This window comes from Parus major, chromosome 2 (assembly GCF_001522545.3).
Source record: "Parus major isolate Abel chromosome 2, Parus_major1.1, whole genome shotgun sequence".
Taxonomy (NCBI): domain Eukaryota; kingdom Metazoa; phylum Chordata; class Aves; order Passeriformes; family Paridae; genus Parus; species Parus major.
Window position 1 is genome coordinate 100,157,394 of NC_031769.1, and position 288,358 is coordinate 100,445,751.

Consider the following 288,358-nt stretch of genomic DNA (forward strand, 5'->3'; position numbering starts at 1 on the left):
TGGCAAGCAACTGTTGTGGCATTCATTACAGCACTAATTAGTTCCACGCGGAGTCCTGCACTCACACCAATAGGCTGGATGGAGATATTTGCCCTTTTCCAGAGATCCCAGATCCTAGGCCATGGAAATGCCAGGAGCAGAGCAGTTGTTATCCCCATGGAGGAAAGCATGAAGTACTGCTAGCAGAGTATTCACAGCCTGTCAGGAGAGAGGTTATCAAAAGAGAGAGATTATCAAAAGAGGGAGATCAAAGGATCAAAGGAGAGGCTCATCAGAGAGATGCTTTTGATTTAATTAGGCTTTTTTTCTTTTTTTTTTTTTTTAGGAGAATTTAACAGAGAAACAAAACATAGCAGGTTTTCAGACAGCCAGTACACAATATTGCAAGGATTCTGGCTGTTCATTGCCTTTCCACAAGAATGCATTATACACTGATGTATTTCAATAAGCAAATGGGATATGCTTCCTGATGTAGGAAAAATTACAGTTTGCATTCAGAACATCCAGTTTAAAGCAGCTTCTAATTAGTTTTACAAATTTCAGCCACTAATTAGTTCTACAAATTGACAGGAGATACAAATTTTTAAGGTTTTACACCATCCCGCTCTTCTTTCACAGACAGTGTTGTGGTTCAGGATCACCTTTCCATAGATTCTTTTGGGGGTTTTGTGATGTTTTTAAATTTCTTTGTATCTTTCATGTATCCTATTAGTCAACTGTCCCTTTCATTTGGTCCAGATTTTGTAATTCTTGAAATCTGAGATTTTTTAATTACTGTATATGTGAAACATTATGCCAAACATTATGCCATCTGAACTAATTTCAGCAAGACACACTGGAATTACATTATCACAGAAACATAGAATGGCTTGGGTTGGAATGGTTCCAAAGGATCATCTAGTCCCAAGCCCCACCGCCATGGGCGGAGGGACACCCGTCCATTTTTCAGACAGTAATACATCTCACAGACTTCAAAGCCATATAACTACATGTCCACTTGCTGTTTTGACTCAATACCACCAAAATACAAAACAGTGCCTGAGATATTTGCCCAGCAAAGCAAGTCAGAGTCCCACCTTTCATCCCACCCAGGGAAATTTCTCCAATACCCACTGGTGAAACAGGAGCTCTCACTAAAAGGAGTTACAGCCCAGACCTCAAAAGTTCCTTGCTGAACAGAGCCAATAACTAATTAGCTACTTCTAAACAAGCAAACTGTTTAGAACAGTAGCACAAAGATGACCCAGTGGAAGTTGTTCAGGCTGAAACAGCAGAAGGGTGGCTGTTAATGGTAATTTTATTGTACAGTCAAAAAATCTAAAGAGCCAAACAGAAATTAACAACCAGAGGAAAAGGTAACATATAGTACTTGTTTAAACAGAGAGCCAATGAACAACAAAAACAACAAAAAAGATGTCACCAAAATTTTTGAGTATCCCCAAAATTAGGGTGATAAGAAGAGAGAAAAACAACAAACAGATGTGTTCCAGTATTAAAAAAAGCTACTGACGCTCATTCTTCCAGGAACTGGCATAATCCTTGTGTTTGTCTGGATGCAAGACACTGTGGTCAGAAAAACATTTTTGCAGAATTGGTCATGTTGTAGTGTTTTCAAATGGCTGATTAAAAATAAAGGAAAACAAGTCTTTGCATCCCAGAAGTTTTCTTTCTTTCTTCCTTCATTTTTTTTTCTTTTCCTTCCTTTTGTAGCATTTTATTCAATGAATAATTGTAAGTTTTGAAACAATGGTGTACCTCACTTCTTTATACCCAACTGTATTTTGGTTTTGGGAAGTACAAAGCCAAGTGGCTTCTGTTTTCAGCAGCCTTCCCCTCGAGCTTCAAGTCCTGGCATGGTGTCCTCCAGTGGTCAGGAGCAATAGCAGCTGGGGCTGCTGCTGCCCTTCTCTTTGCCCCTACTCACATTTGTCTGCTCCAGTGTGACTCATGCTGATAGAAAACTATGTTTAGAAGTTTTCTGTGACCTCAGTTTCCTCCTCTCTAGAAGTGGTGTAGTGGTATTTAGTAAGCCTAAAGTATTGGTACGAAACTGGATGCTTTTGAGGTTCTGGCAGTGTTCATGCTTATGAAGGCATCTACATTTCCTCCTTCTGCTTTCTTTCTCTGAGAGTGATGTGGGTCGAGGAAGATTCATCCAAGACCCTGATGTGTACCCAGATCCTGAAACTGTTGTTGTCTGTCCCAAACACTGATGAGTTACTTCCTTTCTCCCATGTTACTTCCCCTCTCGATTTCTTGGCAAGCATCTTTCTCACACAAAAATGTTATCCCTCCTCTTCACTGGAGAATTCAATCCAGACCCTCCTACTATGGGCTGCCATCCCAGCTCTTATTCCCAAGGCAGGGAACAGGAGGCAAGTTAACTCCCTGCTGCCCAGGAAGAAATGCCTCTGCATCCCTTGGATGACACAAACTTGCGGTGCAGTAATGACTGCCACCACAGAAATCTTTCTGGTGCTTGCCCAAGAAACTGCCAAAATCTCTTAAAAGGAAAGCAGCTGCTGCTGAGCAAGCTGTTCCTTGAGTGGGAGGAGCAGCTTCCAACTCCTAGATCCCATGCAAAATCCAGTGGTTATGAAATGGCTAAAATTCTGGGAGATGCTATTTTTGTTTGTTTGTTTACTTGACCAAAGTAAATGTTTACTTAATCAAAGTCTGCTTACTTTAAAAAAGGCCAGCAAAGGACTGCCCTGGAAAATCATCATGAGAGTCCTGGGACACGAAAACCAGAGAAGTACAGGAATGATCTGGTGGAGATAAGAGCATGATTCTGATTGCAGCTACAGAGGTGTGATGCCACTGCAATTTTTTTTATTGCTTGAGAAGGGTTATTCCACTTCATTGCACATGCAAAGAGTGAATTAGGTTCTTTATAACCCACTGGTTCCAGCATTAATGCCAGGAGACTATGTAGCTGGCTGCTACTTCATTTTGCTGTAGTGTTGCTTCATGTTTGAACATCTCCTGTTTATGGCGGTTGGATGGCCCAGTCATGCCCTTCTACAGAGAAAAATCTGCTGGAAAAGGTTAGAGGGGAGTAAACCTCTGCAAGATCCTACTTGCAGCTTGACTGCCAAGAACTTGGAAAAGCAGCATTATTGCTGTTGAGTGAAACCTGGGGGTTGTTTTTGTACAGCTTACCACCATGCTTCTTGTTGGACCTCATAACAGATGCAGTGGTCCTAAAGTGCTCAGGGAACATTTTGGCATCTCTGGCAGTAGAGATATTTGTTTGTCAAGAGGGTTCAAATTTGCTCTGCTTATTCACTGCCTATCCTCAAGGCAATGCCCTATCTAAGGAGTGAAAAGTGATGCAGGACTTCTCATTTGTTGCAAATGATGTCTCATAGCCTCAAGCTGGTGATAGTGCAACATTTCTCCACTGCTAGATGGGGAAAGAATTTTAAAAAAAGCTTTTTGCTTACATCAGAAAAATAGAAGCTGAGGTACAACTTGAGAACACTGCAAATTAAGAACATAGCAAATTAAGAAGGGACAAGAAGTAGCTAAAGCAAAATATTGGCTCAATTAAAAAATAGACATAAATTAGCTTCAGATGGATTTAGTCTGGAAAATGCTTTGAAAATCAGAGTCAGAGCAACAAATGAAAAGTAAACTAATTTAAAGGTGCAGTCTTATACAGGTAAAAAGAAATTTCTGAAATGTCCAGAAAAAACAGAAGTCACAACTTGGTGATCCAACAGATTATTTGTCCATATTGCTAAGTTAATTAGCTAGTGGGCTGGGTTTTGCTAGGTTAGAGTTAATTTTCTTCCCAGTGGCTGGGATGGGGCTGTGTTTTGGATTTGTGCTGAACACAAATTACAAGGATTGGTAATATAGAGATGTTTTTGTTATTGCTGAGCAGGGTTTACACAGATCCAGGGCCTTTTCCATTCTTCATACTGCCATGCTGGGTAGGAGGCTGAGAGCACGTGGGAAACTGGGAGGAGACACGTCTGGGGCAGCTGACACCAACTAACCAAAGGAATGTTTATATGACATTATGCTCAGTATATAATGTGTGGGCATAAGAAAGAAGGGGAGGACATTTGGAGTGATGGAGGCTGTCTTCCCAAGTCACTGCTGTGCATGATGGGGCCCTGCTCTCCTGGAGGTGGCTGAACACCTGCCTGCCTATGGGAACCACTGAATTCATTCCCCTTTTTGCTCTGCTTGTGTGAGCAGCTTTTTCTTTCCTTATCAAATGGTCTTTATGTGAACTCATGAGTTTTCCAGCTTTTAGCCTTCAGATTCTCTCCCCAATCCCACTGGTGGGGGAGAGAGTGAGTGGCTGCCTGGGGCTTGGTTGCTGGCTGGGGTTAAACCATAATAGCCAGTTAACACCACCTGTTGAGGTTGGACAAAGGAATCAAGTTAGAGGTCTTTCTGCTGAGATTGAAATTGCCTGTGATTTTATTAAATCAGTCCAGCAAAATCAATCCAGTTGCTGCATCCTGTAAATTTCTTATCATGCATGAATTCATACAGTCAATTCTTGATGAAATCTTATTATCAAACTCACTTTCTGCAAGAACCTTATGAAAATACTAATGTGAACCCACAAGGCACGAGTCCTTTGTCATGTATCATTCCATACAAGACCATGCCTGAGCATGCAGGTGTTTGCAGTGTAAACACCAATCCAAACAAAAGGCTATTGTGATTTCCTGTAACAAGGCACAATATAAAAGAGGGGGTCACTGACTGGGGGGTATTCAAGGGGTTGCAATTTTGTCATGTCCATAGCTCTTGTAACATGTTCCATTCTGCGGGTCCTCATTTTGGGCTGCCAATTTTGAGAACAGTTTCTAAAGACAGCGTGATGATTGTTCTGAAGGAGTCCCTGGAGATGACAAGAACTGTCTCAGTTTACTTTTGGTGATGCTGGCATTGGTTTGCTTGGTTCTTTTCATGCTCCTGGCATAGGTGACACCTGTTACTTGCTGCTTGAAAAGGGAATGTGAAGATCAGCTTCACCCAACTATCAGTTGTCTGGTTGGAGTGATAACTGGAGATCTCTACTTCAAAATTCAGGGAGTTTTTGCAGCAGGTTGGTGATACCTTCTTGCCTTCCAGCTCACTGCAGGAGCGGCTCAGAGAGGTTCTCATAAATTACAACTGGATTTACTGAATATACATGCTGCTTCCTTCTAGTAGTATATTCCACAGTACACTATTCTTGTACAGAGTGGTGCAGTATCTGGTTTACCACCATTAGCTTTGTATGAGGTGAAGGAGACTGTGTTTACTACCAAATGAAAGGAGACCATACACAATTCTCCTTTTAATTAAGCTTAGCCTTACAAATGATGAAAAGGGTTTTATATTAAGGCCAAAGTTTTATTGTTGAGCAAGCAGGCTTCTATTGTGCAAACTGCCAAGGAGAGATAACAGGGCTCTTATACTCTCAGAAATTTGTCCTGCCAAGTGAGCATCAGGTTTGTCTAAAACATACCCAGTGTGTTTTGCCAGCCAGAGAAGGTTTGAACTTCACATTGATTTTTCTCATTAAATCTGCAGGCAGTGAATGCACATTGATGGTGCTTCCTCTGGTTACAGAAGACCCAAACAGGGACCTTCCAAACAAGGCTCAAATGAAAATTTTCAAATGAAAATGCATCTATCCATCCTGACCTTATGGTAGTAAAAGCAGTGAGAAGGGTGTCTGTAGCTACCTTGTTGTGTCACTCCTATCTTTTTGTCTGTATCAGTGGAATTGGGTGTTCCTTAGGAACAATCATGAGGCAACTGCAAAGGAAAAACTAAAATCCAACTGTAAACCAGGTGATGACAGAGGAGACTTACCTTATGTCTTAGTCTTTAGTCTTGCATACTAAAAGTTGATTCCTTTGTTTAGATTTAACAGTGAGAGGGATCTTTGCACTCCCAAAAGAAAACAGGAAAACAATGAGAAAGGAATTTCAGAGAAAAGAAAACAGGAAAACAATGAGAAAAGAATTTCAGAGAAAAGTCTGATAATTTTGATGATGAGAAAGAAATTCTCATCAATCCAATCTAGCATTAAATGATAGAGTTCTTTTTTTATTTTTCTTTTATTTTGTTTCTGCTATGAATAACCTTTTTATGTGTTGAAATGAGTTTGAGTTTGGGAGTATGACCTCCCCTCTTCCCACCACTAGTCTAAACAGCCCTGCAATGCAAAGGATTTTTGATGTAAATTCCAAATTCCTTATTTGGATCTATGTCCCTTATGTGGATGAATTAACCCTTAAAGAAACCTGCAGTTTTGCAAAGTTTTGACCACACAATTTATAATTATTTCTGTTAATGGTGATGGCATTTTTCATTTCAGGACAGCCCTGTGCTTAATATTTATTTCAATTTCCTTGTACAGCAGTGGTAGTGCTGCCTGTTTATGGACCTCAGAATCTGGCTCCAACACAGATAATCTTAGTTTGTTCAAACCTAGAAATAAATAAGAAGTTAGTGTGCTCTGTTTTGTAGGGTTTTTAAATATATATTAATGAAATATTTTATCAGGGGGAAAAGAATGCACTTTAATTTTCTAATTAATTCTAAGCTTTAATTTTCTAATGAGGAGTAATAATAATCTCTTCAAATAAGCAATAACTTGTCAGGACCTTAACTGCACTAAGAGGGGCTGATTACCCTGACATTACTGATAGCTAAGAAACTATCTAGAGAGCAGAAACTGGAAATATGCACAATGCAGCCTGTTTTATCAGTCCAGCTATTTTACTCTCATTCTCAATCAGTTCTTGTAGTTTCTTTAAAGATGATGGGTGCATTAGGTTCAAAAATCCTGCAGTACACTAGGAGGCTTTAAATGTTATTTTTAGGGCCATTAAATGCAAAGGAAAAGTTCTCTGCTAAGTCTGCACTCTAAGGGTCTGCAGACATACCTTCATCACACATAGATCATGGAATCATATCTCTCACTTTCACAATTAGAAAAGTTTTAAGAATAGATGAGAATAAAAACGTAATAGAGTATAAAGTTGTGAAGGAATAGCTTAAAGAGAACTAGCACTAGTTCTAGTGCACTAGTTCTAGAGCAAAGGAATTAGCAAAGTGAAGGTCTATCTGCAGAACAACCTTAATGAGAAGCTACCATGGTCATAATCTTTCTTATGATATCAGGAAAGTGGTAGATAGGATTAGAAAACAAATCTGATGCTCTGGCAGAGACAAAATAACATTTCACCAAAACCCAGAAAGAGTCAGAAGTCTCATTTTCGTGTTAGAACAGATAAAAATAATTCTAATTCAACTCTTCAAGCCTTGGTTGGAGTGAGTTTGAGCTAATAGTGCCAAGTAATTCCTTTCAGTAAGACAGGTGGCTGGAATGGGGATGTGGTCCCTGACGCCCTGATTCAGCTGTTCATGCGGTCATTTGCAAAGGAAGAGCATAGCCTGTGAGCAATTTGAACTTTATGTGAGCCACTACTGTTGACTTAACTTCTGGACATGTGATTTGACTGTAATTCCTCTTCTAAAAAAGCTCAGATGAACTGCATTTTGGTGGGAATATCCCCTTTGGCTCCTACACGGAGAATGGGAGCACTTGGGCATCTTGGGCTAGGTCATAGCAATCTCCAATAGCCAGAAAAGTAAGGAAATCAGACCACTGGAAATAGGAAAGGTTCTGGGAAGATGGGTCCCAAATGATTTGCACAGAGGATGGGGAAAAAATTGAACTACTGTCTGGCTTTATCCTGCAGGAAGGGAAGGTTAATGATACTGTGGGAGGTCAAAGACTTCTATCCAGATGCAGAGGTGCCTGGGTGTGCTACTCCACAACAACAGAAAGTTCATAATGTCTTATTTATTCCAGCACAGGAGAGAGGACAAAAAGATGTCTTTTGAGGAGGACATCTATGGCACACTTATTCTTGGACTTGTCACCCAAAAAATAAGCTCACACTGATTGATTGATTGATTGATTGATTGATTTATCTGTCACACTGGTTGATTGGTTTATCTAGTCCAGGGGAAGAAGTATGATAGGCGTGTAATCAGACTCAATGTACATATGCCGTGTTAGTGGCATATCAGGAGCAAAATGTGGAAGAGAAAAGAATGCAGAGATTTTTGAAGATGAGATTACCTAAATCCTACCTTAAAGCAAGACATGCTGTTTCCTGCTCCTATCTTCATGAAGGATCTGTCTGCAGATCAAAGAAACAAAGTCATGCTACAGCTTCTTTTTTTCAAGATAAGCCAGATTTTCACTGCCTTTCTAACTTGCACTGGCATGCTGTACACTGCTTGCTTTTGTGTTTGCTTATCAAAAAGTACCATGAGATAATGCATATAAGCTATAGCTTCTTTCCAGGAGAAATAATTTTTCCTTTATTCTCAAGTTCTTAATATCCCAAAGTTTTGCTCCATGACAGTTCTGAGAACTTTACAGGTTAACTTTCATGGGTAGCTGAAGGACACCATAGCAAGTGCAGCCTTTTATTTCATCTATTTCTCACTGAGGCAAATTACAAACTAAAATCTTCCCTGTGTATTTAATCTAATATAAATCTTAAAATACAATTGAGGGAAAGGATATAACACATTATTTAAAACTAATCCATTAACCTATAGGTTAATGGCATTCATACCCTTAAAAAATCACAGTTGGTAGGAAATTCTGAGAACTAAATAACATCTTTGGAATATTAGTTCTCTAGACACAGGTCTTGCAAAACAGCAGACTACTTTTCAAAGCAAAAGGTGGGAAGCCCTTTGAAAACGTATCTGCCCTGACTGCTGTACCGAATCCTTTCCAGCGCTAGGGGCAGACCTAGAGTCCTTTTAGCTCCTGCCAGCGGGAGAGTTCCCCTCGTCCCATTCCCTCTGTTTTGTACGAACGTGAGTCTTGCAAGCTCCTTCTCCTCCATAAAACTCTTCCTCGTGAGACAGGGTGTCCACAGCCTTCCTTTCACTAGTTTCCCGTTCATTTCAGTAAGCTGTCCTAACTCACAAATGCGTGAATTTTGCCAAGGCAGCAGGTAGGACCAGGCAGGGCCAGACTAACTATCTGGTTATGCCCTCCAAGTGCATCTGAGATAGCAGGGATAAAGGCAGAATACTCTGTTCCCACTGCTTAGCAAGCAGTATGTGATCAAAAAAGACGTCATTCTTGATCAGGAGTCAAAGAAGAATCAAACATAATGTATTTAAACAGGTGTTTCATAAATGTAACAGCTTGATTTTTAATAATGGAACTCAGGACAGGATTATCCCTCTTACTAGTGTGAAGCCCTCTAAGTAGGGCTCAGTTTCTCAGTGTTAGAGCTCCTTGTTCTCAGTACGAGTGGCTTCTTAGTCTCAGAAACAAAATCAGCACTGTGGTTTTCAAAATACTGCCTGGAAGGAGATGCAAACAGGAAGAGTGCAGAGAGGGTGAGGTACATGCATGCAAATGTACAATCACAGCATACCCAGCTCAGTATGCTTATGGATGCCCAATTAACAGCAAAATTGCATTTAAATTAAAATGTTGCAGCCACTCTGTTAGGGAACAGATAGAATTTTCTTCTGTGCTGCAACTGCAGACAGTGTCCCTTTAAATCAATGTTATTTTTATTAATTTTAGTAGTTTTCCTGCCTTTTACGTCCAACAAGTCTGACTGTAGTCTCACTGCCAATGGAATATCTGAGGGTGAGTGATGCAGTTTTTTTAGTTTAATATTTTCAAAGGGGGGTTCACTGGAATAAATGACAGTTGGAAATATACTTGGGTTCTCATAGGATAAATCCATCTTCATTCAGAGAGATTTCCTGTATGCTGTGCTTGACAACATATTACACTAAATCAGCACTTTGATCCCACCCAAATTCCAATACCACTGTGCATACTTTGTCTGTCTTACTTTATGAATCACTCAATAAAACACACCCAGTTCAAGATATTATTGGCAATGATACAGTGTATGCACATTAAATCTCATTTTAAACAGAAACCTTGGAACCTAGAATGTTGCCAGCGCTTAAATCCAAGAATGTGAAATGCATAATGTAAAGCTTCTTAATATACCTGACACCTTTTAACTGTTGCCACAGTTAAAAAATATTACAGCTTACATTTGTACCTCAACCAAGCACCCAGCAGGTCAAAGCCTATATGATTGTAAAAGAAAAGGAAATAATCATTTTTATATCAAGTGGGCGAAGATGATTTGGAAATTATTGAGAGAATCAGCCTAGTCAGGAGTTGCTTTAGGGCTGTAATTGCTCTTTCACATCTTAGCTAATTTAATTAAACAGAGAAACTATTTTCGGATCAGACAGCTCTTTAAACTTCTTGGTACCTTCTATTGCAAACCATCTGGCCCTGTGCATAGTCATATTTCTTAACTCATACTTTATCACTGTCTTCTTCAGAAATTATACATGGGATTTCTTGTGTATTTGTATCCCCTTTAGTTTTGTGTACATTTATTTCAGATAAAAACCTTAATTCTCTGGATTCCCTCCCAGTTTAATAGCTGAAAATTTTGGTGTAGGAACCAGCATATGTCAAGAACCAGCACTCAGTTCTTCTCTTTATTTCGGGCAGCTTTTTGGTGGTTGTTTTCTCGTTATATAATCCTTTCCTCATAGTCTGTAATCTTTTTCTAACACTGTAAATAGGATAGTCTGTAATCCTTTTCTAACACTGTAAATAAGATAAGCATTGAATCTTTTTCGGATATTTTCAGCCTCCACTTTGAGTGGAACAACAGTTTCAGTTTTAATTATTTCTTCAGTGAGAGGACCTCTGCTATATTTTGCATATAATTGACTAGTCTCCAAATGTTGTGCCACAGTCTGTCCATACCTCTCTCTGGGCTCAGTGCTACATGAAGTGTAATTACACAGATGCTGATTGAGTTGGAGCAGAAGCAGGATGAGTTCACATCTGCCCTCAAAAGACTGTACAAACACACACATCTGAAGGCTGCCTCCTCCAGAGGTCTAAAATACACGTGTGTAACTGACCCTGAAATTCAGTGTTCTTCCTGCAAGATCCAGGGTTATCTAAACAAAGGGTTCTTAGGAAGTAACCTCTTGACTTCTCCACCCCTCACATTTTTAAGGATTGACAGGTCCTAGCATTTGCACAGACCAGGATAACAAGCCGTGTCCAAAACCAATCATTCTCCTGACATGTTTCCCACTGGCACCTACCACCCTTCAGATCAGCAAAAAAAGAGCTTGGCTGCCTGCATAGGCATGTACCCAGTCCTCCCTGACTAAATGGATTACACCGTTGTTGGCTGAGCAGGGTGCCAAGAGGACTTCCAGCCAGCTCGTATTCATGTGGGTTATGAAAGACTGCCACTCCTGAGTCTGACCTAAGTCCAGTTAAAATATGACAAAGGTCTGTAGACAAGGTGCCAGACTCCACTTCTGCCAGGATTTAGGTTTTGTTTCTGTTTTATTTTGGGAAAACGCAATGTGAGTGTAAGAAAATAAGCAAGAAGGTTCAAAAACTGTCAACAAGAACAGAATTAAACGTGCTGTACACAGCAGCTCACTGAGAGGAGTTTGGGATGGGGGGAGTGGAGAGAGGAGTTTGGGATGGGAGAGAGTGGAGAGAGGAGTTTGGGATGGGGGAGAGTGGAGAGAGGAGTTTAGGATGGGGGAGAGTGGAGAGAGCTGGTGCTGAAGTAAGAAGAGAAAGGAAGGTCTCTTCTTAGGAAGGTACCAGTTGGAGGGATGTGAAACTCATGGAAAAGGAGGTTTGGGAGTAGTGATAATTCAGTCCCACTGGTCCCTTTGAGGTGCATTCTGGGATCTCAGTAACTCATCTCTGGTTCAGAAGAATGCGAGCCATCAGCTTACATGTGTCAATATTTAAGTAGCTCTAAAGAGATGCAAATTTAAACTAAGTAGACCAGGAAGTAAAGGAGTGAATAAATGCAAATATATTAATCTGAATATCAGGTTAGGTATTTCCAGGCAGGGACTAGTTGGGTGGGGAAGGGAGAATGTGTGGGCTGAGGAAAGGCTGGAGACCTTGGCTGGCCCAAAGGCTAATCTAACAGGGGGGGTCTGGCCTGGCATACAACTGAGAGCTGGCACATCTGGATCCATTCATTAGATTGCTACTGTCATATATGCTACTGCTACATATGTGCTACTGTGCTACTGGCTTCAGATAGCAAAAAATAGCACAGAAGACTTTTTTGTGTATTTTATTTTATGCACTACTTGCCATCTCAAGCACATCACTTTGCTTCTTTTGTTCTTGGTTTCTTTACCTGTAAGATGAGAATAATTTAGTTCATTTCAAAATGATTTGGAGATCTAGGATGAAGGGTTGAGGGATAAACATATCTACTGCAATAGTATCCCAGCTGCACATGTAGGTGGTTGCTGGAATTTCTTGAAATAGCCAAAATTCACCTTTTTTTTTCTCTTTTCAAAGCAAACAAAACTAAAATAACAAAACAAACACAAATGCTTCCCCCCACCCCCCCAGAAAAAAAAAAATCAACAAATTCCCCCCACCCCAGGCAATTCAGTGAGGAGAAGATTCCGTTTCTTGTTGCTCAGTCTTGTTCCTTTCCGATATGACAGTGAGATAGACACCTCTGAGAACCAGGAAATGCAGAGCCAAGGTAGAGCAGTACAACCTGAACTCTGCATTGTTTGATCAGTGATTCAGTCTTCCTGTAACATACATATGTATGACACTGTGGCTCCTGAAGCAGAACATCTCAGAGCTGCAGCACTTTAAGCGCTCTTAAAGGAAAGACTGTGTCCAGGTGTGTGCTACTAAATGAGGAATCCTACACATATGCTGCAGTCAAACTCTGAGACCCATCTCCTTGAAACAGCCCCTGATGAAGCAATTCTTTGTGTTCTTTCATCATCAGCTTCAGCACCTGAAGGGTGAGATACAGACAGGGAATTTCACTTCACTGCTATTGAGATGACAGACCACTCTCTCTTTGGTCTTTGCCCAAAGGAGTTGGATATCATCACATTTAATTGAAAAATTAAAAAATGAGGCATCAGGACTTGTCACCTGACTTGCATGCCTCTCCTCCTTTTGCCCACACAGCTGCCATCTCCATGCCACCAGTGCAAGAGATTTGTTTGCAAATTAATGCCAAGAGCCACTGCAAGCTCCAGGTGCAGCCTTAATTCCGCACTGGGATGTACCTCAGGTGGGTATTTCCTAGTTTTAAGAGGATTGAGCATCATTTGAACTTGCCACAGAATTTGCTGCTGACCTGGAATGACATGAGGAACCCACAAAGCAAACTTTTTATTAACCAGGCTTTTTGTCAGCAAATTTAAGTGTTAGTTTATTCATGGCTGGTATATTGTATGATTAAAATACTTCTGCAAGGCCTTCTCTGTGAGCAGTGGTAGCTGAACTTTAATGCTAAGGTTTTCCAGGAGACACCAGCTCAAACTCTTGCCCAGGAAAAAGGAAAAATTAAGTAAAAATGAGTGATACACATTTAACATTTAAAACCTTTTGCAACCACAAGGAATATATATATATAAAACAACCTGAAACGAACAAAACCCCACCCCCTCCAGTATTTTTATTGGAGAGGGAAAAAAGGAGTAAGGAAGGGAAGAAGAGAAGGAAAAGTGAAATGGAAAGGAGAAGAAATTAAACATTTTATGATGAACACCTCTTTTTAGGAGAAACGCTTTACTATATTTTCAAATGCAAATTGACTGCAAATCCCAGACTTCAGCCACTGGGTTTTCATATGTGTCCATACATATTAAAGGGATGTGTGTGCTTACGTGTGTATATGTATCTTAGTCTGTATATTTAGTTATGGGCCAAATTTGGTTAAACACTCTGTAAAGAACAAAACGATGGTCTAGAAAGCAAAGGATGAATGGCTGAACCATCAAGGACAACACATGCAGATGGAATCCTGGGGGTGGCCAAGAAGATGATGAGTCAGGATTATTCAAGAAGATAAGCAGCTGACTTGGTGCACCAGCAGTCTAACCCTGATCCATTTCTTGATAGGCTTCACAGGAAAAGAGAATTTCTTGGAGGAATCCGAAGGAGGATAGAGAGATATGGCTGTGCAAATATTTATGGGAAGCTCTTCCCACACATGAAGGTAGCCTGGGAGAAATGCAAAGCAAGTTAATATATGGACATTGAAAGCTGATGCTATCTGATCAGACCTGCTTCTTCAAGCAAATGAGAAAAAAACTATAATACCTTAGATAATAAATAAAATAACATGGGTGAGTTCCATGTGCAGCAGAGTTTTTGAGCCTGAGGTCCTTATATTCCAGAGCAGTTTTAATTGAAAAGATGTCACCAATCGAACTACAGAATAACTCGTTGCAAGTATTTCTAGGTGAATGTTTGGTATCTTGTGTTTAATGTGAAAGTTTGAAAAGATTTATGCAGCACTTTATGTAAATACTTTTACTTTCTGGAAAGCACTTTTACTTTATAGAAATGTCTTGCTGATTGCTATGGACTTTTTTGAGATACATCATGTAGATAACAATGCAGTGTCTTTTATCACGTGCAAAGGATTTTGTCAAGGAGTCTTCCATTTGTATCCTTCCATCCCGAGCTTGAAGCAGTGGTGTAATGTTTGTAGTGTGTTTTTCCCTTGAGATAGATTGTGAGAATGTGAGCTTATCATTCTTCAGTTCTTTACTTCCCAGCGTCTGTAAGGGTTCTTAAGCTGACTATGAGAACTCCAGCACAAAATCTGCTAGAACGTTTTGGCAAGTATTATATTACTTGCTCCTTAACACGTCTCGTCTAATAAAACAAGTCTGTCATGAAAATTTTCTCCCATAATTAGGTGTGCTGGTTTGGAACGGCCATTCATCTGCAAGAGTCAGCATCTGTCCTACACTTACAAGGTTCTCTGTCTGCCTCATCTGTACCAGTGGCAGGGAATCTTACCATCAACTTGAATTTTGGATCAGGCCCTGAAGGACTACCTCTGGATTTACTGAGGCCAAAAAGATTAGAAATACCTGGTTACTTATTCATTAAATGGGATTTTTCATTGCATGTTGGCTTGAAGCCTTTTTTTTGTTGTTGTTTTAAATACATTATTTTCCCCCTACCATGCATGTGTCATTGTATGAGCCAAAGGTTTTGCCAGAGCTCCTACTCATGGGGGAAGAGACCTTTCCTGATGGGTCCTAGTGACAGTGCTAGAACCAACTGTGCCTGAGGAGCAAAGTCTATGTTCTACAGGTGACACCAAGCACAAAACCCCCAGCAACTCCTGAAGAATTATGATTTGTAACACACTGATCCTTGTTATCTGTGCTATTTAAATATCACATGGTCCTGCCTACAGAGAAAGAACCAAAGACCACTGGAGATCACAAGCACACAGGAAGATCCAAAATTAATTTATATGATCTTATGTTCGGTATGACTGCTTGCAATTCTCATTGCTTTATTCAAAAATCATACTTCCTCTCTTTAAAACAATACACATATAGAAATAACTAAAAAAAAAATATCCTAAATACTCTAGAGGCAATTATATATGGGGTAATAATTAATTGATGATAATGAACACTATTAATAATTTTTTAAGAGCAGTAATTCTGATCATTGTAAACCCACTTGTCATAGATGTACCTCATTAAGTTCTCCTTATGATGATAACTCTAATAATGCTTAAGGTAGCTTTGATGTTCTCAGACCACAGTAATTTATGGCTTGTGAGCATTAGTGCCTTTTCCTAAATGGTTGGAAAGAGGAGTCAGGCTCCTTGATTCATTCAGTAAAATGAAGTGCATCAAATTTGTTGTGAGAGAGATTCTTAGATTTACTTCTACTGAATTCAGTGGGAGAAAAACTGATTGTGGTGAACGATGCAGAGGAGATGTGAGAAAACTTCCTGGAAATAACTTGCAGTAATAAAGAAAATAAAATGGGATCATGAAGTACACCGAACTTTTCTGTTCTAAGTCTATTGCTATCATATCCAGTGTTGCCAGAGATTTGTTATGTCAAATATTTCCTCTGAATCTTTTCTTAAATTACACTGGCAGAGAATAGCATAGTTCATGTTATTAACATTCATGTCATAACTTAGTCATGGTGAATTTACTTGATTTACTCAGATTTTGAGGTTGTATATCTGAATAAAAGAAAATGTTAGATAATCAGTATCCAGTAGGCCCCAGCAGCTCATCCAAAGATTGAACAGGTGTGAAATAGGACCAAGCTTGTTTACAGGATTTTAAGGAAAGGGATGTATAGATTTTAAAAGAAGATTACACATTTTCATTCACCATGGTAAAGAGAATGAATGACTATAAAGATTTAATCCTTGTACAATTTACCAAATAAAACCAAAAATTGTTAAAGAGCAGCTTAGAAGACATACTGTCAAACACATGGTTAAAAACAGTGCTAATGAAATTGCATATGTTTTTGCAAGCCAAAAAGAATTTATTTTGCTTTTCTGTGCACTAACAACTTCATCACTCATTATGGAGATTTAAAACAAGACTGTGGAAGACTCAGGTAATATTCCCAGGTAGCACTAATACCCGTAATGGTCATTTCCTCTATCAAGTGCCCTGGTTATCAACAGAATAGAGCATTTGTTTCATCCAAAACTTGAAATATTCCAATTTACAGTGGAAAAATTACATCAAAACAGTTGAAATGAAAACCATCAGCAGAGACCAAAAGGTACAGCCAAAAAAAGCAGAAAATTATGTGCACCTTTGTGTCTGTGTACAACTAAATTGCCTGTTTTTAAAGCAGAAGTCAGAAGGCACAGTGGGGCAATATCCTGTGTGTTTAAGCCACAGGATCCCAGCTGCAGAAACTTCACTTGAGGAGGATGCTCATGGGCTTCATGGTGCCTGTCACAAAATCATTAGGGTTGGAAGGGACCTCTGGAGACCATCCTGTCCAAACCCCTCCTGCCAAGGCAGGGTCACCTAGAGCAGGTGAGACAGGAACATATCCAGGTGAGTTCTGAATGTCTCCAGAGAAGGAGACTTCACAACCTCTTTGGACAGCTTGTTCCAGTGCTCTGCCACCCTCAGTGCAAAGTTGTTCCTCATGTAGAAGCTCCTTGTTTTAGTTTATGGCCGTTGCTTCTCATCCTGTCACTGGGAACGACTTAAAAGAGTCTGGAACCATCCTCTTAACACCTGCCTTTGAGATATTTATATGCATTAATGAGATCTCCTCTCAGTCTTTAGACTAAACATACCCAGCTCCCACAGCCTCTCCTATGAGAGATGCTTCAGACCCCGAATAATCTTTGTGGCCCTCCACTGGACCCTCTCTAGTGGGTCTTTCTTGTACTGAGTAGCCCAGAACTGGACACAGCACTGCAGATGTGGCCCCACCAGCGCCAAGCAGAGCAGGATCACCTCTCCGGACCTGCTGGCCACACTCTTCTCCTTGGTAGGTCACGGAACCTTTCTCCCCAGGTAACCCCACGACGCCGGCGGCAAGGATTTCTGCGGCCCCGCGTCTGGAAGCGACCCTACGGTGACCACGGCGAGAAGCACCTTGGGGCGCCTTCCTCCAGGCGACCGACCCCACAACACCCAAACTTCACGGCAGGGCAAGCTCCGTGGCCTCGCCTCAGCCCGTCGGCGGGCGGCAGGAGGAGCCCGAGCCCAAGCCCCGATTTGGCGGAGGAGCGCGGAGAGCAGGTGAGCGGGTCGGGGCGTGTGGCCGAGCCCGGGCGCTCTCCAGCCGCAGGGCCGGCCCGGGCAGCTCCGGCCGTGACTCAGAGCGCGGAGAGGGGAGGCGCGGCCGCCTGAGCGAGCGAGCAGCGAGCGAGCGGGAGCTGCTCCGCCGGGCGGAGGCGGGGGCAGCGTGTCCGGCCCAGACCCCTCCTCCCGCCTTCCTCCGCCCGCTCCCTCCTCCCTCCCTCCCTGCGCGGCTCTCCCGGGGACGCGGAGAGGCGCCGCCGGGCCCGGGGCCTGGACCGCACGCGTGCCCGCCCTCTCCCACCGCCGCTCCCATTGCCCGGCCGCGGGCTGGATGTAGCCGGGCGCCCCGCGGGGGCTGCAGCAGCAAGATGGCGGGTAGGCATCGCCCCCCTCCCCCTTCCCGCACACGCCGCCTCCCCGGCGAGGCGCCAGCCCTCCCTCCTCTATCCCCCCTCCTTCTCCTCTCCCCCGCCCCGGCTTCGGCAGCGCTGCCCGCCGCTGTCCGGGCTCGGAGCGCAGGGGCTGCGGGGCTGGTCGCGTCGGGGGGTCGCAGCCCGCGGGCGGGACAGGGTCACGCGTGGCACCGAGGGTCGGCGGGCGCATTGGCACATGGTGCGTGTGTGTGTGTGTCTCCCCCACCGCAGATCTGTCGCTGCTCCAGGAGGACCTGCAGGAGGAGATCGACGGATGTGAGTGGGGACGGGGTGGGGGGGAGCGGCGGGGCGGCTTTCGGGCGAGGAAGTGGTTTCCGCGGGGGAGCGCCCAGGGTGCATTGTGGGAGGCGGCGGGGAGGAGGAGGAGGAGGAGGAAGCCATGGCCATGCTCCGCGCTTCCCGGTGTCCATGACCCGGTCCCGGTCGCGCGTGGGGCTGCGCCGGGCGGTCCCGCGGGGTGCGTTGGGCGGCGGGCGGGGCGGGGGCGCCGTTAGCGGCCGCCCCGGTGGGAGCGAGGGAGGGAGGGAAGGAGGGATGGAAGCAGGGGAGGCTCTGCCTGAGGGGCGGCGTTCCCTCATGGCCCGGGCACGGCGGGGCGCCGGCGGGGAGGAGCAGGAGGAGGCTAAGGCTGCTACATCTGCAGCAGCATGTGGGTTGCTCGTTCCTTTTATATCTCTGTATTTTGTACATAATTTTTGTGTCGCCAATCCTGCCCCCCTCCACCCCTCCCATCAGGCGCTGCCTTCCTTGTGAAGGCTCTGGAGCACATGTCCAGTGAGGAGTGGGTGTGGGAGCTGGGGATGCTTAGTCTGGAGAAAAGAGGCTCAAGGAGGGAGCTTACTGCTCTTTACAGCTACCTGAAAGGAGGTTGTGGCCGGGAGGGGGTCGGTCTCTTCTCCCAGGCAAGCAGGGACAGCAAGGAAGACATGGCCTCAGGCTGCGCCAGGGGAGATTCAGGTTGAACACCAGGAGGGATTTGTTCTCAGAAGGGGTGATTAGATATTGGAATTGACTGCCCCAGGAGGTGGTGGAGTCACTCACTGTCCCCGGAGGTGTTTCAGGAGAGTGGAGGTGGCACTCAGTGGCATGGTCCAGTTGACAAGGTGATGTTTGGTCACAGGTTGGACACGACGATCTCATAAGCCTTTTCACACCCAATTGATTCTGTGAGTCCTGACCCCTCTGGAGAGATCTGTGGAGAAGAGTTAATGTCAGGGTGCAGAGTAGCAGAATTGTGGCTGGGGTGGTGCAAAAATTACAAACTTAGGGTGAGAAGCCTTAGCATGGCAGACTAAAATGTTACTCAGGTGTGGAGGTGTCTGTTGATCGTATCGATGTTGAGGGAGCTTCTTGGAAGCAGAAGAGGGTGATTTTTGGGAGGAAAGTGAAAATGGAAGTAGAGGCAGGTGCCTGCTGTGGGTGTGCAGACCCCCTGGTTGCTGCCTGAAGGTGCTTTGTCTGCCCTGCAGTCTGCAGGGCATCCCCTCACCAGAGATGGAGTATAGGAGAAAATCCTCGTGTTTTGTGGCTTTCATTTTTAGAGGAGAGCTATTTAAACTTTTCAGGATTTAACTGATACGACTTCTTTTTCACTTTTGTCAGCTGACATTTAGAAGGCTCCTATTGTGCTTTGCCTTGCACAAAGAGAGAGCCTTTCCCTCAGGCTTTTTTTTTTTTTTTTTTTTAATTCCGCATGATAAGTTGCTGTTTGAAAACTGTGATTACAGAGGACTTTTTCCAAAGGGACACACTTAAAAAAGAAATAAAGTGCATTCTTACTTTTCCACTTAGATTATGGTTTTAGCTGACTGGAAGACAGGAATTGAAGTTATCTGTAGTCATTGAAGGGGTGACTGAAGCTGTGGGTTCCTGGTGCTGGTCTTACGGTCTTTAGAAATGAAAAAAAAAATATGCTTGGAGATATGACTCAGTCCAGATGAGAGCATCCTGAAGGCAGAAGCTATAGAAATATAAAGATTTGAAACCTCATTAAAAATTACTGAGGTTTTGATGGAAGTAGATAAAAGCAAATGTCTCAGTACATATGCATGGTATTTTAAGAGAAAAAAACAGGAATCTGTATGAATCAGTATGTGCTGTCTGGATGTAGTTCAGTCACACAGTGGCTTTTATAGTTCTAAATTGTACATGATTTTGGTTTTGGATGGTGTCTGTGAGCCAAAGAAAAATAGTACAGATCAAGGAGACTGAAATACTGTTTCTTGTGCAGTATTATTTGAAATAGTTGTGTTTTGTACCCAAAAACTGTTTCACACAGTTATGAAAATGTTTCCAATTGATTGGTTTCACATATGAAACAGACAGTTAAATTAAGACGGAAAGTTGCAGCTCCTGCCTGAACCGCACCCTACAGTATCTCTATGTTGTAAATATTTCAAATGTTTGCAGCTCTTTCAAGTAACAGAGTTAGACACTGGTTTAGAGGTGTATTACTGGAGTAGTAGAATGCAATAGTGATAAAACTGGAAGTGCTGGCAGTTTTTATGCCTGTGTGATTCTGCCAGCTGCATTCTTGCTATTAAGTGTGTTGAGTTATATTTAAGGACAAGTAAGAGAGAACTATTTGCAGGCATACCGGTGTTCCTGGTCATATAATTTAGGAGGAGGAATTAGATAAATATAAAATGATTGATTGACTGGCTCGTTTGAAAAGTGAACTATGTTTTCAATAAATTTTTGGGCTTTCAACTGATCTGATATCAAGCAATAACAAGACATCTTTGCGGGTTAAGACCAGATGCATGTTTCAAGCTCTGGATTGGACATCTAAAGCTGAGTCTCTGTGCATATGGCTCAGGACATTTCACTAGATTAGGTATTCATCTGTAGCTCATCAGTGAGCCTAGGTTTGAGTCTGAATAATGAATTTTTTTGTTGTTGTTATATTGTTTGTTTTGCTTTTTTCCCTTCGGGTGATGAGAATTCCCAGTGTGATTCAGTGTTTCCTCCTAAAGAAGGAATCATTAAGGTGACTTAAGAGATACCTTTTGTTGGTCACGTTCTAAAGCAATAGGAGAAAATCCTGGAGCTGAGCAAACAACCATGCACAATTCCTGCTGAAAGTAATGAACCAAGCATCTGTGCAGCTTTTAGATAGGCAGAGTGAAGAACAGCTGTTTTATGATCTTTGTCTTTTAAGGTTTCTATAGTCAAGTGTTTTACTGGAAAGTTGGAGTTCAATCAACCACTTGTACAGCTGTACAATTTGTTCTTCTCCTCATTTGTTATGTCAATTTGTTGAATGCTAATTAACCTGAAAACATAATTTTACAGAAGAGTAAAATACTCTATCTTCGGAGGACTGTTTTAATAGCAGCTTGTGAAACAAAGTTTACCTTTTCTCTGAAGAAAACTTGATAAATATTTAGGTTAATGACACATTTCTAGATTTCAGCAGAGAGCAGTAAATCAGCTGTTGGAGTAGTGGAGACCTTCAGAATATATTCTGTGGAAGGCATCTATTAAAAAAAAAAAACAAAACCAGACTTCCTTTTGTTGATTTGTTTAAGAGGTCAGAGATTAAACAAGAGCTTTTATAAGAAAGGCTTTCAGAGAGTGGTTGATAAACCAGCTGGATTGACTTTTAAATAATTAATTTCAGCTTTGGTTTGCATTTCTATTTTGAAAGCTTCATATTATTTTTCTGCTCTTGGTTGCTTGGTAACCACTGGAAAGCTCTGATATTTTTTTTCTTGAGGTAAATGCATACTTTGCACCTGGTACATTAAACAGATGATTGCTTTAAGTAGTTACATAGCTTGCAAATGGCATTTAAGTATTTTGATTTTAGCTGATATTTCACTTCTGTAGACATAGCTCCTGATGTCAAAGGCTGTCACAATAATTGAGGAAATTCTGGTTCTTCCAGAATTCTTTAGCCAATAGCTTTTGCTTATTTGCTTGTTTGAAGTAAAAGGAAAAATAACCCAAAACCAAGATGGTGACTGTACCCTGGCTAAACGTACAAAAAGGGTATAAAAGAAAAATTAATTCCTAGATGTCAGTTCTTCTAAGGAAAGACAACTTAATTGACTCTAACCCCCCCAAAAAAAGGAATATAAAACTGCATTTAATTTATGTGAAGATAAATCTAAGAAGAATCCTTGTGTGATATTATCCATTAAAGAAAAAAAAAGAAAAAAGGCACCGCACTCTAAAGAAATTAGGGTGAAAATTAAAAAATTCAAAGTGGAAGCCTGAAGAAGTATCTTTATCCCACTACTTGGATTGTTGGCTTCCTTGCTCTTCTGTCTGAAATCTTGCACAGTATGCGAAATGTCAGGGAAAATCTGGCTTTTATTCAAATCTTTTGTTTTGTGCATGCAAAATCAAAATAGTGTAGTATAACTGTCTAAGATAAGTATAGAACAGAAAAGAAAATAGGCAGCAAAAATGGTTGAAAAGCAAACGTGGGCTTGTTGAAAAGAAAGTGTTCTTTATGACTCTTGCCAGACAGTTTGTGTTCCCCCCTCCCCTGGCTGTTTCTGGAGGCTGAACTGATCAGTACAGATAGATGAAATGAAACGTACCATGATGATGACGTCTTTGAGTCTGACCATTGATGTGTGCAGGATGTGCGCTCTGAAAAATAGAGCCATCTGCAATTAGAATTCAGATTTGGAAAGGGAATAGCTTTATTCAACTAACTATTTTAATTGTGGTTTAAATCAGGAGAGAAAAGAAATTTTCATCTGATAACTGGTTTTAATATTGCTTTACATTTGTTTTTGGAAAAAGCCTTTGTTAGTGATAGCTGCATTTGCATGCAACGTCAGGACTTCTGGTAGTTGCAAGTATATGAGCATGCTTTGGTGGTTATGTAGCTTACTCAGATTTTGAAACTTTACCTTTTTGCCATGCTGACAATGGTGAATTTCCTTTTTCTGTACAATTAGTTTCCAGATGTTTTAACTAAAAATGCAGAAAATTGAGTTTTAGTATCTACACATTATTTAGACAGTTCTAGTTTATAACTGTTAAATGAATTTTTACATACACATGCCTGTGTTTAAACTTGATTCCTTTAACACAAGTGCTTAATGGTAAGATAGATTTAAAATTCAGCAATAAGGTAGTTTTTACAATTGGCAAATCTAATGTTACTGTTTGGATTTTACTAGTGGATGAAACAGTTCTAAAAACTGAGAACATAGTAGTGATGATCCAACATAGCTCTATTTTTATTATTGAGTTCTTTTCCATTGAGTAAAAGGGAGGACAGGTTTTCCTAGCCTCTCCTCCCAGCAGGCTTCTCAGTGAGTGAAACACTTATTTAGCTGAGTTGAAGAAAATTCTCTTTGTGCATCTGCAAATGTCAAAAGCTGTTTTATCATTGATGCTATGTTCTTTTTCCAGGTGATGAGCAAATCTTCTGGCATTAGCAGTGAGCTTGTGTTGGTTGAATGCTTTTAATTAAATTATTCCCTCAGACTTTGAGTAGTGCACAAGTCTCTTTCCAAATGGAAGCTAATTTAAATTTAATTTTTTTAACCTTTTTTAATTATAGTTTAAGTCAAAAATTTTTTTTTTTTCTTTTATGTTGTTTTGTTTTTATAAAATCAGTCTGTATTTCCCTGTGGTGTCAAATCACAGTCACAGCTGGATGCTGTGTTGTAGTTTTTATTCTCTGGCAGTGAATTATGCTGGCATAACATGTGTTGAGTATGTTAAAATTCACCTTCCCTTTTCCACAGCTGCACGTAGTAATATCAGAAGCTTTTGCACTGTGGTTTCTTTGTTCCTTCACCACAGAATAAGAATTAACAGATTTTGTTATGCTGGTAGTTGTTTTGTATAGGCTGCACATTGTGTCACTTTTTAGACTTAATTCCAGCTGTGAGTATAGCTAAATTTCTAACATCATGTTCAAATGCCCTGTTGCAGTACTGACCTTTTGGTCCTATCAGAGTCTGAGCTCTGGTGAAAGAGTGCTGAGATAGTTTGAGTTATTGGGTTGGCATTTCAGCATTGCATAAAAGTAATAACAGGAATTAATGGCAGACTTTCTGTAGTGATTGGAATCAGTTCTCTGGTGTGACTGAGATTCTGCTCCTTTGGGAATCCAATAACCGTTCCTTAATGCTAATGAGGCACACGTGTTAAGTCTGTTGTTTTCCCTGGAGATCAGGGTTTAATTCTCCCAACACTTCAGTTCATTTCTATGTCTTTTAATGTGGTGATTGACCCTCACAGAAACTGGGAGACTCAGGTGGATGGCTGTGTCCCCATGGAATTCTGGTGTTAGTGGTCTCAGGTGGGTAATGGTTAGTCTCTTTCTCTGACAACCTCTTAGGATCCTACAGAAAAGAAGATGATGTGAGGAAGGGATTGTGCTTGATTTGATGTAGGCTAATGAACATTTCTAATGCAGCTGCACATTTTTTCTCCATTACACCTAGTAGAGAACTGAAGAAGAAATAATTTTCTAGGCTTTCAGCTTTCCAAGGCCACAGCATCACTTCTGATGTGGGAATGTGCTCACCAGCCTCCTTTCATTGTCCCATCTCTGGCAAGGATTCTCAATTAAGGTTGCCAGATATCTTTTTTTTTTTTTTTTTTTTTCCCTGTCTCATGGTTTATCTTATAGGGCTTTGGGTATTCACCTCCTCTCTTTCTCTCCCACTTGCAGCTGAAAAACAGAGGGAATGAAAGAGTCACGAATGAGCTGGGAATGTTCAAAATCCTAGGCTTAAGATAGTGAAACCTTGGTGCTTGCAGTTATTTCTGACTGCTGACCTATTGTGGAGGTGGCAGACTGCAGCGTGTTGAAGATAAAATGCTTTTCTTTCCTGTGTGTGTGCCTTTTGCTGCTAAGACTTTCCCTCTGTGTGGGCAGGAAGTTTTCATTGCAAGAGTTATAACATGAACAGGACTGGATGAAAGGATCCTTCTGCTTTGAGAGCTGGAGGAACAGTTCTCTCTTTGGAAGAGTGAGGCAGGGACAGCTGCCCCTAAAAGTTGCCAGAATATCAGGGCTCCTCTGTCTGCTTTAGAAGGTACAGTATAAGAGAAACTAATGTGGTTGTTCCTTGGTCTGAGAGGGATGCTGCAGTTCTTTCTGGCAGTAGGGTGTTAAAACCCTACCGGATAGGTTGAAAAATTGTCAAAGGGTGTTTGTTTGCAACAGTGGAACAATGGCACTGACAGTTGAGACCACTGGTTTGGTGGGTTTTTCATGCTGTTTTTAAGGTAAAATAGAGAGACAATTAGTACCATAAAGAGGCATTATTCTCTGTACAGAGTCTGGAAAAGCCAAATAGGTTAATGTATAAAATGGACATGGTATGTGAGTGATTTTGCAGACCGTTGAAGCATTTTTTTCTGATAAACAGATCTACTTAGGGAATTTTTCTTGTGGTGTAGCCAAATGCCTGAACAGTTCCCAAATACTTGAATGGAGGACCTTTTCCTTCCTCTCTAGGCTACAGGAGGAACAGCTTGATTAGTCTGTAGGGACGTTTGCTTGTGCAAATAATGTAAACATTAGGTTGCATTGAAATGAACACCCATGACTGTTCTTACTTTTTCCAGGAGTGAATCCACAGCATTCTCTTCTGCTCAACTTTCTCCCACAGACCAGTTTTATACTTTATACTGAGCACAGACAGGAAGTGTGTGGAGAGTTGCAGCAAGAATTTCTCTGTATACCCAGAAAACACAGAGGTTTATCCCAACATGAGTTTTGAAAGCTGTCAAGCAGCATGTCAAGAGCATTTTCTGGGATTTAGGCAGAGAAGAGGAAAAGTGCAGTTAGGAAGTTGAAAGGGAATTACATTGCAAAGCTATGTTTCATAGCTTATGGATGTACTGTAGTTTTAGAGCTTGCCTTCTCTGCAGTGTTTAGCCTAAGTAAGTGTATTTTAAATTACTGTGATGATGCTGTCGAAGTACTGCACAGTGGAACAGCACTTCATAGCTGATGTATCATAACTCATGGTGTCACATCAAGCACTGCAAAGCTTGCACAAGTCCTTAGAGTGTTTGAGCTTCAGCCGCTTGCTTCACATCTCTCTTCCTTCTAGTTAGTCCAGTGTTTGGTGTTTTTGTGTGTACTAAATACCCAGTTGTGTGGCAGAATTTGAGCATGGCCCCAGGCACATTGAATGCACGTGTCCTGTTGTAGGACCAGAGAGAACATGTTGGCTGAAGATGGAAATAGGATTTTCCCCCCAGTGCTACAAAATTCTCAGTCAGTCATGCAGTCAGTTAAAAATCCCATGAACAGCAATACTCTGCAGAGAGAAAAGGGATACCTTTCTTTGGCAGTAATGACCTTGTAGAGGAGAAAAAAGTGCCTTAGAGGAACTTCTACTTGCAGAAGCTGGTTTTTGCTTCACTCCAACTTCATTCCACAATTCTTAAGTACATGCAGTTGTTTGGTAGGAGTAGAAGACAGGGACTTAAATAGCAGGGAACTTGAGTGCCTTGGTGATGGGCGTGACATGCTCCCTACAGGAAATAGGCAGACTGAATATAAACTGTTGATTGTTTTAACTGGTAGCTTGGATATCCTTCTCTTTGTTTCAGTTTCCTCTGGAGCAGCGTTTGTGGCAGGTCAAACTGTTAACCGGTAGAAGGTACATTCAGCTGTTGTGCTAATAAATGACTAGTGAGCAATATGAGATAGAACTATTCCTTTTTTTTCCAGAGCAAATCAGGATTTTCAATGCTGCTTGCATATGCCTGAAGGAAACAAACGTGTGTAGCTGCACCTCTTTTCCTTGCTTAAGGAATTTTACATTGCCCCTTGTTTCCTCTGATGCTTGATGAGAAATGCAACTCCTGTGGCAGCTTGATAGCTGTCTTTTTATGAAGGTCTTTACTAAATGAAAATATGCTCATAGCCTGTTACATTTAGGCTACTGGGTCTTTGAAATTTGCTGTGCCATGCTTGCATCAGTTCTGTGTGTAAACAGCTGCTGATTTTTTGATTCCTGTGTATTTCATCTGATACGTACTCCCTGTCCCTTGCCCCCAAAAACTTTACTGAAGCTTTATTTCAAAGGATTTTCTTTGTCCGCTTCGAGCTGTTAGCAAGGTCTGCTGCCATAGTGCTACATGGGGGCTAGTATGGTAATTGCATCAGAGCTGCTTTGCATTTTACCTTTCTTATCTTCTTCCTTGCTCCTGCTTTTCTACTCCTTCTGCCCCACCCCCAATCCCAGTCCCACCAAACTTGGAATTCAGACAACAAAGTCTGTGTATACAGGTGTGATAACTTCACATTTGTAAGAGGCTCAAGTCCGATGGTGCTCCACGGTTTGAAGGGCTAATGAATTAGAAATAGTTATATATAGAAATGAATGTGTTTGCAATATTGAAGGGCTATACTTATTGAATATTGAAGAGGATTCTACTTGTGCTCTGCAGAAGTCTGAATCTAAGGTGAATGTATTCTTTTCTAGCATGGAGGGCAGTAATTTAGAACAAAACCTGCTACTGTTATTTTGTGGTCATGATATCAAATGTCTGGACCCATAAGATTACAATTCTTGCTTTACAGTTAAGCAGAAAAATTACTTGCCTGAACAGCAGAACAGGACTTGGTTCTGCATATAAGTGCTGTATTATCTTGAATATCCATATGTTGACAATTGATGTAGAGTGTAATAAGTAGCTTATGCTAAAATTGAATGAAAATTAGTCCATTTTAGTAGATGTATCTGCCATATAGATTTTGCAGTAGGTCTTGAGGACTCTGGGGATGCAGGAGATAAAATGAGAGAACTGTTAGGATTAGCTGGAAGTCTCAAATCCTTAAAGCTGTTTGTTGTTCAGCTTTCAGAATTGAATTGCTTATTTTTTTAAAATACACTTCTTGTCACTGAGTTTCTATGCCAAAACAAAGAAGAATGATTCTGCTCTGGCGCTCATAGCAAATACAGGAGAACAAAAAGAATACATATAGGCCTTGTTACTGAACAGTCTATGGCAAAGAATTGTTCCTGCATTATTAAATAAGAAAAAATAGTTATTTTTTTTCAAATGTGATTTTGTGTGCGTCTTTGTAAAAGATTCCGTATGAGAGACCTTTGTGAAGGATTCTATGAGGATGAGATATGTAGTAGAAAAACCAACTGCCTTGAAAATTGGCCTAGAGGCTGTGGTTTTGTAGGGAACAGAGTTTTAAATGGACCTCTGTTTTGTTGTTGTATGCTCAGCCAAGCTTGGCAGTGGTTGACTAAGCACCTCTGCACATAGTCTGCCTCAGCAAGACTGCTGTATAGTTCATGTTAGTTAATAACTGTGTCAAGTTATTGTTGTATCCTTGCCATAAAACAGAGGAGACCTTCAGGGAAACAGGAGAGCTTGAAGCAGGGAATGTTAATATATATTTTCACACAGTACAGTATGGACCAGATGCAAGATAGATAGACAAGCTTGAACAACTTCTCAAAAACACTCAAACAAATGTTTTGACAGGAAAATGAAGGTACACAGAGAAGTCACTTGGCTTCTGTAGTACATCAGGTTAATGACAGTCAGACTTGGAAGCAAAAGGCAGTGTTATGTGTTGTCTTATGTGATGCTTCCTTGTGTTTGGCAGTCATTGTGTAGAGTTTTGAAGAGAAACTTGCAAACTTTGTCTGGATAAATGATGAATGTATTAATTTTGTTCTACTTTGGTGCTTGAATATACAGAAATAGAAGCACGGTGATTGCTTTTGACATCACTGTGCAATTGCTGTTTCTTCTCCTGACACCACTAGTGACTTCAAACTCCTGGGATAGTGTGTTCTTATGGAGACTCCTGTTTTGTCTAGCTCTACTTCTGCATGCTGGTGTGAATATGTAGGACCAGATTAGAAGGTAGTTAAGGCTCTGCACTTGCATTAGTTTTCAGTGGTGTCTTGTAGTTTATCTGCTTTCTGTGGATTTGAAAAAGTGGAGAAAAATAAGAAAATTGACCCATAGTTTTTCTGCAGTAGATAAGTAATATATGGTCCTATTGCCTGTTCTGTGTTCTGAAGCAGGAAGAAATTTGTGTGTTCTTCATTTGAATTAGCCAAAATTTGTACTGGTTTTGACTGGCATAGAGTTAAATTTCTCCGTAATACCATGTATGGGACAATGTTTTGGATTTCTGCTCATACTAGTGTTGATAAATCACTGATATGTTAGTTACTGTTGAAGACAGGGCTTAAGCACTAACAGGACCTTTTCTGTTCCTCATGGCGCTCTCCCAGTGAATAGGTTGGAAATATGCAAAGTATTCCTGTATAAGCTACTCTGAAGAACTTTAACTCCATCCCAGCCAAAACCAGTACACTTGTGTTGTTTAAGAGTGTGTTTTGCATTTGTAAAATTTACAGATGTCCTGTGGTACTTAATCAATGCTCAAAGTTGGGTAGAAAGCAGAGTAGGGCTGAAGAGGCAATACTCAATTAACAGCCTTTTTGGTATAATGTGGAGGGAATAGCAGAGTGACTTGGTTTATTGAATAATGCAAAGTATGTCCTTTATGCATTTTAGGTGAGAGGTGGTTAGATGTTGGTGATTTGTGTTTGTGGCAAGTGGAAGACAAACATCCACTTGAGGGGCTTTGTTGGAATGGGAGATCTTTGTTAGAATGGACTGTCTATTTTGACTTGGATAGGTGTCATGGAAGTGAAAATGAATATGTAACATAACTGTAACAGCACTTTACTAGAACTATAAACTGTTCATGTGCTGACTGGTTTATTTTTACCACCCTTTTCTTCCCTGTATTATAGTTGTGTTAATCAAGATGCTGTCATTTGAATGATCTCTTCCGTGACTACGAGCTGAGATGCTGGAATTAGTTAAATAGTAATTGTTGCTTGGTAGCAGAGACACATCAAGCTCAATGCAGTGCTAAGCCTAATTTTACAATTCATAAACTCAGCAGAGCCAAGTCCACACAACTCAATGTTTGAACTAGTAGGAGACATCAAACAGATAAATTGTGAGCAGATGCTCATATTTTTAACATTGGTATTTACATCTGAGTGGATTTAGCAGTTGGGTTGACTTAACTGGTTTCATGAGGCAAAAATTGTAGAAAAGTAAGTGTAGAGGGTACAAGGAGGAACATAGAACAAAGCTGAGGTTGAGAAGAGAGAAATGGAGTGAGTAAAATTGGTGGTGCATGTAATGGTCAGCATTTTATTTTTTTGTATTCTTGAGTTTGATAGCTAAATAATTAATTGTCAGCAGTGTAGTTATTTTTATGTTGGCATTTTGACATCATTTCTTCAATTTATGTTTTAAAATTTACAGTATGATCAACAGACACTGAAATAGAAAAATAGAACCCTGTCATAGAACTAATTTCACTGTTTAGTTGGAGAGAAGGAGGCTGAGGGGTGATTTCATCACGTTTTGTAGATTCCTGAGAATGGGAAGCGATTCAACTTCTGTTCAGCCCTGAGGTGGTTGGGCAGTTGGACTGGATGATAGCTGAAGATACCTTCAACTGAAATAGTCTAAGTGAGAACAGAACTAAAAACACAGAAAAATCCCTGGTCTCAGTTGGATTGATGGGTTGAATTAAAGGCCTACAAGCCTGTGAAAGGATGTAGCCTGTTCCTTGTTAACTTAACCTGGCATAAAGTCCTAGCTTGCATTATGAGTTCATTTTTACTCGCCTCCCACTTCCTGTGAAAATAAAACTGATTCTTGCAAAGAGCCCAAACTAAACAACAAAAGTTAAACCCAAAGAAACCCACAAACCCAAACCAAACACAAGTTCAAACAGTTATGTAAACCTGGAGTTGCTAAACACTTTCCCTTTGTGTTGTAATTGCTTTTTGCAGCTGATCATTCTTTTCAGCCTTCCCTTCCTGCCCCTGCAGTTTATTATTCTGTTCTCTACCTTAGACATATCTAACACTACTAATTCCTCTTCTCAGATTGCTCTTCCATTTCCTTTGGCTCCTAGTACACTTCCTATCTCCCATGTCTTAAATTGTTCTTACACACTTGCTCTTTCCCCATCACTTTTTCATTTGATTTCTGGCGAGAATTTCATGTTCTGTCAACGACTGCAAAATCTGGTCCCTTGTGCAAGGATGGGATCAATTGATGTCCATGGATTCTCTATATAGAAAATGGGATCATTACTTTGTTGTTAAAAGGGTGCCATTAACTTAGTTTATATCTAAAAATATAACTCTCTGAGAGCTCAGTGTTTGTCTTTCAACATTTGCAGTACAGTAAGGAAGATATTCAGGCAATGGTATCTGTTTATGTATTCTGAATGTTGAGTATAATGACACACTATTTGGTAAGCAGTTTATATTGCACAGCATAATTGTATGGAGAGTAAGAGGACAATAATCTTTTCCTTTTGTAGAGTTCATTTAAAAAATCGTTGTTGGACTTGTAGATCCGTCTTCTGATCTCTATTTGCAAGTTTTGAAAAGGCATTTCAGAGGATTTGGCTAGACTGAAGAATAGGGGTAGTGTACTGCAGTGATGTGTTTTCAGGACTAATGGAGATGACCTTTCCAACAGGGGATCTCATTTGCAGCCAGAAGTGTGTGTTTGCTATAGGACTGAGTTTTAGAGCAGTTTTGAGGGCATATGGAAACTAAAACGGGGGTAATTCAAATCCTAATTCTTAAGCAGCTCTTTAGAGCAGGATTGGACTTGTTTCCATGTCTTTGGTTTTGTGTTGATAAAGGGCTCTGTATAAGAATTCCCTGATGATTTGCTGGTTTATAATTATGCAGTAGGTGAATTGTGCCCATTTTATGTGGTAGTCAGATCTAGCAACACACTCTGATTTTGACATGCTTAATTTAGATTTTTCTGGTTTAGAACAAAGTCTTTTTGGTCTGTTAGATCATGTTGTATAAACTCTGGGCTACCTGCAGCTATGATTTGAGTATGTGTTTTCAAAAAGCTGACTTTACAATTAGATAGAGGTCATTTGCTTGAGAAAAATATAAGGTATAAAAATACTCAGGAAGATTAGTGATGAATCTTGCTTGGGAACTTAGATAAAATGACTCAAAATCCATTTATACATCATCAGTCATATTTGTATAGAGAAGACTTATGAGGGGCTGGGGAAGCTGGTGGGAAAAATGTGATGCTTACTTAATACGTTGTCAATGGGACCTTGCCTAGACTTCTGTATTTCAGACCAACAACAGACATCAATAATTTTAGTGTCAAACTACTGTGATTATAAGGAATATTTCTGATGTCTCTGATAGTTGGTGTGGATGACTACAGCTCAGAGTCTGATGTGATTATTATACCTTCAGCCCTGGACTTTGTCTCACAAGATGAAATGTTGACGCCTTTGGGAAGATTGGACAAGTACGCTGCAAGTGAGAACATATTTAACAGGTATGCTTTTTAAATGTCCTGTCTGACTAATGGTATGCAGACTATTCATGTGATTCAAATCTGACTGAAGTTAATTTGCATGGAATACAAATAATTTCAAAAAACCCAGCACCTCTAGGAACCTCTTCAGTTTCCACCCTTCCTTCTGTTTGCTCATGTGCCTCCTACTTAGAGAGAGCAAAATATTAATGATAACAGAAAAACATTAGTTCACCTTTTAAGCAACTTGTAGGAAACGACTTGAACTTCTCCATTAATTGGAGCACATAATTTAGGTTTTTTTGCAGATGCTAACATTCCTGTTGGCACAGGACTGTAAGGTGATAGTAACTCCATACATAACTCTGTGTGACAGTGAGCTCCAGAAAATACTTTATGAAAGGTCAGGAGAGCATAACGAACAGCAAAGAGTTTGCCAAGAGAAACCCAAGAACTATTTCAGAATCAATCTCCTCTGTAGTTTATAATTTCAATATTGCTGCTTCTAGTTATTGTAAATGAACTTGCCCATTTAATACTGTGTTCTGCATTTTCCCCTTTTTATTTCTGTAATGCCTCTGAAATGGTTTCTTCATTTAAAAGCATAGGTATTGTAGCATACTTCAGACAGACACACATCCTACCCCACCCCCTTGCACTCAGATGCTCTGCACTTGAATGGAGAAATTCAAACCCGTGCTTTATTTTAATTGGACCTGTAAACAGTAAGAGGACAACAGAAATGTATAAAATATGGTGACATTGAGATTTTCTGGTATTTTATTTGAACATGGTTTAGTTTGGGCTTCAAGTAAGCTTTTAATGAAGTGTGTTTGCTTTAATGTAGAATTCTTGATACAGTAATACATAGAACCAAAGTCTATGATCAATCACCCAATAGGATAGCCTCTTTTTTGTTGTTCAGGGCCTGGGTTTGGAAAGTATTTAGCTCTGTTCTTAGCTTTAGTCACGTGAACTGTACTTAAAATTCCACACTACGTGTGTGAACATACCATTGAATCGAAGCTATAAATTGCAGAATGGTTTCTCTTGTTATAACCTGCATAAACCTGTATGCACAGATGAGTTCTGAATGAACGCCTCATTTTCAAATTTTGGTTTTTCCTCAAATCCAAAGTTTGCTGTATTTTACAATTTAAGATGAAATTGTCACTTAGACTACCAGAAGGGAGTTTTTGTAAGTTTTGACTTTTCATGGTGAGGGAGGGAAGAGGAGCCTTCAGGGCTCCAGATGATAATTATGTGATAAAAGACAGTAGGGAGGAGAACAAACTCAGAAACTCAAGTTGTGTATGTTGAATTTTAACCAAGAATGCTGGTCCTAATATTTTCTTTGCCCACCTAAGCAAAATCTGTCTGATTTCTCAGTATGGATTGCATTGGATATGGGGCATGCATAAACTTGGAATCTCTTTAATTGCTCTATCCAGATTTATGCATCCTGTGCTTTCCTGCAGGGCAAGGTGATCAGAGTAGCTGTAGTTTTTCCTGATTTTTTTCCTGTTTGCTTGTTTGGATTCTTTTTGCTGGTACAAACATGTTTTTTTAATCCTAGCTCCCTTTGTAGGCCTATTGTGTTATGCAGCATAAGAAAATACAGGAAGTAGCAAATGATAATTATTAGTGGTATAACTGTGAGTAGCACTTAGATCACAATAAATGATAGTGACAACTGCAGTCATTTTATGATGATTCAGCATTAGTCAGTCTGAGAATAATAGGAGGGATTTTTGCTAAGCAGAGGAACTGGAGCATTTAATAGGAAAATTATAAATTAAATTAATTTGTTTAGTCCTATGTCTTAGTATGGTATCAGCACATCCAATTACTAATGAGTAGTTTAAAAGTTTTAAAATACTGTAATTGAGTTAATAATGTTTCAGTTGTTTCTGTGACCTGGAACCTGCATTTCTCTGGAAGCTTCATATTACACATTCCAAACTCTTGAAACATAATCACTGAACCTGAGTAAATTAGGGTAAGATAGATTTTTTCCCCCTTTAATTGGATGAATTTGCCTTTAATATGGCAGTTTTTAATCTTTACATTTCATTTTAGGTATTAATTCTCTTTGCATTTGGTTTTATTATCCTTTTCTATCTCGTTAATTATCTACCTGTGCAGCATATTTGCAGTCTGTGATTGTACTGAATGATTAGAGTGAAGGGATTTTTAACAACTGCTGCAGAAGTCTAGTCTCCTTTAAGTGGATTCCTTGAGCACTCATGGTTTCTCAGCCACTTGCTGAGATGGGAATGGATCAGTGTCTGTGTCCTAAAAAATTTCAGGAGATGGGGCTTGGAAGTAGGAATGTCTTCTTTGTTTAAATATGTAAGATTTTTGATAGGATTAACTGAAAAAGAGAGAGAGGGGTAGGGAATCCTTTAATGGCTTCCCAAGTGGCAGAAAGAGTTGCTTTGTGACAGCTTTTGGTATGTTATGGTTTACATTTTTACTGATTTAGGTGTTGCTCATAAGCATCACAGATGTTGCCTTAGTCTATGAGAATGGAGGGGAACCTTAGAAATATTACAATGAATGACCTCTCTTGTGTCTATAAAATAAGGTAAGTGTGGGAGTCTGGCTGTGGTGTGATTATTGAAGAGGCAGCCTCCAGACCAGATTTGAGAAGCATCTCTAGCATTTGCCTTAATAGTCCAACGTCACATTGCAGCAAGGGTAGATGTGGAACAGAAGGCCAAAGCCATCACCCTAAAACACAGGGTCATCTTGTGTCTGGTAGCACTGGTGTGTGTGCATATGAACAAGGATAATGATTCCCTTTTACTACTTGCTTTAAAAACCAGTTGCTGGTGCAGTTTGGAGCATAGTTTTGTCTCTTTTCTTTATTTGTGTTAAAATCCCTTGTGGATTTTTCTAATCTTTATTGCCATGAACTTGCTCCCATTCCTCATTAAGAGGGCACAGAAGTGTAGAGCACTCACCAATAAATCTATTTGAATAGTGAGGCAGTTCCTGAACGCTGAGCCTTCATTTTCATAAGCCTATGAGAAATTATTGCTGCTTTTTCTCTTCAGACCAAAGCACATCTTGGCAGGAGGCTAATTCACTAGTATGGTCAGTCTTGGTTATCAAGACTAGATCTGCATATGAATGTAGATAATTTGAAGCTGTCCTCTTGCCAGACTTCTTTGAAGTATGTCTTTGCTTTTCCCTTGGGAGAATACCTGATATACTTTGAAAAAAGTTTTTTGGCAACAGTCAAATTTAAAATACTCGTAGAACAGCATTAAGTGAGGATATGCTGGATCTCAAAGTGGGATTAAGCATATGTGTGTACTCACAGCTTATAAGTAATGCTTTCACAGGAACTTCATTTAACTGTGTATTTCAAATTTGGGACTTGAATGCATGAAATAACCTCACTAAAACAGAGGAATGCTGTAATTACAAGATCCCTGCTGTAATGTATATGAAAAACCTCTCTAAGACAGTTTTGTCGGATGTCGAGACCGCCTTGCCTTATTTTTATTTAGGTATGATCAGATTAAATTTAATTGACAATCTGATTGTTCGCAGCTGCAGTTGTTTTTCTCTTCCCTTCTGTCCCTGCAGCCTAGCCCAGTGTAGTTTCTTTCTTGGGTATTTGTGTACTGACAGTAAGGAAATGCTAAATTCGTGCTGAAGACATGCAGGTGAAACTATACTAGCTTTGTTCTGACAGGGACATTTCTCATCATTTTAGTATAAATTAGGTTATTTCTTCTGATCTCTAGCTTTACTCTGTTACTGTCTCAGTGTTTCTGATCCTACTGTATGTCAAAAATTAAAATTTAGTAAAAAAATGAAACAAACCTCAAAACATTTTTTTTAAACATTAATTTGCAGGTCTGTGTATACCAAACAAATTACTTAAATATAACAATATAGCTTGAGCAATTTTACCTTTTAAATGTGTGTTAAAATGATTTAAGCTGAACTAACAAAGGACAGAACTTTCCCAAAGCACTAAAGGAAAGTTGTAATTACTTCAACAGTGCTTGAATGTACCTCTTCATGTTTAGCCTTTCTTCTTAAGGGTACAAAGATGTTGATTTTAAAATTGGGAGTTTGTTCTGAGTATTCTCTGAGCTTGTTTGGGGAAAACACTGCCAGGCTCGTTTACTGTTGCCAGTATTAATTTAAACACAAAATGTCATTAGTGCTCTCAGGCATGTGCTGTGACTCTTTGGGATGTCTTGTCCAGGACTGGGAGTTGGACTCAATGATCCTTATGGATCCCTTCCAACTCAGCATATTCTGTGGTTCTGTGAAATTTCCAAGTTCTGAAAAAATGGGCAAAGAAAAAAGGTATCTTTTTCCTTTTATTTTTCTCTGGTTTTGTTTCAGTTTTTTAAACATATGCTTATTAGCTATATGCACTCCTTGTGCAGATGAAGTAATTTAAATTCTAAAGTAAAAAATTATTAAAGGGCAAATGAGGTTCAAAGGAGTTTGACTAAGCCAAGCAAAATTACTTACGGTTCTTCTCAGAGTATGTCCTGACATCCTGTATTATGTGTGTACAGTCTTCAAAATACCTGTCACCTGCGTGTGGCATAAAGGCAGGGTGTTTGTAATCTATTCCCATTTTGTCCTGCTGCTAATTGCAGTTAAGTGTACCTACAAGATATCTTATCAGTTTTCCCTAATGTTTGACAGGCTCGTGAAATTTTGAATTTTGCTAAATAGCCTCCACTTCTGCACATAATATTGGAAGTGCTTGTACTGCATGCTACATTGTAGCCTTTGACCTCTGGCCTTTCTTTAGTGTGAACTGTTTAATGGATAAATAGATGTACTGCTGCTTAGGTGGCAGTCACGGATCAAGCACACCTTGGCAGAACTAGAGCACAGCCTGTAATGTTTGGAGAACATGGGTGGCCATCATTGGATGGATGGATGGATGGATGGATGGATGGATGGATGGATGGATGGATGGATGGATGGATGAAACTGAGTTTTGTGTTTACTCTGTAGGTAGCACTGGCTACCTACCCAGTTAGGTTTGCTAAAGTGAATTTAGCTTACCCAGGTACCCTTTGTTGTTTTGCTTTTTACCAGAATCTGTTTATTGTAAAAGTAGATCCATTAGTTCCTTTACAAGCCGAAGAGGGAAATACCATCTGGATGAAGGTGGGGGCCACTCTACATTTAGTGCATGGAATAAGTTTACTGGGTTTAATAGATAGGTCAAGTCTACTTCAGGTCAGGATTTCTGTGTTCTCCTCCTCTTGAGCAGGTTTATGGCCCTCTGCATAGCCACATGTCCAACCCACAGGAACTAGTGAAGACACTGAGATTCAGCCACTCTGGTCCCACTCTATGAGGAGATTAGAGTCTTCTCAAAACTCCCAGCATAGTAGAGAGCGATTCCATAGTCCCCTGGAGTCAGAAGGGATTTTGAGCTGTTTGTTGGATGGGTTATAGTTCTGTTTACTGTGGTTCCTTACTTGCTGAGACTCAGTGGGTTAGTTGACTTTCCAAGACTACATTTAATATCTAGGAGACACATGTCCACACAGGCTGGTTTATGAAATTGCTTTATCTGTTCCTCTTCTCTTTTCAGAGGTGTCCAGCCCTTTAAAAGACCAAGTCAACTCTGCTTCTAGGTTAGTGTGTCATGCAGTCTGTTTCCCTCTGTTAGGGTTTTGATGGCTGAATTCTCAAGAAGTACAGAGATGTATTTCTGTCAAGTTGAAAGAGTTAGGGAGAGGAAATTTGAAAAAGGCAAACAAATGGTTTCTTCAGTTTGCTTTTTTAGATTTTATACATCTGTATGTCAAAACAGTTTAGTTTAAAATAGTTCTGCAAGTGGCCAATGTGAAATATTTGAATTACTGATTTTCAGTGGGAGAAAATGTGTGCTTAGCTTTGGGAATTCATGGAAACCTCCTGCCGTTCTCTAATTGCATGGAACTGTGAAGTTGTTGAGCTTACCTTGCGCACTAGGAATGTAACCATCTATTTTCTTACCAGTTGCTTACCACTGCTCATGTTCACTGCTAGTAGTGAACTTCATAAAGTTTAGGTATGCCTCTGCTCTTGTCTACAACAATGCTTCTACCTAGGCTACATCCTAGGAGTGTTTCTGTCCTTCAGTTTTGGAAATACCTGGCACCTGACAACTTCAGCATTTTGTCGAGTTGCTTCAGGGCATTACCAGATCTACCAGTGTCTTGGATGCTGTTCCTTGACCCATTCCCTTTCTGTTATCCAGGGATAATTCTGCTAGCTCTCTGAACTGACATGTAACCCATGTTATCCAATAGGGTGAGAAAAGATTTATGCAATTGCAAGCTGGTTTTGAGGAGAAGGATTGATTGCCAGCTGCATTTGGGGCTATCTAGGTACCTGATGGGTATGACTTTGTAGCATAGGCTGCAACAGAACCTTGGCGGACAAAATACCAAATCTGACTATGTCTCTTCAATCATAAATGAATCCATAGAATATTTTCTTTTGCATTAGAAGTAGTAACTGAGTTGATTATGACTTATTTAATGTTTTCTTAATGTTTTTCTACTTTGCTTAATGTACGTCTCAGGTACACATGGGTTGAGTAGTGTTATTTTCACATACAATATGTACCCACCGCTCACAGTATATACTTATAGCATTCACATGAAATTTGACTTTTAAATGTCACCATTGGTATGAAAATCTTCAGCTTGAGTCTTCATGCTTTTGTGAAATAAATTAAGAATTCTGTTTAAAAATATTTTAACGATACTAGTGTTACTTTGTATGGAACAAGTTAGGGACTCCATAGATGAGGATGGAAGGCCAATTCTGACTTCCTAACATTCAGCTCCTGTTTGCCCACTTAGCAGATGATTACTGTTTCTGGTCTTGGTGGCTGGTTTTTCTTATCCTTGTAAATGAAAGGGATACTTTTAATGTTACATTTAAAGCATATGGTTCTTTAAGATTATGCCAGGTATCAGAAATAAGAATTCCCAAAGCAGGGCTAACTAAATATACTGACTTTAAATTGAATATATATAAAATTCTATTTGATGTAAGAAACTTGTATGATTGCACAACTTTTTGATTTATCTGTATTTCCAGACGCAAATAATGCTGATTTTTAATCTCTCTTGTAAACTAGGCAAATGGTGGCTCGAAGTTTGCTGGACACTTTGAAGGAAGTCAGTGATGATGAGAGAGATTGTATTGCTGTGTTGGAGAGAATCAGCAGATTAGCTGATGATTCAGGTAGGTAGCCCTAAACATTTTACTGGGTTGATGTGGGAAGGTCAGGGGTGCTGAACTTGTGTTTAGCACAGGAGCAGTATGTTCTTTCTCCAGTATTCAAACTAGGCTTCTGCAAATTCAATAAAATAGTGTAAAATTTAATTTTTCTTAATTAACCCCCAAAGATGGCTTTTTTCCTTACTATTTTCATCAACAGATTTACACCTCTTCAAAATGTAGGACTGCAGCTTTCCAGCAGTACATTTTTTAGTAACTTTTATTATGTACTTTTGCTACTCAAGAGATCTAGATCATTATTTTAGATTTGTAGATCAAGATTAGTTTCTTGCCTTCAAAATAAACTTGGAAACCATCTGTGCAAAACTCCCATAAGTTTTGATAGAATTTAAATGCTGAAGTTGTTCCTTTAGACCTTTTTGGGCAACCAGGTATGAAGTTAGGTAGAAGAAGCAGCAAGAATTAATAAATATGAAATCAGAGAATGGTTTAGGTTGGAAGGGACCTGCCATGAACAGGGACACCTTCTACAAAACCAGACTGTTCAAAGCCCCATCCATCCTGATCTTGAACACTTCCAGTGATGAGGCATCCACAATTTCTGGGTAACCTGCTCCAGTGCCTCACTATTCTCATACTGAAGAATTTCTGCTTTGAATCTAATCTAAACCTGCCTTCTTTCAGTTTGAAGCCATTACCCCTTACCAAGTCACTACATGGCCTTGTAAAAAGTCCCTCTCCAGCTCTCTTTCAGGCGTCCTTAGGTACTGGAAGGCTGCAGAAAGGTCTTCCCAGAGCCTTCTCCAGGCTGAGCAGTCTCAGCTCTGTCAGCCTTCTCTTGGAGAGATTCTCTATCTCTCTGATCAGTTTCATGACCCTCCTCTGGACTTGCTGCTCCAGGTCTACGTGCTTCTTGTCTTGGGGTCCCCAGAGCTGGATGCAGCACTCCATGTGGGGTCTCACCAGAGCAGAGAAGCAGAATCCTCTCCCTCACCCTGCTGGCCACGCTGCTTTTGATGTAGTTCAGGATGTATTTGGCTTTCTGGGCTGCAGGTGCACATTGCTGGGTCATGTTGAGATTCTCATCAACCAGCACCTCTGAATCTTTCTCCTCAGGGTTTGTCTCCATCCATTGTCTACTAACCCTGTATTGGTACCAAGGTCTGTCCAAACCCATGTGCAGGACCTTGTTCTAGGCCTTGTTGAACTTCATGAGGTTCACATGTGCCTACTTCTCAGGCACATGTCCCTGTGGATGCCATCCCTTCCCTCCAGCTCGTCAATCCCACCACAAAGCTTGGTGTAGTGCTGAGGGTGCTGTCCATATCACAAACCAAGATGTTGAACAGTGCTGGTCCCAATATTGACTCCCAAGGAGCTCCAGTTGTCACTAGTCTCCCCTTGGATATCAAGCTGTTGACCTCATCTGTTTTGAGTGCACTATCCAGCCAGCTGTTTATCCACTGATTAGCCATCAGTCAAATCCATGTGTCTCTGATTTGAAAACAAGGATGTAACAAGATAGGGTCAGATGTTTTGCATAAGTCCAGGTACATGATGTCAGTTGCCCTTGCCTTATCCACCAACACTTTAACCCCATTGTAGAAAGCCAAGAAATTGACCTTAGTGAAGTTGTTTTAGCTCTTACACATCACCTTCTTAGTTTCCATGTGCCTTCTCAGTTTCCAGGAGGATCTGCACCATGATCTTGCTAAGGCATCAAGGTGAGACTGGCCTTCAGTTCCCTGTGTCTTCTTTTTTTCTCTTTTTGAAAATGAGGGATTTGTTCTCCCTTTTAAGTTTGGTGGGAACTTCACTGGACTGCCACAATTCTCAAATGTGATGGATAGTGGCTTAGCCATTTCTTCTGCCAGTTCCCTCAGGACCTGCAGATGCACTGCATCAGGTCCTGTGGACTTTCAGGTACTTTAGATGATCTTGACCCTGATCTTCTTCAGTGGGCAGTTCATCATTCTCCCGATCTTCACCTTCTGGGTCTTGGGTGGAGAATTTGCAGCTGGAGACTGAGGGAGAAACATCATTGAGTACCTCAGCCTTCTCCATGTTCAGGATAACCAGGTCTCCCACTTTTGAATCTTCTAGAGAGAAGTTATATTTTCCCTAGTCTTCCTTTTATCACTGGTGTACCTACAGAACCTTTTCTTGTTGCCTTTGACATTCCTGACCAGTTCTAATTTTTTGGGGGCTTTAGCTTCCCTAACCCAGTTCCTGGCAGCTCAGAGAATTTTTCTGTATTCCTCCTAGTTTACCAGTCCTTGCTTGCACCCTCTGTAGGCTTCCTTTTTTCGCTTGAGTTTGTCCAGGAGCTCCTTGTGCATCCATACAGGCCTCCCAGTGTTTTTGCTTGACTACTTCTTTGTTGGGATGCATTGCTCCTGCACTTGGAGGATGTGATCCTTGAATATTAACTAACTTTCTTGGGCAACTGTTCCCTGCAGGGCTTTATCCCATGGTACTCCACCAAGCAGATCCCTGAAGATGCCAGAAGTCTGCTCTTGATGTCCAGTATAGTGAGCTTGCCCTAAAGAGCACCACCTTGTTTGCTATGAGTAGGAGGGCTCTGTAGAACCAGTGTGTCTGTCTCTACAATCAATCAAGTCCCAATCTATATATTGGGACTGCTGAATGTTTTGAATAAATGGCAAAAGCAAGAGAAAAATTAAAAACAAATGTGAAAGAAAAGGAGTGCTTAAAAAGTGGTGGGGGAGTGGATGAAGGGAAAAATGGTGTGGACAGAGCTGTGACAAAATTGTGGCTTAAAGATGCTCTTGAAAGAATTAAGGCCTAGATTTCAGCATAGCTGATACATTTGACACACCAGAAGGAAGAAAGTTTATCAGCAAAACATCAGAAAAGATCTGGTCATTGTTTTGTTATTGTTGGAGTGCTATGGGGAAAAATTTATAGTAAATCTTGAATGAGAATAAAATGTTTCTTCTGTTTGATGTCTTCTAGTTTTCCTCCCTTCTTCTGGAACTGCAGAAGATAATGCTTTCCAAAAATATATTCTGCTGATTTCTGTTAATTACTGTCTTAATTTAAAATGCATGGTTTTATTTTTCTGGGGGAATGTCCTTGTTTAGCCAGGAAAAGTAGCCTGTTGTAAGCATTACATAATGATACTGAGTACCTCTCCAATGATTCTTTAAAAGGGAAAGAAAGTCACTATTCACTTACAATAAAATATGTCTTTAATTGAGAGCAGTAGCATGCTACTGTTTATAGAGTGCTTTCCTAGCAAAGCTCTGCTGCTGAAATCTGCATATACAGTTGCCTGTTTGTGTGGCTCTGTGAATAGTTTTGAGCATCAGAAACTTTCTGAAGCTCCACTTCAGTTTAGAAAATAGGACAGATGTGTCCAAGGGAAAGTGGCCTCTTGCAGCAACTTGTAGCCTTAGGCTTTTCATTGGTGACCAACTAAGTGTGTCAAATTGAAGTTTATTTAGGCAGAAAAGTAGTGGAAGCCAAGAGTTGAGCTCAAATCAATTTGTTGCCTTTAACAAGGGTGGGGTACATTTTTAGTCAGGGCTGATATTTTCTCAGCGTCAGTAAAAGCAGCAGTTCAGGCTTTTCCTGCACTGTTAAGTTGTCTCAGATCTGCCAAACTAGTAGCGCTGGATTCTGCAGCTGCCCCACAAATTAAATTTCTGCAAACTGTGAGTCTTGTGCCTCGAGCAGTTGCAGTATTGGACTTGGCTGGTTTCGGTAAGACAGGTTATTAGAATATCCTTGTGTTCTAAACCATGTGAAAATTCATTAGGGAGCTAGATCTGCTTTGTATCTTCTTAATAGATGAGCTTGACTGTTATTCAAACTGTAGCAGAGTGGGTTTTGTTTATTTTTTTTTTGCCTTGGCTTTTTGGTTTTGTTGCAAGGGTTTTGGTTTTTGTGTATGTTTAAGGTAGTAACTATTAGACTTGTTAATTTTTGTCTTCTTTCCATTTACAGTATTTTTTCCCCCAATTTATGCATAAAACATAAAAGTTCCTGAATTTGGAATAAAAAACATTGTAAAAGTGCCTGTGTGCTTTAACTTCCCTGGTAAAAGCAAGACATTTGTAAGGTTAGAGCCATCCTGGAGTCAGACCTTCATGTTTAATGTTTAAATAAATAAAAATAAAAACAAACTTGGAAGTCAAACTAAACTATGACTTAAGTATTTCAAGTTGTTGATGTTTGTCAGTCTTGCACCAGTTCTTTTAACATTTGGAGCTCTTTGTCTTCGCTTGTCAAATTAAGTTATAGAAAGTGAAGTACTTTTCCTTTTTCTTTTCAATAGTTGGTATAATCAGGTTGGAATTGAAGAATATACCCAGGATACACAGTATCTGTTCTCTTTCTGGGCTGCTGATGCTGATTTCTAAAATAGAGGTACAGCAGTGAACTAGAAATACCAGCTATCCTAAAATTGCCAAGGGAGTCCTCTGTCCTGTTAATACCTTGCAATTTCAGAAGTCTTGTAGTTGGGTTGATGTTTTTCAGACATGGTCTTTGCTTGAAAAAGAATCAGTCTCAGGGTTTTGTAAAAATTCTTTGGGTTTGTGGTTTGTTGGTTTGGGTTGGTTTTTGGGTTGGGTTTTTTTTTTTTTTTTTAGCTTTTTTCAGGTTTGTTTTGGTTGTTTTTAATACTTTTTAATAAGCTGGGGCTATGCTGAGACAGCCATTTCTGTGTTTAAAAGCAGGAGAATTTCTAATCATTTTCATTCTTCATCCCCTGTGATAAAACTTTAACAATCTAAATGTCATCTTGGTTGCACTAAATAGTGTATGAATGTGGAACAAAAAATAATCTTTACTAGAAAAATATCTGTTTCCAAATATATGATTGTATATGATGATGGAAGACAATTATGAGAGGATGGTTTGCTCTGATTGTTACATATCTTGAGATACCAACTGGCTAGCCAAGACACGTTTTTTGAGGTATCATAGCAAAGGTAAATATCAGCTCTAAAACTGGTTTTATAAAAGCTTTTTGTAAAAAAACCCAAACCATTAGCTGTTCCGTGGAGGAAACCCATCAGTGGCATTGGGGAATAATATTTTGCCCCCAAAGCCCTTACTTGCTTAGGAAAGTTATTTTCCAAACCTGAGTTGTTTGGAAGACTTCAGTGTTTGTCTTCACTGCTGTAATTGGGGTGTTGCTGTTTAATCTGTTACTCTGCTGTGGAATTTGGGTATTTTTCAGTCCTAAACTGGACTTCCCTGCTGTCTTTGTTACTGAGTTTCCTATGGTAGTGACAGTTGAGAAAGATACATTGTACTGCTTTTGAATCTGCTGTTCAATCACTTTGTAATTTCTCTGTTTCTTTAGGGATGTTAGGTATGACTTTCCACTTAGATGTTTTAATGGTGTCTTTGAATCTATACAAGCCAAGAAGTAGTTTGGCATATAAACCCAGTGCTTGGCAAATGTTAAGTTATCTCACATAAACCCTTGTTAGATTAAAAATGCTTATCTTTGTATTAAGACAGCTGGGTGTTCTCCATTCTCAAATGTAGATTAGACACAGGCTTGTGAGACCTTGAACAAGGGCCTTGTGTCTGAGTTTTTCACTTAAGTAAATTAGTATAATTCATACTTTTTCTTTTTTGGTACCAGCTTGTGAGTGGCTTAGATGATACAAGATTTCATCGTTGTGTGCTGAAGTGCATTAACTGGCTTTAAAAGTTAGCCCCAGCCAGAATTAGTACACTATTGGCATTTTGCTTAGAGTGCAAGAGGCTCCAGAAGCTTTAAATCTTATTTTCTGAAGTTTCTTTAAGAGTCTGTATCTTCATTTCTACAATCCATTTGTACTTTGGCTTACTATTAAATACATACACATAGATATCTTTTTCAAGAAATGATGGGGGGAAAATAAATGTCCTGAAGGGCTGGTGCTTTTTTGAGTATAGCCAACTAGGATGTTTTTCTTCTGAATGAAGAATAATCTCTTTACTGCAAGGAGTAAGTTGTAAATGCCATTTCCAAAACAGTCTGATTTTGAAAACAATTATTAGGCTAATTGGCCATTAAGTTTTGAAGCTCTATAATCAGGCTTAATGTAAATGGCCTCACAACCCTAATTACTTAATAGTGTGCTTAAATGGTTTTATTAATGTAGGTTCAATTATTGCTGTTGGTATTTTGAGACATGCCAACATTACCCGTCAAACAGCACATATTTCAGCATTTCATATAACAAAAATGTTCATATGTATGCAGTATTAATGGGAATACTAATATTTGCCTTTCCCAGCTGCCAGTATCTCCAGCTGTATTTTCTTCTCTTCCCATCCTCATGTTTCAGGATTTTCCATATCTCATCTCCCACCTCGTGCTACACTAAAGAATTTTTTCCTGTGCTGGATGTAAACCTCTTTTGTCTCTCTGTGCATCTGATGAGTGACTAAGGGTGACTTTACCCTCCCTCATTAGTCTGTGTTTCACTCCTTGCTCTGCCAGTCAGTAATGAAATCCATTTCTGGTTAGTAGGAGAAAAGAGCCTGACTACTGAAGCAGCACATGCCTCAGACACATCAGCCTTTCTGCTGGACTCCTAAGCTAAAAAGAATGGGCTCTGGTTACAGTGTATTTCCACTTGTCTAGCTTTTCTTCTATCTTTGAAAGAGGTAGGAAAGTCAAGGGAAAGATGAAATGGGAAATAGTAGAAACCGACAGGGAAAATATGTATGTTTGTAGAAGGAAAAAAAGAGGGTAATGGAAAGTTATCTTTGGGAAAAGGAGAGGATAGATAAAGCTGTGTCAGGGGAGGTTTAGGTTGGATATTAAGGAAAGGTTCTTCACCCAGAGAGTGGCTGGGCACTGGATCAGGCTCCCCAGTGAAGTGGTCACAGCATCAGCCTGACAGTTCAAGAAGCATTTGGACAATGCTCTCGGGCACATGGTGTGACTCTTCAGGTTGGTCCTTTGCAGAGCCAGGAGTTGGGCTTTGATGGTCTTTCTGGGTCCCTTTTAACTCAGGATATTGTGTGGTTCTGTGAATTATTCTTTTATAGAATGGAAGTGTTAATGCAAAGCCATGCACTTTCACCATTCCCTGTTGCTCACAACCCTTAATAAGAACAAAGGGCAATATTATTAATATTCAGATGTACTAAAACAGTCTTAAAAATTGTCAGTTACAGAAGCTTTAACGTCGTCAGTGGTTGTTCTTCATAAATAGTTTTAGAACACAAAAACCTTACAACCCCTCACAAATATAGTGTGATTTCACTGCTGCTTTCGTTTTGGAATGTTCATAGTTGGATAATGAAAGCATTGCAGACTTTTTTCTAAATACTGTATGTTGCTGCAGAATAAAGCATTGTGAAATAAATCTAGTTGTTGGGTGGCTCTGGAATAATGACTCCATTTATAAATAACTGCTCTGAAGCAATTAGTTGGTATTATACTGTGCAGTTCTAAAATAATCCCCTTTTAATTTCCAGTATGCAGCTGATGGTGATGCTTTACTTCCTTATAGCTGAAGTGGAATAGAGAGTAAACTGAAGCCTCAGCAGGGTTGAAATAAACATTACACATTTATATATACAAGCTGAATGTGTGTGCTAGGGGTAGCCAAGTGAACATGCTGGCACTTTACATGAGAGATGGTGTCAGATTTTAGGGGAAATGTGTTATTTCTTGGATGAAGAGAAAATAGTTAATTACTTCTGTGATTTTGGAGTCAGTTTAGGATGTTGATTTGAATAGTCATTTGTGTAATAGCTAAAACGGAGGGTTTCTTTATTCAGAAAAAAGTCTGCCCAGGTTCTGGAGGTACTGATTTGAACATTTTTATAATGGCTTTGTGTTGTCTGGAAATGAAGAGGTCATTTTATTCTGGAAGCTTCTTTTCAAAATTATTTCATTAACAGAAGAAATTGAAGCCATTTTCACTGCCTTCTGTCATTCTCTTAATTTTGCTTGATTCTTAAAACTCAATTCAGTGTAATTCTGTATCTAGATAATACACAATATATGATAGAATGAAATAAAATGCTAATGAGTAAGGAAATCTAGTCTTTTATATTGATGTTTCTTTTCAAAGTTTTTGTTTTAACAAATTGCAGGGTTTCTTTTTAGTAAATTGCTACTTTAAGGAATAGATAGACTTGTGCTTTCAAGAGATAGTTTGAAAAGATCAGCATTTAAAAATACTTCCTCTACCAAATGGAAAAATACTGCTTCAGGCAAATGTTATGTAGAACCTAGCTGTACACAGAGTGTTTTCCAGACTGCCTAAGATAGAAACTTGACATGAAGTAGAATTCTGCTCCTGGATTTTGTTTATACTGTGTAAAATCCTGGTCCTTGACTATATTGTACAGCGCAAAAAACACAGAGTGCTGACGTATTCCCCAGCTGGATGAACTTCGGCTTTACAAAGCAACATGTAACTGCTGTGCCCTGTTCACTGTGTTGATAAATGTTCTGGTTTTGGCAGAAGTAGTTAATTTTCTTCATAGTAACTAATATTGGGCCATGTTTTGGATTTGTGCTGGAAACAGTATTTAAGCTGCCTTAAATTTATGAGCATGGAACATAACGTAGGATAATGCTCAAGTCTTCACTGCGAATGTGAGAGGAATTCATACACCACTTCCCATGGACTGGCAGCTGTTGAGCCATTCCCAGGAGAACAGGTCTCCATCACACCTGACAGTGACTTGGGATGATAAACACCACCATTATGAACTTCCCCCCCATTCCACCTTCTTCCCTCAGCTCTATGATCAGCATGCCACCATGGTCTGGGGTGTCCCTGTGGTCGGTTGGGATCAGCTATCCTGGCTGTGTTCCCCCGTGCATCTCCTGCCAATTGCTGGTGAAGTGGGGTGAAAGGCAGAAGAGACCCTGGCTCTGTGTAAGTGCTGCTCAGTAATAACTAAAACATCCCTGAGTTATCAACACTGTTTCCTGCAAAAATCAGAAACATGCCCCCTACCAGCTACCCTGAAGAAAATTAATGCTGTGCCAGCCAAAACCAACACAGTGACCAAGCTGTAAATTTGGTTTTAAACAACAGGGAAGTTTAAACTGAAATGGCAGACACTTGTTATATATTGAAGCCTCCTGGAATCTCTGCTTGGAGCTGCCACCTGTTCAAGCTAAAGACAAAGCTGAGGAATAGATGAAGGGAATGAGAAAGCTCTCTGACTTAAGTGGATTTTTTTGGCGTTGTTGCTTGGGTCTTAAGGAAACATAGTGCAAAAAAAAGCTCTACTGTAACTGCATCAGACTGCAAGATTAGGCTCTATTCAGTACACACTGGAGCATATGCTTCAGCCTTTGAAGAATTGAACTCTTATCTAAATTGGTAAGCTTAAGGTTCAGTTTCTTGCATAGCAGCAGTAATTCCCCAGAACAGCACAAACGCCTTTTGATGGCGAATTACGGTGTTGTGTTACACAGCCAGTTCCCTACACAGCACTCCTTGTTTGTTGCTTTGAATCGACCTTACAAAGATCCCAGAGCTGTGTACTTAGAAGTTAGGGAACATAAGAACTAAGGTGACTTTACAGTTCTAATTCATTCCTGGGCATGAATGTTTCAAATCTTTAATTGCATCGTCTTATCTGCCTGTGTTCTTCACAAAGACAGAGCTGACTTAGTGGCTCAGGAAGAAAGGCGCTCACTTTACGTCTGCAGGTCTTTAGTATTGTCAGGTGGCTGACATAACTGCTGCATAATAGATGGACCCTGTTCTGAAGGAAAAGGATCTCGTGGTTTTTGTACGTCCTGCACTCTTACTGGAGTCCTTCATAAAAAAAGGTGTTTCACAGCAGACTTTGTCAATTTGGGGAAAGGGAGTGTTGCCATTGCTTTATCAGTGGGTGGGCAAACTGTAGAGGTGTCAAAGAGGTATGGGAACAATCTCCCCATTTTGAGTGCCTAGTGTCCAAAGTATGTACACTGCTCTTGATATGCTTAATACAGAGTTCTTGTTGGCTTTGATTGCAGAGGTATTTGTAAAGCATCAAGACAGAGTTCAGACTGCAATCAAATGAGTGGTGTGCAGTTAGTCTCTGAAGAGCCTGGCTTGAACATTTTGCACAGCTTCACACTAGGCAAAGGAATGAATTGACTTTCTCAGTATTTTGCTTCTTTCCCTCAGTTCTAGCGCCTTCTTTTACCACTGCTTACTTCCATCATCAGACAGTTCTGCTACTTGAGGGAATTTGCGCAATTGCACAGGGAGATCAATATTAAGTGCCAGTTCTTGCTGTTTAATGATGCTGCTGTGGTGAAGTCAAAAGCTGCATCAGCTAGATCAGTTCTTTGATAGGGTTTATTGTCTGGCTTCGTGAACAGTAGCATTGGCATAAATGGAAGCTGCAGGTTTTGTGTCTGGGATGGTGGGAACTGCCCGAAGCAAATTTAGAAGCCATTTAAGAAGCACTGCTGCCAAACATGCAGCCTCAGATAGATTTTGCTTACTCTCCATCCGCTTTCACCTCTGCCCTCCCTCCCTCCCCGTCCCCAGTCATCTTCTGTCTGCCACAAGAAACAAGGCATGAGTCCTAACATGGGAGAACAAGATCCTAGGGCTAAGTGTTGTTACATAAGTCTCTTGTGCCCCTAGATCATGTCCTGGGCATGTTTGGAAATATGGGAAAGGTGGGCACAAGTTCCTCCAGCTGTGGCTTTGGGCACTGGTTCCCATTTCTTGTCCATCAAATTCCCATCCCCCTTGCCCAGCCTCATGGTTCCTCATCTTGCTCTGTTTGTCATCTACCCTCTTCAAACAAATGGCTCTTGGGAGAGGGGCTGTATACAGCATGTTTGCAGAGGTAATGTCTTTCTTTGTCTCAAAATGTACTCAGGAAGGAAGGACTCTTCCATTTGTAGTTGCTCTGCCTTCAGTGGATACTGGGCAGCTGTAAATGGAGGGTGCTTGCAAGGCTTCCATAACTCAGCCATCTTTGTGCAGGTTGTCACACAGGTGGAAAAAAACCATGCTGATGTGTCAAAGTTGACATGTAAAAGGATTCCTTTCTCAGGCACACTTCAAGCCCTCTTCCAGAACTGAAGAAGTTGGGCCCTGTCATATAAAAGGACCAAAACTGAATTAAATGTAGGAAGAAAATAGATACCTTTGCCAACTTGACTCTTGAAATCACCTGGTCTACTTTGGTTGACGACACACACACCCACACCCACACCCACCCATACCCATCACCTCATCCTAATGAACAATTGCACCTTCCATGTGTTCTAAAGACTGCTCTGGCAAATTTTTATAAGGAAGCAAAAGCTGGAGTTTCTACAATAGGAATATTTTCTTTCTTTGCATTAGTATGATATGGAGACTTCAACTTTCAGAATTAATAATCTTATTAACTGTTAGTTTGTCCTAGTTACAGGTGCATATTTTGGTCACTAGACTAGAGTTCAGCATTTTAAGGTGTGAATTTTTGTTAGATCTGCTAAAATGTGTACATAGTTTGTGTAGCATTCTTCGAGAGCTGACTTCTTCAATACGAACCTCAGGATGTCTGTGCTGCTTATGGAGTTCAACCTGCATATGTTTCAGAACATCTGAAGTTGAAATAAAAATGTTTTTCTCCTGTGTGCTCCTGATAACATTTGGGAAGAGATACAGAGCAGACTGGAAGACATTTTTTACTTTATTGTCATGAACATCAAACCTGTACAATACTGATTTTTCTGAGACTTCATTTTGTATTTGTATCTTGGTCACCAATTCATAAACTTTCCAGAGGATCCCTGGAAATGTTCAAGGCCAGGTTAGATGTGGCTTTGAGCAACCTGGTCTTGTGGAACCCCCTACCCCCAGGGGTTGGAACTAGATGATCTAAAAGATCCCCTTCAACTCTGAGTTTGCTGTGTTTTTCTATAGGAAAAGTAATTCAAGTCTGTAGTGAAAGAACTGGAGGCCATAGGCATTTAGTTACTTCATGTGCAGTGATCTTCTCTGTTCTCATTGTCCTTAGTGAAGAAAAGAGTGCACACAGCAGGGGACTTGCTTTGTCTTTGTTACGTTTTATTCAGACCTGAGTTTACACTTTGTAGCCAGTGTTCAAGAAAGCCAAGTGCTGCACACATTTGCTGTGTTAAATACAAATGCATGTTGCATGCTTCTGTTTAACAAAAGGTTGTATTTTTAATGAATCATGTTCATTACAAGTATTCCAAAGAAGATGGTTCAAGTTATACTATTAAGTTTTACCTGAACAACTTTTAGGTAAAAATTCAGTAGGGCATACATGCCTATCCTGTGACATATACATCTTATTATTTGAAGTATTGTAAATCAAATTAGTTTAATTTGAGAGTAGTTGATGGGGTTTTTTATGTCTTTTTATAGGTAATCAATAGACTAGTAGTAATAGCACATGTCAGCAAATCCTGAAAGGGCAGAAGTACTTAATTCTGATTTTTTTATCCCCATGGAGAAGTTAGGCATGTAATAAGGTCCTGCTTCTTAAATTGAATCTGTTTTTCTAACAGTTGGGATTTAATCCATGCCTGTATTGCTTCTTTTGCTTCTTCTCTGATCCCCTAGATATATGTGCATATTCTGTGGGGATTAGGGTTCATCCAGGCAGCATGCCATTTCTTGAATTTAAAAAGTGAATTAAATGTTTTTAATTAATCACCAACTTTGGTGAGAAACACATCACAAAGGTTTAACAGAAGCAGCTGGAAAGATGCATGACCTTTTTCCATCTGACAATGACATCAGTGGCCTTGAAAAACAAAGAATGAAGAGCAGCATCTGTGGTTATGGCTGGTTGTCCTGTTCAGTGGGATCTTTCCTGTTTGAGAGGCCGTGGCCCAGACTCCCCTCAGTTCCTTTCTTCTCAGAGTGGTGCCAGTTCTGGGCTGACTTTTTGCGTAGGGGGTTTCTGTGAAGTAGGTGATGCACATAGGGAGTTTGGACAGTTCTGATACTCATGACGTTTGGTGGCTGGCTGTCTTACACCTCTTCTTGTTTTATTACTAAGAATGTGAGACATGACTTTTTAGTAGTTTGGCAGCACAGGGCATAGTTTTATCTGGTTTTGTAAAAAGATGGTTAAAATGAAGCTTGACAAACACACACTGACATGAACACTTGAGATCATACTTTGTATGTAGAGTCCTGTAAGAGGCTTACTCTGGCAGGATCTGGGAGCATGCTTGTTAACATATATTGTGCCTTTTTTTGGTTTTGTTTTGACCCTTGCAGAGCCAACAGTGCGGGCAGAACTGATGGAACAGGTGCCTCATATTGCTATGTTCTGTCAAGAAAACAGACCTTCAATCCCTTATGCTTTTTCCAAATACCTGCTACCTATTGTGGTGCGATACCTCGCAGACCAGAATAACCAGGTAAGGTTCTTGTAGGAGCAGTCTACTAGCTGGTGAAATATTGCTGTGATGCCAAACTATTTAAATTTGGCATCATACAAGTGTTTTATATTTTGGGATATAAGGATTTGGATAGGACATGAAATACATGAAACTATGAATTTGTTTAAAGGAAATAATAAAGAAAAACTCCTAAAGACAATATAGTGACAGTTTTTTACATCTAATGTGATCTGTCCTGATTTGGGACCTTTTATCTGGTATTGCATTCATATGGACAAAATCAGTTATTTAGACAAGCTTACATAAATTCTGGCAAAAAAGGAACAGTAGCAGTGAAAAACTGAGTCCTTTGTATAATTCAGTTTTTTAACACCATGATATATCTTCATTACCACTTATTTGTATATCAGTCCAGTAAAAGTTTAGGATTGAATTCATGTGGTTTGTTTCTCTGAATGTATAAGTTAGCTTGTCCAAAGCTTTCTTGAGGCTTCTTCAGTCATTTCAAACTAGACTAATGCTAGTGGATACATTATTTTCAATATTTTAGGCCTCTTGAGTTTGTCACTTTTTTCCTGTCCTTTACATAGTAAAAGATAACTACCCAAACCTATTTTTCTTGGTAGTTGTTCTGCTAATTTGTGTATCACAGGTATAGTACTACAACCCTACTTTAGTTTGATGTTCTCCTTCTAGAAGATTCAGTGGTTATTTTCATTGTTTGAACCTCTGTTGAATAGTTCATTGGGCTGCAGATCTCTGAAACAAAGAGCACATAGGAGTTTCCAAAATTACTGCATTGCAGTATATGTAGTCTCTTGCTGTATGTAATGGTTTCTCTTCTGATGAAATTGCTTCTTTTAGAGGCAGGGGTTAGCCAGCTATGAATGAGTATCTTACATGGGTATCTTAATTCTGTAAATTTTTTTTTTTAAATGAGACTAAGCAAAAATGTGTCTCAGAATTCAAAAGCATTGGAAATAAACACAATTTTTTCTTGCCAGCCTATTTCTTGTTCATCTCAGAAAAAGAGGATTTGTTTAGTAAAATTCATCTTCCTTAGAAATTTGTTCCACTCCATTAGTTGTGCTGCTTTTTCTTCACACATTTGCTTGAGATTTGCCATGACTGCTCTTTTTGACATTAAAACAAGTCGTGTGTGAACCCAAGAAACACTCTCACATTGTCAGCTAAGGCAGGTGTCTGCCTCCATGCTTCCCAAAACACAGGACAGCAAATACAGAGTTCTTGCACTTGTGGAGCGCTTGTCCTCACACTGTGTGCAATTAGTACTGCTGTGTGTTGGTATATAGGTACAGGTTCCAAAATACAGAACACATGTATTTCAACAAATAAAACTCTTTGAGTTGCTTGGTTCAATTTTTGTCTTTTTATGGCAGGTAAGAAAAACAAGCCAGGCAGCGTTGTTAGTGCTGTTGGAGCAAGAACTCATTGAGAGATATGATGTGGAGACCAAAGTGTGCCCTGTGCTGATAGATCTGACAGCTCCAGACAGCAACGACGATGTCAAGACAGAAGCTGTGGCTGTAAGTAACAGCAGTACCAAGTCACACAGCCATAAGTTAGTTTGAATGCTTGATAGTGCAGTGGTCATGGTGTGTTTCAAGTTGCACAGCCATTACTAAAAGGAAAACGCTATATTCCCTCTCTGTAACAGATCTGTAACTTCTGTGATGTGTCGGTGCTGTACACTCTGGTCAAGTTAAGACTTAAATTCAGTAGCTTATATATGCTGTTAAAAAAAGTCTGGCTGGACAAGACAGTGCAGGGGATTAATTTTATTGACTCCTAAAGCATCTGCTGTGTTGGCTTTTTAGTTTTTTGAAGGTTTGTCTGTTTATTTTATGGAAGTTTAGATTGCCTGTGTGGAAAATTTCCATCAGTTCAAAAGCTTTAGTGCCTCAGTTCTATTGTTCCTTGCTGTATGTCTATTCTCTTTATTGATTTTGTTGTGTTTTATTGGACAAAGTAATAAGCGTCTGAGTTGATTAACTCATGGTTGGTTGGTGGGGTTTTTTATGCATTAGACACAGCCTTCGTATTTAAAATGTATGTGTTGAATTAAAACAGCAGATAAGTTAATTTATAATGTGGAAATAGCAGATGTATGCCCTTTTATTTCCTTTGTTTTTTTGCAATTTATATTGATGCTTTCTGCTGGGTGAATTTTTTTCTTTTCTTTTTGCTTGAGAGAGACCTCATTTAATATTTTACTTTACAGCAGTGGCTGGACTGATAAACAGTAAAAAGACTCCAGCACTGTTGCACTTGGCACAAAATTTCTACTGCTTCCTGATGAAGCTTACAACTACATAAGGGAATAAAATATAAGCAGATTACCTTTATCTGTCGTCATGGTTTTGAAGGTATTGAAACTTGATAGGAATTTCTGTACCTCATCAACCACCTAGAGGTTAGAAGAGCCATCATTTGTTATTACAGGGGAATGAATGTAGATAGTTCTACTGACATGATTGGGAAGGATAAACATAAAATTCTTTTTGCTTTTTAAAACTTTTTTTTTTAAGTTTCAGTACAAATTAGAATGAAAGAACAGTTAGAGGGAAAAGTTCTTTTTTGGCATGATACATTTCTTTGGGAATTTTATATTTGGGAGTTGCATATATGCAGTGTAGTGTTGTAATTAATTTTAAACCGTACAGGACTCAGAAGTTTCTTAAGCATATTAATTGTCAATAACTTTCTGTTAATTGTACACATATGCATTTTGTATTGAAATAGTAAAAGAATTGTGTACTATTTTTTTAGAGGTCTCTTGGGTAACATAGAATAATTTCTAAGAGTCCAATTATCTTTGTTAGCTGGGAATTGGATTCAGTTTATTGGAAGATCAGTGTCATTTTCTACACCTGTGTTGTGTCATGACAAGGAAATGGGAAATTTGGTTCTCTGCAAAAGTGGCCAAGCCTTTTCAATACAAATTTTGTTTTCAATATTTTTCACAGTTTTCAGTAGAATGAAGAGTAGATGCAAAAACCCTCTGCTTAGCTGACACAGAATGGTGAGTTGTGCAGGCGTCTCTAATTAGTGTGTGTCTCATTATCATTAGATTATGTGCAAAATGGCCTCCATGGTTGGAAAGGACATCACAGAAAGACTTGTGCTTCCCAGGTTCTGCGAGATGTGCTGTGACTGCAGGATGTTTCATGTTCGTAAGGTATGAATTAGGAGCATCTGGTCTAGATTATCTCTGAAAAACGTGTCATGTGCTTGGAACTTGCATGTGACTAAGAAACTTCCCTGGTAGATCTCATTTGTGACATGTGTAAATGAAAACTGTGGGGGTTTTTGTAGTTTGCATTTCCACAGGTTTTAATATTGACACTGATATTGTTTTCCAGAATCGCTACCTTTATTACTAGAAACAAAGAAAGAATCTGCTTGTCCTTATGCTATAGATAGCTGCAGTGTAATTGGGCATACATCCTTACAGTTGTGTTGGTAGCCAGGATAACATGAACCAGCTGTGGCTGATACAGCATCAGCCACCTGAGCTCATACCTCTGTGCATAGATGGAATTAAAGATGCTCATATTCACTGAGGTAAACCAGTATTCCATCATGATGTTTAAGTGTAGAGGCTGTGCCTTGATCTCATCCTGCCAGTGAATAGCTTATTTCCCTTGATAGCTGCATGTGTTCTTTAATTTGACGGCACTTCAAATACATTTTATCCTTTTTTCTTTTCATTTAAGTTCTGGCATTTTTCTATGATTAAATTTGAAGAAAAAGACTAATTTGAAGACAAAGAAAATTATTTATTTTTTAAAAACCGTGGAAAGTGATGGAATGGGAAAGTAGCTCATAATTAGTTTACACCAAAACACAATTTTCTGATTTTAAAAGTAATTTTTTCTCCCTTGGATTTTGCTGTATTAAAACTGTGGTCTTAGTCTTTATTTCTTGCATTCTGTCTGCAAGGTATGTGCAGCCAATTTTGGAGATATCTGCAGTGTGGTTGGACAGCAAGCCACCGAAGAAATGCTGGTAAGCCATTTCTTAAAGGGTTTTTCTTCAGAATACAATTCAGGAGTGGAGCCAGACAAGCTACAGAAGAAGGGCAGTTCATGAGAGCTTGCAGATACAGGGGGAGCACGGCTGGGGGGATAAAGTGCTGGAAGTGGTGAGGCCTATGTATTGATTCAATCTCTCCAAGTCAATTTTCCTGCCTCAAACATCTGGGAAAGGAGGGAAAGAGATAGAAAGGTAAAGGAAATAAGTGAATCTCAGAAATAACAAATGAAATAGAAGGAGAGACAAATTTCAAAATGGAAAAGCAGGGAGCTGGATGGAGTAGTGAGAAGAGGATCCTTCAATGGATCAGTAGGATCAGTAGGAACTGTGCCCACATTCCCATGGTAGGTCTGGGGAGCCTAGTGGATGTTGATAATTGGGAGACGTGATAAGGCTAGGGAGCAGAAATCAGCTTGTCAGTCTCTGGGATCTGTCTTCAAGCTTTCTCCTCTTGGGAATGGGGACAGTGAGCTTATTGAGGGCCAGCAGAGTCTGATGAATCAATGCTCTGAAGCAGTGAGAGAATTACATGAGTGGAGTATAAATGCAGGCATGACTTCAGCCAGAGGCTCTGCTGCTTTTTGCAGTTGTGGTGTTGGGACAGGTAGGCCTATTGTGTCTCTCAGGCCATTTCTTATGCTCTTAAAGCATTTGTTGCATTTTTCTCTAGGTATTGAGTGATTGAAGTCATTTGGTAGTGAAGTTTAGTTGTGTGGACTTATATCCCATATGCTTCCTGATTTGGGATGTAAATTGATTTTTCTCACACAACTGCCTTTTTAGCGATTAGCATAATGAATTTGGATTAAAACTTTGTAGAGGGTGCAGTTAGACTACTATGAAATAAAAAAGTGATGATTATTTCATTTGAAAGCAATAATGTGTGGCAGGACAGCTGGGGTTCTCTTTCTATAACAGAAAATGCCATTTTCTGGTCTTCTGTGATTATTGTTAGGAAAAAGGAGGGGTGTAAAAAGCTGAATGATAAGACTTCATTTTCAAACCTAAAAGCTTTTTTTAAATTAGAGGCAAAGTCCAGAAAACTTGGCTCCAGAGAGCAGGAGCAGTTGAACATCAGTAACTGTGAACAAGGCTGTAGCAACAGCCATTGGATTAATCATATTTTGCCACTGCGCCTGTTGCAAGCCAAGGCAGCCCTGCATGTCTGTGCCTCACCTTGACTGTCCACCCTTACCATTATTCTTTCCAAAAAGTCCAAACACCTGAGCACCTTCAAAATGCTTCAATTTTATTAGTAAAATCACTGCTCTGTTCAAATATGTTTTCTCTTGAGCAAATGCAGTCTTTCTCTCATCCCCATGTTCCTCTTTCCAGTTCATGTCCTGCATTGTAGGATAGAGGGTGGCAGAGGCTGATAAATCTAACAGGGAGAAGTGTAGGTACAAAAGGGAGGTTTTTCTTTCTGAAGATGCTGTTCCTTTGCATTTCAGTAAGAATCTTAAAAAAAATATGAAGTGATCTCTGATAGGTAAAATGTTAACCATAGAATCAAAAAATGTTCAGGTTTGGAAGGGACCTTAAAGATCATCTAATTCTAACCTCCCCTGTCATGGGCAGGGACGCTTTCCACTAGATCAGGTTATTCAAGGCCTTATCCACCTGGTCTTGAACAGTTAGAGGCTTGGGGCATCCACAGTCTACCTGGGCAATGTGTTGTAGTGCCTCACCACCCTTGTAAAGAATTGCTTCCTAGTAATGCATCAGTATTATTTTTCTTGTCCTTGCTTTAAAAGAATGGTGTAGACATGAGGTCTTGTCTTATAATGGGTTTGTTGGTCTTGAAGGTATTTTTGAAGTTGGGCTTTTTGGGGACTTTTTTTGGCTATAAATCAGGTTTAAGAGTTAGTATTTTCTTGCTATTCTTCAGACAGGTAAATTTTCCTTATCTGTATCCATAAGTAATATGAAGGTAGCAGATGAGAAGCGTGGTGCTACTGAATGTGTGTTTTGTGTTGCAAATGTTAAACTGTGCACCTGAGTATAAAGGTGGACAACCAGCTGAAGAAAATGAATGTGAGAACTTGTTTTGAAACAACCACTGCCTATTCAGACTTGCAAACTCACTGGCTATATTCCCAACAGCTGCCGAGGTTTTTCCAGCTCTGCTCTGATAATGTGTGGGGAGTTAGGAAAGCCTGTGCTGAGTGCTTCATGGCAGTTTCTTGTGCAACATCACAGGAAGTCCGGAGGACAAAATTGTCAACCCTTTTTATTAATTTGATTAGCGATCCTTCACGATGGGTAAGATTTGCTTTTTGTTTTTTTGAATAGCTGTCCTATTTGAAGGATTTTACTGCAGTACTCCATGTAGGAGTATTGTGGGTGTGGATAATCTAACCTGTTTCATGCACCTGAAGCAAAATTGTTCTTAGACTGGTTAGTTCATTGATGGGTGTAGAGAGTCCCTCACATTTTCACTGCAGCACGTAAGAAAAACTCTGTCAGTGGAGTAGCTTTTTCTAGCTACAGAATTGCCTGTGACTTAACATTGCTGAGATTCATTAGCAAAACTGGAAAACTGATATACCTGTACTTCTTTCAGTTCCCTAAGACCATGTAATTTTTAGGGGGGGGGTGCTGGAGTTTTTGGTTAGTTTGTTGATTGGGAGGTTGATTGGTTTGGAGTTTTGTGGCTGTTTTGGATGTTGGTGGTGGGGAGTTTTTTATTAATTAATTTTTTTATTGTTTCTTAGGTGATGGGTTTTTGGTTTTGTTTTTTATTTGGGGGGCTTGGGTGGCATTTTTTTGTTGTTGTTTGGGGGGTTGGCTTGGTTTTTTGTTTGTTTGGAGGGTTTTTTTTTTTATTTGGTGTCTTGAAGATTTACTCTTAAATCTTAAATTTGTTACTGAGCAGACTACTTCCAAGAGCCAAGGATCATCTGCACAGAAGCATGAGCTCGTGGATCTTGGAAAATCCAAGTTGTAGCCCAGCAGAATTAATCAAATAACAAAAACTAAGAGAATTGTTGAGGAGAATGAATAGTAGGAGAAAGAAGGAGCAAATTCACAGCATAGCCAAATAGAAAAGGGAAAGAAATATAATGCTTATCAGTCAGATTTCTGAAAGTGAAATGTCTATTTACATTTTTTTTTCCTTTCAAGTTGTTAAAATTCTGAGCTGAGCTCTCAAATTTACCTGCTTCTATTATCTAAACAGATTCTTCCTGCTTTGGTTGTGGGGAATAATCCTTTCAGTTTAGTTACCTGTGATTTAATTGGTTTCACCCTGCTTTTTCATTTTCTTTAACATTTTTTTTTTAACTTGGCAATCTGTGTACATCTGCCTGATTCTTTCCAGATAAGAGCCTCTGCTTTTGGTTTCCTTAGTAGGCTTATGACGCTTTCAATTCCTAATAGCAGGCATTTTAGGTTTTATAGGACAGCAAGAATTATATATATCATTTTGTTTTTTTACCTTGGACCTTTTCCACTAGGTTCGTCAAGCAGCTTTTCAGTCTCTGGGGCCTTTCATATCAACTTTTGCTAATCCATCCAGCAGTGGCCAGTACTTTAAAGAAGAAGATGGTAAAAACCCAGAAGATTGTGGTTCTGCACAGGAAAACAGGTAAATTTGCTAAACCTACAAGTTATTTTTTCCTCCTTGTTCTTCTTTTGCATGAACTACATGTTAGAAAAACTTAACTTTCTTGGATAAACTGAGTATTTGGTAAATGGAAAGATCTGGATCTTCTCATTTTCACAGACTAGAATTAGGATATATTCTGTGGTGGGATGACTGACTTGATAGACAAGGGAGAGCAGTGTATACTGTGTACCTGGATTTTGGGAAGGCTTTTGACATGGTCTCTTGTAAGACCCTTGTGGAGAAGCTGCTGAAGTTTGGGTCAGATGAGGACATGGTGAGGTGGGCTGAGGACTGCCTGCCTGCCTGGCTGGGCCCACGGGCACTGGTCAGCAGTGCGTAGTTGAAGGTTGCTAACTGATTGTGTGTGAGAAGGATCAGTATTGGCTCCAGTGCTGTTTAACATCCTCTTCAGTGATCTGAATGGTGGAGCAGGGTGTCACTTCAGCAGGTCTGCTGATGACATAAAGCTGGGAGGAGTGTCTGCTTCACCCTCAGGGTAATGCTGCCATCCAGAGGGAGGCCTGGACACACCGGAGACAGTGCAGTGAAGGGCCACAGAATGACAGACTGAGGGAGCTGGGACTTCAGCCTGGGGAAGAGAGGGCAGGCTGGGAGGGGTCTTACCAATGTTTATAAATACCTGAGGGGAGAGTGAAAAGAGGATGAAGCTGGACTCCTTTTCTTTGATGCCCAGTGACAGGACCAGAGTCACAACCCCAAACACAGGAGGTGCTCCTGAACATCAAAACCCACTTTTTTTTTTTTTTTTTTACTGTGAGGATGACTAAGCACTGGCAAATGTTGTCAATGAATGCTGTGGAGTATCCATCCTCTGAAATACTCAAGACCTGTCTGGACAGGTCCTGGGCAGCTGGTTGTGGTTGTCCCTACTTGTACAATGAGGTTGGCCCAGGTCCCTTCCAACTTTGACCCCTCTGTGATTCTATGGTTTCTGTTTTGTTATGCTGTAAGTAAATTTACTTTGACAAATAACAAGTTGATAGCATATATGTGAATTTTCAAGAGTATAATAAGTCTATTTTGTTTTTTTTTTAATGTCCATTTTCTTTGACACTCAACAGTGAACAAGTCAGGACTGCAGAAGATGTCACAACAGATGAAGAGCACAACAGGACAGAGGATCTGTCTTCACATAGTGATGATAGTGATGATTTTGCCAGAAAACTTGAAAATGTCATAGAAGATCAAAATACAGCATCAAATAACTCCAAGAGGGAAAGTGATTTCCAGACTGAATCATCCTTCCATTGCACTTTGCCTTCAGAATCTTGTGGGGAAATGGCAGATGAGAATGAGCAAAGTTCTCATTGCTGTACAACAGATCTGCAGGAGGCTGAGCTGAATTCACAGGAAACCTCTCTTTCAGAGCAGGAATTATACAACTCTTTCCATTTCTGGAGGACTCCACTTCCTGAAATAGATATTGACTTTGAGCTTCAGCAGACTTCTGATATAAAACTCGATAGAGAAATTCAGGAACTCACTATGCCAGTGTCTCCAAGCATTCCTATGGCAACAAGGAAAGAATTAGAAGAAATGATAGAAAATTTGGAACCCCATATAGATGATCCAGATGTTAAAGGTATGGTAAAGATACTGAAGCATTTTTAGTGTTTGAAGATATGCATATGTTTGCTTCAGTAGTTTGGGCTTTAACCTCTTAGTTGCTTTAAAAGTAAGAAGTACTGTTTTCTCCTGGTCCTCAAAGAGATTGAGGAAAGTTGATAGGGAGCTAAAAGGGAATTTGCATTTGTGCAAAGCTATTTAAAAGGAGTATAATTCCTTTTATGAACTGAATGAATGTGCAGTTAGCAGAATAAAGTTGTGACTGCTTGTTTTGACATTATAATCAAATAGATAGTTCAAAGGCATATGCTGTTGATAAGCAAGTTTATTTCTAATTAGCATACATGCAAAATAAGGCAGATTAAGAGGTTGTTTTTTTTTTAATTATCAGTGTGAATAATGGTTTTCTTTTTACACATTATCCATTTGATTTTGGATTAAATAGTCTCCATTTTTTTCCTGCAAGGGCTTTGTTATTGCAGTCACATGTTGACAGCTTTAATGAGACAAGTTTGTCGGATCAGGCTGATAATTGATCCAGGATGAGTTCTTGATGTGAGCACACATTCTCCATTTTAAAAGCTGTTGAAGAATGGAGAAGGGTTTCATAAGTTTGCCAAGGTGGTGAAGCAGCACTTCAGAGACACCTCCTGAGCTATAAGTACTTGGCTCTGGAAATAGGTTTTTCTTGGTGTTCATATGCTGAATAAATTCTAAGGCACATGGGGCTCGAGTATCACAGTCAAAAAGTCTGGGGGTACCACTGAGGAAAAAGCCATGTTATTTTGGAGTTAAAGAATCTCTAGGGGGAAAGCATGCCTCTATACCAGAAAATGTAGGAGGAAAAGAAGGGGCAAGTTGGGGAAAAACATTTTAGAATAAACTGACACTGCTTTCAACTAATTTTTATTGTTACTAGGTTGATAAGCTAATAACTTTTCTTAAATCCATTTTGTACTTTTGTTTAATCACTTGTGAAGTCAGCAGATAAAACTTTGCTTTAGGAGTGCTTTGGGTACTAAGGAAAGAGGTAAGAAAAAATTTCACCCTTGCTAATGACTTCAGTGTTCATATAACCCATCTCTGAAGCCAACTGCAGAAGCTTGCCCTGCTGTTTAGGTTTACTTTGTAAAACTGTTCTGTCTATAATTAGAGAACATATCTTAACACATAAATTTCAGTGGTTTATGTAAGTAGACAGTTTATGTAAGCATGTAGTTGTACATCCAGAATCATCCTGTGTTATGAATTTGTTTATCATGTGTGTTCATGTCTTGTTTCAGAGCAGGTTTTTGGAATTCTGTTTGTTTGTTTGTTTGTAGTTCTCTTGACTGGGTGTCAGGAGTATTTCTGTGGAGTTGTTGACCAATATTTGCGCATTTTCAGTAGAAGAAAACTGTTACTAAGTTGTCAATACCATAGGTTCTCCTAGTCTGACTTGGTCAAGGCTGTGTAGTGAAGCCCCATAAAACACTCCTCCTAAGTCTTCTACTCTTCTTCCTCTTGCCTGTGCTCTCATTATTCAGTCTAAATACTTCAGAATCTGGAATTTAACAACATGCCTGTTTCGATTTAGTAACATTGCAATTTTAATTTTGCACAAAGTGCAAGTAATATTAATTTTGCATGCTTGTCTCAAACGCTGTGGCACACATAGAAGTGGTAGAAATCCAGACTTTAGTCTCTGAATAGCTGACTTAATGCCTGTGTGTTGAATCTTACACTTCCTAAGTTGTGACAAAAGGTAGGCTTGCTTTGGGGATAATCCAGAAGATCAGAGCCCTGACTGTCTCTTTTCTCATGACAATATAATCTAAAACCGTTGTTGCAAACTGATGGTATAAATATTCAGTCAAAAGCTTACCTTAATTTGTTTTCATAGAAATTTTATGAAACTACCTAATTTTGCAGATAATTTTGTCTCTGGTATACATGGCTTACAAATGTATGCCAAACAGCCCTGGTCCCAAATGGCCCCTTGGGTCTTTCCCTGCCTTCACTTCCTTCTCTGCAAAGCTGGCCGTTATGTTTTTGAGTCTTGTACTGTGAGTAGGCTTTGCTTTGACAGCAATGACTGAGCAAGCTAGGAGGGTTTTTTTCCTCTCTTTATTTCTTTTTAAATCCCTGTGATCTTTTTCTTGCACTTATTTTCTTCATTGGCTTGCTGTCACCTAAGTCCTGGACTCCTGCTTCCATGCTGTGCTCCTGTCTTTATTGCTGCATTCCCAGCCAAGGGATGGGAGTGGAAGATGCTGTGGTTCTCTGTGGTGGGTAAGTGGAGGCTTGCCATACTGGAGAGCTTCCATGGGTACACATCTTCTGGCTTCTGTAGCAAATTGGCCAGGCATCCTGAAGGCAAGCAAGTGATGGAGTGTGGTTTGGGAGTGAGACTGCGGTGTATGATGTTTTGCATGTGTCAGGAAGATTAAGTTGTTCAGATGACCTTGTCTCTGGCTGTGCCTTGACTCTCCATGCTTGACTGTGCAAATTCAGCAGCCTTCTTTTGACATAGGTTTTTTTATTTTGGGGTTTTTTTTAAGTGTTTTATAAATTTGAGAAGAAGAAAATTAATTACTGTTGCGTGGAACCATAATGGCACAGAGCTTTTGAAGTTTCTTAAGATCACACTGAATTTTTATTATTTCACTCTGCAGAATATCTAGTGATGGTAATAAGGTGCTGTTCTTCCCTGTTCAATCAGAAGAGGTTGATGATTTCTATTTTGCTAGTTGTTTCAGAGCCAGTCCCTGACAACTGAGGCAGATGTGGAGATTTGGTGCTGAAGTTCAGCAGGCAGTGTTTTTTTTCTGAGTCGGAGAAATATGATTTTGTTGGGGTTTTCTTGGTGTTTTTTTTTTTAATTGCTGTTCCTTCCTCCCACCCCCACCCTCTGCTTTGCACTGTATGTTCATCCCTAGCAGCTACTGTACGTTTTTACTCCTATCCCCTCCCCTCCACATGTATTCCTCTCCTTTTTCCTTTTTTTTATTTTCATCTCTTTCTATCTGGGGTTGGCATTCCTCTACTTCATGTCTCACTTTACCCTTCTCTGTTGTGTGAGTTGCTTCTCCCCTCACCTGCTTGCATCACTATAGCAGAAGTATTGAGAAAGAATAACTCAGTTTTTATCTGAGGCATACCTGAGTGTGCCATGCCAATGGGAAGAGTCAAAGGAAAGGCATCACCAGGTTGTGCAGCCTGGAGTATGGCATGTTCAGTGCATATCCTCATCTTCCAGATGTCTTGGATGCCAAACAGTTAAGGGATTACTGTTTACACACACACTGGTCATGATTATGTGGTTTTGGTTTGGTGGTTTTGTGTTGGGGTTTTTTTTGGGGGGAGGGTGGGTGATACTGGTTTGTTTGGGGTTTTCTGCAGTGCACCTCAGTAGAGCAGTTTCTGTTTCAAGCCTTAGATCTTCGCTTTAAGCATGGAGACTGGTGAGATCTCCAGCAAAAACCAAAGACAATTTTTTTAATGGTAATCAGTAACCATCATAGAATATTTTTTCCCCAATCTTATCTCAAAAAAGGATGAACTGCTTCACCTGAATCTCACTCTCTACCTTGGGGCTTTCCTTCTAGAACTAGCTTATTGCTAGTGATAAATCTGAGTAATAGGTGATTGAGCAGTCAGCAGCCAAGATAAAGAGAGCCTGTTGTCTCACAAGCGAACTGCTGGCTAGCAGAGCTACACAGGCTGTACAGAGTTAAGCACTGGTATTGTAATCCCTGTTAAAAGGACCTTTCCAATCCACTGGCCAGACATCTGGAAGATGTCAAACTGGGAGATGGGAACCTGCACGTTCCTGTGAAATATGCCAGCTTTTTAAAAATTATCACAAGGTCTTTTTTCAGGTCACATTTTTCCAGTTCCCTGAGGCTGCTGCTGTCTTTACTTCCTTCAGAGTTTGCTTTTCTTTCCTAAGATGTTTTTTATTTATTTATTTTTCTTTCCACAGACACTTTCTTCAACTGGCTCTATCTTACATTCTGCATAGAAAGGGCTAAATCATGTAATGTCAGCTTTCCTTAATATTATTTGGGGGAATAGAGGAAGCCTGACTTTCAGGCTACTGAGGGAGGCTAACTGTGGCTTAAGCCGGTTATAAGTTGCTTTGCTAAAAGGAGACCTAATAGGGACACACCAGCTCAGATGTGGGGGTCAATTGATCCCATTCCCTTATAAGAACTATGTTTATAAGTTAGGCTACTGACACTGCCTGCAATAAAAGTCTAAAATATGTTGTTAATGGAACAGGTGAGGAGTAAGTGGAGAAGAAAATCTCATGTTTCAGTTACTTCATCTCTGTACCCATTATTGCAGCCCATAGCTTTTGCCTCTGAGTAAGAAGTGAGGGCAAGGAAGGCAGATCCTTTAGGAAAAAGAAAGAAAGGAAAATCAAAACAAACCATCAATGTCTTCTAGCAAAACATCAGGAGAAGCAGAAAACAATAATAAGGTTTATTGAAAGGCCAGAAACTGCTGAACAATCAGGAAATTCAGTATGACCAGATAAAATATGGTCTAGAATTTACTGATTGCACCAGTTATTTTAGGATGCAGGTACAGTAGCCAAGGCTAAATACTTTCTTGTTTAAAAATACATCTAACCTCAAGCAGAAGTTGAAGAAAGAGTTAATTAATGGTCTGAGATCCGGTGAACATTGACTTTATCTGGGCAATGCGCAGTTCTGTGCTATGTGCAGAACTGACCTTTACACTCCGATTTTTACTGGTGGTAGTTGTGAAAACTGGTTAGCCAGCATATTCCCTTCTTGAAGCATTTCTCTGTCATTCATGAAAGGGGGGAGCCTTATCCTTTATTTGAGTTTGAAATTATTTTCTGGAAACTGTCTCATGCCAGTAGGAAATCTCTTCACGAGAGATGATGAGCAGCAGCAATGCTTATGCTTAGCTCTTGTTTTAGCTAGGACCTTAAGATGTTTATGGACTGCAGGTCATTCACCTTCCAGTGAATGGCAACACAAAGTTCAGTCATGAATAAGCACTGAAAGAAGAAAGAAGGCACTTGCCAGTCAGTGAAATCCTTGGGAGTTTGGCTTCACCTGCCCTTCATCCCCACATCTTGAGGTTATAGAATTGACAAGAAGCTGAGGAAATGCACATTTTTGTCATATTTCTTCTAGGGCAAGCAGAGGAAATCAGGATAGGTGTTGTCTCCATCCTGTAAAGCCCCTAAGCAAGGGTGGTCCAGAAGTGTGCAGGCTGACAATGGGGCTTGGGTGGCGAATATGACTTGGAAAATTCCGGATTACTGCTGTAGATACTTCTGTTACTAGAAGTAATCTTCAGAGCTCTGTGTGGATTTTCCAGAAAATGGATAAACAAGCAGTATGTGTTTACCTAGTCAGTGTAAGCTTTCTTGACTTTTAAGTGAAGGTGAGAGGAATGTACATTTTTCATGAAGTTGACCTTCCTGAAAGGTCTTCAAGAAAAACATCTCCTTAATGTGCAGCAGAATATAATAATTTTTCATTTCCTTGTTTGATTTCTCTAAATGAAAATGGTTTGGAAATAAACCAGGCATTTCTTGCCCTAGTATAGCCACCTATTTTGCTTGGTTTTGGGGGTGATTTATTTAACATTTAAGTTTTGGGGAAATTTGTTAACCTTGATCTTTTTAATTCTTATGGGTCTTAAAGTACATAAGTTTATTGTGAAATAATACTTGAAGAGTATGGCTGTAGCAGTCTCTTATTAATCTTAAAAATTGTAAAATTCCTTATTTTTATATATTTATATGTAAATTATAATATATATATTTAAATTCTATTTTTCACATGTTTTATAGTACAAGTATTAGTATAATCTTGGTTGTACTTTTATGTTTTTAACAGTGTGTTTTTCCTGTTTCTTGTTGATTAATACAGTTATACAGCAAGAATATCTTCGGGTTATTTTATCAGAAATTGGACACAGAGTTAGCATTGCATATTGTAAAGAATTGTCTTTCTTCCTGCTCATCAGACTCTACTAAGAAACCAGTGAACCCACAGTGTGTTTTCCAGTTTTTTGCTAGATTTTGCTAAGGCTTCTAATCTAATATTTTGCTGAATTAACAATTTTTTGTTTCTTGCAACAGTTGTATTTCGTATCTGTTTCTTCTATCTACAGATGAGTCCAACTTTCTTTGTTTAGTTCTTGTTAACAACCATATTCAAAAAGCTAGAGGGAGAAATGCAGAATTCTGTAGTTTAGTATGGCAATATGGGATTAAAATCAAGCATATGGTTTGTTGTGTAATTTCACAGTGAACATTTAAAAAACCTTGGAAAAGACAAAATCTATGAGGAACAGATCTTCCGGATGGCTGGGTTAATTTAATAAGTGAGGAGATGATTCCTCCTTGCCTTCTTGGAAAGAAGTGGAGGAGGAGAGTAACAGGGTATATTAATCTGCACTGAATTCTGTCACTTGCAGCTGAGATTGCCTGTGATACCTGATCTCAGGTCAGGCTATATCCAAGGAGCATTGCTCAACAAAGCTTTTTCTAATTGGCAGTAAACAGAGGGATGGAAAGCAGAGCAGCCTCAGAACTGCTGGATCTTTTCCAAAAGAGTGGATAGCAGAGTATGAAGTGCTAATGCCTTCTTTAGATGAATAAGAGATCAGACAGTACAACCTTCTTATTTGTTTGGAGGATCCAAGGAGGCTGAAGTATTGCATCTGGCATCTTTCTATATAGACCTTGCTTTAGAGTTGCTATTAAAATGCAAGAATTTAATGAACATATATAGAGGGAGAATCAACCTTCTAGAACTGAAATCCTTTGTGTATTACTAAACCTTTTCTCAATCTTTATTTGAATTACTTTGTCCCTCTTTCTTTTAGTCCCACCTCCCACAAATGGCCCAGTCTGTAAGTTAATGTTAGTGGGCTGTTATGCCCCCGAAAAAACTACTTGCACCATTAATATTTACTAAAATTGTTAAAAAGAACTGATCCTGCCATAACAGCAGTCTCCTTATTCCTCTTGGGTTATGGGGTTCATTTGTTTATTTTAGCTTTAGGGACAAATTGCACTGGACTGTGGTTTGGTTGAGTACCGTAGGAAAAGAGTGAGGTATTAATTTAGCACTTAATTGATCCTTAGTTTGGGATTTACCAAGAGCTAGTGATCTTAAGTTGTTTCCTCTCCTGTAGTCCCTCTGCCATCTTTCAGTTAGTCACTGTGTAAAAGTTGATCTGTGGACTTGCTAAAAGTTTTATTGCAGTTTAGTCTCTCATGTATTTCTCTTTCATGTACTGCAGCACAAGTGGAGGTGTTGTCTGCTGCACTCAGAGCATCCAGTTTGGATCCTCAGGAAGAGACAATGGCCAGTGTTGGCAAGGGAGCAGATTCACAGACTGAACTAACCATCAGCGACCAACAAAGTTTTAAACCTATACTGGGTGATATTGTGCCTTTAATTGGTGACACTGTTGAGGTAAGAAGAGAGTTTTGTACTTCATTTTTTTCCCATTAGGATTTTCAGTAAAAGAGCTGTAATTTGCATTCATGTGAGGATTGCAGCCAAATGCTTTCTACTTTTGGCTGGTGTGGCGCTCCCTTTTGTTGGATGCTATTGAAGTGATAGCTACTAAAATAAAAATTGTGCGGGGTGCCTTTGTTTTTGCTAGTTCTGTGCTTGTCCCTGTAAATTCTTGAAACTGTTTCTGTTAAAATCTCTGGTGTGACTGTTTGAAGATGTTTTAATGCTACCACATTTCATTCATGTCAAATTGCTCTGTGAGCCCCTGCTGATGAGGGAATCTTCAGTCCCCCTCCCATGAACCTGGAGAATGAGATACTTTGTTCCCTTTGCTCCCTGTTGAAATGATTTATTGTGTCTTACTGATCTGTGTCAGAGAAGTTCCGGACCTGCAGTTGTGATGTTGTGTGGACTGCTGAAAGATAAAAGTTATTCTAGCAGTCAGTATCATCTTGAAGGTTTTGCACTTTCAGCCCCTCTCCCCGTTCCCTGCCTCACTGTAGTTCTGGCGTTTGTTATTCTTTTCTGTTCTTTGCTGTGTCACGCCAAACCCACTACATTCACTGCATATAGAGCCACAAACTCAGGTGGTATTAAATGCTGTTGTTGTTGCAGAAAGCAATGGTTCCAAAATAGGCTCCATAAAAACAGAGTAAGTGATTTGTTGAATCATACTACTGAAATTGTGTTTTCCAGATGAAATTTTGACAAACATCATTGAAATGTCTAGGAGTTAGTATCAGTTCAGTGCAAACATTTTCATCCTTCTTTAATTAGAGCAGTGTTTCTTGATGACATTTAATTAACTTTTTCTCTAAGATGTTGGACTACCATCTAGATCAAAAACAATCATAATTTAACTCTACAAATGTGGTTTGTTTCTGAAACACCACCCCGTCCCTAGTTACTTTATGTCAGGCTCAATATGCTTTTTTGATTATAGGATCTCTTCTTTCTAATGCTAACCTAAAATGACAGTGTACATTTATCCTCCATTCTTAAGAATTTTGGTGGGTGGTGTTTGTTCAGAGGGACCTGTTCTGCATTTCATGTTTTTGTATATAAAGTATAGTGCTGACAGAAAATTTAAGAACCAGTCACATAGCTGGTATATGTTGATTTTGCATGTTTCAGTTTTATGCTCTAAAAGAATGCTCTTAATCTGTCAGTTCCTTGTTTGTTACTGGCACTAAATCAGATCTTCATTTTACAAGTGAGTGGATTTTATTGAGGTGACCTAGAATTTTGGGAATCAGTCTCTGATCTGTTGAGCAAGTAGACTGTTGTCCCTAGCAGTGAAGAGACCTCTGATTTTCACAGGTGGTTGTTCAAGTTTTTCAGTTTAGTGGACATTTTTCATTATTTTTTTTTTCTTTTTGTCTTTTCTTGGGTTTTTTAAATCTCAGCATAGCAGTGTGTCAGTAGGGTACTGGAAACTGGAGAGAAATCAAGCTCTCCAGCATTTTGTATTGGAATGCAACCTGCACAGTTCTGCACATATACCACTAAGCAAAACCACAGTTTGCTTGTCCTTTGACAGCTGTATTTTCTCATGGAGAAGTTAATGATGCATGTTAAAGAGAGATTCTCTATTCAGATGAAAATAAATGAGTAATAGAGTGGACCAGTAAGATTTTTGGGACATGATGAAGCTTGTTTGTTGAGGGTAGCTGTTTATTTTTTCTCAAGAGGCACTGTTTTTGTTTTCTTTAGGTTGTATGTTCTCTACAAGGTTTGATAAGGGGGTGGGTATTGGTCTGTTTTTATTTGGAGGTGGAGGGAGAAAGGAAACTGGGCTAAAACCTTCCCACTCCTGTCTGGCACAAGTACCTCTCTCTAAGAATAGGATGGATGCCAGGAGGAGATAGACCCCTGACACTGGCCTCTTCTTTGTTTGGGCCAGCTTCCCTGTCAGGAAACACCAGCACAACCTATCCTGGTGTGCAACCCTTGACACAGAGCAGAGATCTTCAGAGCACAACCCTGGAGCTCTTATTATATAGCCAAGCTTAACCTTAGAGATCTCTTAATATAAAGGAAGCTTAACCTTAGAGATCTGTAAGGCTGTGACAAAGATTTTGCATTTGGTACAGAAGAGGCTTTCAGGCTAAACCCTGCTGAATTTTCATGTCCTGGATTTCTGCAGTGCTCAGTTTGGTGTGTGCATGGAAGAGAAGTACAGATGGAACTTCATTTTCAGGGGTAGAGAGACTATATAACCTAAATACTGACTGATGGCTGTTGTTCTTTACTGAAGCTCTTCCTCTCTGGAATGCATATTTGACTTCAAAAGTGGCTGGGTAAAAACATTCCCATCTGTGACACCCTCCCTTATATTCAGTTTGACTTGGTTCAATCCAAAAGGCATCATTTTTTGAGCTTAAGCTTTTGGAACTGAGGTAGTAGGAAATGTGAGATGGAGTCCTTTCATTTTTATTGTAACAGTATGGATGACTAATCTCTGGTCCCATGCAAACTGGCAACTCATGGAAAGCACTGTGGCTAGGGTGTACTGCCTGCCTCATAATACCTCGATTTGCAAGACATCAAAGCTGATGACTGGCAATGCTGAAAATAATCTCTTTTTCAGGGGAAAAAATCCCAAACAAACAAAAGGCTGAAAGAGAGTGAAGGAGGAATTGACCATCAAACCAAAAATCCTGTAGAGATATTTTCAGAGCCTCTGGAGGTTTTATAGTTGGAGCTGTGTGCTGCTGGGTACATTTAGTTACGTAGTTGCTTGCAAATATGTTCTTTCCTTGGCTCTTTAACACCTTCTTGCTGCTGCTTCCTAAGCCTGACAGGTGACATAGACTGCTGTGCCAGAGATATGCAATTGCCTCACAGCTCTGCCTGTTCTTTATCACCTGTAATTATATCTCAGCAGCTAAAGCTGCAGCCCAGTGCTTAGATGAAAGCACCTCGTGGAGAAGGAAAAAGTAACTGAAGTCAAACCAAGTAAGACAAATTGTGTCCTGGAGGCTTGTTTTTTTGAAGAAGTTTGTAGTTTGCTGGAAAATTCTCATTGTCAAAACGATCTGAACAGCTGATGGAAGTAGGCATGCTTTTGTTACTTGTGTTGCCCCTAGGAGCTCACCCTGCAGCATCTGTGAATAGATAGATACCTTGGCTCAAATCTAGCAAAAATGCCTTTGTCCTGTCCCACCACACAGCAGCCTGATCTGCTTTTCAGATATTCTTAGCATACTGCTGGAAATTCATGGTTTGTTATGTGATGCCCAGTGTATCTGGGGAGCTGTGCTTGTAACGAAAGTGTCGGTGCTGCATCCCCCCAGCAGCACAGTTTATTGCAGTCCATCACACCTCTGCCACTGTTCTCAAACAGCCTCAGCCCTTATCCTCAAGGCCCAGATGTGCTAAAATGATTTTAGTAGGACTGCTGAGGGAGGTGATGACTCTTGTCAACAGCTGTAGCCAAGTAGGACTCAGTTTTGTAAGGTGAAGCTTATCCAGAGAAGATTATAGAGTAATCACCTTGAGGAAGGGTGCAACAGCCTGAGTCTCATCAGGTTCTGCTCTTCAGTGTGAGGGTGGCTTTTTTTGACCTTTATCTAGCACAAATCCAGCAAAATCAGCTACAGGTGTTTTCACATTTTCCATTCAGAGGAAAAGCAATAGGACCCATATGTTAGTTATATTTTCCTTAATGCAGCCTCAAAGGTACTCCTTTCCTGTGATTTTCATTCCATAAGAACCAAAATGGAGCAGAGTAAGAGGAGATTCTGTTTGAAATTGAAAGCAGATTTATCTTGCAAACCTTTTGAATTTGGGCTGCAGCAAAATTGTATTAAGACGTGTATTCCTTTAATCTAGGAAATAGACTCTGAGGTGAGGACAGCACTTCTTGATGTTGGTATTTCTTTTGTGTTTAATCTTAGAGTGTGTTTTGCGTGACCTTTTATTTTTTTTTTCACAGAGTATGGATTCTACACTTCACTATATTCATAATGATTCAGATTTGAGTACCAACAGTAGTTTCAGCCCTGAAGAAGAAAGAAAATCCAAAGTACAGGTAAATGACAGTGACTTCTGGTTTCCTTATATGTAGCAGATAAGTGATTTTTTTTTTTATGTATATGAGGATTTCCTTTATCCCCTTTTTCATTCAGTCATTTCTGACATGATATAGTTTCTATTAAATACCTCTTAATTAAGAAGTTTTAAGACAGTCATTGTTTCCAGAGTTAATGGCTTAACTTAGCTGTTACTTCTGTTACATTTATGCATGAAAGATGACAGTATTTTTTTGACATGAGATAACTGTTGTCATAGATCTTCAGGCTCTGTTTCATTTGGTTTAGTTTTCTATGGAAACCATGCTGTAATGGGAATTAGGTTATTGAGGAAACAGGATGTTTTCTTTATTGCATGTTTTGAGAGGAACCACCCCCACCTCTTGATAGCTTTTTGCAGGACAGTTTTGAAAGCTGGAACTGCCTCTGGTATTTTTTTCCAAAAGGAATCCAATGTTTGTTTTTCCATAGTCCGATATTACGTTGTCACTGTGCATCAGTGTGATTCCTTGAGTGGGGAACCTCAGTCCCTCGCTTGTTCTTGTCAGTGGATCTATTCAGCAGCTGTGTTAGGAAAATGCTCTTCTGCACCCCTTAGTACAGTCAGTCCCTGACACAGCTGAAGCAGAGGCTGTAGTGAAGTCAGCACAAAGAGGTTTTCACAGAATTTTGGTTCAGATGCTTTAATTCCTCGGTGGACAGAAGGATTGGTATTCACTGGAGATCTCTTTGTCTCTGGAGAAGCCTCTTCCTCCCTGTTGACTGTTCAGGGAGTTTGGATGTAGTATTGAACACACTGTACTCTGTTCCTTCCTCCTCCCTACCTCCCCAAGGCATTTTAGTTTAGTGTTCTTCTCTCCACCTTCTCAAGATTTTGAGAGAATTATGAAAGGTTATTTTGAGCATAATTTGCTGTTCTACCTGTCCTTATGGATGACATAAAATGGCCAATTTGCACAACTCATGAGCCTGAATGTTTGCAGAAAGGTAGAATGCAGTCTTTCCATTTCCTGGGCTCTCTTAGACTGGTCCACTTGTTCCTTGCTTATGTTGGTTTGTGTATTTTCAAATAACCACCAGTCATGTTATTGTTTCTTTGGAACCTTTTGGTGGAACTCAGCTGATACAAAACTGTTGTGCTCTTACTAAGACACTGTAATTAAATAATATTTTATAGTTGTGAGGAAAAAAGAGTACCCCAGAATTAGTGAGCCTTATGAGGAGTGAGTGAAAAAAGTGTGGATGCTCTGCCTTTCTCTTGCTGCAGGATGTTGTACCTCAAGCCTTGCTGGATCAGTACTTGTCCATGACTGATCCATCCCGCGCACAAACAGTCGACACCGAGATTGCCAAGCACTGCGCCTACAGCCTGCCTGGCGTGGCACTGACCCTGGGCAGGCAGAACTGGCACTGTCTGAAAGACACCTACGAGACTCTGGCATCTGACATGCAGGTGAGCTCAAGCACAGAACAGTCTGAAATTCTGGGGTGTGACAAAGACTAATTGGAACCTTTGTAGTGGTTTCTCCTGTTTACTGGGTGTTGGGCTGCTGTGCTTTTTATGCAGAGCTTTCCATCACTGGTGTTACCCTGTAAGGAATCGAGGTGCAGTGGTTGTTTCAGAGGAAGCAGGGGGTATGTGGTGCTCAGGTAGTAAAGAAATGAACTGATTAGAGTGGGAGATGGGTCTCCAATAGGAAAATGAGGAGAGGTTTCCCATTTCCTCTGCATGCTTGAGATCTTAGGGCAGCGTCTGGGTGTCTCCTAGGTTTGAGAATCAGGGCTGTGCGAGCAGAGCAGACGTGCCCCTGCAGGCATGTCTGGAGCTCAGTGAGTCAGCCTCACACCAGGCCTTGGTGCCACATCCAGTTAGTCATACAGGAGTAACATCGCTATCACCACGCAGCAGCACTGCTGCTTTAAAAACAAACCCTGGAAATAGCAGCATTTTCCTTCTTGTCAGGTGGTAAGGAGGTGGCTTTCTGCATTTTGCTGTCTGTATGCAGTTGTTTCCCAGGCCTCCTTTGTTTCCTTTTTTGGAGATGCTCTTTTTATTTTTTTTAAATACTCTCAGACTGCTTCACCTCTCTTGAACTTGCAGCTTGCTCTGTCAGAGCAGCAGTTCTCAGTGATACATAGTGAGTAATTTTATACATGGCTATTGCTCATGTTTTCCAGGCTCCTTTACAGCCATTAAAAACAACCTGCTAATAAATTTAAAACATAAGTAAAAACAAATTACCCTGTGTTCAGCAGTGTCCAGAATTTATCTCCAGTCCAATCTGAACTGAGACTGGATCACCAAACCAGGGCAAAAGAACCGTGCCCATGCTGACTTGAAAGTGCTGGCTAAAGAATATATGCTATTTTATTTTTAAAATACTTACTTGAAATAATTACTCAAATTAAACAATGTGCCCTTAATTTAGGGTGTCTGAAAGCTTCACTGGTCCTTGGGCTGCTGGGCACTAAGTGTGAAAGAAACTTTACTTATTATGGAAGCTAAAATATCCCAGCTGGAATATTATGGGATATATATATCTTACTCATTTAATTTTAAAAACAGAACGAGAGAGTAGTAGCATAAAACTAATTTATGCTAAAGAATTTAAAGCAAAAAGGAATGTGTGCACTGATGTCAGGAGCACTATTTTGCACCTGGAAAATTAAATATTTTGATGACTTATATTTGAATTGTTCCTTGATATTCAGGTGGAAGAAATGATACCTTGTCATTTGTCTTCTCTTTCATTTTTCTTTTCATTTGAAATATCCAGTGTGATTTTCAGTTGTTACATGAGACACAAAGATATTTGTAAGCAGTGGAAATTGCTGGGACTCCAGCATGGATACCAACCCTCAGGTTTGACTGGAGCACTTTGGATCAATAACATTGATTTATTTACATTGCAGTGGAAGGTTCGGCGGACACTGGCGTTTTCTATACATGAACTTGCTGTCATCCTTGGAGACCAACTTACAGCTGGAGATTTAGTTCCTGTCTTCAATGGCTTTTTGAAGGACCTAGATGAAGTGAGGATAGGTGTGCTTAAGCACTTGCATGACTTCCTGAAGGTATGTCTGTGTTCAGCTCTGGTCAAGTGCAGTGACAGATTTTCTTTCATTTCTTTTTATTCACTTTTAGAATAACACCCATGTAACTGTGGGAATCTCTGCAGATATCTGTTGATACTGGAATATATGTTGCAGGAGATCTGTGTTGCTGCTACTTCTTTTTTTCTCCGAAGAGCTTTGTTCATGTTTATTCAGTATATGAATGTTTAGGGGTTTTTTTGAGGGTTCTAATCTGCCTACACAACTTACTTGTCAAATTTCTGAAGTTTCTCTGTAACTGCCTCATTTCTGGAGCTGAGAGACACAAATCCTAAAACTATCTTCGCTGTCTACGCCTCCTTCCTTAGAGTAAAAAGGAGACACTTGTCACATTTTCCTTTCAGTAGTGCCCCTTGTGATTTTACAGCCTTAAGCATTACAGGAAAGCAACACTGTTGCTAAAGATGTAAGGTTTTTTTAAATAAAAAGGGTATTTCATTAGTTGTCTTTAAACCTCTTGTTCTATCTGCTGACTGTAGCCTGTAGTTCTTTATGTAAGTTTGTATTTACTGTTACAGCTTCTTCATGTTGACAAAAGACGAGAGTATCTTTATCAGCTTCAGGAATTCCTGGTGACTGATAACAGCAGGAACTGGCGTTTCCGTGCTGAGCTGGCTGAGTACGTGGTTTTCTGAATGATTATTGTGGATATTTAAAAATGTGAAAATCATTTAATAGAAGTTTTGCAGTGATATTCCTGATTTCATTTTTGATTAATAGATGGTCCTTCTCCACATGTTCCCCCTTGCTTAAAAATTCCCAGTAGTTGTGTTGTCATTATTGTGAATAAGTGGCAGTTTAATATTTAATAAGTGGCAAGCGACCCACAGTCAAGCTGATGGCACTGAGAAATAGAAGATTGTGCTTCCCATTAACTTCATTATGGCCACATTGCATATTTGATAAGTGTTGTCATATAAATGATGATACTCAGTTAAGCTGCCTTTTTTCTTAGTGTGATGTTCTCTCTTTGGTTCTTCTTCCACCTTGTAGACAGCTGATTTTGCTTCTAGACCTGTACAGTGCCAGGGACATCTATGACTACCTGCGGCCTATTGCTTTCAGCCTCTGTGCAGACAAAGTGTCCTCTGTCCGCTGGATTTCCTACAAGCTGGTAAAGCAATCTAAATGAATCTAGGATATCAGACTTCTGGGTGTTGGTGGTCAGGAGTAATTTTTGTATTTACTTTTTTTTTTTTCTTCTCATTTCTTCAAGGTTAGTGAAATGGTAAAAAAGCTGTACATGGCTTCAACACCAACCTTCGTGGTAGACCTCATGAATGAACTTGTTGAAAAGTTCTGTAGATGCCACAAATGGTCTGGTCGGCAGACTTTTGTTTTTATTTGCCAGGTGAAATATATACATTCAAAAATACATATCCAAAAATATGTATTCTGGGGGTTCTGGGGAGGTTGGTTTCTTTGTTGTTTGTCTGTTGTATGTTTGTTTTTGTTTGGGGGGTGGTGGTGATTAGAATTTAGGGGACTGTAACTCTCCAGCTGTCTATTGACATTATATTGGTGAATATTTGAGAACTCTTTTTCTAAGGGAATAGTTGGATGGCTGGTTTTTTTCTCTGTTTCTCCACAGATGAGCTTGACTGCATCTTTAGCTCAGCATATTGGCACTAGATCATCAAATCTGATACTGAATATAGAGCACAAGAGTAGCGAAATAATCTCTGAGTTGGGAAGCTGCTTTGTTGCTCAGCATGAAGTGAGATCATAAATCTTTAGAAATCAATCAGTAGGTGCTGCATATACCTCAGCCAGGTTGTGCAGCTTGGTCAAAATCAGTGCATTCTCAGCAAAACAAACAGGAGTTGAAACTAGCTGGGATCCCAAGGAAATGGTCAAATTCGGAGGCTGTGGCAGGCTGGGAGCCACCATGGCTGCTGCCCAGGTGGACAATTCTTTGAAATGTTTGGAGAAATGTGAGCTTTGAGCTTATTCAGAGAAGCATGTTTTGGTATAAGAGGTGTTTATTGAGATGACTCATTTTTGTTTTAATGTAGTATCTAGCTTAAACAAAGACTAATTTTAGGGTTGTAGAGGTTGTCTGCTTTTCTCTCCTGTTTTCAAGTGATTTAAAGGAAAAAAAAAATAGGAGTTCCAGATTTCGTACAAAAGTGGACTTCTAACTGAGCCTGAATTTCCTCAAATCTAGTTTACTTCATTGTGTCTGGGTTTGTGCTAGAAATTACTGTATTCTAAGTTAAGACTTTGTGGACACTACCTACTGTATAGGTGCTACAAAGGTTATAAGATCTGTTACCTCTGATTATGTGTTGAGATTTCATCCTCCCTGTGCTGAAATTTAATAAAATTGCCTCTGTGTTCCTGCCAGACTATCAGTGAAGATGACTGCCTGCCCATGGACCAGTTTGCTGTGCATCTGTTGCCACATTTACTACACTTGGCATCTGACAAGGTTCCAAATGTTCGAGTCCTGCTTGCAAAAACATTGAAGCAAACCCTTTTAGAGAAAGGTTGGTGGCAGAAGGAGTTGGGCTGACTGCATGGGGTATTTTTTGTCCCTCAGTTTTCTTAAATTCAGCTGGGAAAGAAGAAGCAACATCAGATGTGGGCTGCTGTTGCTTTTGCAGTCTCCTTGGTGTGAGATACTACCTTGGCTGACATAAAGCCATGACCCTGTTATGATATCTGACCTGCTGTTGTGTAATGCTGAGGAAATGAGTTCTTGCTCGTATGCCAGCCTGTTCTTTTGGTGTCATTTTCCATGACTGAGCTACTTTGTAGAGCTGTCAACAGAAAGCACAAGTGAGCAACTAGCAACTTTGAAATTGTTGAACGGTGCCCTTTATTTAGTTTAAAAAAAAAAAAAGGTTGATGTTCTGTGTAAGAATAAGAAAAAAATATACAAATATATACCACCATTTGTTTTCTCACTGGGGGAGAAGAGATGGCTGCTGTTTAGGCTTTATATTTTATGGTAGCAGTGGGAAGAAAGCTTCTCTGGATTCTCTTTAGGGAAATCAGACATGCAATTCTCAAATTGTGGACTGTGCTTAGGAAAGCATTCCTGGTGCATGACAGGTGCCAGAAGAGTCAGCAGTGCTCAGAGTCCAAAGCACTGTTAGGGAAAACAGCATTAGAAGTATTAGGCTATTCTGTGAAACAGCAGAGTGTCCACACTTGGAATCCATTCATCCATTTCTGGTCACTTGCACTCTCAACACCGTACACTGGCTTGAGGACTGCTGAGCACTGGGCTGTTGGGAGCTGCCTTGTGCATGCTCACTCTGAGGAAGCATATGGAGACAGTTGAGATGGATCAGCTGATGGGCAGTGATGATTATCCTCTGTTAACTGTGCCAAGGATGTCACTGTTCTTCCTGCTCTCATGTAGCATTGGTATTTTTGTGTCCCCCATGTGGATGGTACACCTCCATTCTGCATTGCCACTACTTATGGCACAGGTAGTCCCTGCCTCAAAAGTGTTCTGTGTATGATTAGGGGAGGGTGGATAGTTTGGGAAAGGCAGATTTAAAAAATCAGTTCAGGAGTTTTTAAACCTCAGATCTCAACTAATCTTCCTGTGAACTATTTGTAGTTACACTGCTTTTATGTGCCTTGTGTTCTGTAGTTCATCAAAACTGTTTGAATGAACACTCTTATTTCATGTTATCTTAGCTCTTATCATTTGATAATTGCTTGTCAAGGCTGGTGGGGAAATGGACTGGCATGGTATCTTTCCTCTGTCAAAAGAGACAGGCTTTTTCTTCCTATTTGGCCATGGAGTTTGTCAGTCTTTTATACTGAAATCCCATGCTTGAACAGCATCATCAGAGCAACTGTGCTCTGAAACATGAAATTACTTTTTTTTAAGGCAAATTCACAGATATATTTGTAAGTGTCTTGTGTGTCTGCCCAGATATTCCAGCTGGACTGCAAGTGTGCACTGTCCTCTGAAATTTTGTATCTCATCAGGTATGCTGAGGTTGGCACTGAGGTATCTGCTGTCCTTTCCTCCCATAAGTTTTTTGTGCATTTTTCTCTTGCAGAGTATTTCCTGAATTCTGCCAACTCTCACCAAGAAGCTGTGGAACAAACAATTATGGCTCTTCAAATGGATGGTGACAGTGATGTCAAGTATTTTGCCAGCATCCACCCTGCCAGCACCAAAATTGCAGATGATGCCATGAGCACTGCTTCATCAACTTACTAAGTTCTGAATGTTGCTATAATTAAAAAAAAAAAGAAAAAAATTAAACAAATATCCTCAAATGCTTCTAAAATGGTTGATTTAGAGCAACCTCTTTGGAAGGAGGGATTTCTTGCCAGATTTAACAGGTGGATGTTATCTAAACCTGATAACCAGGGATTTTAAGTCAAGGCAAAGTAAACATACCTGTGTCAGCTTGACTTTAGAAAAACACTGCTCAGAGGATTATTTTTGCCACCGAAGCCTTAAATCTTCTGTCTTCCTGAACAAATGAAACTTGAATTGGCAGATCATTTTCATTGTAAAAAGGATGTGATGATTTCCAGAGACCTGCATTGTTTCTCCTGAGGAGTTAACTTAGCAAGAATTTTCCGTAGCGGCTGATAGGTGGGATGGCCAGAGAGGCGAGTTTGTACAGGGACTGAGACCTCCAGTATTAGCGCTAAAGTTTTTACCAGTCAAGAACTTGATTTGTGTGCTGCTGGGCACACCCTTAAGTGGGAATAGCTTTGATGCTTGTAAATGGGAAAAATAGAAATTTGGATTTCTCTTAAGGGCTCAGTGCTAACACTAAACTAGAATCTGATTTTAATCCTTAAATGCAGCATATTGCTGTACCCATTAGCAGAAAACTTTGCTGAGTACCTGTGTCCTAATTATTTTCATGCTGGTCATGACCTAAAGGAAATTTATTAGCACATGTACTTTAAGTCAGGTATTTTTAACTTGATCATGATCAGCTCTGAAGGTGCAACTTTTTTCTTCATATACTGTACATATCTGTGAGCCTCCTTGGAGTGCTGCAGTCTTTAATCATGTTGTTTAAAGCTGTTGTGATACAAGTTGTTCTCTACTTGTCCAAATAAAATTTATTAATAAGATTGAAAGAAATCTTGTGACCTTTTTAAGACATTAAAAAAACAAGTTTGAATTTTAAGTGGACTTTTTCTTTCAGTTTTCTATACTTTGGTGGCTATTTCAGGGGCAGGGGGTTTGCTTAATGTAATGATCATGAAGAAATCTGCATTTTGAGATGGAATATGCGACAAGACAGATGTACTTTGACCATGTTGTTGAGGTTTTGCTGGATTCTTGCAAGTGTCCCTTTTGCTTGGGAATGTGCTGCCTCCAGTGTGAAATGGCATCTTGGCTGGAAGTAAGTGTGAACATCCACCTCAGTCAGATTTACAGAAAACTCTGAGTTCAAACTGCCCTTAACCTGCCTGCAGTCCATTGACTGCCTTCCTTTCCTCTCATTTAAAATTACTGATCCAGTGTCTCCTTCTTTGTCTTCCAGGGACAGCTTCCTTAAATCACCTTTCTTTCAGCCTGTGGAACCCAAAGTGTGTGAAGGTTTTGTTTTTTTCCCCTGAGGAAGTAGAAATGGCTGTGGCAGCTTATCTTTGATGTATTCTAGCAGAACATTTCACTTATCTGTCAGGTACCTGATGCCCTGGCAGTTGAGCCTTAGGGGATATCTTTTTTTCACCACCTGTTTTTTATGGAAAATAGATTATTCTGCAGTTTCTTCTCTTGTTAACAGAATGTTGCTATTTAGTCTCCAGGGGCTGTTTTTGTACTCCTTAGCACAGCCATGGAGGTGGTTAAGATGCACAGTTGAAGTGTTGGTGGGTTTGGGGTTTTTTGGGGTAGGTTTCATTTTTTAAATTGCAGGGTTTTTTTCTTTTAGGCTTGAGGATTTTTTGTGGGATTTCTTTATTTATTAGTTTTTGTAGGTGTGTATTTTTCATCTTTTTTTTGTGTGTGTGTGTGTGTGTGTATTTTATATATGTGTATTTTAATTTTTTTTCCCCCTTTTCTCTTTTCAAAACTAGCAAAATCCCTGGAGGACTAGGCAGGGTGACAGTGCTGTTGATGGCAGCAGGCTGTGTGGAAGCAGGGAGCTGTGCAGCTCTCCCTGCTGCTCGAAGGAGAGTCACCTGAAAGTGACTCATCTTCTCCCAGACCAGATGATTCCCATTTTAGCAGTGTAAGTCCAGTCAATTCCATCATTTTGTTAAGAGAACATAAATCCCTTCATCTAAGGGATTTTTTTTCTGACTGTAATGAAGGTTAAATTGTAGTTGAATCATGTGGGCAGTTCCTGAGGTGAACAGGAGCTGTTGAGACCAGAGGATGGTTCAGGTCATCCTCTTGAATGGAGTGCAGTATTTGCTGGAGGAGTATTGGGGCGTAAATCCCAGTGTTTGGAATCTGAATTAACATGGCCAACCTAATTCCATCACTGTACTCCTGTACTCTTCCACTAGTCAGAAAAATGAAGGATTATATCTGATCCCTTTAGGAATTTTCTAGTTACTTGAAGATAAAACACTTCTATGTTGAAAAGTAAGATAGAATTTCTGGATGCTTTATTTACATAGTAGTGGGGCAGGCCTAGGAATATGAAGGAGAGTTTGAAGCTTTTCCTAAGGTAGACTTGAATGTTTTCAGTTTCAGAGTACCTGAATTCCCCTTTCATTTAACAACTGAAGATCATCTTCAGTGAAGTCCTTTGTCCTTTCTCCTCCACCCAGCATGTCATGGATCCATCCCCTTTTCTGCTCCATTTGATGATTCCCAAGAAGCAGAGTGGAAGGAAAGACTTGCTTTATTCTCAGCATTTCCCAAGAGCATTTGATCTACAGCCTGAGGGATGTGGACTCTACTGCTGAACTCTGATAGGGGGTTTTCTCATGCCAGCAGTGACAGCAGTGTCAATAATTCAATCTTCATCGTGTCCCTAAGGATATGGGGTTTGGGGAAATGTGCATCCTTGTTCTGAGCACTGTTTCTTCTGTGGGACAGTGTCTGGGGATGCTTCCAGAGGTCCTGCTGAATTACCTCCTGAGTGCCAAAGGCAAGAGAAAGATTTGAGCTCTCTACCTCAGTTCATTTCCCTTTTGGTCAGGATTTCCTGAGCAGAAAGGGAGGTGGCTCCTAAGTTGGTTCATGGTTTTCAAAAGCTGTATCCTCACTCAACCTCCACCTGCTTGGTAGAATACCAGATTGGTTCTTCACAAGCAATTTTCCATTGTTTGCTTTTTAATCTTTTGGCTCACTCATCTTGCCATCTTCATGAGAGTTCTTCACAGGAAATCCCTTTAATTCCCATGTTCTGGTTGCAGCACTGCCTTACTCCCGCTTGCTGTTTTCTACAGCAGGTTCACTCCCTTTAGTTGTTTCTCCCCTGGGACCCATCAGGATTTGGTAGGGCCATTTCCTCACCACACTTTCCTGCAGATTTCATGCCAATAAAACTGGCAAATCTGGAACTTTGGGGGAGGGGGACCCTTTATAACCAGGAGATGAGCAAGGCTTGGAAACTGTTTTTTTTTTTACTGCTCTGAATGTCCCAGATGGTTGCTGCACACATTCCTGGCCCCATGGGTTTATTAGAACAGCAGGGTACTTGTTACAGCCTTGTTAGTGCTCGGCCCCTTGTCCCTGCACTACCAGAGGTCAGGCTGCAGAAGTGGCTGATTGGAATTGGTAGTGGAGGGACAGGAGGGCAAAGCCTGTCCCATGGCTCAGGCACTCTCTGACTGAGCTCCCTCCTGCTGGCAAAGTCTCCTGTTAGTCCCTTGTCTTTTGCTGGGGAAGCTGGTGCAGCTCACATCTTCTGACCTGGTTTCAGCCCAGGGACCCCTCTTGTGAAGGGCGGGAAGAGGAATCTGAGGCAGGTAGGTGAGCAAAAGCTGGTTCTGTGTTCCATTTGCTGTGTCTTCCCTGATACTGATGGGAAAGGCTTGTCTCCCTGTCTGTGCTAGCATGGGAAGGATATTTAAAGTAATGAATCATTTCTTTATATGCAGTTATGACTTACTGATAGACTGCCTTAAAAGATGAAGATATGACAGAAACCTCATTTAAAGTGTGCATGATCTTTCCCTGCCCAAGTGACTTCATATTCTGCCTGTTAGTTTTAATTAACGTTCTATTTAGATCAGAAAAATAAATAAAGAGCCCAAGTCAAGGGGATTATTTTAGGGTTCAGTTGCTGTTCACGTTGGACTACATCTAGCTGATTAAAATACCCTGTCACTTAGCAGAGATAAATAATCAAATGTTTAAACATCTTACCAGCTCTCTGATAATTGTCTGCTTGAAATTCTGTGACCCATTTCTGCAAACATGTAGTAATGTCTTTGTGTGGGAAGTGCTTTAACGGGATTACCTGCAGGTGCTTTGGGATTGTGACTGTGACAAGTGAAGGTACTGAACACACTTCTCTGCATGTTTTTTAGCAAGGCTGAGAGAAGGAGAGATGCACTGTTTGAACATCAAAAGGAATTTCAATTATTTTTCAGGAAGTCTGGGTCTGTGGTGTAAGAAAAACCCAAATAAACTCAGTTTGAGTAAGGTGCTGACAAAGGTACAAATGGTGGCCAGGCCATTTCTCTTGTACTGGTCATTGATCTCATGATTTCTTCTTTTGGTGTTTGGACTGAGGGTTTTGGGTTTTTTTTCAGTTTTTTCCAGTCATACTCTGGACCTCTGATCCTACAGGCAGTGCTGTCAGCAGAAACATCCTACCTGTGTCTTCCTCAAGGCCCTGCACTGGGGTAGCACCAGGCAGTGGATCTCTGTCGTGGGCGTGTGCAGCAGCTGGAGCTCATTGGGACTCCCAGGCAGATGTCCTGTGTGTCAGCAAGTGGTGGTCATTGGTGCAGAAATCTGGGATGCAGTATTCCTATCTCTCAGATCAAAATGCTGGGATTGCAGGCTTCCATGGTGATCTGCTGAGCTGTAGATGAACAAGGCTGTGGCTGTGCTCAAGGCTTCCTTCCTCCTCCAAGGGGGAGCCTTAGGACCAGCTGTGGTTCCTCTCCTGGACTAGGGAGTTCAAAGAGAAGAAGGATTTGGGAAGGGGAAGGTCCATGCTGTGTAACCCAGTGTGCAGGGTTGATCTGCCTCCAGTGGTCTCTCAGTACGTGACTGTACTGAGAACTCCTGCGGTTCGGATGGGGAATTTTTCCAGGGTGTGGGGGTGGGGTTATCTGGTTTAAAATCATATGTTTGTGCAGTGTAATCCTTTGGCAGACCTCCTAGCTCACGCTGTTAAGGCAGCAACACAACCAAATTCAGAAGAAACGTGGCAGCAAGTCCTTTGTGTCAGCAGTGGCAGTGCCAAGGCTGAGGCAGAGAGCCCTGGGAGGGGTCTGTCCTACAGGTTCTGTGGATATCCACCTCTGTGAGAGGGCTTGGTCCGAGGGGCAGGAAGGACAGCCAGCCATGCTCTGGCACAGGGCACGGTGTTGTGGCTTCTGCTGCTGGAGTGTGCCTTGAACAAAGTGGAAAACTTGTGCTGTTGGATATAAGCCATGTTTGGTCTGGATGAGGCATTTTTCCCTGTGCAGATGAAGCACTGGGAGTAAGAGCTGCTTGCTGAGAAATGAAAATATTGACAGATGAAGCTTGATCAGACCTTTTTGGCAGAGGTTCAGGTCAAGCCTATAATTATGTATTTTTTTTTAGTTCAAAGTTACATGGTCAGGTGTCAAATTCTTGGCTTCAGTGCATAGATTTAAAAAATGACTACTGAATTCATTAATCTGAGGGGACAGAGATATAAAAATTAATCCTCCTAGTGCTAGTGTAGGAATGATGAATAGAGGTGGAAACCTTCTGTACAGGAATCCTTTATGTCCATGGTAAAGGACAGTGGATTTCTGGAGGCCCATCTGTGGTTCCCTGTGTTACACATCAGGGCTTTGGGCAGGGAAACCTCTACAATCACACAGCACAGAGTGCTTCTGCTTCAGTCAGACTGAAGCTGAGCTGGCATTGGAAACCTGTGGGGATACCACAGAGCCCGGGAAACCTGTAAGGCCTTGGACACAAGCTTGTTCTTAGACTTCTGGTGGGATGTGATCTGAGAGCAGCACTGCTCATTGTTTATTTTTTTCTTATCTTTCAGTAAATAAAATAAACCTCAGTTCTTTTCAGCTGCTCCGACAATACCAGTTCACTTCAGGCTGTTGTTTTTCAGGGTAAAAAGAGTTACTGGGAGGGAAAAATGCTGCTTGGTGTGCCAGATGTCTGAGGCTGTTCCAAATACAGCTGCAGCATTTCAATGGGTATAAAAGCTGTCATGATTTCAGTAACCTGCTGTGGGCAAACCCCGCTCTTTGTGGCCTGGCTCACATTGGCACAGGAATGACAATGATTTGTTCACATGATGCTTCCTGTTCCCTTGGGCTTCTGACTGTCAGATGTGACCAGGTCTATTCCCGGCCTGTGTTGGAAAGGGCTGCCAAAACAAGCAAGATGTGTTGTTGTCACCTGTCCCATCACCTGTGCCACCTCTAGTGGAAGTGCTCAGATTTTCAAGTTGGAAGCCAAGGGGCCAATCACTCTCAAAAATGCTAAGTCCAGAACAGTGGAATTAATGCTGTGAGCCTGTTCTTTCAGTAAATGTGTATCAGTGTGATATTTTGTCCAAAAGGTTTGACAGAGATTCTGCTGCTGCACTTGGCACATACAGGCTCTAAGGTTGGAAAGTGGTTTATTGTAAATCAGCTCAAACGGTACTTTGATTTAGATAACCTGGTCCTTCAGGACATGTAGGACTGCTTTGTGCAGGTGGCCAGGCTGCTCAGATTTTTGTTCTATGGCCCTTGGGATTGGGAAATTTATAATGTGATCTGAACAGCACACTCAAATTATTGTGCTGTAATTACTTGCCACTTTATTTGAAATTAGCTTTGCCTTTTTTTAGCTAATGATTCACAACTGCCACATGCAGGCTCTCAAATGGCTGCTGATCTGTCAGGCATTGGGGTGAGGAAGCTGCTTCTGTGTTTGGGGTAGCCAGGGCCCTCTGCAGAGGAAGAGCAGGTGCCCAGCCCCAGCCCCTCCTGTGCTGAGGCACAGAACAATTCAAAGAAACATCTCTCTGACGGTTTGACACCAAGTTTCTGCTTACAGGAGCTGCACTGCTGCAGGCGCAGCAGCTCCACCTCTGTTTCAGACCTTACTCTGAGTAATTCTTCATAGAAATTTCTCAGCTGCAGGCACCCACTGAAGAAGAGTAACTGTGATCTGCATTATGAAGTAGATGAAGGAGAAACTACTTTCAAATGGCTGTTGAATTTATTTGCTTGATAAATACAATCCTAACAAAATAAAAGTTAACCAATATTAAGAGATTTGTCTGAAGAACATTAGAAAAAATTCATGACAATTCAATAGGAATTAGTGTGAATTAAACAAAGAAACAAAAAGTTTAAATATTGCCAGCAAATATAAAATGTATGTAACGAAGGCAAGGGAGAATGCTTTAGTTTACATTTGTAATCTGATCACATTTTCTGTGTTTATAAACTTTTTTCCAAATTTTAAAAAAATACTATGCTGTTTTTTTCTATAACATATCAAAGCATTATTTGTACAAAAATCAAATCATGGCCAATGATTCACAACAGTGCAATAGATAAAGAATACAACCACATCCAACAGGTGCTGAAAATAAATATCCAGATTAAAAAATAAGATAGGCTATATGCACTCTGTGGAGTTTCTGTCTATATATGGATTGAGGGCTGAGTCCAGTGAGCGTATCCGAAACATTAAAGGGCCCTTAAATGCCAGTGTAGGTGGAGGATTTTGAAGGGTAGAAGCATTAAAAACAGCCAAACCAAAACCAAGTCCCAGGTAGCAGTGGTTGGTTTGTTAAACACCAACAAAAAGAGGCAATTGCTGAACCCCCGGTGCCTCCCGTTGGCGTCACTCTTCCGGCTCGTTTGGAATCACAAGTGACTGGCATTTGTGCAGGGGCAATGCTGTATTGCTTGGTCAGGCAGATACGTCCTAAACACATAACCACTCCCATCCCTGCCTACAAGCAGTGGCTTTTTCCAAGAGATGGAAACATTTAAAATGGATGAAGACAAAGCTCTTGGCTACATGGCAGCAGTGTGAACAGGGCCTGCCTCAAACAGGTGTGATGAGGGTGCTTAATGATGAGTCAGTGGGTTACCTACACCGCTAAAGGACACGGACATTTCCATCATACGGGGACATAAATAACATCTCTCAAGTTTTTACACTTATTCAGTACACCTCAGAACAGAAATGAAGCTTAAGGGCATGTTAGGTAAACACGATACCCCACAGTCTCCCACCGTTTCAGCCAACCCAGAATAAATTTAAAGCTCCCTTGTATATAATCTGCATCAGAAAGGTATCAAAGGCACAAGCAAGAAGTGACTAGGTTAATAAGCAGAAATAATGGTGAATGAGGATGAACAGATCCACAAGGTAAATCATTAGTAAGTGTGGGTGGGTTTTGTTTGTTTACTGAAAATGAGATCTTCCAATTCTGCTCCAGTAATGTAAATAAGGATTTTGGTTTGAAATAAAACTGTTACTGAATTATTTTAAATCACCTGAAGGAAACCAGTCTTGAAATAATCTGATACTAACTGGAAAACTCTTCTGGCCTCTCCAAACTCACCTGAGTCTGATGAGTAGAAGCCACAAGTATTAGAGACAAAAGTCTCCAGGGCTTAAAAGAAAAGTTTCTTTACAGAATGTACACAGCCACCAATAATTTGTGCAGTTTGATTCAAATTACAGTAATTTGCACAGTTCAGTTGATTTTATGCATAGCCGAGGAGCCGGATCAAATTGGAGTTTCTTTCCTGTCTTTACTTGGCGATGGCTTGACTTGCTGCTCCTTGCTTGCTTTTGGCTGCTCTTTGGCTGCTTTTGTCTCCAGGACAGTGTCTCTCTGCTGCTGAGAAACGGCCCCGCGCTTTTCCGGCTCCTCTTCCTCCTGCCCCTGCTGCTCGGATTTTGCACGCTGCAGCAGGCGGAGCTGCACCCGCAGCTCAATGATGGCCTCACGCTCCTCGTGAATCGCTTGGTTCAGGTGATTGTTCTTGATCTTTTAAGGAAGGGAAAGAAATGTCAGGGCTCCCTCTGACACAGCAGTGCTGTAGCTCAGGGGTGTTTAGCACTGCTGGCCCAGAAAGCAACAGGTAGGATTTAAACAGCAGTGATTTAAAAGCTGTTTGTGGATCACAAGCTTGGGCAAAACTGATGTACACAAGCGGTTTGCACCTATCCCATCAGGTAACCACCACGGGAGAGAACCAGCGAATGCTAAGAACCAAATCCTACCTCCAGTTCCTCGTTCTGTCTCTGCAAATCCTCCAGGATGACCTGCAGCTCCTCCTCATCTTCACTCTCACTTTCACTCTCAGAAGAGTATTCCTCAGTTTCACTGCGGCCATGCTGCTGGCGACTGAAAGACCAAGGGCAAATTCCGCTTTAAACACTTCCTCAAGTCTGCCAGAACTGTGGCAACATAAGACACTCAACTTGCATCCCCTCAATCATCTGCCAATGGTTTAAAGAGCAAAATCAGAATTTTCTTTCAAAGCTTAATTTAATAAAGCAGTGATGTCCTAGGGGGTTTTTTTTAGTGCACAGGGTCAAGTTTCCTTTAGATCCTAATTCCATTGTTAAAACAGTAGAAAATACCCTGCAAGATTCAAATTTGTTGAGACTTCAATAAAAACAAGTGGCTTTCAACTGTGATGTTCATTGGCTGAGCTTTCAAGTGTGGTTTTGAGTATTCTTTCAGCAAAGCATTTATGTACTTTTAAACATAGTGTGCTGTCCTGGCTGGGCTCTGCTGTGAGCTGTCCCCTTTACCTTTGTATTTCAGCTATTTCTGCTCGGAGCCGATCTATTTCTTCCTTCTCAGAGGCGATCTGTCTCCGCAGAAACTGCTCCATGGCCAGCAGCTCTTCTTGTTCTGTTAAAATCTCATTCTCCTGCAATGATCAATTAGTTCACTTAAAGCCTTGACTTTATTTCCTACAGGAACATACAATAAGTATGAGATGATGCTGTTCTCTGAAATACTTGCAGTTACCATGTCTGCTTTGAACTTTGGTCCATCAAGACGTCAAAGCAAATGAAAAGTTCAAACCCAACCATGTCTTCTAAATCCTCAAGATAATTGCCATACCGAATGGTGGTGGAGATGACACACCAAATCCTGGCATGTTTGGCTGCCTTTCCTTAAATCACAGAGGAAAGCTCTGGCCAACCAGTAAAATAACTAGAGAAACAGAATTATATGTCTTTGATTTTCTCCCCGCTGTACTTTCCTCCTTATAATAATTTTCAAAGCTACTGGGGGAAGCAACAGAAGGCAAAAAAGCCAAAATAGCTGCCTCATTTCCTTTGATCAGCAGGAAAGCAGTTAACAGTACTGAACCTGGCTACATTGGGAAGTGGTGCTTTCTAGGTACACGAACAACAAAGGCCACTTTTTTTCTTTCAGTGTCTCTGCTGTTCATAAGAGTCTCCTCAGCTCTGGGCTCACTCCTGCAGTCAGCATTCCTTCCCTGCTCCACTGACCATTAAAACAAAGCTTTGTGGTTTTAATGGACACAGAGACCCTCTGAGCCTGCAGTGTCCCCTCTGCATCACAAGGGACAAATGAGTGTTTAACAGATCTGAAATATAAAATACCATCAGGCAAACAGGTAAGTGTCTGCCAGCTACCTGTGCAAGCAGAATATTTATAACTTCTTCGTTCTCATTCATTTCTTCTTTGGAGACATCCTCCTTTGAAAGGCTAGCAATTTCTTGTGCAATCTTTGTTTCACACTCCTGCCAGAGAAAGAAAACATTTAAAAGGACACTGGTCCTTCCCTGGTCACTGTATTTACTCTGAAAAAGATTTTTTTGAATGCATTATTTTCCAAATTTAGAACCACCATTGTCTTCTAAATTTTAAGCATGGTCTGTCTCATTTGTGGGACATAAAATAGTTTAAAAAACACTTCTCACATTTGTTAACCTAAAGTCTTCCAGTAATTCCTCTCAGTACTATAGGACTTGAAGTTTTAAGCATGTAACAAGCATGTGCCCTAGCAAACACTAAGGTTTTCACACACATTTCTTTGTGAACAGCTGTGAAGATCTCCCTGTCCTGAGGGAGAGCCAGCTAAGCAGAAAACACAACTGCTCATCAGGCATGTAAAGTTAAAATGAGAGAATCTGCAGCAAAGACGATTGAAAGGTGTTTTGATCTAACTGGGTGCCTCTGCATTGTTATGAATTAGGATCTGTGATTTAGCTGTCTGGCCAATAAACAGGAAAGTTACCCACCTGTCTCTTAGCTTCTCTTAGTTTCCTCTTAAGAGCTGTTAAGATTCTCTGCACCTCCCAGAGTCTCTCTTCTTTGGATAAGTCTTTTATCCCTGCCTGCAAGTCTCTGTGTAAACAGTTCAGAAGGAACTCCTAGAAAGATTGACAGAGAAATTGTCTTTAAATATACTGTACCAGGGCAGACTGAAAAGGAAAATCTTTCTAGCTTTGTAGCAATGGGCTGGAAGTTCTGAATTTCAAACCTTGACATGCCCATGGTAAGTGTTAACACACACCCAGAACTGATCCAGAGCCAGCTGAAGAGCAATAGTGAAGAAACCACCTTCCCTAATGGGCTCTGACCTTCCTCCCACAACTGAAGTATTGACCTACATAGCAAAGCACTCCACGGATGACACAGCTATGAGCATCACAAGACCATAACAACTTTCCACACATGAAAAAGGAAAGGAAATCATCAAGCTCTTCCCAGTGGTCTCCACTGATTGGATAATGGTGATTGGATCAAGGCATATGTTACAAACTTAGGAGAATTCTCTACTGAATGTATAAAAGCCAGGATGAAGATAAACAGAAAAACACTCAAGTAATTGCCAACCTGTCGCCTGATTTCTTCTTTGATGCTCTCTTGTGTTTCTGGAAGTGCTGGCATTGTTGCCATATTTGACCAGCGAAGAGGTTTTGTCACCTGCTTGAGGGTCACATTTCCAAAGAACTCTTGAACATGTGTGAAAAACACATACAGGACACGGTTGCTGATCTGCAAAGGACGGACAGACAGGATATTGGTTAAGATGATTTATTCAAGTAATCTTTATTTGCAAAGCACAGTGTCCTCCAGAAACAGCGGCCTTTACTAAACCTTTCTGTGAGCCACAGTCACATCAGTTTGTCTTTAGAGATTAAAATATGGATTGAAAATTATCTTTACTTTTAACAATGCAGTGCTGGCCTCAAGGGCTCACTTCACCCTTTCTCTTACCTGTGTATCTGAGGCATTTTTGTACTAAACTCAGCATCTTCACATCTGTTAACCTACCAGAATTATTTACATCACTAGTAGACAAAGAAATGCATTAAATCTCTTTGTACTCAAGTAAAGGTAGTTAGTAAGAGGGAACATCAACCGTACTGTGTTATATTTGGTGGCTGGCTGCACCTTCTCTCTTGTCCCCCAACCTTTAAATATTCTCTACAGCTTCTGTCTCAGATGACTTAAAATAGTAGAAAAAAGTAGTATGAAAGCATCTTTTATATTCCTTGTTTTAACCTGAGACAGAAGCAAGCATATTTATTTTGATACTTCAGCTTCCATTAAATTTTTAAAAAATTATCCTTGTAGTTCTGTCACCACCTGCACTTCAATTGCTAAGATCTAGCTACCAACAAAACATGATTGGGCCTGCATTCTTTTACCCTGACAATTGTCACTTCTTTCCTAGCTAGAAAGGTGTCTGGCACAGCAAAAGAGCCAGGAATAACACCCAGCCCCTATGGGGCCTCCACCTGGACTTGTAATTATAAAGTCAGGCTTTTCTAACTTGTAAGGTTTGCTCTAGAAGACCCACACCCAACAATGCAACGTTTTCATCATGCACAGGACTAATTCTGAGCACTGTTTAATTAAGTATTTCCAAGATGTCTATTAAGGAATCAAGCAATCCAGAAACCACAAAATCTTACTGGAAAACCAAGTCAGTTGTATTCTGTAGCCACTTGGCTGCAGACAACAAAGACATTTTACCTAAGTTACTACTGCACCAGGAAGATCTATGTGCAGGACAGGGTTCATTAGCTTGATATTAAAATTAAGCAACAATATCTTCACTAAACTATTACTGAATCAAAACTCCCAGGAACTGTGTATCTGCATGAATGATTGAACAAATTCAACATTAAATGACTTTTCCTCATGACAGAATTGAAAGACAGCAGTCTTTGTGACACTGAATAAAAACCCAAATATCAGACCCACAGTATGTAAGCCTACGTGCAGAAAGTCTTTTGTTCCCCCTTTCCCAGCATTTTGGGTTCCTGAAGCATAAAGAGGAGCTGTAATTTAGCTGAACTGTATCAGACAAGACCCAATTCCCACCTGCAAAAAAATTCCTACAAAGACATCTTTCTTGGGCCGCAGTTCTGCTCTAAGCCTTGCTGTGTGGTGCACGTACCTGGACAGTAGGGCTGAGCACTATTGAAATATTCTGGATGTTCATTTTTGTTTCCAGTTCCTTTGCAATAACATGGTCCATATGCACAATCAGCCAAGAAATCAGGAGATGGTTACACTCTGGCAGCTCTTTCAGCAGCCTCTGGCACTCCTGAATTTTCTCAGCTTCTGTGCTCTTTCCACAAGCATCTTCAAAGCGGGGCATGAGCTCTTTGGTAAGCAGATTTTCAGGCAGTTCCCGTAGGTACTGTTTGAGCAAGCTGGCAACTGTATTGGGCTCATATTCTTCCAGGTTTGGAGATTCTTCGCGATCATAGGCTGCCTTCAACTCGTCAACTTTTGATTTTATTCCTTAAAATAGTTAGATCAGAATTAAGAGAAATTTTGACTGTAAATGTCTAATAATTATATTTAATTTTTTTTTGAGATACATTTATTTCACCTCTCCTTACAATTTAAGATAATTGAGAAGCACCTTTTAAAAGGCATCCACATGTAACAAAGTGAAAATCGTGACTCAAGATTACACGATCACTGGTTCTAAAAGCACTGACTACTCCTATGAAGCAAAACCAAAGCACTGACAGAGCTCTGAATCAGAACTGGTGCCAGCAGTCCCTTTCATCAAGGAACATAAAATAGGGTGAGGAAAGGTTGGTGAACTCAAGATCCATTGTGTATTTGCATTAAGCTTCTTTCTGGCTGTTCAATTATCCATCCCTAAGCCAGGCAGCAAACATGTTTTTAGTTCAGATGCTGTGCAACAAGCTCTACCTATAAGAGCTTTCCTTTGTCAAAACAAACCCCACACTTTTTAGTTTCCAGATTTCCAACTGGCTCTCCTCAGTGGAGGAATCTCACACAGGATCATTGATTTGAGGCACCACATGAATAAAAGTGTGTTCGCATAATTATTCAACTCAGCCAACATTTTCTACAAGGTGTTTGTATAAACTCAGTGACATTCCAATCTTCCTAAGCTTGGGGAAATTTCATTCTTGCAGTTCAAACACCCACTCAGGTTACACCAACTTGGTGCACAGCCCTGGCTAGGGTCATACTCAGTGAGCACAACTGGGCACAGCCAGCCCCTGGAAAATGCCAGGAAAACACGCTCAGTTTCATGGCCAAAATGAGCCATCACAACAGCTGCAGGCTGCTAAGGCACGGCAGTGCTCTCTCTGAGCTCTCAATTTAAACAATCCTACACGCACAAGAGGGAGCTGTTGCACTGAAGAACACCTACAAAGGACACAGCAGAAATTAAGGAAAACACACCTGTGAAAACTCCCAACAGGTCCTGTGTGAAAAAAACAGCAACCAGAATGTTTCACTAGGCAGGACTGAGCAGCTGCTTAAGGTGCTGCAGTATTTTTGCATGCCTACCAAACACCATGCAGACGGACAGCATGAAGACAGCTAATGAAGACTTTAGAATCTTTTAGTTATTGGTTTACAGTGCTGGGTAATTTGATACAAAATGCTTTTCCTGAAATTCATCTCCTTGCTTGTTCTCCTCCCCTCCAATGTACCCACAGAATTACTTACAGGAGCTACATTTCTGGTGCAGCTCACAAAGAAAGGGACTGTTTTGTCTAACGTGACTAAAACTAAGGTTTCACTTATGTAAGCTGGTGTTACACAACTACCACATTAATTAGCTGCTGTTGCTAAGCCTAAACAGTGAAACTTGCTTCTTCTGCTTATTAGCCAATTTTCCATAAGAAAATAAGTTTTCAAGGAAAAAAATATGCAATGGGAGTTACTTGAAAAAGCTATTTAGTGGGAAGCGTAAGTAATAAAATTATTACAGCTCATCTTTGCTTTTGCAAAAAGACACCTACCATTGCATTTCTGAAGCAGAAGAAAAAGAATACAAGCTGGCCATCCTAACATGTTTTATTCATTGCTACCATCCTATGACAAAAGGCCAAAACAGGTGTGTTTTTACTGCCATTAAGCAGTACCACCACATTACAAATTTTTCCTGGAACTTCAGGCCAACAAGTTTGCTTAACTTTGGCTACCTGATTACCTTTTGGATAATTAATGGAACTAGAAACGGTATATCTAAAAATAACAAGAAAATTGCAAGTAAAGACCTTAGGAACCTGCATGTCAGTGTGCCCTGAGTACCTGAAACTCTGTAGATGCCTTCACATTTCATGCCATACTTCTCTACATAATCTATACATTCACGGAAAACTGCTGGCAGGCGGATGCCATCATACATCATGGTCCTGTCTACTGCATCAGACAAAGGAATGCCAAACACGGGTCTGTGACTTGGAACATCCACTTGAGGTATCTCTGTCTCTTGAATTGGCTTTTTCTTTTTCTTCTTCTCTTTCCACTGTTTTACAACATCTGCTGCAGTTAAGTCTTTTGATTTTTTCTCTTTGTGTTTGTCTTCCTTATGTTTTTCTTCCTTGTGTTTTTCATCTTTGGGCTTCTCTTTTATTTTAAAATCCTTCTCCTTCTTTTTGGAAAAGCTGGGTTTCTTGAAGACATGTATTCCCTTGGACCGCTTCAACTTGGAAGGACTTTCAGCTTCATCACCAGAACTGTCCTCTTGAAAAGCAGCATAACCTTCCGCTGTTGGGCAAAGCAGGAGAGGGGAAGGGGACAGCTGTGAGTCTGTTTACTTTCCAGACAGCAACAACAAGAAGTTGCACGTAAGGAGGAGAGGGAAGAAGCAACATGAATTAAAAAAACAGTGCCTGTCTGACTTCTCAGAAGGTTTTCTTTACTTGTTACACACTCAAGTGGACAAGGATTAAATCAAGTTGTATAATTACATCAAAGATAAGCTACAGAGCTCCTGAATGATCTAAACAATGAATACTTTATATACTTACTCATAATGGCAATGTCCATCTTATGGGCTAGATTCCCATCTAATAGTCAAGGAAATGCAAAATAAAAACAACTGTCTGGCAACTTCTCTATGTTCCTGTAATCAACAGTATAAGAGTTGCTGTTAAGGACCATCTACTGCATACACAAAAGTCTAACAAATTTCAATTAACAACAAACTAAACTCCAGCCACTTAAAGCCCCAATCCTTTTCCAGAATATTATGAATTTAAAGACAAGTATGAAGTTAATAAAGTTTCAGCCTCAAATAAAATACAAAATCCCACCCCAAACCAAATCCAAAAAAAGCACTACCTCTTACTTTTCACTAGATTAATAACAAAATTCCAGTAACACTAGAACAATACCTGCCCATGAAAGTGCAGATTTGCCTTAAAAAGCACATGGGAGAGATTCAATCAAGTCCCTAGGCTGAGCACACCATTCCAGCAGCAAAAGTCAAAGTGCTGTCTAAAACATGCACCAGGTGCTTTTAAGTCACTACGCCTCTGCAGCTGGCCCTGCCTCACCTTCAGGCAAAAACACAAAAGTCTTTAAAGGTGGATTACAAAAAAAATCCCCAGCAAACACACCAACATAAAAAACAACCCACAAACAAACCCAGCAACATGCAACCAACACAACGTCCAAGTCCACTGATTCTAATTTTGCATACACAGTACCCCATATTAGAAAAGTAAGCCTGAAACCTGGTCAACAAAGGTGACATTTGACATGCCATCTGCACCAGCCAGATTCCCCAGGGCACTGGGCAGCAAGCCCCCATTATAGAGACCCTTTGAGGCTCTTCCACTACCTACAGGCAGAGCCTCTGCTCAAGTGAGGCAGCACTGACAGCCAAGTGCTCTTGCTGCCTGAATAGTTTTGGGTAGAGGAAAATTACCCCCTTAGATAACATGCAAGCACATCATGCACAAGACTATAGGCTGTAATTTTTTCAGAGTGGAATATCTGCAGAAGAACCAGGGGGCATTCAGTCTTTCAGCCTTCCAATTCTGAACTATACCAGACTGCAGAGTTTCTCAGCATTATTTCAGAATATAAAAGAACTGTCTCTATTTTGAAACTTCCTTGACTGCTCTATAGAAGACAGCTTCTAATAGTCTAACAAATATAAGAAATGCATTACAACATGGAACTACCATAAAATAACTACAATTGTTGGATCAGCTCAGTCTTTGCAGCTGATACTCTTTCCTAGGACTACCAAACACACACTTTCCTAGAAAAAGACTGTAGAACTGTTCCTGTCCAAGTGGATTTTAACATAAAAATGCAAACATTAACTGAAGGACAATCAGCAGTCACGTCTTCTCCTTCCTGCTTACTGGCTCTCCATTTACTGGATTTTGTAAACTGAACCCAGAAATGGGTAAGATCCAAATCTCACTCTGGTACAGAAGCAACTGCAGATCCACCAGCTACAGCAAAGCAGGAGCACACATCTTCACTCTATGAGACTGAGATGGGACTGGCACCAGGGCTCAAGATGAACTTCAGAGATGTAATTTTCAAACAGAAAGCCAGACGTTCCCCAGACAGAACCCAGAACAATCTGCCATCAGTTTTTCCTCCTGGGTAGCTGTGACAGCTCCCAGTCACACAGTGTGGTGCTCCCACATGCACATCAGGAAGTGTCAGCACTGGGACCCAAGCTGGGAGGTCGGTGCCACCAACAGAGCACTGCTCACGTGTCCCAACACTTCACACTGCCTTCCCCGGCGCCTTCCTAGATCTGTGGTAATGTAACACCAGCAAGAGAACATTACTGAAACTGGTATTTCTTGAATTCACTAAGAAGACATGAAGGAGCAAGTTAAATACAAACATCACCTTTTAAATTTTGTTTCAGTAACATAAGACAGCAAAACCTAGAAACATATACTAATACAGATTCAGACAGAATATCCCACCCATACCAAGAGAGACTTTGCATGTCTCTCAAGAATAGCCCCATTTTCTTTACTGTGATTGTAAAATTGCTGTAACCCTTTCACCAGTGATACAATACATTGAAATATAAACAACTTCAATTTTTACGGAAGAAAAATTACCAAAAGTGTTTGACAGATCAGGTAATTTTAAATATGGAAAGAGTACTACCTAGGGTATTTTTGTTCACTGTTTCCTCAAGACTTCCAGTTCTAATAAGTCCCCATTTTCCCATCACTCTATGTCATTGACATTTTCCTCCATCTATATGAGAACAGTACTAATGTAATAAATACTACAATTTCACCAGCATAATCTGCTAGTTCCTTTTGTTAGACCTTCCTTCCATAAGCATGCCTTCATTGCAGTTATTTTAAATGTAATGCTTCAAGTACAGCCCTTATCTTACTGAGAAGTATGAAAAAAACTTTAAAAAATAATAATAAAAAAAGTGTTACTCTGGAAAAATCTGGTTTACAGGCTTATAATCTTTGTCATGCAGCGAGTCCACTGTCTCTATCAGTCTGCATAGTTGGGAATACTTCTCCTGTTTTCTCACAACAAAGCACTAGTCATGCTGTAGTATTTATTGTTAACTCCAAGGGTGGCATTATTCAGAACTGCCACTTATCAAACCTAACGCAAGAGACATTTTGTCTATCGGGTCTCTGATGGGTTTTCAAGTAATTTATAACTCTACAGCTGATTTGGCTCCCCAGGGAAATCTGCAGCATCTGTAATTAATTCGCTGAAAGAAAACATGGATGGCTTTTATATATGAAAGAATTAGTAGGTCAAATACGACTGAAGTGCAATGCAAGCATTAGTTACCTAATGTCAGTTCATCAGAGGCATTGTCATCAGATTGTACAGCATTTCTAAGTAAAACTAAGACACACAAATGCACAATGAGCTTGGATAGAAGGCTTCTACTTCCTCTCCTTGCCCACAAGATACATTTTAATTATTAACAGAAACTTCCACTTACAGACACTATGAGCAATAACTATCCAACTTTCAATTAGATCAGTTTGTGTTTAACATTCACTTGACTCACTGAAATCAGCACAGCACTCCCAAACAAATTCTGTATTCAGATTACTCGGCAGCACCGTGCCAGCAGAGCAAATGAAGCTGAAATTAGAAATTTGTTACTTTATTCTTATTTAAAATAATCACTGTCATTGAAAGGCAGATTTTTAAACTATCTGCAAATGGTGCTTTGCTAGATAAACACACAGTGGTATATAGAGATACGCAGTGATTTGTCAGCAGAATAAGATGTAGTAACACACCCTATTTATCCCAAAGATAAACCCTGATATGAACAGCCTCTAATCTTTATCAGGTGTAGAAATTCTAATAACTTCCTAGTCTGTAGATCTGTATTCACAGCTTCTTCACATACCAGACAGTAAAAATAATGTTTTGTTTGCAATAGCAGTGGTTTGGTTTCAGTTCTCATCTACATTCCAAAGGAACATACAGGACTCCATGTCCAACACATTAAGGATCTGGTCTTCAAAAATATTTCCTGAAATTTTCAGAAGAGTTCATATGAATGATCCTACTAACCTTTCATGTGATATTTTAGTACAATTCAAACAATTCTCTGTTTTCCTGAGAATTGTACAAAGAAAATCAAGATTCTTGTAAACAAAAAAAAACCTACCTGCACATTAAACCCATCCTGCCATCAGCATCAATCTCAGAAGTAAAATGAATAAGCAGAGTGAGATCTACTACATACAGACTCTTTATCTACAGAAATTCTAATGGGTAGAAGAGCTTCTTCTGAAGTATTTTATCATAACATTTTTCTTCTGCAAGGAACTGCATATTTTATGGCTTTATCAACACATGATTAGTGGCAGGTGGTTAAACATTTTCAAAAATCAATTACAGTGGTTGCTGTCTCAGATAATCCATTACTGCTTAACACAGATCCATTTTTGCTCTCCTGCTGTCACAGGACAAGTTCTGTTTGAGTCAGGGAGCAGATCTGATTTAAAACTATGCCAGTAAAAAGGAAATTCCTTTTAATCCCTAGTAAATCCCCTAATCTAACTCACTCTATAGCCAGCCAATACCCAGTCTATCCACAGAAGAGTGGAGAATAAAAATTAGTGGCTGAAACATTTTTCTAGTAGCTGATATTCTACATAAAAACAAACATTCCATTGAATTTGCCATTAGCTCCAAAACATTTTTAGCACTTTTCCCCCAGAATAATTGCTGTATATTATGAGGTTACTGACACTAATATGAAAAAAACAAACAATTAACTAATTATATCTATATCAATATTAAAAAAATGGGAAAAGTATTTTGATAGCATACAAAAATGCTTTTTTGATGTAGGTGATAATAATAAAGCTAAGAGTACATTACTTTTGCAGAAATTATTTACCTGAAAAACTAACCTAAGCTTGGGATTATTTATCCTCCCCTTCCCTGCTGTTCTTCAAGCACTTCTGAAGTTTACATTTAGAGTATTATCAAAATAGCTCAAGATTTTTGTGGGATTAAACTTAGATACAGTTTCAGGTGTTAGAATGACCTTGTCATTAACTCACTATTATTGCAAGTTCAACAAACACTCACTCTGTCATAATGTAATGTTAAATTATCTTTTTTTTTACTGACATGCTCAGTTATGTTTGTTTATACCCCAAACTGCATGATCATGGCAGGTCATGCACTGTTCAAAACCAAAGCAGGTAGCCAGAAAAAATGAAAAACAATCTGAAGACATACAGAAGAATTGAAAAAGTGAAATAAAATGAAGAATCAAAAGGATGGGAGGAGTAACAAAGGCCAAAGCTGGAAGGAATACTCTAAAAAATCAATCAATATAAGCAACTATACAGAACACTTGTAATTTAGACAGGTAAAATGTCTGTTGAGGGTATATTTACAATATTGATTATCTTTGAAGTGTATGAGATGTACTGAAAGCTTGATATGTAACTTACTCTTCTATCTGACTGGAAATTATATGACAGATATGTATTAGGGCCAAGAAATGATGAATGACTTTGACATTAGCATTGCAAGAGATGATTTTGTTCTTCCCATGTTTTGCATTTTTGTGTTCTTTAAGGAATTTTTCATACCTTTAAAGTTTCTTTTAAGTAACAGAAATTGCTTTACATCAGCTATAAAATGTGCAATCTATTGTGGAAAAAAACAGTTGCAGTGCCAATGTGCACAGACCTGTGTGGATTTGCTGAAGCAGCATTTTTCCTCCTAAACAACAGCCTTCAGCTACACTATCACCATGAGACATCCTGAATTCCATACAAAGAAATCCACATGATGCAAAATGTTGGCATCCACCAGTTCCAGATTTAGAGGTGTGCAAAGCAGAGCTCAAACAGAAAGCTGGTATTAGTAAAAAGGCAACTACTAATAGCCTGAATTCATCAATATCAATATTAAATTTTCATTGAAAATCCAGTAATCTGTAATAGGCCAATATTGCTTACATTACAGAATATCACTAAGGAATCACTTTTCTTGAAACCTGTAGGAATTTCAACTGCTGGTTTTAACTTGAGGATGCATTTTTGAGTTACAGTATTCTTTAGGCACACAGTTTTTAGTGAAAATAGCAATAGTGCTCCTTAACTGTGGCAGAAACAATTCCTGCATTCCAGGAAACTGGTTCGATTAAAAGCAGTGCAGTGGCAGCAGATTCTTAAGGAGTGATTATTTAAATATGTGCATGTGTATTACACATACTCACCATAATAATTCTAACAGAATATGCTAGTGCTATATATGTTAATGTGGGCTGTCTCACTGTTTCTGATCTTCCAAATTCCACATGTAAGAAGTAGCAGGATACACTGGCATTAGAGATACAGACATTATGAAATTTTGCTAAAACAAATACCACTTACAAAGTACTAGCACTTGGGCTGTGATATTTAGGTTTCAGAGACTTGGACAGGAAGGGTCTTTGTCGTACTGAGAGTGCTCAGTATGAGCTTAGTACCTCCAAGTGCTTTGTTCTTTCAGGTTATGCAGGAAAACTTTCTTGAATAAAAACTATTTCACGTTTCAAAAAATTTCTGTACAAATCAAAAGGTGGGAAGGAATAATTCTGTTGTTTTGGAGGAGGGGTAAGCCTTTAAAATGAAACTTTCACTCTGGACACTGATACACTGACAAAGGATTCTATAGTCAAAGCTTTACTTTCTTCTAACCTTTGCTCTGTGAGTTCTAGAAAATTCAGATCTCAGTGCTGGTTTGCATATTTTTGACCTCTGCATTAATACTTTGGTACTGCTGGAAGAAACTGCATGATCAGACTAAACTGAGAAGCTAGAGAAAACAGAGATTTTATGACTGCTTGAATAATGGTGCAGTATGCACACGAAAACTTGGGATGGTACACAAAAGCAAACACTGAATAAGAAACACATAAGAAAAGGGCTACTGTTGTTGAAACTGCTTCTTCCAAATGCACAAGTGTACAAATCAGATCAGACATACAGTTTTATTCTAGCTAGCTATGATTAAAAACGGATGTATTTGGAAACACATTTGAAATCCTCCACCTAAAATGTAAAGAAGAACCTCATGCCAGGATTTACCAATGCATATGAAAGGTTTTGGATAAATGCATTTATTAGTAATTCTGGGCACATGCTTGGCACCTGTATCTGCACAACAAAAAAAAAAGTTAAGGTGTGGAGATTTTTGCAAGAGAAACAGGTGCTGCATGAAGTCTGTTTGTAGCAAGTTAACTTCCTCCACACTGAAACAAATTTAAAAGAACCCACTGGGAATACTTAGCAATTTTGAGAGAGAAAAAAGGAAAGAGAACTTGAAAGCATAGAATTAAAAAGAGAAGTTGTCTACTCACTTCTTTTTTCTTTTTTCTTAAATTTTCCTTTCTTCTTCCCATGCTCCTTTTCATCATCAGATACTATATCTGGAGGCTCATGTAAGCTGTCGTGAGGTGGTGAAGGCTCACCGGTACGGTACAATCCAGGGAATTTTGTAGGACTGATTTCTTCAGAGCTGGGAGTACGAGCAAGTCCCCCACTGTGTTCTACCCGACGGTGTTCACTGGGGCTGCTAGTGGGAGGCAGGAAGCACTCGGTCATTCTGATACCCGGATATCAAAGTGAAATCTTCTGCTACCTGTCCATCACACCTGCATCAGAAGAAAACAAAAAGAAAACCCACACTACTTTAAGCAATGGGTTTCAAAACACCTTGTTTAGAGCACTATCCTGAAATCTTAAACAGCAATACCTTCTACAATGAGAGTTCCAATTTCTGTCAAGACACAGGAACATAATATCAGGTCTTAAGCTCAGTGTTTGCAGATTTTTTCATTAACTCCTGAGCCATATTAACATGAGATCTGCCATTTTAGCCATTTCTACTTTATGATATATAAAACATATATATTAAATATCTGAATATTTGAACTGTTGAAATAATTCTTACAAAATTCATAGGCAGCTTGCATACTGATTGGTAGTATTCACCACAAATTAGTTTGCTAACTTTAAATTTTTTTTGACATCAAATAGATTTGCCTGGAAGCTCAAGAGTGTTTGTGAGCACTGCCCTTAAGGCAAAGATCATTTTGTTCTTTCCCAAGCATATTTTATAGATGCAAATAAGAACTTGCTTAGCCTGTTGCAATAAGGGGGAAATAAAATAAATACAGCTAAAGCAAATCCATCTTTTAATTATGCTAGTGCAAATTAAAGAAGGTAAAAAAATAGTGATTATGCTTTTCTGGTATATTACAATTTCCCCTCTGAAGAAGCCGTGTCAGGTCATCTGCACCCAGATGCTGGTACATTGTTTGCTTGAGAGTTACGGCTAATTAAAAGCTTCTACAAAAATTGCTAAAGGAAGGTCATGCATAAATTCTCAGCAGTGAAACTCACAAGCAAAAAACTCTTCCTAGCACAGATAAATTTCAGAAACTCCACAGAATGGATATGCTGTATGGACCACCACACCTCTGGAGTCCACTTGGCTGGATTTGGGCCCTTGTGTCTAAATGGTCACAAAGGATACATTCCACAACCCTCTTCAGCAGTATCACTCAGCTACTGGGCTTTTATTTACAGATTAGTAGCATACAGAAAAAATAGGACATAGTGTTGTATTTTGCCCAATTAATAATTATAGATGAGTCCAGCTAAGTGTGTTTTGGGGAGAGTGATTTGTTCATTTTTTTGGGGGTTGGAATTTTTTAAATTTTATTTTGAATTCTCATCCTTCAGCTGTTTACAGATCAGAGTGAAATTTTAGAGTATGTATGCAACAGTATCTCCCTACAGGAGATCACTCACAGTGCTTATGGAAATTACCAGTAACTCAGATCAGAATTTGAATAGGGCACAGTAAGACACAGCATTATGATGAGAAAATATTAATGAAATCTTTATTTAATACTGTTCATTCCTTATTCTGGCTAAAGTGGAGGCACTGGCTAAAAATTAAGGCAATAGGATTTATTTGCAAATGCAACAAATTGAGACCTTACTCATATTTCTTATTTTTTTATTTTACAGCTTCAAGAAAGCATTACTTTCCTATATGTATAATTTCCTAGGCCTTTAAATAAGGGAGAAATTCTATGATGCTCAAATTACATCAAGACCTATCAGCAGAAGAGAGCTTTTAAGCCTACTGAAAAAACCTCTTCCACTTTTACTAATGGATGTTAATGTTCTACTGCCATATACATCTTTACATCTCCTCTGGCTTCTACCATTTTCTTCCGACAGCAATAAAAGGCAACACTGAAAAAATCATGGACCTTCTAGGCATTTTAAGAAGGAACATTTCTAACGGCTTGCTCTTCTGCCAACTCCTCCCTCTCAGACTTTTTCTTCCCAATCTGTTACTGCTCCAGTCCTGCCTCTCCTCTGCAGCAGTGCCCTTCCCTCAAACTGCTTTTCTTCCCCTGTGCAGTTCTCATTTGTCAGGAGATTCAATAACTCACTGCTGCCACATGAGGAAGGTCACACTACTCCCCCCATTAACTCCCCTCTGCTTCCACTTGTAGCAGTTTGCTTTTTGAGATGATTCAAGTTGCTAGCTGCTCCAACAGGCTTCTGTTGCTGAGATGGCTTTTGGAAGAGCTCAACAAGCACCAACAATGAAGAGCAGAGAAGTGGCAGAACCACAATGACAGGAGTGCAACTGCTCTCTTTAGGCACCTCTGTTTATCATACTGCACACACAGCTTCATCTTCTCAGATTTCAATTATTTCTTAGTATTTATAACTTCAAGATTTGATTTCTTTACCACTCAGTGTCAGTACTACCATAGCTCTTGTTTTGACTTACTACTCGGCTTCACCCTCAGTGTATCATAGCCAATCTGATCTTCATCTGCTTTGGTCTCTGTGACTCAAGCTCAGTTTCCAACTGCCCCCTCATCTTGTTTTTTATTTGGGCAGTTCCTATTTTCCTGATGCACACCACTTTCCTGCAGATGAAATTCTCTTCTTCCTCTGTTTCTTCTAACTGACTTGTTACCAGTTCCCACCGCTTCCTGAATGTTCTCTGCTGCTGTTTTTTGTTACCTTGTGATTACCTACCTAATCTTTTCACCTTGTCCCCATTTCTTCCACTGACTCTCAGTCTCTCCCCAGTATCACAAGAAGTCCCTTCTTACCTCCCTGCCAACAGCAGGCTCTGTGACTCCCACCACTTCTCGTTCACTTCACATTTGACCCTTCTTCCACAGGAGCTACAAATGCTCTTACATGACAGCATCAGAGAGCTTCTCGCAGTTCAAGCACCTTCTTAAACCTAGCTACTTTTTTCAGTACTCCCAAAATGCAGTTTCTTGAAGCATCTTCCTGCTCAACACTGAGTCAAGCCTTCAGAATAACTGAATGTCAAATAGAAGCCTTCACTGAACATGGGCAGAATTGTGACCTTTCTTCTATCCCCCAAGGAAAGACTAAATTATAAGAGATTTTACACTTGGAAAGATGGTACTTCATTAACACAAAATCTCCTAGCCATCATGCCATCACCACCTTTCTAGACCATAGACTACGCAGAAGAAAGGGGGTTGGGGAAAGAAAGGAATATCCCTGCACAGGCAAAATAATATGGTTTTTCAAACCTCATTTTTGAAAATAACAACACTTTCCTAAAAAATTCAGTCTGAATATTTGGTAAGTAAATATGAGGTTTGGAAAAACCACAAAAAAGGGAAGACAGAGAGGTATGACAGCCAGCTTTAATAGATCTCACTTTCAACAGTGTATATCTAAGTGGGCATGAGCACACTAAAGAGAGGCACAGTCTGAAAGACCAAATCCACAGCTCTTTCATTCAGTACAGAAGGCTCCATTATTTCTGTTTTGCACAGAGCCTGTACTGTGACTTTGTGCCTTGTAACCAATTGCAACAGCAGAAGCAAATTAGAGCAGGTGATTGCATGCACGGATGTTATTTTGTAAAGCTTCTGGGTGGAATGAAGGATGTGGAATTTTTCTGCAACAAGTATTATGCAAGACCACATCTGAAGCACAGTGGGTGTCCCCGGTCATTCCATTTTTGCCACAAACAGACACCCTCTGAAAAAATGGGTGTTACATTGAAAATAGTCATAAAAAGTCACTAATCAAAGGATGGAGGCAGAGTAAGGACACTCACTCAGCTACCAATACCTGCTCTACCACAATTATCCAAAAGCAAGACAGAGAGCACAGCAGTACCTCACTCATCACAGACCTTCAGTCCAAAACATTTGGACATGTGTGAAGGACCTCATTCTTGTAGAAATGAGGCACACCATATTTGGACAAAAAATATCCTAGCAGCAAACACAGCTCCATTTTGGAAAGTAAGAAACCATAAGAAGAAAGAATAAAAAGTATCACTTGTGGGCTAAGAATGTCAAAACACTTCAGAAACCATGAGTGGTACTCATCTAACTGTTGAGACTTGAATAAGATGAAAAGATCGAGTAAGAACTTATTTACCAAGACTATACAAGGTCTGTGTCACATCTAAGTTCTGTACCTATGGCATTTTTACAACATACCGAAAAGCTTAATACAAATCACAGTTTTCATTTGAACACTTCTTAGATGGCCTCTAATGTAATTTTGACATTTAACTGCATGGCAGCATTTCAGTCTGTTTCATTTAATAAGCAGTGGCCAGGTATAAAATCAGTGCCCTTTCCTTTCTTTCATAAGGCAACACAGCCATAAAAGGAGAAGGAATAGGGAAGTACTTCATGTAGACAGGCAAAGCAAGTTCAAAATTTCACAAGTCACAAGTAATCACAAAAACACAGCATTAAGTAACTCCCCTGTGAGTCACACACTCTTCATAATTGGCAAAAATTAAACACTCAAGAAGGGACTTCACAGAATTTTTTTGATAAAATAAAATACAAATTGCTTAACAGAATTCAGCTCCTAAACATCAGATTACTTTACAGGATATGTGATGCCATGAGAATGCTGGAAAATTTTCTTCAAAGGAGGGTATATAATCATACAGTTGAATTCACATAGAAGCAAGCTGTACATTTTTCAAATCATGCCAGCATCAGATCACCTCTAAAAGTAACAAAACCACCTTTGTGTGGTCTCTCATTTACCTGCAGATGGATAAAGTCTGCCAGTTACAGCACCATCCAAAGCATTTCAAGTTCCCCTCTGAGAGTCCATTCCAGCTCAGGAGTGATATACAAACAGACAAAACTACTTAGCTCTCGACAATCAGTGAGCTACAGACCACATCCATATCTGAGCGGGCTCTTGGAGGAGCCAGCTCACATTTAGAATATGCAGCTGTATCCAGAATACTCCCTATTACTGAGGGTATTCCAGCTCTTCAATAATCTAATCAGTAGGGAGCCAGCCTTAAAATAAATAATTAAATAATACCCCAGACATTTTAGAAATATCAAAAACAAGGTTTCCAATCCCATTATGATAATGTCTTGTAATCATATGAAGATACAATCTCCAGATATGTGGCAGCACGTGCTTTCCAGTTTGGTTCACTTCAGGGAAAAGAGTATTACAGCACCTAGCCTACAAAATTCTGTAGAGCTCCATCAGGATGCAATTCACAGGCTGTTTCCAAGAGACACATTCTGGGAAAAACAAAAATTGGATCCCTGGAAGGGGATGGATGGTTGAAAGCTTTGCTCCAGAAGAGAGCACATTGAAAAGAGATGGACCAGAACTGCCTAAGAAAAGCCCCTGTCCCATGGTGCTGCCTCTTGCACTGGCTATACCTTCATATTCCTATTTTGCTGTAACATCCTACTTCCCTGGAGAGGCAGGCTGTGACAATTTATATCCCACTACCGCTCCAAAGCAAGAAAAGTCTGCAAGAAAAGTCTGGGTGAAGATCTTTGTTATAGGGTAACAACCAATACCTATACAGGGGGTACACAAACTATGCCCCACACGTGGCTCCCCCGATGCAGCTCATTCTATCCTTCAGAGATATCCCAGCAAGTCCTCCTACATGTCCTTCCCTGGCTGAATCAACTGACAATGAAGCACTTTCAAAGCAATGCCCTACATCATGATCACAGCCAAATATATGAGGCATTCTTACAAATAACTGTCCAGCTTACAAGCTGTTTAATTGCTTTGCTTGGCAGCTTTCTCAAGTAACAAGCAGAAGGCCTGAACTCTGCACCATGAGGCAGATGGGCACTGCACCGAGACCAGCCTTCTGCAGGAGTATCTTGACTAATCAGCCACCTGCACTGCAACTGCTACTGCCCACCCTGAGAATAATTTCTCATTCTCCAAACTTCTTGACAACGTGCTACTCCACTGTTCAGGATTCTCTGTTTTTACCCCCAGTAAATCTGGCTCTTGGTTGCCATGGTCTTATCAGCAAAAAGTAATCCAATACCTCCAGTAATAGTACTCAAGGCCAGTACATTAGTTTCCCACTCCATGGTTTAGTCACACTCTTCCCCAGGCTCTCTCCATTTGCTTCCTCATCCTCTTTCCTGCAGTCCAGTTCCTCCACAATCAGGACTGCACCTCCTCTATCTCACAACCTTTTCCTCACCAAGCAGGTGTTCACAACCTAGACCTGTGCAGCCCTAGTTTCATCATTCCTGTTCTCCACACCCAGTGTCTCATCTAACCTCACCTCTTGGCTGCTCACTGTTTCCCAGGTTTCCCTCACCACCTTCTATTTCTCCCACACTCAGTTCTCACAAAAATTTCTGCAGATTATTAGCCACACACAAGCAAGGCAATCTGGGAGGTCTTCAGCCAAATTTAGGTTTTCCCTATAAATTACAAGTAGCACTAAAAAGGTTTGCCTGATTACCAAAACATTCATTGTTACAGAAAAGAGATATTTTCTTGCTAGCTGAATTCTCAGAAATAGTTTGAAGAATTTGGTCAGTGCTTTTTTTTTTTTTTTTTTTTTTTTAAAAAAAAGGACCAACCTCTGAAACAAAACTTTCCAGTCCAAACTAAAATATGGTAGCTTTTGATAAGAACAGAATTACTGAGAATTTAAATGAATACTACAACTGTATGGCTAACATATTGAACCCTCCTATACTTCTGAAAACCACCACAGTGTGCAACATTTATAATACCCACTATTGCTTAGACTGGCCGTAGAATTATTCCTGGTGTGATAACCCCACCCCTTCTTCGCTCTTGTCCACCTTTCCAAATTCTCACTTTCACCAGCACTAATGTTTGTAAAACAGAACAGCAGAACAGAAAGTTTTATTACGTAACAGAGGAAGGCAGAAAAATACAACAAAAGATATGCAGTTTACTTTCTTAACAATCCCTATAAACATAGTATTGCCACTGGTTTTGTTTGTCCTTGGGACAAACATGTTTTTTCACAATTCACATTTTCCAACAAGTCCTTCAAAGAGTTGTCTAGTCCCCAAAGGTCTGCAGCAAGTCGTATAGTGATTATGATTTAGCAAATTAATACTAATTATTATACGTTAATCAGTTCCTGGGCTGGATCTATTTAATAACAAATTCCCCTGATCAGAGACTTTAAACTACAGCATCCTTCAATCACGCTCCAGTACCTGAATGCAGCCAGCTTGAGAACAGCTGTCAATTTAGTGGAATCAGGGGAAAAAACCAAACACCCTAAACCCATGACTGGTTGAGCTGAGTGTACTACAAATACCGTTTAAAAAGCAAGTGCTACTCAGAGTAAAAAATGCAAAACTAAGTAGAAGAAAAACCAATGGATTTGGCATAAAATATTTTACAGTTTTAAGCATTTCTGCTGTTCTTTCAAGAGCATCTGCAGACTACCTGTGACAGATCAAACATCAGAGAACAGAATCTAGTTTTCCAGAGGGGCCAGAGCTCTGCACACTCAGTTCCAACACCCAATAAAAAACAACTAAGCCTGTGAAAACTCCAATTTTGTGTTTTGTGGTTTTTTTTTTTAAGAGTGTCTTAGCTATGGCAAGGGTAAGCAGCAATTAGCAAAGACTCTTTGCTTTGGATTTAACAGCAGCAACAAATCTGGGAGTGCCCACACACCAGAAATGAGTGCTATAGTGCACTGACCTTTCTGTAACAGCAGTAATTCACCTGGCAAATTCAACAGCAGCAGTGGAGATGCAGCAAGGCATTGTGAGACTCCTGCCAGCAGTAGAGTTCAAGCTCTGTGGAACTCTGGGGAACATACACAGCTGACATGTGCAGCAGGTGCCACTGCTGCTGCACCACCATTATCTTTCATACCCACGCCAATTACAACGAAACCAGGACTGGTGTGTGCCCCTCTACAAACGTCACTTCACTGGTGTCTGCTGGTTTGCCCTTCGAGAGCCACCTGCTGCCACCCTCAAATACACAGTGCCATAGGGACAGACCCATGCCACGCTCTGGCAGCTGCATGAACATGCTTAACACAGAGGGAATGGCAGAGCATGGGTGCTGCATGGAGAACTGCATGCTGAGTCCAGACAGTGTGGCTTTTTAATCCAGTATTGAGATACCATCTTTCAGAATGGATACAGAAAAAATCAATTAGAAGCACCACGCTTCTTCACTGAATTGGGTGAATTGTGATTATTTTATTCACAGAATTTTCAAACTGCATTAAATTTGCAGAAGTCACTGGGAGGTCAGTACAAACAATCCAGTTCACCTTACCAAAGGCAAAGACTATTCAATTCTATGACCTAATCATTCCCAGAAATAAGCAATTTCTGAAAGTATATTAATGACATGCAAACCTCCAGGGCTTAAACTGTGAAAATTAACTTTCTTATGCTTTACATTGAATTTTTGCCACCATGTATTGAACACAGATGAAAAGATCTATCAATTACAGGATGTCACTTGAACTGACAACTCTGTACCATAAGAGGAAGTACAGAACAGCTTTGCTTGGATTTCTTCACAGCGTGATACACAACAGAGATGATCAATTTCCATGTATAATTCTTTCCACGTTTAAAACCCTGCATGTTCCAGTGCAACAATGGTAAAACATGTTCAGCTTCTAGTGAATATTAAATGGAACTATGGTGGTTGAGCTAAAACCCGTTCTACCATAACAACAAAAAGGAAAAGTGAAAAAATACTTTGATCCAGAAGCATTGTTTATATAACAGCTTCTCTTATTATTTTTAGTGATTATTTAAGAACTGTGTCTATCAGCTGATTATTCTTAGTGATTATTTGATAACTATGTCTATCTGCATCACCTTTGCTTTTGGCTTAAGAGTCCTGTTTATTAACAAGCTAACATCAATGGCTATTGACCCGGAAATCAGCCTTCACTGGTTGCTTTATTAAGCCAAATTTGAGGAAAATCAAGCACAGACTGGGCTGCACGCAAACGTTTTCCCAACTTAACAATAATGGATTGATGTGTAACATTTCTGTGCTCCCAGCACAGCAGTTTTTAGCACAGCCTTGCTGTAGATGCAGTTCTACCCACCAAAACGTTTTTTTCTGATGTAGCTTGTTTTATTTTGAGATCTGTTTTGAGACATGCCAACAAAATAATTCTTTTGCTGATCCATGTTATGTCTGCAGCAGGAACCTGAGGGAATAGATGTCAATGTCTTTCAAACTCATTTTATATGGAAAATAAAATTTTTATTTTTAGCATGGTATGTTAAGTTTCCATACAAGAGTAGGGCTATAAGATCTCTTCTTCCCAAACATATTCCCATTAATCCAGTGACAACTCATCAACACCACATAACGGATTTAGCCTTTCAGCAAATTTCTGAATTTTTAGGTTTTTTTTTCAGTACCACGTGTAGAGATGGGATTAACAAGTTCTGTTTTCCATGTCTGCCCCAGATTCATTCAATACCCAAAGGGGAAAGTCAATTTTAATATTTACAAGCTCAGCAGATTATTAATTATGATTAACATCACCACCTCCAGGGCTGAGATGTTGCAAAATGTCACGCATGTGAACACAGAATACATTCACAAATACATGCAAGGCAAGGTGCAGTACCACCCACCATGGGGCAGCTGCTGGTCTCTGCCGAGAAAGCAGAAATCTGTCATCCATTAAAATGCCAATTACTGGAACAGCAGCAGGACCCAAAAGTTCACAGTATTTGCCTTGTCTTCTATGCCGATTTACCTAATCAAAGAGCCTTAGAAGAAAGCTTATGTGAAACATTGCCCTTCTAGAAAAATGTATAGACATCCTTAGAATTTAAAATTAAATTCACATATATTTTCTAAATCAGGCTTCATTTAGGTCAATCTGTAGCATCTACTAGCAGCAATTTTCAGCAATCCTACATCTTGAGAATATCACAAAGAAAACCCTCATACCTTAAGAAATACACTGATTGATGTTTTCAACTTACCTGCCAAATATAATAAAAATTAACTGAATAATAACACAGATAAAACATTAAAAATACTGTATGCTTCACAGATGGAGGAAAAGTTTCGTATTTGATATCACAGGACCAAACAAGTTCTGACTGCCATTCCCAAATCTGCTGTGTTTCCTTGTCTAAACCTAAGTCATGCTGCTTTAATTAAAATTAGAGCAGATAGTTTAATGGAAGCCCCAATACATATAAAGCCAAATATAGCCTTTGTCCTACTTCTCCCTTAAAATAGGATAAAACTGCTTCCATCAATGTAAGGCAATTTTAAGAGTGGTGAAATCCTTGCACGTTAAGTACTAAAACCCACCAAATGTAATTACCCTGTCAAAATATCCACCAACAACTGACTGTCCTAATGATACCCACTAACTGCAAACTTCTTTGACATGTTTGTGTATCTTTTAGATGTCTTTGAAGTTTGACTGAAATAAGATTAAAAACTTACTTCCTAAAGGATTTATAAGAAACAAGCAACCAAAAGAAGAAAGTTTGCCATAGAAAACTGCAAGCAAATTTGATCACAGACCAAATAAAATATAAAAATTGATATAAAATTGCAGCATAAAATGAATTATGCGGATAAAACTATTGTGCCTTCTCTACTGCTTTTTGGTGGTGTATACAGGTTCTGGGATATTCAAAGGTACATTTGTAAAAGCCACTGCCAAAAAATTAGTTCTTAATTATCTTTGTGCAGAAACATGAATTTAAATATACATCCTAGTATATAAGTCACACTAATTTACTGAATCAGCAAAGAACTCCACATGTTCATCCCTTCTTCTTTCAGCTGGAAAGTTGAAATTTGTTTCCTCCAGCAACCTTTCAAAACCTGACTGCTTAAAATGCATCTGCTCACCACTGGTACACATTGCATGAATTTTGGAGAACTGCAACCCAAAATTTCAGGATGAAAATTTCAGAAGCATGACCTGTCAAAGATCTCTGCATCTAAAATAACAAGTGGCCAGCACAAGGAACACTTACAGAATTTGTACAGACTAAAACACCTAAAGAACAAGAAAAACTAAAACCACTAGACAGAAATAATCCAAGGAGTTTCTGGGTAAATCTGTTCAATCACTTGGTATTTTTCCCCCCAAGCTCTTACATTTTTAGTCCATTCAATCAATTAAAATTATCCCATAAAATATGAAAAGCTCTTTAGGCTATGTTAAAAGAACGGCATCTCCTTTGAAGCCACCACAATTGAAACTTAGAAGAGGAAATTACACTTTTCTTTGAATCCAGTTTAAAAAAAGAAAAATGGTATTCTGGGTTTTGTATGGATTAGCATTACACTTTTAGATACAGCATTTGGTTCACAATATTAAAATCTAATGGAGCAGTACAAATACAGTAAAATATCTGTCAACTTAACTACCTTTTATCAGTAATTATACACTACATTAATACACTCAGTATTAAGTATGCAAAAGCAGTATACTGGATATAGGAAAACAGTAACTGAGAATTATGGACTTCCAGAGTATTCATGGTAGAAAACCACTACTACTAGTAGTAGTGGTGAAATGAGAGAGAGTTTAATTGCTGGCATGTTTAGTACTAGAATTTACATTTAGTATTCAATTTAATTCATGCCCATAAAACTCACTGAAAATTTTCTTTTCATGGCAACACCCATAAAAATTCTGTGCCTGACTGCAGACCATCGTATTTACAAAACACAACTGGGCAGGCTAGAAATGTTAAAGTTGCAACAAGCTTCACCACCAGGGTAGGCTAAATGTTAAATTTCACAAAAGCCATTAGAGGATAAACATTAAATCACAACTTCAAACTCATAGGTGTATCTCCTATTTTACAAAGTTAAGTATGATTTTAAAACGAAGTAATACCCTTGAAGAATTCTTATTTTTTTATGAGAAAGAGAAGCTGCAATTTTTGTCACTGTGATATTCTTTTTTCCACTAGTGTCAAGTTAACAGAATTATCATCATATATTGTGTTTTCAAAAATCATTCTTTGAGCTCTGGTAGTAGAGTTCTATGATCAGTTCCAAGAGCTCCTTTCTGCCAGATGTCTTGTCCTCTAGTAAAAGAAAAAGCCAAGAGATCCTACTGAACTGTGAAACAGGAAGCAAACTTCATGAGCAGCCTTCACCTAGATAACAGAAACCTGTGAAATTTTCATGCTAGAGGGGACAAAAATGTGTAAAAATACATTTTATCTATACATAACTATAGGAATTGACTCAAGAGTTAGTCACTGCTAAGAAATGTACAAAACAACGAACATGAAACTAAATTTATTTTCCTTAAAATAATTTTCAGTTTGGTCCAAACTCATATTCTGATTTGGAATGTCAAACCTTACCACCCAGCACTCACTCCTCTTTCTTCCTCTCCAGCAACCATCTGGCCGTTCCCACCTCATGCAAACAGCCATCACTCATCCCCTGCTTTCCTTGTGTGCCTCCAGAGACCAGAATAGCCAGTCTAAATAAGTTCTGTTCCTTGTGGGTGAGAAAGAGAATAAAGATGGCAGAGTGGATATGAGGAATATGCTCCTACTGTTTGGGAAGCTGACCCTTCCACTGCACTGAAGGGTGGACCTATTCCTATGAAAAAGTATAGCCCCCAGCAGTCAAAATAGGGCATCTCAGCACCTTCACATAGGGTCTGCCCCAGCACTGCGATCCTGTCAGGCTGTAGCTGACAAGAATCATTAACCATTCCCTGCTTCCACCAGTGAAGAGAGTCTGGATGGAACAAAGGCAGGGATCACCTACAAGGTCATATCACAAATTAATGTGTAACACCAAGGATCATAATCTTTCTTTTAAAGAAATCTTCTCCTTGCATTGCTTGCATAAGGTTTATATTTCTGTCTATCTTCCTAGCACTTACAACAAATTGACTGATGGTAAGCTATTAACAATTAAGGGCACACCAGCATAGATGAAGTAACTTATATCACATTCTTCAATTATTAGTATTATATCAGAATAATTGCATCTTTTTATTTTGTACTATTTCCTATTTCTGTAGAAAACAATAATAAATTTGCTTATTTAAAATATAATATTTTCTCTACAAATATTTATTAAACTGGGCTAAGTATCATGTTACTATTAACACACATTAACAATTCACCATATGTATTGATTTACATTACTGTTTTAGTATGTGGCAAGCACTTTTTCTTTATTATTATAAAATGATGTGTTTAGTAAAATATTAGTTGCTATTTTCTTGTCAGAATCCCACAAAAAGCTGCTTCTGGAAGAAACTGGGATACCTCCATTATCTGTACTTTTGTTTACTTAGCATCACAGGAACCAGACACAGAAAAAATACCAAACCATGTTCTCTATTTAAACACACCTTAATTAATTATCAAAGGAAATACTCCTTGTAGGTAGTGAAATGATTGCTCTAAATGCTGTGATCTCAGGGTTTTGAATTTACAGATCTCAGTCTCTGATGTATATGTGGAATTCATCATTAGATAAGAAAAAGAGATGCCTTCTGTGCTTTTTTAATGCACAATTAATAATAAACAACACTAAGGACCCAATTATATATTCCAGATATTTTTTGTCAGACCTACTTCATTCAGGTATTAAGTGTTGTTTTCACCTTCTTATTATCCACTGAAGTCACTGTACCTGACATTTATCTTTTTCAAAAGTTCTTCCCTAATAGTTGACAACTGTCACAGCATTTTACTGATGAAACCTAAATAATTTTTTTCCTAGTACATTATCCGCTAGTAACAGGACAGAATAAACTAGAAACTCCTTGGATATATTTGAACCAACTTACTGCATGAGCCAACTTACTGGATCACCACTCCTTACTTGGGTAATACCATATAAATCCTCTATTTCCCAGCAGCTTCCTCAAGTAAGCAGTCAATCCCCAGTTTTTACTGCAGCCTAAAGAAAAACTGGAAGCACTGGATCCCTGCTGCTATTCAGCTTTGCAGACTTGCTGTTGCTGCCATCATCAGTCTGTTTCACTCTACTATACCTCCATGCCTTCAACCCTGATATCAAGCCCAAAAGGTGAGGGATGGTTGGGATGAGAAGGGTAAGTATGGACAGCAAAGGAGTCATACCCTTCCTTTTTCTAAACTCAACTGCATCCTTACCCTTCTGGCATGAAGAAGATGTAAACCTTATTTGGAGAGCAGTCACCCCTGAACACCACTATCTCTGGGGATGCAGCCTAAGTAAAACTTCCTACTCTATAAGGTACTTCCAGCCTAACTGTGGGCCCAATTGATACACTTTTAATTTTTTTCTTTTTTGAGCAAAAATTTGAAAACTATGACCCATGAGGCTCTAGGGAACAGCAGGAGTTGATGAAGGATAACAAACCATGCACATAGCAAACCATGACTAGTTGTAAGGGTAGTGAATCATTCACTGATTCAATGTAATCAGATACATTGGTTCAGAGACAAGCTTGGTAGATTATGTTACACTGTACTACCATAAACTGAAGGGAAATATCATAATATATTTTGGAATTTTGAGGCTAGCTACATGACACCAAGCTTTACAGAAGGAAAGTAAATTAGCATTTGGTGGTATTTATTGGTGAACAGCAGCATCTTCCATATTAGTCTAAAAGCTGTCCGTAAGAAACAGCACTGTTTACTCGGGAAATATGCAAATCTTTTCTGTAAGAAAATACAGCTAAAACTTACTGGGAAGAGTGCCTGAAGGGTACAGCGGGAATGAGAACCCCAAAGAGTTAGGTGCAGTGCTTGTGCATGTCAGCTTTGCTTTAAGGACATCTGCAGAATCCAGCCGTGCAGCTCTGAAGCAGGAGTGTAGTTATTGCAATTCCAGGACAATATATTCCAGTGCAGACGTGCACATATAGAAATGGAAATAATCTGCCCTACGGAAAAAGAACTTGCTTCCTCACATAACTACAATCACACCAGGGATTGCACTGTGAAATCCTCACTTTTGGGAAAAACCCCACCAATCCAAACTACAAAATATGCCTTCCTACCCCTGAATAAACCTTAACTAACACAGAACAATGTCAAAGTTGCATGTGGAGTATTAAGACTTGAAGGCAGCTATTCCTATGTTCCATTTCAGATGCGGGAAGACTAAAGAAAACTTATTTTCTCCAAGCTAGAAATGAGATCCCTAGGACAAGGAATGTAAAGTTCCCTACTTCAACATAATAGACACTCTATTCTTGATGTAGTTAGCTAGAATATTACAGCAAGGGGGTTAATAAATTTCAGACACTTAGAAGTACTAAATGCTAAAAACTACAACAGTCTGGAAGGGTTCTTTAAATTCCTATTTATTTCTCTGTAGAAAAGAAGCCCCCAAGAGCTTGTCACACTGACTGTATGGAATTATACACAGACTGTGCTGAAATGAACAGAAGCACAGCACTATTCACCAAGAGCTGTATGCAACACCTCAAGTAACATCAAAACCCAAACCTAAGGGATCTAAGGGATCCCTCTGCCATTCTCCTGCAAGCTCATTAATAAATTTACATCCATTACCATCCTGTGTCATATCCAATGGAGCCTTAACATCAACCCTAAAAGGGTGGGTTATGGCAATGCAGAGCACTCACGATAAGCACTTCAAGCTGTTTCTAGATCAGAAACCCATTTGAGGACAGTTAGGGCTGTTTTCCTGTGCTGGAACACGGGACTTGGACAAATCACCCTGGTTTATGCAACTGGCAAAAAGGTCTTAGCCTGTTTTTTTTTTAATGATTATTTCCATACAACAATTATCATTAACCTCAGGGACATCGGGGTTGGGGAAATCCAAACCACACCACTCTCATGAACAGATATTTTTGGAGTAGATTGCTGACATTTTCTTTGCCACTTGTTTTAACATCTGTTAGCACTTAAAATTAAGATGTATCTGCTCATACATCACCCACTAACATATCCTTGGAAGTGTTCAAGGCCATCCTGGATGGGGCTCTGAGCAACCTGGTCTAGTGAAAGGTGTCCCTGCTCATGGCAGAAGGATTGGAACTAGATGGTCTCTGAGGTCCCCTCCAAACCACGGAATTCTGTGATTCTGTGATGATCAGTAACACACACTTTCTAAACAACATTATCGGGTAGGAAACACGATATGCTTAGAACGTGCTAATCGTACTAGATGAAGAAAAATTACACTAACAGTAAATTTTCTGCGTTTTAAGATGAGACTTCTAGGTAAATGAATAAAAATCTCTCCTTCCCCACAAAAAAAAATAACCCAAAACGACCTTGCGGAGAGCCAACCCACAGCCCAGACCGAGCTGCAGCGAATCCCACAAGCTCCAAAGGGAGCAAACCTCTAAGGAAAGAGGGCGCACAAGGTGCCCGGCGCCTGTCCCCGTAAGGGCAGGAGGGACAACACGGCCCCTAAGTATCGCACAGGGGCCGGACTGGGGAACGGAGGGGAGGGAGGAAAGGAAGGGAAGAAGCAAGGAAAGAAATGAGAGAGGAGGAAAGGAGAGAGAGGAGGAAAGGAGAGAGAGAAGGAAGGAGGCAGGGAAGGAGGACGAGCAGCGACCCGAGGGAAAATGGGCGGAGCCTCCAGAGGCCCCGCCCCTCCCTATCGAGCACCCCGCGACGGCCCCTCCCCCACCCGGCAGCCGCGCGCGCCGCGGGGCGGTGGCGGCTCGCGCCGCCAGTTGTGTCTCCCCCCCCCACCTTCCTCCGCCCCCGTCCGCCCGCCCGGACCCGGAACGGCTCCGCGCCCCTCACCGCGGTGTCGGGCCGGGCCGGCCGCCCGCCCCCCGCGCCCCCGCACTGACCGTCGGGGGGTCCCGCTCGCCCGCGCAGCGGCTCCGCCTCGGCCTCACGCGCGGCGGGCACGCCCCGCCTCGCATCCCGCCGCCGCCGCCGCCCGGCGCTCGCAGGGACGGGCGGGGAGCGGCGCTCGCTCACGCCACCGCGCATGCGCCGCTGCCTCGCTCCGCGCGGCCGTGAGGGCGGGGCAGGTGGGGCGGGCGGGCCCGGTCTCCCCGCGCGCGGAGCACGACGGGAGCTGTAGTTTTCCCCTCAGGAAGCTGCCGGCGGGGGCACTACAGGTCGCTGGCCGCACTACAGATCCCAGCGGCCAGCGCTCAGCGGGGGTGGGGTTCCAGCTCCTCTGCCCCCCCATCGCTGTTGAAGCCCCGGGCCCACGGGAGCGGAGTCCGGCTGCCTGAGGGGATCCCGGCGAGATACGTATGTGAAGCTCCCTCAGCAGCCGCCGAGAGCCGGCAGGCAGCATGTTCATCGCTCCTCTGTAATCAAGAAGAACCTAAGCGTCACTGAGCCATGAGCTGGCAGTGGCCCTTGTGGCCAAGAACGCCAGTGATATCCTGGGTTGCAGCAGGAAGAGCGTTGTCAGCAGCTCGAGGGAGGTGATCCTGCCCCTCTATTCAGCCCTGGTGAGGCCACATCTGGAGTGCTGTGCCCAGTTTTGGGCTCCTCAGCACAAAAGAGACATGGAGCTCCTGGAGCAGCTCCAGTGGAGGGCAACAAAGATAATGAAGGGGCAGGACTGTTACCAGGGAAGACTGAGGGAGCTCGACCTGTTCAGCCTTGAGAAAAAACAATTGGGAGGGGACCTCGTCGATGTCTATAAGTATCTGAAGGAGGGAGGATGCCAAGAGGATGAAGCCAGGCTTCAGTGGTGTCAAGCAATAGGGTAAGAGGCAACAGGCAGAAACTGATTCACAGGAAGTTCCACCTGGATATGGGGAAGAACTTTACCGTGCAGATGACCATGCACTGGAACAGATTGCCCAGAGAGGTTGTGGAGGCTCCCTTGCTGGAGATATTCGAGCACCATCTGGACACAGTCCTGTGCTGTGTGCTCTGGGATGATCCTTCTTGAGCAGAGAGGTTGGATCAGGTGTGGACCACTGTGGTCCCTTCCAACCTGACCCATTCTCGGATTCTGAGATTCTTTTGGCCGTGATTAAGGATAGATATGGCCAAGTGAGTTGTGAGATTTCCCTTGTCAGAGTGGGAGGTCAGCAAACACCACAAGTCATCAGTCTCAGTGGGAGCTGACACAGCCCCACAGGTGGGGACACCTGGGCCACCTTCCATATGATGTTACTGCTGACTGAATTCCATGTCCTCAGTTCACATGAGAACAGCCACTGGCTTCAGCTTCATCCAGCATAACAAACCTGACCTCTTGAGAGGTGATACCCACTCCTCTCTACCACTTTCTGGAATGCGAGGGAAATGGAGATGGATGAAATACTCTGGATGCTGCTTGAGGTGACCTGTGCCTAGGAACATATCCCCATCTCAAGAAGCATCCTGTTTACAGTAACGTTATAAGGAATTTTATGGGTTTTTTTGCCTCTTACAATGCAAGTTTCTGTTATGTTGAGCACCTGCGTAATTTGAATCCCTTTCAGAATTGCTCATCAACAGGGGAATTTGTTTCAGTCAGAAGCAGGGCCGATTCATTCCCACAGCCTCAAGCAAAATCCCCGGCCTATTGGACACATTAATACTGTGGCAGCGTGCCACCTGCTCCATTTATTCACTTGAGACTCAATGCTGCTTAGTCCCTGTCGAATGAGCTCTTTGTGCCACCTCCTGCGGTAATTGTAAAAGGTCCCCCACAGGAATTTGTGCTATTCAGTGGAAGCTACAAAAGGGAGGGTTGTAAACACTCCGATTAGTGTTGGAGCACAGGGATATTGTCTTCTCCACGTATTACATAACCTTGTAACTTTTAGTCTCCCTCCTCCTCTCCAGAAGAAACAGTGTAACAGCAAGGGCTCACCAGGCTATTTAACTTAACATCACAGCTAATGTGTTTCTTTTTTCGTTACATATAAAGGCCACCTTACTCTTGGCAAAAGAAGAGAGAAGGGTTAGTTCTGTAACATCCCCTAGTAATTACAGATGGCTGCCCATGAGGATCTCCACTTGAAGTGACAGTGGCCAGAGGCTCTCAGCTCTGAAGAATGTGTATTATTAGAGGCCACTGCCAACAAAAGTTCATGCACAATGGGCCCATCAGCTAATGAACCCAGAATGAATCTTACCCCAGATTTTGAGGACAAACAAGTGATTGTGTGCAGTGCTGACTATACCAATTTACTGCCATGTGAAACACATTTGGATGATTTCTGACTTGCAAAATTCACTGTGGTCTGGGTCCAACTTACACAGACTGAGGAACTTTCTTACACCCTTAGCTTGCCCCACACTCACTCCGTAAATTCTTACTGCTTTAAAGACAAAGTAAAGGAAGGATTCTGAGGTGGCAAGATCTCTGCTTGGAAAATCAGTCTCACTGATGTTCCTGAACTTCATAAAAGTAATAAAATAATAATGGAGGGGAGCTTCAGAAAGCATCTGGTCAGGGAAAGAAAAGGGAAAAGGCATAGCTGTGTTAATGAATAATTCCTACTACTACTACTTCAAGAAACCGGTTCTGGGGTTGAGTTTGTCTTGGAAAGATAGGAGTCTCCTTGGGCTGTACCATTCTGGGATAACTTTAGACATACTGTGTAATTCTCCTTAGCAATAAAGGAATACACAGCAGACATAAAAAGATTTAGCTTAGGAAAGAAACTAGATGGCCACATACTGAAGCAAACAATGAGAGCTGGAAGATATAACAGGAAAACCTAGAAGTCATAAACTGATTAATGCCTTCGGGGGAGAAAGTATGTTGTTCATAAAAATTACCACAGAGTAGGAGCCAAAAAAGGTGTATGATGCTGAACTCTGCCCAAGTGACTCCTATGAGCAGTATTATGGAGCCATAGAATTACAGAACAGTTTGGGATGACCATCTATTTCCAATCCCTCTGCCCTGGGCAGGAACATCTAGCCCTAGAACAGGTTGCTCAAAGCCAAATAATTCCATGTTCTCTGTGATGGGAAGAACATTTATAAATACTTAAATAATGAAAAGGGTATAAGAAAACTTGAGCCTTGGCCATCTTTACATCCTAGATGTATTTGAATCAGGTTTGCTCTCTTTCTAGAAAGATTTTGTATCTAAGTGTGTTTCCCCATGTGAGTAGAACAAATTTTAACAATGTATTGACGATTTGGTGAAAGATGGCCACGGGAATGTGTCAAATCTTGGTAAAGGTGTTCCTTTTGCCAAGCCCAACAGACATTTCCATCTCACAGGAAAATGTTAGGCTGTTGTTTGGCTGTGCTCTGGAGGTACCTCATCGGCACGGTCTGTCTCATTAAACTCCTCCCAGGCTACAAGTGTCCAGGCTTTGCCCCTGAAGGTGTAAGTGCCAGCTGTAGGACAGGGCACCGTGGGGCTGGAGAGGCCGGAGTGTATCCGTGTTGGGTCTGTGTGTCACTGCAATCACCAGCTGACTTCACGTCACTCCAGCCAGCAGGATGAGGGGCTTGGGAGCCAGCTATCAGAATAGCCGTAATTTTGGGAGGGACACTGGAGTGACCATAGTATTAAAGACACAAGCAGGTGTTCTTATATTTATTTTTTAGGAATTATATGTGAAATCCATTAAGCATACTAAAAGCAAGCCAGGAACTTTAAGAAATGACAGGAAAGCAATGTCACATTATGACCTTTGTACTCAAGTGCCTATAAGGAAAAACCAAAAAAATCCTAACAAAACAAACCCAAATCCCAAAAGCAACTAAACAAAACCCTTTTTTACTTCTAAAGAAAGAATAACAAAAGGGCCCCCAGCCTTTTCAGTCAGACCGACCCCAAATACACTAGGGATTTGTATAATTTCTTACTATATGAATTACCTCTTTGCTTCCCTTTATGTGCAGTGATTTACAATTCTGCCTCAAAGGACAGTGATGAAAGTGGCCAATGCTTTACCTGGAGAACATTCCTGACTGAAAGAAGTTTTAAAAACATGTTCTTATGTAGGTGATGGTTTGCTGGTTATTCAGATGTAGGGTGAAATAAGAGACCCCAAAATAAATTATGATTTTTCCTGCAAAATTAATAAGACTAAATGAACAACTTTCTAAAATGGTTAGGTTTTTTAGAAAGAACATTAGAGTATTAATCATTCATATACAGAAAAATACTTCAAAGCAACACTTACAGTAATGGAAAAAAACTGCTGGAGAGTTCATTCTCTGTATTATTCTATTCAACTAGATCAGTAACTTTGCTATATGCTCCCTGGTAACGTTTCCCTGAGAACCTCTTGAGAAAGAAAACACAAGAACCAGTAATATCTTTTTATTAAAATACCTCTCAAAACACTCATCATCATAAAATACACTGGGTGTTGCTGCATGACATTTGTGAACACACAACACTTTCAGCAAACTCTAGACAGCATCAAGAATTACAAAAAGTAAGGCAAGCCCCAGAAGGTGTGCACTACCTTCTCTCAGGCCACTACAGACAACTGTGTTTACATTTTTATATGCCACTCCCCACAGCATTTCCTGGACACCTGTAAGGCCACTCCCCCATCCCTCCCACCCCCCCTCAATTTGACCTCACAGTAAAATTCTGAGGATGTAAATGGAGACAGTGTCACAGATCCATGGGGCAGCAGGTGCCTGACCAGAAACATTAGCCCTGCTCCTCCCCCAAGAAGAGTCTGAGCTAGCCTCATATTTCCAATAATTTAAGACTGCAAAAATCTGAAGCATGCTATTGACCTCCTCCTTCCTTGATTGCTACGTGTCTCCTGTCTCAGTCAGGAACATTGATGCATCACCCTCCAGCTACAGTCACAGCTACTCTAACATATTCTTCTTCTCTGTTCATTTTTAGGAAAATCTAGCAGAAGAAAATATAACATGAATTGTAAAATACAGGATGAACAACTCCCCCATTATAAGCTAAGTTTTTCTATTCTTGTCTATGATCTTTTATCACTTAACTGTAAGTTTAAAGTATGAAGACATTCCATTATCCTCTAGTTCAAAACAGTAACATTCATCTTTCAAGTACATCTTTAGAGCTGAAAAAGACACTGAAGAAAGTAACATTATTTGACATGAGTAGATTTCTCTTTTATTATTATCATTATTATTATTATTCCAACTTATTGAAAGAACTGTATAATGAGAAAAAAATTAAAAAAACATTCAGGCAAATTTTTCAACAAAATAAATGTAATATGACTGCTTTCTTTTGTACATGGTACAGATAGACAGGTGTAACTAGAAAACAGTTTAATCCCTCTAGACTGAGGTTAATGAGAGAAAAATTGTCAAATTCTTTTTTGTATTTGCATATGCACATATGCAAAAAAAAATTCAAGGCATTAAAACCCACATTATTATAAATACGAAAAGCTGATCATTAACTACTCATACACTTTATTCTTGTACTTAGTACCATTATCAGTGGAGCCCTTAAATGGGTCATAGTAACTGCTATGTAACTGTCAACATATAAAAACTCTTACTTAGAAAAATGGACAATGTTCTAAACACAGAACACTTTAACTTTGCCTTTGCAGACACATATTCCCTTCTTCGTAGACAAAAAATTTATGGGGGGGAAAAAATAAATTTAATAATAATAAAAATGTTTTGGAATAAATATTCACAGGAAATTACTAAATGGGAGCATGCTTGCTGCCAGCTGCTCAGCTGGTAGACCTGTACCACTTGCTTGTTCCTGTCATTTCATTCTTTGTTCCTTTAGGCATTAAATCCATCATAGTGTTTCATGTTTCCTTTACTGGACTAAATGTTCAGGGTGTAACAACCCTAAAGAACAATGCAAAAGGTGGGAAATGCAACTGCACTTAATAGCTTTATTTTGGGATCTAAGAGAAGACTGAAAAGATTATTTTGTGTAACACATAAATTATGCATCATAGGCCCCAATGAAAAGAGAGAAGGGCAAATGGAACTTGGAGGAAAAGTGTCCCATACATGGTGTTTTTGTTGGGCAGCCCTTCTTAGAAGTTAGGATTTTATCCATGACAGCCCATACTTTGAACTTGCAGAGGAAGCATGAATTTTTATTTTTCTCCAAGTACCATTCCACAATAAAAAGCTAACCTCAAAAACTGGAAGGTAATAAAGTTAAAAAACAAAACCAGAAGCTAAATCCCAAAAACCCAGCCCCTAAACAACATCCACTCTCCCTCCAACCTAGCAGCCATTTATTTATTTGTTGAATTTAGATAATGGAAATCTCATTACCATATTCTAGAAGTTTCCCTAGTCTAAACTACACGATAGAGTACTATCTTCTGAAAACCAGTATAGCCAATAATTTCAAATCAAAGGAAAACAATCAGAACAGCAATGATGAGCATGACTGTACCATTTGAGCAAAAATAAAGAAAAATAAGTTTAAAACATAGTGTTTAAACATCTACTAGTTAGCCTTGCTTACATGAATTAAAAAAAAAGAAAAAAGAAAAAAAGAAAAATAAGTTCTTTGATTTTATACATCCTCTTTTCAACCAGGGACATTTAATTGCAACCAGCAGGCACTCCACCAAAACGCAGTATTTGCAATCCCCGTCTCTTTAACCGAGAGAGATTACTTTGGCCTCAGTATTGCTATATTACAATTTTCCTGCTTCAGAACATGCAGTTCATACATTTGACAGTTTTACTGCCGTAGTCGATGCATTCTGGCCCAATACACTCACAGCAGGCGTTGTGAAACCATCGGTATTTGGAAGCTCCCATGGACTCGCAAGAGATCTTGCACTGATGTATTGACATGCAGTCATCAAAATACACCACAGTACACATGTGTTCTAAACCAAGAGGGGAAAAAAATTTGGTTTAAAAGGTCTTAAAGTGTTTTTAAAGTTTAGCTAGAAATTAATTAAATGAACAGGTTTAGAAGTATGATTGCAAACAAACAGGACTGTGAGGCATAAGGAAAAAAAGGTGGCAGTAAAAGCAGAGAGGCAAGGCAGAGAGATAAGGTAAAATTGATCAACTTCAAATGTTCAGCATCTACATCTCAACCTACTGTCTGATCTACTGGATTAATTTACTTCTATATTCACAGGCAAGAATGTTTTTGAGTTTTGTCCCCCAGTTATGACAGCCAATAAGAGTAAGGATGAGCTATGTAAAAATTACAATCAAGAATGTATCCTCTGAAGGTAATAGGCTACATATTGTACATATTATGTACACACATGTACATAATATGCTACAAAAAACTTCAGTTTTAGAGAAATTACATTAAAAAACTTCAAAACCCACTTATTTGGACGTAAATGTTTCTTTCTCCCCCCTCTCTTTTTCAAAAACTCTTCAGCCAGATTAAATCACAGACCTAGAGAATCCTTTTTCATCAGCACAAAACTGCACACTTTTTTATTCCTTTTCCCTTTTTTTTTAGCAACACCACCAGCTTCACTACTAATCTTAAGAAATCCCTTCTGCCTAAGTGTTGACTTCGTGCTTGTAACACCCATGCAATAACTTGAAATGCCATGAAGTTTGGTGTTGCAACATCAAAATGGAGCTAAGATATTCACCACAGCTATAAAATAAAACAATTCCCCTGCACCCCTCCAGTCCACTTCCAATTCTCCAAGCTGGCAAATTCCACCATCTTTTGTCTGTACTGACCAGGTGATTATACCATAAAACTTTGTTCATCCCCCAAAGGACTGTGATTACATAAGATTTTCCCAGAGCATGCTCTGGGGAAAGCACAACTGGCAGCTGTCTGCAAACAGGAATGTCTCTCTCATGCACATCAGATGATCAGCTTGTGAGCAGGAGATGTCAAAAGGGCTTTCTAGTCTGTTACTGCTCATGGTGCACCTAGGAGAAACCCACTGATCTACATTCCAATGTGGATTAGAAAAAAGTAATCCAAATTTAAATAGTAAATCAAGACAAGTGTATTTGGCTTGTTTTTTTTTAATGACCAATTTTAACCACTGTCAAATTGTTTTGCTGCTACCAAAACAGCTGCAAGAAGGTCAGAGGATGTGCTGCCAGCCCACTGAAAGCAACACTGCCTTGGTCAGGCTCCAAACTGATGTACATGAAGACACACCGTATACAGTGCGATAGGAATCTTGGGGAGGAGAGGAAGAACCAGAGCTGAAGCAGTTTCTGCTCCCAGAAAAGCTGTGCTGCAAGTAAACCTGCAGTTGTCAAAAAAAATCTTGCAGTACCTGAAGTACTGCCAGGAACATTACCAAAGTGCACTGTGGCTGTGTAAGTCCCATCCCATTCTTGGCACTTCTATTTCTATAAGCCCTTATAATATATCCTGAGGCACAGCAACCAGAGGAATGAGTTCTCAGAGAACAAAACCTCTACCTGAAAACAACCAACATATCTACAGCTTCAGTAAGGATGTTTGATTCACAGAGAGGAAGAGGAAAGACCTGAAAAGAAGTATATCCTCTGGTACCATGTGCAAAGAGTGATAGTATACACCTAAGGTGCTCAGCCAAAGCTGAAAAGTACTAGGGAGATGCAGCTACCATAGCCTCAAAGGCAAGAAGGCATTCAGAGGCCAGACAGCAGCTCCAACTTTTATGGGGAATACACAAGGACTTGGCAACATTTCATCACCAGTGACAAAAAGCTCAGATTGCCATAGTCGCAAGAAAAAGCACACATCATCCATTCCCAGAAGGCCCAGGTGGTCGCAGGTATCTGCTCCATTCACTCCTTACAGGAAGTTTTTAGTGGAAGGGTAGGGATGAGGAAGTAGAAGCAAGTCTCCAGGCAGTATTCTCATGTCCCATCAGTCATCCAAGTCAGTGCTGGTGTTTGAAGCACAAGAACCTTATAGAAGCCTCTGTTGCACATTACTTGTACTCTTTATATCCTTCTGCTTAATCTCTAGTCAGTCTTTGACACCTTTTTAATAGTTTTCTACTGAAATGTTACTACATTAAGTTTGATCTTAAATTCCATACGTAGTCTTAGAAGGTGTCAGCTGAAGGCACAGAGCCTCTGCCTGGAAACAGGGAATCCTGGCTAATCTAAAAGATTTCTTCCTGCAAATTCACCTTTTGGGATGCCATCTCCAGCCGACTGACTTAGTGTCTGGATAAGCCTCAGAAGGCAAACCGATTCATGGCTATTGCCAGATTGCAGAGGAACAGCTCTTTAAAGGAAGCAACCATCCAAGGGGTTGCCAGAAGGGCTTGCTATCTGCTGATCAAGGTACTCCAACTTGCAACACACAAAGGAAAGCCTAAGGCAGGCCAGGGAAGTTGTCAGGAAAACTGTGCACACTCTGAGGTGTTCTAACTGGTCCCAGCACTTACAGGCTGTCTTCACACCAGAGAATGCCCAGTCCCTTCTGTATCACCTGCTCACCTTCATGTTAACCCCATCTCTGACAGCCTCAGCAGTGTTAGTACTGCTTCACAAGTCCTGGCAAAGACCCTCCAGAAATGAAATAAACTTCCTGTGGAAGGAGAGCCTGTGATTCTAGGATGTAAAGATCAATGACACTGAACAGGGAGACACCTCTCCGGGTAAATGAGGCCAGAGGAGCAGCAGCACCTGGCCTATAACTCTGGCAAAACTAGGTGGTATCAGTCAGCTCCTGTGAGACTGGTCTCCTGAATCACTTTGATCCCAGGATCAAAGCCAAAATCCAACCTTATATTGGTGGCAGCAACAACCAAGGACATTCATCTTGACCGAGTTGGGATTGGAGAAGAAAGTCTTTTTCCACCTGCACACAAGTCAAGAGGATTAGGTTCTTGAGGATGAGTACAAGAATGTTGCAAAGGGGATAGAGCAGACTGCATGTGGCAGGCCAGAGCCAGCAGTAGATCCATCTGGTCCCAAGTAGCTCTTGTAAGCAGCTGGAGGACATGCTCCAGGTATATGTTCCCAAATTGTTTCTGACTTCTTGCTCACTGAAAGACTTGCCAGGTCTGAACGAGCCAGATTGTCCAGGGTGCACTCTGTTTGTCACAGGGCACTCCTGGTCCCCTCCTCAGCAATGCTTCTGTGCTCATGTAGAGGCTGAGTTACTGAAAGTTCCTCCCCTCAAGCATTAAATCTTGCTCTATAGACTGCAGAATTACACACGTGGAAAAAAATACCTACAGGCTCAGCCGGGATCTGGGAGAGTACTTACATTGTTTCACAAACCTAATTACAGAGTCACCACTTGGCTCCCTCCATGTAGATAAAAACAATATTACTTAGTGCAGTAACAGCTTTCTCATTTGCATTTTGCCAATTTTCGCACACTAAGGACCACAGACAGCAGATGCAGGGAGGGAGAAGGATGCAGCAGTAAACTTTTCACCAGAACATTAATTTCTCACCTTTTTCCCCCTCACACTTCATACTCAGTGAAGGCTGTGTAGTAGAAACAACAACCAAATTAAAATTAAAAATGAAGAAAAGAAATTACAGGCCTTGCTATAAATCTATAATGGTGTAATATAGAAGAATTTAATAACTCAGAGAACGCACTTAATGATAATTTGCTGTGTGGGATCTTTGAAGTTAAATGTGCTATGTAAATTCAGCTGTCTGCTGGCCAGTTTATTGGTAGCTCTAAAAGCTCTTTAAAAAGATAACTATCCATCCAGCAATCATACCTTTTTATCATAAAACGGCCTGGGTTGGAAGGGACCTTAAAGATCATCTAGCTCCAACCCCTCTTCTGTTGGCAGGGTTACATCTTCCACTAGAAAAAACACTAGTCTAGTGCAATAGTGCCAAGAGAGGAAAACAAGAACAAGGAGATTAACCTGCAACTGATTGCGAACAATCAGTTTACATAATCTACTACTTTCAGACAAGTCAATTTTATGTCAATTTATAAAAAGAAACTTTTTTAAAAAAAGCTCTTCCTAGACTACCTACAGAGGTAGATGTCTCTTCACTGGAATTCTAGCTCTCCTCTCCCTGTTGCACCGGAGGGGAGCAGAATTGCAGAGCAGACACCATCCCCTGTGTCACCAAGCAGTGTAAGTCAGAAACCCTTAACTACACAGATTTTGTTTTATCAATTGCCAAAAAAATATCTAGTTCCCCTCTCCCTCTCACCAACATCCTGTCATCATCTGCAACAACTAAGCTTATTTAAACCTCTGAACTCACAATTCAAAGCTCTGAGGGTATCAGCTAGAAGTAAAGCAAAGACAATGAACTACAAATGTAGCTCCAGATTAATAACCATCACAATCCTCTCTGAAGCAGAGGCTCAAGTGCCAGAAACAACTGATACAAAGAACTACAGCAGCTCCAGCAGCGCCTGCATAACTTTGGCAGCATTACAAATCAGTTCACAGGAGGAAAGGGAAGACACTCATTAGGAAAATAACGGGGAAGTTCAGGGTCTGGTGGCTGGGTTCAGAGTAGGCTGGGGGGGGAGAAAGGAATGCTTTATATCCCACCGCACCCCACCTCCTCCCAGGTCCACAGCCGCTCTCCCTGGTGGTGGCTCCATGCCACTCAGGCACAAAGCTCGTGCTTCCCGTGGCTGGTGCTGCTTTTCCTGGCACTCACCCAGAACTGCATCAAGCAAGTCTGGCATCCTGGGCCAGCTTTACAGTGATCCCTGTGAGAATGCGCAGTAAAGCTAAAATCAGAGCTGTGTTACACTATGTGACAAGGGATATTTGTAAGCAGAGCCTTTCCAAATTTTGGAATGTATTCCAGAAGACAGCAAAAACACATTTACTGTCCCCCTAAAAAATCTGCCTCTCATTAGCCCCTCTCCCTTTCCGGGCCATGCCATCGGCTGCTGCCAGCACACCATGCTGGAGGGAAGCATGCAAGGAGCCACAGAAGAACCACAAAATGGAGGAGGCACAGCACTGTGAAGAGAACATAAGGCATCTGTGTTCCCACTCACAGGAATATTCTTTCAAATCCCTGATTGTCACAGCCCTGAAGACAACTGCTTAAGGGTATCTCCATTTGCAAGACCTGCCCACAAGCCTAGCAGCATTTTTGGGGAGAAGGGTAAAGCCATGGTCTGTTTCCTCCACTGCAGGCTATGCTTTACTGCCACTGAGCACACACATACATGTTCACAGACCCTCCCTCTCTTCCAGTGGTTCGAACACTTGTCAGCTTGTTAAAGCAGTGACACGATTATGTGACTGAACTTTGCATGGGCAGAAGCCATGGGGCTCCAGGAACTTCCTCAGCTAACCTCACTGTGCCCATGCTCATGAGGCTCTTCAGTCCCAACCTACTACCCCTCCACCTTTTGATTATGGCTTCCCCAGTGAACTCAGCAAATCAGTATTAGAAACAATGCTACCCCATGGCTCACACAACATCCAACACTGTTCCCCAGCTGTCCTGCTTCCACCATAATAAATATCAATGATAAAAATCAAGGCTAGATGCTAATTTTCTTTCCACCTCCTCTGTTCTCAATGCTTAAATCATTTTTATAAGCAAAATTTCATATGACTTTTGAGAAAGCAGAGCACTCCAAAGTTATCTACACTGTGACCAAGAAAAGAGACTTTTCAGCAGGCTTGTGTATTTAGATACTTAAAAAGTATAGGAACAGGATGTGGAAATTTTCTCTTTTCCAGTTCTTTACTGGTCACTCAGATGGAGAAGGCATAGCCAATGATTACAAGAACAGCTCTGACATTTATTTCTGTTTTAAGTTTCTGCTAAGGCCTGAAAGCCAGTGGCATTTGGTAACTATTTCCAAATATAACTGTTGGTTTTGGACTGTCATCATTCCAGTAAGAGCTCTCTCAACCTAATCTCTAATATGTTCCTAGTAAAAGAAATGAAGGAGACTTTTGACTAAGAAAAAATGGCAGTGTTATGTATTTGTCTGTGTTGTTGAACTCCAAACTGCTCCACGCCCTTGAGATGCAATTCAAATTCCAAGTTTAATCCAAAACTATCATTAGCCCATCCTGTTGGTATGGCAGAAAAGGATTGTCAGGGAGCAGTCAATTGGGTTGCAGTACCTAAGTACAGTGGGATATATTCAAACATTATTTTTTTCCCTGAGTTTAATTTATAACTGTAAGTACTGTAGTGTTTGCACACAGGGCTTTTTGTGGCTTTCCATTTTACATGGTTTTGTAGATTATTCTCATAACAGCAAGCAAGCATTTTAATAACATCAAAGACACATGAATGAGATGCTTTCTGCCCATCTGGTTTCCTAGTTCTGGAATTAATTTATTTTTCTAATGTGCCTTAGCCAAAGGAAATTAGAAAAGTTGCCATTATGGTTCCATTTAATCAGCAGCAGTCCTACTCAGAAACACAAGTAGGTCAATGGTTCACACTGGTACGGAAAAGCAGCGTGTCCATCAATTAGGGTATCTTTTATTGATAAGATAAAAGGGCCATCACAACAGCAACATATGGGGTTACGAATATCTGAAGTTGGGAATGTTGGGAAGGAAGCAAAGCATTAATTGCACTAATAAAATAAATCAGATGCTCTTTTTCCCCTATTAAGCAGCAATTTCACTATGAACTGTTTGTGAGATTCTTTAAAGTCTGACGTAATGATTTGCAGGGAAAAGTGTTTCAGGTTTAGTATGGAAACCAAGAAACAGGGAGTATTTTTTTAACACCACTGTCGACACTACCTTAGACTTCTCATCTTCCCCCCCACCCAGCCACAGCAAACAGTATTCTGAAGTCTGTCCTCTAAACTGAAGGTAAGAATATAAAAATCTTCATATAAAATAGGAGGAATGACTCTGTAAGCTAAACCCCTACCACCAAGTTACTTATTTTGAAGATAGTCTGTCACATATCCTTCCTTCATCAATCCTTCTAATCTTGCTTAGGTTTACTATTAATCCTGGATTTCATACAAAATGTCCTTCTAAAGATTTTGAGTTATGCCAGCTCAGATGAAAGAAATAAACAACAGCTCCAGATAGAAGTGCTTATGGCACATGGTTTTCTCAGACCTCTTAAACCATGTTTCAGTTGCCTATGTCTGCATTGATACATGATTTGGATTCAGTTTCTGGTCTGCCCTGTCTCCTAAACTACAGGTAACAGTTTCTAGATCAGAGAACACACTGGGCTAGTGCACATGAACTAACACGAACTAACTGCCTTATGCCACAGGAGTAATTATAGAGATAAACTCACATGGTTCAGTGTCTCCTAAGAGCATCAGTCATCTTAACACCATCTTCCAAATTCCTCAACACCTTTGCCTCACTCCTTCTGTTATGTCATGCTCAAAATTAGGCTGAACTTTTCATACATTCTTATGGGAAAAGAAGAAGCGAGCACACAGAGAAGCATAGGATATGCACTGAGAAGGCTCCTGGAAGAGAGGAGATGCTAGGGATTTATACACTACACTCATTACCTTTGTCACTAGAGTAAGGTGTGTGGACATTGTTGTTTGGAATAGAGACATTCTGATGCTGTGGCTGGTTCACTGTTTCTAAAAAGGAGACGAGGTTCTCATGGTGTGATAGTTCTTCTGCCACAGGGAAGGAAACAATATTCCAGTTCAGTTGAGTATCCCCTTCTGTCAGTGCCCGGAAAAGGGAAGGAATTGGTTCATGCAACTCCTCAACAGTGCTCTTGGATGTTGGAGGTGTGTCACTGTAATTGCGAGGATTGCACATACCTGCAGAGGAAGAAAACAATAAATTACACAGAACCCCACAAGCTCTTCTTCTTGGAACAGGCAGAAATATTAAGAGAATTAAAATTGCTGGGGTTTTTTTGGTTTTTTTTGTTTTTTTTTCTGAAAAGAGCACAAGAGAATTCTTTCATATCTATCCCACTCTCAGCCCAGTAGCAGAAATGCTATCAAAAACAGCAGGACAAGCTTTCTATAACAGCAGGTTTCAGATTGCTCAGATTTCTACAAAACACACCTGTGACTTGTGAAAAGAAAAACCTCATCTAAACAGAATTTTGTTTCCCTTTCAGTGTTAGCATTACAGCTTAGAAAATGGAGGGTTCAGTGGAAGGTTTGTTTTCCCTGGGAGAAGAGACAAAGCACAGTATAATTGATAGGAGCATAAACCTGGAATGCAAGGTTAGGACTGAAAAAAGGGAGTATCTTGATAAGTCTGAGGTACGTGAAGCTTTTGATCACAATTCAAGTATTTCATCTCATCTGCTGCAGCAGTGCACTAGATCTTTTTAGTCAGCTGCCAGAGATGCAAAGATCACTATCAGGACAGAGCATGAGTCTGAATTACTTTACTTGTGTAGAGACAGCCAAGATGAACCTCATTTTGCTACTTAGCTGGAAGGGCCACAACAGGCAAAATACTCATTTCTAGGTTACTTCTTCCTTATTTTTCAACGTCTTCTGCAGTATCTTTTTTTAAACCTTGTAATCTTTTTTCACTTTGCCAACTCCTACAAAATGTTTTTGATATGCGATGACGGAGACAGTTTTTCGTTAACCATTTAAACACTAACATTTATTACTAACAATAAAACTGAAGGGCATCTCAATTTAAGTCCATTCTGTGGAAAAAAAACAAGATTAAAAATAAAATTTGTATCTGCATAGGTAACTTGGTAACTAGGTAACTTTTAAACTCAGGAGCCATAAAAAACTGTAAGAAGTCACCTGTCAAGAGACAGGCAAATCCATTTTCCTCATGTACATCTGGATATAATTTCAGGTAGTTTCACAGACACAGGTTTAGACAGCTACAGCTGCAAAGCACACCAATTTCTGAAGTATAAAAGTGATATGAGATATGAATGTTCAAAGTCTACCTGCCTCACAGAGAAGTATCTCTTGCTCCATAGATCCACTAGGACTCAGGTTTCACAAATAATTGTGTTTAACTAGAGCCTTACACAAACCCATAATCTTCTCAACCTAAGTAGATGGATTTCCATAGTGAACAAAGCAGAGGGAAGTTTGTCCATGGTGATTAGCATGAGATCTAGCAAATCTTAGGCAAGTGGTTAGCATTACTAGCATTTGGTAATAGGAATGCTCCACAGCAGTCTGCTCCTATAAAAAGGTGAGCCAAGTACAGAGTAGGAAAAAAATAAGCCTCTTTTCCAAACAACCTCAGGTCATACTAAAAAATAATTCCACTTACACAAACATCCTACTGTAAATGATTGTTTTCCTACTCCTCTCAATTAGGTTTGTTCTTCATGGACCTTTCTAGACTCACTGCTTTAATAAAAAATTCCTATCCCTTCCTTACCACCTTTTAATAAGCACTAATATTAACAATACTTTAACAAGCACTGTATTAACCATACAATTGCCATAAAGGATGCCCACATGAAAATCAGTTAGGAGGATATCAAACCAGGTAAGAGTTTTGTACAGATACATCAAGGGATATATGCTTTATTTGATGTCATTGTATTAAGGTTGTGAAACAGAAACCAGTGGGCCTTTCTAGACCTGTCATACCAGACCTCTGCCAGGTAGGATTCAGAAAATAATTTTGCTGATAAAAAGGACACACAAGAGGAAAAAAAATAACATCAAGATTGTTTACCAAAATCCTGCAGAATGTATACAAGTTTGTGTGCATATCAATATAGTATGAAAATACTACCTTAAGATGGTACCAAAAAGTCATTGGTTATGGTTTAATGGGTAAATGCTTATCCACAAAGATCCGTCACTCTTAGTGTTTTTAAAAGCATTTGAATTATAATTATATTTTTATATAGTAAATATTATAAAATAGCAGCTTTGGTTAAAAAGAAAATTAAAAAGTTTAACTTATGAGCAGCCTGTAAGGATCAAACATGTCTACACTACTGCTTTGGAATGGATGAGAAGATGCAGAAATGGGCTATTAAAATGCTGGAAGCAGACAAGTTTTACACAAGGGACTAGAAGAGCTTAACTCAAAGGGAAAGGGTGACTTGCTGCTGCTCTCCCTCCTCCAGCATGTTTTTCCCTGTCAGAGAAGGGAGAGAACATACACAAAACACAGAGCACCAGTACAGTTAGTGGAGGATTGGAGGTAATTCCTGACCTCAAGGCAGACGTGATCTGTAAGACACAACAATCTATCTGCTTTTACATTAGACACGGTCAGCTTATAAAGAAACTTAAATATCAGCTCAGGTATCAGCAAAGACCTGTGACTAGGGAGTCAGGTATGGCATGTATTCCTGTTTCCTCATTTGAATAATGCTACAGCAAAGATGCTCCTACCCTGAAGAGAAGAAGAATAGGACCATGTCATAGAATCAAAAAAGCTCTGAGGCACCCAAAGAAGAATTAACACTTCACTATCAGGAGCAGTGTTAATTTACTCGGTACTGGGAAACTGAACCTGAAACCTTGTTAACTCCTCTCCTGGAAAACACTATGGGAAAGAGCTGCAGAACAGTGAGTCACCTGCAGATTTATGAAAAGAAGCTCATGTGTGGACTTCACAATCCCAAGAGGTAGGTTCTTCCTCTCCCAAGAGATCAGTACACTATGCCTTACTTTCTACAGCAGATAATGGTTCTAAACTAGGGAAGTAACCTGCACTGAAAATGGGTATTTTGACACTAATCATTTTCATGGATTCAGAGAAAACTGATCTAGAAAAGCTGAGAACAGGTACAACATTCAAGATGCATCCCTTTCATGGAAGCCAAGATTTTGGAAGCACAGGGAGACTTACAACAACCACAGGAAGACAAAACTTTTTTTACATATTAAACAAGAAACAGAATAGAATGCAACCTCCTTAAGCAGGGACAGCACTTGCAAAGATCTGGGAACTCTGATTACCACCTGTCAGCAGCAATGTGTCCTTTTTAAGACTGCCATCTAGTCCTATAGTAAGACCTTGTCTGCTTCTTTCTTACCCTTCATAAAGAGCTCTTTTTGTAAATAAAAGAACAGTGGAAACACTAGGCCATACATATTTACTAGTAGTCCCAACTCTGTCCTAAAGGTGTCTCAGTGCTGTACCTGTCAATGCATCCTTTACAGGTAGAAACATTCACAGAGCATCCAACCCCACAAAGCAGGTGCTATGGAGTTTCCTCAAGATGACAATTCCAACAGGAGTTTTATGTTTGGGAGACAAAGTTAGTAATCAGCTATGATGACATTTAACAAGCAATACCTGGACTACTGCCACCCCCAGCTCCATAGAGCAGACACAGCCTTCAGATGTTTGGGTCTCCACAGTAATTTATTCCGTACCCACACAATGAGCTGTAACATGCTTAAAGCACAGATTCTGTCCCAGTGTTTTACTTCTATTTTAAGACTAAGAGCTGAGCATGTGGCAGGAGAAAGCAATATAAAAAAAGTGTGAAGTCCCCCCTCCAAAATGCAAACTTACCAACACAGTCACAGCACTCATCCCAAAGTGTGCCCAGGCAGAGCATGCACTCCTTACAGCAGGAACAGTTCCCTTCCCCAGGGCGGCACTGACACAGCTCCTGGAATCAACAGACACTCATTACACTGCAGCAATCCCAGATGTAAAATAACTACACAGCAGAGTGATTTTTCCTCAAGCCACAACTGAAATTAAGGCATTAAAAAAGCTTAGTACACTAATACAGTGAGTAAATGGTGAAACAACTCCAGCCAAAAACCAATCCAAGTTTACAAAAGGATCTTTTGCAAGTTTGCATTTTTTTTTTCCTTAAAGGTGACATTCTGAAGAGAAATCTGAAGCAAGCATTTAAAAGACAAAAAAACCCTATTCATGGGAAAAGTGTGTGCACTTCTGTGCATGCCTAAATCTAAAAAGTTCTTTGAATGTTTTTCCCATCACAACAGGAAGCTTGGAGAAGGATGCTTCTTTATATATAAATAGTGACTGTACATTATAATTTAGCTAAAAAAGAAAGCTCCTATAAGCCACATGTGCCCACTCAAGACATGCATGATGTCTACCATCACACCTATCCCTGGATTCTAAAAGGAACTTACCCATTTAAGTCATCTGACCACAGGATTTTCTGCATCTCCAAAGACCTGTCACACATTGCTCTCCATTTACAACATTAGTGACCAGATTTCTCCCCACCCCACATCTAGATGATTCATTTTCACTATTATGAAAACAACCATATGCTTTGTCCCTCCAAACTGACACCTTGGGATACCTACAAGACTTCTAGAGCCTCTAGAAAGTGAAATGACCTACACATGTATTTTTTCTTTAACCATTAATAACCTAAAAAGATGGAAAAGGAGTGGAAGCATAAATATTTCTCTTTGTACTACTTAAACTCAAAAACACTGGTTTAGCAGTCCTGCTCGAGACACACTCTTGTGGACCTCAAAGCATGGAAAAAGCCTACATGGATGAAGAAAATCTAAAAACCAGGCGGTCTCCTTCCCTCTAACTCAAATCCATACTAGTAATTCCGGTTTGGCCAAAAGACTGTGGCTACTTGACAATAATTCACAGCCTTCAATTACATCATAGCGCAAAACCCAGACAAGCCAAGAAGTCCCTTTGGTTGTCCTGTCTAAGAATTAGGTTTTGATGACGTCTGTCTAACTATCACATTACACACAACTGGGGAGAAAACAAAATCCCGTTACTGGAAACACTGACCATGGGATCTTTCCACCCCTGGCTTTACTGGAAGGGTCATTGGCAAATCTGTTACACACCAGGCCAGGGAGAAGATTATGCCCATCCCCACTCCTTGATCCCATTATCCAGAGGCAGAGGAGGGACACACTGCAGGAGATGCTCACAGACAGAAGGGGAGGGCAGGAGGTGGTTTAGTTTGAAATTCTCCTATCCTGGAGTCTCCACCCTGGGTTCCACCCCAACTGGGTCAGGGGCACCTCTCCTTACAGCCAGGCACCAGTGTTGCCTGCAAAATGAGGTTTCTTTCTGAAGCACCTTGGGAAGAATCTCAGGGGGGAAAATTCCACTTTTTAAATAATTCTTTGCTTGCTATTGTTAAGTAGCAGAAGGTAGGGGAGAAAGGAGGCATTTTTATACCAAATGTCAGGAGCACATCTGCAAGGCAAGGCAAGGCAGTTTTGCACCTGATGATGTATGACCCCTGGTCTTCCTTTACTCTGCAAAACTGGCAACTGCAGATATCCACAGCCTGTTGAGCTGCACAGTGGCCACCCCTCGCTCATGTTAATTCACAGAAAACCAAGGAGTGCACTTCAGGGGGGGGAGGCCAGAGCTAAGCCTGCCTGGGGACAGGTCTCCAGAATACAGCAAATGGAGCTGCAAGGCTCCCAGGCCTGGACTAAAACTGAACAAGCCCTAGAATGTGCTGCAGACAAGCTACAATGTACTAATGAAGTATAAATCCACTGATTCCTTATTTTCACATTCCCTTCATCCCAGATCACAAGTTGTCTTGAATCCAGCAAAGAAACAAAATTCACCAGCTATTGCTTGTGATACTTAATGATGAGAAACCCTGATTGTGACCCTTTTGCCCCACTGACTGATGGAGAGTGAACCCTTGCTCCACACACATTTCTGCAATAGGCAGCCCTAATAAGTATTGAATTTTTACTTACAGAGTAAAAAACTACTGAGATTTATTACTTTTTCATCCTCAAAATTTATGAATGGCACCTATCACTGTTCCCACACGAACTGTACTGTTTCCAAGTAAAAGATGAGAAACAGGCCAATTAACAAAATATGTACATTTTTCCACAAGAGGAGACACCACAAACTTAGAAAGATGATTTATGTGAATTAATGATGCATTTATAAAATATTTATTTTACCATTTGATACACAGATTTTGTCAGCCATTAGAATAAAAAAGCCTGAATAAAACAACTTTAAAAATAACCACAAGTACTGTTACTTTGGCCAGAGAATAATACTAACATGTATTAGCATTAAAAATATCCTATTTATTCTTCAACAGTAAAACCAGACAAACAACTTTTACATTTTAAAGACACCAACTGGCCAGCATGTGGGAGGAGGCAATTCTCACTAAACTTTTAAATGTAATGCATGAATAGAAGCCAGAAAGTTCACAAAACTATAGTTGTTTCAGTTTTATGGAAGAATATTCTCAGAGAATTAAATGTAATCTTAAATTCTGCACTTACAACCTGATAATAAAAAATTCTGCTTAGCATCCATGTGTGTAAGTACTGACTTGGAGACAGCAGGATTACCTACTATTATTGTAATAAATTTGTTTTTACAGGAAGGGCTTATGAGCAATGCAATATTTAAGGGTTTTTGTTGTTGTTGTTGCTGTTTGGGGATTTTTGTTTGGTTGATTATTTTTTTATTATTATTTCTTTATTTTACAGCTGGAGGGAGAGGAAGGAGGAAAGAACAACCTAATTAATTAGTCTTCTGCCACTTTGGGGCAATAACTGCATGTTTTTCTACATATCTGTTTGCACATCCATGGTTTCCTTAACCAGTTTTGAGTCCTCCTGCCTGACTCATCCACACTGGATACTGGTACAGGATACATCTTTTTAAAAGAATGCTTACATGAGACGTGGGTGAAGCAAGGCAGAATAAGGAATGTTCCTTGTTGATAGCTGGGGGTGGTGAGGCGTCAGTGGAAGAAAATATTACTCATAAGACAGCTTGGCAACTTCCCAAGCTGAACTACCAAAGGTGCATTGGAGAATGTATTTTGCTAGGCAAGAAACAAGCCTCACAGTTTAAAAATACAGTATTAAGTAGGAAGTAGGCATGTTTGTACAATAAAGGTACTCCTGCTCCAGAGAACAAAGAAAAATTTTTAGAAGATGCTTAACACCCAAGTTTTTTTCAATGCTTTCTTGAAATTCCAGAGAGTATTTTCTTGGTGCAGGGAGAAGCAGGACCTGGAGACATTGGAAACCTCTCTGCAAACTGGAAGGGGGAGTGAAAGAAAGCTTTTTTTCCTAGAACAGTTTAATAACAGAAAATCTCCTGGAAGTGAACCAACCAGAACTGTTTTGTTAACCCAACTGGGTTACATACTGCAGCTACAAAACACACACTGGAAGTAATTTTTAGATGCTGAAGCCCTGAAGTTAAGGAGTGGCGTTTATTTCATACCACAGGGCTAAAATGTCTTGGAAACCCTTTCAGGCTGACAAGTTTGTACACAGGATTAACAGGAGGCAAAAAAGACAGATGAAAAGAGTTTTTAATTTAGAGCAGTACCACACCAGCTGAGGTGGCTGAAGGTCTGTAGAGTTCGGGAGAGAAAATCCTGTTTTCTCCATAAAACAACCTCTCTTTAGAAGGACTGTAAAACCATGCTTGAATCATAACACCATTTGTTTCCTATGCACAGCAACAGTTTAAAGCACTGTTGCAGATGAGGCAGCAAAGCTCAGCTTCCAGCCCAACACCGACATTCCACCCGAGCCTGACTCCTGCAGGGAGCTCTGCACCTCAAGAGCCAACCTGGGACTCGCCTCAAACCCCTTTGCTGTGAACAATTGTGGGAACATCTCATCCCCGAGGTTTCTGCCTTCAAGGATTTCCTCCATGTTGCAAGGACACAATATGCACCTCCCCTCCGCCCAGCGAGCGTAACTGGCCTTTTCATCTCCGCCACACATGGAAACATCAAAACAACCCACGCGGCCAAGTCAACAGCAGATGTGCTGCAATAAACACGGCAGCACACGCTCCGTGTGCGCCCAGGGCTCCACCTGGGCAACAGTCACTCCTGCACTCCAATTCCCCGGTCCCAGGGATGTGGGAAGGCCAGAGCCTTGATGGGAACTGATTTTGTGGACTCACTCTCTACACTCCCAAGTCTTACCCACAACTCTATCAACAACTACAGGAAGCCACAAAGTTTCTTAGCAAAGGCTGAGCTTAAGCAGAGAGATGCCTCAAGCTATTTTCTTACAGGCCTTTGCTTATGGAAAAAAGAGGAGCACCAATGAAACTAGAGCCCAAGATGCAAAGGGAAAGCTGAATCCATGCAAGTTGTTGATCTCATGCACTGGTCTGGATCTAACAAAATAAATATTTATGTAGGGACCACCCTTAAGCAGACCAGCTCCTAACGAGTGGCAATAATGACTGTACTGACTTTTTGCCATGCTGGCTAAAATATTTATGTTAACTGTATGTTTTTTGAGAGAGCAGGTCTCTTGTCTCTCTGTCTCCAGGACAGGCAGCCTCGCTCTCTGCACACAGATGCAGATGGAAAACATTCACAATCTGTTTGCTCCCCCACTTGTCTCCAAGTGACATTATCTTGGTTTCAAGATACGGATTTTGCCGAACTTGAACAGCAATAAAAGTCAGTGAGGGAAAAATGTCATGCAATAGTCAAGCAACCTCCCTCAATGTGGCATTTTATTTTTAAGTTCAGATTCCTCCAGAAGAGTTTAGAGGGGAAAAAAGTACATGGATATACTCTATTTGCATTCCTATCCAGGAAAGAACATGCATTTCATATACCAGTGCAACACTTCTGCCACAACAGCACTGAAGTTTTAAAACAAAACAAAAAAAACCCAAAAAACCCAAAAACAAAACCAAGAAGAAAGATGACAATTGCTTTAAGTCAAAGCTTTAGGATACTTCCTATCCACAATCAGACTAGTCTGACCTGATCTGTTCTTCTATAAAGAATGAATACTGACTGGTAAGTCAGGCCTGTGTGCAGGAAGACAGCAGCCAGATGGTGGAAACAGTGTAATTCCCCTGCAACTGCACACAACTCACACTGCCTAGGCTACTTTAGGGTCTCAGAGAACTGCATGTGATTTTGATTTTAGGGAAATGCTTTAAAAAGGGGCTCTGCATCACCTGTACAAAGTAAGAGAGAGCACACCTACCACGAGTAAAGCAGTTCAGTTGGTTCTCTGCATGTACAGTGCTGTGTTGCTACAGAGATGCCAACATAATCCAAGGAAAGCACAGCTGTATGAGCCATTTCCATGCACTGCTGAACCTCAGCCATTTATTGCCAGCTGAGTAAGGACTCCAGTAACATTAACTCCACCCCTCCTGGGCTGTGCTCTACTCAGACTAGCTCATAAAAATAAAGTTTAAATGCTTGCTGTCTCAAGCTTGACTCGATAAGAGATGATTACTCAAGGAGGAGATATCTGTTCTTTCATAGATGGTGGACTCCATCAGTGGCACCACAAAAGGAGACACATCTTCCCTGTTCTTCCCTTTGCTTACAGAAAAACAAGCAGCAGACCAACAGCTTCCAGGGCTGAAATCCAGCACCTTGACCAACAACTTCCCCCTGAATCAACAAATCTGTACCACTGGATTTGCTATTTAAGTGCAATGTACTTCCAGTGCCACAATTAGCAGTTACTTCTTACAGGTTTCAATCCTAGAGCTGATTTTTAAAAATGCAAGAGGAAGGGTTTATAAATGCATCAGTTTGTCGCAGTGCACAATGTCTAACATGCCAGCAAAACCACTGGAGTTCTGTTTGAAAAGGTAAAAATCAGAAGTCTCATTCTTGCTCCTCTATTTAACAGCTCCACAGACCGTGGTGGGGCTGGAAGAAGCAGCAATTTCCTTTTTATTTATATTTAAAGCAAAGACAGTGCAGAACCCAGAAAGAAGATGGTTCAGCCTACTGTCAGCCTTCATTCCACAGGATGGATTTATGAATCTGGCAAGTGTTTTTATTTGTAACCCAGACAAATTTTAAACAGAAGTCAGTGAAATGAAGTAAACGTGGAAATGCTTGAGGATACCTCTGCATCTCTTTTCAGGCTGCGATCACGCATTTACAGTAAGTGCACTTGCATGTTACTGCCATATGATTTTGGTGTTCTCTGTTATTGCATTTCCAATCTACAAAGAGGCAATAGGAAACAGTTGTTTTTAAAGAAGTTGCAGCTGACCACATGAAGCCTCCTTTTTGAGTCTGGAGTCAAGAAGCATGCTCTGTTTACCATTGCTAAAAAAATACTTGGTAGCTACCAGAACTGCTTGTCATTTTGCTAAGAAGGCCCTTTTGTTCTGCTGCACACCACATCTCTTAACTTCTGCTCTAAGAAGAGCAACCTGGTCTCTGTTTTCTTCCTCTGTACAGACAGGCAGTGTGTGAAAAGCAGCATCTGAACTTAACATCTATTTCCTACCAGTTCAGCTCACAAGTATTTGGGTTGATTTTTAGGCATCTTTTAATTCACTGTACAAACCTGATGCTATGGAGAGCATCAGGTGTCAACTCCTGACCCTCTGCTTGAGATTTAAGGAACTGGACAAATTGAAGGTCAAGGGGAACATCTCAGACAGAACGTAATCCTTGGCTTGAAAAAGTTTCAATTAAAAAAAGAAGAAACATGTCCATATAAACAAGTACTTGGTATTCTCTGTCTATAAAATGGTTGTTGATCTGCACTTATATAGGTAGGAGGCCAGACCAACCTCTTTGAAGAGACACTATTTAACATAAAATAGCAGTAATTTGTATCTTTTCAGGATGCAGTTTCAGGACTGTTTTTTGAACACTCAAAAGCAGATGGAGGACACAGGACTCATACCTGTATCAGGCATTTGCTGACGTCGCTGGCACAGAGAGCCTTGTTGCAGCCTGTTGATGATGGGATCCACAGCAGGAACAGAAGGACAGTGACTGTGGGTGCTGTGATGTACTGAGACCTCATGTTTCCTGCAGCTGAACGATTTTCACAAGTACTTCAACCAGCACTGAAACAAGAACCAGAGACTGAAAAGGCTATTGGAACACAAGTTAAATTCTATTCCATTCCCCCACTTTCAATTCCTTCAATAAATATGCATATTTCAAAAAAAAACTCAAACTGGGCTTGCAGTTAACAACAAACCCAACCCCTCCTCCTCCAGCTAACAAAAAGCTAAAGCTTTGTTTATACAAAGCTTTCTGCTATTGCACCTTGGGATTAAAGCGGCAATAAACTTGAGGTGAGCCATCTCAAGTTTGCAAAATCAAATATGACATCCTATAAGCAGCAATGATAAAAAAATGCCTCAGATGAGAAAACCCACCAAAGGAGACCTAGTTTTGTAAATGCCCAAAGTAGACAGATGGGTTTTATGTAGTATCTCCTCAGGCTAAGGTATACTCAGGTCTGTAGGACCAAGGCCATACAGCAACCTTTTACAACAAGGCGCTGTCATCTTTAAATGCAGACAAGCAGTTGTTTCCCCATGGACCCTTAGACGTCACACAAGCTTTCAACCCAATCACAAAGTTGTTAGCTTCTTTTTTAAAAATATACAAACACCAACATTAAAGAAAAAAAGTACCAGACACGTTGAACAACGTAACTTTCAAGAGCCAAGCAAGTTTCCAAGGTCAACCAGAGACGACAAGCATCTGCTACATCAAACAGACAGAGGAACCGGGTTTGTTCAAAGCATTCCACCTTTTTCCCTTTGTGAAAACCCAGCCTGACGGCAGGTGGTATTTGAGACAAATATATCATGATTAGCAGTGTGCCACTCAGTTTTTACTTGTGCTTCGCATATGAACCCAGCCGAAAGAGGACCTATTGCACCAGGCACTGTACCAATATATAATAAAAGGCAGCCCATGTTTGGGCAAGCTTACAGTGAGCCTGTATTGTTCTCCTAAGAAAGAAAGAATGCTAATGGAGCACTGGATTGCCTTCTTTTGGTATCTAGAGATGTTTTTCTGTTTTATGAACTACAAAACCCAACACCCTCAATGAGAAAACACGTAAAGAAGGCACGATCTGGACATTGAAAGTCTGCGTCCGATTAGCTGCTCGTACAATAGTTGTTAAATGCCTCTGAATCTCGCTGTGCTGGGCACGCCGCCATCCGTACCAAGCAGGGCTGGCGAGACCCCCCTGCAAGACCCGGGGGCACGCACGGAGAACACGGGATCTTTTCCCTCACCGCTTTCCCTCTCTGCTATCCGGAGCCAAGGACGCTTCCTTCCAGCGGCTACAGCTGCCGGCCCGGACCCGGCGGGCGTCGCATCCCGGGCTCGGGAGCCGAGGCGAGCACGCTGCCTGGCGAGGGGAGCGATCCAGGCGTGCTCCCGGCACGGCTGGGGCGCGGGGCTGCGTTACATAAAGGGTCCCGAGCAGCGGGGCCCGAGCGATGCCGGCTCCACGAGCACCCCTCGGATGCGCACCGGGGTCCGGGTGCCCCTTGCCCGGCCTCCCCTCGCCGCTCCGGTTCCGAGTCACCGACCGACCGCTGCTTTCCCAGACTTTTATCCGGCGTGGCGCCCCCCCGGAGCAGGACCCCCGCCCGCCGCCCCGCCTCTCCCGCAGCCCACCCCGGCGGCACCGGCTCAGCATCGCTCCCCCTCTCCGCCCGGATCGCCCCCGGGGCGGAAAACACCCCAAAAAATCCCTCTGGCCGATCGACCCGCACTCGGCTCCCCGTCCCCGCCGCAGTTCCCGAGAGGCCCGGGCCCCAAAGATGGCACTGCCAGGGGCTGGGAGGCCGGTGACAGGGAGGGAGATGTGGGAGAACACCCCCCACCACCGAAGTGGCCCGGGGCAGGCGGGGCCCCGCACGGGGAACGGGTCTTCTCCGGCAGGCACGCAGGCAGAGGGGCGGCCGCGCCGAGCCGCACCGAAACTTTCCTGCCACAAAGAAGCAGCCACGGCTCCGCCGCCTTCTCCACCTCCTCCTCCCCAGCCACCGGCTCCATCCCTGAGCGCCCCCCGCCCACTCCCCCGGCGGCGCTCACCGGGCGGCCCCGGGCCGGGCACCCCGCGCTCCGCAGGCGGCTCTCGCTGCTCCGGAGGCGGCGACGGCGGCGGCAGCAACCCCGCGCCTCGTCCCACTGCTCCCCCCTCGGCCTCAGGCAGCGCGGAGGCGGCGGCCTCGCATCATCGCCCCGCCTCGGGGCACCGTCAGGCGCCGGGACCCTCCCCCCGGGACCCTCCGCCCCGGCGGGCGCGGCTGCGCGGAGCGGGGCGGGAGAAGGAGGAGAAGGAGGAGGCGGAGGCAGGGGCCGGTCGGTGGGAGCTGCCGCCGGACCGCGCCTAGCGGGACGGCACCTGGGGCACGGCCAGGCCGCTGCATCCGGAGGGGCTTCTTCAGGGGAGGACGAGGGAACATTGCCCCGCTACCCGAGTGAGAAACTCGGGGGTTCTTGGGCAAGAAAGGCAGCCCGGGGAAGCCGGGGCCGGAGGAGCGGGGCGCGGGGGTCGCGCCGAGCGGCGCTGCGGGGAGCAGAGTGCGCCCGGGGCAGCGCTCCCACGCCGGAGGGTGGCAGGAGAAAAAGAACCGGGGGCAGCGCCGCTGGAAGCGCCAGCGGGGACCGCGATGAACTTCCCCGAAGGCTGAGAAGGTGCAGGTGCCCGGGAGAGGGCAGGGGCCGCCCGCATTGGGAAGAGACCCTGGGCTTCCGGACATCTTTCCCAGGATCTCTAGAACACGTCTGGGAGGCGGCTTTCTCCTCCCACGTGCCAAGCTCCAAGGGACCAAGGCAACACGTTTCGTGACGAAGAAAAACTCAAGAGGACCCTGGATGGGCAGCCAGAGACTCAGAGTAGCTCTCGGGCTTCCCAGGAGGCAGTCAGACCCTGGCGAGGGAAACAGGGTCACCGCGCCAACGAGTTACTACCGTATTTCGTGTCATCTCTTCTCCCCAGCTCCCGCCACTCTGGTGAGGGAAACCCACAGCCCGGTGTCCTTAAACAACACATGAGGTATCATCCCACAGAGTAAACTCGGGGAAAAAAAAAAAAAAAGAAAAAAAGAAAGAAAAAACAAAACAAAACAAATCCTGGATTCAAATCAGAGACGCCAAGAGATCATTATCTATGGGATTGAAACACTTGGAGCAATAAAACTTCCTAAGAAGTTGCAATTGTAAAAACTCTGTTGCACAGACCCTGATACTGGGAAATCGTTTTACCTTTATAAAGAAGACACAGGCTAATGCTAAGAAACATCTGTCTTCAGATGTCCAAAGATACTGCCAAAATATTTTTCTTGTCTCCTGCATCCCAAGTACTTTTGTCACACACTTCTTTTCTAACACAGCCAAGACTTCTGCAACCCAGATTTTTCTCTGTTCTTTTTGCTATCCCCTTAATTACTCCTATCTCTGATTTTTGCCACTTCCAGTCATATTTTTACTACTCTAGTAGTATCTGATAGAAGTAACTTGTACCCATTTACTAGTTAACACCTTGCAGCTTTATCCATTTTTCCTCATCTTTTCAAGCAGATAATACAGATTTCTGCACCCTTTTAAGATTTTACAGCAATGTTCAGAAGAGTATTTAAGAAGAAATTTGCTTTTTCCTCAATAGTTTCAATTCTGAATGAGGTCAGGAAGATATTCCTGTAGTAAAAGAAGAAGCCCCTTCTCCTTCCACAGGTACCTAACAAACTAAAAGTGAAAAAAAAAAGGAAAAAAAAAAGAGAGGGCAGAAACTACATATTAATTTGCTTTAGTGTGCTTGAGTTACTATTTATTCTAAACTAGCAGTGATGTGCAGATGGAAGGATCCAGCTGTCCACAGTCCTGTTTGCCCTCTGCCCCAGGAAACGCTCCTGGACATTCACACAAGAACAAGGAATAAGTTCTCTGTGGTAGCTCACCTGGTCATTAAAGATCAGTTCAAACCAAGGATTTTAAATCTCTTATTCTGAGTAACCAGCTCTCCTGCCCAAGCATCATTTCCTTCAGAAATAATTTCACAGACATCAGATCCCAAGCATTCTTGAATTATTTACGGCCTGGAGGGTAACAAATCTTTTTCATGAATATCTGTAACCTCATACTAATAAATAATTAACTGTCTGCTCAATAACAGTACTAAGAATAAAAAAGCATTAAATTTCACAATATGGACAAATTTTTTTAAAACTTTTCTGTTGAGTCTGCTTATATATTCCAGGAATGCTAAGGTTTGATGTATCAAGTGTTCCAATATTAAGAAATTCCAACTAATAACATGACCAATAAAATTTATTAAGGATTATATTTACAACTATTTACATATCCCTTCTAGAGGTTAATATTAAAATAGACAATATACAATTTAAGAATTTTAATTCAAAGGCATTTTGTTGGAAAAAATAGGCTCTATTACGAGACCACCATATAAGAGCAAAAGGGTTGGGTTTTTTGTTTTACACAAAAATATTTTCAGAATAGGAAGTCGTAGGTATGGCATTACAACAGCAGACTAATATGAAATATGATTTTGTAAGTATTACAACGGTTAAGGTATCAGTTATTGAGGGGAAGGAGTTCAGAGTCCTGTGGAGCATGCAATACAGTTCAATCCTTTTACAGTTATGGTGATGAAACAAGCAGCTAAATCAAACGCATGCCATACAAAAAGGAACTGCCAACCAGGAACACACTACACTTAATAAAAACAACAACTTTGGTCCAATAAAACATTAGACAAAAACAGTTTTACAGTTAAAATATCTGTTTTATACAGGTTTGAACATTAATTACAAGACTATTTACATTTGCACAATATGTATAAAATAAATTATTTAAAAATGAAGACAATATTACATCTTTTTCCAAAAAGAAATCTGTACAGTAATTTACAAAACATAAGATGATTGATAATTTTCCTCCAAGTCTTACACTTTCTTCCACAGGCTCTCTCATCATTCTTCTGTGGGAGTTCAACTGTTACTGAAGTTTCATAATACAAAGCTTTATAGCAGATTTTAAGTATCGTTTGCTTTTTGGTGGATGTTTTAGTTATTAACAGCTTCCAGCGCTGTAAACTCACCAGGTTTTGTCATCTTTTTCAGCAATAAACTCTAAAGCTACAGGCAATTTTAATATACAGATAACAGCAGTTACTGGAAATCTGAACTTAAAATTAGCATCCATCTTCTGTGTTTGAGCAAGTGTCTGTGCCACACGTCTCTGTAGGAACACCTGAATTACTGAGAAAGGTGGTGTTCCACAGAATTAAGTGCTCTGTCTCAAAAGTAAAATACCTTTGTGCATCACTGCACCTCAGTCTCTAGCTGTCCATGGGGAGGGGAGAGCCAGATGGTGCTGGTTGTCATATGGGTGTCAATTCAAAGTCATCATTAACATCAACAAGAGGAACATAAAACTCTTGAATTTCATAAATGCTGATGGATTTGTATGTAGCAGGATCAAGCTCTTGCAGTTTAAGCTGCCACTCCAGTCTCTGCACCGCGTTCAGCGCTGCTGCTTCGTGCTGCTGCCTCATCAAAAGGCACGTCTGGTTTAAAATCGAGAAAGAAGTTATTGAAATATTTGAAAAAATATTGCAACAAGTTCAAACACAGGAATTATCTCTAATAGCCTCTCTGGTGATAGTAAATAATACTAAATAATAATAAATAATTCCCCCAGTATATATATTTAGAAATTTGCAGAATATTCCATTACACTACATGGCAACTAAAGTCAGTTTTTTCCTATACTGATAGACCTTCCTTTGTGTTGCCCCCACAAAAGCCCATGATACTGCACACAAATCTACTATATATTCATCTCATCTTCATAATGACATTAATTTTGGTTTGCTTTGTTTTCAAAGTGGAAAGACCAAGGAGTGTACCTTTAATTTGTCAAACTTATCATCAACGTCCTGCAGCCATGACATGAACTGTCTCGCATTAAATCGATCCCTCACCGATGCTTTGCTGTCATCAGTCTGAAAAAAACAAAAATTTACTCAAAATTGATGATTCAGCCTTAAACATACTTTAAAACACAATACCTACTCAGTGGAACATAAACAATCCCACAAACAGTGCTTTCCATGGAAAACCAGATTGAAAGTACAAAGGTATATAAAAGTATAAATGTTGATCCAACACTTCCACTGTGAGCCAGCTGCCCACTAAAAACAGCTATTTTCAGATTCCCTCAAGCTATTTACTGGTTTTGAAATTTAGAGTGGGAAGCTTAAAGATTTATACCTTAAAGTCTTAACTAATAAAGTCAGATCCTTCCACAAAATTACTGTCTCTCTTTTTTCTCTTTAAAATTCAGTAACAAATCAAATCAATAGCCTCCAGGGAAAAGCAAAACATTTCCTTTATTAATAAGGAAAACTTGAGCAGCCTGGTTTAACTGACTACACAAGTATTGAATGCAATTAAAAAAATATTTTTTCCATCACAATCCCCAAAAAGAGATTAAAAAAAGTGAGACCTGTCCTACGTCCTGCTTAATGAAATAGTTTGTTTTTTGTTTTTTTTTTTAAATTCCAACCACTGGATAAGGATTTGGAATGTCACATCTGCCCACTCTGAGAAACCAGATATACTCTATACATAGTCCTAAAGCCAGACTGTGCCAATCTAACATTTCAATAATAACCACTAAATACAAGAAGCTGCTGTTCCTCTTTCAGGGAGAAGACACTGCAGGAATTTGTACACTGTAGCAGAAGGAACAAAAAGAAGCCAAATCAAATGCACCAAGATTGACCCTTCTACAGCACAAAATTAGTACTTGCTAATGGGGTAACAGAAATATGGCAGAATGCATTGCAACACAATGTTTTCTTATTCATCTACATTCTTCCCGTTAAACAGATTTAAATCAAACCATCCAAAGTTGGTAGTATAAAAATTTATTTCAATTACATAAAAAAATTATTTAATAATTTTCTGAAAATTATATGTAATGTAATTTCCTAAGAAAAATTACCATAGACTGAAATGCAAAACCATTGAAGCAGTGAGGGGAAAGGACAGGCATTTTATTACTGCTCTTGCTATTATACAGATGGTCAAAAAAATGGCAATACGTGGGGGGACACACAACACCTCAGTATCTCTTCCAAAAATAGGATTCCTTTTGTTTCACAAAATTCAGATACAGAATCAGCTTACTTAAAACAAATTGTAAAATGTTAACTACAAAATTGCAGTTATGTGCACAACTCATGTACTCCTCATCTCTGAAAAGCTCGAGGCCTATGAATTGGAGCAGAAATAAAGCAAAGGATATTTGGAATTTTGGAAAAGAAAAATTTTTGTCCTGTCAGTTAGAAGTACTAAGGAAGCAATGCTTTAAAAATTTATCTGTGTAAGCGGGACAACAATACAATCTCCATAAACTGCTATCTCCTGCTGAATCACCTAGTTGGGCATAGCTCTAGTTCTTCAAAGACTGGGGAAAAATGCAGTAATTGACTGAAGAAACACTGGAAGCTGTAATAATTCTATAAAGAGCTCCAGAACTAATGTAAAATCTCCCATATCTTAGAAATATATGTGTTTCATTTTAAAATGCCCAACATCCAATGAATCAACACTTTTATTACACCCAAAACATCAACATTTCCTCCTTGCATTACGTGCTTCTCTCACAGTCACTGTAACAGGTGTTGAACAATGGTTCTGTGCTTGTTGGAAAAAATGTCCACAAAATACCAACACCACGAGATTATTTCATCTTAGAGATACAGCTGCAGCCAACTTTTGAGTGACAGTCCATACAACATACACAGATTACAAAGCACATTGCTTATTTTATGTTTTAATCAGGACTAAATACCCATATTGAACATGTAAATAACATGGCACAAGAAAGTCATATGGAGCTTAAAGTAATTTTGAAAAAGGTTATTTCATCTGGTAGCATTTAACATTTCACTGTTGGTCATCTGTTTTTTATGGTACAAGTCTAGTGACTGCCTTGTACAGAGGAGGAAAGTATAATGTGGATACGTCCACAAAACATTTCCAAATTTTATAAATCAATTTCATGACTTCACACACTACTGCATTCCAATTATCTGGATTACTGATAGGTGTGGTCTTCTATGCTGATAATTCTTTACTCTTGTTTAAGCTGTATTTGTAAGCTTCAAAAACATGTTCTGTTTATGACTGAAATATGTTTTTTTTGTAACAAAATCAGCAGAGGAATTTTCTTATTTTATCCATCTCATAATTCCTGAAGGTGAAAGAAAACCAGACATGGTACAAACAGAAAAACCACATACATACACCTATATCCTCCTATTACTGCACACCCATTTGAGGCCCTATTTAGTGGGCATAATCTTAATTCCAGGCAAATCAATGACAATTCTGCTATGGGAACAGAATTCTCTCCAAATGCTTGAGCCAGGCTAGCCAGACCTTTTGTCTGAAGATGTGAAGGACAAATCTTTACCTGAGCATCCAGAGGCACATTGTACACCTCAGCATCCAGCAGCACAGTGCAGGCACTGAAGGGCAGAGTTTGATTAGCCAAGGTCCTGGCTGCTCGGTAGTGAACACGTAGAACCTCTTGCTCATTAGAGACAATAAGCTTTTCCTAATTAAGGTATCAACATATAAATACATATTTAGTAAGTTAAGCATTCATAATAATGTCCACTAATTTTAAACATTTCTTTTTAGGGCTTACACTTTTGAAGAGTGTGAGAAATGGGCTGCTGAAGGTAGGAGAGATTGCTCTTCTAATCAAATCTGAAATTTCAGTTTAATGATGCAGAGTGTCCTGTGGATGTCAGAGCTGAGAACACCTTGTCCTTAGCCCCAGCCTCCACTGAAGGCTGAGTATTTCCACTTACTGAGGCAAGTTCTGGTTAATGAGGGTGGTGAAAGATGAAAGATAGGAGGAGCATAGGGTTGGGATACAGACTTGTGAATGTAACTGTATGAAGCCTTTTACTCTAGGCACAGTGGCCAAGCAAATTGAAGCAGAAATATTTGAAGGATAATTTTTTTTAAACAACATGCAATAACTCCCTAAATTCACAGCTCCATAAATACTCTTTCCTAAACTGAGACAAGAAAAATACAACTCACTTGACAAAGCTTGACTTACAGTTGTATGAAGTGGATTTCATTTGAAGAACAGCCCATGTGAGCAAAATAACTATGAATATGCAAATTTTTTTAAGACACAGTTTGTATGTGTTTACTGCTCTGCAATCAAATGGCTCTAATTTTTATCAAAATAAAAGAAGGTGGATTATAATATTATAATATATTTCCTGTTTTTCAGAAGACAGGAAAAGAAGCACCCCTCCTTTGCTTAGAACCATAGAGTCTGGGTTGGAAGGGACCTTAAAGATTATATAGTTACAACTGTCCAGCCATGGGCAAGAACACCTTCCACTAGACCAATTTGTTTAGTGCTCCACACAGCCTGGCCTTGAACACTGCCAGGGATGGGGCATCCACAGCTTCCCAGGGCAAGCTGTTCCAGTACCTCACCACCCTCACAGTAAGGAATTTCCTTCTTAATATGTAATCTAAATCTCTCCTCTTCTGGTTTACAACGGTACCTCCCCTTGTCTTATCACTATTTGCCTGTGTTAAAAGTCACTTTCCTTCTTTTATATAAGCCCCTTTCAATACTGAAATGGCCTGATGAAGTATCCCCAGAGCCTTCTCCTCTCCAGGCTGAGCAGCCCCAGCTTTCTCAGTCTGCTCTCCATAGGAGAGGTGCTCTAGCCCCCTCCTCAGTTTCATGGCCCTCCTCTGGACTCACTCCAACAGGTCCATGTCCTCCTTCTGCTGGGGACCCCAGAGCTGGATGCAGCACTCTGAGGGGGCGTATCTCACAGAGCAGAGGGACAGAATCGCCTCCCTCACCCTGCTGGCCAGAGTGTTCTTAGTCGCAACTGATTTCAGTCAGAACTTAACTACATTTACAAACTGTGTGCTTCTTATTTTACATTTCTCACTGAATTACTAAATTCAAGTAAAACCCCTCCCTAAGCTGGGTTTTTTAAGTCACGTTGAAATTGTCAATTGAAAAAGCAGCACACTGGGTTTCATGTGGCAGCTCATATAATTATGTGTAAATCCTTATGATACATCTGTGTCAGAAAGGGGTCCTGCTTGCGCCCACAAGCTATCTGGCTTATGATATTAGCACCTAAAGCTAGGTTACCAAGGAAAAAGGGCAACCTAAAAATAAAGAATACTCCTAAACCAGGAATATTTTATCTATTTCTGTGTTCAAAATCAGTGATGCCTACAGATGTAGCTCTAATATAATTTTAGGCAGTTTCTGAGCAGAATGTTACCAAACATATTTTAGTCTTAGAGCCATATGTGTCTCCTCTCAATACAGAATTTACTATGTCTTCCATTCTTTTAACTCAATTTGGTTCTTAATTCTACAACCATCATTAGCTTTCAAAACTACAGTGTGAATCTTCCTTCCCACTGCCTTTAGGATAAATCTGGGACACAGCTCAAAGCAATTAACAGGAAAAAGCTGCTATGTCACCAACTTGAGGGTTCTGCTAACAGCTGTTCAAACCATTTTTCCCCACTTAGAAGTTATTTAGAATTTAAACATATAGAAGTTTCTCCAATTAATACATTTGGATAGAAAGAGGATTACTTTTAAACCTTGTTAAATTGACAAAAATGTAGTCTGCTCATTGAAAAGGCAAAAAATCTTAAAGCTTAAATCCAGGACATAAAAAAATAAATTAGTCTTACCCTTTCAATACTGTGCTGTAAACGTAGTTTCATCCTTACAACCTCCTGTTGTTTAAATAGTTCTTTAAGCGGGTCTGACAGTGATGGAGGTGGTGTAATCTGTGGAAAAAGTTTTATAAATAATACAGTGAATATGTATTTAACATGTTTAGGCAGTGCTTACGTGATCTATTAAAAAAAAAAAAAACAAACCCAAGAAACAATAAGCAATGTGTTTTTTTAAGAAAAAGAGCAGCTTTTAACTTCCATTAATTATGTGAATTCAATGTGTTTGCAGTAAAAGATTTTAAGGATTCCATACTATAAAATTAATAAACCCAAGTAAAAAAGGCATTTCAAGCTGTTTAGTGCTTTTGACCAGTCATTATCAGCATTCCATAACTGTTCTTTTTAAAAGGCTGTACTGTAGAATATAGTAAGAATACAACTTGCTTTCAGCTTTAAAGACTCTTTACAGCACAGATGTTCATTCTCAGAAGGTAAAAACTGCCTAGCAAAATGCAAGAGCAAAGTAAAAAAAAAGTATCGCTAAGAAACCCCAAACCACTTGATATATTTATACAATGGCAACAGCATTTTTTACCGCACAAAACATAACCAACCATATTCCCAATATCATCAGTTGCAATCACTCAGAACACAGGCAAGCACAAAAAGCAGACTAGAGACCCAAACAGTAGCTTGAAAAACTGTTTCTTCCCGTCAGTTATTCAAGGAAGTTTTTAAAAAAACTTACTCCTTAAAAAGGAAATAATTAAAAAAAATCAAATAGACTTGAGTGACATATCAATGCTGTTATTGATTTGCTATACTGTAAACATTTTGCATCTTCAGTCAATTATAGTAAACAACCAGAATTACTATCTGGTCTGAGCTGTATGAAAAACACTGACAAGGCACCTGGAGCCCTCCTGGCAACTGCAGAAATCAGATGGTTTTTGAGATGTAACTAAAAACATCTTGGGAGTTTTAAGGCTCCACCTAAAGTTTACTTCTCTTTATGCCAGTTCTATCTCACAGTTCAGCGTAGGCTTTAACAACTGACAGATCTAAGAGCACTGATACTGATTTGTAAAGACCCATTCAAACTAAATGAAACACTGCCTACTACCACTGATACTCAAAAAACCACAGCTCAAATACATACCTGCAGTTACTATACTCCACCTTGTATCTAACACACATAGAAGATAAATAACTCTTTCAATAAAATAGATCCTTCAACTGTCAAGAAGTAATAAATCCTTTATGGAAATACAAACACTGTAGATTAAACTAGATTGATACTAATAATCTTGCACCTATACATTCCAGTAACAAAGTGATTTATGTACCAGAAGAGCTTGAATTATTATTATATCAGAAAATTATTTCAGGACAATTTTTTCTCCAATTGGAAGTCATTCATTCCAGTCTCTGGAATTATGGAACATAATATGAATAACTGATTGCAATTCATTCCTTAAATTATTATAAGGTATAAAGTGACATTCAACTCCTTTACATTTCAAACTGCAGAATAGGATACACTTCATTTTTTTTAGTGAAAACAGTTTGGCTGTCAAACCAGTAATGCTTATCACATATGCCATTTTGTGTAAAACATCAGTATTAAAACCAAACATACCCCCTTATAGTCTAGTTTTTCCTGAAAACTTTGCATTCATGGTACGGTACAATAGTGCTTTCAATAAAATAAGACAGAATGCTTGTAAGTAATATCAAGCTTTAGTTTTAATAAACCCAAAACATCTCACAAAATCTCCGTTCTTTTGCTTACAGAAAAGCACACAGCTAAGAACCAAGACAGAGAATCTGACTATAAATAAGCTTTGGGTTTAGGCACCTAAATTCTCCAGAAATAAAAATTTCAGAGCTGGCAAGCATCCATATCAACTGATCAATTTCACAGAATCACAGAATGGTCTGGGTAGGAATTAGTAGGAATCTGGTAGGTCATTAGTTCCATGCCCTCTGCCATGAGCAGGGATGCCACCCACTAGACCAGGTTACCCCCAAGGCCCCATCAAATCTGACACTGAACACTTCCAGGGATGGGACAGCCACAGTTTCTCTCAGCAACCTGCTCCAATGTTTCACAGTGAAGAATTTCTTCCTAATACCTCATCTAAACCTGTCCTCTCTCAGTTTAAAGCTGTTCACCCTTGTCCTGTCACTGCATTTCAAGTATTTTAAAATGTTATTCCCTTAAATTTACAGATGGCTTAACAGCACAACAGAAATAAGAATCAACACCATAGAAATAACCTGACAAGGAGCTGATCATCTAGACAGCAGAGCTGCGTGGACTTTTATTTAAACATGCAGAACTCTGTTTCAGCAGATTATATTCAGCCCTCAGATTACATTCACACTTGTGTGACACTAAGAGGTCTCCATGACCCCAGAGATCCCTAGTGCCACTAGATATATCCATAAACTCTTCACTCCTGCCCAGCCCTGCACTATCTGCCAAAATGTACAGCTAAATATTAAGTTTGGTTGCAGTCATTCATGGAATGATCCATAAATGGATCCATATGGAAAAAATGGAAGTTTTTTCCTCTCTTCTTGGAAACTTGGGAAGAGTGAGCCTCAGATCCTTTAGAGACTGAACACAGGATTTGGGCAGTTGCACACCACCTGCTGGAAATTCCAGCTTGTGAACCAGCACTGGATTCAGACAAAGGAAATTGCTTTCTTTGAGACCAGAAAGTCTGCATTAAGGGTTTTGAGGAAGAAAAGTTGGAGGAGCCTCTTGGACCCTCTAGTCAAAGGAACTGTTACTAAACAGAACACAAGAAATTGTGTAGAGAAAATACAAACACATAGGTTGGACTTGCAAGAACAGAGCATGAAACTGAACACCACAGAAAAAAGGTGCCTTCTGTTTTTTGCATAACCAAACTACCAAACTATTTTCTCAAGGGCCCACACTCCATACAGAAGAGGGGGAAACAAAGGGGCCCTGCCTGCACCAGAGAATTCTCCGTTCCCAGTCTGAGAAATGACCCAGAAAAGCCAGACAGAACTTGGCCTTGTGCCTCTGCTCCACCTCACTTGGAGCCAGCCACCAGAGCAGGTTTGATTGGCGAGAGTTCATGTTCAAGACATGCCCTTCCCATCTCCAATACACCAAAATTCATTGGAAAATTTCCTGCAGGCCTTGCATCCTTCAAAACAACTACAACAAGAGCATCAATTCTTCACTCTATAAACCTTCAATCCTCATTTGTGCCTGCTACAAACCTACACACTTCCATGGCACCCAAACAACTGGCCTGCTCTAATGGTCTATTTCAAGCATTTTGAAAACAAGTTTCTGGCAATACCCCTAAAATTAGATTTTACCACTTGAGTTTCTACAGCAGTGCCAGGGAGACCAGTCAGAATCCCTTTTACCAGAAATGCAACTGCTAGATAGCCATTCTGGCATTGAATCATCCTGGTACCTCCTCTCAGGAGACAATTCAGATAAAGATGACAGAATCCTGAAGAACATGGAACAATCTGAAAGGCAACAGAGCCCAAGTACAATTGAAATTTAATCTGTTAGAAGATTCAGACTTGTTTCCTTCTATTTTGAATTGACCTGATATCTCCTACCTTATGTTTGGTATTTGTACTGGTGAAAGAGAAGCCATAATTCATACATGAACACTCTCACAGCCTTAGGTGATCCAGGCTGTAAATTACAATATATAAACAAGGCTGTGGAAACAAGGTTTTAGCACACCATCTCCTGGTTCCCACCTACAGCATGTTTGAAGTTTATCAGATAAACTACAGTGCATGATTAAAATTCCAATGCAGAGAACAGTATGTTACACCAACCATTCTGAGTCTCAGAGTGTCAGAGCTAATATATGGTCTCCACATAGACCCGCACAAAGGATATCTGTAACACAGGAATAATTAAAGAAAGAGTATCTACTTTCTTTCTATAAATAAATAATTAATAAATAAATTGATGAGGAAAAAATTTGGTTAACAGAGACTCATGAAAGAATCTAAGGAAAAAACTGTAAAACAAACTCGACAAAAAGGTAATTTTTACAGTTCCTAATTAAATTTTGCATTATAAGTGTAACAACATGTTATTAATATTTCACTATTTCAGAGAGACTAAGCCTAGCCTTTATTCTCACTTTGTTGGACAATGTGTATAATAAACAAACACTCATTTCTGAGTATGAAATGATCCTTGGTTCAGCAACACTTCTTTTTATGGTATTCGTAACAGGAATTATTATAATTGTGATTTTCAGTGGTGACAAAATAAAATTATTAAACTGTGTACACAAGCAATTTCTGCCAATAAGTTAAATCTTAACTATTACTAATTTTTTAAGGAATCTATTTTTTCTGAAAGGAAACATGAAGAGATTTATCAAAATTGTACATTTACACAAGTGACAGCAATTAGGTAAAGCACTTAGTCACATTGGAGATTTTTCAGACAAACAAAACTGAATTCCTTAGATTGTCTAAGCAAAACTGAATTGCTTAGGGTATCTTCTTATTTAGAAAAAAAACCATGCTTTTTCTTACATTTTAATTCTAATGAAAATAACCACTAATTTCCTCGTAATTTATTTTGGCTTCTCAAAATTTATCTTCGTCCTTTTCTGCTTCTAGGAGCTTGAAATAAAAAGTTCCACCTGTTCTCTCTACATCTGTAGGATATTACCAGGACCATCAAATTGTATACAAAACAATTAACTGTTTGAAACATCATTACCAACAGAACATGTATGAGTAAGGAAGCAAACTAGAAATCTAAATTAGACAAAATTCAGTAATTTCAATCCTTCAATTACATATTTACATTTTTATTGAATTTTTTTAAAGAGGTTTTTCTTTTCTACAATTAATTAAAAGCCATTGAGAACAGGAAACACACATCTATCTCTGGTATTTTCTGAAACTGGTACTTGAGACTTTGCTCTCAAATACCTACATTTATTTTCATTAACTGCAGAGTCCTTATTATACACAGCAACAGAGACAGGAAGGAATTATAAGGCAGTGCTTAAATATCAAGTCAAAAAAACCCTTCTCCTTATGGTGTCTACACACAGTGCCATTTCTGATAGGGAACTGAATGAATTCTATTGCTCAGGTAGGAGATGGGCCAGGGAAAAATATATGCCATGCTTTTCTACTTTCCACTTATCCCAAATTAAGCACTGAAGTGTGATTCCAAAGCAGTAAGCTGTAGCTTGGAAACAGTATGTACTTGACTAGCAGCAGCTTTAAAAAAAAAATTAAATCTATGCTTCCAGTGATAAAGATATTACAGAAGCTGCCACAGCTACTGAGAAAGATTTTTAGACTTGGGAAGGCTGACTGCCTGGTACATTGTGGTGAAGCTTACCATACAGCCTTGGGCACTTACAGACCTTGTCTGTAAGTCATCTTACCCAACTTTCCTCAGACTATAACTGGCCTACTAATTCCAAAAAAAATGCTACAAGAAAAACCCCCAGAGAACAAACAGCTTGTACAAGGAATTAAGACTAGCTGTGTAATGAAGCAAACATATGTAAATGTACACATTAAACTTCCATTCATTGCTTCATCAAAAAATCCTCAACTCTACTGGAAAAAGCTAAAGCTTTTTTACTTTCAGGTAAGGGTGAGTTATCTGAGATGAGCTGACATAGTAACTTGTCCATTCAGAAATGGAGAGCTTAGACATAAACAACTGTTCTTCAGTAAGAAGGAAAAAACCTTGACACTATTTAATAAAATTATGAACACTTTATACTGATAGATTTTAAAAGCCAGGACATAGCAGATTACATCTGCTGCTTTTGAGATAGCTGGCAGGCACTCTCCTACTTAAATCACTCAGTGATGGACCTAGTATGTTGAAGCACTGCACATCCACCCCCCTCCAAATGAAACAGCTTTGTCTAATTAGTTTTAATGAAATTATTGATGTCAGAAATTTAAAGAAGCTCTCAATAATTGACTTCACTTCTGAAAGAGTGGGCTTTACCTACTCTGAAATACAGTATTTGTCTGTGTGCCCCTGACAGGTGCCACACATGGTATGTCTTATAGTGACTGTGGAACAACCATTTGTATTTCCACTGAATGTGGCCTTTAAATATGATACTATTAATCAATATTAATTTGACATATGTCAGCTTACTGCTTTCAGCAGAATATTCAGAAGCAAGTTAGGAAGAATATGGAAGTTACAAAAATAAAACCAAAACATGCCTTTCATTCCACTGCATATTGAAAGACCATGTTACTTACAGTTGGGATGCATATCTTGCTCAGGGGATTGCCATCCAGCAGGTAGGAGCCGTTGAAGGTCACATATTCATCATAATATTGAGGTGCCTGAGGAATAACACTGCATAGCAATTTGCGCTTCTCTTCTATTTTCTTCCTTATGTGCAAGTATTCAAAATAGGGGTTTGCTCTCTCAGAACTGTATGGCTGAATCTCTTCAAGTTTCAGAGAATCAACAATAGCTGCCAGTGACTGCTGGGTCTTCTCCTTGGCCTGCAGCAAAGAAGGGTTCGCTTGCACAGGTTGAGGCACGCGTGACACCTTCCTTTTACGTGGATGATGTACCTGAGCATCATCATCTTCAGTTAATCTAATTCTTGCTTTCATAGATGCTGATGATTCAGACTCTTTTTCTGATGTTTGTGTACAGCCAAGAGGATTCTGCCTGCCCTGGTTAGCAAGTAAATTTGCTCTGTTCCTTGTGATTCTTTGCGGTACTTCTTGCTGTTCCATCTTCTGATCCTCAGCAACTTCTTCTGCTTTAACAATTTGGCTGTATTTATGCACCTCTTCCTGTGTAATCTGCTGTGAACTATTTTCCAAATTGGATAGAGAGGAGTACTGTGGTGGATCATCTCCCAACACATTTTCTCTGTCTGCAGTGCAGGGGCTTTTATTAACCAATTCATTTGTAATTCCCTTTGACATTCCTGAACTTAGTTCACAGAGATCAGCACTGGCTTCACTATCAACAACATGCACAGAGATCAACTTTTCTTGTTGGTCTTTTTCATTTCTAATATCTGAAGTATCTGCTGTGTTACCATCCACTTCTCTCAGGGCATTCTCACACACAACTTTATTGAATGAGGAAAAATTCACATTTAACTGTGAATTGCTATCACTTTCAGGAGCATCTTTCTCTAATGGTACCATTGGTAAATCATTCATCCTTTCATAGCTCTGTGAAACATCTTTTGCAGAGCTCTCAGAATATACAGCCATGGGTGCATCAGTCTTCTTAATGGCTGAAGGAAAGAAAGCATTTTCCATCTCTCTGGTACTAGTAGCATCTGTATCCAAAGCAGAAGTTGTAGTCTGAACTAGATTTTGCTGCTGTACAAATGATGAATCTTGACTGATAATGCCTGGTAAAGAAACGTGTTTTGACACAACTGGAACTGGCTGGATAGGTAAAGAACAAGGCGACTGTGAAGGCAAAAATGATGCAGATTCTTGAGTACTGGAACTTCCCTTAATTTCAGGGTGCTGAGGCAAAAATTCAGATACTTGTTGATCTTTTAATGTCCTGCTCTCAGAATTATGCACTGCTATAATGCTTTTAGCATCTTGCTCTAATGCACCACAACCCAAGCTGTTAGAGTCATTGTTTAATGAATTAAGTCTGTCAAAAGGCACATCCCACAATTTGGTTTGTTGAGTCACACCACTTTGATAACATGGCTCTAAAGGCATGTTAGAGTCTTCTGAAGGGCTCATCTGTGCGGTATCTTTAATGGTACCTGTCCCTGTTGTTGCTTGCTTGCTGCTAACAGCTCTATTTGGCGATGATGTGAAGTTTGACTGCAGAACAGTCACACTGCTTTGAAAATCTCTTTCAAGTGTGCTGCACGGTAGTTCTGGTTTAGGAGAAGTGCTACTGTAAGTCTGAACTGATGGCATAGTGTTCTGGTTGTTTTCTTCTGATGCTCGAGGCTGTTTGCTGTGTTCAGAAACTGCAGCAGGCATGCTGCATCTTCGAGCCTCTGTAACAGCTCTACTCTCATTTAAAACCAGCTTAACATCTTCAGCAGATGCTGACCTAACATACATTTGGGGAAGCCTGTTTGTGAAAGATGGCTTAACGCGATCTGGCAACTCAGCAAGACCATCGGCCTCTTTTTCCACAAGGGCTGGTGATTTGGCACTTGCAAAAAAAGGTGACTGTGAAAAAGACATTTGGGAATCAGAACCTTCTGGCATAAAGTCTGAATCATATTCTATTACAGGCCTTGGAGTAGTTACTGTGGTATGGCAAGAATCTTCAGAGCTTGCAACAGAAACCATGGACAGTGACCTGGAGCTCAGCCCCATCTTTTCACTTTCTGATTTGGGGGATCTATTTAAATTATCTAAAGCCAATGAAGGCTTTCCAACATTGACACTTCTTGTATCTACTGACTGTGATCTATTACTGGTAGCATCTTTCTGCTGTTTTTCCTTCATACAAACATCCGGCAACTCTGAACTTTTTGAACGAATCAATTCTTTGCCTTTGACTTCAGCTAATGAGTGCTTGGGTTTTTCCTTCATTTTGCTATGCTCTGAACAAGTGCGGTTTCTCAAACGTTCCTTCTCTTTCTGTTTTATTTTTTCTTTATGCTTTCTATGCCACTGCTCTATTTCCAGATCTTTAAGGCTAAGCATTCTTTCAAAACTAGTTTGCATTAAATCATCATTGACTAATCTTTTTTCTTTAGGCCGAGCATCCTTTGGTGCAGGAGCTGGTTTAGGCTTAAGTTTCTCATGTTCAAGTTTTAGTTTAAGCAAACTATTTTGATGCAGTTTATGCTTGTCTCTCTCTTTGTATCTGTCTATATCTTTATCCTTTTTATCTTTCTCTCTACCATCTGGAGTTTTCAACAAATCATCTTTTGGTTTTTCTTTCAAAGATGACAATTTGTCATGAACTGTTTTATTACTTTCAGTAATAGTGCACCTCCTTTCCTCTTGCATGTGTTTTGAGCTTGCTAATGATGAAGTCTCCTTGTCTTTGGACTTGTCTTTTTTTTCAAATTCCTTTTCTTTAGTTCTATTTTTTTCTGATTTAGTATATTCAGATTCTTTTTCAGACTGTTTAACTTTTCTTTCAGTACAGTGTTTTTCTTTGCTTTCAGCCCAATGTCTGTCTTTATCAGCCTTTTCTTTATCATGCTTCTTATCAGTTTTTTCTTTATTTCTTTCCTTGTCATCAACTTTTTTAAGAGCACCCATGCTTTTTACTTTATCATTTTCCTTATGGCACCTTTCTGCTTGCTGAAAACCGGACTTTTCCTTTACTTTCTCTGTATTTTCATTTACTTCTGCTTTTTCTTTCTCCATTTTGTATTCATGCTTTACCTTTTTCTCTTTTTCTCCATGTTTCCTTTCTATCTTTTCAACATCTTTTTCTTTGATTGAGAATCGCTTTTCTGTCTTTTCTTTATTTTCCTTAAAATTCTTTTCCTGCTTTTCAATATCTGTTTCTCTTTCTATTATATGCAGGCTGGCTGCCTCATCTTTAACACCAAAACAGAACAATTCAATTTCTTTATCTGCAAGTGCAACTTCTTTTTCTTCTTTTGCATCTTTTATTTTTTCATCCTTTAGAAACTTCTCATTTTCTTTTTTGTTCTTCTCTTTTTCTCTCTCATCTTTAATACTTCTCTCTTTCTGGAACTGTCTCTCCTTAACTAACTTATCTTCTTTTGTCACAGTTTTCTCTACCTTTGATTTTCTGTCTGAAGAAAGACATTCATGTTCTGTATTTATCAATGCATCATCATTTTCATCACTTTTGAAAAAGTTCTCTTTCCAAAATTCTCTGTCAAACTCAATATTTCTTTGTACCTCTTTAACATTATCTTTATGTTTGTGTTTCTCCCTCTCCCCATCCTGTTCCTTTTTGTGCTTTTCCTTTTCTCTTTCTTTGTGTTTTAATTTATGCTTTTTAAGCGTTTTACCTTCCTTGTCAATTTTTCTCAAAGTATACTCTGAATTCTCAAATGTTGAGCTGTTATCTTCCTCTTTAATTTTAGGGCTAGATTTTTCACCAAATTCCAAGTGAAAATCCTTTTGATGATGCTTGCTTTTTTCTTTGTGCTTGCAAGATTTGCCACTAGAACTCTCTACCAGATAATCAGAATCAGTGCTGTGATCATACCGAACTAATTCGGACTGCAATGTTATTTCAGAACCTCCTGGTGATAAGCAAGTTTTGGTGTTTTCTTGCTTTAATGGTGTTGACTGCTTTTCACTTAACCCACAGGGATGCTTTGGAGATTTTCCAGCAGTGATATGAAACAGTTGTAAAGAAGAATCTTCTTTTGAGGTGAAAGACTTCTTAAAGGTTTCTTCCTCTCTAGCTTTATCTAAAGAATCTAATCCAGAAGTAGCTATATTTGTTACTCTAGCATTTTCTTTTTCTTGCTTTACTTCTTGATTCTCTTTATTTTTGCTCTGATTTTTTACTTTCCTTTTAACTTTGCCCTTTTGCTTGTGTTCGTTTGTAACCATATATTCTTTCTTCACTCTGACATCAGAATTTGATGTCTCTGAAACAGAGCAAGGAGAGACCATCTTCTTGTCCTGAAGTATTTCTTCATCTGAACTTTCAGAACTTGAATACAGAACTCTGGAGGGTTTCTGCTTTTTATTTTTGAATGATTTTGAAAATACAACTTTTTCTTGTTTCACGAACAAGTTAGTCTTTTCAGCTTCAGTCTCATCTTCTTTCCTTGGGTCTTTTCTAAGAATATGTTTGTCATCGATCATTTTTTTCATTTCATCTTCATCATCATCTTTGAACTCATACTCATCTAGAGCAGATGGAAGTGGTGCCTTACTAGGGACTGTCTGTTTGCTGTTGTTGGCTACAGAGTCCTTTTCTGCTTCTGAATCACCATTCCCATCTACACTGGAAGGATTTACAGATGGAACTTCTTCAGAATCTAGAGTAAGGAAAGCAAAAATTAATTGAATACTCTTGGGGCACTTGTCACACTTCAGGATAAAAGAGTTCAGTTCAGCAGTCACCTCTTTACAAATGGAGAAAGAATAAAAACCTTTCTTAAACACACAACAAAAGAAGGTCTTTCTCTGTTTTAAGAGAAAACAGAAGGTCATGAAATCAAAGTTCTCCCCTCCCTTTACAGCTCTCACCAAGGCATGTAAAAATACTAATTAACATTTATATCTAATAAAAGTAATGCACTTCCAATTTTGAAAACCTCACCCATTGTACGTAATTCCTGTATGACCCGACTCTTTCAAAAGGACAATACCCTGCACAGACAGACTGTTGAGGAATCAATTGCTAAACAGTAACAAGTTTCTATTACACATATGTAAAAATATTTGTCTTAAGATTAATGCTTTCACTAAGCTGAAGTTGATTCTGTGAAGTGATGCCACAACTGTCCCTTAGAACAGAAGGACCATGCACAGTATTTCAGGTTATTCTAATGCCAAGAAAGTTAACACTACATCAGAACATAGGGCAATATGACTTTCTTCCCTTGAAGTATAATGAAACTTTGAATAGAAAACATTCCTAGGGGTTGAGTTTTATTTACTTGTCTGGGAAAGAGAAACCAACTTTTACAATCATGTGACATGATGGTCTTCTTCATGTGCTTTTCACAGATCACAGAATGGTTGAGGTTGGAAGGGACCTCTGGAAACCATCTTGTTCAACCCGCCCTGCTCAAGCAGGGACACCCAGAGCCAGCTGCCCAGAACCATGCTCAGAAAGCTTTTGAATTATCTCCAAGGACAGAGACTCCAAAGCCTCCTTGGATAACCTGTGACACTACTTGGTCATCCTCACAGTGAAAAAAAAGTTTTCTGCTCAAAAGGCACTTCCGTGTTTCACTGTACGCCCATTGCCTCTGGTCCTGTCACTGTGCACAGCTGACAAGAGCCCAGCTCTATCCTCTTTGCAACTTCCCCTCAGGTATTTTTACACATCAATAAGACTCCCCATAGCCTTTGCTTTACCAGGCTCCTCATCATCTTTCTGGTCCTTCCCTCCAGGGATCCAGAGGTCCTTCCCTCTGTCCATTATGTCAATGTCTCTTCTGGACTGGGGAGCCCAGAACTGGACCCAGCACTCCAGCTGTGGCCTCACCAGTGCTGAGCAGAGGCAAAGGATCACCTCCTTTGACCTGGAGGCAAATGTAGGAAAATTAGGCTCCTCCTAAAGCAGCCTGGGACACCACTGGCCTTCTTTGCAGCAAGGGCACACTGCTGGCTCACTGTCAAGCTGGTTTTGTTCACCATGACCCAGGGTCTTTTCTATAAAGCTGCTTTCCCAGCTGGTCAGATCCCAGTCTGCACTGCTGCTTGGATGGTTCCTCACTAGTTGCAGGACTTTGTACTTCCCCTTGTTGAACTACATGAGATTCCCATGAGCCCATTTCCCCAACACAGCGAAGTTCCTCTGGATGGCAGCACAACTCTCTGATGCACCACTTACTCCTCCTCAGAACCCCCAGTTCAGTGTCATTAGGAAACTTCCTGATGGTACACTCCACCCCAACCATTAATGAAAGTGTAACACAGGGGTGGGTGCACTATTGAGCCAAGGTACACAGGCACTTACTGGCCTCCAAATAAACTTTGTGCCACTAATCACCACCCTTCTGGCCCAGACATTCAGCCAGTTTTCAATCCACCTCATTTCTTTTACCTAAAAGATTCTGAATTGTTGAATATTCTGTGAAAGCCAAATGAAAAGTTCCTGTCTGGCACTCAAGTAAGTTACTCATGGTCAAGAATCTTTTGCTTCTGAGGAGGCAACAATTCTTTCTGTGCTCCAAGAGGTGTTACATACTCCTCAATCTGCAGAAACACAGGAGGGACCAAGAATTACTGCCTCCACTTCAGCAAGTTACTTACCTGGTTGCTCACAGAAACCAGTAGTTCCCCACCGGCAGGAACTTTTCTACACCGAGTAACTAAGTTACACCCACATGAAACACTGACTCCTAATTCATCTACTAAAGGTGGGAAGGAAGTGACTTGGGGGATATTTTTCACCATGAAACAAACCATCTCAGAAAACACACTGTATCATAATAAACATGGTGCTTTCCTCTGTATCTTTCTTTCATAAAACCGCCATTATGACATAGAGCTGATTTGCAAAGCGAGAATGGCTTATTAAAGACAGAGAGAAAAGTAAAAGAAAAAATAAATCAGAAAACACATTTCAGGCAATTCAATTGAAAAACTTAACTACCTCTAAAAATAAAAGTGGAAGACTACTTTAGCAATCTTAATTGTTACCTCCAGCAAGTCTTAATAGCTAACACTATGCAAAAGATTAAGGCCACTTAACCTTAGGTGAAATGATGCATTTAAGTATGCAATTAAATAGTTACTTTTACCTGAGCAACTGTCCTCATCATCAGAGATGGGCACCTCTCTTTTCAACAGCATTTCCAATTCTTCAGTTTCAGCAACATCAACAGGTCTTTCCCCATGCTTATTGGCTTGAAATGGATTTCCACCGTGTCGAAGCAACAGCTTCACAATCTGTAGCATTAAATAAATTATCTTTTAGGTTATCCACAACATATTACTTGACCAGCATAAAAATCCCTGTTGCACACAAGCCGTGAGTAACATGATAAGCAATCCTAAGTCCTATCTATGATACTGAGACTGGAAGGCAAAACTTCAGCAACTAAAACACAAAGTCCAGGTAGTACATACATAGTCTGCTCCATAAAGGAAGTGAATGGGAAGACCAGAGAGAGCAGCTCTCTGTTACACAGACACAGCATCATTATAAAAAAAATAAACAGGGGTCTTTTGTTCTTGCTGTTCTAGCATTTCTTCACACAACTTATCTGGTTCTCCACCTACCAGGCTCTATACTCCACTTGCTCCAAATTTTATTACACTTAAATAAGGAACAGATAAAATTTTACAAGTTGCAGTACCTATTGGTTTCCCCAGCAGTTCCAAAAAGCCCTGAGAGAGATCAAAGTACCTTACTGGAAGAACAAACCACTCCCCCCCACAACTGCATGTAATAAATCAAAATCATCAACTTGTCCATCATCAAGGGCAATAATTTGTTGACGTTACAGTGATACCAAGGCTACTGCATTTTCAGCACAGTGCCCAGTATTAATTACTTTTTCCCCCTCTATGTGTAAAGAATGTGGAAATTCAGCAGACAATGATGTAAAGTACAGAGCTCCATTTATCTTCTCCACTACGTGCTGATTGGTAAAATAAAAAATAATGAGAATATATATACAACAATTCTCTATTTCAGTGCCATAAATAGCATTTTAAAAAAATATAGGCTAAATACCTTTAAATATCTATAAACATGTATGTATAACATACACAAATCCACAGTATACTGTTAGGAGACATTTTTCTTTGGAGAATTCTATACAGTAAAAGTTTCTCAAAAAAATTCACTTAAGTACTTATTTACTAAGAAAGTAAAGGTGAAACTTTTAAATATTTAAGAAAACAGGTACTGCTAGAAAATATCTGGCAATAGAGGTCAGATGAAACAAAGACAATCAAAGCAACTTTAAGATGCTCCCAAAACAGCCGAAGCAGAACTACAAGACCATATGACTGCAATGAGGACAGTTAGGATTTGCTCTGAAGCTTCAGCACTTCAAACCACATATTTATCCCCCTCCCACTCTCCCAGAACACTCACGTTTCTATGTCCACTACTAGCAGAATCATGAAGTGGGGTATCATCATCCAAGCCCTGCGTGTTCACATCTGCTCCTGCAGCTATCAGAACTTTAGCAACATCATAGTACCCAACATTACAAGCTTCATGCAGTGGTGTCCAACCTAGAGTGAAGAATGGTAGGTTTAAGACGAAGATCAAAGATCTGTTTTTTTATTCCTGTGCTATAGATCTCTATTGCCTCCAAACATTTCGAAACACACTCTCATACACAGTACTTGGCAGAACAGAACGCCATCCATCTGATGAACAACACTGCTTTATGAACTTTAAAACTCACATCAAATTCCAAGTTTTTCTGTGATTAAACTGAACACTGGAATCACAAATCAAATAGCAAAAGACGAAATCTGGCACAAAATCCCCAGGCTAAACATGTCAGAAAATCTTTGACTAGTAAACATCTGAACTTGTTAGGTGTATATATAAATAATATTATAATATATAGAAACCATTTGAAAACCAAACTATTGGAAACAGTAAGCACGGCAAATTACCATAGCCATTGCTTCTTTAGAGTTACTGAACATGTACTAGTAATCACTAACAATACTAGAGGCTAGATAATAAGCTATTAACAAATAATGACAGAGAACTTATTCTGATATTTCCCAGAACACTAGTAGTTTTTTGAAATTTTGATTTCTGCAAGTTCACTTCTTATTTTCTGTAGCAGAATGTCAATTGAAGATGACAACCCACACATGCTATATTCCTTATCTCAATTTCCTGTCCCCAGCTTGATGACTTCCACTTCATATCTGACAAACTGCTGTTGATGCCTTCTCAAAGCCCAATTCTGGGGAGGCATTCAACTTCTGTTTCCAGCATAACCAGCAGAAGAGTTCAATCATGTGAACTCTGTGTCTAATCAGTAGCAGTCTTGTACATCTATGAAGTGGACGTTCAAGAAACCTCTAACTTATCTAATCCTTCAGTAATGGGATTTCTCACCTTCATCTTTCACTCAACTTCCAAGCTGCCACTCATTTAAATTTTAAAAAAAGCTATAAAAAAAAAAAAAAAGAAAAGAAAAGGAAAAGGGAAAAAAGAAAAGATCTTCTAAGTTATTCTAAAGCAAAACACTTTCTTTCTGTTCTTCATACACTAAATTTCTTCTTCAATCATCACTTGGGTTACTCACTTCCAGCACTGTCTGGCTACTACCCCCTTCTTTCGATTTTCTTGCCATTTGCCCTTTTCACACTCATCCAACATGATAACACTCTTCTGCTCTCAGCCTTCTGATCCCCGTCTTTTTTTCTCTGTATTAATTATCTCCATAAATTATTTTTCTCCATGTTGTATTGCTTTGCTTTTCCATCCTTGCACAATGTCCAGCCTGCCAACTCTAGTGCTGGCTTGCTGTCAAAATCTGTTTCCTTTACTCTTGTTCTCACATGGCAGTATCATTCTGGCAGATATCCCATAAGCAGGGTTACTTCCTCCATTACTAATTCATTTTCTGCTCCTTTAGTTCTGCCAAATCCTTAGCTAAAAGACCTCTAATTCTCTAAACTACACTGCATCCTAAATTCCTACTTTTCTCCACTCATGACTCACTGCTTCAATCTTCCCCCTCTTCTTGATCTCCCCCTCTGCACACTATTTTGAAGTTCAGCCATCTCTGCTTCTCACTTCAGTTTACCAATAAAAAAAAAATCTCACTTGATCCCAAATACCTCCTCCAGAATTTTGAATGAAGTCTCCAACAATTTGTTTCCAACTGATTCTCAGAACCAGCTCTCAGCCATTGTCCTTTTCCTTTCATCTGCCTTCAAAATTAAGTGTCTGCCCTAGGTCAGACTGGGACGAAGCTGTGAAGTTAAGTTCCTTCAAAGCAACCCATACAGTAATGTACAATGCATTTGGGGCTACACCAGTACTGACAGCATGCTGCTGTTTTGGCTACTGCTGAACAGTGATTGTAAAGTGTCATGGTTTTCTCTCCCTCCTCCTGCACAAGAGTTTGGGAGGGACATAGCCAGGACAGCTGACCCAAATGTATATTCCATACCACAGGATGTCATGAAATAAAAGCTCATTGAAAGGAGAAGGAAGGAAGATAGTTTGTACATAATGGCATTTGTCTTTTCAAGCATCTGTTTCACCTGCTGAGACCCTGCTTCCTGGGAAGGGACTGAACATTTGCCAGATGATGGGAAGTAGTAAATAAATCCTCTTCTTCCTTTGCTTGCACATGCAGCTTTTGCTATTCCTATTAAATGGTCTTTAACATGACCCACAAGGGCTTTTTTTTAATCTTATTTTCTCCCCACACCTTGTTGAGGAAGGGAAGTGAGAGAGCAGCTAGGTGGGTGTCTGGCAGCCTGCCAAGGTCAACCCACTACATGTCTTCTTCAAGTGTTTCTATTATTCTGCCAGTGATTTCTATGGGCCCGTCTTCCCCTGAACCTCCCACACCTTTTCTAAAATTGCTCTTGTCAACAAGTTTCTCATCTCCCCTCTCAACTTCTTTGAAGATCTCACAGTGTTCTACTTCTGCTTGTCTTTTTCTCTTCCTCTACATGCCAGTCCTGGGCAGCTTCATGCTCAAATACAAATTCAACTACCCTCTTCAAACCAAGAAATTACCAATCTATTTCTTACCCAAAGTTAAGATTTCAGTTCATCTCATTAATATCTTCTCTTGATATCAAGTTTGAGCCGACAACTAATCGTGCTATATAGTTTTTAGCTTCTCCCACAGTGGCCTGCTACCTCAACTCTTCTCAACAACTAACACTGAGAATGTAATTCAGACCCACAAACCAAAACCCATAAACCTAAAAATACTGTATATGTTACAACATAACAAAGCTCATCAATCACTGTTTAAATCACAGCAAATACTGACATATCAAAGCTGTCATTAATCCAGCAGGACTAGATGACAACTGCAACCATACCACTCTCATCTGCCTTGGTGCATATCAGCTGTCCCAGTGGAGACAGTGCACATCACAGCATCACCATCACTAAACTTTGTATCTCCTCACATAGCTCACGGTCTCACCATTACACTCTGCCCAGCATAATCCTACCAAGTTCAGCAAGTGTGCACAGATTTCTGCAAATACCTACTGCGCAAAGGCCCGGGGCACAACTGAAACCTCCAGGTATTAAAACACTGTTCTAGTAATACACTATGTGCTGTAGCATCCCAGTACTACCACTGGAACTGAAAAACAATTCTGGGAATTTCTATAAACTTATATTTTTTCATTTGCATACAACATGAACCAAAAGGAAACCTCTGTTAACAACTTCAGTGTTAATTTTAATTCATACAGTTAAGAGTACTCATATTAACTTACCTGCAAAGTCTTTTACATTTACATTTGCACCTAATCTGATTAGCTCCTTGACCTGTTTAACATCCCCTCGAATGGCTGCCATATGTAGAGGAGTTTCCCCTCGTTCATTTCTCTTGTTAACTTTGTCTTTTTGTCTTGAAGAAGAGGTTGGAGTTTTCTTTTGTGTTGGTGTTGTTTGTAAGGAATGATTTAAGGTGGAATCTACAAAACAAGTTTTTAAATTGTCACTGTTAACTAAAGTGAGGTAAAGTAAAAAGATTGTCAACACTTGCCATCAAAGATTACAATGACCAGTTAATAATTATATTTAAATAAGAGGCATTTTACCCTTCATGCATGTCAGCACAATGCTGATTTTCAATGTGAAAAAGGACATTTTGCAAATTCTTACTATTTTAAGCAAGTTTCTAGGACAGATGAAGTCTCTCCAAACTACAAGGTTCACATACTCTGGTATAAATTCTCCTGAATCAAAACAAGGTGAGATCATGCAGATCAGTATGTACCCTGGTTCCCCTTCCTTCAGCAAAATTCCACTATATTTTTTATGTAGTGGGGTGCCACTTTAAGGAATTACAGTCTGTATTGTACTACATACAAATCCTCAAGCTGTACCAACACAGCTGGGTGGACTGGATAATTCCTAACGAAACCCAGCCATTTGCTTTTAAACAGCAATTCTGTAAAAACTTTACACCTGTAGAACATAATGCAAAGATTCTTTTAAATGCAGCTGGACCAAGGTCAGTTTGAAATGTTGAATTAAAAATGTCTCCCTTCTCCCATTAAATCAGAAGGAAATGGTCCCATTTCCTCCTAAATTAAAGTCCCACTCCAAAGTGAGACAATGAGATAATAGTTAAGCTCCAATAAAAATTAAAAATAATTAAATAAATAATTTTAAAAAGTACTTCAGGCTTTAAATAATCCATAAGATCAGTGTCTGAGAGGCAAAAATAAACAAAGGAAGAAATTAAATTTTCAAGTTTTATAGCTATCACAGTGCAAGGCTTTTCACATAAATACAGAAGTTCAAAAATTTTTCACCAGGTTAATCATCCATGTGAAATAAATTTTAACAGAAGTACAAATGATTTAAAATACATGAAAAAAATCAAAGATTGTTGAGAAACATCAGTGCTCTGAATATTCTGACTGGGACAGAATTAAACAGGCAGGAGGGAGAAAACTATTAACTCTGTAAGATCACCTGGACTGTTGTCTCTTGCTGTCATCTGCATGAGAAGTGCCATCTGTTTGCGCTCTGACAGAGGGTAACCAAAAAGAATGCTAACGGGTGCTGATTTCTTATTCCCAGCATCCTTCTTCATTTTCTTTTTCTCCGGACCTTCCTTCTCTAGAAATAGGAACATGTCAAGACTCAAACTGCAGTTCCACCAGTGTATTTTTCTAAAAATAAAACCATCCTCTTAAGGTATGTAAACTTGTGATTAGTGGCAGGTGATGAAAAAACAGGAATTATACCTCTTATTTACATTGTGTTGGTTACCTGTTCTAATCATATTAGGATAATAAGCTACTGAGATAAAGCACTTAAAGCTGTAAGCAGGATTACAAAAAAATTCTAACAGTTGAAAAACCTGCTTCATAGAAGGAATGCTGTGTATGTCACAACTTTAATTCTCAGAGATTAAAGTCAGGAACTTAAAATTTCTGTAATTTCAACTGGTCAGCTTTCAACACTGAATATAGATCTGAGACTATGCTCTCTTCTACTTCTCTCAAGACAACATGTTAAAAATTAGAAGAAGACTATTTAATATTGGTATCTGCTAAGTAATTGGTTAAAAGATCGTTTTTCTCAAACTCATCCTGTTATTTCATCTTAAAGCAATTTCTTCTCCATAATTCATATCCTTCAAAAACATACAGCTATTTTATATACATAACTTCTTTCCTTTTATCAATATTTACTGAAGCTGTTTAATATTTCATCTCAAAGTTTTAAACCAGGAGCTAAAATTACACATCTGAGTAAACACATCAAAAGCAAAACAAAACAAAACTACCAAAACCAAGAAACCCTGTCATCTGCAGAAGGAGAAAACCTTAAAACAGAGGATTCCACTGAGAAAAACTTCACTGGCCTTCTGCAGAGAGGCAAAAATTAGAAGCTTAAGTCCCTTTACAGTTCCTAGTTATCTTTTCACTTTGCACAATTCTGCCTTCTTTCTTGTTCCATGTGTTTCCTCTCAACTCATTTTCTGCCTTCCTAACCTTCTCTAAATCTCACTTTCTAGGCTGCATTACAGACACAAGTTCTAGTAATGCAATGCTCGAGGCACAAGAAGGTGCATCAACATTTCTTAACTTGAATTCCGTACTGACCCATAAGAAATACGCAATTTTACAGGCTGAACAATAGCCAGCAAGAGCATTTAAGAATGGAAAGCTACAGACCCATGTACGTATTTTAAAAACCTCTATAAATTTATCCCATCATGTTTAAAAAGGAAACAAGATCCCTTCTACAGAATCAAAGGATGTTTTTTATCCTAAACTGCAGGCAAATCATAGTCTTGAACATCTACAAAAACAAATCAACATTATTTGTGTTGTGTCCTACTGTTAAAAACATCTGCACAGAAAAATAAGAAAAACCCTTTATAATAAAACTGTACTTTCAACTTTGAACAGCAAGCATGCTGTTCTCTCTGCAAAGATAATGTACAGCATACTCTTTACTGACTTATTTAGTACTTCCATCAAAATAACACATTTCAGATTGACCAGCATAATCAGCTATTTCTTAGCATATGCTATTTACTACTCATGATTCTTTCCTTGAAAAACACATTTATTTTCCATTCTGAATAATTCCTTACTATTTTATAGCTATTTGCAGCTTGATAAAATAATGTATCAAAATAAATGAAATAAAGTTTTTGATTAGCTAGGTTTTACTCTCTTTTATATACTGGGGTTGTCTGATTTTTTGGGTTTTGCCTTTTCTTTTTTTTTTTTTAATCAGCACAATTTATTCCTGCCTCATGTTCAGTGCTGCATTTCAGTGGTGAGGTAAATTATTCTTCTATTACACTTTATTAACACAGTGTTTGCAAAGCATTTCTAGATCTTACCAATTAAAAGCAGCAAATAAGAACACAATTGTTCTCACCAAGTTATATTGTAATTATGCACTTTGCTCAAAAAGAGACACAATTTTATTAAAATTGACGTTAGACTTCATATATGTTTTCAGTAAATCTAAACAGTTCAGTAAACAAAAATCAATATGATCAACAACAAAGCTAAAAAAGTCTCAAGATTATAGCACATGCACCTGATAATTCCCCCAAAGATCTCACAGATATGATCTGATCTGACAAGAGGGGTAGAAGAAAGCAAAAAAACCAAATTAACAGAAAACCAAAACAAAAAACCCCACAAGAAAACAAAACAAAAACAAGACAGAAAAATAAAACCAAAACAAAAAATAGGAGAAAGTGAGTAGGGCACAGCATACAAAATAGAAAGTTTTATACATGAAAAAATAAATCAATGTTCCAAGAATACCATCACACAGTACACTACACCTTAACAGGAGAAGACCAACTTAACATTTAGGAACTTCAACTTTTTAGCTATTCTTTGTCTTAAGGCAACAGAAAACTTTTCACCACTGTGAACTTGATGTTTCTACGATTTGAACAGTAATAACTTCCCTAATAAAGGAACAGATTAAGTTTAAGATATTACATTCAGGTAGAATTTAAGATATAAAATTGACTATTAAACTCAACCAGCAGTTAGAAATGAACATAAGGGTTCAAAATAGAACATAAGAGATTTTTTCACTTCTTATTAAAAAAAAACCAACAAACTAGAACTCTTCAAGTGGCTTCATGTTCAATCACCTTTATTAAATACACTCCATAATACACAGCCAAATCCTCCTGGAACATACATCTTTAAGATTTTCCTTTGGCAACACCAGCTTTTCACTGAAACTTAAAAAAATTATTTCAAAATAGTCAAATTAGGTCAAACAGGAATTCAGGAACATCTGAGCACTTATGTGTAAAAGAGCTCAATGAAATCCACTCACAGTACTTAAAATGTATGGGCAGGAGGAACATCAGAGACACTGGTGATTATTTTAGGATAATTTATGCATGACAGATTTTGTCCCAAGGCAACCAATAATGTATCTGGCTTTTTGCTTGTTTTTTTTCCCAAGTGGATATAAATACCCACTCATGTAATTTTTAATGTTTTGGAAAATTAAATTATTAAGTAATGTAATATGCAGATTTCTCAAAACAAATCATGCCATACTAACAGAATATTTCATTTGGTAAAATAATCACCTCAGCTGATAAAGGAAATTAGGCAATAAAAAAACCCCAAATTCAAACTTCAGGGCTCATGATAGTCTGCTTTCATGTAGAAGACACCCATTATAGTCCAAATCATAAAGAATAAGAGGATCAAAAAATAGGACCATGCAAAATTAAAATATTAACTGCTTGAAATGCATGTTACGAAGTCATAGGATTGAATGATGTACAACCAAAGAATAATATGTTCATTGCTAGGTCAAGACCAACTCTGCAGATGATGAAGTTCAGAGACAAAGTTTACTTAGCTCTGCATCATCATTGCAACCTGACTCAAAGTTATTTCCAAGAGAAACACATCATGACTGCCTGTGTTTCCTACTGTCAGGGAAAGAGAAAGCTTAGAATGCGATGCAGAGACCCCACAGTGCATTTAACAATGTAGAGATTTCAAGGTACTATTGTGATACATAATTAATCATGTTTATGACATATTTATTTAATGAAATGAACACACAAAACTACCTCCACTTTCCTGCCTGTAGCCCAAAAAACAGTTAAATAAACTTGTTATAGTTTAACAATAAGCCCAAATCCAGCAAGCAGTGTGTGAACATTCCCTTCAATACCCCCACTAACCTCTGTAACTACAGAAAGCCCAAGCACAGCAATTGTAACTGTGATGTATCCCTGCAACATGAAGAGGTCAGTTTTGCTCTTCTGTATGTCAACTAAGTGCTAAAAGAAGTATGAAGTAGGCCATGTTTGGACTACTTTGAAGACTGAAATTGAAGGAGTCAGAAAACAAAACCAAGATCCTGCTATAAATGGTAAATCTGGAGAACATAATTTCCACAAAAGATTAACAAATTACCACATTCAGTGTAATTTTAACTCGTTGTTCCTGAATAATCAACTGTGTAACAAGACTCTCTTTACAATGAAAAGATTTTTAGGATCTGCAGTTATGTTTAATTATGAAAATTCCAAATTTCTCTCTTCAGACTAGTAAGGTGGAGAAAACAAACAAACCTGACCTCTACAAAATCAACACTTGTCTATTGTTCTTATTCCAGCAAACACATCAGAGGCTACTTAAAACTAACCAGATTACTTAACTAAATTCAGACAATTTAAGTAACTCTAAGTAGTCTAAATAACTGATGGCTTTTCAATCAAATTATGGTTTTGGATTAGGAGACTTAAAATCAGAGGATTTATTTTTAAAGATATGAAAAATAATTCTGCTTCGACCATCCAATCCAGCAGTCTCAATCAAACTTGTGTGCAGACTCCTCCCTAAGGTTTCCTTATAAAGAGGCTGAAGCTATACTGCAGCCTAAATAAATCTGCCTGCAGGATGTACACATTACATTATTTTTCTGTGGTTGCTCTGACCAAGAATGGGGATGTCACAACAAAGCCCTCAGTTTTGGGAAGCCACCACAGCCAGGGGAGTGTCACAGCCCTGCACAATGGAAGAAACACAACAGGATGCTGCTGATAAAGAATGGGACAGAGCGTCCTTCCAGGTGTGTCCTGTTCCCAGGGGCCTCTTCAGAAGACCACAGATCTCCTGGGACTCACATTATCTTTCAGACCCGCGCAGATTTGTAGCTCCTGCAAACATCTCAACTGGCACTGCAGGACTGCCTTTACACAACTCCATGCAATCTTCATGGGTATTACATTATTAAGAAAGTAACTAAAAAGCTCAATCTTAAAATACTGAATACAAATTTATTGCAGCATTTCCTTAAGAAAAAAAAAAAGTTTAAATTTAGATAAAGAGGCGGGCTATATTTGTTCTAGACTCTTACAGTACTCTACAAATGCTGTTTGGTTTCAATCCTGCCAAAACTGACTGGGTGTAAAATGTACTTTGTGTACAGTGTTCCAGAAATCAAATGAAAAAAAACCCCAAATCATTTTGGTGTTAAGTCAACATTCATTTTGACTGTCCATGTTCATTATCACTTGCAATATTTAGACAATACCTGAAACAAACAAACAAACAAAAAAAACCCACCAGAAAAAGGAACAAAGGAGCAACTTTCACAAAACACGGTAAAAAAAAAAAGGACAAAATTTTAGTTTATGGAAGACCCTGGAGCTAGAACCAGGAAAGCTCTAATAATATCAAGTTCTAAAAATTAGATATCCCAATTCTTTGACTCATTTACATGCCTAAACAGGATGAAATCCAAATATCATGGAGTTTGTACAATCCTACAATCAGCTAGTGACCCTATAATATATCCTGGGGATAAAATATCTGTAAAACTATTAAATTATTTTTTTTAAAGTACCTCTAGCTGCTTTTACATTTTGGGGGGTTTTTCAACTCAAATTTATTTTTAAAGACCTCTAAGCTGTTAAGAAGCTTTTCATTACTTTTTATTTTTCCCCATGTCCGATTACACTCTCATTTCCAAAAACTTACTTTCTTCTCAACATTCACCATTCTCTGTACAGTGCTATCAGGGAGACACTTCTGTCAGAGGTAACAGTTTAGCTCAGTGAGAGCAAATCTTTTCCATGTAAAATGCAAAGTTTGTGCCAGAAGCAGCACTGCATTTCATGATCACTGATGTCAGTCCTAATCCATGTCAGTGACAAACTTGGCACCAGTATAAGTGTCTAATTCCCAACAGTCTAATTTAATTGGTTAGGCACAGAATCTGCATTACAGGAACAGTTTTTTCATCCTAGTATTGCTCCTGCTCTGAAGTTTCTGGAATAATTTATGTACCAATTTTCCCACCTGCAAAAGGGCAGTTGCTCTAACCTCCTTACCTCAGCAGAAATGAAATGTTCACCAAGATGTGATGTTTGCTACCATAGTAAAGAGTCACTTGCCTTCTACTTTCATGTTAAATATTTCTTGCCCCTATTTGAACTATTTCACCTTCCTGCTACAACTTTGGACAAAAAAAAAAATTTTGTACTGTGAACATTGTCTTGTTGTGCATGTTTTAGTATCTGAAGTAATCAATCTTGTTTTTGGCAATGGCAACAACAGATGCTATAGCAAAAAAAACACACAAAAAGTTCTGCTACTTTACAAGATGATTGGGACAATGACTTATTTAAGGTTGATGGGGGTGGGGAGACATGACAGAAGATTTAATACAGACAAAACTTTTGATAAATACTAAATACTACATCTAAATACATTTAATTCCATTATGGAAAAACAGTTATGGTCTAATATCAAGCAAAAAATTTAATAAAGCAGGTGCTGGGAGCATGCTTCTAATTTAGACATGGTCTTTTCAGAATCAAATGGTATCATGAATAGTGTAAGACTCAAGAATGCTGTAAAACCACTGAAAGCAGAACTAAAGCCAAGAGCACTGTTTTGTAATGTGACTATTTCAGATATGGATTTCATACTACAGTCTCTTTACAGTAATAAAAATATGTATGTAATATCAAGAAGCTGAATCTTCTGCATGAAGTCAATCCTGAACAAAAACTAAACATAAACTGAGGTATACACTTCTACCTTGCATTTAAATCTAAGCATATTAATGGAACTACCTGGTCATGAAAATAGTCAAATGTACAATAAACAATGTATAAAAAGCTGTAGCACTCAGCCTTTGTTAAATCTGGGGAATTTTAATGTGTTCTGCTGGCCATGGAGCCTGGTTACCAACTGAACCATTACTGCACAATGAGACAGATAATGAATTACCTAAACCCAGAGATAACTGTACCTCTTGGAATGTATCCAGCTCCCTCCATTTTGATTTGAAAAGAACTGAGTTAAGAATGGCAGTTTGAAGCCTTGAAATCAGTTCTAATATAGATAAGCTTAAGCTGGGAAGAACTTAGCCTGTGCAGAAAAGGTACAGATCACAGGAACTCAAACTGAAAACCAAGTGTGCTCTCCACAATAGTTTAGTTACCTCTGTCACCTTAGCAATCTTTTCTATGGACAGTACATCTACCCATCCATCCTATCTTCCTCCCCAAAAAAGGCTACGAAAGGCTGACAGCTGTATCTCAAATCAAGGCATTCACGTAGTTTTTCATCTGTTTATTCGTTTAAACAAATGGACATCTAGAGATGACAATACAAAGAAAGATTTGTTACTGAAACAGAAGAAGAGAATGAGGTTAGGAGACAACTAGAGAATATAGATCAGCTATGGTGGCATGTTGGCCATTGCTAATGACAGGATGAAAGCCTATCAGACTGAGATGCAACAATCAGAAGCAAGCAAGCAAGCAACTTTTATATTTAGTATTCTTTTTAAAGAGAAAAAAAATCAAAGTAAAAACATAATATACAATTAATTAAGTTAGGACGTAATTTACCAACAAATAATTAGTTAAGGAAATAAAAAGGTTCTACCTGTGTCTGAATTGCGATCTTCATTTCTGGATGGACTAATAGTAAAAGGAAGTTTACGTTTCATGGAAGACTTTTCTTTCATCTCCTTCCCCACATCACTCCTATCCACTTTTGGAGTTTTGCTGTAGGATGCAATCTTGTCCTTGCTCTAATATAAATAAAAAGTATACTAAGTAATTTTTGCATAAAGCAGGGTAGTCTTATAATGTATACAGACTGAAAAGACTGATATGTGAGAATGTATGTCCTTGTGTATGTGTATTACAAATTTTTTTGAATAAACAAAATAATCATTTGTCATTTCTTTTCAAAATTACTAACTTCTATGTTATTTCTACTTTAAGATACAACACTGAAGAAATGCTGTTCACTATTAGAGGCTTAATTAATTAGCAAAGGAACAACACAAACTGAAAAGAATTTGCCAAGTCTTGATGACCACCCAATTTCCTTCCCCTGACCACAACAATCCCATTAAAAGCACGTTAAAAGTCCCCACTACAATTCAGACTGTGAACTGTAAAACCCCAAAACCCCCTCTAATTACCCTCCCCTGCCTCCACTCCCACCCTGTAATCCATCAATACAGAACTCCCTTTCTATTTGAACATAATAGTGTAATGTTTCATTTGAGAAAAATCTATGAAGAAACTTTTTAAGCTGATAATCAAATTTAAAAAAAACAGTACAAGCTACTCGAATTCTTCAGTTGTGTAAATCTAGAGATTTTAGCTTATGAATTGTATTTCATATTAACAGAGAAAAACCTAAACAGGCTCACTATTAACTTGTACTTGATTACTTCATTAATATAGGAGGAAAGAATGTAAAAGATACCAGGGTAGTGTAATGATTGCTTGAGAGAACCCTCTGGAAACCCCAGCATCTTAGCCTACCAATCAAGGATGCAATGCAGAGACATGTTTTCTGTTCAATACAGAAATAATGTGCAGAAACACATTATCCACTCTGTCAGCTAGCACAACTCCACATCTTTATATCATTCTTAACACAAATCAGATGAAATTACTAATAGATTAACTTCCTAAAGGCAGAAGAACATACACCTCCTTGCCAATCACTGAAAACAAAAAGGCTGGTCCTTGGTACTTATGAAGATTTATTCCGATTGGAGAAAAACTAAAAATAACTTCAAGTAAAGGTACTTTTCTCAAAGGCATCTTTCCTTTTTTTTTTTTAAAAAAAAAAAAAAAGAAAAAGCCAAACTCAGGTAGGAAGATATCATTTGACATGCTGAGTTTAAAATGTTGCCAAACTGCAATATTCTGCAAAGGCAGAAGTGATTAGAAAAAGAACCTGTAAACAAACCTACAACCTTCAGAAGACAAATATCTGCACAAGGGAAATGACAAAGAAGGCAATAATCTGTGTCAACAGAATTCCTGAGATACAAAGGTTGCTGCCCTTAGAGAACATCTATCTTCTTCACTCCAAGTTCAGAAACCCAAAAAACCAAAATTCTTAAACAAAATGCAATAAAAACCACACACCAAAACCAAATCCAACCCTCCTTCAAAACCCCAAAGGATATGATACCCTCTCCCCTTATTTTTTTTTACATGATAGAACAAGAAAATCTAAAAACCAAAATCCCTTAAGACTCCCATTTTCCCCTAGAACATACAGTGTCTGTGGTGTTAGTTATGAAAGAAGTTAACCCATCTAACGCAAGTCATCATTTCCAAATGCATCTCTAAGTTAGCAAGAGCAGATCCAAACTCCATTAAACCTCTTCCCATCTCTTCCACCACACACAGAAGTCTCCCACTTGAGCCCAACCTCACCAAGAGCTTTCTCATCCCTTGTTTCAAACAATCCAATTATTTCTCTTATCTGTGTATGTGAATTTCCCATAATATGATGAAGTGGCATTAAAATTTTCTTTTTTTCTCTAGAATATTGTTTTATGTTAGGCAGTATGCAATAGAAAGGATGAAATAAAATTATTTAAAATTCCTAAACAGAAAACATTGGTTTCAACTTGTTCTGTAGGAAAAGAAAACAACCCACAACTTTTTGCAGATGGTAATCTTTAAAAATAATTCCTTTTTTGGGGGCACTCAGTCAAATACATCAGGTGCTCACAAAGAGGCACAAGCTGCTTAAGTAATTTGTTAGCTTTACATTTATTCTTAAATTGCTTATATGTATTAGGTTTAATATTATGACTGATGCACTAGTTCTTAAATAATGACTGAAAATTACTTCTCTGATAACCTAATTAGGAGAAGAGAGTTCAAAATGCATACTTTCAGCTAAATAAAAACACATTAGAAAAAAAAAAAAGCTATACATAGAATATACAGAAAGTGAAAAAAAAAAAAGGACTATTTTTTTCCTTAGCTACTGTGGAAATAAGCACTCAACAGGGGATTTTCCAATCCAAAAGATGCAATGAACAGGGTTTTGAGAAGGCTGTACAAAGTTGATGCTATTTATTATTTTCAGAGACAATGCTGAAATGGAGATACAATCAGATATGCAGACATCATCACAACTGAAAGACAGGGAGAAGCAAAGAACCCTGGCAAGGAGAATGTAAAATGACTGACTGATTTGAAAAGCAGTCAATACAAAACAAAATAGGAAAAGCAGGATAAAACCAAGGTCCTACAAACTGATAAAAATAATTAACTGTACAATCACAAAATGCTGTGTTAATAGATAGAAAACTCTTAATGGCATCCTGGATTCAACTTCAAGCAAAGGAAGTAGAATTAGGAAGAAGTAGAAACCCTGCAGGTTAGACCAGGCATTCCATTTTAAAGATAGTGAGCATTCACTGCTCCAATTGCTCCTGGTCACTGCAACAGCATGGACATCTCTTTTTCAGGGTCCAAGGCAAGGATCAAAACTCAGCATCAACAGGTCTGTTGCATTACTTTAATGTGACTTATGGAAACAACCTAAAATGAAGCTGACATTTTTTATAAAATAGCCTGTAAGTCCTGTGGACTTTCGAAAGAGGTTAATTAATTTAAAGTGAAAACTGCTAATCAGATAAAACACTGAAGACATGCTGATGCTCAGAAAACTAAACCAGGGCTGCAAAGTGAAAAGCATTACCTACTTTCCATGTCCACTACAGCTTGAGAACATTTAATGGCTTTAGACTGAAACAGGAGACTAGCAAAGGTTATTTATCCTTTTACTAAGTATCAAACTCTATGCCAGTCAGCATAATTAAGTATCAGAATAAACTGCCCAAGGAGACAAGAATTTCCATCAGGCAAGCCTTTAAAGAAAAGGTCTGGCAAACATCTGTCAGGAATTGAGTACGGCTTATTCTACTCTGGGGCAAATGGATGAACTGGATCTTCATGTCTGAACGTTTAATGCATGCCTCACTGGAGGATGTAGTAACAAGGAAGAATTTTCCTTGTCAACAAAACCATATTAGTGTGCTATGATGAGGAACACATTTTTAATCTGCTCAACAGGAACTGTCTCAGAAGGCCAACAAACAGCAGTCTGGACAATTTCTTGATATCCCATTCCAGCTCTATTGTCTGGTACTGCTACAATCAATGACAAGACACAAAAGGAGACAACAGAGAGCCATATAATCTAGCAGATGTACTAAGCCCTGGGAGAACAAGCATTCTTTTTCTGCCTATCAAAGATAATTACATACTCAAGGATGTTCTGTATGGTATTAAACAGTTTTGGGCACTATTGCTGGAGTCTTTCAAGGAAAGAATTAATTCTTACAAACTCGAAATGTGTTTCTCCTTTGGATGACATATCCATGGTCTACCTCCTGAGCTTGGCCATATGAAGTATAAATTCAGATAAATTAAAATTTCATCATGTTTCTATGTTTACAAAATATCTCATGCAAACATTAGATGGTCTAGCTGCTGTATACTCTTGCAGTATGTTTTTATGCTTATAAGAAGAGCAACAGAAATAAAAATACATGTACCCTAATGTATATATGATATGAACTCAGCTCATTAACCGCAATGTTAATTCTAATGGGGTTTTTTTTGAGTTCTCAGAAGACACAGCTGATTCACACAGCTACTCATTGGTTGTTACAGCTGCATAATAAGCATTAATTTCTGGAAAAATTTGAAAGATTATGTCTAGTAATAACAACAACAGTAACTTCACTACATTTCTCTGTCAGCAGATAAGAGTGCACAATCAGAACTAGCTAAACAGTATAAAAACTATGAAACGGAAATAAAATCCTGCAATCCTTTTATCTTATGTTAATCATTGGAATAGTCTTATGCCATTTAGGTCATTACAATTTTTATTTTGTGAAGAATGAGGATTTTTTTATGGAGTGGTATTCCTTAGCATTGCTGTTCATTTCTAAGAGGCAGTGTTTTTTATGAACATTATTTCACACTATGTCTTAGCACTTCCTAACATCAGTCACATTAGCTAACGAATCTCTTAACATTTTTCATACTTCTTATGCTTTAAGAACTATTACTTTTAAATTCATGGCTGCAAATGCTTATGCATTGAGAAAAATCTTTATTTGCTTTACAGGTATTTCCACTACCTTTTAAAGATATTTCATGAAAATTATCACTGTTGATTTGGCCTGGTCAGCTTTATTTCAGAGTTCTATGTTTGTGTATGTAGTATAGATCTGCCTTCATGACTTTGTGTTGTTCAAACTCACACTTTACTCTAAGCCTATTGCCTGCCAGATTTCAAATAATTTTCTTGGCTGAATCTAAATGATGACATTTTGGCAATATTTTTCTAACTTATCTTTTCTAATGCACTCTGAAGGGTGCAGGCTAGTCAAAGGCCAGCTGAACACTTCTGACAATTGTCCATGTGTTAGAGAGCAGGTATGTGACAGTTCAAGTGACTGTTTAACATAACCATGCATTCAGTTCTTCTCAAAATATGACAGCTCTATTATGCTAAAAACCTGACTACAGAAACATTAACTGTAACACTTATACTCTCCATTAATAATAATAATTCTCCATTTTATTTAGGAACTTATATTATACATTGCTTTATATCATACAATGCCAATCCAAACCATACATTATTTTAATCTCAAGATGCACACTGTATCAGGGTGGACAGTGAGCAACGTTGGCTAGAACAGTGCAAGCAGTTTTATCAGCTTACTTTTTGGTATCAACCTAATCAGTCCATCACTGGAATTCCATATTCACAGCCTTTGTGAAACTTCCACTCCCTACTCTTCCCTTAAATTACTGAATGACACTTCAATTAATTTGACCATATCCCAAACAACGACCAGAATAAACAGGAAAAAAACAAACCAATATTATTTCATCCCTTTACTAGTAAGCCAATTTCCTTTCCCCATTTTACTGTGTTATCTTCCTCTTCTTATCTAAGTAGTTCATCAGGGTGAGCAGAAAGAATTACCTTTGCCTCACTTTACTGGGACCAATGAAACAAACTAGAACGAGACTAAAAGGTCTAAAGGTTTCTATGACTGTTTTTGGAAGGCAGAAAGTTACATCTGATGTAGATGCTGAATCTTCTAATCTCTTCCTGTTTTTTAACCTCTTCCTGTCTTATATCCATTCATCAAATGGTCTTTCATGCAAAGAATACAGATTTCAACAAAAGAGTAAGCATGATCACACACACACACCTTTTCTAGAGAAAACAGTTCTAAACATTGTTGAGAAACAATCAGGCTCTCTCTCCTTAGGGCAATATCCATGTTACTCATCATTCTCAATGCAGAGTATTATTCCACCTTCTGTTATTCATTAGCAGCACAGATAAACCTGTGGTCTATTGCACAAGTGTACTAGGCAGACAAACTGGAGAACTGGGTGATTTGAAATTTGTCTCCAGAACTCTGAAAATCATGGGATACTTCACATTTATAAACAACAAACCACCCTTCAGCATGACTGAATTTCCCATATTCCTTCATTCTCCATCACTCAAAAATGGACTGTACAATATTTAGATGAGACCCCTTGTACAGGAGCTACTTTTAAGCTTTGTGCAGCATTTGGCTTGTAAGTCCCTCACAAAGGGAACAATTAACTGTGTTATAAAGAAATATCAGAAACTGGTGTTTTTCTTTGGCCTGTGCTCTATCACAGGCCTTCACAAATGTTTTGTGTGTTTGTTACAGAGATTAATACACTGTAAAATAAAATGAAATACAGATTGTTGTTCTTGTGAGTATATGAAGACTTCATATTAACTAAGATAAGGAGACTGTATACTATCTTACATTGAATAAAACCAAAGCATCCAGCTTCTTTTTAAATTAACTTGCAAGTTACAATAAATGTAGAATTCTGTCCCACAGTTTAACTTACAGTTAAATCAATGTAAAAATGTATAGCTTTTCTCAATATTGAAGATATGAGGAGATAGATTCATATTTTTACAGCAACAAAAATAATGAAATATGATTCATTTTACTGAAATTAAATGGGCATTAATATAATTTTTACCTTTCTGGCAGTTGTTTTTTCCACCATGGTGCTATTGCTGTCAGAATTTTCAACTTGAACTGTTTTTGTAGACCCAAATTTGGGCATTTTATAGCTGTTTAGCTAGCTGTATCTTGTATCAGTGGGTTCATCCTGTGTCTGAAAAACAAACAAACAACATTACATAAATATACACACTGCAGTGTCATTTCAGGACAAATGTTGCTGCAGATGGTAGCAGAGCTGAACAGTACCCCAAAAAAGATGACTAATAACAACACCTGGCTTCAAGCATCTTCCTCACGTGCAGCTCAAGCCTTGGGGCAAAACCCCAGAAGGTCTAATACAGCTGTTGCTGGGGACAGTGTCATGAAAAAAGCACCAAGTCAGCTGCTAAACTGCCTCATCCCTCTAGCTTACCTTTTGGAAGACTGAACATTTTTGGCTATTCTAATAGGTTCACAGGTTCAATATCTCACTTTGTGTTACATGTCCTATGGTTTAGAAAAATGAACAAGATTGCTAGCAACACTGGGGAGAGAAATTAAGTTTCCTAGCCTGGGAAACTGAAATATTATATATTCAAAGTAGTATGGAAAAAAAGTCAAGTCTTGTGGTTTATTATGCTTTCTCTTGGATCAAGAGATACCTGTTAGAAGAAATATCTTCTAAAGCTTAAACCCGGAACTAGAAACCTTAATTTCCACTATCAAATCAATCACATAAGCCACCACTAGAGACAGATATATATCATTATAAAGCTCCAAGAGCTGTGTAGTGTTTCATCTCCAATGCAATTACAGATTTACATAATGGAAGAGGTCCGACTTGCCTCTTCCACAGAAGGAAGCACCACCCTTTTTGCCACAATGGCTGAAAGGTCACACAAAAAGTAAAACTGCATTTGAGAGCATTTTAGAGCTGGTGACCTTTTATGGGTTTTTTGGAGTTGATGTACTTTGTTACAAGTATTTACGTGATCATGATCTTATGAGTTGTAATTTTATGACTGACCAAGCCATCATTTCAGGCGCACACTTCTATTGATGCATATCATTAAGATTTTGGGATCATCATGTACAGAATGTGTTGCTGTTTTAGGACCTTGGCCACTATTTTGGTTTGACACAGTTAACTGACAATAAATCTGGTGCAGATGACTTTGAGACCATTTTGCACACTACACCTGACACATGAGACGTTGATATTCAAACAAATTTCTACATCCCACCCACACATCCATCCCCCACAAGGCTTAAACTATGGAAAATTTGCATGTTTGTCTGAGATTAATACTGTTGTATACAACAATGTAACACGCTACTTTCTTAATCTTCCAGAATAGGAGGGGAAGAAAAGTTCAAAAAGCTAAATCCTTGAGACAGAGAAGTAGGAAATGTCGCACTAAGGTCTGCTGTTTTCCTCCCTTCCCCCTACACCTGAGGAGGCTTTTTTTTTGTTTTGTTGGGGTTTTTAACACTAACCACAAGCTTACAAAAAAACCAGGAAGAGATTAATTAGAAGCAATCTCACATTCTATAACCAGAATCTTGTCTCCACTACAATACTTGATACAATATTGTGAAACTCATATTGTTCTACTCTTACCTAAGACAAAAGAAACATTAGTATATTCCCTTAATTTATGTTGTGTTAACAGGATTTATTCAGACCTAGTGATAGAGAGTAATTGTTCAATTTTAATGAAAATCAAAGTACATTGTTATCAGCCTTTTGTTTTTAGTCGCTTTTTATAACAGCTGCAGGAATAAAAGATGTTTATTGGTTCAAAAAACAGAAAGAAACACTATCCTGAGTTTCCTGTAATTTATAAAACACTTTCCTTAATCCTAAAAGAAGCAACAAGTTACTATCTTCACAGAATACTACTGTGCTGATTAGACCAAACATAATATACTACCATAGTAGCAAATATCTGTTTCCAGGGGTTTAAAAAGTGACAAGTCATAAATACGCTTTTGCTCATTTAGCCTCTCAAATCCCCTGTAAGTTTCATTTTAACAATTTCTATTATATATCATGATTACAACTACTTTTAAAAAAACAATGGGTCAAAGTTTTCTTTATTATTTTAATCAGAATACTTCTCATTGCATATGCTGCTGTTTCCTTTCCTTCCTTTTTTACTGCTACCTGGCTCCCTGAAACTACCTCCCTTCCTGCTTTGCTTCTCTTCCTTTCCTGGTTTCATATGCCATTCCCTGGTGTATGACAGCAAGAAGCCAAACTTCATGCTACTAGTAAAATTTATTAGCTTAGACTCGGCTCTCTTATCTCATTTGCCTCACCAGCAGGGGCTAAACCACATGAACTGGACAAGAGTTGCTCTTCACAAAAGGCCCAGCCTCCCTGCATGTCTTACCTGGACAGCAACAGTTTATTTTTTAAAATGGTAGAACAAAAATACTTAGCCTCAAGTATTGTACAGGGGCAAGAGGATTATGAAAACACTTGCAAAATAAATTTCAATTAAAGGTATTTTTAATAATACCTTTTAACAGTTAGCTTAATATAAAAATAGAAGTAAATGAAAACAGAAAGCATAGGATGTTTCAATTTTCTTTACCAAATGATCAAAAGGCAGAAGCAGATATGCAAGAAGCTCCACCTGAACACGAGAAGAACTTTACTGTGCATGTGACCAAGCACTGGGACAGATCACCCAGAGAGGCTGCAGAGTCTCCCTCACTGGAGGTATTCAAAAACCCTCTGAACACAGTCCTGTGCTGTGTGCTCTGGGATGGCCCCACTTAAGCAGGGAGGCTGGAGCAGATGAGTCACTGTGGTCCCTTCCAACCTGACCCAGTCTGTGATTCCGTCATGAAAAGTAAATGTGAATTCACAAAATTCTTGACCCAAGCCAAATATGTTTTGGGAAAAAAACTGCTTGGGAAGGTCACTAAAACTGAGTGTCACATATTGGATTATCAAAGCAGAACCACCACATTGTAAGACTAACAAATGACACTATTTCCATAAAGTGTTTCATGTACCAGATTGCTGTTGCACAATCGCTGTGCAAAATTTAAAACAGACATAAAAAAAAATTATAATTCTTAAAATATCATTATGATAGCCCAGAAATTAGGCAAACTATTCAACTGGTGGTTACATACTGTATATAACAAAAAAGGTTTCTGCTGAGGAAGTGATTTTACTGACATTTTAACTTTTATTTCCATTTGTCTGGAGTTCAATGCCATTTCAACTCAAGTTCTAAACACAAATATTTGCATTCATAGCGAAAATGTAGAACATTAACTGGGTCTTCCATGGAAACCTAGATGTGTCTGCTTTGGGTTTTCCTCAGAACCATTTTTTAATGCAATTACTGGTTTACAGGCAATCTTGATGGCACATTTTAAATCACCAGAACCCTAAATTAAAAGTTGAACTCTTTACATTCAAATTATTCTCCTCTGCCACAACAAGCAATGTCCTCACTTTTCATCTGACACACAGGCACAGTTATGCTCTCTCTCAAACAAACTGTTTTCAAACTTTTCAATATCTGCTTCCTACTAAAATAAATTTCTCTCTGTGTAATAAAATCAGATATTCTTATTTTATATTTGGACATCTTTCCTGTACACTCATTACCAATCATGAGTCATACTACTGGAAATACTTTGGAACTCTTCTGTCAGTCATTTTTCAACTAAGCAACTAAAAGTTCTATTTTCACCTTGAAGTAACAAAAGATAAGCATTTAGACAGATCTACTGGAAGTGACATAAAATGCTAGGATTACTTCATACAAAAAACCCTGGACATAAGAAACAATCCCACCGACCACCAGAATTCCAGATACAATTAGCTACAGAAAATTAGCAATAAAATAAATCACTAATGTCAACGAGTTAACGTATTTATTTGTAGAAGCTTAGATCTAGCACTGATGAAAAAGCTTGTCTTTACCTATGTAAAATCCATGGGATTCATGTAGTACTACAACAGTGCTGCCACCACTGTCACTCATTCCTTTACATCTTTCAGTCTGGTCTTCTGAGAAACTAAGGCCCATGTGTTTGTGTTAGATGCATATGCATGATCCACTAATGACTTCCAAGTCTGTAGATAGATTTTCTTTAAATCTGACAGCAGAAGAAATTTTCAAATACATATGAAGCACTCACAAATTTCATGAAAAAAAGTAGCCATAAAAAAAAGTGGATAATAAGAATAACAATAATAATCCATCACCATTTTTTGCATGAGAAGGCTTCAATATGAGCTTCATGACATAGTGCCTGTAAGAAAACTACACATGAGATGGCCTTTGTAAACCACTTTCCTTTTTTCTCTTAGTTATGGGGGAGAAGTTTCTGTTGAGACCTGCACATTACCGAAGTCAGTCCACCGCAAGACACAAATTACTACGACATTAAGCATTATTAGTTCTGGTGCTCACTGAACTACTTGTTTCCTTTCTGGTTGAGAGTGTCTTCCCTGAAACACCTACAGCAAAATATTACAAGATGCTTTGGGAAGGTTTTCTTTGGTAGCCCTTAAGGATCTTGAGGGTTAGCTGACCACTAGTACTACACCAAAGCAAGGGAGCTTTGATTATTCTTCTATGAGAATACCAGTTAATGAGTTAATTTCCAAGACACTGCATCTACCCTACTGCTCCAGAAAGCCTTTGCATTTAAAAAGTAGGGATATATAGAGTAAGGCAATCTTCTCAACTACATCTGCTTTCCTGTATTTCCCATAGCTTACTTCAGCAGGGAAGAAAAACAAAAACAAGAACAACCAAAAAAATCCGTCTCTTTCAATAAGGATTTACTCCAGACTGGGGAACAGTGAATCAACTATACCAAATTTCTGTTACAAATAGTTGACAGGAATGCTTCAGAATGTTTTAATAAAATTAAACTAGTAAAAATGACAACTATGGCTACATCTAAATTAGCAAGAAATAAAGAATTATCAAGAGTGGATCTGTAGAGTGGAACAGCTGGTAACAAAAATCTCAAATTTACAGTAGTCACATTTAGCAGATTTACTCTGGACTACTTCTAGTGCAGTTCCATGTAGTAAATGCACATTAAAGGTTGGAGCACATTCAACAAATTCCTAAACACATCTCTCAGCTTAAACCAGGAGGAATCAAGCTCTGAAAACACTACACATAGCAAACTAAACTACAGTGAGGAGAGGGGGTAGTCACTGATTTAAACTAAGACTGACCTGATTTTGTCTTAGCAATCTCCCCCTTCCCAGCTCTAGAAAATTGTATCTTCCAAGTTTATTTTGAAATGAGTGGTATGATCTAGATCTCAAAGCTATTAAGAGTCTACCAAAGGGGAGGGAAAAAAAAAAAAAAAAAAAAAAAGTTAGTGCATGAGTACAAGAGAGAAGTCTATGAACAGCTGAACTGAGGGAAAGGCAGGCAAAAGCCAGCATTACATATTCTGTTCAGAGAAAGCCAGCTGGCCAACCCGTATGTACACACTGGCTAATTAAGAAGTATGTAGGTAGCTCACGCCTAGCCATACCAAATGTTATCTGCATTCTGGTGGGAGTGTGTCAAAGACAGATGAGGTTAACACACTGGGAGAAAGGGAATGGGTATAGTACAAAGGACCAAAAAGCTACAGAAAACTGATATTTTTAAATCCTGTAAGGAACAGAGTTTAGCAAAAAGATGTTCATTTAACTAAGTTTAACACTCTGTGTTCTTTTTTCTTCTTATCAGGAAAGTGCAAATGACTTCAGTATTTTATTTCACAACAAAAGCACCCTTCAGCAAACAGCTCAGAGAAGTGATTTCTTTGCAAAAGAGAGGTTAACTAATTATTAATGCTAAATGAAACGTGTGATGGGAGATGTAACAGCACTGCCAATTATTTTCTTCTTATGGAACTCAGTGCTTCTACACACAGTTACTCAACCAGAGCCAACTGCTACACAATGAAATGGCTCCTGGTAAATGAAGATACTATCAGATCAGCATCTACCTTTTCACCTCCAGAGTCCAGTAAGAAAGAAGGGCTTGAGACAGAACAAGAGATTATTCAAGATATTTCAGTTAGAGGCTGGGGATGTGCTAAGAGGCACAAGAACAGCGATTTGGTACTGTGAGGAAAGAGGCCATTCAGGTTACAACACACAGTAGGAAGGCAGTGAAGCCCAGTAGTACCAGGCCAGGCTTTTCTGGGTTGCAATTTAAACCATGTCTACAAAAAGAACATCTGTATGTATTTTATCTCCCACACAGAAATATGTCTAAAGCTTCAGATTAGCCTAACAACAGAATGTGACTTTGACAATGAGGCAAAACAGAAAGAGACTTGAAAGGACAATGCTAAAAAGGGATTTTCTCTGGGAGGAAGGCACGGGGAACTCCATGATCAGCACACAAATATTTTTTCCCCAGAACACTTTTTTTCTGTGTTACAGAACGCAAATCAGAAGCCTTTAGTCTTGCCATTATATAGCACATCTTATAAAAAAGCGTGAGTGTTCCATATTCTTTTTGCTTAAATGGACAATGACCATCCCTGTGGTCCATTTCCTACTACCTCCTTAGACAGACATACTTGCAGAAATGAAGTCTCAAACATTGCTGATGTCTCATGAAAATGTCAAAATGACGGTAAAGGATGGGACATTGCTGAGAGCAAGCACTTAAAAATCTCATCAGAACATTACACAAAATACTGTTCTGAATGGTCAAATTTCAGCGACTGCAGCTAGAAAAATATTTGGACCAAGGTCTTCCTTGCAGAAAACTGTATCAACACAGCTATTCTATAATCATTCATAGCAGTTTACTTGATCTTTACCATGAAGACACTGAAAAGGTCATTAAAGGCTTTATTTGAGCAGAAATAGTTATAGGTTTCCTGTTCAAGTCCTATGAAAACAGTGTTACATGGATCCCCCCCAAAAAAGACTTCCTCTCAAACATTTAGCAACTGAGGGTGCTGCTGTAGAGTCCAACACATATTACTGCTAAGTAGGATTAGCAAATATTTTAACTGCCTGGGTGTTAAAGTCAGATTTGAGTAGGTACAAAATCTAGACAGTAAAATATTTTTTTTCTAAGAAACTGATAATACATTAGATAAATACAATTATAATGGACTAAATATACACTACAGTACATTCCTATTGGCAAGCCTGCCTCCTGCTGCAGGTTAGAACCATATTATTCTTTACAAGCTCAAAGGAAAACACATTCTGTATAAGAAAAGATTAAATAAAAGGCTATTTGTGTACACTGTATTATTTGAGATTGTATTTTTACCATCACCACTTCCTGTATGTGGTACACACTATAATACTTTCAAATACAACAAACAGAACAATTTACCAGGCTCTTTTTGCCCTGCACTCCATGGTGTCTCATTGTACTCACAATTCAGCTCTCTGGCAGTAACCAGCAAATAAATTACTAACCACTACTGGCTTTAGGTAGCACAGCAATTTAGTATGTTAGAGAGAACACTGTCTGAATGATACATGCAGCGGCTTTTGCAGATGAAAGGTGACAAGAACATTTTTATTTGGAAAATATTCACAAGGTCTTTTCACACCATTGTGACGGTTCAGGGCATGCACATTCCAGTGTCAGGGTTATGATGAAAGAACTAAGCCCCAACACAGTCTCAAACTAATGTGCCTAAGGCAACAGTCTGTTGCTGTATTAAGTGCAAATGCAGTACCCAGCACGGACATGAGTCACAAATTTGGCAGATTTTACAGCATTTGGCGATAAAAATATGACAAAACATTCTTGGTTCAGAAGCGAGAAATTATTTTTTATTACAATCTTTCTTTAAGATTTGCACAATACTTCTGACAACTTTGTGGCTGGAACACACAATGCTGGGATTAGTTTACTCCTTTGCTATACCTATTGTGCAATCTCAGAACCAGTGCCTTACCTCTCCCCTACAGCAGTTTTCCCTACCAGATTTTAGCGAATATATCAAAAAAATTGAAGAAAACAAATCATCAGACTAATAAGTATACATTTCAGAAATATGTGAAATTGTGTAATAAATATAAATATGTGAAATAAAAAAAAATATGTGAAATATGCAAAATAAATTGGACATATATTTATATTTATATATATATACACACACACATATTTTGGAGACTCCTCAGATACTAGCTAATAGACAGAACAGACTCATTGTCCTATCAGAGAGCATTCCTACATTTTAATTTGAAATGTTCAGATGCCAAGATCCAAACCTAAGAATTGTATGAATCTTTCTGCAATAAGCAAAATAAACTACTTACCTGAACTCCACTTTATAAAGGTATCCTTTATGAAATAAAGTATAACTGTAAAACAGGCACAGGCAGTGACCACTCAATCTCCAGAAGAGTTTTTAATATACTCTGAAGTATCAACTCATTGCAGGCCAGACTATACAGGGATAGGAGGAAGTTCCTAAAAATCAGCCAACATTCAGACAGCAAGAAAGATTTTCCAATACTTTAGCTGGAACTCACCATTACTTCCTACCAAAATAGGGAATGTATCTCATAGTCTAGGAATTTCTACTAGGAAGAGAAAAAAAATGAGAGGACATACAACTCTTTCCTATGCAGAAAACAAACAAAACCTTCGCTGCAGATTTGTTGCACTTGCCTGTATAGGACCTAGGGCTCCTACCAACAATCTCTGTTTTAAGAGCCTGAGTTTACCTGTGCATGGTTTCAAATGCCAAGTTCCACGGATTTCACAACACCCTTCAATTTATTTCTGAGGTAGGAGTAGCACCTAGACTTGTCAACTTCTTTTTAACAAATATTCTCTATTAAAGAACATGACTAAATCTATAGCCTTCTAATTAACCTTCAGTAAGATTTTTCTCCTCTTTTATTTTAACTAAACACAAACTTATCAGAGAATACAAAACTTCACTGTATATAGAATTAAAGAATAGTTGAGGTGAGGAGACATTTAGAGGTCCACTTAAGTCTCTCAGTTATCTTGTCCATCAGACATTTTCAGCTTTAGTTGAACTTCACACAGGCCAGTTGAGTTTTTAACTTGAGCAGGAAAACACAATAAAATAAATCTGGAAAGTACAAAACTTCCTAACTGTAGGCACCTATAAATCATGCAGCAGCACTTCACAAGCAGCACACTGTGGAAGAAGAAAAAACTTTGGCCCAATTTACAAAATCCTATTCACTGATTGAAAACACCACACTCCAGTATGTCTTCGAGATGTGTCACATGGAGAGAATGGAAGTTTAAAGGTACTGTGGGTTCATACATATGGTTCATTAGAGAGATCATGCTGCAGTAACAGCTGTTACCTGAGCAAGAGCCGACTCCTCTTTCATGGCATAGATTGTTTTTACAAATACCCCTGCGCATCTTCCCAAAGGTTTTCTTGCAACTCATTATATTAAATGTCAACCAAGTAAGGACTAAAACTTTTACTGGAGTAAGTTGGACATTTCCTGCCTCACAAATTCTGAACTAAAATTCCAAAATCTACCTGTCAGAATGAAACCAACATGCTGACAACCTGGTGAAGTTCTGAGGAACCAACAACCACAAACAGATGCAGCAAGTGGCTTTACCTGCTCCTAGAGAAAGATAATCTATTTCTTACTCTTAACATGATTCCTGCTATTTCAGCTTGTCTTGATTTCTACCCTCTTAAAGGAAAGAAATTTCTACCACACCTTTTTTTTAAAAAAAACCTCAACATCCTAAATAAAAAGCAGCACCTACTCGAGTAAACTCCAAAGAAATTACTATTCATAAATCAAAACGAGGAGTGCTCCATCTCCCTTCACAAATATTAATTTATTTTCACAATATTGCTGGAAGATGAAAATGCTTTATTTCCTTCATTTTACAGATGGCAAATTAGGTTAACAGAAATAATGAAGGGAAGAAAAAAATGAAGTGAGGAGTTTGACCAATTTGCCACACTTGTAACATCAAAGACTTTATTTTTCAGATTATTTTGCATTAGTTAATACTTGGTTTGACCATAGCTACTGACTTAATTTTCAACTTCTGCAAGCAACCACTCTTTCCTACCATTGCAGAAGGAAAAAAGTCAAGCAGTCTTAAAGCAAATATCCCCATATGAGGACAACACTTCGCATGCACTCATAAAAAGCCCGTAGCTCACACAAATTCTGAAACAAATTGAAAGCAGGTAATTTTCAGGGTCAGTGTTCAACTTCCTTCAACATGAGACTCTCTCTTCCCGTAACCTTCTCCTAAATTAGAGAACTTATTCCAGCTTCTGCCACAGGGCTCTCAGAGCAGTAACCTAGACTGCACAAATGCAAATAATAACCCCAGAGATTCATACAGTTTATAATTTCATGTGGAGTATCAACCAAAAACCCATCAACTCATGATGCAATTCTGCTGTGTGCAGCAGGGCGAATGAGCAGTGCTGCTCTAATACAGAGCAGACAGCATTTCTGGCACAGCAGAAGGTAAAGGTTAGCCACACTGTAGAACACAGCAAGAAGTCATGCAAATACAGACAAGAAACACTTGTTTTACTTCTTTTACAACACACTCCTCCCATTTCCTTCCTCTACTTTCTCTGAAGTTTTCAGTGTTCAACAGATTCTGAGATCCTCCCACTGCAAATGTCACTCCACACATCAAGATTACAAAAAAAAAGAAGAAAAAAATCAAACCAGTTTGTTGGTATCACACTTCTAAACTCATATGGAATTAATTACTGTTTATGTCTTTCCAAGGCACTGCAAAAAATGCATAAAAACTAACATTTTGTCAAAATATCCCTGCAGGTGCTATGTCAACCAATTGAATATTGTTTGGCATGTAAGACCTAAAAATTACTAGCAGAGCATGACAGATGAAAAGAAGAAGGATTCCAGGTATCTATAAATGACCTTTAAAGTTCTTCCACATGGATAATTGAACAAGGAAGAACTAAAAAAAACCCAAACAAAAACAAGTGTGATAGGCTTTACTTTAACATCTCACAGCAGTTTACTGAGTATTGAAGACCAAGTATCCAAAAAGGTAATTTTCAAAGGATGGAACACTCTTGAATGATTATTTAGACTCATGGACTCTAAACCTGCGTGAAGCCATCTGCATCAAGACCCATTCAAAAGACACCATGAAGCTGCCAGCAAAGCCCTGTAAGGTGATGAGAAACGGTAGAAAGCAAAAGAAGCAACAACCAGATGAATTCTCTTCCTAGATGACTCTTGTACAGCTCCATTCTAGGATGTGGAACTCCTTCCTTATTTTTTTATTTAAAAAAAAAAAAAAAAAAGACTTAGGAATTAATCTGTTTACATAATGTTATTTAGGGTGAAAAAACAATGTTGCCAAACACAGCCTGAACAGACAGGATGGCACAACCCTGAAAACAGGTGAGTGGGGAAGATGGTGCTTTGTAACAGAGATCTCTAAAAAATATTTGATATAAACAGACAGTTGAAATAGGAAAGCACTGGATGAGAAGGTATCTGAAGGAACAAGAAAGTAAGATCAAATACTATGTTTTCTTTTTTAAATTTTTGAACAGAAATAGTTTCAGAAGTCTGAAATCCTAAATATCAATTGTTTAGCAAAAGGAACACACAGGGCCAATGAACTCTTTACAATAAGTAGTCTCTGGTTTATGCAGAAATAGTACAGATTTGAAAAAGGACAAATTTTCAAAACAGCAGATCTACCAATTTAAGATTATGGAATTCTCCATTATTTCAGAGAAGTTTTTGAAGGGCTGTGGGCTTGCTTAATAGTGAAGTGTCTAGACTGGATACATACATTACAAATCAAGTTGCAAAACCATAGTCTTAAGTAATTAATAACTTTCACAACAGGCTTGGAAAAGGGCAACTTTTTCTAGAAAAGCATAAAACAGTAGGACGTTTGATATCACAGTGGCATTCCAGATTGCACACGAATTAAAAGAATTGCTATCAATAAGCCAGTATTATCTTGCAAAGAAAGGCAGACCATTCTATTACCACTATCTATTAAATCATATAATTTCCTCTCAATAACCAAGGAAAGTGCTGCATTGAAAGCATTTACATTTTATGAAAAAAACCTGATTTTAAATTGAACAGTTCAAAGTACAAAAGCTGGAAGTTTGTGGAACTTGCATAACATAAACCAGATGATATTTTCATTAAAGAATGGTTAGGAATTATTTAAAAGCAGAAACTCTTTCCTGATTCTTAGAGACTTGTGTTGAAGCTTCTCTTTATGTATAGAGATACACATTCCCTACCTCAAAATGTGAAGGATAAGATGTAAGAAATGAACATTTAGGAATGGGGTTACCTCCAGTTATCAGTTATCTCCTAGCATTATCAACAAACAGAAACAAAACAAAAACAAAAAAAAAAGCACTGCCTCTCCAAGAATGGTGACAAATCTTCCTGTCAGAAGTCAGACAGCAACCCTCATTTCAGTGAGGCAGGAGTGGCTCCCACATAGTGACGAGGGGCATCATTTCCTTCTGAAGCACTTATACTATTTCTACAGCAATCCTTCATGTGGGCCAGTAGGGAACTGAACCGGTGCCAGAATTCAAGATGAATCTGAAGGACACTTGTCAGTATTGTATTATTCTCAAGTGCATTTCTCTATTCTCAGATTAACACTTTGTCTTTTCATGGCGGATACTAGCATTATTGTTCTTACACAGGCTGGCTGCTCTGCAAGGAATCACTGGAAAGAAATAAACTGAAAGAACTGAAAGAAACAGCTGAACAGAACAGCTTGAATAAATAATTGTTTTTCTTCTTTAAAGAGTTCCAAAGGATTAAAAAAATGACTAAGTTCCTTTGCAGATTGTCTCCATATTCAAGTAATAATTTCTGAATAAATTCTCTTATTGTTAATTATACTTCAGCTACTTTTCGTATTCCTCCTTCGGCAACAGAAAACAAGATTGTTTCACTTTCAGTTTCTCACTCACAAGCTTACTCAGAATCAAGCACCAGAAGAGACTTTTTCCATTAAGTTACAGCACAAGTAACAGAAGACATAGATGGATTTGTCTTTCTTTAAAAAGAAATATCAGAAACTGCATTTTTAACAGGCCAAATGAAGTGCAAAGAAGTCTTACTTATGCAACCATCTAATTAGTAATTTAAATATTTTTTAAAAAATTATTTTTTTAAGAATCTGTATAGCAGAACTTGGTAGAGAATGAACCACAGCTTTACAAGACTACCACACACAGGCAGTACAAGAAGAATGCATCCTTTGACTATTAAAATTAAATTGGTCAAGAAAAATACATTAACCACAACAGCTGAAAAATACAGTTTTATCACATATTTGAATGAGAAAAAAGTTTGACAGTTTTATAATTTATCAAGCCTTCAACAGTAAGTTCAGCAAGGAATCCCAACGCACTAACTAAAATTAGAATATAATATTTTACTTGTACTATTGGGCCAAATTCCAGGTTCAACTAACTGGTGATGGCCATAAGCACACTTCTCTAGCTGAGCCTGCAGGGAACCTGAGAGAGACTAGATGATGGGGTCAGATGGTGTGAGTCAGAGGAGCCTTCTGACCTCAGCTAGTCCGTGTTTCTGTCCTATGAATCAGAAATGGAGATGTTCTTTACCTCAGTAGCAGGATGGCTACGGGCTGTTTTCTCCTCCCGCTGACATGTTCAGCATAGGACAGGGTTTGTGTCTTCTACATTCTCCACAGACTTATGCTATGTAGTCAGGACAGTATTTATTCTAACAAGTCCTTGCATATGTGGCCAGAAGAACCAGTGTATCTTGTATGATACTCCAACCATATCAGGACAACTGTATAAAATGCAAACATCATATTCCTATTGAGGGAAAGACCTAGGTGTCAAACATTTATATGTAAAAACAACCTCACTTCATTTTATAATAAGACACAGATAAGTTTTCAGAGTGCCTGAAGGGGATCCCCCTTTATTCTCAACAGACTCTCAAAATAAAGGACATTTTTGACTCTACAAAGAGGAGTTCCATTCCAGGGAAGTAAACTAATATGCTAGCCCAAGAACTCTGGCTCTTAGGAGCCAAAGACACTTATTGCAAAATCTATTAGTCCTCCATTTTAATCTACAAGTCTATAAACTTGAATGTTCACAGGTGCTTCCTCTTGAGTCTTTTTTAGGATGAACTATGGGTTCAAAGGAAACACCTGCATAGTTTAGCTTAATATGATACACTCTTTAAACAACATGGAAAAGTGGAGATGTAAACATCAGGTTTTATCTACTGGTTATTACTTAAAGATGTATCCAAATAAACATTTTTCAATTAAGAAAGACTACTGCATATGCATAATCTACCAGAATGAAACTTACAAGCCTTTTTATCAGAACTTTGATAAACATAAGATAAGCAAAACTACTGCTAAACAATTTCAACTCCTTCCACCAGAATCTACTTTCTCTCTGGAAACCTACAGATCTCCAAGACAAGAGATTTCATAACTATGCCATACATTCTTACTAGAACCTCAGTAAATTCTATTTAAATCTTCATAAACTAATGATAATTTGTCAATCCCAAACCAAGAAAATCCACAACTTATCTGCAGCACTGCTAGAAAGAGCATCACTTCAAACACACACAGAGGAACTTCACAGGCTAGGAACAGATGAACTGCCAACACCTACTCACAGTCCTTCAGCTATTAGCAGGACTCAGGACAGGTAAAGCACGTAGCTGGAGTGATACCATTCGTAAGAATAATCTAAAGCAGTAGATGTAGGACAGAAAGCAGTCTTGGCTTAGTCATGAATTCCCAACTGGATAACAGAGGTTTTTGTCCTGGTTAAAATCATGAAGACATGCAACATATTCAACAGGCTTTATTGCCACCTCTTGGCCATCAGCAAATCTCACAAAAATAACCACAAAATCATCTGTCAGCTCCTTTACAGAAATAATCTTTCTTTGGGGGAAAAGATATAGCAAGGGAACAGATGGAGTGGAAACAGAGAACAAGCAGAATGCCGTTTGCAGACAAGTATAACTATTTAGGGCTGTAAAACTACAGTGAGTACTGCAGTTAACTTTCATCTAAGTTTTACTGTGTCATCTGGAGAACTGAAGGAAAGCAAAGAACCAGTTACTTTCAAGACAAAACCCATGATTTTTAAATTTACTTAAAAAAGGTAAAACAGGTGTCAAGACACCTGTTTCTCCTTGAAGTCAAAAAATGAATAGATTAGTACTACCCACACATGAAAGAGAATTAACACTAAATGAAAGGCCCATTTTCCTTTCATTATTAAACTAGTAGTAAGAGCCCAGATGAGTAGGTTACTGAAGAGTACAGAGCACCACAGAAAATTGGTTTCTCTCAGTTAGTTGTTTGTTGCACACAATATTGAAGGAAATAAAGAAGGGAAGACATTTCCACAAGTCAGCTAAGAAAGTTACCTGGTCAAGAGAGCTTGAAAGGTTTGATAGCTAGACACCCCTTAAGCGAGACTAATGCAAAAGGCTTGGAAAGAGAAGGGAAACCATAGAAAATGTCTTTACGCACAAGCTCATTTCTGCTGTCATCAAACAATGGAACTTTTTAAGATCTAGCACAGAACACTTGGAAATGTGTTAAGAGTTATTTGGGGTCTGTTGCACTGAATACATTCTGAAGCCCAGAGAGGAGAAGAAGAAGTGTTTTCTACCTCTGATGCTTTCCAGCCTCATGCATTTAAGACACAAGGCAAGGAAAGAGTTGTTGCAATACTCTCTATCTCCAGCAAGCTACTCATGGATAGAAAGCAGATGACAGAACCAGAAAAGAAAATATATAAAGTTTTTCTCCTCAGAGTGCATTTTTAGTTTTTGCCTCTAATATAGCCCCTAATTCTGTATCTAATGTTGCTAATGGAGTTTCTTAACACAAACCAGTGTGAAATCAATCCTCTTGTGACATTATCACTACCTAGAACACTGTGTAGAAGCCATGAAACTGAGGAGCTTTTATTCATTTGTTGCTTGTGAAAGATAAATGCAGTTGCAGCAGACATAAGGATGCTTCCTCAGATCCAGGGAAATAATCTAAAATAAACTAAGGCAAAGTCATACTTTCAAGGGCTTCATGTTTCTACATGAATATTTAGTCTTTAAGCAAGGTGGCAATAAATGTCCTCAACTGCCTCCATAAGCTTACAGAAGAACTTTTAAGACATTTCTAGGTCCTGGAATAAAAATGAACTGACAAGAAAAAAACCTAAAGATGTTACCAGAGCTCTGACTTCTGTTATTCTGTTAATAAAATCATTCAGTGTAATAACACAAAATGCAAGACTGAGTTTGTGCTAATATTTATTTCATACCATCTGTCACTAGAGTCTAATGATGTAGTTAAAAATTAGTTTGATTTGAAGACTAAATGACCAATCAACATTTATAATACTCCATCTGCAACCGAACACAGGAAAGAAGAAACACCAAACAGTCATGCCCAGTCCATCAATTTCTAAGATAAGATCTAAAAAATGTCAAAAGTAGGTTGTTCCGAGTGTGTATAATAACAGTGCGGTAGCAGGTTAATCATTACATATTTTGTGATCAATAGTTTTTTCCAGTTTTAAAGAGGGCCAACTGCACTACTCCTTCAGGCAATTTCGTCAGCTTAAGATTGTCTAAACATGGTAAATCAGCAAATTCAACAAATACAATTTGTTTTCCTGCCTGTATGCCCAATACTGAGGAATAAGTTCTGAATACTGAGGAAGAAATTCTAGCTCAGTCCTATCTAGGTGCCTATACTTCCATTAAAAAGGATATCCAGGACCTTCTACCTAGTTAAATTAAAGCTGCAACAGCTTATAGAGTTTGTAGCAATTTAAACAGACATCTAAGAGTGCAAAGAAACTTTTTTGAGAATGACTGCTGACCACTGATGTATAAACATAGATATTCAACTTTCAGTGTATGCTTTTAATCCTACAGTAAAGTGGTAACATATCAGTACCTCCTCTAACTAATGCCAAGCAAACAAACTTCACACAAGCCCTCATTTAGCCTGCTTATTAAAAGGCCCTCTCCTCTAAGAAGTCACCTATTGTGCAAGTCTGCTGGAAGAAACTGCACACAGACTTCAGTTTGTGGCATGGGGCTTGCTTTCTTACACAACATCTGTCCTAAGCTTTAATGTCTGTAGTATTCTGAGTTCACAAACAGTTTTGAATAATCCTCTGTGTGGGAGAAGAACACACAAAGAGATGGCAATAGAAAGACAGAAATATTTATATTTGAAAGATTGAGCTGTAATTTTTGTGAAAGAGCCAAAGGCTCTCTGATCAACTGCCCACACTCAGTGATTACTACAGAAAAGCCAGGAAATAGGAAAAGGGACTCACACACCAAACACTGAAAAACTGACATTGCCACAAGAAAGCCATCATGGTCCTCTGAGTGCCAAGAAAAATATTGGTACTCCTTGACATTTTAGCTTGCGCAACATATACAGAGAAGTAAAACTATTAAGGGGGAGGTGGGGTGTAAAAAGATGCAGACAGACAATGGGCTCACCATTACCTTCCCACAGAAATATTCTGTGTACCTCAAACCCTACATTTTTATTTGAACAGACCATTTCTCAAGCTTGCACAAAAACCTACTAAATTCACAGAGGGCGTCATTAAGGTCTCCAGCTGATCAAGTCACAAGGTCGGCAGGGAGTCTGAATTTCCATCTCAAAGAATGAAGAAAAGCAAAAGACACCCAACACCTGCACAAACCTCAAATAATATGAACAGTTGAAATACCTTGACATGTCAGATACTGCTGAAGATCTGTTGCTCTGGGGACTTTTACCCAGTGAACTATAGCAAAGGATTACAGAAGAAGAAGAAAGCACAGGTTCCTTGCAGCTACACAGCACTTGCACAGCAGCTCACCATGTCCCTACCTACAGTAACCAAGACTTGAGGACAACCAAGCTACCATCAACTTTGTTTATTGAGAAACACCCACAGCCTTGCTGTTTCAAAATTAGAGAGAAGGAAGTGCCCCCAACCTCCAAATCATGGCTTGTCAATAAACATGAATTATTTTAATAATAGTTAATGATTTCTTATAGACATAATGATCTCACCCTTCCCTAGCATTCCAAGATTAGACAATTTTTTCCTGGAACGTAAATACATTTGGACAGCTCCACCTCTGTCCAATAGCTTTTTGTTCCTATAAGCATCACCACTCACTCACTTTTCTCCATTAAAGATTTGTTTTATCCCATGAGTTACCTTGTAATTCAGTAGCATAAGATTCCCTTTCTTCCATATCACATGGGCCACAGAAGAAAGGCATGGAACACAGTGACTGTGTCCAGGCAACTTCCACAGGAGCTCTAGCTAATAATACCAATATTAAATAATAATACTGATATTGGAATATACTGCTCAGGGAGGTGGTGGAATCAATGTCCCTGGAGGCGTTTAAGGAAAGACAGGACATGGCACTTGGTGCCGCGGTCTACTTGACATGATAGTATTTGGTCACAGGTTGGAACTCAGTGACCTCAGAGGTCTTTTACAACCTAACTGATTCTGTGCTTTTGCAAAATATTTATTTGGGAGTTTAAAGTAAAAGAAAAAAAATTTAAATAAAAATCCTTTAATTTCTTATTGCATACACACAGTCGTTATGGAAAAAAAAAGACCAAAAAAAAAAACCCCAACAAACAACCCCACAAAAAATCCTCCACCAAAACATAAAACCCAACCAAACAAGACTGAATATTATCAATGGTACCTCAATATGAACTAGAATGAAGAACTGAGCAACTGAGCCTGGCATTCTCTCATTCCTTGCCCTTCCTTTGTTGCCTGCTGTCACCTGTGCAGCGCGAGTTGCCGCGCTCCATCCACATCGGCAGCTGGCTGTCTCTGGCAGGGAAGGCAGGGAACGCGTTATCCTGCCGAGCAGCCAGGCAGCCTCGGCGGGGCCGGCACCGGCGGAGCAACTCCCGAGGCTGCAGGGAGCAGCCGAAATTCCCGACACGGAGGCGGGGCGTGTGTGTTATGTGCGTGTGTGTCTGTGTGTTATGTGTGCTATGTGTGTGTACACTGCCATGCCGCGCTCGGCACCCGCGCCCCGCTCGCCCGTGCCGCCTCCCTACCTTCTCCGCACATTCCCGGCCCTGCCTCGCGCGGGAACCTCCCGTAGGCGGCGGGCCCCTCACGCCGGGCGGCGGGGCAGGGGCCAGGCTCGGCGGGCCAGGCGGTGACAGCGGCGGCCATGGCTCCCGCCGCGGCGCTGACGGGCTGACAGCGCGGCCGGACGGAGCCGGGCGGGAGGCGCGGTGCCCGCTGCCCGGGGGACACGGCGGCAGCGGTGACACCGCCGAGGCGGGCACCGGGCGGGCGCTCCCCGGGCTCAGGGACAAGGGGGCGGCACCCCGCGGGCACCGGGTGGGGCCGGGGGTCCCCGCCGCGCGCCGGGAAGGTGCGCTCCAGTCCTTACCTTCTCCCGGGAGCGCGGCAGTGGGACGCGTCCTCCTCCTCCTGCTCCTCCTGTGTCTGTGGACGGCGCGGCCGCGGGGAATCGGGCAGAGCAGCGAGTGCTGCCCGCAGTGCCCAGGGGCTGAGGCTCAGCCGCGGCTCCGGGCGCCGGGGATTGCAAACACCCCGCCCGCCCTTTTTCCTTTCTTCCTTCCCTCCCTCTCCCTGTCTATATCTATCTATCTCTCTGTCACCCGCCTGCCTTCCTTCTTTCCCTCCTTCTCGCGCTCGCTCGCTCGCTCTCTCCCTCCCTCCTTCCCTCTCCCTCCCTCTCTCTCCCTCCCTCCTTTCCTCACACCCCGCGCCGCCGCTCGACTCCCCCCGCCCCCCTCCCAGCGGCGCTCCCATTGGCCGCGCGCCGCCCACGTGGGCCTCGCGCAGAGCACGGGACGCGGGCGAGCGGTGCCGCTGCCAACGACAGAAGGCTCGGGGCGGGGTGGGCGCAGCACCTCTTTTCTCCGTTCCCAGTGCCATCCCCATCCCGAAGGAGACGGGCGCCTACGCCCGCAGGGCGATGGGAAATAACGGGCTTGCGGGATGCTACAGACGGACGGGGCTGGGACGGGGGGAAGAGGGCGCGAGCATCGCGCATGCGCAAACGGGATTTTGTTTTTTGTTTTTTTTTTTTTTGCTGGGGCAGCCGCGCATCCTCTTGGGCTGCGGCCGCTGGAACCTTCTGGAAATGGCGGCGGCCTCAGCTGGTCACGGGGCGAGGTGGCAGACGAGAGCTTTTCCGGTCTTTGCCACGGGATAGGAGCCGATCTACAGCCACCAGCGCCCCCCGCTTTGCCTCGCCCCGTCCTGCCGCTGCCGCCCCCTCCCCGGGGAGGGGTTTTTCCGGCGGTGATGGCGCAGTGAGTTTTAACTATCCGGCGTAGTGCGCGTGCGCGGCGGGCGCAGCCCGTCCCGTTCCATCTTATCCTCTTCCATCCCTTCACCGGGCGCTAGCGGCTGCGGAGGGGCTGCGGCTAAAGGCCCCGCAATTTTTGGGAGAAGCCCCCGGACGCAGGTGCGTGTGGCGCGGTGCTGGAAAGCCCTGGGTGGCCGTTCGCTTTCGCGAAAAGCTGTGGGATGCCGATCCCGCCGCGCCTGGGGGTCTTGTCAGTGCTGCATTCCCCCCTCCCCTTTCCACTCAGACACAATTCGCATCCGCTGCAGGACAGGACAACTTCTAGGTTTCCAAACTGGTTTTTTTGGGAGTGCCCTGCTTGCACAAATGAGCTAGAATTCATATGAAGACATCTGAGGGGTTACGGAATTGACTAGCGATGTAGCCCTGGTTGTAGCCTTAGAAAGGGGTCATTCATCTGCACACGTGAAAGGTTTTGCATCTTCTTGTAACAGCAGTAGTATGTGGCAGGACTTAAGGAACACACGTCTGGTGCTGTAATGGTGGGTTCTGGAGTAACGCTATCCAGATCGCTTCTGGGAGGTGCTGAAGGGCTGCCAGCAGCTAAACAAAGCCCTTTAACATAGTCTTAATTGCTGTGGTCACTCTGCTACTGGATTGCTTTAATCTGTTACTGGGTAGAAATTCCTTAATACTTTCTATTCATCAGAAAAGTGATTTTTTGTTTTCACAATCAAAAGATTACTTTGATTGAGGCCGCCTGTTGCGTAGACTTGCCGTATATTTTGATCCCCACCAATTATGTACCAGAATGGATAGAGGATGGCATCAACCATCTCTCATATTCCCGTGCTCCATGGCTTACTATTCAGACAAACTTCTCTCGTTTGCTTTCACAGTCTTCTTGTACAAATGCTGGTTCAGATCATTGGTGTAAAGCAATTGCCTTCACTTTCATTTGATTCTGTTAGTGTACAATGAGTACTGTCTGGTGGCCAGGAACAGCTCTGTTAGCATGAGTGACCATGTAACAAAGGGAGTTGCCTTCACAGTCTTTTCTGTTTGGTTGATGGCAGGGGCTATCTCTAGAAGTAGCAAACTCATTGAATAGCAGACAGCCTATGGAAAGTCAGCGTAAGAAAGTAGAGTAAGAGCAGTTTCCAAAGGCAGAATGATTTTTCTTTTTGTGGGATTATACAGGGATCCACACTGGAAAACATAACAGACTACAAGTGTGGCCTGCATTGTGATACTACATTTTGATCCTTGTGCATGAGTAGTGTGTAGCTCCAGGATTTTGGTTTGTATTAGGTGTTCACTTCCAGCAGCTGAGGTAACAGGGAAGGAGTTTCATGAGCAGTGTCTGCAGCAGCAGATGTTAAGATCTGATAATAATATCTGTCAGTAACTGGGAAGAATACTGTTCCTTAAGCCTTTTGTAAGAACTACTGTTTGGACTAGTGAAGAGCATCAGTCAGTTGACTGCTAGTTGCTACCCCTACATTTGTTTCTTGCCCTTGTTTCCAGCAGCCCCTCTGTTATACATCTAGCACAGCTGCAAGATGCTCTTGTACCTGCATGGTGTTGGAGTGAATAGGACTTCCCTGGATTTGCCCTCCCCAGGGGAACATCCTGTGTCACCAGCCCTGTGAACTACTAGTCTTAGGACAAACAGGTCCAGCATCTGTTTGAACTGTGTCATTGCTGAATTCAGTCTAGTCTAGTATCTGAAGGACTGAAAATTTCAGACTGCAGTACAAAAGTCTGTAGTATGAACTTGCAGGGTGCCACACAGGTGAAAGTGTCTACCTACCTCTAGGAGGTAACAGGCAGGTCAGCCTATGGCCAGCAAACATCCTGCACAGGTGGAATGGGATTTCACTGCTTCTTCCTATTTAATGACAGAACACTGGTCCAGGTAACATTTTTCTAGCAATGTGTGGTGGTCACGGAAATCCTTTTTGTTATCCAGCATCACGCACATCATTTGGTATCTAGAATTTCCTATTATTCCATACTTCCTTCTGTCTTCACCAGAGGAAAGAATTGTCACCTCCCACTCTTGCAGTCCAGTGGATTCTTTTGGTGTCTTGTGCTTCTGTGTCCTAAATCACATTTCCTTTCTCAAGACTACCTATTTTAAAATCTTCTCAAGGTAGTCTTTTTTTTTTTTTCTTCCCCAGTTTCTTTTATGTTTTTTATCTTCCACTTTTAGAGAATATAGTGTGTGAGTTTTTTAATTATCCCTTCATTCAAGGAGACGAAAACACAAAATCAGTTATGTTGGTGCTGCAGTACCAGTTTCAGGAATGTGTTGACTGATGCTGTAGTTGACTCATTTTTTGCTTAACTCACCACCCAGTACTCTTACAATCCAGGATATTAACCGCTCTATTGAAACTGCAGAATTGCAAGTGTGTAATTATTTGACAGGTTAATGCTACTGCCTAGAATTAATATTAGTGACCCTCTGCTATAGAGGATAATGAAAATTATGTCCTGTTAATATTTGTTACCAATATATATTAATTAATAAAATATTAATTTAATATATATATACTATGTTGTAAAATATACTGAGTTTTCTACTAGGAAAAGCAAGCACAAGGTATTATCTACAGGTATTCAAAAATGGAAAAGAGAACTTGGATGTATCAGTTCTTACTCTATTCTGGAACTCTTTCATAATGATCACCTTGTTAATTCTCATCACAATCTTGCATAAGTTACCATTGTGAAAGTAATTTATTGTATATAGTAAACAGCTACATGTAACAATGCAAAATAGGTATTTCTACTTGAGATGTTTGAAATGTTCAAATTTCAACAAAACCTGAAATAACACAGGGTGTGATTTTTTTCTAACTGTTTAATACAATGATTGCCCAAACTCTTTAATCCAGGACCATAAAGCCTCATATAATTGATGAATGAAGTGGGTAAGATGAGATAGGTGTGTAACAGTTATTTTTTTATTTCTCTGCAATCATTTCACAGACCTGTAGTTGCCCTTCAATACTTAAAGAGCGATGTATCAGATTTGTGCCATGCAGTAGAGATAATGTAAATAAATTATCCTGGTCTAGTCAAGTGATTGGCAGATTCTCACACGTTGCATCAAAATGACTGACAGCTTGTCTGTGGAACATCACTAACAATCTCCAAAATATGGGAACTGTTGAGGTCCGTGTTCTCCTCATGAGACAGACTTCAAAATTTTAACGTGCAGATGGAATAAATTGAGGAGAGAAAAGTGGATAAGGCTACAAATTCTGTCTGGCTTTAAAAATGGGCGGAGTCTGGCATTCCAGAGCTTTGTTTTTGTATAGTTGGAAGTTTCAAGCTTGGTAGGTCCAAAACTGTTTCCCTTCAACACGATTATGCAATCCCATGGGATTTCACTGTTACAATACAAAACCATGAATAACTGTAGCACAGTATACTTCCATAATGCATGCAACATCCTCACTTGTATTCAACAGATACTTTAAGGGTTAGAATAAGGTAAGGCTGTATGAACTAGAGTACAGCTTTGTTGTTAAAATGGAACAAACAGCGCAGTCAGATTGGGATACTAAAATGAGTCTGTCTTTGTATAAAGATGTGAGATGCCGTCTGCCTCATGTCATGTCTCTAGAGAAGTGCCACATAGTGCCAGATGCCTGGCCTGCTACAAGGCCTGAGGCTATTACAAACATGGAGTGACCTTTCAGAAGAGCATTCAGGAACTTTAAATGACAGATAAGATTTCAATCCATGTACTATTTTCTCCTGTGTACTATGTTCTGTACTACTTCTACATAAGATTTTTTTTCATGTTTGTTTTGAAACTGCTTCACTCATGAGTTGTATTTATTTATTGAATTTTCTATTAGTATGCATTCCAATTATTTAATTTTATAAGCACAGTAATATGGCAGCGATAGCAAGTTTCTCATACAAATGATTTACAGACATATTATGTTCCCAGAATTACCAACAGTAATGCTATTTTGTTAACAGCATGTGAAGGAACTTCACAGAGCCTATTGAAATAATGGTGGTGCATAAATTACTACATGAGATAGCCATCCATTTTACAATAGCCATTTAATAGCCATTTTACATTAATCTGTAAAAACAGAATTTAACTCTGAAGAGGGAGAATAGTTTGGTTTAGTACTATCAATCAGACTATGAAAACAAAACTATAATATAGAATTATAAACTATACAGTTAAGCTTCATCTATCTCATCAATTATAATGTAAGTTCCATAGCAGGTTTTAGAAGAGACAGACACAATATAGTCTCAAGTGACTGATGTATCCACATTTCCTAATTTACATGGAAATATATGTCTGTATAGCTAAAGCTTTTGCCCGGTTTTATAAGCATAGGTATTAAGTGTCAGTAGGCAGTCAATTTTTAAAAATACTATCTTCAACTTTTTTATATTGAAAGAAATTCCTCAATTTTACAGATTAGTTCTTGAGAGAAGTTGGTACACAGTAGTAAGGTCAAAGAAGGATCTGTGACTCAAAGATCCAGTGTCAGATATTACTACCCTCAGGCACATGTTGAACTGTTCTGGTAGATTCTGTCTCCCCTGCCCCCCCCAACTCCATACCTTCTCTGTACCAAATAAACTTGCACAAGAAGTTGGTTTTTGTTGCTATTAATTCTTTTAGTAGAGTACTACTGCTTTTAGGGGCTTTACATTTTTCCTGATTATGGAGTGATACTAAGAAGAATTATGCTTACGAAGAACCACTTTTAACTGAACCTGCAAGGTTTTTTACACAACCTAGCTCAGATAACCTTTCTTATTTGTGTGTTTGTTTATAAATTGCCAATAAAAGTAACACGATGAAGTTTTGTCAGATTATCTCCTTTCAGGCTGGTTCCTTGTGCACTTGCCAGATTTGTAATTTAGTGAGATTTGTTGCTTCTTCAAAGAGCTTTAGAAAAAGCTGAAAGAATTTTCAATGACAGATCAAAAGACACAACTTTTCATCGCTTATTGACCATAAGTGGACTCTTTCAGGGAATTACTTTGCACAGCCTACAGCACCACTTTTCTTATTAACCTGGAATTACGATTAAACTGTGCTGTAGTTAAAACCACTGTAAGTTGGATAGTCTAATTGCAGTTATGTTTTATTTTTAAAACAAAACATTAGAATGTACATAATTACTGAGATTGAAGATACTTTATTCTTTTCAGACAGTTCATCTTATATTACAAAAATCTTTAGAGGTCATCTCGAACTCCAAAACCTGGTCCTTTGGGTGGTTCAGTCAGGGAAGTAAGGCCACCAGCTGGCTCACAAGAAAAACGTCCACTCCTGAAAAATCAAAGCAGTTTATTCATTGCTGGTATTGATAAAACCTTAGATTATGCTTAATTGTTGGATAGAAGAGAGTCAAAAAATCTGACTTAAGCCTGAAGCCACTATTTTTTCTTTTGTTCTTCCCATTCAACCTTCAGCAAAAGTCTGATGTAGTTGTTAAAGTGAAAGTATTCCAAATTCAAGTAGTGACAAATAATTTTGTAACTGAAATGCAAGCTATGACCACTTGTTTTCTTTTATATTCATTTAGAGATTGGCCAGACAGCATCAAATTTTATCAATCATAGTTTTGTTGTAGATGCTTCCCTGTGTTTTTTTGGAACTGTAACTCTTAAGATTCTTGTATTCAAAACATCTTTATAGAAACAATAGGATAGGTAACACCCTAGTCAAATTAATTTCTCCATTGACATAGATATAGGTGGCCTAGTAACAGTGGGAAATAACAGATAAGAAAAGTTCAGCAATAACCCTCATCACTATCAATCCTTGTTCTTTGACCAAAAGAAATTAGAAAAAAACAACAGAACCAACAAACCAACCAACCAGTCAGCCAACAGGAATTTGTTGGTTTAAATGATCTAGACAAAAATTCCAAAAGGTGACATCATTCATCTGTTAAGTACTAAGACAAACCAAAATTCACGTTTTCACATTTCATGCTCCTCTGGTCAGTCACCAAGAACATGCAAATTCTCAGTTCTTTCCAGTTTGTTTTGGCTTTGAATGCATGCATTTCTGTTTAGTGAAATAATTAATGCTTTCTAGCTGTAGGCTGTGAGCTCAAATCATTGCAAAAGTAATTTAGTTTCTCAGAAGAATCACCCTTCCTGTAGGTGATCAATATAATGTATATAATTTATAACTACATGTAAGTATAGATTACTATAAATGTAGCATACCTTGGGCCTGGTTTGGGAACTTTGCCAGCCTTTAGCTCATCAATTATGTCTTCAATGTCTTTGGGTGTCAAATCTTCCTGTAAAAAAAAATAAAAAAAAATCATTGACAAAACAGACATCAGTTATGCCAAATGCAACACTTCCAAATTTACCAGATCAGTGTGACCCTAGTGCAGGTAATTTTGATCCTATCTATTAACACACATAGTGGCTTGAAGAATGACAAAAATTGAAAAGTCTACTGTCATTTTAATGTTGAGACTTCATATTACATGTAGTTACAGAAATTATGTTAAACAGCGTTAATGCAGGCCAAGGGTTTGTGTTTTTAGCTTCCTTGGTATTAGGAAGCTGGATCTCTGCCTACCCACTACACACATGCCATGACACATACTGCAGAATGGTGTTGGCTGCAACAAAAAAAATTTGGGTAGAGTTTCAAGACAACACTTCTTAAATTGGTATCATGAAATCATACTTTGCAACAGAGGACTTTAAAGCGCTTTCAAATGCTTATCAAATACGTATTTAAAAATTCCAGATTTATGGGCAGACCACAATCACAAAAGTGCATCACTTTGCTTGTATACCCAAGACAGGAACTGAAATGCAAAATACACTGATACACTTGATACAAATCAAGTGTTCCAGCAAGAGGGCAAGAAACTAAAAGATGTTGTAGGTAATAAGTTGTTCCTGCCAACAGGAATTAGAAAACTGACCACAACTTCACAATCTGGAACAACTGGAAAATACAGGTAAGCCAGCAAAGCAGCTTAATCACTTAAAAGGAAATGTAGTACTTACATAGTAATTGTCATTTATTTGTACCATCGGTGCGTTCACGCAAGCACCTAAACATTCCACTTCTATTAGCGTGAAGAGCTTATCAGGTGTTGTTTCCCCAACTTTAATACCTAAACCAATAAATTAATTAGGCTCAGCAATGGTTATGAACGAAAGTAATAAAGCATGAATCTAAGTACACCATGGACATTGCATTACTTGTATTTTGGCTTTAAAAGCATTTGCAAAGTTAAACCCCTTTAAATGAGTCAAAATGTTTCCTTTAAACAGAAGTTTCTACAAAAGCATTAAATCGGTTTTCAGATACATTTTTGAGACCTTGCTTACGGGTATGATTCATTGAAAAATAATCACGAAATGACAACTCTGAGAAACACAAAAGATCTACTCAAGAACATTTTTAGTAATCAATACAATAAAATGGAAAAATAGGAACACATAGCTTTTATATGCTGATAGGAAATAAATTAATATACAGTGTTGAATATTCCCAAATTAACCAACTTCCAAGCGTTGTTAGCTGCAAATTCATAAACAACTTTCAAGTTTATACACAAAGGATGATTTACTGAACTGCACACATACTTATCATCCATGGCATGTTACTGTTCTACTGCTAGAGATGCAGACATTCCTCAGAGATGAGTTAGTTCAAGTAACATCTCAGAGTCTGATCTCTACAAAATACTCCATGGAAGGAAGAATGCTGAAAAGCAGTTTTCCTCCATTTACTAGCAGGAAGAGGTTGGAAATAATAGAAGTTGTAAGTAAGGCCTGTCTCAGTAAAAACTACAGAATCATACCTACTGTTTTGATTTCTCAAGATGACAGTTTCAGTTGAAATTAAGCTATCTATGCAGTAACAAGACATTTCATCTAAATATGCCTTTTTCAGACAACAGAGAATATGCAATGACAGATAATAGACAGCTGTTCGGCAGCTCTTATCAATGGTTCTTAGAAAAAGTTAACACAGATTTTCATAGAAGGGGAAGAGTTGTCAGTTGTTGATCTTGTCCTCTCTTCCTCCCCATAACCACCCAAAAAGGAGGAAAAACCCCTCAACTCACACACAAAACCCCTGAGTAGTGCTTGTATGCACCATGATGCACCATTCTCGACTGACTTTTTGGAGAACTCATAAATCATGTTAACATCACGTTATCATCCAGAGGGACCCTTGATAGGCTGAAGAGGTGGGCCCATGTGAACCTTATGAAGTTGAACAAGGCCATTTTCTTCTACTATATGAAAAATTTTACTTCAGTATCATTAAATAAAAGTAAAAAATGCAAAAAGTACATTACAAACTTGTGTCATACCAAGTTTCTTCTTAATGGCTTCTAAAATGCTGTCAGAGTCTCGCAGCATGCACGGTGTGGTGGTGCAGACCTGAATGTGGTATTTCCCGACAGGTTTGCGATTGTACATGGTGTAGAAGGTTGCTACTTCATAGACTCTCATGGGAGGCATATCTAAAACTTCAGCAACCTGTGACAGGAAAAACATGCTATGTTGAATTCTCAGATGGGAGCAGTGAAGGCGTTTGGCAAACCATTTCAGTGAAGTCACCTGTCCTGTTTGCAGTAACAGTTAAGTAAGAGGGTGGGGGTGGGTATCAAAGCACAAATGTATTCCACGTGCCAGACACTGGAGTTCTGTGACTGGCATCAAACTCCATGAAGCCACAAATCTGCACAGCGAGGAGCCAAGTCAGCTCCCCTCCAGCATCTCTTGTCAGACACAAGGGGGATGCACGGAGTCAGCTGGGTGTGGGCTTTCCTTGTCAGCTCCAGCTCACACTGCACTTGGGCTGTGAATGAACAAGCCTGTATGAGCCTGCCCACACTAATCCATGGAAGCCTTTTGGTAAGGAATACTTGCAAGCTGGTACTGTGGTTATCTAATTCATATAGAGCAAGTCTCCCTCAGATTCTGTGACACACCAGGGCTGCATCTGCAGATTCCTGTCACAGCTAATAAGTAGGGAATGAAGCACGATCTCCATGGAGCCAGTTCAAGTATCCCTGACCTCATTAACCTGGAACCCTGGCAAACTGCTCAAGCTGAGAACTGGCTCTGGTTTCAATAGTGTAACTGTTTAAGGTTCCAGTTTCTCTAGCAGGCAAATAACAAATCATGGAAAATATTTGTTCATTTAAAAGCCTTAAGATCGTTTTAAACATAGTATCAACCTGAAACTTAAATAAATGAAGACACACTCCCAGCATTAATGGAGCTTTGAGGCTTCATGTTATGCTGTAGAAACTGTAGCAGACATAAGTTCCCTTTCTTTAAATGCTAATTTATCTCCTTCAATCATTTCTCTAATGCTCACAATCCTCACCTTAAATTGAATTTAAAGCTTTACACTTTAAAATTGTTGATATTCCAGATGGTTACACAAAGTACAACAGATTTATTATGAATATTATGAATATGAATATAAACCATATTTTTTTATTTCTTGGTATTTGGTTACTGTCATGCAGCCTCTTACTTTGGAGCAGTGTAGTTGTTTGCCTGGTTATTTTGAAACAATTTTAATAATTAACCTGACAAGTCTTCTGGTTGCTTTCTGTGAGGTAATACCCAACACTCTTAACATCTACTACACCAACGCTGCTCTGCAGTCCTTACAGACTTAGAGATTTAGTATAATTCAGGCAATGTGTGAAATGCCATTAATCTGTGAGGAAGAAAATTCCACTGACATTGCCTTTTTTCTTTCCCCACATTCAGCAGTGAACAAAATCAGGTTTCTGTTCCTAATTCCAGGATCGGTTTGGGAGAAGAGCCTATCTGAATAGGTTTTATCTAATTTTTGATTTTGATTTGTTTGTGGTGTCTAGCAATGACCTAATATTACGTAAACAGAGCCCTGAGTTTTCTGCATTAGTCTTCCCTTTTATTTTTAAAAACCTAGTCTCATAGGGAATTCTCACAATTGTGTGCCACATGTAAATTCCCATGTTAGTAAGCTTTCATTAATTAATGTTAATATTCTAGTAAGATGTTGAAAGAAAACAATAAAATTATGCTTGAAAGATAATTAATTACTAAATACCTTGTTCATAGCTGATATGGGCAGCCATCCATGCTGTCTTTGGGCCAAATCCAGTACTGCCATGACAGCTGCAGACTTGTGTCCCTCTGGGTAGTTGTTTATGATCGCTTCTATTCGCTTGTTGAAGGGAAAGAAGGAAAACAAATCAGTACTGCTCTAAAGACAAAGATGTCTGTGTATTGAACTTTTTTTTGTCTGCATACCTTTAGGTTTTCAGATGTGAACTCAAATGGAGTATCTGGATTGTTTTCAGGACTATCTCTATGCTGCAAGAAAAGAAAAACGTAAAATTGGGTTGCCAGGAAATCATTTGGTACATATTTACTGTTGTAAAATACAACAGTTACACAGTTACAGTTGAGCTGCTTGAAGAAAAACTATATATTCCACATAAAAATTCTGTAATATTACATTGATGAAATATATTTGGGAAAGGTATCAAAAATTGATACTTATTTAATCGTTCTTGAAAATCATTACCTATTCCCATTACTTCCTATTAAAAAATTATTTACTGAGTAATACATGAAATTATATATTGAGGAAATGTAAGGTGTTGTTCTCAAAATACACATTTTTAACACTGTTAATACAGTTTGACAATTATGTTGAAATTTACAATAGGCAGAGTAAGAACACCCTGGTTAATACCTTAACAAACAAGAGACTAAAACAACAGTTTGTTTTTCCTTTTACCATGAAACATTAATTTAAAAAAAAATAAATCACAATTCATCAAGAAGTTTGTTGTAGGATTAAAACATCTGCACATTCAAACAAATTATTAGTCCATTTTAACATATTGTTTTGATTTTTAATGGATTTCAACATTTTCATTTTATATATAATTCTGAATCAGAATATAAGAAGCAGACTTTTGAATTAGTATTTCAAAAATAAGGTATTCTAACAAGTTATTTTTAAGGTGATCTTCTGTGGAAACATCAAATTATAATTAGTTCTTCTGTATTCAGACAATAAAAATTTGGAGGTCTTGAAAACGTAACATTTTCCTGTACTAAAATCTTAGTTCTGATGAAAATCCTTTTCCACCAGAAAATGTTCCTGCACAAAAAATTTAGCTGTCTTTAAGCAGCTCATTTTGGTTTCCTTTAAATACCTGTAATTAGGTTTAATTCCAAATTTCATATGGTTTTCAAATAGAGAAAACTTCAAATTAAATGCAAAGTTTTTGGGAAAACACCAGCTATATTTGAGGCTTTATGTTAAAAGTAATCAACAACCAGCCAATAATAAAAGCTTTAGAAGTGTATTTAGAACAAAGAAATCCCCTCCACTTCCATTTGGATCATTTCCTCCAGTAATCAAGGGCAATTTTGCAGTTTCCACACTACACTCTTCTTACTGAGCAGCAAAGGATTTAATGAAAAGCCTTAACATTGCCAAGACACTTCCACGCTTGAGTGTGTTTCATCAGTGAAGAACTTAGAACATGTGTGGACCACAGCTATGCTTGGATTTATAAATTTTAATAAGGAAATATTACAAGGACAAATACTTCAATTACATCTGTTGGTCTGTCCAGGGATTACCTTTGCTTATCCTGTTTACATCCCAAAGTAGACAATTTGACTGTTACCACCAGTTTGAAACCATTGTGCCCTCACCACAGTTTCCATATATAGTCCAATATAAAACTACCATTGATAAATACTTCACTAAGGATGACTTTCCTATAGGAACAAGAATTACTGAAAGATGACTGATGCCCTTTGAACATGCTAGTATTTTATTAAGTGTTAATTTCTTGCTTATTGTGTTGTTTACAAAATAACATAAAAGAGCTTTTAGGAACATGATTCCCATTATTTTAGACTGACCCTTCCAGACAAAGGATTTGATGACTCATACTTAGTGTCTTGATGAGTGTTTTCTTCCAATTTTAATGGAAGTTCTCAAAAAGAGTCTGATGGAAGAAAGGCTGGTTGGAAATACTGTACAACTTTTATTATTTTTTTCCCTTAGAGACCTTTCCATATCTTAGCTGCACAGATCAATTCCACGATTCATAAGTATTTCCATAACTTAGCTTTTCCTTCTCAAATCTGCATGTCTATTTTGCTATTGTCTTCTGTAGTTATTTGATAGTTAGCAATTGTATTTCATCTCAATTTCCTTTGCAAATAAATGTACTTGATTTATTAAAACTCTCTCTTTGTCTGGAGCAGTTGTTTTTTTCAGTGTATCATCTTTAAACTGATATCCTTAAATGCCCTACATGTGAAGAGGAATAATAAAGACATATGTTAAATTACAGAGTGGTTGAAGTTGGAAGGAACCTCTGGAAGTCATCTGGGTCAAACTCCTCTGTTCAAGCAGAGCTGCTTGCCCAGGACTGTGTCCAGATGGCTTTTTCTGAATATATCCAATAATGGAGACTCCACAACCTCTCTGGGCAACCTGTTCCAGTGCTCTGTCATCCTCATAGTGAAAAAGTATTTCCTGATGTTCTCTGAGGCCATTGCCTTTGGTCTTGTCACATAGCACCACTAAAATGAGCCTGGCTCTGTTTTCTTTGCATTCTCTGTCCCCACAAGTATTTTTCCAAATATCTTCTCATGCTCCCCAATTTCCCAAAGTCTTACGTGAAGTTTTCATTCCATTCATACATTGACTGTATCACATTTCTATTGCAGAACAGAGCCTATTTAAGTAGGAACACCTTCACTGCAAAGGCTACCCAAGCCACAGATGCCAGTGCACTCCCATGGAAGCCACTAAGGCTGCTGAATGGCCACCTCATACTCTTTTTGCTACACTGACCTGGGCAATTTTATTATTATGCTTTCTTTTTTTCCCAGTGATCTAATAATCTCTGCGAAAAAGTTGTCCTGAAACTTCACCTATACCCTATGGTAAACACCAGTTGAAAACACTGTAAACCAAAATGAGAGAACTGGGTGGTCTGCAGGGACAATGTTCAGAATCCGTATCAAATCAGCACTGAAAAAATATGTATTACTCCTCCTCTAAAAGGAAAAACCCTACATTCACTGCTCCAACAGAACTCAACATATAAACCCTTCTTACTTTAAGAATGGTGAAAGTGCTCTCAAACTCAACTATCTCACTGACCAACTTCACAAGTAACTAAAACTTGAATACAGCAATTCAACCTTTTGTGCTGAACTCCCTTTGTCCCTATGACAAAGCCCACATCAGGGCTGTTGATGTGTTAAGGAAACTCAGTCCATGTATTGAAAACAATAAAGTAGAAGAGTTAAGTTTTAGCTGTTAAGAGGGCTAAAATCATGTATAAGTCAAGTAAAATCAGGTAAAAGTCAAATATAGAGAATGCATGTTTTAATGAAGAAAGGTAATCCTAATAAATGTCTCTGGAATTAGGCCTTCCCCAGCCATCAGAACATAGAGATTGGAGCATCACTCTTACAGTTCTACAGGCAAAAAAATCCACCTAATTTTGTACTTGATATCCTCTCACTGGAAGTGTGATGTAGCTGCCTGTGATGGCACCTAGTTGAATTTAATGATTGAGAGAATGGCTCTTCCTAAGTATTTCAGAATACAAAGGCATCTCAGTGGAAGTTCTCTTACTTCTGTGTGTTTCTGCTAACATGCAACATGTTTGCAAAGGGAAGCATAGGCATGCAAATCTGAAATGCCTTTTAATACTGGATTTTATGACAACCAAGTCCCTTCCTAGCCTGTCCTCTGCTATTACAACACGAATACTCTTTGTGCATTTTCCTTCCTCACATACAGATTTTATACATGAAAAGCGCAATAAGTAGCAGCAATAAGCTTTGTAAAACAAACCCAAGACATTATTGTGTAAACTGACACACTAAGAGGACCACCACAACAAGTCTGAGTTACTCCCATTAGTCCTGCAGTCTTCAAACAAACTTTGGACACTTCAGTTTGTAATTTAAAAAAACAACAAACCACCAACTTTTAAAAATTGTTTTTTCCTCTACAGAAATCCAGGGGGAGTCCAGTTTTCTGACTGTATATGAACACCTGGTGTTGATTAAAATGCCTTCATCTCAAACCAGCAGGACAAGTTTCCCTTGAAATTTGCCATTTCAAGTAACATCTGGAATTCAGTTAGGGCAAACAGTTACACGCACATACGGTGACATCCAACTGTCTTCTTCCCATTACTTCAGAGAAGAACAAATATTACCTTATTAAAAAACAATTGAGAAAGAAAAATGAAACAAAATAACAAGAAAAAACAAACTCCCACAGAAACAAGTTCTTATTGCTCCTCTAGCAAAAATTCTGCTGTGGAATAAGTCATCAATGATGCCATTAAATAAACATCTGCAAACCACTCAGCTTTTCTACTTGCCTTTCTCTGTTATCAGGCTCCTTCCTGCAGCAAATAATTAAACAACTACATAAATCTTGAATTTACAAAGCTATGTAGCTTCATATGTCAGACATGAACAACCATTAGGGTGCCAAAGACATCTTTTGCCTGTCTTCACCAACCTCCATCTACACTTGAAGTTTCCTAAATTGCCAGACTACAGCATTCCCTCTATTCCTTGAACCCCAGCTCTCACCCTGTAAATCACCAATTCCTGCTCAGATTTCTGGAAAAGTACACAAAGCATATACTGAGGTCCTATTAACTTCATTTTATGGTTAAAGCTGTAGAGACAGCTGCAGAAAGGAAAGAACAACAACAACATGTCCAAAAATCCTGAGCACCTGTTTGCAACAGTGGTCAACTCTCTCATAAAGGGCTGATTTTTACCAAGGGTTGGGAAAATGCCAAATTATTCAGCTGTTAAACTGCAGACCAGCTAAAGCTCTGAATGGAGAAGAATGGGACAAAATACACTCTCAAGATGCTTCAGTTTCTCTTCAGAGGTAGACAAACAACACAGCTGCTTTACACACTTAAATTCAAGGGCTTTTTACTTTTTGCAATCACTACTACTCTTTCTGCCTTTTATGACAGTGCCTAATGGTTTCCTTGTACAACCTGCTGTATCACACAGAACATGAACAAGAACTATACTTTTCAACTCCTGTAAACACAGCTAGAATGTGAGCCCATGGGTAATTCTGCAGCAAATTTCAAAAAGCAAGTTTTGCAACTGCACTTGCAAAAAGTTTAACAAGATTCAATTACAAATTCAACTCAAATAAATAAAGGAAACAAGAACTGGTTCATAATGAAATTTTAAGTTTAAGTAAAGTCTCATCTGCAATCACATACAAATTATGGAGCATTTTCACTATATAAGGCAAGAAACACAAGAGCCAAAAACTAAAAACCTTTTGATACTCCATTGCAATTCTAGTAAAAGTTCTACAGAAAAAAAAACCCCTCATCTTTGTAAATGCCAATGGGTTTCTATAGCAAGGTTCTGCCCATCAGAAGCTTTTAGGCAGATTTGAAAAAGCATATGTCAAATTCTTCTGACCCATCCCCCTTACAGTAAAGCAGATTATTTACCACAAATAAGGCTCCAGTGGCATTGCGCTCTGCTGTTCCATGCAAGTATCGGATCTGTCTTACCTACAAGCAAAATAAAGTGTTAATAATGCACATACTGCTAGTGGCTGCTTTCAGAACCAGTCTGATTTCCATTCTAACTGTAAGCCATTAATTCTACTGCCATCACTAATAATTTAAAATAAGTCAAGGAGAGACTATTAAGGGGTTTCCTGTACTATTAGGAGAGTAAATCTCTTGACCAGTTCAAACAATGTAGAAATTAAAGGATTTAACTCTGCTACTGCCTAATTTAAATGCCTTGAACACAAATTCTCATTCAACATTTCATGAAGAATTTCCTAATTTGTGACTTTATATCCTATATGCTATAAATTTTGCAGAAACCACCACTACTACTTAAGTTCTTCTCCAGTAAGCAGTTAAATGCCTCTTCAGCGTTTATCGAACCAAACACTGAGAACTGGCATAAGAGGGCAAATGTAAACACAAACCTGAAGAACGAACAGAACACAGACCCACATGCAAGTTCTGTTCAACTATTCTCTGTACTCTGAACAGATCAAGATTTCTAGATTCTGGCCGGTATTAGTAAGATTTGATCATTTTACCGCATGCGTTTATCGTATTAAAACTTAATTTTGTATTAAATGACGTTTATTTTTACACTTAGTTCTTGAGCAATTTTGAGATTTCTTAAAGTAGAATCACAGAATGGTTTGGGGTGGAAGGGACCTAAAGATCATGTCGTTCCAATCGCCTGCCGTGGGAGGACACCTTCCACTATACCAGGCTGTTCAGAGTCCCATCCGACCTGGCTCTGAACGCTCCCAGGGACGGGACAGGTCATATGACAGGGAAAGGCTGCAAACATCCTGTGTCACTGCACTGCGGGATCCGCTGCTAGAAAGACTGAGCTGCTCAGGCCGTCATTGCAGAAGAGCCGGGACTGTGCGTCCGTGCTCCACACACTTGCATTCCAGGCACCGACCTACCCCCAGGCCCCCCTTCCCCACGCCACGCCGCGGCCTGCCTCCCCATTCTCCCGCGGCCTCTCCGACTCCCGGCCGGCGGGGGCAGGGAGCCCTTACCGAGCGTGCGGCCGCGGCGCGCAGGGCAGCGCACAGGAGCATGGCGGCGGCGGCGGGAGCGCCGATCCCCGCTCCTGCTGCTCCTCCTCGTCCCGATCCCTCTCCTTGAGGCCTGGGCTCGCCCTCCTCCGCGCAGCGCCAAGGAGACCCGCGGCGCGCATGCGCCGGGGCGCGCCCGCCGCGCGCGTGCCCGCTCTGGGAGCAGAGGCTGTCCCGGCTGTCCCCGCCCGCCGGAGCCCAGGCCCCGGGGAGCCCCGGGGAGCTCTGCCTCAGGGTGCCCGCGGGAAATGCAGCCTCTCGTGACACGCACACGCGTGAGAAATACAGATTCCTTCGGAAACAAGAGCTGGCAACAGCGGAAAATCGCAGGAAACTAATGAGGTTTTTTTCAGCCCTGTTTCCCACCTTCCTACCCACTTGTTGTTTGGGGTTTTAGTGTTTGTGCTGCATGCGCCTATGTTTTGACCTCCCTCAGGAAAAATAATAAACATTGATTGTCTTTTTGTCCTCTGATAAACATTCTCGTATGACACCGTAATCCAGTTATTACAGTACAAATGCTGGAACCGAAGATGACAGAATAACAGGATGGTTTGGGTTGGAAGGGAACGTGAACGCGATCTGGTTCCAACCCCTGCCATGGGCAGGAACACCTCCCGCTAGACCGGCCTGCTCCATCCAGCCTGGGCTGGAACACTGCTGGGAACGGGGCACCCACAATTTAACTGAGCTGGGTGTAAGTCACAGCCTCTTCCTCAGATGCAGCTGGTGTTTAGGGGCATGGTTCACAGGTACATCCTTATGCAGAGCCTTGATCATTCAGGTTTTGTGATGGGGAGTGCAAATGTACCCTTCTCACTGTCAAATCAATTCACGTTTTTCGAATAGCAGCTAAGAAGGAAATCTTTTATTCCAAGGAGTACTCAGCATTCCAGATTGGCAAAGCATCATCTGATGTTCTCACAACTCTTACCGTATCCTCCTTCTCTATTAGGAGGAATCTCCCTTGCAATCCCCACCCTGTAATCTACCCCAGCTTTCAGTGGGGCAGCCTTAGTAATTTCATGAATTTCACAGTGAAAATCTATCCAAGTGTATTTTATTTTTACAAAAACTCTGATGATTTTCTGGTTGACACTGTGATTAACAATTAGTTCTAGTAAATACACAGAACAAAAATTCTGCTTTTCTTATGGTGCTTTCCTTCATCCAAAGCATTAACTTACTTTTTCATCTGCTTACTTACATTGAGAGACCCTCTTTTATTTTGTATAAACTTTCAAAAAGTCAGGATTAACTGCACTACACCAAACTGAATTTTATTAAAAATATTTCATTATTAGGGTATGAATTTGTACTGATGAAATGATCCATCAGGACACTTGTTGGGACAAAAGGCCAGGTTAGGGAGAACCACCGTGACCATTCCTATGTAGGTGCACCTGGAAAAGAAAGGTTTCCTGTAAAGAAACCCATGTGTACCAGGAGACAAGTGCCACAGTACATCTCAACAGATAGCTCTAGAGAAAACCCAGAACACAAAACATTGCACATATTAGGACATTTTAGGGTACTTATTACTCTTTCAGGTTTTTTTATAATTGCATATATACTTGCAGGGATATGTATATATGTGCACAGATATACTTGGGAGCTGTTATTGTAATTAATGGCCTTTTAACAGAGTACTTTTCATTTGCAATGAGGATCAGGCAGGATGTGCTAGTAGCTGTGATTAGATTACTGCCCTTTACATTTGGGTTCAGTGTAGTCAGTGGTGGTGTTCCCGCTGCTCATCATTTCCTCAATGCTGACAGATACTATCAGCATTTGTAATTTAAGTACTGCTACCAGTATTTGATATTTTAATTGATTTGTTTTCACTGTTTACTTTCTCATAAACCTCATTTTTCTACTTGCAATCAAGTAATTATTTTCTGTGTCATTGGATTTTTTTTATTAGTATGCATTATGCCAAATAATTGTTGTCAGGCTTTTGACTTAAATGGAAATAATAGTAGGGATGTTTAATGGGTGTTACATTACTCTCCATTTTGAAGTACAAAAATAAACAAATCAACTTTCACTAATCTTTAATCCATTATTCATGTACACATGTACAGGCATTCACTGTATATTTTCTGACATTCAAAAGTAGTACTTTCAGCCATAGCAGCACAAGTAATATTAATCAATCATACATGAAAATGTTCAATTTTTATTATTTTAGAATTATACCACCATAGCACGGTTAGAAGGGACCTTAAAGATCAGTTCTAACCCCTCTTCAATGAGCAGAAGCACCTTTCACAATGCCAGGTTGCTCAGAGCCCCATCCAACCTGGAACACCTCCATGAATGGGCCATCCACAAATACATGCTCTAACATTAAGTAATATAAATAGTATGTAATTTTCAGTGTGGGCACTGTGAATGTTGGCAAGCCATTTGAAGAGATCCTTTTGAAAGCAAGTCATCTGGAGAGAACCTAAAATCTATCAAATGGTATCAAAAGCTTTTTATCCCATTAAAACACCTTCATCAGCTCTGCTGTCAAGTATGTAAAAGAGTAAAAATAAAGGCTATTAAGATCTCTCTGGTTGGTCCTTAAAAAAAAAATAAAAAAAATATTATGCATTAGTATGTTCATATTTGACCAATACAGAGACCTATTTTAGGAAGTGTGAAAACACAGGGGATAAATACAAGAGATCATATTAAATAATTAAGACCATAAAATGTTGAAAACCAAAATAATTTCAGTTGCAATCTTCATGTTGCAGCACTGTACGGAAAACTGACCTCTATCTGTATACCCAGGACTGTTTCAGATGAAAAAGTGTTGTTATCAATTTGATATATTAGCTTTAATTAATCAAAAAATTATACTTACTAGGAGCAAAATTAGTGTAAAATATGACCTGAGACCGATTTCTGTAAGCAAAGTAAAGACAAAGCAGGCAATGAAGTAACTGCTTGTTTAACATACTCACTCAGGTACTGTAAAAATTAGAATGGGTATTTATCTGCATCATATCTCCAACAAAAGATGACTGTATGGGTAGTGTAGAGTTTGTACATGGAACCACTCCCACAGAACATTTTTCTTTAGAGCAATAACTACAAGAGGACAGAGACTGAAAAGAAAATGAGAAGGCACATGGAACATGGAATTAAAATACCCCACAATTACTTTTGTTAACTATTTGCCCAAAGGTATTGTACACTTTTATAAGTCCTTTGATTTTATTTGGACTTTCTACAAATGCAGTTATTTCAATATGCTGTAGCAGTTTAAACTTTAACTTTTATGTGAAACTACATTTCATATTATATATGAACGTGCAAATGCACTTAAATTTTAAAAAGAATCCTAATTTAAGCTACTACTCAGTTTATTCAAAAATATGTAATGATAACTTAAATGTACCCATAAAGACATACTTATGCTGGGAATAAAATAATCATAGTACGTAATTAAAACTTTGTTACCCAAAGGTGAAGATTTCTTTTAGAATGTGACTAGGAATTATTGAATTTATTTTACAGATAGAAGAATGTGAGGAAAATGTGTACTGACCCCCAGTAAGCCACTGTAAATCACCAAGAGCTGGAAAAGAACAAAACCCCACCAATTCTGTGGGCATCCTATTTTGTGGGTTATGTTTTTCGCCTAATCTGAGAGAAATTCAGTTCATGGTGAGCAGGAATTCATAATCCCTGATTTGCAGCATAGGAAGGGCACTAGGAGCAAATTCTTCTCAATGAATAGGGAGGGATGAGGAAGTAAATACATTCACACATTTAGCATTAGACACTTAAATGCCCAGGCTAGGGACCTGCACTCTTTCTGGAGTTAACTGACCCTTGTGCTCCCTATGTACAGAGCCTGCAGAGCTACTTTCCTAAATTAGTTTCCCAAGTCAAGTAGCAAAAGCTCTAAGGAAGAGCATCTTCCAATTAATGTACACAATTTAATTTTAATTCTTACATTGCTTCTGTATTCAGGCTAAATATTAATTTAAGCTGAAGAATGTTTTGATGTGTAAATAAACTGGTGTTACAGACACTCCTTCTCTCTTCAGCAAGGCTATGACAGGCTGGTGTGGCTTCCATTGGCATCTCCTCACTTTTTCATGTTAATAATCTGTGAAGTTCAAACACTACACAGAAAAGGGATCAGCCTCTTTCTGCAGTAGCTTTGAACTTTCTTTATTCAAAAGGGCAACTAGAACTATAATTAGGTACAGCTAGCTGTCATTATTTAGCTCATTCATTATTTATATCTTCCTCCCACAGTGCCTGTGAACCTCACATCTTGTGTTGGCGGAGATAGGAGTCTGAATGTTGCTTTCAAAAGCTCCAAGTTACACAGTACTCCCTGTGGTATGGCCCTGGATTTGTAATCTGGGCTTCAGGGTGCTGACCTAATGCAACCAATGATGTTACAACCTGTAGCATCCCATGCTCAGAATTTGTTGAGGCAATCTCTCTCCACCTTTCAGGCAAGCAATCAGAGATGAACCCTCCCGCAGACAGCTACTCCCTGCATGTACTCTAATCCTTGTCAATCCCTCACTGAGATCTCTCCCCACCTCCTGCTGGGTAAATTATTGTTTTGATGTTTTGTGAGTTATTGTATTACCAAGTTCTGAAAGTTTCTGGAGATGGGAGAAGAGTTAACTGTAATTTTCATTGGAGCCAAATGCAGGAAGACCATAATTGGATGGAGGTTTAGCAGTTTTCTTTTAAGCTCCTGATGGTCAGTAACACACTGTCTTTTTACAAAAGCCCTGCATGACCAGAATGGTCACAGCTCTAGTAACAAGTTGCATTGCTTTGTCATGGTCTTTAAGAACAGGTTTCCTCTTTTCTACAGTATGCAGCTTAATCTTTCTGGGATGCCTTCTTCTCCAAATCCTTCTCTGTGAAGGACTAGCAGATGGAAAAGCAAGAACTTGAGAACAGCCTGGTGGGTATTGAGTGGGTGAGGTTAAAGTAAAATACAGTAGAATTGCCAAAATAGATTTGAAATTTCTGTGGAGCTTTTTCCCTGCCCACCCCCCCATATCCCCACCATTTTAAAAAGAATAAATAAAAGTTTAGACTACAAATTGTTTTAGAAAGAGGGCAGTGCAGAAAAGGAAAACCAATGACCTACATAAAGAGAAATTAAAATGCATTACACCTCTTGGGGTTGAGGTTACAAAAAATAGTAACAAAAAAATGCAACACAAGGAATGTGTTTATGAAAGGAGACAACATCTTCATTTTGCCCCTAAAGGCAGCAAAATTCTACCAGGAATTAATTTGACTTCTGGTCAAATTATTATTATGCAGTTGTTATTATCTTGCAGTTTAAAAGGCTGATTTTACTTTGCCTAGTAAGACTTTAAGGGCACTGACTTTCTAATGCATTATTATCTTGTCGAAAAGCAAATGCTGCTCATTCTGTCAGGTATCCTAAGGCACAGTAAATTTCTGCCCTCCTTGTCTACTATCCTGTCTATTATAATAATTATACTGTATTTCAGTAACTTTTTCTCCTGAGTGATTACATAGACACCCTCCTAAATGACCAAAAGCTGTTTTTCATTTGTTCTTTAATCTTTGATCTGTTCACCTTGGATGGTCCTGGCAGGACTTTATGCTTCTGTTGGCATAGCTCTTGCTATCACCAGGTCAGATCTGCCTTTCCCTTGCATCAAAGTGGATCCTCAGGGAAGGAACCTATTTTATCTAATGTAAACCAAAACATGCATTCCTACTCAGAGCTACCTTCACAGCTCTACAGATAATAATTACAAATGCAGGAATTAAGTTTGTCTTGTATCCAAAGCCTGGAGAGTAATTCAGTGTGTTGGGAACAGATGTGCTGATTTGATACCTTAGTGATTTGTTAGAATCCAGCTGTTCCACACTTCTGATACCTGTGGTGAAACAAATCTGCCAAGCTGACAGGAGCATCCTGGTGCACAGATCCTGCTTGCAACATGAGAGCCTCCCACAGCTGTGTTCTCTACACACTCACACTGTTCTGGGATCCAGCACCCAGTGTGGGTGCCAACAGCGTGACTGCCGGAGCCTGGGTCCCGCTTCCTCATGAAAGCTGACACAGTGATACATGCTCACACTGTAGAGCATGAGAAGAGACAGAGGAGAGTTCCAGACCCAAAAATACATATGCCCTTACTCATCTGCACCTTGCTATTCCTGCCACGATAGAAACTGAGATTTTAAATTTGCCATTTGTCTTCCTCTTCTGACCATGTTCCTAAGAACTTAATTTCATTCTCTTAGTTTCTGTTGCACATTCATCACACTGTCTTTAATCATCATCAGCCCTTTTAAGTCACTCGTTTTGGGTTGTCTTCTTCACAGATCCAGGCATGATTTAACCCGTCCCATCTTAAAATAGCGCCCTTGAACTCACCTGCCTTTCCTGTTTAGTGCTTTGTCATCCTTTCTCTTTATATCTCTCAGCATACAGTTCCTATCTGGGGTTTCATCAAAAAGATTCCCACTTCAATGCAGCTTCTGCCCTTGTACTTTGCTGACTTCTAAGTCTATTATGTATTTCTGCCACTCTGATACTCTTTTCTCTCTTCTGAACAAATGTCTAGTGATTTCAATCTTTCTCCATTCACAGCCATTCAGAATATTGCTGCAAACACTCTTCCCCTAAATTTGGCCACAAAATATGTTCTGACTTTCCTTTAGTCTCCAAAGGATTGTTTTTGCTTTCAAGACAAGCTGCATTTGGATCAGTTTCTTCTATTTAACCCCTGTAATTATTTTGATTCAATTATACAACAGCTATTTTGAGTCAGAAACTGAGTGACATCATAAAATATGGGACCAGCAAAGATACCAGGTATCATTTTGCATCCTGGACCCTTCCTGACTAAATCCATGGTTCAATCTGCACTACACTTGCTTACTGTCAATCACTCCTCAAAGGTAAGAAAGGACCTACCTTGGCACTAACTCAACAGAAATGCCTGTCTCCACTGCAGGTGCTGTCATACAGAGAATGCTCTTTCCATCTTAGATGCTGTCCTTGTGCAGTGACAAGAGATCGCCTGGCTTCAAACTGCCAGCTCAAGTTTGGCATCAGTTCAACCACCTGGGCTACAGAAGGGTGAGTCATGAACAAAAACCAAGTGCATGGGATTTCCTGGGCAGGCCCTTGTGCAGGTCTGGTTGAGGTGGGTTCTGTGGAAAATCTATTACAATATGCATTGTCCAACTGTTTCATCTTTGCCCTGTGCTGCCCACTAGGAAGAAATTTCCTGTGTGTATGAATATTTAATACAACTTCTAAATTCCTTGTTAAAGTTCCTCTTTGCTCTGATGACAACACTTAAGACTGCTGGAACTGATAGCAGACACACTGGTGGGTACCGATGTGTCATTTTCTTGCACTTGCCCATCTGTCCTCTCCTGTTTAATGCTTTGATTGAACCTCCTGGAGGCAACATAGAACTTAAGAGAGGCTTTACTCAGAGGAACTGTTCCAATGACCAAACTAGTTCTAATGTAAAAAAGCTATATTGGAAATTACTGTAATGACTTGAGTGGAAGAGTGATGTAAAGGAAAGGAGAACCAAATCTCAGTTTTGGCAGATGCATTCTTCTCTCTCACAGTTTCTCCTCCATTTGTAGTGTGGATGATTCTAAACTGCCAAATGTAATATTTATTATCTCAAAATCTGCTCAAATCAGTAGATGTTCACTGCTTGGAATGCTGTCTTTCCTATTTTGCACAATCTAACTGTAATTGGTGTTAAGTTATTCTTATTTATTATGGAAATACAAAATGTGTTACTGTGCTCTTAATCTGCATAGACTGAAACCATCTGCTGTGGTTCACAGTTGAAGAACAGGAGATTATAAATTCCCTCTAGTATTTGTATCCAGCCCTCATTAAACAAGTAATCATTACTGCTACCAAGTTGTAACTCAGAGAAGTGCACAATCATCATCTTAACATTTAAGCATATGAATGACCTATTCTTTTTTGTGGAAAACCCAATATTTACATCCACATTTACCTTTTTACTGATAGGAGAAGGCAGCTTACAGTGGCCCAGGTAGAGGAGGAGTAGAGGGTGTTCTCAGAAGAGTCAGTGATTAGCTCCATGCTGAGTGAAAGGTGATTTGACAAAAAAAAAAGAAAAAGGAGAGTCATGATGTACTCAGTTGCAGGATGACCTAGTTTACCTATAGAATGTCAGGAAGCAAGACTCAGTAGGGATAACTTTGCAGTGAGAAGATCTTTTTGAGAAATATATTTTGTTTGTGTTGTACCCAAATATGCTACAGGTCTGCTTGAGTTAAAGCAGAAACATGAGGCGTCCTGCTTGCCTTGTACCCAGACATATCACAAGACTGTTTGACTTAGGAAGTGAAATATCGTGTAACGCCTGTTTGCTCAGCATAGTTATACAAAAATAGTAGAGCTGAGATAATCGTACCCAGGCTGCAAAGACCTGAATCAGATGGTCAGCATGCAGTCTGCAAAACACCCACCTGGAGAGGCTGGGCTGGACCTGCACACAGAAGGGTGTAAAATCTGTCTGGCAGACAGAACAGACTGACTCTGACCTAGAAAAAGAGGAAGCAAACCTTTGGACCAGACTGGTCTTGATTCACAGGAAAGCTGTGTGTAAATGGAAATGATACACAGTGGAGATTGGGGAAGGGAGAGCATGCCCCCTTTAGTTCTGGTTTCCCATGGAGAAGTTGGAGAGCTGCCAAACTCAGCCACCACTGCCTTGGAGGCTAAGAACTGTCAAATGATGTAACCATCAGAAACCACAATGCAGCAGCAGCGTCACAGTATTGTAGGTCTAAGGCTTCATGTTTAGGTCTGTATGTTTGAACATTGCTTGATTTTCACTTGTTAACAGGAGGTTTGCCTAAAAGCTGAGCATAAACAGATGCCTTCTTGAAGTATTGACTGACTCAACCTCTCAGATCTCTTCCATTACAGTGGTCCTTGGAGCTCAGTTCCAAAGTCAGAAAAAAGCAGATTCTGGTACCAACACCAGTTTACCAGGCCTTGCAGGATCTGAGAAGAAACTCCTGCCAGGGGATGTAGTACCACACAGAAGCTGAGGACAGGAACAGGGTATCTGTGAGTCCAGTGACCAGTCTCTTGTGCAAGTAAATACTGGAGTGTTTTTGTCCATGTATTGAACACTAAGAATTCTCACTAGTTTTGGATATTCAATATATGTAGATAGATTTGTATCCTGCACTTTACCCATACCCACTCTGTCATCCTCTGGCAATCAACATACTGATTCAGCCTTGGTCTTAAATCCAGCTGAGTTAAACCAGAGGTGAATTTGGTTCTGTCTGATTGATAATTAGATTTTTCTTATGTTCTAAATTAAATAGAGAAAGAAATAAGAGCAGCAAGGCTAAATTTGTTAGAACAGATTTGAATCCTTATTTAGCTTTTTTCCGTGATGCAAGTCTTCCACTCACTATCTACCCTTATGTTTCCTAGAACATATTTTGGATGATGCTGCTGCACTCTTTCTGGAACTGTTACTCAATGTATTTATTGTATTTGCAGAACATTTTACAAACAAGGTAGGTCAAATTTTTTCCTTGTTGACATAATTCAACAGACTTCACATAGGTTAGCTGGAAGTAATGTGGTCCAGTTAGTTTTGTTTACAGATTTATTCAATATTAATTTTAAACTCTAGGTTTACACCTAGCTTTCTGTCTGACCTTAGGATGGGAAAATGCCAAGGCCCATTTTTCACTTGTTAAAAATTACATCTGTGAATAAATGTAAGAAACTTTCAGGCCTTTGTCATTAGATTTTAATTGTATTTTCTATTAAAAAAAACCAACTTTCAACCACTGGTCTTTAAACTGTTTTCCAAAGAAAAGTTCTTTTTCCTATCCATTTAAGGGAGCAGGTTCACTCATAATTACCCTGGCCTGACTTCTAGAGGAAGCAATATACTAAGATCTAAGCTGTCAAAAGGAGGAACCACAGAGCTTCTTGATAGATTTAGTCTAGAGTCAGTTCAAAGAGGCTGAACCTTTTGCTGACTTTAAATAAACAACATTTATTTTCCATCAGAGAAAAAAATTTAGAAAAAGGAGGTGATACAAGGCAGTGTTGTGACCCTGTGAATGCCTCAGAGAGTTTTCAACAGCCTAAGTTAACAGGCAGAGCTCCTCAGGCACAGACACCCTCAGAACTGGGTAGGTGTAAAACTATCTTCACACCTAAAGATCTAGTAAGATGACTCAAGCATGGCACAGAATCTCACCTCAGTGCTTTATATCACCATACTTCCCATATGTCTTTATGAATATAACACTTCTCCCTCAGTCTGGAAAGGCCTGAAATAATGAGCTTTATCCTCACAGCATCTTTATGCCTGGATAAACATTGTGCTAGTTTGTTTCTGAAGATCATAGCCTTTGTAGCCAAGCGTTATAGATGCTGTAAAGACCTGACTTCAGAGAAGACATAAAAATAATTGTGACTCCTTTTATCATGTATGATGCAAATAGCATACCTAAGTCGGTTTGGTTAGGCAGCCCTCTCATCTGATTTAGAACTGTCAGACTGCTCTCCTTGTGTCTAACACATACTTACATCCAGAAATATTCTTTTTGTTCAAAGTAAACAGAAATAGACCCCTTTTCAAACAATGTGTACTTCAATGTGGAACATACTGCCATGCAGAGTATCCAAAGGCAGATTTTATGCATGTTGAGAAGATGGAAATGGAACAAATCCATTATTTGTACACCCACCAAATAAACAAAAAAGCCGCCAAAACTATGAAGCACAAACATCACCTCTGTGTGAGTGCCTGAGCTCCAAGCTGCTAGGAATGGCAAGGATTTGTCATCAGTATTTGGTTGCTCCATTAAAATGTGACATACTGCTGGCCACTGCTGGACTGGATGGGTCTTCAGTGTGACCTCCTGTGGCCAATTCCATGTTCACACACTATGTTTTTAACATACAAGTGGACAACAAAGGCCTATGCTGGTATCGTGTTTTAGAAGGCAAAATCATAAACAAGAAGTCCCTGTGAGGGTTCTTTCAGATATTCAGTTCACTTCAAGTAATTGCACTTCACAAAAAAACTGAGAGATTTTTAAAGGAAGTTTTTTTTTTAAGATTAGCATTTGTTAAAAGATTAGGTTTGAGTCGTGAAGAATGCACCTAGTCTTGAAAGGCTGGCATTTGTGAGGCTGCACTGTTACATACTAACAGATGCAAAATTTGCCTTTCTCTGTTTCATTATGGCGAGCACTGAATTCAACTAGGTTTGGTCAACAATTGCATTAGAGCTTCCTCGTGAAGGTTTGAGTGGTTGCTTTATTCTGACTTGTTATCATGAAACAAAAGGATGAATTAAAGGTCAGGATTTGTTATGAGAGATGGACAGTCGTGAGCAAAGCGCTGACTGCTGTTAGGGCAGTGCCTTGTTCTGCCGCAGCTGCTGGCTCCATCCTGTGATCCAAGAGGAGTACAGGGCTGCACTTGCCATTTGTAAAGGCCAAGCTGATGGAAAACATCCAGCTGCGGTTCAGAACACTGCGAGGAGCGCTGCAGCTCCGCCGGCAGCACCTGGTAGGCTTAGGAAGGACGCGGAGCCGGGCGCGCACACGGAGCTCGCTTCACGCCTGGTTATTGAGTGCCACCCAGTGGGGGCTGCCTTATCCGGGAACGGAGCTGGGAATACACAGATGCCTACAGGGTCAAAGCACACTGGGCTGGTAGAGCTTTTTGTTATTGTTGCTTTGGTTTGGGTTTTTTGTTGTTGTTTTTGGAGGGGGGTTGCTAGTTAAAAAAAAAACAACTGAGGACTACTTATTTTCATATGAAATATATCAAATAGAGTGTCTGCTAGCTGTTACTGTGCAAAGATTCTGTTTGCATTCATCTGTGATTTTGTCCAGTGATTTCTATTTTTGGGTTCATTATGGCCTTGTAAGCAGCCTTTTTAAACTATGGGTAATAAAGTATTTCCACTTTAACCATGGTAGCATAAAGCGGCCACACACGTGTAAGAGATATTGTTTGTATATTTTTAATAAATAAAGCATATTGGAGCAGACAGTTCTGTTGTGTATTTTGCAATTTATTACATTACCCCTACATTTTTGTTAGGTAGCTACTAAATTAAATACTAGGGACAACCAAAGTCATTGCCTAACATTTGAAAGAAAGTGCTGTAGAGGCTTTCTAGATCACAGTGCTTAATAGCTGAAAGAGTCACACTTGGAAGCTATGAGAGTTAGGTGTTTTCCTTCTCAAGATTGTGTCTGTGAAGTATGGCACTTGCCAAAATAAAAACTTACGAGCAATGCTGGTGTTCAGAAAATGGCACATAAACTCCCAAAGCATTGTGAATGTCAGAAGGGAGACATTACTGTACCCCCCAATAAATAGATGGCTCTATTCTCTGCCACTTGGAGCGGTGTTTTGAGAAGGACCTCCATTCAGGCTGTCCATTCCTCTGTACTTAGGAAAGATTGGTAAAAGGTGATAATTGTCACAAGGCAAAAATCCACTAACATAAATTTTACATCATGTCCTGACGTGCAAAACACATGCCTGCAGTAGATAATGTACAGTATTCCCAAGCTAGAGAACATAGGACACAGAGGAAAGATGGAGACTGAGGAGATAATGTTGTTCTTCACAAATCTGGAATACATCCTGGAAAATCCTTGTCTATAAATTTATGCTCTGATTACAGCATGCAAGATAAAATGAAACAGATACCAGACACTCTATGCTTGATCTTGTGGCTCCCTTTGTCAGAATAATTTTCATTATTTAGAATGGTTCTTTTAATGGAAAGGTTATTTAAAAAAACCAACTTACTGAAAAGTTAAGTGCTATTCACACAGGTTAAATGTAGCCATGGAAATTAGCCTCCTTTTGCTTAACCTATATCCAATGGAATGAGATAACTTTTTCTACAATCTGCAACAGCTGAAATATTGTGTAAATGGAGTATAAAAGCAGCCCTTGGAAATTAGAGCCCTGAAAAAGAGCTAAGACTATCACTGACCATTACAACCAAATTCATAACTTTAAAGAAAAATATGTGCATGCTGCTCTGATCTTGCAAAGTTCTGGCACAAGATTTTATGCTCAAGAAGAGCTTAGAGCAAAGTGTAAGCTCTTATACAAACTGGTCTGCTTAAGGAAATGTTGTGCCTCAAATACATGGCTATTTGCAAAGCATGTTCTTTCCCTTTTGTTGCCTTGTGACCAGGAAGATAATTTATAGCAGTTCTTTTGAAAGAGCATGCCCTTCTTCACACTGTTTAGCCAACAAAAGGACAATCTGTGATTTTATGGGACAATTCCACTTTAGATACCTGAACAATCCAATGTGACTTTGGTGGCTCAGGGACTGCAATGATGCAGCAATATTTTCAGCCAGCATATGATGTTTGGGTATCTAAGTTTCCCAAATATCGAGTAAATTTTTACCATTTTTATGAGCCTAAAGGAGATAACAGATCAGACAATATATTATTTATATTATATTAATTCATGTGAACTAATCTTCCCAGGAAACTGAGGCCTATAATTTGATACAAAGCATACTTACATTTTTACCCTTAGTAACAACAATTTTCATGCAAATACCAGATACTAAAACATTCAGCTGCAAGGACAGCTTTGGGTTTTGCACACATAAGCACAGATGTACAGATACGGAGCTCCCCTTATTGAAAATGTGCTCCAGCTAATGCTCTGGTTCATATAGGAGCAAGAATTAAGAGGCACTAATTTACATGTAAAATTCTACGGATGTGCAGCTTCATGTAATAAAATTTTGAATCATACTAAATAATAGGAACATACTGTCTTTATGTGTAAGTCCTATATCACCAAATTAATTCTGAAATATTTTCTTCAGCATTGTAGCATTCAGCATTGTAAACGACTTCCATAACATCTGAATACACCCATACAACTTCAGACAACTTAATGATTTATAAATTTCCAAAGATTCTTTTCTACTTGATTTTTATCTTTTGAAAAACAAAGTGTAGTCAGAAAACTGTAAAACCTGGCCAAGTAAGGAACTCAATGTTACTTGCAGCCACAATCCTTTATTAAGGATTATTATTGTTATTGTTATTATTATTGATAATCCTGTGTAGTCCATGGAAGAGCAGTCACTGGTGGGACAAGATCTCTGCATAGATGTTGGGTATCTGATTTTTCAAATTACCTTGTCAACCAAGAACTGCAACTTGGCTTGTTTCTTCAGTGCTGTGCCCTGACTACCCTTGGAAGATGCCTCAGAGGAAGTACTGAAAACAGACATTTTTTCAGTACTTCAAAACAAATGGAAGTATTTTAAGCAATTTTTCTATCTTCACAGCCCTTAGAGTTTCCTAAAAATCTGCAAGCAAGGCTAAGTAATTTTTTTCAGAGCTCAGCAATTCCTCTTATTTACATATGTGTGAGGACACCCTCTTAATCTTAAGAATTCTGAATGTAACTGAATCTTCATCCCCAACTGTCAAGGAAGAACAGTGCCTAAGTCAGCACACATTTTTATAAGCTAACCTTTGCAAGGCATTGACTTGTGAATAGCAATTTCTCATCTCCCCTGCTCTGCTGCAATTTAGTCCTCTGGAAAGACATTTTAGGTAAATTTACCAAAGACAAATGTAATGATGATGATGATATATTAGGAGCTCCCAAGCTGGTTAATTTTCAGAGGTAATGGAGAGCAGTGGAACAGCCTGTGCTAGCCTCTGGTCACAAGATAAAAAGGGTTTATTTTTAAAAACACGAGTGAGGATTGAGCATCATAATCTATTTTCCACACTATTGCACCCAGGTCAAGGAACCTTTGGTGTTGCACAGGGAAAATGCAGCAGCCTGGATGCCCAGTGCTCCCCAAACACCAACNTATTTTCCACACTATTGCACCCAGGTCAAGGAACCTTTGGTGTTGCACAGGGAAAATGCAGCAGCCTGGATGCCCAGTGCTCCCCAAACACCAACCAGAGTTTCAGAGCCAGAACTGAAATAAAAATCCCCAGTAAGGTGAGCCAATGGTTTCCTCTGAGATGCCTGTATTCAGAATTGTCATGTGGATGCCATACCCACTGTTTACCCATCTCATTCCCTGGGGTATAACAGCTTAAGTGATAGAGAGTTTGTATTTCACACACTTTTTTTATTAATAAATTTGTTTAAGGATTGTTTCCTCTGGGGAATTTTTTTAATCTATGTTAGTTTAATTACATCACTTACAGTGAGTTAATATTAGTCTTCTTGTGAACCTTTATGTGCTTTTAAGCTTGTTTTCATTTTGGCTTGGAGTGCTTTTAAAGAGACATATATTGAGCTGGAAAGATATATTCCAAATCATGAGAGAAACTACCTACAGAAGCTGTCACAGTGTCAAAAATATCAGCATAACTATAACTGTATTCCTATATCTATATAGATAATTTCATTTCACAGGCAAGTTTCTGCTTTGTAGCAGTGACTCTATATCCAAAAATACTCCCATTTTATTTCCCTGGGGTAGCAGTGGTCGGAAGCTCTGCTATGACTTGTGAGCCAGTTACAAGGTAGGGAGGGAGAAGAGTGTTCATCCAGCACATAGTAGAAAGCTATGTTGGCTATATAACTAATTTCACTAATGGAACATAAATCTTCACTAATGGATTCCCACCAGAAATATTTTAATAGGTAGCAGCTCTTTCATAATACACAATCTCTGGCTGTGAACAGTTGCAAATTACAGCGGGGCTGGATAAGTACACCAGAGCAACTGATTCTCTTTTAGCTCAAAGATACAAAATGCAATTACTATACATAAAAAGACATGAAAATAAGTAGGTTAAAATATAATCTACCTTTAGACAGAGCCTTTACTCCACAAGAGTGGCATAAGCAGCCTGAGAGCAGGAAGGACAAAGTTCAGATAGCAATGGCTGCAGTCAGAGAAAATTTGGAGTTACCTGGGAAAGTACTAACAGTTGAGAAATGAAAAGATATAACCCAGGAGTTGAACTCAAAACATTAAAAGAAGTAAAAATGGATATATATTCTCGTATTGTTGTAATGCTATTTGCCCATGAGGTAGATAACTCTAATAGATGTAACAACTGAGTGGATGAAAAAAGATCAGTATTTGATAAATGTAATTACTGCTTCAGGAATTGTGAAAAAAAACCTGAAAATTTGCAGAATTCTACTGTAAACATTAGTTTAATGCCAGAAATGACAGAAATTAAAAATATTTCATCAGAAAACTTGCAAGCATCACAATTTTTAAGCAGAGAGACAATCTCCTACACCAGACCTCTGCTAAGTTCAGAAAGAAAAGAAGTATCAGGAGAATGTGTCTGGAAAAAGGTTTATTTTACTTCCTCTGGTTTTTGATTGAGGGTGCAATATATGCATATAAATACATAAAATAAGATGCAAATATATGAATATGCTTATTTATAAGTCCAGGATTATACTTTACAATCAAATAATAGCAACATCTAGACAATGTTATTATTGAAACATCCAGCTTCAGTCACGGCTTTGGTATCTACATATATAAATACATGTACATGGAGCTCTGTCTTCTGGAAATCTGGTGTTGACAAAATTCTTGGTCAGGTGGGAGTAAAAACAAGAGAGGCACCACTCTGCCTGTAAAATCCTAGAGAAATGCAGCCCGTAATAACATTAATATGGACTGTACTGCAAACAACTGTAGTTGCAAAAATTAGGGTGACCACAGGCTACCAATACAGCTGTTTTCTTTCACAATGAGGAGGTGGATTCAAATTTAAACAGTCCAGAGACTCTGTTGCTATGGCAGCATCAGCTCTCCAGAAGTCCAAATCAATGTGATGCCGTCCAAGTCCTTCCTCATATACCCATTTTATTTCATAATATGATGTTGGAGGGCCAGCATTTAACCAACTAACACAACCACTGTGGGTATTGCTCTTAGGAAATACATTTCGATGGCATTTAGCTTGATGACAAGAACCATGACTCATAAAACTGAGGAATGTTTTCATGGTTAATAATAGGCTGGAATTAATATTTTTCCTGAAAAACAGTTTCTGCTGTTACATAAGTCTCCAGATGATGATCTCAGGGACTACAATGATATTTTTATTCCAATCAGTCAGATGGTAGCATATTCTATAAAATGGAAGTGGGTGTTATTTATACTTACATGAGTCTTATTACTGGAGTAATACTTATTACTAAGTTTAAGTAATAATAATATTTATTATTTTAATACTTATTACTTTTACTTATTACTTTCATCATCAGGGTATTCATCCCCTCTCTGTTCCTGAGAGCTGGGACAATGTTAACTAAAAGCTCTTGTAAAATTGTGGATATTTCTTACCAACCTCTGAAATATTTCTGAAAAACATGGCATTGATACATGTGACATATGTGTATGTATATTGGCTCAGCCAAGAAAAACTGTCTTTTTTCAGATTTTCACACTATTCACCTGTTTTCCTCTGTCAGGGAACTCTCAGACATAGACTGTAAGATATTTTTATGGAGGCCTTCAAGCTCCCTGGTTTATCAGCTTTCCATTTAGTGCTTTCAATCTTAGAGACTCCTGTGTTATTTTCCTCTGAATGAGGACTACTTTCTACATGACAGCAGCAGTATATAATTTGTACATCCTTACAAGCATCCTGGAAACATGTCTTAATTTCTCAATCAGTAACTCACCAGATCCTTTGCTTTTAGATCAGATTTTAGTATATATTTGGGTTTTTAACTTTATATAACGAAATTTGCTGCCAGGACTTGGCAAGTCTTTGTAAATGCAGCAATGAAGACATGGGCTTCTCAGTATGTTGATGTTAAGACTGTACTGCACTTTATTCCATGAGAGAAAAATGGCATTTGGCTTCAGGTTCTAGGTTTGCAACCCTCTACCCAAGGAGGGTTTAGAATTGCTAAAGAGAAATCTCCATATGCAGACTTTATTGAGAAAGTATTTATCTACCACATACAAGATTTGAGATGTAAGAGAAACGAGGCAAAGTAGAAGAGTCATGGAACCATAGAATGGTTCAGATTGGAAGGGACTTTCAAGATCATCTAGTTACACTCTCCCTGCCATAGACAAGGTCACCTCCCATCAGACCAGGTTGCTCAAAGCTCCACTTGGCCTGGCCTCAAACACTTCCAGGGATGGGGCATCCACAGCCTCTCTGGGAAGCATTTTCTTTGCCTCATGACTCTAACATTAAAGGATTTCTTCATAATATTTCATCTAAACCTGTCCTGTTTCAGTTTAAAGCCACTTCCCCTTGTCCTATCCCTCTGTACTCTTGTAAAAAGTCCTTCTCCATCTTTCTTGTAGGCTCCCTTCAGGTATTGGAAGGTTGCTATGAGGTCTCCCCAGACTGACAGATTACTGAAATTACTGGTTTTAAAGTGACCACTTGAACTGCTTTCCAGTCATGAAATATATATTACTGATTAATTAATCAGTTATATCTTTAATCCTAGACATTTATTTAAGTTAATAAAAAGGGTAAGAAAGTTGCAGCAAGGATACTTGCAAGAATACAAGCAAGGACTTCCTTTTTTTCCATTAAAAATAAAAGCAGGGGCTTCAGCAGTCTTTAAAAAAACCACAGAATTTGTTCTGAAGGCAGTAAATCTGACTTTGGTATCAAGCAAATTTGTAGGAACTATAAGAGAGAATAAAATCAGACAGTGGGCAAAGTGTAAATATGAATACAGGGGAAACATCATCTCATATATCTTTTTAGTTGAAATTTTATTAAAGTCTTTTGAAGGTGTCAGTGAGAAGATGATTACAGTTGTTCATACATATAGACTTTAAAAAATTTTTCAAAAATATTTCTTACCAAAGGCATGTAAAGCTATCATGAGATAAACCATAAGATCTTTTTGGGATGAATAGCATATTGAAAAATAGGAAACAAATGTAGGACATTAACATTCTGTTTTCACAAATATATTTCATAGGTAATTAAATTCTTACCATTGATCTAGAAAGGGTCTTACTTGAGCTGGGAAGGGTGCTTGTAAGAATAGCAACACTGATCTGCAAAATGGAGCTACTCCTACAGAAAAAGAGTTAGCTATCTCAAGACCATCTACTTGGAAAACACACTGTGGGAGGGAAGGGGGAGAGATGTGTTAAAATTTATAATACCATAAATAATACAAAGAAGGGAGTTGAGGAATACGTATTCACTATTTCCCACAGTATAAAAGCTACAGAATACTCAGTGAAATCATTTGGTATCAGGTTTAAAAGCAAACAAAGAGAGAAGTCTGTGGTGAGACCTCATTGTGGTCTTCCAAAATTAATGGGGGTTTAGATTATAAGAAAGATAGGAACAGACTTTTCAGCAGGGCCTGCAGTGATAAGACAAGGAGTAATGGTTTTAGGCTGAAAGAGGGTAGATGCAAACTAGATACAAGGATTATTTTATCTTTTTTTTTTTCCTTTGGGGTGGTAAAACACTGGAACAGGTTGCTCAGAGAAGTGGTAGGTGCCTCATCCCTAAAAATGTTCAAGATAAGGTTGGATGGGATCAGCAACTTGATCTGGTTGAAGATGTCACTGCTCACTGCAGGGGGATTGGACTGACTGACCTTTAAAGGTCCCTTGTGACCTTTCTGTGATTCTAAGACACTGTCACCTTAGTGAACACCTGTAAGTAAGCAGACTCCAGCAACTTGCATTGCACGACAAATGTGAAGGCCCTTACAGACATTTTGAGTCATTATTTGTGTTTTATTGCTGTGAATAAGTAAATACATGCCTCTTACTCAGCTTAATTCCACAGACATCTTTCCACACAGCTACATATGATACGTAGGATGGATTCCAGGTTTTGTTTTGTTGTGTGCATGAAACATTACAGATTAGCAAGTTCCTTTTGAGAGACTCAGAGCAGATGTCTTTATATGGCTGGAGAGCCAAACCAAGTATGAGAATCGCTCTGAAAGGTTGAAGCTAGGAATGTTGATGAAAAGAAAGACAGGCTTCTTTCATCTGCTCTGGTTCTGTTTTCTTTTCTTCCCTAAGCCAGTCCAAGGATATACTTTTACAGTTTATTCATTTGTAAGAACTATTAGCTCCTAAAGTGGAAAAAAGCCATCCCTTGGAAGGCATTAAATTCCTGATGCATCCAGCTGAGCTGCTAATGTGATCAATCTCCCACAGTAAACAGTGCTGAGCTCAGCATCATTCTGCATTCAGTCTTATCAGCCTGTTGAAGTTTGGTCCCTCTTGCAAATCCACAGGGTAAAGGTATCATCTTATATTGGCAACACTCCCTCCTGTGTAGTGGGTCATGTCTAAATGCATCCAAATGTACCATCTGGCTTTTGAGTTTAGCAGCAGGTATTGGCTTCCTCTGAAGAGAAAGAATTCAGTTAAAAAAACAGCCAGCCCTTTGCTTATTTGGGGTAAAACTGAGGTAAGTCCACAGATTTGTTAACCTAATGACCAAACTAGCTTTGGCAAATGAAAACAAGACAACAATGCTTTGAGTAGGATTAATCTATTTTGTGAAGTGTGTATATTAGGTCTCCAGAATGACATTTTAATAGGGTATTTTTCTAATATGCTTGTGGAAAGCAGATAGGTCTCTTTAACTAATTTCCACCTGAACTCAGACTTTTTTACTCTTCTCCCTGCCTATTTTCAGTCTGGCTTTTCTCTCTTGCAGCAGAATCATGGTTTACTCTTTCTCATCTAAGCATCTATTCTTGACCTTATTTTTAATTCATACTCTTACCCATCTTATATCATCTCACTAAAAGCAATTTCACATTCTAGATCTTATTAATTATCTTCCTTTGCAACTCCTCTCCTTTTCAATTCCTGGCTTGTGGAACATTTGTCCAGCCCACCGCCTTCATTATTCCAAGTCACACCTCAGAACCAGTGCTCCTTCATTTTTCTCAGCCTGGTCTAGGGAGGTAGACTGAATTTTGTAATGGTTGGGATGTATACCCAAGTACAGGGAAAGAGGAAGAGAGAAGCATCCACATTTTGACTGCAAAGGCTGCTCCCAGAGGCAGGCATCATGCTTATGGGCACAGCCACAACCTCCTAAAGTGCTAGCATCTGATGTATACCCCATGGTCCTAGGGTTTGTGGAAGGTCTTAGAGTGAGTTTGTGCTAAGGAACTACAGGGTGGTCAGATAAGATTTTTAACCACTGGGACAATTTCATTCAACTGGCACACCCTAAAATTGCTTAGAAGATGTCAAAAACACACAGTGGGAAGCTGGTGGGATGGAGAGGTGGATCAGTATCCCTTTTAATGTTTGTTCATATAACTGAGTGGTATCAGTGAATGAGGAGTACTTTGTAAAGGCTGAAAACCTACCTGTTTTAATAACCTCTGAAATACTGAGATTAACAACTAACACTTGGGGAAAGGGAGGGAAAGTAATCTTATTTTGCTTTGTAAATGTAGAGTAAATGTAGAATCTACTGAAGAGTAGCTACTGTAGAATATCAATCTCTTTTTAGTTTTTGACTAAAAAGAGTCAAAAGTGACACTTTTTAGTCACTGCTTAGGGTGTCATTGACATTTTGAAGCCGCTGCACATCACTGTTGATTATAACAACTGTTAATTAAATCTGGTTGGTTTGATTTGGTTATTTTTTGTTTCTTTGTTTTTCTTTTTCAGAAAATCACTAGTGTTTTTTTTTAATGCATTCAAGTATTCATGACTCCACAGATGTTTTATTCTTTCTGCAGAGTGAGAGCATATGCAGACACAAGCAGAAATATCCTGAGTTCCCTGGAGAAGAGGTGGCCATACTTGTTTATCACCTGTGACCCAGAAAGGGAGAAACCTGCCTTCTGCACAGCTTGAAGCAGGGACAGACCTTGTCCCTGAGTGAACATAGCAAATGTAGCTGTAAACACTGCTGCAGTGCAGAGATTACAGTCCTGCAGCCTGAATAACCATCATCACAACACGACATCAAATTGGGAATGAGAGACCTGACAGAGGAGGTAGAGGGAAGATGTCATTATCTGGGGATCAAAATTAGGTTCCTAATCCTCCCCCTCAACTGTATCACTGCTTTTCTTCTCAAGGGTCTTTTAATGGTGAACACGTATTTGACGTAGTTTTTAGTGCTGAGAAATTAGCAAAGGTGTTTGAACAGTCATGCTGTCCTTCAGGTATTATCTTACCTAGAAGATTTTAAAACAAAATTCCTTAGCATTTTGTCTTGAACAAAGGTGACTCAGATGAGATCTTTACCCTTGGGCTGCAGATTACATTTCAGGCTGCCTGCCTGCAGGGAACATAAGAACTGATTATTCCTTTTACTGGAACAATTAAGACTAATGTGCAAGGTAAGAGCTGAAATGTCATCCTAAAGACAGGCTGTAAGGACAGCTATAATAGCTCCTTCCCCTTGAGCTATTAATCCATAGGGTAGATACCCAGCTAATCCCTTGGTCAATTATGCTAATTTCAGGATAGAGACTACACATATATTTTATAAAATCATAGAATCATAGTAAGACTTAAGCTGGAGATCTCTAAGGGTCATCTAGTTCCAACCACCTGCCTTGGGCAAAGATGCCATTCTCTAGATCAGGTTGCTCCAAACCCTATCCATCCTGGCCTTGAACATTTACAGGGATGGGGTGGCTACAGTTTCTCTGGGCAACCTCTTCCAGTGTTTTACCACCATAAAGAATTTCTTCCTTATGACCAATCTAAGTCTCTCCTCTTTCAGTTTAAAACCATTTCCCCTTGTTCTATCATGTAGGCCTTGGTAAATGTTGCCCCACTCCTCAAGCCTGTCAAGTTCCCTCTGGATGGCATCCCTTTCCTTAAGTGCATCAGTTTTAGCACTCAGCCTGGTGCTGTCTGCAAATTAGCTCAGGGTGCACCCAGTGTCACTGTCCATGTCGTTGGTGAAGAGATTAAATAACATTGGTCCCAGTATGGACCCCAGAGGAACACCACTTATCACAGGTTTTCACCTGGACATTCAGGCATTGCCTGGAACTCTGGACACAGCCATCCAGCCAAATCCCAACAGTCCATGGATCAAACCTGTACCTCTTCAATTCAGAGATAATAATGTTTGGGGGGACCATATCAAAGGCCTTACAGATGTCCAGATAGGTGACATCTATAGCCCTTCCCTTGTCCCACTGATGCAGTCAGTCCATCAGAGAAGGCCATGAAGTTAGTCAGGCATGATTTGCCCTTGGAGAAACCATGTTGGCTGTCTTTAATTGACTCCCTGTCTTCCATATCTTTCAGCAAATCCTCCAGGAGGATTTGGTCCATGATCTTACCACACATGGGGGTGAGTGAGAATAGTCAGTAGTTTCCAGGGTCCTCCTTTCACCCATTGTTCCTGGGGACTTTTCTTGACTACCATGACTTCTGAAATAAGACAGAAAGTGGCTCAGCAGCTACATCAGTCAATTCCCTCAGTACCCTGGGATGCATCTCATCAGGTCCTATAGATTTAGGTACATTCAGGTTCTTCAGGTGCTCTTGAACCTGACTGTCACATAACCATAGCTTCCTAATCAGCATCAGGCCAAAACTCTAATTCTTTCTTACTCAGAAAACAGTAGTTTTCTGAGTTTGATTTCCTATTTTCTGAGTATGCTTAAATCAGGTATTCTATAAAAATCTATGATCTGTTGGAATCTGAGAAGATAACTTCTTTCAATTTTCATATCTTTTAACTGCACTATATGTCTAAAAAAGTTAAATGAGAGAAAACAGATAACAAATTCTTAAAAAATCATTGTAAAAATACTTTTTCTCATACTTTTTTCATTCTCTTATTCCTGTATTTTTCAAAAAATACCTCCATCTGAAATCTGGTTAAAATCAAGTATGTCAAATCAAGAAATGCCAAGGAAATTGTAACATGCTTGCCCAATTTGAAATAAAGTCAGGTGCTTACTATAAAAATATGGCCATCAAAATGTATCATGCCTTTAAAAACAACAAAGAGGCTTGTTAGTCTCATAATTTAGCCATAGGGAAAAATATAAAGAGAGAATTATAAAGAGATTAGGTCACTTGATAGGGGGCAATCTTGTTTTTTTTCTGGCCTCAATTCACTGAAAGGTTATGGCTGTAATCTAAACCAATGAAAGCTAAAAAAAAACCCCGTAACTAACAAGCATAATTTTTCCATGGTAAACCTCAGTTTTCTCTCAGAGGGAAAATCTAAAAATCAAAATATAGTTTTCAGGGTGAAAAACCCCAGATGCAAACATGTCATCTTAAGCACCTCATGCAATGTGATTTCACCATACTCAGAACACTTTCACAGAACATACTGTTTATTTGTAATTCTCGTGTGATAAGAATGCATATTTTTTTCCTCCTGTAGTTTTATTCTTTGTTCCACAGTGTCTTTTTAAGTACTTTCTGAACAGCTCTTCTTTCAGTGGTATTTTTATCCTTTCTAGATGAGACTGTCAAAAACTCTCAAAGTTGGCTTATTGCTACTCTTACCAGAGTCAATACCCAAAGCACTCGGTGTTACAGCTTTTTGTCTCGTGAATCAAGTCAGTGGATGTGGCTGCCTGCCTGACAGGTGCAGTGGAAAATCTGCACTGTCCTTTTCGAATTCAACTTTGTGTGGAAATTTACAACTGCTCGCATTTCTGGCAAACTGAAGCATCAGAAAAAAAAGAAGCTCACACTTGGATGCAGAAAATTTACTGTGACCTTATTTTGGAATTTCAAATGAAATGACACAATCTTGGCCAAAAAAATTGCAACAGCCTGCATCTGCATTCCTTCCATACAGTTTCACAAGCAGCACATACATTCTTTCCCACTGTGAGAGCAAGGCCAACATATAAACTCAGTAGAGTATTACTCTCCTCCAGAATGCCACTGTTGATTTTCAGTCAGAACAATCCATCCCAACGCCATGCATAATTTAGCCATTTTAAAGGTTTTGAGAGAGCTCTAATAGATTCACTTCCATGTAAGTAGTTAGATTACTTCTATGCTTTCTGAGTTCACCCCTCTCTGAACTCTGCCTGAGAGTTAAGCTATTAAGAATTAAGCCATTACCACAAAAATAACGATCTAGACTTCCAAGGAACCCCCTCTCTGTGATGGGGGCAGCTTGCTTTTTCACACTGGTTTCAAAAGTCTTATTTGCCTTGTTAAAAAGGAATTGTGTCTAAAATAGAGAGAATGTAGCAAATTTATACAAAATGCGTAATCCAAGCATCTGGTACAATGAATATAAAGTACTTCATTCCCAGTGAACTGCTTAGTTCAATCAATGGTTTACTCCTATGACTAATACTCTGCACCTTTTTCTGTGTGCAGACTCAAAGCCTTCTCTTTAGAAAATCATACTAATTGAATGGATCCTTGCTATGAAAATTCTTTGTTTCTTGTATTTCGAGTTTAAGTTCTTGACAAATGAAAAAAATACAGAATTTTACTTCTATGGCCATGAAGGTGTATGTCTACCTTAGATTACCTCCAAAAATGACCAGTTTCTGATCATTCAAAGAGGAACACAGATTTTCCATTACTTCTGATAGTGACCAAAATATTAGCCAGATACCAAGAATCCCTTTTTATACTGTCTTCAGGAGGGAATGAGAAATCCATTACAATTGTCTGAACCAGTAAATGATGTACAGTAGCTCTGAGGACACACAGACAATTCAAGGACTATGCTCTCCCAGAAATTTGGTGGCACTTGTTGCAGTGCTCACTTGATGACCCTCCTAAGCGCTTCCATTGTCCATTAGCAGTTTTGTATTCAAGCACCACTTTTGGAGCACAGGTGCCTCTTTTGGAAGGGCCTCTTCTGGAAGTAAAGGAACAAGATATAAATCTCATGGTCCTGACTGAATTTAGATCCCCTGCAGACTCTTCCCTCACCATCACAGGGATTTAGTGATCTATGTGTTAAAGGCCAGCCCTGATGTGGCGTAACTGCGTATCCCAGGACTGGGATGCTGTGAAAAGACCTCTGTGGGAAAGCCATGAGAAGCCTTGTCAAGAGCCTTCCTTTCCATGGCTCAAGAGTTGCATTAAAGCTCAGGCACTCACCTCTGGTCGTTGCCTGAGCTACGTTGTACGTCAGTGCCTGGTCATCTGCTACAAGCAGGAACAAAAAAAGGCCCTGCTCGTGATGGCAGTCTCACTCCAGTCCTTTAAACTATTGCCAGGAGCACAGGGCAGAAGTCTGGCAATGAAATTTGTGGCAGCTGAAGCCTTTGTTTTGCTGGAAAGAAGCCTGTATTTTAAATATCCATGCTAGGAAGTTGTGTCAAAGCCAACGTTATTATACCCAGTTGTGTCTGGAAAAGGAGAGAAAGATAGATATGTACATAAGAAGCAGGAGCCATGAGCTAAGAAAGAAGACCCATAATGAGTTCAAATTATATTAAATTAAGGAAAGCAAAGTAATGCTTTGGAGAAAAAGAATCCTACCTATGCTTGTACAATGATAGGTTTTTAATTACCTATTACCACAACAGGAAAACACATCCTGCAGTCTCTGCATTTACCGCTTTTAAACATTAGTGGAAAGCAAAAGACAAATCTAATGACAGGATTTATTATGGAAGGAAGAACTAGTGGAACAGGAAGCATCATTATGCTCCACCATAAATCCATTAATAGTCTCTCTAAGAAGAGAGACTGTAACTAAAAAAAAAGAAAGAAAAATAGAAAAAGGATGATCTTTTTCTTGCATTAGCCTTGGTATGGTAGCAAACAACTTACAGGTATTTTGTCAATGTCCTGGATATGCATTTTAGCTGTTTCAATCCCTTTGAAGCTGGCTTTCACAGCTGTGAGTTGCACTTCATGTTGAGTTTTCAGCATTTGGGCTCTTTCTTTCCAGGCCTTACATAGTAATTTTTACAGTATTCTTAAGGCAATTCTTCCTAGACTGAGTTATGATTAGTACTAATTTTGGAAAAAGTAAATCAAACATGCAGCTGGGAAATGATTGAAACTGTCTGTGGCATGTCAGCTACATAAATAAGTTTTCCATTTTTCTTTTCTTTTACTAGCAAAACACCACCAGGATACAAACTCATCCTATTTAATGGGAAAATTTCCAAGCCCTTCTAGATAGCAAATATTTCTCAGAAACTCTCCTGAAGCAAGTAAGAAATGTGCTTGCAAAACCAGCAAATATTGGAGTTGCAGCATCTGCAAAGTTTCTGCACCAGTACCATCTAATACTTAAAATAAGAAGCAGCAAGGCTAGTTGTTTACCTGTCTGCAAGCTACTGGCTGGCTTGTTCCCACTTGTTAGAAAACTCAGCAGAAATACAATGCCTCTCTTGCCTGAGATGTATTTACAAGAAACAGTATCTCACATGGCTGGAAAGCAAGATAAGCAGATAAAGCCAAATATGGAATGGGGTTTTCCTCTCATATTATCCCCCAAATACATTGACAGCACTTGGGCTCTCCAAATGCTGAGCGTTACCTACACAGACTTTTATGCCCTGTATGGGCACTCCCATGCAGAACAGACAAGGAGGATGCTTGAGTTACCAGGGATATGGAGCACAATTGCAACAACAATCCTTTCTGGTTTATGGAATTTCTGATTTTATTGCAAGGCAAGTGTACTCAAACTAACGTACTTACGCACTTCATTAATATTTTAAGTAAATACAGACTAATAATAGTTGTTCCTTTTTTGACTAGATCTTTCTCATTCACCCAAATCAGGAATCTGATCTCACATTTTTAAAACAGGGTAGGTTCTTTCTTTTAAAATTTAAGTTCATCCTGATTTATACAAGAGCAGCAGAAGCCAGAACTAAGCCTCACATTTCCAGCTGGAGACCTGTATAATAAAGTTGTCATTCTATCTCTCTCATTCCCTGTCTGTAAATTTACTCACAGCAGTTGCAATATTAGTCCTTATAAATGTTTTCACAGCACTGGGGAAGTTTCCAATAGTGAGCTACCAAGAAAAAGAAAAGCATATTCCATTTTTTAATGTGCTACTTGTAACCCCTCCATTAAGCAGGTCAGATTTTTTCATCATCTGCTGTACTCCAATGCACAGCAACTCGACAGAGAATTCTAGCAGCCAAAAATGGGTATCTCTGACAGTTAAAAGCCAGGTAGATTTAAAAATAATCCAGGGAAAATATTCTGTGAAGACATTACTCTGGTATGTGTGATACCTGGCAGGTCGCAGATGGATCCTTTTTTATTTATCAGCCAGTGAGGTGCCTGCCTACATGTCCCCAGCATTATAATCAGCATGCAGTAGTAATCAAAAAGCAGAAATACCTGTGAAATGGAAAGCAAACTAGATCTTTGTTTTTGGCTTTCCAAGGCAAATGTTCATGGCATGTTAATATAATTCGTACTTTGCTGGGACACTTAATCTATATTCAAGAGTACATCCCCTTCCTTTGGGGATGTCGTCACTTAGCAAGATGCTAAAAATGTCTTGAGAGAGGATCTAGCATCACTACTGCACTATTTTTTCCTCTCTGTGTATGCATGTGTGAAAACTTTGGCAGCTGCCTTGGAAATCCACTGTACATTTTTCCTCCAAATTATCTTCCCCCCCACACCCCTTTCCCCTAATTTTTTGTACCAAGGGTTTCAGACAAAATTAGCTCTGCATAGGGCAATTGCTTGTGTGGGTTCAGGTGAAATAATACTGAGAAAACAGGGTTTTTCTGCTTATTTCTACTGGTACTAAAGGTGCCAAATTCTACTTCCTCTGCTACTCTTAGCTCAGCAAATGGCCCCAGGCATTTTCAGACATTGCAGGGGGTCACTAAATTTGACTTTGTGAATTAGAACAGTGCAAATCGGAAAGCATGCAAATCAATAGCAAAGACTGAGGGGCAGGACCCTCAAAAAGATTTAAACCTCATATTCAGATGTCAAAACAAAGTATTACTGGATATATATTAAAAAACATCCCCTATGAATAAATGGTTTAGATGGGAATTCAGTTTTTATTCTTAGAGATGCTCTTACACAATGGAAGAGATACAGATTTAGGTCCAAAATAATTATACCATAGTTTTAGAAAAATCAAAGTGCGATCAATCTAATGGAAAACCTTTTTTAAAGCAGTAAATATATATTCCAAAAATTCAGTGAAAACTACTACAGTTCTAAAATCTCTGGTTTTTTGGAAAAAAAATAAAAAGGAGGTGGGGGTAAATAGGACAGATCTGAACTGTGAGAAGAACAGAATAAGTATCTAAAAATAGCCAGCTGCTATTAGCAGTTGCCAAACATGCCTTGGAACTGTAATATAATTCTGCCTGGCCTGGAAAAGAACCCTTCCTGCAAATCACAGTCCCTGGGTGGCAAGGTAATAATAAGAAATGTTAGAAATTGTACAAAAATAAAAAAATCAGATGATACCATGGGCAAACTGAGCAGGTGCAGAATTAATGGCACTTGGAGGGCTCCATCTCAGGATACTCACTCCAGACCAGAGAACACTCTGAAACCTGTACCCAGTGAACCAGGTATTCACCACCTTTTATCCATTTTCAGGTAGATTTGATTGAATCAGTAAGGCAGGGAAAACTTGGGAATTCAGTAGCTGGAGAGGCTTACATGGGTTTTTGAGGAGATTTGGAAGTCATTAGAGAGATGGGAGTGGGGGAAAAAAATTGAGGTCTCTGTTCTTTGTGTCACTGTGATCCTGGGTGTTGCAGAGAACTTGACATAGCAAATAGGAATCAAATGAGGGGCAGTTTCTCTAATGGTAGATTTGCTCAGCCACAAACAAACAAACAAACAAACAAACAAACTTGTTATTCTCTCAATACTGAGATGTGTTTTGGTTAGTGCCTGTAATTAAAGTCATTGTAACTTGTGGGTCTGGATGGGATTCACCCAAGGGTACTGGGGAAGTTGGTGGAAGTGCTCACTGATCCACTTTCCCTCATTTGTAAGCAGTCCTGGCTTACCAGGGAGGTCCCAGCTAACTGGAGGGGAGCAAATGTGATGCCCATCTACCAGAAGGGTGGAAGGAGGATCCAGGGAACTGCAGTTCTGTCAGTCTGACCTCGGTGCCAGAGAATGTCCTGGAGCAGATCCTCCTGAGTACCATCATGCAACAAATGCAGGACAGCCAGGGCATCAGGCCCAGCCAGCACAGGTTGCTGTTTACAATTTCTTTTACAATGAGAGGGAGGTGCTGATCTCTGGTCTCTGCTGATAGGATGCATGGAAATGACTTGAATCATCAGGGGAAGTTCAGACTGACTATTAGGAATAGTTCCTCCATGAGAGGGTGATCAGTCACAGGAAGGAACAAGTGCCCCAGGGAAGAGGTCACGGCCCCAAACTTGGTGTTTGCAAAATGTTTGGACAACACTTTTAGATATATGTTCAACTTCTAGGCTGCCCTGTGTGGAGTCAGTAGTCAGAGTCAACGATCTCTGTGTATCTCTTCTTACTCTGTATATTCTGTGACTTGATTCTATGGTTCAATGCTTCTATTTCAGCATAGCTGGGGGAAGGAGCTGAGATCAGAGTGACACAGTGGTAGACATAAAGTAAGGGAACAGCCTGTAATCTGAGATGTTACAGCATGGCAGGCTCTGGGCAGAGCTGGAGGCGAAGATCCAAGGTCAGGCTCAAATGATGAGCTGTCTACAGGGTGAGTATCAGTAGGTGAGTTTGGTGGTGAGGGTGCTGTTATAACTAATGTGGGCTACTGCAGGATTCAGTTGCCTAAAAATGGCTCCTGGTGCTATGTGAGATGTCTCATCTCTGGAACATCCATGCAATGTTTATATGACATGGGACCCTCAGGAGGCATTTAATCTTCTGGAACAGCAGCAGGACACCAGGCAAGATAAGATACTTCTAGTGTAAACGCATGACCAGTGTCTATGAATCCTCTCCATGTCTCCTGGGGAGCCTGACATCCTGCAGTGGATGGATCTAGAGGATTGGATCTGAATGGATGTCAGCGTGTGCATTCCCAGCTGAATTGACTAGAGCTGTGATCCATTTGCCTGGACAAGGACATACACATCATCATTTTATCACCCTCAAATATGTATCTTGTGCCAGTTGAGGTGGCCAGCATGCCTTGCCTACACAAGCATATTCATCTGTCATTTCAGATGGGCACATGTCCCCCAGATGTCCTCTGCTCTATCTCCTAGCCTTGTGCACACCTTGGATTTCCTAGATCTCAAATGGCTGGATGCCCATATGTGAGCGAGTAAACAGAGCCCCTAGCCCAAGGTCATCCTGCCTGGTCTCTAGCAGGATCTTTGCCCTGCAGCAGGACAAAAATTTCCTGTGAGCTTTCTGCAATAGCTGCCCTTGAGAGTCTCAAATAACACAGGACTCCTATGATTTAGGAAGCTGAGCTGACCCTTTCACCTTCTCTATGTATAAAGATGCCACAGACAGCTGCCTCATCATAGACAACTACACTGTTCACACCTAAATTTAGGTGCCTGAATCACATTTTATAAATGGATTCTAATCCCATCACTAATGAATGTTACCTTCTTTAGTTAGAACACCTCACTGTTCCATCTCAGCTTTGGAAGTTGCGTAGCACCAGTGTTACATAAACCATGCCGAGCTCCACTTTATCTCATTAGTCCAGCAGTCCTCATGGGACCTATATGAAGGCACACAGGGAGTACAAAAAGGAGTTCGGAAGAGAGTCTTAGAGCCAGTCTGTGAGTGTATGATTGGAAAGCTATCTGCAATCAAAGAAATTGAAGAAATATTTCTCCTTGCTAAAAAAAGACAGCCTTTTCCTTGTATTGTCCCACACAGTTCATGAAACAAATTAATGGGAAGAGCTCTGTATGACTAACTTGCAGTGCAATAACATGTTGAGATGTGAGTTGTTACATAAGATTCTTTGAATTTTTAGAAAGTGTTTTGAAGGTGCTTGTTATGATTCAGGTATGACAGAAGGATTTATCTAACCTGGCATGCTATGCTACCTTCCTAAGGATGCCTAAGGATCTGTTGGAGAGTCACATTTTGAATCTCCCAGCTGCTCTCATTAGTGGGCAACCTGTCACTGTGATGGCATATTTCAGTTTAAAGCTGTAGGTGGTGCTTTTGGGAAGCCCTGTTTCTGCTGCTGGAGGGACTCATTTCTCCCATGGGTGGGAAGGGCTCTTGTTGAGACACCAAGAACTTGCCTGCCATGGATTGAGGAGAAAGTTGCCACACCATTTTCTGCACTTCAGGAAGCGATAGCTTGCATAGCAACTCACTCCAACTGTCAGGAATATGAATTGGCAGAGAAATGACTAAATATTTATCATCATCACTACATGGTCAGGTGTAGCTGCACATGGGACTGCTCAAGTATACCAGAACACTCCAACTTGGGCCCTGTGCTGTGGGAGGTATCTTAGTCCTCCTAATACAGCAAGAGATTTCTTAGTACCCCAGCTCCCTTTCAAAGCAGAAGAATGAAGTTAGTCAATCTAATTAGCTTTAGAAGTGGCCAGGAGGACTTGGTCCAATAAAATACCTGCTTGGAATGATTCACCTACCTTGGTGCCACCCTCCAGAGCTGGATGACTGACACAGGTGCAGTTCCTGGCAGCAGGTCTGACACTCCCAAAAGCTGGTGTGACTACAAGGAATGGCTGTGTTGGTGGCTATCTGGTACCATTCCCCTCACCTGCAGTGTGGAGCAGGAACTGTCCACTGTCCAAAGCTGTGATTTCTGCAGTGCTGAGATAAAGGCACCTTCATGGCAGCCTTGTGTTGATGAAGGGAGCAGAGGAAAGCTTTGTTGGGTGACAGAATCTGGCCCTTTCTGTTGACTTGTCCAGGTATAATATGTAATGCTTCCCTAGTGAATGGATAGCATATTTATTTTCTCCTTAACCTGTCCCTTTTAGTGTTCTGAAGTATTCCTTAAAGGTAGGAGATCACAAATGTACACTGCCAAGATTTGTGAACTTCTTCATAGAAATCCAGAATTTTTCTTACACTGAAATATCTGTGGTGAGTTCTGGAAAAAGCAGAATGATTTTGTCCCTGTTGCTGCTATTGTCTGTTACAATAGTCTAAAGTAAAGTAAATTTATTGAAATTCTGTGCTTAAACATGAAAGGCTTTTGGCTCAGTGAGTCTCAGAACTTTCTGACATTTTTTCATTAATTATTTCTATTTATTGTTTGAAGACTCTAACTGCTGGTAGAACCCTTTTTATTATAAAATCATAGAGAAAATGTCTCTTCTCTGAAAAACTTACTGTTCAAATAAGTGAAGAAGACAAGTGTTTTATATTTTTTTCTGTATTTTCTCTAAATATATGATCTGTTGCAAATTTAGAATGACTCAGTAGATGGGGCTGGAATGATTTGCAGTTAAACTAAAAGCCCAGTCAGTCTCCATAAACCCAGTCAGCAATATCTTTGTGGGAAACTATTTTTAGAGGGATCTCACAAGAGATATTTGGAACTACTTGCTCTGTTGTGGAGATGATTCTGTCACAGAATACTGCTGGACTTTGGATTTTGGAAGATTTTTATTAGTGCTTGGGCTCTGAGTGATTTCTGGATGACAAATGAGCTGAATAATATGATATATCATATGATATAACATGATATGAATAATATTATCTGAATAATATGATGAAAGGACAACCTGCAGCTGTCCTGTTAATACTTACATAACAGCTCCTTTAGCCACTGTGCTGAATTGCACACAAAGTTAAATGATTTATGCAAAAGTGTGGTTCTGAAAGTTTCATGTTCAATTAACATATTCATAACTTAAAAAAATTTCTCATAGAATAATTACTTTTGTAAAAATATTTATATTTATAAATTTTATTCATAAATTATATAATATTATTTATAAAAATATTTAAACAGAGCTACCCAGGAGCTGAATTATCCAGTTCATACAGTTTAAAAATTTTTGGAATTACAGTTTAGTATAAAACATGGAACATGTGATGAATAAATGGAGCAGTTTCTTACTTTTGAACAGAGAAAAAAAAATCTGTAAATTCCATTTTATCTATGCTGGGATCATTTAACTATTTCTCAAAATTTTCATAATGCTTGCAATTTCTGCCTACCTCCTGTGTTTCTCAGCTGTTTCTGTGGCAGAGCCTTACAGGAGAAGAACCATAGTCTTCATACTGTAGCCACCAGCCTTACATTTATTCTTATACCTTTTCAACTTTTTACACAGATTTATTGTTGCCGTGCTGTTTTAAAAATGTTTTAATTTTTTTTTTTAGCAAACTGCTCATTGTCATGCAAATATAGAAGTAATGAGGTTAATATGTGGGTCAGATTCAACGCTGAAGAGGAAAGCTGTATACATTTCCTGACAGTATAAATTCCTTTGAACAGCTGGATGGAGCATGGCAGTAGCTCACCACAAAGAGAAATGGACAGGAATAAAGAGAGCACGGATAAGGTCTGGTCACTGCTGTATCCCCTGGGAACAGTTTTGTACTCCCTGTGCACAAATGCTGCCATTTTTGCCTAATGGCAGGGAGCTGGGGTACGGCTTGAAGGCACAGGGGTTAGGCTGAGTCTCCCAGGCTGAGGAGACCAAAAAATTGAGGCAAAATGAGGACATGACTCCTGTCTGCAGGAGGGTTTTGTTGTGCATGAAGCCTGATGTGTGAGAAGACAGGACTACGTTTTCTCTTTGCCATTTTTTGTAAGACTTGAAGAAACTCACCATAAGTAACTGGGTTGTTAAAAAGAATCACACATCAAATAGACAAGACACAACTGGATTTTTCTCATCATAACTAAAGACAGACTGAAGCAAGTGAACAAATGTTTTCCCAGACCTAAGCCTGTTCTCCCCTAATAAAATCCCTTTTAGGGATCATTCTATGACTGCATCCCACATCCCCCAAGGAAGCTCCAGAGCATGTTGCAATAGAAGTTACAACATGACTAATTATGAGCAACTTGCCTTTAAATTTTATATTTGCTTTTAAATGGATGTTTGCCAAAATTGGTAATGGGTATATGAAAGCCAGGAATCTTCCAAATATGAGTGCTCATATGTACATTGAGATAAACTCAGAGCAGTTATTAAAATGTGTTTTTGTCAGTTAGGGTTCTAAACCACATGTTTCAATTACTACTGAAATGAAACCCAACAAAACAATGGTGGGCCATAAATAGGACTTTTGGATAAACTTTTGGCATCAAGGATTACTTGATTTAGCCTCTAATTTCCAACATCTGCTTTAGATTATCAGCAAAGATATTCAATACTAATTATTTGAGGTTTAGCAGCCATGCAAAACATATCTGTGAATCTTGATAATTTCATGACTCCTAGCCTTCAACTTCTGACCTGTTCATAACCACAAGGCATTTGTTTGACACTTGGTGCTTTATTAAGTTTAAAGCATATGCAGATTTGGGACAATCTTTTGTTTTCCTCCTGATTTCCTTCAACTGTATTGTTGTACAGTTTACATTATTTGACCCAGCAATGTGTAAATTTTTTTTTTTGTTCTGGAGACCTGGATGAAAACGAACCTCAGAGAACTCTCTATGAAGTTGACATTGAATCCTCCTGGCAAAAATTATAATGGTACCTACAAGGGCACAGTGACCTTGGTGTCAATGACAGCATTCATCAAAGACTGGAGGCAAAATAAAATGATAAGTTCTATGGCTTTTTGCCAGCTGCAAATGTAAGTTTTTGTAGGACTAACTCCATGTGTATGAATGTGGAACTAAACACAGCAAAACGATTCCCCTCCTGGGTCTCAGCTAGAGGAGAGACAATATGTGATCAGTGTGATCAGTACAAAAAGTGGCAGTAGGAGATAAGAGTAGCAAAGTTCCTGTGCATGTCAGAACCCCCTGTTTTAGCAAGTACTTCTCAAAGTAAAGAGAAGTACTGCTCTGTGTGGGTCACCTCCTGGTGAAGTATTGAGGACCAGACCCTCCCGTTCGTGCTCAAGTTCAGCGACGTATCTTGTTTCTAGTGATCATCTCCATATAGAAACTGCAGATACAAACTTGTAAATCCTATTTCTCAAAGAAAGGCCTTGAACATGGAAGGGTTGTCACAACAGAAGCATTCTTGCTAACAAGAAGTCACATCCTTGTCCTCAGTATGGCTGGTGATGAAAGAATCTATTTAGGACTTTCCCTGCAGTTGAAAGTGTTGTGGAATGTGGATTAAAATTCTTCTTTCCATCTGACCTTGGGAGCTGTGCTTAAGAAACTCTTTAGCATCACTGCCTTTAAAATCATTAGAGATGGGTATGACAGAGATTGACTCCAGGTCAAGAGTCCTAAGAGCTGAGGGGGCTCAAAGTTCCTCTGTGAAGAACAATGTAAATTGCACTCTGAAGGGAAAGTGGTTGTACGGAAAAAACCTTTTTCTGGGTGAAGTAGTTGATGGTGCTCAAATACAAGCCCCATCACATATGAAGAAACTGCAGCTAGAGAGAGAAATAACCAGAAATAAGAAATGTAATAATTATACTATATCATAACAGTGACATTCAATAGAATATCGCAACTCCCTGCAGAAAATCATGTGTCTTCAGCCTGATTACAAAATTAAAAGAGAAAATGTTTTAACTCAACTGAAAACCCTTTTATTTAGATATATGTGTATATATATATATATATATATATATATATATTGTAATGCATCCTTGCTGATTTAGACTTTACTTTTCTCTTAAACATAGCAAAACCAGAGGGGAAGTATAAATAGATGTCATGGAGCTGTGATTGTTTCTAATTCATTGGACTGGGTAGCTGTCAGCAAAATAAATGACTCATCCATAGATAACTCATATTGTCATATTTATGTGAGTGGGATTGAAAAAAGAAAAGAAGTCAATAAAAATTAAATTGAAAAGGAAAATATTGCTGCAGTACAGTTTTCCAAATGCATGTGACAAGTGAAAATGAGATGTGATAAAAAGTGAAATACGAAATGTTTTAGGTTTCTTTACTATTGTTTATATGTTCTAATTCTTTATTGCTTATATGCCAAGCATTGGCTCAGCATATGAGCATATGAACTCATGAATTTTATCTGGTTTTTATTAAAACATGAGATGAGTGACATGGGTACAAAATTGGTAGATTTTCCAAATAACTTTTACTAGCACTAGTAGCAATGGAAAAACAAGTTCAAACTGAAGCAAGCCACAGTCAGGAATTAATTTAGGCATTTATACCAGGCATTCTGGGAAAAAAGAATCCCATCCTCTCAAGAGAATACATTATATTTAGCAAGTGGGAAGGTGACACAGAGATGATTAAAGTATCAGACTGAGGGTTGTTGGAGAGAGAAGTGATGAACCAATCTGATCAGAAGGGAATAAAGGTCCCATGCTTGAGCAACAGAAAATATCCCAACTTGCCTTTCCCTCCAGTGACATGAAAGAAACACAGACAAGCCTTGTGCACTGCCACACGGGATATACTGTATGTCAAATCTCTTTGACCAGTTTTCCTCTTTTTATTCTTGGCAATTTTGTTCTAACACCAAAGCAGAATCCTAATTTGAAAGGCTTGAGATGTTATAGCCACAAAAGAAACATTAATCAGATATTGGAAAATAACATCTCCTCTACTGTACGTTGCAGAGTGGATATTTGTGTTGAAGACTCGGGAACTCAGATGTCTGAAGTGTGGGATGTGATGTTCACAGACATGAAAAACACTGAGCAAGCTCCAGATGTTCATCACTCCATGCAAGTACTTCTGTAGCCCAGTAGCCACCTCATGAATGGTGCTGAGGCCAGAGGAAGCAGCAGGAGGGTGTTATGTTATGTTATGTTACAGTCCATCACAAGTGAGCTTTGGAGGAGAGGGTGTAGAAAGTCTGAACACAAAACCCACCAGTCCATGAAAGAACTTTAAACCATCCTGAGACTAACTTCCCTCTGTGTGGATAAATCAGACAATTTTGTGAGGGGGAGGGGAACATCTAGTGGGTGGCCTTACAAATCCCCAATATAATGCAGAATTAACTTGTTTAAAAATCATATATCTTTACATAAAGAGTACTGCCTGTTCTAAAAAGAAGAGGTCTGACTCTGATCCCATTCATAGCTCAATGAATCAAGGACACTCCCAGCAAGATCCACAGAATTTCTTTAGTGCAGAACAAGTCAGTGACAGACTGCATTCTGGATGCATCCTGCAGGCTGAGCATGTGACCTATAGCTGAGTCTTTTTCTGTAATTGTAAATGGCTTTTTGAAATCCATTTAAGTCTATTAGTGCTCCCAGAAAATTGTGCACTTATTCATTTTTGTCAAAACAAATATCCTGGACTTAATGGAGTGTAGTGTCCTTTCACTACCAGTACCGAAGAACTCAAATTATGCATTATTAAGCTATTAAACTGAACTGAACAAGAAGATCTGGCACTTACTGGCAAGACCACTGTTCTAAAATGCTTGGTGATAAGCTATGGAAACATTAGCAAGTGGTTATAAAAGTGCCATCTCCTACCAGCTACTATAATTTTGTTTCCTCTAATAGTTAGAACATATTTATGAGCACGTCTTATGCCCACACGTATCTGCACAGAGGAAGGCACATGCAGGGATCTACCAGTGTTTTCATACACTGGGCTGGCAGGGGATTTCAACAAGCCAGCTCATGCTTGAGCATGTTGCAAGCTGGTTCCTGCAGCATTTCTTTTATAAAGCCAGTGCTCCCCCTAAGCAGTCTCTAAAATGCCCTCTGAAATCAGAGAGCTTCACCGACTTCAGGATGTAAAGTGAAAAACCTTCCCTGAGCCCCCAGATAGCTAGTGACATATTTTGATGACAGATCAATAATTCCCTGAGCTTCTTTGCATTTATTGTTCCATTTGCTATGCATGGAATATGGAAAGGGAAAAAATCAGACATTGTAACAGATATTGTTACACTTTTACAAGGTGATATGATCCATAAACTTCAGATTTTCAAATAAAAAGCAGATGGCAAAACTACAAGAGGCTTCAGGGGTGTGCAAATATCACAAATGATCATTTAATTCTTCATCTGTTTGAAAAATCTAGCAAAACCAAGTTATTTTTGACTTCAGTGCTAACCTATTCAGTCACTTGCTCTATGCCTCTTACTTAGGGTGCTGTTCAAGACCCACAGACAACCTCCAGGACCTTTGCTTCACACTAGACTTATGGCAAAGCACTGCCTTCATTGCTTTGTCTGCAATGCTGACACCCATTATCACATATTTCATTTATTTTATCACTCTCTCTATTTTTATTCTCTGACATCAATTTTATAGGTGACAAACATTCCCTTGAGTTATGACTGAATTGCCTCCTTACTCTTTTCCCTAGTGCTTGAGTTAAAAACACATGTTTAGATCTCCTTGCTCAAAATTGCCACAGTATGGAGTGAAAAGAGCAAATAAAAATGTTAATTAATTTTGCAGAGCTGATGGTGGAGATAAGCCAGAGATGCTACCCCTCTCTACTTTTACCAGGAGTTTTATCATCAATGAGCCCAAGAAGAAAATACATTCTCTTGAAAGGGTATAATAAAATGTAAGTTTATACCATATAAAGTTGTAAGGAGTTCACAACAACTGTGCTGATTCCATCAATAAGTAGTAAGAGATTTATGACTGCAAATAATGTTTTTCCACTCAGGGATGAGCTCAGCACCCGTTTTATGAAACACTGGTATGGGCCATTATAGCTGAGTACAATGAACTAAGGCAGAATCCATTCACCTGGAGGATTGATGGAAAAGCACTGAACCCCTTCATGCACCATCATGCAAGGAATCTGGCTAGGGCTACAATTTCCAAAGCATCATCCCTAAGATTTGATATCTGAATTTCTGCTACACACTTTAAATACAAGTAGTCTGCTCACATATTTGCTGAGCGCTTATGGCTCTGCCACCATTGAAATGACACATTGGAAAACTGCCTTTGCTCATATTTGTTCAGGAATGTGGTCAGCACATCTGAGTATATGTCTGAGGCTTCAGGCATTTGTTTAGTTGGTGCCATTCTGGAATAGGGTAGGAATACTGGCTTGTGAGGGGAGCATCAAGAAGACCCATCTGGGCTCCTTAACTTGTTCCAGAAGCCTTTTTTTTTTTTTCTTTCCAAGGACAGAGTCATGAAATAAATTTGATATATTTCAAAGCAGAAACTCATGATAATCACAACCAGAGTATCATGTAGTAATGGAAATTATGTATTGGAACAAGGCTAAATGCACGTTCACTGATTGAGGAATGTGGATTTATTGTTCCATTTTATCAGCCATTAACATTAGGAAAAAAGAAACCCTCTCCAAAGAGTCAAAAAATACAGATGTTCAAGTGAACTTTATATTTAACAGTTAGTTCAGCTGGAGGCAACCAGACATTTACTTTTAGATTGCAAATAATTCTGGGACAGTATAAAATGATGTACATTTTTATTGTACACCTTGTACAAATAAGTACACTGTATTATTTATCGAGGTAATAAATTCCCCAAATCTGCTCATCGAGTTCTGATTAATTGATGTTTGACAAAGTGTTTAGTGTCATAGATGTTTGAAGATAAAGAGCAGCAGAAGAAAGCTGAATGTCATGAACTCTCCTGAGAAGCATTTAAATGCATAGGAATTAGATGCTCAGGATCATTTTATTATAAATATACTCTTCCACCTTCTGTGTATTTTTGTTCATCCTTTCCCAAACCTGCTTTGGCCTTCCCTTGGAGGGATGTAGGAGACAAATATATCCAAAGGTTAGTGGCATTAAAGAAATGCTTTTTTGAGATAACTTGTAAAAATGAGATAATGATGCTATAACTAAAGCGCATTTTCAGTCACTTTAAAATAAGCCTCCACCTTTTCCGCGGGGTAATCATTTAGCCTTTCATCTTTAACACTTTCCTCTTATAGATACTTCTGTACTCCTAAGTTTCTTATTTGCTCCATTTCATTTTAGTCCTTACAATGTTTTTCCATTTAATAGGCATTTCATTCTGTACTCCAGGGGGTATTTTTCTCTGTTCTTTAGGACCAAAAGTCTACTTGGACTGGTTAACAATGTACCTTTTCCTTCTCTGTGCTGCTTTTTTGGCCCCCCAAGCACTTTTCAGAGTTCTGAGGAGAAATGCCCACTGGAGGATGATTAGTCTCCTGTGTAGCTTTTAACTCTTGCTATCCCACATCTGTAACTCTTCCTTTCTTTTTTGTATCACCTCTAAAGACCCCAGTACATTTCTACCTAGAATCTCGTGCAGGTGCTTATGGTCTGGAAAAAAATGTTTTGCTTACAACAAACAAAAATTGCTGAGCAAAAAGTTTTTTAAAAAAACATAAGAAAACAGAACCAAACAGGTACAAAAGGTGGAAAGAAACGCTCTCCTGTGAAAATGTTGCTCCTTGTTATTATTTTAATGTTGCTGCTGGTGTTGTTGCACTTAAGAACTTGTTGGATACTGGACAATGCAGATCCTGCAGAGGTACCACAGAGCTCTCCTGACGGAGCTTCCATACTCTTGCTAGAGATTACAGGGAGTATGGAGCACAGTAGCCTGTCACCTCCATAGGGTACCTGCATTTGTGTTCATCTCTTGGGCCATATTTTTGGGTTGAGTGAAAAGATGGAACTGTTTTCAGGAAAGTAGCCCTCCTCACAGCATAATCTCCATCCCTACACTTCTCCTGGTTCCATCTTCTGTCAAGCTTTAGTGTGACTTTAGTCACACTCCTCTCTTTGGCCAGGTCTTTGGGAAATGGGAAAAGTGTATCATCAGAGGGTATCCAAAAAAGCAGAGCTTGCCACTCAGACGTCCCCGTGTCCCTGTGTCCTTGTGCCCCCGTGCCCCTATGTCCCTATGTCCCTGTGTCCCTATGTCCTTGTGTCCCTGTGTCCCTATGTCCTTTTGTCCCTATGTCCCTATGTCCCTGTGTCCCAGTGTTAGCGCTCAGGAACACATAATCACAGAATGATTATATGAAGGTGCTTTATTGAAAAGCTCTGGGTGTCAGGGGTACACATACCCAAATCTGACTCCACCTGGTTTTGAGTTGAACATGTTTTTATCTCTATCATTATATAACTTACGTATTAATTATAAAACTTACATTGTTCTATGGTATGCATTGATTTTACCCAAGCACGGATTTCTTGTGATCCCCCCGAACCCCTAACATAGTTTCTCATGATTCTTTAAACAATAATTATAACTAATCACATCTAACAATTATATCATTTATCATATACTGACTACACAGGTGCAGTTTCACATGATCTTCAGCAAGCACAAGGCCTAACATTTCCTAGGGCCTACTTTTCCCAGGGCTTGCCAAGCCTAACTTTCTTTATAACTCCCCGAATTTTCTATGATTTTAAAGCTTTTTACTATCACCAGTGTTCCTGTGTCCGATGTCCCCGTGTCCCCGTGTCCCCGTGTCCCTATATACCCGTGTCCCCGTGTCCCGGTCCCCATGCCGACACGCGATGGCGCCGCAGGCCCCGCGCTGCCTCCGGACCGTGTGGCGCTGTGGCGCCTGTGGCCCGCGGAGGCTTTCCCGCTGGGAGAGGTGCCAAAGCCAGGCGATACAAACATCCCCAGCTCTGAGTGACCGTCAGGCTGCTGGCAAAGGCGGGCACCAGCTCCTGGATGTCCTCCCCAGTGCTTCGTGCCCCTCAGCCGCTGCCGGGGCAGTCGGAGCTCTCACACAGCGGCTCAGAGGGCTGTGCCGGCTGGGGAGGCAGGTTTGCAAAAAGAAGAGGGGAGGATGAGGTTTTTTCCCCTTCCAGAGGCAAATTTCCATGAGGGTCTGGGCCTGCAGAAGGTGTTGGAGGAGTTTTGTGGTGGAGATATCTGTGGGTTACCTGCCTGTCCTGTCCCTAGGGGCTCACCTGTAGAACAGGAGAGACCCGGGTGGAGAGATGGCACAAAGCTGTGTTAGCTGAAACATGCTTGCTGGGCTGAAGCAAGCACACATATATATATGTAATGTAGTCTAGGGACATAATTGGGATTTAAATGCAGGGGAAAAAAAGACTCAGCTCTTTTTTTTTTTTTTTACAAGCCTTCAACTTCATAAGCTTCCGTGCCTTCAAACACATGCAAAGTAAGGTCTAGCAAAATCTTTTGCTGCAAGCAAAAACCGAGGAGCACTCTGAATGAACCTCTGCACTTCCCTGCTGTGTTCGCTTTTTTTAGCTGGGTTAGGTAAAATCTCAGCAGAATTTGCTGTTGTGTCTCTGTTTCTCCAAAATCTATTACCACTGTGGAAAGAGGGAAGGAGTGAAGGGGAGAAGGGGCTGTGTAATGCTTCATATGGCAAGAAATTCAGCAGGGGCAGTCTGGGGTGCAGGATGAAGGCGGCTGTGTCTTTATCTGAAGGATTTTGTAGTGCCCCTCAGACTGTTAGGAGGCAGCGATGCCCTGGATGTGAGCTGAGGAGGATCCACAGCAGGTTTCCTGCTGCTGAGTCTCTGCCCAGCCATGTTTGGCACTGGGAGCCGGGCACTAGGGCAGGAAGTGTATAAAAAACTCCAGTGACTCCATGGATGTGCACTACTCTGATAACAGCATGGCTGAAGCTGTTGTCCTAAAGGCATTATACCAGCAGTACCAGAGAATGGGGATTTGGGCATAGTCTGGAGATAAGAAATGCAGTATTTTGGTGGGGAAAGGCCACCATTAGCTGAAATTTGCCATAAGCAAGTGCCATTTTCTGAAAGAGCCTGTTTGATGATACGGTACTTTTCTTCCCCACCCTTCCCTAAGTGCAAAAATATCCCATTCAGCTGTGCCAATCTCCAAACTGAAGTCAAGCCTGGAGGAGCTGTGGGAGTTGCTGATATGTTCTCATTTGGCAAGGGTGGAGCAACATCTAGAGCTGGATTATTGTCAGTCAGGCTGACAAAGCAGAACAGAGCATCACCACAACAAAACCCTCTGACCCATGTTATGTAAAGCATTGTTTATTTGTGACTGCTGGGCTTCTGGTGAAGAGAAAAATCTAAGAGAAACTCAACGGTCCTTTAAGGGGGCTCTTAAGAGGTTTTTTTCAGCCCTGCAAATTATTTACATTAACAGACTACTTGCTCATGTTGAAACTTGCTTAACAGTAAGTTATTACTTGTTATTGTTATATGTTGCAGAAAAAGGAGTTTGTAAAGACCTACATTTTTAAAGGGATTGTGAGAGGCAGCTGGATATAGTTATGTGGGGCAGAATTATGCTAAATGACAAGAACAATTAGAATCTAAACAGTGAATGAAGCTAGATTTCATACGGAGCCTTGCGTATGGGGTACTGCCAAGCAGCCCTCTTTTCAACTCTCTTCCCCATGAGCTTCTGTTCCAGTCACAGGCAAAAACAGGGAAGAAAACCTTGGTCTTTTCTTTCAAGACATCATCAAAGACTTTCACTACATTGCCAAAGGGGGGCAGTCTCAAGCAAAGCAAAAGGCTTATAAAAGCAAACCCCTGTGAACCTGAGTGTTTATGGAAAATTCTGAGAAAGGTGCTTCATTTGATGCTGAGAAGTCCCTCTTGGTACAAGCCACAGTTACATTTTTCATAGCCACAGGATCGAAAGGGCTCTCCCCTCTGAGTGCTTTTATAGGAGATGGTAATGCTATTTCTTTTATAGGAAATAGCGATGCAAAATCATAATGATTAAAGTGCGATACATAGCAAACAGCAGAAATAAGATGATAGTCTGGTGAAAAGGACAGTAAATAATAAACAAGACTATTGAGAAATATGAAAAACTTTGGCTATTCTGTAGCTAATAGATAACAATGACAGTACCCTGAGGATAAGGGTAGGAGAAAGCAATGAGTCTTTTCATAGCAGTATATCTTTTGTAGAATAAGAGGCAACAAAATTCAGTGAAAAGCCCTTAGAAGACAAGTTGTCTGTATGTGTTATTAATGCAGGAGGAAGAATTGAAAGTGTTTTTGGCCCCAGAGAGAGATGTGTGTGCATCACCCGTCTGCTTAGAATAAGGGCAAAAAGGCAAAGCACTGAATAGTGAAAGAAATTATGGATGATCACAAAACCCAGACATAAATCTGGTAGTAGGATGAAGTATGAGGCAGTAGTGGCAACTGGATAAAATTGAACCAGTGAATCTGAACATTAAATGCTTCTCTGGCACACCTTATTTGTTTCACTGGGAGTACACAGGAGATGCAGCTGACAAGTGGTGTTTATTAATAAGCTAATACACTGGATTTGAAGACTGAGAGGAAAATAAAGAAAATGATTGACAGCACTGAACATTTTATCTTAATAGTTTCTGTAGGACACAGAGACATGGTATGTGCATCCCTCTCAGGCAGGTTGTTTAGGTCACCAAATGTTTCTTGCGAAGAGGCAGCAAACCTATCCACTCCTCCAGCCCCAGCATCAATGTGCCTGCTCTAGGGAGCAGTTTCTACAGCTGTGCCAGATTTTTGGTGCCCGCTGCACTGTGCCACCCAATGACTACCTCAGTTTACAGTATAGTACCTCTAGGACCAGAAAATGTCAAACAATTTGAACATCACCAAATAAATGTTATATTGTAGGCAAGCTTTATTTATTCAGTTAGTGCTTCTATTGATACCTATGAATTTATGTTAAAATAAATGTTTTATTTAGGCTAGAGGAGAACCCTAGTTAAAAAGAACATAGTGCATGTATAGAAAGCAAAAAAGCCTGAGAAAACTCCCAAATGCAAGATGGTAAACTCTGTGACAGGAATTCAGATCTTTGTTTAAGAAAAATACGTGAATAGTCAAAGTCTGCAGTAGGTGTATACAGATGTCATATTGCCCGGTGAGGTGTCTTTCTTCTTGTATTGTTTCTGACAAAGATGACTTTCTGAGGCATGACACCAAACAAAACCCTTTGTCACTGAGGGTGACTGATGTTCTTACAGCCACACCTGCTTGTAGAAGCCATCAGAGTGGAATCTGTATTTTTTCTTTTGCAGGAACATAGAGCTGGCTGAGTACAGGTTGGTTTCCATTTTAAAAACTCCTCCAGACCTGAGTAATGCTTTTGTGTAGGGTGGTGATTCTGAGCTGTCTGAATGCAGAAGAGCTTTCATGGCATTTTTCCCTCTCCCTCTGTGTCTCCTACCTGGTGGGTCATAGTTTTCTGCCCTGGCTTCCACAGCCTCAGGCTTTCATAAATAGTTTGTCAGAGATCCAGCCAGAGCACAAGAATGGTTCAATAGCTGGATGTGCTTTCTGGATTCCTGACTTCCTCACACCACCCCAAGTGCCTGTCTATGCTCACTACTCATGTTCAGGTACTTCCAAAACATTATCACAGCTTTCATACCTCTTCCATCCATTTCATAGCTTTTCAACCATTTAAGGTTTTTTCCTCTGTCTTTTGGGCAGCTGCAACTGTTTGGATGGACATAACATTAAATGTTAGTTCAGCTGGAGCTAAGCAGGCATTTACTTTCAGATTACAAAAAAATTTGGGACATGATAAAATAATTTACATTTTTGTTATATTTTCTCAAACATGAGAAGCTGTTTTATCTGCAGCCGTTTTATCTCCCTGTATATGTGTGATCTGTGATATTTACAGGTATCTGAAACATGAAGGGGCCTAGAAGGTGCCTTAGATTTCTTGTAACACCTTGAAATCAGTGGAGAGCTGAGAATCTTGGCCACAATGTAACTATGATGCATTTTTGTACATTCATTCAGATGCTTATTATATCTGTGATGAAACAGAAGCACTTAATTAAATGGGTGAAAATGTGAATCTGAAGAACATAGGTACCACTCTTATAAATTCTGCTTAACCCTTGCTTTCTCCTTAACAATACATCTTCTGAGCTCACTCTGATTCCTTGTATGCTTGTCCTCACAAAATGCCTCTGAGGGCACTGTGATTGTCCACATTCTACAGGACGTTCAGGAACAAGCAGATCAGGTGATGGATGTACTTCATGACAACCAAGTCTTGCAAGTTCCAGTCCAGCGTGTGGACTTGGGGATCATTTTCTACACCAGATATTAATTGTTTTAATAAAGGGCCCATGGGATACAATTTCAGACTTCTTGAAGCTCAGTTATGAAGAAGGAGATCAAATAAATTTCTCCTGTCTCATTCCCCACTGATGGTGTGCCATGGGCCTTCTCCATCTCTCAGGCTAGTTGTCATTTCACCTTAATTTCTTTCTCCCACATCAGGTGTCCGAGACAGTGATCTAATATGCTGATAAAGGAGAATCATGAGAGAAGCAGAGATTTGGTTCTACACATTGTAACTATTCATGAAATTGGTTATCATTTCTATAATTACATTTTGTCCAAAAGCCAGATCAAGCTAAACTCACTGAGGAACAGGCTATCAAAAATTAATAAACTTATCTTAGGGACAAAATTTAAGGTATTTTTTTGAGAGAACAAAAATACTATAAAATATTATTTTAAATTTTTACATTTTTTTTTTACAATGATAAGCAAGATGGTTCATTTCAGAATGATGCTGTGATTCTCCCATTTCCACTTTGCAGTGGAGTGTGAGTGAACACATCCTGTACTATGTCTCATATTAGTAATAGACTCAGTGAACCTTCCTTGAATCTTTTTCTATAAGTAGCCCATGTCAATATGAAAATTTTCTCAGAGAAGAGCATTCATGCTTTTTCAGGTGTATATAGATCCTTTTTTTTTTTCAATTTCTTTGGTTGCTCTCTACATTGCCAAGGGTCCATTGCTGATGTCCTTCACAACTTGGAGAGAAATTGTGATAATTTATGGGAATTCTCTGTAAAATGCCCTTTTCCTGAAAAGTTTCAATTAAAAGAGAGTAGTCCCATCTCTTCAGAAGTGGGCTAGCTGGAACTCACGAGTGAAGTTTTCAGTGGGAGAAGTAGGAATTTGCCCTGGTGGATTTTGTCTCTGAGTGAGGCCACCAGAGCAATCTGCAGTGCCGAGCTAGTCCCCTACTGTGGCAGGTTCTGCTTTTCCTGTGCAAGCACAGGGCAGGGCCTGGGCTGCCCCACTGGGGGCTCCCTGGCTGGGATTCAGGTAGGTGATGGAGCCCTTTGAGTTTAGCACATCCAGCACAGAAAGGAAGCTTGATCTCAAGAGATACGGGGAACACAGGCACTTCAGAAGAGACTGAAATAAGTGAAATCTGATCTCTGGAAGTTCAGAAGGATGTGCATGTACCTAGAGAGGTCTTCTGAATAAATCTATAGAGTTGCATCCAAAAAATCTGGTGGGAAAATCATGATGTTACCTTGTGAAAATTAGCTATTAATTAAGCAGCACCGTGCCTCCTTACCTGTTCCCCATATAAGAATTATTGATTTCTAAACAGAGTAATTTATGAGACTGGAAGGAAGAATTAGCAAGTGCCAGTCAGACAATTTATATTGGCGGGTTTCAACAGGCGAGCAGACAGTAAATTGTTGTGACTCGCTTCAGTGCTGTGAGTAGATATAAATTGTCAACCCACCAATACTTCAGAGCCATTAAGTGCCAGCACTTATTGATTAGTATGTGCTTTTTCCTGCTAATGGCACCAATTTCTGAACAGCCAAGGTATGATTCCGACATTCACTGTACTTTCAGTGTCTTGAAGGGGACTCAGCTGCTTTTGCCCTTTACTTCTGTAAAAATCCTGCCTGGTATCACTCACATTCTGTAGACCTGAGTTACAAATACAGTGATGAGAAGCTAAGATCAAGGCTGCTGCCAGCCATCAGACTGAAAACACCAGCAGCAGCAGTGTGTAATAAGCTGTGCATGTTTGTGTGTAGTTAGAGAGCTGGGTCAATAGCAAGGAAGAAAGAGGAATAAATGCTGATGAAAATTCTTTCTGCCCTGTCCTCTCCCAAACCCACACAAGCTTCATTTTACATACATACTTTTGTACTTAGCTGTCAGCCAGCATCTTACCCTGCAAAATCCTCAAAGAAGACAGATTTCATCATTCTGTTCCCTGGGAAAGGACACAATTGATTTCCTAGCACTAATGATTAACAGATTGAATATGCTAAAATACAGTCATAACTCCCTTCAATTCTGTTAGCTGAGATCAGAAAGAGTCTCTCTGGGTCCTGCCAGCAACCAGTCTTGTCCTGGGGTCAGCCACATCTCCTCTTTTCCTGGCAGAAGATGGGCTTGCAGAAGCATATGCTGAGAGCAAAAAGGCCCAAAGGAAGTTTTGTCTCAGCTCCCAGGTGTATTAATGCCAAGAACTTAATCTGAAGGGCAGTGTCAGAGCTATCTCTACAGAACGGGAGAACTATTTGGATGGGCAGGAAGCTGTGGAAATGAAGAGAAGCTAAGAAGTTCCTCCTGACTGCTCTAATGGGAATCCTAGGGGCTGCTGCATACAGAAGACAGGGGTTTCTTCAGGCCATGCCCTGGCCATGTGAGGCAGATTGTGAAGCTGTACAAGCCCATAGGTTTGTTCAGTGGAGAAAGGGGAAAACCTGTGCTAAGAAGGTTTTAAAGCACAATTGTTAAAAGCAACCAATAACAGCCACCAGGTGCTAGACTATTTGAGCAGCTGGTATAACACCTACATACATGGGAAACAGTTAATCAGATCATCTTCTGGCACTTCAAAAATTATTCTATAAATATCAGGTAAATTTGTCACACACAGAGGTCAAACAGACCTCATTCTGTCATTTACTGCAGCCATCTTGACAAACAGCCAGGGTTTATTTCAGAGTAAAGGGCTTCGTTCTCTCTTTACAAAAGTTCAAGTAAAACCAGAAGAAAAGAAAACGTTTGCCCTCACTTGTCATCACTCAAGACTTGCATGAGCCTGAATATCCACTAACTTCCTCACCCCAACAAATATAAACAGAGAACTTTTTGTTTTGAAGGGAAGCAGAGTTTCTGGAGAGAACAGAGAAGAAAAGATTGGTTTTACCTTTGTGATTAACACTGTCAGTCCTTTCCCAAAAGATTGTTCCTTTAAAATATGACAGAATGGTGAGGCTACACAGTTCAGAGACAGATGAACAGCAAAAGTGTGAGACAAAGATCCAGAAATCTCATTTTGTCACAATCTGCAGTTTCACAAGCATATCTCACCATGCTCCTAGTAGAGAGAAATGTTTTGTTTTTTTTAAAAAAAATTATACAACCCTGCCATAAACTTTGTAGAATGAGAACAGGAAGAAAGGAATAAGAATGCAGTTACGAGAGCAGACCTTAGAGCTTGCCAACTAATGGCTGATACCAGCTCACAGAGAAGCTGAGTCTCCAGAGGTGTTCAGAACTCAGCTGCATCTGCCACAAAGTACATGGGAAGAATGTAGTTCAGTTTTTGAATACAAAAGGACATCTCCTTGGGGAAACAATGTCCTTAATGATGAAGGTTTGAAGGAGTGAAAAAAATTCATTAGTCATAAAGAAATCTTGGTGAGCCACCCAGTCACTCAGGAATTTAAGATGATTCTTGTTCCCAGTAAGAAAGCATATGGCTTTCAAAAACACATAAGAAGAATGAAGTGTTGCAAGAACTGGATCTGAAGGAGTGAGTAAACAAAGGGAATTAATCTTTGGATTTTTAAAGTAAATTCAGTCCCCCATTTAACTAGAAATCTGACACCTGAATAGTATGACTAATCAATGTGTCTGCCTTTCAAAGGCTGTTCTCCATCTTCTTTTGGTTTGTCCCAAAGAAAGATGCAAACCAGACTATGCAAAACACTTCCCAAACTAAAGTGCAGTCTGGCCACAGGACCCGCTTGTCACACTGTGATTGCAGGATAATGTAGCTCACAAGTCACAATGCTGTGCCTGCTCCCATGTACACATTTTGTTCAGCTTTTGATTCATCTCTTTGTTCAGGCAACTTGAATTGCTCAGCACGTCTGTTTGGGCTTTTTAGAACAGGCTGATTCCTTGCTGGAAGATAAATGGTGGATGTACAGTTTGAGGACATTCATTCTTAGTTTACCTTAATCAGAGCCAGCCAAACCCAGGAAAGTGCTCTTCAGAGAGACATATAATTATTTTGACATTTGGGTTTTTTCCAGTTTGAAATAAATTTTGTCAAAATTTCTAGAAGAAATTCTCTATGAAGAAATAAATCACACAACCATACCAACAACATGGTATTTTTGCAGTGCAATATGCCCTCTTAAGAGGTAGGCATGCAAAGCGATTTGTTAAACAAATGTGCAGATGGTGGTGATCCATACTTGACATAGTCTGGAATGATACCTTCCATGGATCCAAAAAACCATCTCATCATGAACTGGGGCTCTGAAGGGTTTTGGGCCTCTCAGGTTATTGCTTCCAGAATGGAAAATGTGGAAGTGGTGATGGAGCAGTCCTGCTCCACTGTGGCACTGTGCTGCTGAGAGCTGCTTTACCACACTGTTCATGAGGCAGCTTCCTCATAGAAATTTGAATTTGATTTAGCTGAAGTCCTAATGAGAAAAAAACACCACATCATGTCAAGAGCTTTATGAATCAAGATCATCTTACTAAATTTGGTCTAATAATTATTAGCCAGTAGCTGTGGTAATTGCTCTCTCTGCTTGCACAGAGACCCCTTTCACTTTGAACAGAGGTAGCAAATGGACGTGTTCATTCTCCCTTCAGAGCAAAGCCAAAATTTGCATTACTTAGCAGCTCCCTACAGCCATGACATTAAGTTAGTTTCCTCATCCCATGCTGATCCCATCTGCTCTGTGTAAGAGGCCTCCAGATCTGAAACACACCTCTCCACGTAGGCCCACGGCTTCCTTTTGCTGAGTCTGGCTGTCGATAGGCAGCCTGGAGCACTGGGATGTGGGGCCTTTGAGTTTGGATGTGCAGCAGAAAGCAGCTCTCACATGCTTCCAAAGGCAAATAAAACACAAATAAAAGGAAAGGGACTGATGTAAGGTTGTTTCAGGGCCAATTCTCTGCACAAGTTTTGATGATGGTCTTTTTGCTATTGTTGTTGATGTTGTTCTGTTTTTTTGGCAATTTTTCAAACCATATTCTGCAGTCAGAAGACTGTGGAAGTCAGAAGGAAGTTAGGAGAGCTCAAAAACACTCTTTGCCTTGTTGGGATCATTTGTCAAACTGGCTTGGAAGTACAGAGTGAGATGAGTGTAATGTACCTTTGAAAATGCCTGCATTGCTTTTTCTAGAATATCCATGTCTAGACATTTATGGAATGTTCAGATTTCTCTTGGTTAGTAAATTCTGCCAAATGCTGTTGTGTTATTTCAGAAATGGCCTGATTTTTTGCCGGAGTGATTTTCCTCCTCACTTGGAAAAAAAAATATAACTTAGGAGGTAATAATTGTGTATGTGCTCTAATACTTAAATCCATATATAACTTACATCAAAACTTATGTAAGTTAGCCTTATGTTCTGGGTTATTATATTATTTTTTAGAGTGGGAAGGTTTGCTGGGGTGGAAGATTATATTGGTGTCTGTAGTCAAGAAGATATCAGTGTGAATTCAGACTTTATTTGGGAAGAGAGAAAAGGAAGGGTGAGAAGGAAGGTGATTTTCAGTACTGTGGTTTGCGTAAAGCTACAACTTATGCTTCATTAGATACTTATGAATTTAAACCCTTCTCATAATTAAAGTGGCTTTGGATTTTTGAGAAGACACAAGGGAAAAGTTGCTATGAGTATGTTTTATGTTACTTTAGGTAACATAAAAAGTGGATAAAGTGAAGTGGTTGTATTGAGGCTTTCTGGTCACACTTTAAGCATATTGTGATACTATACTAATTTACAGAATGGCAGTCCTCTTAAACTACATTTATAGAGGTAACTATAATATGCAAATTATATATATATATATAAAAATGTAAATTATACATATATAATGTAAATTATATATATAATGTAAATTATATATATAAACCCAGGCACAGACACACACACACATATATAGATGTATAACATGTAAACATTAATTTTCTGTATTATAGAAAAGAGTATTAAGGGGAATGAATATCTGGCAGATTATTCACCCCATTTACCAACACAGTGCATGGTGATGTTGGTCAGTTATACACAATGCACAGCAAACATAATGCTTTCACTGTTACTCTGTCCATTAGATACTTGAGTAATGAGATTTCAAAAGCTTTTTGAGGGCTTGGCATTAACCTGGAAGATCTCCTATCCACTCTTTGTCTGCTGGAGATAGCACACTTCTTTTAATTTACAAAATGATTTAATGCACTGGGGCTTTGAAAGAGATGGACTAGCCATCAGTAATGCCAGGAAGAGCTGCAAACTGCAGATAGCAAGAAGCATTGAAAGCATTTCTGTTACACAAATTTCCAGGCTTATTTTTTAAAACACTATTAATCAAACATACCACATTAGAAAAAATATTTTGTAAATTTTCAATTTTAGGCAGCCACATGTCAAAAAACATTCAAAGTTTTCCAAATGCAAAAAGAAGAAGAAAAAGAGTATATTGATATAATTTCATTTAACTTGCCAGTGTGGAAGAACCAAATAATGAGGAAGACACAGCACCCTTATATCCATTTCCAGTAGATCACCAGAAGATACAGAAGGCACTTAACTCTCTCTGCTGTGACAGATAATGTCTGTGACCTTTCTGCAGTGTCTTGGGAGATTAGGGCTCACAGGTCTGCCCTGCCTGCCCTTCCATGGCAGATAGATGAATGTAAACAAAATACTGCTGATCCCTTCCTGCTGAGCCCAAATGGGATCCCCAAAATCTCACTTTGCAATGGAGGTGTGTAAATGGTCCAGTGGTTCTTTTGCTCTAAGGTGTTGTGAAGAAGAAGCAAGAGGGTGATAAGATGAAAAGATTTCAAATAGTCTCAGTTCTTGATTGTTCCCATGATAAATGTCAGTCACTTGGAGCCTTATGTTAGGCTCTGAATTTGGATACAGGGCTGTTGTCATTTCCAGAGGAGCCAGTATAATATTCTAGGGTGAAACAGGACCATATGTCTACTCCAAGTTACACTTCTGTCTCCTTTCTCTCAGAGTGGTTGTTCTGATTTTTCCAGTCCTCATTTCCATCCTTTTCTCGGTTACCTATCTGTTTAATATCTTTGGTTCTCCAATATTATCACAATGCATATGGCTGATCCAGTAAGGTACAAATGAGATGTTTAATATAGACTAAATCTGGACCTTTCTTCCCTCATCAGTATTTAACATTCAGGCCAGAATAATAATAATAGTAATAGTAACAGTAATAGTAACAGTAACAGTAATATTAATATCAATAGCAATAGTAATATTAACAGTATTCTTCTTCTTCTTCTTCTTCTTCTTCTTCTTCTTCTTCTTCTTCTTCTTCTTCTTCTTCTTCTTCTTCTTCGTATATATTTTTTTAAAAAAAATTTCTAGGGTCTGTTTATCTTGGGGTATGGCCAAATGATTACGGGGTATTTAAAAATGCACTTCAGTTGCTGGGAGTTAATCTGTGCACTATTAGAACCAGGCAGACAGAAGAATAAGTAAAATTAGTCCTTGACTATTAGTTCAGTTTAAATTTGGTAAATATTCTACTTCATTCCAGTAATCATCTCAGAGAGGGATGTTCAGAACTGGGTCTTTGTACAACAGGTAACAGCCTTGACTGAAGTCCAGGGGCAGGAACAATCTTACAGGGGCTTCTTCAGCAGCCATGCCTTGGGTCTGCCTTAAGAGAAACATTACTGGTGAACTATAAAGAAAGATGGTTAACAAAGTCTGAAAATGAATCAGGGCCTTTTGGGTTATTTGTGTCTGGAGAGATTAATGAGCAGTCATATAAGCAATTTATTATACAGTAAACATGGGAAATGGTGGACGTAAGGAAGTCTGGTTTTCTTTAAGTCCATGTTTAATTTCCAGCCTTGACCTCACTGCAATAATCACAGCTTTTTATGAGCATCCTCATCCATCTGCAGCTCCTTCTCCACTTAATCTTAAGCCTCTTCACAGTATCTCCAGGCCCTTCCCCACCCACACCTAGCAGTGTGAAGGAGCCAGTACCCGGCTGTGGCCAGCTCTGAACTGACACTTAAAATATGACAGATAAATGTTCAGTTTTACTCTGTGGCCATTAACTCAGCAGACAATGGATTTTTTTGTTGGGATTTAGGAGAAGATTTTGGTGCATAGACATTTATGTCACTGTCTGATGCTGGCTTCCTGCTCTAGAGACTTGCATATGGAACTGGAGCTAACATACAAAATCTATTCAAGACCTGCACCTCTCTGAAGCAGGAGGATTCATGTGGACATCTAAAATAGCTCTAGATGTTTGTCTGAGCAATTGAATTGTCTCCCGTTATCTATTAAAGCCTCTAAGTGTCAGATTTGATTTAAGTCAGACAAGTATTGCTGGGTTGGACAAAGAGATAGACCTCCCAATGATACAGAATAGGCTTCATTTCCTCAGTAAATGGAGCTAAAAATGGTACTGAGTAGGCACTGAAAGTGAACATTTGTGTTACTGAAGTGTATCATTGCTTTGTAATTAGTTAGTGAAGAATAGTAGCTGGCTCTGCAAGTCACTGTGAGCTGCTTCAAAAGCGTAGTCGATTTGCAGTGAGGTACTTGAAAAGAATCCCTCTACCATTCTACATTTTTTCCACACTCCAACATAATATCTTTTCTCCCTGAGACTCATGACAGAATACGAGTGTGTTAAATAATGTCTCCAAAAGGGACATATCTCCAGACAGCTAGATGGGGAACATAAGTATTCAGGGTGAAATAAAATCAAGATAACAACTTTTAGTCTTAAACTTAACAGAATCATAGAATCACAAAATGTTTTCGTTTGGAAGAGACCTTAAAGATCATTTAATTCCAGCCCTCCTACCGTTGTGCCAGTTTGCTCAAAGCTTTATCCAATTGGACTTTCTTTTGAGCACTTCCAGGGATGAAGTAGCCATGACTTCTCAGGGCAACCTGTGCCAGTGTCTCACCACCTTCACAGTAAAGAATTTCTTCTTAATATCCAATCTAAACCTGCCCTCTTTCAGTTTAAAGTCATTGCCCCATGTCCTATCAGTTCCTGCCCTTGTAAAAAGCCCCTCTCCTGGTCTGTTGTAGACCCCTTCAGGTACTGCAAGGCTGCTGTAAGATCTTCCCTGAGCCTTTTCTCCTCCAGGATGAGCAACCCAGCTCTCTTAGAAAGTGTCCATAGGAGAAGTGCTCCAGCCCTCTGAGCCTTTTCATGTCTTTTTTCTGGACATACTCCAAGAGATCTATGTATGCACATATATATACAAATGCATTAATACTTATTTGTGTAAGTATTTTCCACCTATTGCACTCCATTTGCTGGTATTGTGATGCTTCTCTCTTTTATAATCAGAAACAGCATCTGTCTCAATGCAACTGGAGTTCCAGAAGGCCTCTTAAGTTGTATGTCATCACAGACAATTTAAAAAAAAAACCTGTCGGTAGTAGTGATTTGCCATAAGATAACACGGAGAAACGGAACATGTCCAAGCAATGAGGCTTTTCCCTTATTTCAGAAAGAGACTTGAAAGTTTCTTTCTCTATTGGATAAGACATCACTACCATGACAAAGCATTTAGGGAATATTAGTATTGATAATAACTCATCTAAACGTAAAAAAAACCCCACCAACCCCAAACAAGCACCTTAAAATTCCCCCACTTTATTTTTTACAGGGCTCTCAAGAGAAAATATTTTGAGACAGAACATTCCAAAAAGCAGAGTGAATACTGCCCAGTGAAATTTAACTTTTATTAATTTAATTTTTATTTTTAAATAAAAATGCTGGCAGCTGGTGAAAGATAAGCAATTTTCTAGGTCTCCATAAAGAATTCACTTGCCTAGGAGACTATGCTTCAAATATGACACTAGTTTAGAAGCACTGAACTGGAATGTCTGTACCATACAACTCTTCTGTGGTGGTAGGAAAAAAAGTAATCTTTAAACCAAACCTGAATGGAGTTACTAGTGGGGCATTGATGTTCCAGCCATTACACTACATGTGTAAGCCAGAAAAGAAGTCCAATTTAGGCTCTTAACCATGAAGTATTATTCAAACTGGCTTTCAGTTTCTGGGAGTTTTCACGTGCATGGGGATTCAACCCTGCGTAGACACTGCGAATGGTTTGACATTAAAACCAGAAAAGAACACCAAGAGAGATCAAGAGGAACACTCATGCCAGACCAAGATTCAATTTTACCTAAAATATCATTGTGTCTGCCCACAACAGCTACAGCAGCATCACCTCTCTACTTCCTACTGAGCAGATGTTGCCCAATAGTATTTTGGACACAATTTTGCAATGAGTGAGAAGACAGTGAAAGATCTGATAACTATCCCCATGCCATAATCACTTTCATATCATACCACAGAAACACAAGCCTGCTTCTGTGCCTTGTAGTGCATTCAGAAAACGCAACAGAATACATTGTTTAGGCAGTGATCTGCTCCATTTCAGCGCCTTTCCTGGGCAAATGTATCAGCAGTCTCTGTTCCTTCAGATGTCAGTGTGTTGCAAACACCCCAATGTCTCCCACAGCAGACATGGAAAGGATTATAGATCCTGTACCCTTCCTGTTCATATATGAAGTGATGCAACAGTGAGAGCAACATATTTGGGGATGCAGTAAGTCAAAGGAGAAGGGGACACATGGAATTATATTTTTTCCAGGGGCACCTGTTGTTAGCATTTAGCAATGGTCTGGTGTGAAAAATATTAGCTTTATTTAGAGAAGCCTGACTGGGTGTAACAGAATCTAGTAAATAAGATATTTCCTCTGCTCAAGTTTCCATCTGCATATCTACTTGGGATTTTACAATGTTGCTTACTCCAGTGTTGCTCACATTCTTGGAAAGAGTGAGGAAATCAACGGGATTTCAAGTCTGAATGAATGCAATGATGGTCAGCAGTCTTCTACCACCCCTAACGGCTGAGGGGGAAGCACTTTTTTCACTCAGATGTGGATCTCTTTACAGCTGCTTGTACCACTAACAGACCCATGAAGCTTAAAGGGTTACTCTTGAATACATGAGCTCTTCTGAGTGCTCACTAAGGCATGAGTTTGGATTTAGCTCTAATGTGTATGTTTTGTGTGTTGCATTAGCTTAATAACTGAGATCATGAGGTGATTTCATCATGGTAGTGACAGTCCTTGAAATGCTGCCTCATCTGGAAACCAGTTAATTGGAATAAAAAGCCTTTTTCTGCTGCCACAGTAGAAAGCAGCAGAAACATTTGGGATTCCGAGTTCAGAATACAATTTTCTCATGGATGTTCTAGCAAGAACATTTTAAATTGAAGGCTACTGAATGGAACTTCTAGCAGAGAGCATAAGAAATTTTGTCTTATCTCAAGAGTAATAAATAAGTTCAGCTGAGCACAAATGGGATTTTATTTGCAAACCAAACAAATCCAGCCTAACTGGAAACATTAAAAAACCCCCAAACTTTAAAACATTTATATTTTTTATAGAAAGATGAAACTTCTTATAGGAAATGTATACAACATCTTTTTAATACATTGTACATGCTCAGCCATACTGTTATAGATGGTATATAATGTAGTATTTGCTGCATGCTCCAGAAACTGCCAAATGTTTTCCATAACCCTTCTTTTTATTAAAAAAATTCAGATACATCTGTACTGCACTAAATCCTATGCTGCTATTTGGCATGAACTGTATCTTCAGACTGTTCTGCAGAGTTAAACTGTGCCAAGACTGAAGTATTGATTGCTACTCATTGTACACAGCATACTAATAAATCCCAGCTTGGTGTCCTGGCCAGCCATCTAATATATACACAGCCCTGGAGGAATCACTTGAGCATTTTAATAGTGCTGTCCTAATGGAACAAGGCACTAACAAGTACCTTTCAGGATTCTGTGAGATGAAGGAATTGATCCAGATGAGCCATTAGCATACACAGAGTGAGCAAAAGCAACCGGCTGCCACGTCTTCAGTTTAGCTCATGCTGCTGGAACAGAGATGTCTCCACCTGGGCTGGAAGCTACAACCAAGAGAAAGAGAGAAGCTTAAACACACAGAGGTTAAATTTCTCCGTGGTCCTATATGAAGGGCAGACTTTATATTGCAGGGTTCACACCATCTTATGTAATTTTTTATCCTGTACTTTGGCATGCTCTGACTCCTTTTAACTCCCAGAGCATTATCATTCTAAATGATCCTAAGCTTTCAGGGGGTGATTCAAAAGAAATGTTATTGCACACTAAATTCTAAATTTATATACATGTGCTTATTTGTAAATACAGAGACCTTGGTGTTAGATCACCCAGTCTCTATGCAAATATTTTCACATTTTGCAAATGCAAATGTCTCTATGCAAAAATTAATGCTCATTTTAAAAAATAAATAATATATTTGCCATTGGTTTTATTTTATATCTATATATATGAATTAAAAAAATTCCTAAAAAATAAGACATGAAGATCTGGCACTTAGGAACATGGTTTAGTGGTGACCAGAGCAGTACCGTGTTTATGGTTGGACTTGATGATGTTGGAGGTCTTTTCCAGCCTAAATGATTCTGTGATTCTATGGTTCTATATGCATCCTGTACTTAACCATGTACCAGCAAGAATTTGATAACATCCTCACATTTTCATATAGAAAGCCTTCCCAGCCATTGAGCAGCCTCTCTCAGTCTTTATCCTGGTATTTGCTGACATCTTTTCTGGTGGAAGTACCTGGAGTGGGTCTGCACAGTAGCTGTGGAAGAAAATGACCAAATATTAGTGGGAAATTCATGTTCATTTTTCCCATTAGAAATCAGTGGTAAGGCTGATGTAAGTGACGAGGTGAAGGAAGCCCAGAGGATGATTCAGTAGATATAAAGGACTGTCTCTCAGAAAGCAGAGCAGAAGAGGAGTGAGTAGGAGTTATGAGGAAGAGAGACTTGTATTTGATGGAGGAGGACAAGGGAGAGATGAAATGGCAGAACCCAGACACATGGCTTTCAAGGGGGAAATGAATGGAAAGAGGAACACGAAATAACCAAGAATTGAGCTAAAACTCCCAGCTGGGGCCTTTCTACCTGTGCAAACATAGACAGAAGATGGGGCTCTCTGGAAGTAGAAGTTCACAGTCTTGGTAGCTTAGGGTAATAAGGGAAATCAGGAGTACCATGCTGGCAAGAATAGCGTATTAACTGAATGCCACAAAATCTGCTTTGAAAAAATCTTATACTGGGAGCTGTGTTCTTTCAGGCCTTGGAAAAAAGCCCTGAGAGAAATGTCACCTAAATACTAGAGCAACATACATGAAAACAAGATTGAGGAAGCCCATTTACATGCTGAGTGTGAGGTAGTTTTTCACGATCCTATTGTATCTGTGCTTCTGTTGATTATTCCCCTGCATTATTTTTTCTGAAATGTCACCATAAACACAACCATAACAACTCTTCTGGCTGTGGGAGGCTGTTTGGGATGCTCGACTCGGTGATATCTATAGTTACTCAGAGTATAAGCTACTTAATACTCAAATCTTTCTGGGAGCATAAGGATTGCATAAGGATGCATAAAATTGCATAAGGATTCTATTAATGGTATGGAAAACGCAAAGTGGTATTTTTGTGTAATGGGCACTGAACTGAAGTGTCTTGCATCTCTTTGTGCACTGTAGCACTTCTATTCTGGGCTCACTAGTAATTAAGTCACAGTAAACAGAACAATGCCAGAGAACATTTCTTGTCAGTGAGACTTCATCTTTTATGCTATTATAGATTTAAAATACTCCCTATCATGGCGGTGATCCAGGTGAAATAGCATTTCCCACCCACCCCATTCCTAAGTATCTTTGGCAGGAACATTCCCAACAGGACTACCCTGCTTCAAGGGCTCTCACTCTTAGAGTGTGTGGGTGCAGTCACTCCAGTTGCATTGCCAGAGGATGGTCCCAGGGACATGTCACTGCTCCTGCAGAGGCATCCTGGCTGGAATAATCTTACCAGTTCATTTATTTCGGTGCACTGGCACTCCTTTAAAATTAAGACCATCTTAAATGTATGGATGATATTAGCAGTGATAATTCTAGTCCATTTGTTCATCTGAGCAGGTGTCAGACTCATTAAGGCCTCAGTGCACGTACTCACCACAATGCACACAG

General features: G+C 39.6%; 5 protein-coding genes and 2 long non-coding RNA genes across 18 annotated transcripts; 3 read left to right on the plus strand and 4 right to left on the minus strand.

The window, feature by feature from the left end:
- The first annotated feature begins 17,487 nt into the window (after nt 1-17,487).
- Nucleotides 17,488-81,982, plus strand: PPP4R1 (protein phosphatase 4 regulatory subunit 1). Of its 6 annotated transcripts, none has more exons than XM_015618570.2 (20): nt 17,488-18,021; nt 18,291-18,335; nt 32,285-32,420; nt 39,532-39,638; nt 52,838-52,980; nt 54,363-54,509; nt 56,054-56,161; nt 56,926-56,991; nt 59,122-59,280; nt 60,474-60,604; nt 61,708-62,228; nt 69,491-69,666; nt 73,649-73,744; nt 75,013-75,198; nt 76,659-76,820; nt 77,378-77,478; nt 77,853-77,973; nt 78,076-78,210; nt 79,207-79,348; nt 80,885-81,982. In XM_015618570.2, the coding sequence occupies exons 1-20, from the start codon at nt 18,015-18,017 to the stop codon at nt 81,046-81,048; spliced, it is 2,853 nt and encodes a 950-aa protein (XP_015474056.1). In that variant the 5' UTR covers nt 17,488-18,014; the 3' UTR covers nt 81,049-81,982. The 6 variants fall into 6 exon arrangements, with proteins under 6 accessions (XP_015474056.1, XP_015474053.1, XP_015474052.1 ...); XM_015618567.3 differs by having other exon boundaries at nt 32,336-32,420; XM_015618566.3 differs by lacking the exons at nt 17,488-18,021; nt 18,291-18,335 and adding an exon at nt 18,449-18,537 and having other exon boundaries at nt 80,885-81,928.
- Nucleotides 81,983-88,121: 6,139 nt separating this feature from the next.
- RALBP1 (ralA binding protein 1) lies at nt 88,122-120,983 on the minus strand. 3 transcript variants are annotated; one of them, XM_015619610.2, is made up of 10 exons: nt 120,800-120,983; nt 104,031-104,324; nt 96,485-96,943; nt 94,350-94,699; nt 92,777-92,938; nt 92,179-92,310; nt 91,570-91,677; nt 90,709-90,830; nt 90,172-90,295; nt 88,122-89,935 (listed from the first exon to the last, which is right to left on the minus strand). In XM_015619610.2, exons 2-10 carry the CDS (start codon nt 104,272-104,274, stop codon nt 89,672-89,674), a joined length of 1,965 nt encoding a protein of 654 aa, XP_015475096.1. In that variant the 5' UTR covers nt 104,275-104,324; nt 120,800-120,983; the 3' UTR covers nt 88,122-89,671. The 3 variants fall into 3 exon arrangements, with proteins under 3 accessions (XP_015475096.1, XP_015475098.1, XP_015475097.1); XM_015619612.2 differs by lacking the exon at nt 120,800-120,983 and adding an exon at nt 97,207-97,301 and having other exon boundaries at nt 104,031-104,219; XM_015619611.3 differs by lacking the exons at nt 104,031-104,324; nt 120,800-120,983 and adding exons at nt 97,207-97,301; nt 97,573-97,662.
- A 4,203-nt stretch (nt 120,984-125,186) lies between these two features.
- TWSG1 (twisted gastrulation BMP signaling modulator 1) lies at nt 125,187-148,646 on the minus strand. The gene is made up of 5 exons (XM_015619760.1): nt 148,449-148,646; nt 146,281-146,446; nt 139,169-139,268; nt 135,235-135,501; nt 125,187-127,705 (listed from the first exon to the last, which is right to left on the minus strand). Exons 2-5 carry the CDS (start codon nt 146,401-146,403, stop codon nt 127,524-127,526), a joined length of 672 nt encoding a protein of 223 aa, XP_015475246.1. The 5' UTR covers nt 146,404-146,446; nt 148,449-148,646; the 3' UTR covers nt 125,187-127,523.
- A 2,022-nt stretch (nt 148,647-150,668) lies between these two features.
- Nucleotides 150,669-210,029, minus strand: ANKRD12 (ankyrin repeat domain 12). 5 transcript variants are annotated; one of them, XM_015618953.3, is made up of 12 exons: nt 209,767-210,026; nt 190,333-190,470; nt 183,878-184,025; nt 176,424-176,570; nt 175,214-175,414; nt 171,858-172,000; nt 170,554-170,701; nt 163,427-168,114; nt 157,157-157,255; nt 154,863-155,006; nt 152,287-152,382; nt 150,669-151,944 (listed from the first exon to the last, which is right to left on the minus strand). In XM_015618953.3, the coding sequence occupies exons 2-12, from the start codon at nt 190,417-190,419 to the stop codon at nt 151,759-151,761; spliced, it is 6,087 nt and encodes a 2,028-aa protein (XP_015474439.1). In that variant the 5' UTR covers nt 190,420-190,470; nt 209,767-210,026; the 3' UTR covers nt 150,669-151,758. The 5 variants fall into 5 exon arrangements, 4 of the variants coding, with proteins under 4 accessions (XP_015474439.1, XP_015474440.1, XP_033368105.1 ...); XR_004496057.1 differs by lacking the exons at nt 150,669-151,944; nt 152,287-152,382 and adding an exon at nt 160,609-160,666 and having other exon boundaries at nt 154,893-155,006; nt 209,767-210,029; XM_015618954.2 differs by lacking the exons at nt 183,878-184,025; nt 209,767-210,026 and having other exon boundaries at nt 190,333-190,441.
- Nucleotides 210,030-210,196: 167 nt separating this feature from the next.
- LOC107200565 lies at nt 210,197-225,080 on the plus strand. Its single transcript, XR_004496058.1, has 3 exons — nt 210,197-210,813; nt 217,595-223,218; nt 224,724-225,080. It is a non-coding gene; the product is annotated as an uncharacterized LOC107200565 (long non-coding RNA).
- On the minus strand, nt 215,767-227,469 carry NDUFV2 (NADH:ubiquinone oxidoreductase core subunit V2). Its single transcript, XM_015619242.2, has 8 exons — nt 227,309-227,469; nt 226,218-226,280; nt 220,966-221,028; nt 220,763-220,879; nt 219,018-219,186; nt 217,696-217,805; nt 216,889-216,965; nt 215,767-215,980 (listed from the first exon to the last, which is right to left on the minus strand). The coding sequence occupies exons 1-8, from the start codon at nt 227,348-227,350 to the stop codon at nt 215,887-215,889; spliced, it is 735 nt and encodes a 244-aa protein (XP_015474728.1). The 5' UTR covers nt 227,351-227,469; the 3' UTR covers nt 215,767-215,886.
- A 3,798-nt stretch (nt 227,470-231,267) lies between these two features.
- LOC107200566 lies at nt 231,268-239,418 on the plus strand. Its single transcript, XR_001519666.2, has 3 exons — nt 231,268-232,280; nt 234,325-234,449; nt 236,304-239,418. It is a non-coding gene; the product is annotated as an uncharacterized LOC107200566 (long non-coding RNA).
- Nucleotides 239,419-288,358: the final 48,940 nt, after the last annotated feature.

What these genes read in the sequence shown, in the direction of transcription:
- TWSG1 (XM_015619760.1), bottom strand. Translation starts at nt 146,403, where the DNA reads ATGAGGTCTCAGTACATCACAGCACCCACAGTCACTGTCCTTCTGTTC. An exon ending in TGAGTGCTGTGACTGTGTTG is followed by an intron (nt 135,502 to 139,168) that starts GTAAGTTTGCAT and finishes CTTCCTCTGCAG; the next exon opens with GTATGTGCAATCCTCGCAAT. An exon ending in ACCTTACTCTAGTGACAAAG is followed by an intron (nt 127,706 to 135,234) that starts GTAATGAGTGTA and finishes CTCTTGGTTTAG; the next exon opens with AACACATGTGTACTGTGGTG.
- ANKRD12 (XM_015618953.3), bottom strand. Translation starts at nt 190,419, where the DNA reads ATGCCCAAATTTGGGTCTACAAAAACAGTTCAAGTTGAAAATTCTGAC. An exon ending in AAAAAACAACTGCCAGAAAG is followed by an intron (nt 184,026 to 190,332) that starts GTAAAAATTATA and finishes TATTTATATTAG; the next exon opens with AGCAAGGACAAGATTGCATC. An exon ending in AGATCGCAATTCAGACACAG is followed by an intron (nt 176,571 to 183,877) that starts GTAGAACCTTTT and finishes TCCTATTTCTAG; the next exon opens with AGAAGGAAGGTCCGGAGAAA.
- PPP4R1 (XM_015618570.2), top strand. An exon ending in AAGCCACCGAAGAAATGCTG is followed by an intron (nt 56,992 to 59,121) that starts GTAAGCCATTTC and finishes TATTCCCAACAG; the next exon opens with CTGCCGAGGTTTTTCCAGCT. An exon ending in GCTGGATTTCCTACAAGCTG is followed by an intron (nt 77,974 to 78,075) that starts GTAAAGCAATCT and finishes CATTTCTTCAAG; the next exon opens with GTTAGTGAAATGGTAAAAAA.
- RALBP1 (XM_015619610.2), bottom strand. Translation starts at nt 104,274, where the DNA reads ATGACCGAGTGCTTCCTGCCTCCCACTAGCAGCCCCAGTGAACACCGT. An exon ending in TAAGAAAAAAGAAAAAAGAA is followed by an intron (nt 96,944 to 104,030) that starts GTGAGTAGACAA and finishes TTTGCCCAACAG; the next exon opens with CGGAAGGTTATGCTGCTTTT. An exon ending in AGGCATCTACAGAGTTTCAG is followed by an intron (nt 94,700 to 96,484) that starts GTACTCAGGGCA and finishes AACTATTTTAAG; the next exon opens with GAATAAAATCAAAAGTTGAC.
- NDUFV2 (XM_015619242.2), bottom strand. Translation starts at nt 227,350, where the DNA reads ATGCTCCTGTGCGCTGCCCTGCGCGCCGCGGCCGCACGCTCG. An exon ending in CCATATCAGCTATGAACAAG is followed by an intron (nt 219,187 to 220,762) that starts GTATTTAGTAAT and finishes TTCCTGTCACAG; the next exon opens with GTTGCTGAAGTTTTAGATAT. An exon ending in AAATAAATGACAATTACTAT is followed by an intron (nt 216,966 to 217,695) that starts GTAAGTACTACA and finishes TTTTTTTTACAG; the next exon opens with GAAGATTTGACACCCAAAGA.